This window comes from Sander lucioperca, chromosome 4, assembly GCF_008315115.2.
Source record: "Sander lucioperca isolate FBNREF2018 chromosome 4, SLUC_FBN_1.2, whole genome shotgun sequence".
Classification (NCBI taxonomy): Eukaryota; Metazoa; Chordata; class Actinopteri; order Perciformes; family Percidae; genus Sander; species Sander lucioperca.
Genome location: NC_050176.1, coordinates 44,710,299 through 44,961,117, shown reverse-complemented (window position 1 = coordinate 44,961,117; position 250,819 = coordinate 44,710,299). Strand labels below are relative to the sequence as shown.

General features: G+C 40.9%; 5 protein-coding genes, 2 long non-coding RNA genes and 1 pseudogene across 21 annotated transcripts; 5 read left to right on the top strand and 3 right to left on the bottom strand.

The window, feature by feature from the left end:
- The first annotated feature begins 22,296 nt into the window (after positions 1-22,296).
- LOC116040590 lies at positions 22,297-24,050 on the top strand. The gene is made up of 3 exons (XR_004102716.2): positions 22,297-22,625; positions 23,576-23,646; positions 23,855-24,050. It is a non-coding gene; the product is annotated as an uncharacterized LOC116040590 (long non-coding RNA).
- A 28-nt stretch (positions 24,051-24,078) lies between these two features.
- Positions 24,079-26,498, top strand: LOC116040587. Its single transcript, XM_031286073.2, has 7 exons — positions 24,079-24,522; positions 24,953-24,998; positions 25,185-25,276; positions 25,367-25,477; positions 25,632-25,735; positions 25,915-26,087; positions 26,225-26,498. The coding sequence occupies exons 1-7, from the start codon at positions 24,104-24,106 to the stop codon at positions 26,429-26,431; spliced, it is 1,152 nt and encodes a 383-aa protein (XP_031141933.1). The 5' UTR covers positions 24,079-24,103; the 3' UTR covers positions 26,432-26,498.
- Positions 26,499-58,906: 32,408 nt separating this feature from the next.
- On the bottom strand, positions 58,907-182,396 carry adgrl3.1 (adhesion G protein-coupled receptor L3.1). 12 transcript variants are annotated; one of them, XM_031285822.2, is made up of 26 exons: positions 181,800-182,396; positions 170,890-170,970; positions 152,583-152,748; positions 142,743-142,956; positions 128,637-128,746; positions 121,483-121,497; positions 119,588-120,376; positions 105,661-106,089; positions 104,510-104,613; positions 103,467-103,652; positions 101,841-101,879; positions 93,595-93,778; positions 86,556-86,678; positions 86,117-86,322; positions 84,384-84,560; positions 83,196-83,405; positions 76,235-76,455; positions 73,266-73,332; positions 72,263-72,354; positions 68,836-69,004; positions 67,282-67,461; positions 66,659-66,752; positions 64,408-64,536; positions 63,688-63,705; positions 62,741-63,043; positions 58,907-61,562 (listed from the first exon to the last, which is right to left on the bottom strand). In XM_031285822.2, the coding sequence occupies exons 3-26, from the start codon at positions 152,740-152,742 to the stop codon at positions 60,919-60,921; spliced, it is 4,863 nt and encodes a 1,620-aa protein (XP_031141682.1). In that variant the 5' UTR covers positions 152,743-152,748; positions 170,890-170,970; positions 181,800-182,396; the 3' UTR covers positions 58,907-60,918. The 12 variants fall into 12 exon arrangements, with proteins under 12 accessions (XP_031141682.1, XP_031141685.1, XP_031141684.1 ...); XM_031285825.2 differs by having other exon boundaries at positions 64,408-64,446; XM_031285824.2 differs by having other exon boundaries at positions 67,333-67,461.
- LOC116040462 lies at positions 64,113-64,297 on the top strand. Its single transcript, XR_004102673.2, has 2 exons — positions 64,113-64,216; positions 64,248-64,297. It is a non-coding gene; the product is annotated as an uncharacterized LOC116040462 (long non-coding RNA).
- Positions 182,397-183,425: 1,029 nt separating the features above from the next.
- Positions 183,426-225,385, top strand: si:dkey-92j12.5 (multiple PDZ domain protein). The gene is given in 45 exon segments (XM_036000279.1): positions 183,426-183,696; positions 184,549-184,643; positions 185,577-185,743; positions 187,934-188,158; positions 188,442-188,510; positions 188,763-188,885; positions 189,332-189,415; positions 191,026-191,133; positions 191,342-191,444; positions 191,623-191,714; positions 192,129-192,342; positions 192,654-192,728; positions 193,356-193,435; positions 193,691-193,837; positions 194,538-194,723; positions 194,929-195,090; positions 195,479-195,688; positions 196,615-196,776; positions 198,547-198,670; positions 202,265-202,463; positions 207,483-207,806; positions 209,456-209,656; positions 210,162-210,339; positions 210,738-210,848; positions 211,590-211,655; positions 212,092-212,160; positions 212,642-212,741; positions 213,756-213,964; positions 214,381-214,472; positions 214,586-214,715; positions 214,945-215,037; positions 215,940-216,014; positions 216,143-216,472; positions 216,753-216,836; positions 217,471-217,664; positions 218,278-218,425; positions 218,539-218,610; positions 218,813-218,936; positions 219,067-219,110; positions 219,553-219,675; positions 220,248-220,271; positions 220,273-220,341; positions 220,677-220,792; positions 221,568-221,691; positions 223,925-225,385. Coding segments are annotated over 42 exon segments (5,415 nt in total). The 5' UTR covers positions 183,426-183,696; positions 184,549-184,630; the 3' UTR covers positions 220,689-220,792; positions 221,568-221,691; positions 223,925-225,385.
- A 2,626-nt stretch (positions 225,386-228,011) lies between these two features.
- LOC116040584 lies at positions 228,012-229,426 on the top strand (annotated as a pseudogene).
- A 2,621-nt stretch (positions 229,427-232,047) lies between these two features.
- tyrp1b (tyrosinase-related protein 1b) lies at positions 232,048-237,987 on the bottom strand. Its single transcript, XM_031286060.1, has 9 exons — positions 237,902-237,987; positions 236,637-236,995; positions 236,252-236,360; positions 235,395-235,608; positions 234,809-235,013; positions 233,334-233,501; positions 232,883-233,062; positions 232,650-232,796; positions 232,048-232,354 (listed from the first exon to the last, which is right to left on the bottom strand). Exons 1-9 carry the CDS (start codon positions 237,913-237,915, stop codon positions 232,149-232,151), a joined length of 1,602 nt encoding a protein of 533 aa, XP_031141920.1. The 5' UTR covers positions 237,916-237,987; the 3' UTR covers positions 232,048-232,148.
- A 402-nt stretch (positions 237,988-238,389) lies between these two features.
- On the bottom strand, positions 238,390-250,278 carry si:dkeyp-118a3.2 (A-kinase anchor protein 12). Of its 4 annotated transcripts, none has more exons than XM_036000278.1 (6): positions 250,231-250,278; positions 244,218-245,432; positions 243,067-243,384; positions 242,235-242,358; positions 241,579-241,692; positions 238,390-239,295 (listed from the first exon to the last, which is right to left on the bottom strand). In XM_036000278.1, the coding sequence occupies exons 2-6, from the start codon at positions 245,239-245,241 to the stop codon at positions 239,121-239,123; spliced, it is 1,755 nt and encodes a 584-aa protein (XP_035856171.1). In that variant the 5' UTR covers positions 245,242-245,432; positions 250,231-250,278; the 3' UTR covers positions 238,390-239,120. The 4 variants fall into 4 exon arrangements, with proteins under 4 accessions (XP_035856171.1, XP_035856169.1, XP_035856170.1 ...); XM_036000276.1 differs by lacking the exon at positions 250,231-250,278 and adding an exon at positions 245,919-246,135 and having other exon boundaries at positions 244,218-245,462; XM_036000277.1 differs by lacking the exon at positions 250,231-250,278 and adding an exon at positions 245,919-246,135 and having other exon boundaries at positions 241,579-241,689; positions 244,218-245,462.
- Positions 250,279-250,819: the final 541 nt, after the last annotated feature.

Below are 250,819 nucleotides of genomic sequence, written 5' to 3'. Positions count from 1 at the left end.
CTGATGAAAGCCCTGGCATCCATTGAAGGAATGCTTTGGCTTTGCAGTGTTCTGGAGATTAATGCATGGAGGCAAACCCTACACGAGTTTAGATGTGAGGCCCTTACAGCACTCCTAAACCCATTGGTGTCCTCTGGCAGCCTTTCAAATAAAAATTCAACTCCCTAAAGGAATTGATTATTATTATGTGCCTATAGTGCAACTTTGGCCATGGCTGAGGCTATAATCTATTCTGCACATTGATCAATAAATATGATTCAGCCTTACTTGTCACTATACTCACTGCATTCAAAAATGTGCCATATAGGAGGCTGGAGCTGGTCGAAGTTTAAAAAGGCCATAATGTCCACACTACAGAGACAGTTGTTATGAAACTGCGTACATCAGTTCATCCAACTGAAGCTGGACTTTGCTGACTGAAGATGAAAGGCAACCCCACCACAGGGTAATCAAGTGAGAGAGCGTGAGATAAGGCTGCAGTATAACCAGGTCACCAAAGCAAATGGAAAGCTAAGTACCCAGGAGCAGCAGAGTGAGGAATATAAGATACAGTAGAGCTGGACCATAGCGTTTAGCTGAAACTGTAAGAGTAGAATAGAGGGCATTTTTCCAAAATCAGTTCTCAAGTCCTGCACATGCATAAGCTTTTGTGCATAGATTAATTGGGATTTAACATAAAAGATGCTGCTTCATGTTTTCAAGCATTATGCAGTAACTTGTTTTAATTTGAAAGCTCCTTAGATAACATTAAGAAGCATTTTACAGCTTTATTTTCTGGTGTGATTGGCTTGAACATACTGTAAGAGGGTTTTCTTTGTGAATTCAATTGATTTGTGAGGTGAGGTGCATCGAACCTTTGATCCATAGTATTTTGGAATCGGTGGACTGTCACATTAAAGCCCTTGAAAACATGGCTTCAAATCTTTAAGTATTTCTCTTAAACATTTTATTAAGTTAAACACCCAAAAACTCAGCTAATCTGCTTTACCTGTGTTGGTGTTTTTGGTATGATCAGTATTGATTTGACAGTGATCAAACAACCCACCAGATTCAACCTATTCAGATTCTGAATGGAAATTATTCAATAATTAAAATGATCAAATCCTGATTGGTACAGGGCAGTATGTGACATCACTCTTTCCATCTGTTTTAAACCACTGAGAAAATCACAGAGAAATGTAAAACCACAACTTTTGTAGAAAATAGCAGAAAATAGTGTGCTCATGAAGGACCTCATTGCTTGAAAATACGCATTGAGAAAATGATTTTCAGGGCCTTTGAAGAAATCTGAAAGACCATTTTACAAATATATATTTAATACAATCATTGTGGAAATAATATGACTTGGACATCTTACCAGTTGTTAAGCAGTCTGCCGGTCTATGAACACAACCCTGCCCATGAGGTATGCTGTGTGACTTAGAAATGGGTAAAATAACAATAAACAAATTTCACAGTTGGTAGTAATATATCCATTCATACACCACACACACAGATACTGTACATGCTCACTGAATTGGTTTTTACAACCCACAGTGAGAGAAAATGCCTAAAATTGAATCTGAGTTTGCTGTCCTTTAGGGGTGTGACGAGACACCCAGCTCACGAGACGAGACACGAAATTGGGTTCACGAGATTGAGATGAGATTTTAACACTATTTTAAAGAACTCTTCAATGAAGAAATAAGACTGGAAAAATTGTCCTTTATTTAATCGAAAGTCACAAAATGAAAAATGAGCACTGAAAGGTTTTGCCACAAACCCAAATGACTGGCTTCTCTCCTGTATAACTAACAGTTACATCATTACTTATTCCATATGTACCGTGGAGAGATAGTCTCTTCACTCAGAGAACCAAAGTTACAATGTAACCAAGCGTTTTCCGGCAGTAGTTGAGACCAGTTGTTTTGTACTTGAATGTGTCATTGTACAGTCGACAGAGAGAAATAAAGCTTATTTTATTGTTTCACAGTCATTACGTTCTAAAGCACAAAAAAATGACCATCAAACACAATCTCGTGGGACGAGATCTCGTCACACCTCTACTTTCCTTTGTCCAGACTGTATGCTGTCTGGTTATCCCTCATGTATTTGTTATAAGAATGTTATCATGTAAAGTAAGCAGGGCTCAACAGCTCGCTGATTACTTTTACTTTTAAAAGCCTTGCCAGAGTGTTTTATACACTGGACAACACACTGTAGCACAGAAGGTGTATTATTAGCTACTGCATAAGGATATGGAAATTTGAATAGGACCGTGTGTATATATATCTGTGCACATTAGTTGGATATTCTGGTCTAGACTCATCTTATCTAATTTGGTCCTGAGTCCTAATATCTAAAGCCTGAGATGTTGATATTAAAATAAGTCAGTTGACCGCTGGTGTTTGTGTGTGTGGGTATGGCATGGACACAAGTCCTTGGATGGGCATATTATTCCAAAATGTATTCTCTGTAAACAAATATACATAGATAACAAATATTGCAGAACACCCTTGTTGTGCAGTTACAGGACATAAAAACAGACATCATTTCATCCCAACTTTAAGATGTTCATGCGGATCATAGAAACAAATTAGCATCTCCAAAACTCCTAATTAATGATTCAGTAGGCCAGTCAAAGAAGTGAGCCCACATGAATGATTAAATATGTGCTAACCTAACCTAATTTAGGGCCTAATCCATAATGAATGAATTATACTGTTTATTCATTGCAGAGACATAATGGAAGGGCCAAGGAGAAGATTTAGACATCAGAGAATAGCCAGACTTGTGAAGTGACAAATGATTCTGCTTCTGATGGCTCAACCTCACTATGACTTTAATTGCAGTCACTTTGAAGCCGAAACCACCTGGGCAAGTCAAGGTATAACCATTGCCAATTAGACCGACGCTGTCACTATGGAGTGAACTAGACTGAATCAGATTATTTTAAGGACTCACAGTGTTCTCTGAATTAATCTCTAGAGGTTTAACGTGTTGTTATTCACAGCTAAAATTGTGAGCGACAGTCATTTATTAGCAGGTCTCTGTGCGAGAGGAATGCAAGGGAGTTGGTATATTGTGTACTACAGTAACAGAGAGAGAGAGAGAGAGTCAGCACTGTAATCTAGAGGTGAGGAGTCATATCAAAGAGAAGAGACGAGTGAAATCCTGGAGCTGCAGCCAACCAGTGAAAATCCCTGTGGAGGAGAAAATCTCAAAGTGACAGCTTTCAATTACAACAGTATGAGAAAGTGTGTGTGCATGTGTGTGTGTGTGTGTGTGTGTGTGTGTGTGTGTGTGTGTGTGTGTGTGTGCGCGTGCGTGCGTGTGTGTACTACCTGTCAGCACTTCTGGGCTTCACTGACAGTTCGATGTCACAGCGTCTGAATTGAAAGTACCTCTTGTACACACAAGTAAGTCTTACCCAAACACACACACACACACACACACACACACACACACACACACACTCACTCACTCACTCACTCACACACACACACACACACACACACACACACACTTGTTGTCCCCTTTTTTTTTCTTTCTTTCTCTCTCTTGGTCTTGTTCACATTTGTCTGTGCTGTATTCTCAGGTGTCTAGGTTGAACTGCTGTTGGACCTAAAACCGCACTGGAACTCAGTGTACTACTATGCGCTGTGTGTAGGTGTATGTAATCTGTGCCCAGAATTGTTTGAGAGTATGCCATGGATATAGATTGTGTCTTGCAGCCTTTACTTAGGGGAAGCAAAGGCTATTAGTGAACAAAATATGAGCAAGGACTATGATTTATTCACTTATTTGTTAGTTTATTTAATAGAGTCACTAAATAAATATTGTTACAGTAAACAGGAAAAAGAAATGCAACAGATGTATATCTGGCATCTAGCTAATTTGCAGCATCCCCTGTCCCTAGTTGTGCATTATCTGAAGCATCCAACGTTTATGGACACGTGAACAAAAATTGTGGACACATTACACCCATATCATCCCAAATTCATGGGCATTTATTTGCTGCTGTAATAGTCTTCTCTCTTCTGGGAAGGCTTTGGAACCTGGCTGCAAGGATTTGCTCCCATTAAGCCACAAGTGCATTGTGTTCATAGCGGGTGTTCCTCTTCATCTCAAAGGTGTCGGATGGGGTTACAGTCAGGGCTCTGTGCAGACCAGTCCGGTTCTTCCCCTACAAACTCTGAAAATCATTTCTTTATGGACCTAGCTGTGTGCATGGGGGCATTGTCATGTTGAAATAGGAAGGAGCCTTTCCCACACCTTTGCTACAAAATTGGAAGCACACTTTTGTTTAAAATATCTGTCGTATCCATCTATAGTATAATATTATTTAAATAGCATTAAAGCTCAAACCATGAAAAACAGCCCATACCAAAATTACACATAGGTATGTGTCATCATACTTTTGGCCACATAGTGTTTTCTCCATTACAATATTCATATCAGCTTCATTTTATGTGTGTATTAAGTGTGATGTGTATGTCAATAAAACATTAATCCTAGGTTATTTATATTTAATATTGGTATTAAAGTAGATCCAAGGTGCTATGTATTCATTTTGTAAACAAATGATTAAAATTCATATTTATGCATAATATGAATTATTAGTTATTAAGGCCTATTTTGCAGTAGCAAACCTTTTTTTTTTTTTTTTTTAACGAAAAGCGCAAGTGCTAAATGTTGTTTTACTGTAATGCGATCATTTTGTGAGGAGTGATTTTTGAGTTAAAGTTTTACAATTACAGTAACCACAAGGTGGCTGTAGAACAGCATTATTTTCTGCTGCAGCCTGATGAGTGACTCATCGAACCAGACGAGCTACAGCCTATCAGACACTTAGAGAAGATAAAAACAGCCAAACCTGCTGTATTGACCCCAGTCTCAAGACTTTAGCTTATCTGCTAACCTCTCTGAATGAAAAGCCCACCGTGGCTGCAAAAGCATCTATATTTACTTGGTAAATATAAATAGAGAAGATAGGGGAGCTATAGGGGTCTGACATGCTGTCACGCTCTAAACCAGGCCAGCAGTCTGTGGCTTGTTTAGACACTTTCTAGTGTGCCCTTTCTTCAAACCTTCCATCAAAAAAATCAACGATATTATTATAACCGACTGGTGAAAAGTGTGCTGGTCAAGCAAGGCAATCCTTTGCTAAATCTGACAGTTTAAAAGACAGAAGAGCTGCCTCTTAAGGATTTTGAACAAGCTCACTTGCTGTGAGGTGGCTGGTGAGGCATCGTTATGTAACACATAACAGATACTCAAGGATGAGGCAGAGTTTTGTTGCTGAGGCAGTTTTTCAACTACTGTACTTTGTAGCGGACATAATGTCCCAGAATGAGTCTCATAGGCATGTGAATGTGAGATGATGAACAGCAAAAATGCATTATTCTGCTGTTTATGTAACTGGAGAAGGGGGATTTTCATGAATATACAGCAAGGGTTAAAGGTTCTCCCTCCCTGTTTTCCTCTGAAACACACGCACACACATACACACACACACACACACACACACACACACACACACACACTCATGCTTCCATCACTAACAAATCCCCCCCCTTACACACACACACACACACACACACATCTGTATTACTATACTTAAGAGGACCGTCAATGGCCAAAATTATACCCTTAGCTTCATTCCCTAATGTTAGCCTTAGTAAATGCCAAACAATTAATCTCAACCTATCCATGCATGTGCACATACATATGTGTGTGCTGCTACCAGATGCATGTATGCATTTGCTGTGTGGTTGTGTGGGTGGCTCCTGAGCACTACAGGACAGCCAGGTGAGACGAGTGTGTGCTGTCCAAAACCTGTAGGGGCAAACTAATCCTGGTTCCTGATGTTAATCTGAGTATTGAGCTTCTATAGGGGGGGTGGAGGTCAAAGCTTTAGGTGTGTGTGTGTGTGTGTGTGTGTGTTTGTGTGTATGTTTGTGTGTGTGTGTGTGTGTGTGTGTGTGTGTGTGTGTGTGTCTGTGTGATGCTCCTCTTGCCCTTTCCAAATGTCACAGAAGGGCCAACTCCTGAGGAGCTCACCTATAATGTGGGCTCACACGTTGTGTGTGTGTCATGATAATCTCCACTATTAAGCCCTTCAAACACAACACATTTCCAATGATGTTTGTGTGTGTGTGGACAATAATGCATCCCATTCTCTATTATCGTATTGCATCTTTAATAACTGCCATTCGCAGTACGGTGCAGTTCACAAACAAAGTCTTCAAAACAACATCTGCTTACTACAAAATTTCTAAGTGGATTTTCATTGCCTAAAATGTTCTCAAGTGTTTTATAGTTAAGTCTTGATTTGTTATTATTATTTATTAACAACTCTCCTAAAGTTAGAAATAAGAAAGTCAATGCACTATGCTGCCAGGCTGTGTCACTTTTTCTAATACTGTCTGGTTACACTAACTTTTTCAATGATTTTGTAAAGCAGAACTGGCCCTGCCATGAAAAACTTGGTTCACACATGTATAAAAACATTGTAGAATTCAACATGAACAATCCACAATCCTGGCTTAGCTTCATGACTCCCCATTTATGTATTCCCTCATACCTATTCCTTACCCATGTGACTAATGTGGGTGAAAACAAAAACGAGTGCACCATGCATGGTGCTGGATCCAGGCTAGCATTGTCCGCCTACAGTCTGTCACCAGTCGTCCTAAACTATTCCTTATGGCAGGAAAAACAATTAGCACAGCCACAGTGTTTACTTGAGATTTGTTGACCATCATTGCCAAAGAGAAACAAAAAAATTGTATGTTTGTTTTATTCCTTTACAAACTGATTAAGCTGTCCAGAATTACAACATTGGTTTTTCTTTTCACCACCACTCTAAAATACGATTGTCACTGTATTTAGCCAATACAATAGAACAATTTCAGTTGCACAACAGATCAAACTACGTGAGTTGTTTCTAAGCTTTAATTTGCAAAAACATGGAAAAAGTTCAAATGCATCCAAATGCTTATATATACCATTAGTGCATCCTGATAAAAAGGTGCACATTTACAGCTTTTAGAGTCTAACTCTGCGGGGGACTCAGAGTGGTGCTGTTTATAAAACAGTTTCTATGACAATCATAACACAATGGGTTGTCTTACTCATGGGCAGAACCCATAATGATGGTTTTTGATTTCTGCAAAATACTGTCATTATCAGAGCAACAAAACTTCCAGCACAGTGCAACTGCCATGTACACTACTTATTGAGAAACCACAACTTTTAAGTTTACCAAATGATAAAATTACTTCACAGTGAGGGATTACATTATTAAAGAAACAGATAAGGCGCTAACAGTTTATATGTGTATGTTAAAAGCAAAACAACTTCCCTCTCCATTGTAATCCTTTCAGGTACAAAATGGTTAAAGGATAAGGTTTGTTTTTATTGTCAACTAATCCCATGAAAAGGATTTGATCCTACTACTAAGCAACTAAGTATTGCCTGTGTAGCCAAAACCTGATATGCTGTATATTAATCCTCTGTGCCATGGATGTCATTAGGGCTTTTTCACAGAAGACATGTTGACATGTCACAGTAGGAAAAGCACAGATGCAAATAATAAAATGAGTGATGAATAAACACACACTGGGCCATCCAACACTATTAAAAACACATAAGTAAGCCACACCGTTGCACTGGGTGACATGTTCCATCATTACAATACACATGGGCACCGTAGTTTATTTAGAGTCAATCCTACATGCACCGACCTGCTGACGGTAGTCCCAAACAAACAAATACAGTTTGAAATGAAAATATATGTTACCTGGTTTTAAAGATTGACTGCTTCAGTAGCAACCTTGTTTCCTAGAAATGAAGTGAATAAACTTGAAACATAAAATACGTTTAGAAGGAAACTTTAGAAAGAAAGAAATACTTTAAGCTGAATTATGCTTTCTATTCCATTCAACCAGGTGACTTTTTTTCTGCGTGCTGATCTGGCGGCCACATTTTGCTTATGATAAATCATGCACCAGTTAAAGGAGCTGATGGGATAACATTTCACTGAAATGTTACCTCGTATGATTTCATGTGACGAATAAAATTGATTGATTGATTGATAGAAACATAATGAGGAAATGTTGTTAATTAACATATGTGGCAAGTTGCAAAATGTTGATAATCAACATACTTCATTTGTTTTCTGCTAAAAATATATGATCTTGTCAGGATCCTGCCGTGACTGACTGCCTTTGCGCCACCCTGGTGGCCATTTTGTATATTGTGTTGTGTTTTGTGCTTGTTGCTGTTTCTCCATGTGCTCTTTGGTTACCATGGACTGTACAGTCTATGGTGGTTACCTGTCTGTCATGTGTCTTTGTCTCCGCCCATCTCCTTTTATAGTCTGCACTTCCTGTCTTGTGTGTTTTCCCTCCGTTTCTGCTCTCACCTATTCCCAATTATTGTCTTGTTGGTCTCGTCCAGTCCTCTGTCTTCCTGTTAATTGGTCTGTGTATTTCTACACCCCTCTCTTCCTCTGTTCTTTGTCGGTTCGTTTCTCTGTTTGTCCTGTCTGAGTCCTCTGTTCGTTTGTAGGTTTGTAGCTTTGTAGCTTTGTAGTTATAAGTTTGTAAGTTGTAGAGTCATAATAAAGCGTGTTTGTCTGAACTTCTGCCTGGAAGAGTCTTGCATTTGGGTCCTCCTGCTGAAATCTGACAGATCTTGTGATACAATATATCTTGTGTCATGACTACAGTGTGTACAGCATTTTATGTGTAAGTTAAGGCAACAAACAAACAAAAGCACTTTTATTAAGGTTAGGTAAACATCACGGTCGTGATTTAGAAATATAGATTTGCAATCGTGTGTGTGTGTGTGTGTGTGCGCACACGAAGTACAATCTAATACTTCACATATATCCCCTCTTATCATCTCCACTAATGAGGCAAACAGGATAGCTTAACAGGTTGTTTAGGGTGGACATTATACATACTTTGAAGGTCATCCCTTTGGAGAAAAAAAAATATTCTGCTTGTTTAAATTATATTCAAGAAGGTACATCAACAAAATTGATATCCCAGACCATATTCTCATTTGGAATAAACACTAATAGATAATAGAATTCCAGCACACTGCCAGCCCCTTTTTACGAATCCAAACCTAAGAATCAGTATAATATATTATCATATATATTTTATTTTTTTTTAAAGATTATTTTGTTTTTGTAGTCCTTTATTTGGACAGAACAGCCTAGACTTGAAAGGGGAGAGAGAAGGGGAATGGCCCGCAGCAAATGCCGCAGATCGGAGTCAAACCTACGGCCACTGTGTCGAGGAGCAAACCTCTACATATGGGCGCTCGCTCTACCAGACGAGCCAACCATGGGCCCCATTTTATCATTATTTATATCAGTTGCACATCACCATACGTTTGGTCAAGTAACAGTTAATAAAAGGCCTTGATTACATACTCTCCTGGATGTGTTAAATTTGTAATGTATGACAAGAAGACTTAATAATGCTCTGACTGCAACTGAGGCCTGATATTTTGAGCTTTATATATCAGTAGAACTGAAAAACAAATAGTGTTGTCAAGGATAGTGATCTCCATTATCATTTGTTTCTGGATGCTTCATGCTTGTCATAGGCCTCTGTATGTTTGTATTGTCTATAGCCCCCTGTGTTATCGGTCCCTTTGTTATAATGCTTTTTGATCACAAGATAAAGAGTCATGCTTGCTGTCCTCTTAAAGCTGCATTAAGTGATTTTCTTGGCCAGTTGGGGGCAGCGGAACAAGCTGTAAACACAACATCTAACATTATCAGCTCATAAAGTTGTTATGGCACGTTAGCAATATTTGCATTCATTTGGAGTCATGTTTCAGTCCACCTGATGAATGTAAGTCTAATATTCACGCTCCTTTTGGCTGTTTCCACCAACGACTAAGAAAATGATCCGTCTCTTTAGCTTTCTAAATGCTCCACTATGTTCACCAGCTAGTAAATAGTCACTAACTTTCCCTGTATGTCATTCAGTGCTCAGTGTGCGGTGGGGTTGTTTGTGGTCTGGAAAAGCTAAACAAATAGCCACAGCTAAAAGACAGCTAAAAGCTCCATAGATTCTGAGGTAAAATCTAGTTGAGTGATAATTATCTGTGTTTGTCAATACTACCACACTTAGCAATAGACATGGTCATTTGATCTATTGTAATAAAAGTGACAAAAGTAAGAGTCTACAGCCATGCTAGTTGCTCACAATAACAATGATGTTTGGAGTAGTTTAGCGTAATGTTTGCATTGTTCACCATATTAGTTCGTCTTAGCATGTTAGCATGCTAACATTTGCTAATTAACAGTTCACAAGTAAAGGTGTGGCAGATGAGAATGTCATTAGTTTTGCCAGACCTTCCTCCACAGCGCTGCAGGGGAGGGTCTGGCTAGTCCACACAGCATTCCGGGATGGGAGTAAAACGTCCTCTGGTTTATTATTATTTCTTTAAACCAATCACAAAAACCCCATGAAAAAACGAGGTAGAGATGATGTGACCCTGACCCCCGTCTGGAGCCAGGCCCAGATGGAGGGCCTGTCAGCGAGCGCCTGGTGGCCGGGTTTGCCACGGAGCCCGGCCGGGCACAGCCCGAAAAAGCTACGTGGCACCTCTCTCTCCAACCCATGGGCCCACCACCTGTGGGAGGAACCGCTGGGGTCGGGTGCGCTGCCACATGGGTGGCAGTGAAGGTCAGGGGCCTCGACGGACCAGACCCGGGCAGCAGACGCTGGCTCTGGGGACGTGGAACGTCACCTCTCTGTGGGGGAAGGAACCGGAACTTGTGCGGGAGGTGGAGCGCTACCAGTTGGATCTGGTGGGGCTTACCTCTACGCACAGTCTCGGTTCTGGAACCATACTCCTGGATAGGGGTTGGACTCTTTTCTTCTCCGGAGTTGCCCAGGGTGTGAGGCGCCGGGCGGGTGTGGGGATACTCACAAGTCCCCGGCTGAGCGCCGCTACGTTGGAGTTTACCCCGGTGGACGAGAGAGTCGCCTCCCTACGCCTGCGGGTTGTGGGGGGGAAAACTCTGACTGTTGTTTGTGCGTATGCACCAAACAAGAGCTCGGAGTATTCGGCCTTCTTGGAGACCCTGAATGGAGTCCTGTATGGGGCTCCAGTAGGGGACTCCATAGTTCTGCTGGGGGACTTCAACGCGCACGTGGGCAATGATGGAGACACATGGAGAGGCGTGATTGGGAGGAACGGCCTCCCTGATCTAAACCAGAGTGGTTGTTTGTTGTTGGACTTCTGTGCTAGTCATGGATTGTCTATAACGAACACCATGTTCGAACATAGGGATGCTCATAAGTGTACTTGGTACCAGAGCACCCTAGGCCAAAGGTCAATGATCGATTTTATAATCGTTTCATCTGATCTGAGGCCGTATGTTTTGGACACTCGGGTGAAGAGAGGGGCAGAGCTGTCAACTGATCACCATCTGGTGGTGAGTTGGGTCAGAGGGTGGGGGAAGACTCTGGACAGACTGGTAAACCCAAACGGGTAGTGCGGGTGAACTGGGAACGTCTGGAGGAGGCCCCTGTCCGACAGACTTTCAACTCACACCTCCGGCGGAGCTTTTCGTGCATCCCTGTGGAGGCTGGGGGCATTGAACCCAAGTGGACAATGTTCAAAGTTTCCATTGCTGAAGCTGCGGCGGGGAGCTGTGGTCTTAGGGTCTTAGGTGCCTCAAGGGGCGGCAACCCACGAACACCGTGGTGGACACCGGTGGTCAGGGAAGCCGTCCGACTGAAGAAGGAGTCTTTCTGGGATATGTTATCCCAGGGGACTCCGGAGGCAGTTGCAAGGTACCGAAGGGCCCGAAGGGCTGCAGCCTCTGCCGTGAAAGAGGCAAAGCAGCGGGTGTGGGAAAAGTTCGGAGAAGACATGGAGAAGGACTTTCGGTCGGCACCAAGGTGCTTCTGGAAAACCGTTCGCCACCTCAGGAGGGGGAAGCGGGGAACCATCCAAGCTGTGTACAGTAAGGATGGGACGCTGCTGACCTCAACTGAGGAGGTAATAGGGCGGTGGAAGGAGCACTTTGAGGAACTCCTAAATCCGACTAATACGCCCTCTATGGTAGAGGCAGAGCTGGAGGATGATGGGGGATTGTCGTCAATTTCCCTGGTGGAAGTTGCTGAGGTAGTTAAACAACTCCACAGTGGCAAAGCCCCAGGGATTGATGAGATCCGTCCAGAAATGCTTAAAGCTCTGGGTGTGGAGGGGTTGTCTTGGTTGACACGCCTCTTCAACATTGCGTGGAAGTCGGGGACGGTGCCTAAGGAGTGGCAGACCGGGGTGGTGGTTCCCCTTTTCAAAAAGGGGGACCAGAGGGTGTGTGCCAATTACAGGGGTATCACACTTCTCAGCCTCCCCGGTAAAGTCTACTCCAAGGTGCTGGAAAGGAGGGTTCGGTCGATAGTCGAACCTCAGGTTGAAGAGGAACAATGCGGATTCCGTCCTGGTCGTGGAACAACGGACCAGATCTTTACTCTCGCAAGGATCCTGGAGGGAGCCTGGAAGTATGCCCAACCGGTCTACATGTGCTTTGTGGATCTGGAGAAGGCGTATGACCGGGTCCCCCAGGAGACACTGTGGGAGGTGCTGCGGGAGTACGGGGTGAGGGGGTCCCTTCTCAGGGCCATCCAATTTCTGTACGACCAAAGCGAGAGCTGTGTCCGGGTTCTCGGCAGTAAGTCGGACTCGTTTCAGGTGAGAGTTGGCCTCCGCCAGGGCTGCGCTTTGTCACCAATCCTGTTTGTAGTATTTATGGACAGGATATCGAGGCGTAGTCGGGGTGGAGAGGGGTTGCAGTTTGGTGAGCTGGGGATCTCATCGCTGCTTTTTGCAGATGATGTAGTCCTGATGGCATCCTCGGCCTGTGACCTTCAGCACTCACTGGATCGGTTCGCAGCCGAGTGTGAAGCGGCTGGGATGAGGATCAGCACCTCTAAATCTGAGGCCATGGTTCTCAGCAGGAAACCGATGGAGTGCCTTCTCCAGGTAGGGAATGAGTCTTTACCCCAAGTGAAGGAGTTCAAGTACCTTGGAGTCTTGTTCGCGAGTGAGGGAACAATGGAGCGGGAGATTGGTCGGAGAATCGGCGCAGCGGGTGCGGTATTACACTCAATTTATCGCACCGTTGTGACGAAAAGAGAGCTGAGCCAGAAGGCAAAGCTCTCAATCTACCGGTCAGTTTTCGTTCCTACCCTCACCTATGGTCATGAAGGCTGGGTCATGACCGAAAGAACGAGATCCAGGGTACAAGCGGCCGAAATGGGTTTCCTCAGGAGGGTGGCTGGCGTCTCCCTTAGAGATAGGGTGAGAAGCTCAGTCATCCATGAGGAGCTCGGAGTAGAGCCGCTGCTCCTTCGCGTCGAAAGGAGCCAGTTGAGGTGGTTCGGGCATCTGGTAAGGATGCCCCCTGGGCGCCTCCCTAGGGAGGTTTTCCAGGCACGTCCAGCTGGGAGGAGGCCTCGGAGAAGACCCAGGACTAGGTGGAGGGATTATATCTCCAACCTGGCCTGGGAACGCCTCGGGATCCCCCAGTCGGAGCTGGTTAATGTGGCTCGGGAAAGGGGAGTTTGGGGTCCCCTGCTGGAGCTGCTACCCCCGCGACCCGTTACCGGATAAGCGGAAGAAGATGGATGGATGGAATCACAATCGTCTTGGGAGGCGCTAAGCGCTGAACGGAGCCATGGTGCCTCTGCAAAATAGCCTCAGGAAGGAACTTGTTTTGGTGAAACGTGCACGTTCAAAGGTTGTTTTAGTCGTGCGAGAGAAAACTCAGATTGGACATTGGATAGTCTAGCTAGCTGTCTGGATTCACCCTGCAGAGATCTGAGGAGCAGTTGACCATAGTCCTCATAAATCCACCAGAGTTTAAAATGCCAACACAAAGAAAGGAGAAAGTGACGGACATCTGGCCAAAATGAGGGACATCTGGCGGAATTTCCGGCAGCACCTGAACAACCCCGGAAGTGAAACGTCGTCGATATAGGCTAGCTTTCTAGTAACACAATGAGGAAATAATGTTAAGTAACATATCTGGCAGGTCACAAAATGTTGATATTCAAAGTACTTCATTTGTTTTCTGCTCAAAATATTCGATCTTGTGAACATATCTTCTGTAGTCACTACAGCCATATTAAACATTTTATGATTAAGTTTAGGCAACAAAAGCACTTTTATTAAACATCACAGTCTTGATTTGGAAATATAGATTTGCAATCGCTAGGAGACAGGGTTGTCAGCAGGAATGAGGGAGCTTGGAGCTGAGTGCAGACAGGGTAGGGAATTCGGCAAGTATTGAGAGATTTTCTTTTCATTGGATTTGTTTACAATAAGAAAAATATAGAGAAAGACCACTCCTATGCTTTAAATGACTCACCACTGAGGTATTTATTGAGAATGATTGAGTCATCCATAGCAAATCACTACTTTATTCCTAGTAGTAATCATCTGTTGCTGTAATAAAATGAAAGAAATGGCGCAGTTTAACTAAACTCATATTTCTGCTTTGGGCCAACTCCCTCATGTTTTTGTGAATTCCTCATATGTTCTATTTTGGATCATTGTGGCTTTCCTACTCGACCAACTAGAGTAGATGTCGTGGGAACAGTAAGGGTCATTTTTTGTGATCGTGTATGTGCTTGCATGTGTGTGTGTGTGTGTGTGTGTGTGTGTGTGTGTGTGTGTGTGTGTGAGAAAGAGTGAGAGTGAGAGAGAAAGAGAGAGAGAGAAAAAATAAAGCTGAAAAAAGTTGCAAAACTAAGCATTTCTGTTCCTGTGAATCTCTTCATTTTGTAAGTGTGTACTGTATGTATTTACATAATAAATGTATACGTGTTAACAACAAATTGTGGTACCTTATGAATTTCCTTTGTGATCGATCAGCAAATCGAGAAAATCAGTATTATCTTATAAAATGTGTTTAGCTCATGTGTTTGTTAGGATCTCTCCCCTCACAGCTTGCTGTCACATACCAGGTGTTTATTTAAGCCAACGAAGCAACTAAAATTCACTTCATTCTTTGTGCATTTTAACACTTTTCTACTTACTCTCTCTCCTGTGGCAAAGTTACAGTAACACCACAAATGCTATTCTCTCTCTCTCTCTCTCTCTCTCTCTCTCTCCCTCTGTCTGGCTTTCTCCATCCCACTCTCCCTGTGCCAGGGTGTTTGGTGTAGGCAGCAGTGATATTTCAGTTGTGGGTATTATTAGTTTCTCTTGAGAGCTCCACCTGTAAACAAGTCACACCATTGTCAGGGAAGGAGGTGAAACCAACTGTAAGACATGGGCAGCAGTAATATTTAGCACATTAATGAGAAAATAACCATAGAGAAGACACAGAGTTACAAATATTACACCTCACCCAAAATCAGCATTAGCAATTACCATTTTTTTGTATTAATGTATCCTCCAGTAAGTAAATGCTTGATGAAAAATGTGCAGCAAAAGTCTGTGGAAAATAAAAAAAAAGTGGAAGCTGTATATGCACCAAGCTGAATATGGTGCTAAAATACGTCTTCAATACACATTAGAAACCTATCAAACTTTACTAAACGGCTGTGGCTGGAAATAGCAAAAGAAGACATTGTGCACATAAAAACATGCAAAGAAACAAAAAATAACTTTATTCAATATATAGCCTATAGCTTTTTTTTACAGAAAATATTCAGATGTAACCCCCAATGTAATCATGAAAATTTTCATAGGTAACTGTAATTTAATTGCACATTGTCCTAGTAAAGTAACGGATTACGTATAACAGTTACCTTCATTTTGTAACTAAATTATGTAATGCCGTTTCATGTAACTAGTTACATCCCAACACTGTTAATACATGTAAAAGGAATTTAAAATTAAAAATGTAAAATCCTTTTTAAAATCCATCTAAAATTCTTTATTTTATTTATAATTTAAAGACAGAATAATGAAGGGGAATTATTAATTATTAATTGGCAAATGTAATGACAGTAATTGTTTTCTTATTGCACAATTCATATGCAAATTCAAGTAATCACTTAATGGCAAAGAAAGGAATTAAAGAAGTAGAAGTAAAGTAGGCGACCTCTTCAAAGAAGGGATTCTAATGACCTTTGAAACTCTAATTTAAAGCTACTCCAATATAATTGGCTGATGCAGACATACACAACTTCTCTTTAAATTAAACAAATACAACAATAACATATCGGACTTTTGTTTTAAATGCAATTAGGCTAAAGGAACATTTATGCACTGTGTCTGGGAATGTGACAAAATTACTGTAAAACATTCTGGAGGGAAACTATGTTCATCTTGTCTGTGAACATTCCACTTGACCCTAAGATGATTTTCCTGCCAACAAATCTAAATCTGAAACCCCAAGAATATAAATGTATTGATTTTGCTATACTACAGGCAAAAAGGACTATAGCTCGCATCTGGAAGAAAATGGGTGTTGGAAATTGTAATTGCAATAAAAACATTGTTTAAAAAAAAGAAAGAAAAAGTAATCACTTAATAACTTGTTTCAGTGTATCAATTAATTAATCAATTATAATTATGCACTGAAAAGGTCTATCATTATTTCATTGCCATAAAGCCTCTATACAAATTGCCCCTGAGGGACATAAACCATCTATAGAATCGCACTGAATGGAGTCTACCGTGGCCATCTGAAGCACTGATGTCTGCATGGTCAACTTTAACAGCTGGAGGCTACAGGTCTCTTACTGAGCCACTGTCACAACATGTGGCAGCTGTTATCAAAGACAAAGGTGGTACAGAACAGGGTTTTTTTCCTGGTCACTGAGAGAACAGAGAACTAAAACAAGCTGTGTGTGTGTGTGTGTGTGTGTGTGTGTACGTGTGTGTGTGTGTGTGTGTGTGTGTGTGTGTGTGTGTGTGCGCGTGTGTGTGTGTTTGTCCATGCACCTACTGTACTGTGTGGGGGGTCTCTAGTTGATGCTGCAAATCAGCCTCAGCAGCTGTTTCTATATCACTTTTAGTCCTTTTGAAGTAGGATATATTTAACACATTTTATCTTGACTATTTAAAAAAAAATCTAACTGATGTAATGTGTCTGTAGCCACTTATCATTTTAATGATGATTTAAACTGTTGAATTAAAACTAATTTAATGAATTTAATTAGCTTTTTCTCACACTTTCTTTCACTTTAAGACATACCTGCATTCAAATACTGCAGGCTGTTCTCATGAACCAAATACTGACATGTAAATGCATAATGTTGAAATGAATGAAATCTCCAAACTCATCAGCTCTTCCAAACCCACTACCTGCTCCCTTGACTCCCTCCCTACTCCACTCCTGAAGTCCTGCCTCCCCGTCCTATGCCCCTACCTCACTAACCTCTTCAACTCCTCACTGTCCCTTGGAACTGTCCCCTCTGCCTTCAAAACTGCCGCTGTCACCCCAATCCTTAAAAAACCTGGTCTGGATCCCTCCTCCCTCAACAACTACCGCCCAATATCCAAACTTCCCTTTTTGTCTAAAACCCTGGAACGTATAATCGCCTCACAACTACAAACCCATCTTCATGCCAATAACCAATTTGAACCTTTCCAATCTGGTTTTCGCCCCCTCCACAGCACAGAAACCGCTCTCCTCAAAGTCCTCAACGACCTCCTCACCTCTGCTGACACCGGTTCCCTCAACATCCTTATCCTCCTCAACCTGAGTGCAGCCTTCGATACCGTGAGCCATAACATCCTGCTCATCAGACTCAAAGACCTCGGTATCGAAGGTACTACACTCAGCTGGCTCCGCTCCTACCTTTCCAACAGATCCCACTTCATCTCTCGCCATAACCACACATCTGTCACAGCCACAGTCACTCAAGGTGTTCCCCAAGGCTCCGTACTCTGCCCCCTCCTCTTCATCATCTACATCCTCCCCTTTGGTCAGATACTCCGCCACAACCTGGACTTCCACTGTTACGCCGATGACACCCAGATCTACCTCAGCACCAAATCCCCCCACAATCCTCCCCTCTCCCACATCAACTCCTGTCTGTCAGCTATTAAAACCTGGATGCAACACAACTTCCTCAAACTTAACAGCAATAAAACAGAATTCCTCCTCATAGGCTCCAAATCCACACTCAGCAAAATCAGTAACCCCACTCTCACCATCGATGGCACCATTGTCTCCCCATCTCCCCAGGCCTTGGCGTGATCTTTGATTCCACCCTCTCCCTTGAGCCCCACATCCGTCATGTCATTAAAACCTCCTTCTTTCACCTCCGCAACATCGCCAAAATCAGACCCTCTCTTACACCCCACGCTGCTGAAAGACTCATTCACGCCTTCATCTCCTCCCGACTGGACTACTGCAACTCACTTCTCCTTGGCATCAGCTCTACCAACATCAACCGACTCCAACTAGTCCAGAACGCAGCCGCCCACCTCATCACCCGCTCCAAATCCTGGCACCACATCACTCCAGTCCTAAAACAACTCCACTGGCTTCCTATCTCCCACCGGATCACCTACAAAATCCTGGTCCTCACCTACAAAGCCCTCCACCATCTGGCCCCTTCATACCTCACTGACCTCCTCTCCCCGTACCAACCCTCACGGTCCCTCAGATCCACCTCAGCCGGTCTCTGCATCCACAAGTCCAACCTCCGCAGTTTTGGGTACAGAGCCTTCTCCAGGGCAGCTCCCAGGCTCTGGAACTCCCTCCCCCAAGAGACCTGCACCTCTGAGTCCCTCACCATCTTCCAGTCCCGCCTCAAAACCCATCTCTTCACCTCTGCCTATCCATAGCTCCACGCCCCCTCCCTTCTCATCTGTGCCTGAATGTTGTTTTGTTTTGTTTTGTTGTGCATTGTTTTTATTATATACCTGCCCTGTAAAGTGACTTTGAGTTTGTGAAAAGTGCTATATAAATTCAATTTATTATGAATACAATCTCTGTCCCTGTTGCCTCTCCCCAGTCTCTGCCGAGAACCAAGCCTGCTCGGCTGACCAGCTCCACTCCACACCAGCCTGAGCCTTGGCGTAGAAGCAAGCATCACGGCAGGTGGTCAGGACGACACTCAGGCCCAGCCCAACCTCTATGACTGGAAAATCGCTACACCATTTTGATGGATGATGAGGAGTTCTCTGTGGAAACCCTTCTCGGCCACGTCCCCATGCCGCTCATCCTGGTCCATCCACACAGTCGGCGCCCCCTCGCTCCCCTCCTCTGCTGAACTCAACAACTTCCACCCTGGTCATCGGCAGTTCCATGGTCAGGGACCTCTACATTCCCCCTTCACCTAGTGGTCCCTCCAAAGTCTTCTGCTTCCCTGGTGCCAAGGTCCGTGACATCCAGCACAAACTCCCAAGCATCCTCGCCTGCCACGCTAAGGTCGACAACATCATCGTGCATGTGGGCACAAACGACATCAGAGAGAGATGGTCAGTAGCATTGCAGGAAAACTACAAAACTCTCATCACCACCCTGATGGGCACAGAAAAACAGATCGTCATCTCTGGGCCTCTCCCTACCTACAGAAAGGGTGCTGAGAGATGGTCCAGACTGTTCTGGCTCCACACCTGGCTGAAACGCCACTGCGCTTCTCTAAGCATTCCCTGTGTCAACAACTTTGACTTGTTCTGGGAGAGGCCCAGCCTGCTGAAGCATGATGGTCTCCACCCAAACCGACATGGAGCCAGGCTGCTCTCTGACAACATAACGACCACACTAAGGCATTGACATTCTGTAGAAAATATCACAGATTCATTCCCCTCCAGGTATTGATTCAAATGGCACTTTACATGTGGATGGATCTGAAAATGTTTTCTACAGGGTAACATGTAGTACTACTACTACCATTACACACTCTCACATAAGCTCTTCTTCCTCTACAAATAACTCTGCTAGCCCACTGACCAGCTCTATCATTCCAGTTATAATCAACAATAGACCATACAAAGTGGTGAATCCCCTAAGTAATAAGAAGCATTAACTGCAAACATAATCAATTTAGCATTCATTCCCCGTCAGCCACAACCTGTCTCAAAAAATGAGACAGATAATTATTTTAATACACTAACAATAGCCCTACTGAACATCAGGTCTTTGGCAGGAAAATCATTTTTAATCAATGATTTTATTATTACTCATAATCCCATAACCACGGTGTCTGTCCCCCGACTCAGATCAATTAAATCAAAGGTAAACAAAAGAGGGGCTATACTTAACAACCTAATTGGAATTAAAACTACCACTGCAATGATAGAACAGAATAGGAAAATTAGATGTACTATTAAATATCAGATCTCTGTCTTCTAAAGCAGTACTAGTAAACGATTTGATATCAGATAATCAAATTGATCTATTCTGTCTTACCGAAACATGGCTGTGCCATGAAGAATATGTTAGTCTAAATGAAGCCACGCCTCCCAGTCATAATAATACTCAAATTCCTAGAGGCTCAGGCCGAGGAGGGGGAGTTGCAGCCATATATGATTCAAGCATGTTAATTAATCCTAAAACTAAACTAAATTATAACTCGTTTGAAAGCCTTGTTGTTAATCTTCAACATCCAACATGGAAAACATTACAGCCAATTATATTTGTTGTTGTTTACTGAGCTCCAGGTCCATATTCTGAATGTTTATCTGAATTCTCTGAGTTTTTATCATATGTAGTCCTTAAATCAGACAAATTACTTATTGTAGGTGATTTTAATATTCATGTGGACATTGACAGCAATAGCCTTAGTATTGCTTTCAACTCACTACTAGATTCAATTGGTTTTAGTCAGAGTGTGCATGAGGCCACTCACTGTTTTAACCACACCCTCAACCTTGTGCTGGCATATGACATCGAAATTGAAGCTTTAATAGTATTTCCGCAGAATCCTTTATTATCAGACCATTTTTTAATAACTTTCGAATTCTTACTACCCGACTATACGAAATTAGATAAAAGCTTCTACACTAGATACCTATCTGACAGTGCTATAGCTAAGTTTAAGGAAGCTATTCCAACAGCATTTAACTCAATGTTGTGCTTTAATATAACAGAGGACCTTTATGTTAATTTTAGTCCCTCCCAAATTGATAATTTTGTAGACGGTGCTACGGCCTGCCTATGGACGACTTTAGACTCTGTTGCTCCCCTCAAAAAGAAGATGATGAAGCAAAGGAAACTAGCACCTTGGTATAACTCCCAAACTCGCAAATTAAAACAAACCTCGCAAAAACTTGAAAGTAAATGGCGTTCCACCAAACTGGAAGAATCTCGTTTAGATTGGCAAGACAGTCTGAAAACCTATAGGAAGGCCCTCAGAAATGCCAGATCAGACTATTACTCATCATTAATAGAAGAAAATAAGAACAACCCAAGGTTTCTTTTCAGCACTGTAGCCAGGCTGACAGAGAGTCGCAGCTCTATTGAGCCATCTATTCCTATAGCTCTGAGTAGTGACGACTTCATGAGCTTCTTCAATGATAAAATTATAACAATTAGAGATAAAATTCATCACCTTTTGCCCTCAACTTCTAACGGTTTACCTTTAAACGCAGGACTGCTAGAAAGAACGACAAGACCTGACATATACTTAGACTGCTTTTATCCTATAGACCTTCAACAACTAATGTTAAAGGTCTCTTCAGCTAAGCCATCCACCTGTCTCTTAGACCCCATCCCAACGAGGCTACTTAAAGAAGTGCTACCTGTGGTTAACACTTCATTACTAGATATGATCAATATGTCTTTCTTAACAGGTTATGTTCCGCAGTCATTTAAAGTAGCTGTGATAAAACCTTTTCTGAAAAAACCCACCCTCGATCCTGAGGTTTTAGCCAACTATAGACCTATATCTAACCTTCCCTTTCTCTCCAAGATCCTTGAGAAGGTAGTCACTAATCGGTTATGTGATTTTCTACACAGCAATAGTCTATTTGAGGACCTTCAGTCAGGATTTAGAATGCATCATAGCAGAGACGGCACTGGTGAAAATTACGAATGACCTTCTAACTGCTTCAGACAAAGGACTTGTCTCAGTACTTGTCTTATTAGATCTTAGTGCTGCATTCAACACTATAGACCATACCATCCTGTTACAGAGATTGGAACATTTAGTTGCCATTAAAGGAATCGCTCTAAGCTGGTTTAAGTCCTATTTCTCTGATCGATCTCAGTTTGTTAATGTTAACGATAAATCCTCCAGGTATGGCGTTATATTAGTGCCAAATCTCGAGAGCTCAGTGAAACATCTTCACGAGCAAATAATATTAATTCACACGCGCAGACACAGCAGCGAGAGAGGAAAAAACAGCAGCGAGAGAGGAAAAAACAGCAGCAAGAGAGGAAAAAACAGCAGCGAGAGAGGAACAAACAGCTGCGAGTGCACATAACAACCACTGGGGGGCATACGCGCTCTCGAAAGTGAGTTCTGCTCCTGTGCTTTTGTTCTGCTCGCTCGGAATGGTGTTTTGCTCGCTCGCGTTAGTCGACCTCCAATTTTGACAGGTTGTGGGAGGGAACAAACGCTGACCCTCTTGTGATTGGTCATTTCCCACACGGAAGCCCAGGAAGGGATGGGCCTTGGTCTTGGTCTTGACTCTTGACCATAGAAAGCCAGGGAAGAAGAGACCTTGACCAAGACAAGACGGTTTATGAGGTAAGTCGCTGTTGGCTAAAGCTAAAGCTGGTCATATCTGCGGAAAAAACACAATTCGTATCAAAGTGTAGCTATATTTAGGAGATATGTTAGTGCAGGTGACAACGACGTTATGTTTTTTGCATGCGCTAGCTAGCTAGCTAGCTAGCTACCATTAACGTTACCATCGTTATGTTATAAAGTAAACTGCATCTTAATTCGTATCAAAGTATAGCTATATTTCTAAAATACATTAATGTAGGTGACGGCAACGTTACTTATTTTTTAGCTTAACGTAATATTAACTTTAGTTAGCTAACGTTAGCAGGCAGTCAAACGTTAACATCAGTGTTTAAGTAACGTTAACGTTAATTGCCGGTAACGTTAGCTAGCTAGCTCCCTATGTCTGCTGGCTAGTAGCTAAGTTAACCTAACGTTAACGTTATATTAGCTAAGTTTTAAACTGCAGCATTGTTAGGCTAGCGTGAATAGTCTAGCTACGCCACAGAATAAAGCAACATTGCTAGACTTTGTACGTATATTGTAAGTATTAACGTTACATTACTTTTTGTTAATGTTAGCCACAACTTGAAGGTAACGTCAGACCTCCCTATGTCTTCCAGGTAACGTTACGTTATAAAGTTTTTAGCTGCATCATTATTAGGCTAACGTAAACGTCTATGCCTATTGTACTCTATGAAACAGTTTTAGCGTAGTTAATTAACTAACGTCACTTTTAATAAGTAATGTTAGTCAGCTGGCGGTCGGCCTTACAACTAATGTGTTAGTTATGCTAACGTTAAGTTAGCTCTCTATGTCTGGCTGCTAACGTTAATGTGAATGGAATAACGTAAACACTGCAAACGTTAGGCGTACAGCTTGTAGTTATATATATATATATATATATATATATATATATATATATATATATATATATATATATATATATATATATATATATCCTATTCCAGACAGAATTACAGCAGCAATGGATGACGGTAACGTTAATGACTTTGGGCAGCAGCCTCAGGACAGTTGTGCGGTAAGGTTTTTTTTATATAAGTTACTTTCAGCGTATTGTGGGCATTATACATTGAGTCCTCTGACTCGAACCTTTGTACATACTTATACCATACATACTTTATTTGAAAACCTATGAAAATAATTCACTGAAAATGTTAGCATATGCCCCATATTAAGTTGATTTAAACGTGAGTTTTTCTAATTTATTTTTTTTTCTGTCTCAACAGGACACTCTCAGAAGGCAGGTCTTGTTGAGGCTGCTTTCCAAATTTGAAATGGGACTCGCCAGACAGCCCATAGACCTTGATTATTTTGAGTTTACATGTAGGCAAGAGCTATATCTCTGCAATGCATTGTCACGCCATTTCAATGTACCTGCAGAGATACTGCAGGCCCTGGATGAGTTTTTTAAAGCAGTAAAGGAGCGCCTGGAGTTGGCCGATGTACATATTACACCAAACACAGTACCTGGAGCGATGGGGCGTCCCATGCTTGATGTCGACAGGGACAGCATTGAGGAGCTCCTGGAATTGGACCTGCCTGTGCCCTGCATCTCAAAGATGCTGGGTGTGTCGAGGAGAACCTTATTTAGGAGGTTGAAGGAATTTGAACTTTCAGCTAGGAGATACAGTGTTATAGATGATGATGACTTGGACAATGTTGTGCAACAGATCAAAGATGAAATGCCAACTGCAGGCTACCGCATGGTCAAGGGGAGGCTACGATCTATTGGGATCAATGTCCAGTGGAGGAGAGTGGCTGCATCATTACACCGTGTGGACTCTGTGGGCATCCTCTCAAGACTTGCTGGGTTAGGCTGCATCATACGCAGGACCTATTCTGTCAGAGGACCCCTTTCTCTGTGGCATGTGGACACAAACCACAAATTAATCAGGTTAGTGATTATAAATAGACCTCTGAAGTTCGCCTACAAAAAGGAACCAAAGCTGCCATATTTGCCCATATAAGGATATCTGAGTGTTAATTGAAGCTAACTACCTATGGCAAGTTGCATTGCAAGTTCCTTCTGGGGTAGCAAAAATCTAAGTTTGCCATCTTAATGTACCGAAGATCACAGTACCCACTCAAAGGCAGAGGACAAAAGTGTGTTGAGCAAAACGTCTGCATTTTAGACTTCGTCGTCCCGGCGAGAGTTTAACAGCTGCGGTAATTCAAATTCCCCATGTTGTTTTCCCATAGGAAAAATCACAAGATACCGGATCTCAAAGAACTTCAGAGGTCTATAGTGATAAACATCAATAGGCTGTACATTTTAGTTTTACTGTAATTACATTGTGTTAATTGAACTCATGTTTGCTCCAAAGGTACAACATTGTACTGTTTGGTGCAGTGGACGGGTACTCCAGGAAGGTTAGTTATTATTTGGTTTGATTGCATTTACATTGGTTCAATTTCAATTCTGGTAATGCATCAGACTAGACTTGAAACTTGAGGAGCCCCTTTCCATAACTTGTCATGCACAGCACACCATAATGTGAACTAGCTAGTGACACTTGTTTATTTAAAAGGACTGTTTGTTGTAATTTCATAATACAGGTGATGTGCCTGAGTGCCGCCACCAACAACCTGGCATCCACTGCATTTTCTGCCTTCAAGAAGGCTACTGAGCGGCATGGCATTCCCTCAAGGTAAACATTTTGCAATATGTTTTTACACATTGCTACACAATGTATTATGATAGTCACTTTACATTACATTGTGTTTTGTTTGTGCATTAGAGTCAGAGGTGATCAAGGCGTTGAGAATGTTGACATTGCCAGATTCATGTTCAGCGTTCGGGGAACTGACAGGGGAAGCTTCATGTCAGGGAAAAGTGTTCATAATCAAAGGTTCGTCATGTTTTCACAGGCATTTGAAGGCTATTTTGTCATTACTCAAACTGTCATCGCATTTGTGTTAAAGAAAAAGAAACCAATACATACCCTGTGTTGGGTGACATTACTTTGAAAATTGATTCAGATTAAAACTATTCTGCATTATAAGGATTGAACGTCTGTGGCGGGATGTCAGGACCTGTGTCACCTCAAAGTATTACAACACGCTTCGGAGTCTGGAGTGGGATCAGCTACTTGACGTTTCCTCCACAGGTTAGAACTCAAATCACTATAACTGAAGGCTATTGAGAATGGGGGAAATTAACCTTTCAATATAAATTTAGCATGATTTTAATATGACTAAAAGTCATATTAAATAGCAATAAATCAGTACGCATTAGGTTAGTCTATTCTTTGCTGAACTCTTACCCATACCTCTTTACACTTGACAGAAGACCTTTTCTGCGTCCACATGGTATTCCTCCCAAAATTGGAGATGGACCTTGAACATTTTGTGGAAGGTTGGAACCACCATCCAATCCGGACAGAAAATAACAGGACTCCCGAGCAGTTATGGCAGTTGGGTTTGATGAACACCGATATTGAACAGCCTGAAAATATTGAGGTATGTTCTCCTAATACCACCCTACTGAACTTTTGCTTTGCATCCCGGTGACAATTTAACCTACCGACGCAAACTGCATAAAGTTGAACCTAAATGATTGTGTAATTCATTAATCTTTGGATATTGTTCTGTGCTAGGACATTGAGGAGCCAGACATTGACTGGGACATTGCCACAGACCACGATGGTGAGATGGAAGGGGCGATTGTGGTTCCTGAAATTGAGTGTCCTTTGAGTGAGGAACAAAGGGAAGGTGTTCAGTCACTCATTCAAGACAATGACCCAGTTACACCTGCAAGGGAACTGTACTTGCTATGCCGTGAATATTTGTTTGGCACAGGTTAATACTTAAAGATCCCATATTATGCTCATTTTCAGGTTCATAATTGTATTTAAGGTTGTACTAGAATAGGTTTACATGGTTTAATTTTCCAAAAAAAAACATTTTTGTTGTACTGCACAGCTCTCACTGCTGCAGCTCCTCTTTTCACCTTGTGTTCAGGTTTCAGTTTTAGCTAGAGAATGAGGCATCTTTTCTTCTGTACTATCTTTGATTCCACATGCGCAGTAGCTCAGATTGTAGATCATGTCAGCTAGCTCCATAGACAGTAAAAGAAAGGCTGTTTCTCCAACTTTGGTCAGTTACAAGGCAGGATTAGCCAGGAGATTTCTTCTAAACGAGAGCGCACACTGTGTGTGTGTGTGTGTGGGGGGGGTGTGTGTGTGGGGTGTGTGTGTGGGGTGTGTGGGGTGTGTGTGTGGGGTGTGTGGGGTGTGTGTGTGTGTGTGTGGGGTGTGTGTGTGTGGGGTGTGTGTGTGTGTGTGGGGTGGGGACACAACATAACACACATTGTAAAAATATTGTCAGCCAAAATGAATTAATAAATATCCAAACCTGGACATGTTCTGCTGCACAGAAGAACCTGAACCTGCATGTACACTGGCCGTCCCTGGTGGTCCCTGTGGTCTCTGCTCCTCACTACCTGACCTTGGCTGTCCCTGAACTTCAGTTACAATATATTTTACTTAATTAATTCACTGACTTCACATCACTGTTATGCATATCGGTATATGTGCAGTTCAGTGTCAGAAATACATTTTCACAATATTTTCTGGAGAATGTGGTCGTTTTTTTCACATGGGGGACTTGGGACATTAAACTGCACGTACACTGTGTATGTATATATATATATATATATATATATATATATATATATATGACAATTCCCATGTAATTAGCAGGGTTTAGTTCTGTAGAAAACATAGCAGCTGTTTCAGAGTTATTACTTTACACCATTAGTGTGTGTGTATATATATATATATATATATATATATATATATATATATATATATATATATATATATATATACTAATGAATAGATGTGCTGATTTACAAGAATAGCTAATATGCTACACAATGCAAATATGTTGCCCGACTAAACATCTAAGTTCACTGATGCCTTGACCACACGTAGCCAGGTTATGTTAACTTACCGCCCAAGGTGGTCCTTAACATGGCCACTATATTGTTGGCCATCTTGTGTAAATTGTCCTGGAGGATTAGGGAGAAATTAGAACATCTCATTAGAAACAAACAACGCCACAAACTAACGATTAAAACAAATGAAAAACTACAGTTTGAACATTGAGAATAAGGTTCTCACCTCATTTTGGTCCCCCATTTTCTGACGTTACCTTCAAGTTGTGGCTAACATTAACAAAAAGTAATGTAACGTTAATACTTACAATATACGTACAAAGTCTAGCAATGTTGCTTTATTCTGTGGCGTAGCTAGACTATTCACGCTAGCCTAACAATGCTGCAGTTTAAAACTTAGCTAATATAACGTTAACGTTAGGTTAACTTAGCTACTAGCCAGCAGACATAGGGAGCTAGCTAGCTAACGTTACCGGCAATTAACGTTAACGTTACTTAAACACTGATGTTAACGTTTGACTGCCTGCTAACGTTAGCTAACTAAAGTTAATATTACGTTAAGCTAAAAAATAAGTAACGTTGCCGTCACCTACATTAATATATTTTAGAAATATAGCTATACTTTGATACGAATTAAGATGCAGTTTACTTTATAACATAACGACGGTAACGTTAATGGTAGCTAGCTAGCTAGCTAGCTAGCGCATGCAAAAAACATAACGTCGTTGTCACCTGCACTAACATATCTCCTAAATATAGCTACACTTTGAAACGAATTGTGTTTTTTCCGCAGATATGACCAGCTTTAGCTTTAGCCAACAGCGACTTACCTCATAAACCGTCTTGTCTTGGTCAAGGTCTCTTCTTCCCTGGCTTTCTATGGTCAAGAGTCAAGACCAAGACCAAGGCCCATCCCTTCCTGGGCTTCCGTGTGGGAAATGACCAATCACAAGAGGGTCAGCGTTTGTTCCCTCCCACAACCTGTCAAAATTGGAGGTCGACTAACGCGAGCGAGCAAAACACCATTCCGAGCGAGCAGAACAAAAGCACAGGAGCAGAACTCACTTTCGAGAGCGCGTATGCCCCCCAGTGGTTGTTATGTGCACTCGCAGCTGTTTGTTCCTCTCTCGCTGCTGTTTTTTCCTCTCTCGCTGCTGTTTTTTCCTCTCTCGCTGCTGTTTTTTCCTCTCTCGCTGCTGTGTCTGCGCGTGTGAATTAATATTATTTGCTCGTGAAGATGTTTCACTGAGCTCTCGAGATTTGGTACTAATATAACGCCATATCCAGGTACGCTAAAGTTAGCCATGGCATTCCACAAGACTCAGTGCTTGGACCAATTATGTTCTCCTAATATATGCTTCCTCTAGGCAATATTATTAGGGAACACTCAATTAACTTTCACTGTTATGCGGATGCGGAACTATACTTATCAATCAAGCCGGACGAAACCAGTCAGTTAGCTAAACTTCAAGCATGCATTAAAGATACAAAATCCTGGATGACCTACAATTTTCTATTAAGTTATTGTGCTGGGCCCTAAACATCTCTGAACCTCATTATCCAAAGATATAGTTACTCTGGATTGTATTGCCCTGGCCTCCATCACTACTGTCAGAAATCTAGCAGTTATTTTTGATCAGGATATATCCTTCAACGCCCACTTAAAACAAACCTCAAGAACAGCCTTTTTTCATCTTCGTAACATTGCCAAAATTAGGCACATCCTGTCTTAAAACGATGCTGAAAATCTAGCCTATGCATTTGTTACTACATACATACATACATACAGCTACTACTGTAATTTCTTACTATCAGGTTGCCCAAATAAGTCCCTTAAGACTCTCCAGCTGATCCAGAATGCTGCAGCGCGTGTTCTGACAAGAACTAAGAAAAGAGATCATATTTCTCCAGTATTAGCTTCTCTGCATTGGCTTCCTGTAAAATCCAGGATTGAATTTAAAATCCTTCTTCTGACCTACAAAGCTCTAAATGGTCAAGCACCATCATATATTGAAGAGCTTATTGTCCCACTAGAGCACTGCGCTCCCAGAATGCAGAGTTACTTGTGGTAAAAGTAGAATGGGAACCAGAGCCTTCAGCTATCAGGCTCCTCTCCTGTGGAACCAGCTCCCGGTCTGGCTCCGGGAGGCAGACACCGTCACCACATTTAAGAGTAAACTTAAAACTCTCCCCTTCGATAAAGCTTATAGTTAGGGAGTGAGGAGTTGTAGCGTCTGCCTAGCCCAGCCCACCTGCTTCTCGTCATAGTCGTCAGATTAATTTACCATATAATCAATAATATAATCAGAGCCCGACCAGGCTCCTCTCCTTAACCTGTCTCTCTTAGTTATGCTGTTATAGTTTTAGACTGCCAGGGGACTTCCTTCTTTTGACACACTGAGCTTCTCTCTCCTCTCTCTTTCCATTTGTGTGCATCCATGTCCCAGAAATGCTTGTTACTAACCTAGCTCTTGGGAGCTTATTTCCCGGAGTCCTTATGTTTATTTCGGCCAGCATGTTTCCTTGGATTAAGGTGGCACCAAAATCATGGTTGCACCTGTCGCCGTGGTCCTGCTGCACGCCCTGCTATGCCCTGTTACACCCTGCTACGCTCTGCGGTGCCCTGCAGTGCCCGGCTACGTCCTGCTACGCCCTGCTATGCTCTGCTGTGCCCTGCTACGTCCTGTAACGCCCTGTAGTGCCTTGCTATGCCATGAACTATTACAACTACTATTTCATACTATGTCATAGTTCCATTATCTTTATTGTGACTATTATTGTCACTATTCATCACACCCCCAACCAGCACCTTCAGACACCGCCTACCAAGAGCCTGGGTCTGTCCGAGGTTTCTTCCTAAAAGGGAGTTTTTTCCTTGCCACTGTCGCACTAAATGCTTGCTCTTGGGGGAATTACTAGAATTGTTGGGTCCTTGTATATTATAGAGTGTGGTCTAGACCTACTCTATCTGTAAAGTGTCTTGAGATAACTCTTGTTATGATTTGATACTATAAATAAAATTGAATTGAATTGAATTTGTCTGTGCTACAACATATTATAAAGTATGTTGTCCAATATTGTAAGTTATATACTTAAGTTATTAATAACTGCTCATAAAAAATAATGCTGATATGATAATGATAATGTGCATTAATTAACAAGATAAGCCAATAAGAAATTAAATTAAATTAATTTAAGTTTTTCATAGACGTAACACTTTTTGTGTGAACGCATGCAACGCTAAAGCAATTTCTGAACCCAGCTGAGCTGAACACAGCCTCTGTGAATCAGACATCAAATTCACTTCTGCCATCCAACCTCCTCTCGCTCTCTCCTTTTAACTCCTCCTTTTTAATATCACTTTCACTTTCTCTATCTTCACAAATCTTTTAACGCAACCATCTCAGTCACTCTCACACTCACACACTCTCACTGTCTCATTTCCTCACACACCCAGCAATCTTTTCAAAATCACTTCCTTGATTCACATCTTTGCCCTCCCTATTTATGAGCACTTTATTGAGAAGCAGAGAGGTGGCAGAAAAACAGACATAATTGCCTAGGGTGGTAAGTTATTGGAAAATGTATGAATTGCTTTCTTCAGGCAAGAGCTGTGAGAGTGTCAGGAATAAAGAAGGATCCTTAATAGCACTGAAGGTCAGGTGCTGGGATGTTGGGGAGGGATGTCTTTATGCTGCAGCCGAATGGGAGATGAATAAACACACATTTTTCTCTCACCCTTTCTGCATATGCAATTTATCAGTGTGTGTGTGTGTGTGTGTGTGTGTGTGTGTGTGTGTGTGTGTGTGTGTGTGTGTGTGTGTGTGTGTGTGTGTGCGCGCCTGTGTGTGCATGTGTGCGTGTGTGTTAGGGTAGGGGCCACTAATATTGTTATTCTTTGCCAGCTGGGCTTGGCTGACTAAGGTTAGGGCTCCTTTTGATAGGGTCATTCAAGTTTATCTCCATGGTTACAATCAGATACCATAAGGTGGTAGTAAGTTACATTTAGTGAGGATGGGTATGGAAAACAAAAGAATATTGCTGAGAGAGGCACACATTGTCAGCCTAATAACACCAGCATCACTCTATTGGGTTTTTATCATGTCTGTACGTGGTGTGTATTTTTGTCACTTTGTGACATTTTCAATGTCTCATTTCCAAACCTAGTTTTTGACTTTGGAAAAAGTGCATCACATACTAAAGGTGTGAGAAACTCTTTTAGAGTGCTGTGTCTTTGTCGGAGAGTCAGGTTGGTTTCAAGGTTTCTGGTATCAGGATAGTTTTAATGAAGCCTCTTCTCCTGCAGTTATTATCACGTTTACATTTTGGCGGCGACTGCGGCTATAAATGAAAATTGTTTTGTTTTTTGCCTCCAGTTCCAGTGAATTCTGCCATGTTGCTTAATGAGCAATTGGTAACAGTCACTAAAGTGCAGCAACAGTAGGAAAAACAAAGATACATTTCTCCATGATATGGAATTATTTGTATAACAATTATGTGAGATGAGATATGTACATGAGAATGGGGTCACATTGTTAAAATAGCTATGACTACAATATATACAATCAATAAACCAGTGGGAAAAATGAATATTGCACTCTAATATGCATTTCCAAACCAAAGGGGCTACCTGCACAAGCCAGAAGTTGTTACCACTATGCCATAGCCAGGATCAAATGTTTGTCTTAGTCTTCTGCTTATTGATAGGTTGACTTAATGCTGCTATTGAATTGTTACACCAATCAATAATGATCAATGTGTGAAAAGTAATTGTACATCAAAGAAGATGTGAGCAAAATTATTGTTTCAATTTGTTTGCTATTTAAACAAACTTTCTTAAAGAATCTTAAGAAGTACCGTGTTTTGTAATTAAGTTTTCTCTGCAGCAACAAAATGGAAATGATTACAGTAATGAAGAGACAAGGGATCCTGGTCAATTTGTCTCTGAAATGACATGAGACCTTTTCCAAGAACTATATCTCATGCTGCATTAAGAGGTTTCCAACCAAGATAAGTACAGCTGAAGCAATAGACAACTTGCTGATTGTTCTCTGGATGTTGTTATTTTCATTTACATTTACATTTATAAGTGTTCAGAAATAGCACTGTACACCATTAAACTCACTCATTCTCATTGTCAACTCACTCAACTCATTTGGTTTTCCTTGCCTAAGAGTCAAAAATTGTCCAGTTCTCAAATCACTGCCCACATATAAGGCTGGTCAGTTTAAAGTAACACAAAATTTGCCGGTGCAACACAGATGTCTTCTTACTTAAGATTATTTTTTAAGGTGCATAACAGTGACTAACGTTTCGATGTAAGGTTACATCTTCATCAGAGTTACACCGGATTGCTGTGGTCTGCAGAAGTGCAGAGAACTCTCTCTTTTTTACTTGAAGACTGGTCAGTTGTTGGGTTGCTGTCCCACAGTTAGTTACTCATACGGAATTATGCTCGTTATTTTACATTTTTTCATGCATTGTTGTTCTTACTAAAATGACAGTTTAAACATTCAACGGAGACAATGTTTAAGCAACAAAGGAGAAAAGTCAAAGTATTAACAGTAGATAGAATAAACCTTTTAAGATTGTTTGACTTATATTACTATATTTCCATTTAAAAAATAATTATTTCTGTATTTACATCTTCAAACCCCTGTCTCTGTAAACACCTCACCTGAAGCACCCTCACTCTCTGATGTCCTAGAACTTTCTGTGTGAAGTTTATGCATTCTCTGCATTCAAACCAGACACACAAGAAAATGTATTACTCAGTAATATTTGTGTCTAAGTGAAATCAATCACTAACTTAATATCCCCTATTTCTATTTCTATTCCTATTCATTGCATCTCCTTCACTTAGACTATGAAATTAGTCAATGCTGTGGACACCCGATGAAAAATGTAAAGGCAACTTTCTCGGGCTTCCTCCCACAGTCCAAAGACATGCACGTTAGGTTATTTTTTGACACTTAATTACCCGTAGGTATGAATATGAGCATCAATGGTTGTCTGTCTCTATGTGTCAGCCCTGTGGTAGTCCGGCGACCTGTGGGTGTACCCCACCTTTCGCCCAGTGTTAGCTGGGATTGGCTCAAGCCCCCCTAGCAACCCTGAATAGGATAAGCGTTTACAGATAATGGATAGATGGATGTGTCTGAGGGAAATCAATCATTCACTTAATGTCCTCTATTTCTATTCCTATTTATATTTATCGCATCCTCTTCATTTAGACAATCAAATTAGTCAATGCTGACAGATGGCCACCCGATAAAAATAGATGTAAAGGCAACTATCTGCACATCTAGCATATTCAGCAGACCAGGGACAGTCAGCACATTGCTACAATTCTGTGGGTGGACTTCCTGTGACCAATCAGTAAGATTGGTGCCTGGGAGTGCCAGAAGTTAGAGCTGCCGGAAGTCCCAAGAGACTTGAGATGTTTGTGGAAGTTTTTGAAGGCAAAAATTATCAAATGTTCTGTATTTTTGCCTGCTACTGATATTTTGAGATGTGTTCATCTTTCCCATTATGAACTGTTGTAAATACCCTTCACTTTATTTATGGATTGCTCTATCCTATCTTTCCCTCTAAGAGTAATACCAACCTCTCATTGGTATGTTGTTCAGAATTTGACAGACGATGTCAACACATGCCACATGCAGCAGTCCCTCCACCACTCAACCTGATGCAAGGCACTGTGTCTCTCCGTGTTGCTGCTGCTCTACCTGTCCAAAACTAATCTTAGTTTGTTCGGTAGAGAGACAGTAGAGAGATGCAATGCATTTCAAAGCCTAAGAGATGACATGAAATGAGGGGAGAGAGAGTAGGGATTTGAACCATGAATGCTGCCATTACATGATTAGCATCTTAAAGTAACTATGTAACTTTTAAATGTCTTTGAAACTATGTAATTTTTCATCTGATGATCATAAATGACCTGTAACAGCAAACAAGACTAACAGTGTATATTTTTATACAATTTTTATTAATGCCTTTGCCTGTGTCTGATTTTTCCCGCAAAGTCACAAAATGATTTAGAATGGCTCTACAGAGCACACAAATTCTGACGGGTCACAGATTTCGGCGAAACACTGGAAAAGCCTGTGTTAGTGAGTATCTAGCCAGGTAAAAGGTGGCAAGAGATTTCTTTATACAGGCCTAATTGTATTTTAATTTAATTTTAGAAGTTTTATGTCTGTTGTATGTATGTCTGATAATGGGGCAGGGCCATTACAGAAAAGAAGGAAATTAAACAAAGAACATCTATTTCATTCATAAAATAACTTTACAATGCGAGATGCGGTTGTACGCCAGTAGCCAACATTAAATTACGTCCCCCTTCCATTTACTTGTGTAAAACGTCCTTGGGTTTCATGAAATGCGCTATATAAATCTAAGTTATTATTATTATTATTATTATTATTATTATTATTATTATTATTATGTTATTTGCTACAACAAACTCTTATTGCTTTGGCTCGTGACACAGTGACAGTGATTCCCGGTTTAGCTCACGATACATCCAAAGTAGGCTAAATTACCGTATGCAACACTTGAAATGCAACGATGCTTCTGTAACCCTTTTCTCTTATTCTAAATGAATGATTTTCTGTCTGAGCAAAACATTTATCGCAACTATATGAACTCCTGGTAGCGCTAACTCGTTAATACAGTGGGTGATACAGCACCGTAAGAAAAATACCTTTACGACATCAGGTGGGGTAAAAACACTACTGCTTTTGTCCAAAGCGGCCGCTAGAATCAACACAAACTGAAAGTTACAAATAGCCACTTTAAACCTCATGGCCACCAGGAGAGCCTAGTGCGGATTCAGCTAATGTTTTATCAAATTCAAAATAATGACGAGGTCTCCACTTTTTTTCATCGCAGTAAGGATAATGAGCCAACCCTAAATAACTTTCACTGGAAATAAAACAGCAATGTCCTACACTGCTGTGTTACTGAGAAAAGAGTAGTGTAATTACATTAAAGTCCACTGCTTCGAGGTGTTGCCATTGCATTCCTGTACATCTGATGCAACACTGAATCAGACCTGTAATGAGCTAAGTTTCAGGTTGTTCGGAATATAACAACACAATAAAGTGAGGTAGAGACGTGTGCATGTGCAAGCGTGTGTGTGTGTGTGTGTGTGTGTGTGTGTGTGTGTGTGTGTGTGTGTGTGTGTGAGATAGAGTGTCAGAGGATGGGATTTGTATGGACTGAAGCCTATCATAATTACAAGCCTTCCAGACAGCCCCGAAACCACAAACGCAAAACTCTTCTGAGAGTTTGACTTTTTTAAATCTAGCTATATGCAAGTGACCCCTTGTGCCTTCTCTGCCTGATCCCCCAGACGTACAAGATCTGACATTATTCGCACATAAAGAAATATAGCAACACCTCAGTGTACATCCATCTGCACATATACAGACATTCAAAATGCCTTTAAGAGTTTCTCAGTGGTAAACTGGGACAAACTGTTCTGGCAGGGGAAAACGTCTGTGCTCAGAGAGCAAAGCTAACTGTTTGGCAGCAAACAAAGCGAACGGGTGGGCTAGCATGTGCCCTGGAGTGGCTACACACACACACACATACATGTTATAAAGTAGCAGGCTGTTGTGGCAGATGTAAACTGGATGACATCTGGCTGTAGTAAGGTTCTTTCTCTGTGTTCATGTTTGTCTTATTACCCTGAGAAATGAAGGGAGAAATGGCTTTGGCATGACCTCTCGAGGTCCAGAGCTAAACGAAATCTCCGTCATGGAAGAATGTATGTATAATAATATTACCTGAAGAGAAATAGTAACCCAACGTGTGGATGATGAGAAGGAAAAGTTAAAAGGCAGAACAGCTGAAAATAGGATGTTCAGGAATAAAGAATAAAACATATGAAAGAAATGAAGGTAGATGGGAATAAGGAAGAAAGGAGAGGAGAGGAGGAGGGAAGAAAATAGAGGAAGGTAAGCGGAAAAAGGAAGAAAAGAGAAACACACCCGAGCAAAGGATTTCTTTTTTTTTTAAATCTTATTTTCTCTCACTTTGATTTAATCTCTCGTTCTATTTCTCTCCCCCACTGCTGCTCTCATGGGAACCAAGTTTTGAGGTGCTGCAAGTGTTTATGACTCTGTGTGTGTGTGTGTGTGTGTGTGTGTGTGTGTGTGTGTGTGTGGGAGGTGGTAAATTGAGCAGGTGTATCAGGAACAAAAGAGCAGGGAAGATCAGTGAGTCAACTATTGTCATGCTGTGTGTGTGTGTGTGTGTGTGTGTGTGTGTGTGTGTGTGTGTGTGTGTGTGTGTGTGTGAGACAGAGAACGAGAAAGTGTAACACAACTCGACCTCAGGGATTTGTCAGGGGAAACAACACACAGTGAATCCCGCTTAAAGTGCAAGTAAATACACACACTCATACATGTAGACTCAAACTTGCAAACACACACAAGTGCACAAAGACAGCACTGGATTATGTTGATTTTTGTCCAGTAGGCACTCAGTGAGGCAAATATGCTTCTGATTGTCTCTTGGTTTGAGGTGAAGAAGTGGCTCTTGACAAAAAAAAAGCAGTTTTTTTTTAACATCAACCTTCATAGACTGTCGCTGTTTCTCCCTTGAATACAAAGGATATCTTCTGTTCATATACTGTACAGGGGCAGACAAATAACATAACATTATGACATCTCAGTGTTCGTTTATAGTAAAGGACACAATGTGTGTGTTATAATATGCCAATCCTATTTAAATGCAATAACACGAGTGAGTCAATAATATTATTCAGTACCGTTGTCATGGTATGCAGGAAGGAGCTTCATCTACTTGGGAAACAAATAAGCTATTTTCACCAAAATGTCTTCAGACATACAAATACTTAAATAGATAAACAATTTGTCAGAAAAAAAACAAAAAGCTCTTATTTTGTATTCTTTTTTTCTTCCTTTTGATACCGGTCTTTCAGAACTTTAATGAGGTGCAGCGTGGGCACTGCTTCTCTTTCTCTCCCCATCACTTTTCCTGCCTCCCTCTACTCACTATTCCTCTTTTTTTTTTATCAAACACCTCAGTCCAGTTAAGCTACTGCCTTCGAGTTCCACAGGGGGTCCTCGCAGAAGTATAGCTTTCTGAAGAAAAATGGTTTCTTAGTAAGTTGTAATGAGCTGCCTTAAAACATCAAAGATGTGACATTAACCATATATAATAATGGTTAGGGTATATGTTTGGTCAGTCTATTACTGTCTGTAATGGGAGCACACTTTCTCTGTTATAGAGGAGATTTGTGCTGAGCTGGGTTGTGGCTTTTCAGTGCTGCCAGACTGCATACAGCAGTAAAAAGATACAGACAGGCTGCAGATGACCTCTCATTACCATCTGCTACTTTATTACTCTTGTTGACTTGATGACACTCCAAGCAGTCATTTAAAGATGATGATCTGGATTTGATTAAACAAAATGTTTAATTGTCATAAACTTGGTAAACTTCATAAAAGTCAGTCAACACAGAAATGATCTTGGAATGAAAAGAACATTTTGTGGTGCATATTTGTTATTACAGTATTTTTGTTTTTGTCTCAAGCCTCTCGGTTATTCATAATTATTATGTTACAATAGTCTTTGTTATGTTGTTTTTTGTTTTTATGAGACTGAATAGCACATTTTTAGAGGGTTTTTTAGTCTTACTGGTTGTCCAGTGAAGATTTGTCACCTGCCTTTCTTTTATTAGTCACTTCACCTTGTGTGCTTGCTGCTTTTACAGTTTTTCTCAATCGCTTTGGCACAATCGTCGAAAGTTAAACTACTGTATATAACTATTTACATGAACATTAGGTCACATGACTATAGTCATTTATAATTGCATTGCCACAAAATGCAATGAGTAAGCCTTGCAGATCAAACTAGTTTGCATTCCTTTGCTATTTAATCATATTACTATCAATTGCAAATATATACATGTTCATTGTGTAAATCCCTACTTGCAAAATAGAGCAACCAACAATCACAATAAGCTTTCATACATATATTAGATACATAATAGTTGTGTGGTATTGTTGTAAAAGTTGTCCGACTTAGGCGAGATGGGGAACAATTCAATTTCCTCACAATTTAGAGCAACCAAACGCAAACAGGTGACAGGTGCAATGGAGGATATCAGGTGTGATGTCGATAAAATGTGGCCAGACAGAGAGGAGAGATTGGAAGACCCATGAGGTTGATACAATTGCAGCACGTTTTCTTTTTTCTTGCACAGATTGTACAGTAGTTCGTGATCATTTGTACAAGCTTTCTTTATATATTTGCGGTTGGCTGGTGTGCCTATACAATGAGAAATAAATGTTTTGTTGAAAGTAGGGTGTGACATGGCTGACATCAATACTACGTAACTCCACTGGGATTTGATCCATGTTCACCATGTTCTTCTGAGATTCTGGAGGCGGTGTACTTCAGCGGTGATGAATACACACATCCAGAGAGAAAAAAAGAGCAGGCTGATGGAGGGCTCTGCAGAAAATGCACCTTATGGTAATACATTTACACACATCGTAACATTCACAACATTTTCGCCCCTCGCAGACCAGCTGAGTTAACACAAAGATTTGGTGGTGCAAGTCCTTGTCCCCACAGCGTTCAAGCAGCTTCTGGTTACAGATTTAGACCAGGTCAACTAGCATCACTGGTGTTTGTCAGGACAGATACAAGTCAAAGCACTAGATTTATGTATCAGCTGAAAGTGCTTGAGCCCAGCTATAATTTATGTGTTCATGTTTTTGCTATAAAGTTGGAGAAATACAAACATTTGCCTTTTGTTTTCTTTTAGATTACTATCTGACCATATGCACATGCTTGGGTGCCTTAATAAAATAAGAACAGTTTTCAATTGCATTTCTTTGTTTTCCCAGCTGTACTAAAAATTTACCAAACTGTGACCCCAAAGTTGCAGTATCAGATCAACTATAATCAATCAAACTATAATTTTGTTTAGTATTCACATTAGATAGATAGATAGATAGATAGATAGATAGATAGATAGATAGATAGATAGATAGATAGATAGATAATAGTTATTGCAGTGACATCAATGCCAGTGACATCTGAGTTGCACTGGTCATGCTGTCAAAAAACTTTTCTTGCTGAGGATTAAAAAAGGTGTCATATCAAGAGGAAAATATCATTATTGGTGTAAGGTTCTCATGTGACAGATGGGATGAGTGGGTGTTAATATCTCAGCAAGTGCTGGTTTCTTTATGTATGCATGTTCTGTAGGCGTTCAAACCTTCTTACCTGCATTCTCTCTCTCTCTCTCTTCTATGTTCTACCATCCCTCCTCTCTTTAACTATGTAGTAAATGTATGTGTTGTAGTACAGATAACTCAGAATAGGAGGGAAAGTGTGGTTCTAAGTGGGTGTTTACAGTAAGAGGGATGGATAGAAACGATGGACCATCAGTAAAGAGGGGAGAGATAGATTGATGTTAGGATAATTATTTATCAAAGAATGGACAAAATCACTGGAGTTCTCTTAAAAGTTTGTTTACTTGCAGCAAGTAGAGTCAGTTTACAGCACTTCAGCATATGTACAGAAAGTGACTGTTGATAGTCTTTAACAGTAGCTTTTTATAGGGAAAAGGGAGTAATTATCTCACAAAGAGAAACTTTCTTATGTCTGGTCAGGCTTGACGTCTCCTGCTCTCAGGGGTTTTCGGTGCTTTCCACAAGGTCAATGATAATCATGATTATCACATGAGAAACGAAGAAGTTTGGATGCACAGTTTCTTATGCAAATAGTTTAACAATAAAATTAAGCAAAGACAATAGCAAGCGTAACTTTTCTAACAATTGAAAAAAGAGAGTGCAGGAGTGTTAGAGTAAAAGAGATATTTGTGCAAAGCCACGAAGGTTATAACGAATTCCGTGTGCACAAATGTGAGCCTGCACCTGTGTGTCCTCTTTATAATGGAACATTGTTTATGCAGCATTTCACAACTTTAAATTAAGATATTAACAGCATAGAGAGTATTAAAATCAACTCATTATAATCACCATTAATTCTAGGGAAGCTTTTAGTGCACCATTTCTCTATTTTTGACATATATAGGTCACAGAATTTCCATGTCCCCAAATTAGTTTTCACATAATCATGTACATTTGAGTAATGCATTTTTGTATTTCATGTAGGGTATTCTATCCTTGCAGGACTAGTTGCTGGATTCCTCAGGAACAGCACTTGACTGTGAGGTGATTTTGACATAGGGGCCACTGTGTATTGCAGGACCATGTGATGCAAACTGCCCTAAAAAGCCATTTTACCCAACACATAAGGAGCAGCTGTAAAACAGTGAACACACTTTCTGAGCTTCATTAACATCCCAAAATGACTCTTTGTATTTTCAGAATTGTATCTAGTCCAGTATAAATTAAAGAGTCTAGAAGAGCAGTATCAGTAAATGTATTTTATGTGTGTGGGAAGCCAGCAGTTAGTCTCTAACTAGCTTGGCTAGAGAAGGACTCCGGTGTGCATGCTCTATGGGCTAAGTTTTTTTAAATGCACATGTGCCTGCTGGGATCCATGATGTCTGTAGGCGTGACTCCTTCAAGCCTGAGGTGTTGTTTTGTGTGTGTTGGTGGACTCTGCAACTTGAAGTGTGATATAAAATGAATATGTGGGCAGACAACAGTGTCTGGTGTTGGCAAAAGTCTGAATTCAAATGCCTTTTGCATTGTACTGGCCACCTGGACTGTGTGCCTACTTATGCTATGTGTGGCAAAAACTTGCAATGGGGTAGAAGCTCTCTTTGATCGTGGGGGATGCATTCCAGCTACTTGGGTTCACAATGTAAACAGGTATGTCAGAGTAAGATTCAGAAGTAGTAAGTAATTAATATCTAAGACCCGATTAAGACATTTGAAATTAAATTTCAAACAATCTATAAGCAGGATATGTCAATTATCCAGTAGTCTACACTGTCCAAAACATATAGGACTCTTACATGGAGCCATTATGAATGTTACCAACAGAGATTTGCATAGGACCAGACCAGTTATTTTAGAAAAAAATCACTTCATGCATGTGGCACCAGAAACAAGTCAAGTCTGCCCATTTTAGCTTGGCATGTCTTAGATAGGAGGCTTTGCCATCCAAGGTCATACCATTTAAGTGTAAATAACAATAATACAAACATTTCAATATAGTGGGTTGAGGTCAGTGGAGGCAAAGTATATATGTAAAACTGCAACAACAAAAAAATGCAGGTAAAATAAAATGAAAAGATGAATGGACAGTATTGCTATAATTGGTAAAGTTATTTTTTAGATATGGAGAGACAGAAAGACGCAGCCAGCTGACAAGTGGCCAGATGGACACTGGAGTATCCGTTTGGATTGACACTTGCTTTGGCTAAAAGTAACTAATTGCTGTTTCCAAACAGTGAATGGATTTTTATCTGACTTTCCAAAGATGTTGTGTTTAAGTTAATTCTAATTTTGGTTGGATCACTTACAATCTAAAGAGTTGTGTTATTTACATTCAGTCTCTACACCTCGCTACACCTGGGTCTTTCTTACACGTTTGCTAGTGATATTTACTGATCTAAGTGATCAGTGATACTCAAGTGTACATAGATACCTTATGATCATGTAAAAAAAATATAAAACCAGTTTCATGCCATTTCTATGCCACAGTAATATTACTGGAGTGTCTTTTTCTTGAAAATCCAGAACAGTGTTGAAAACTACTTTGGCAGCATTTACAATGAAATAGCTCTTTGAGTGTACACTCAAAGGCACCTTTTAATATTCATAGAGAATTTAGAGCCATAAAAGCCAATCTACAGCTTCTTATAACGTCAATTTGTTAGTTCACCTGCTCTCTGTAATTCTTAAAGCAGCTTGGATTTTTAATGCTGTGTTCCAATCTCTTTTTTCTCTGTGGATTCATTAGAAATAAGATGGGCAGTTTGGGAGCTAATGGGCAAAAAACGGGATAAAGGATACAGAACATGAGGGACAGAGTTTAATCAAGCAAGGAGGAGGATATCTGGGATTAAAAGAAGAGATGGGATAAAAAAAGGAGATGCCGTGTTGTGAGTAGATGGAAGATGAGAGAAGTGGGCTGGAGACGAAGGTTTTTTCTGCCCGTCTCCCACCAGCGGTGAGCAGATGTTGGACCCACAGGCCTCCACCAGCATGGAGCCCTAAAGCTGGCACTGTAGCTAACACACCAAAAACACATTTTCAGTACATTCTCATACACATGCATGCTCGGATATACACACACCAGAGCAGTGAACCATTTCTATCCCACTCTATTGTATAACGAGGTCATAGAGTTGGGTGGATGTGCAGTGAGGTGAGATGAAAGCAATGTCAAATACATTGAACAGCTTAATTCATACACAGTTGGTTGTGGGTTAAAAGTGCAATGGTTATTATCTTGTCTTTTTTAAGTTTGTTTCTTGTCCCCTGGCCTTCATAGGCATGCATATGAATTTGAATTATGATTAAACTACAAGGCTCATAGGACATCCTGCATTAGTTACAAAGCAAAATGAGTTCATGTTTTCCTAATGTAATCCATGACATGCTGTAAAACAATCTGTATCCTATAAAATCCCATCCTAGGGGAGACAATGAGGTTCTCATCCCTCTTGTTGATGATCTCATCTTTTTTATGTCCTGTCATAGAATCAATCATTTATTGATAATAAGATGCATCATGAAGCTTTAATAAAAAATATTTTACACAGCATGCATAGCAGCAAATTTGGCCTCTACCTTACGTAATATCCATAAGAACATGAGGACAAAAGACACATACATGCACTCACGCATGCACACACACATATACACACACACACACACGTGAATGCCAGCAGGGGCACTGGGTCGATGAACATGTGGCAGAAGATGATAGACCACCAAGAGTGTATGATAAATATTTAAAGCTTAGCGCAGCAGATCTGTAAGCCATCAATCAATCTGTATATTCCATGGTGATACTATGTGTTTGTGAGGCTATTTGTGTGTGTGTGTGTGTGTGTGTGTGTGTGTGTGTGTGTGTGTGTGTGTGTGTGTGTGTGTGCGTGTGTGAGTGTGTGTGTGTGTGTGTGTGCGTGTGTGAGTGTGTGTGTGTGTGTGTGCGTGTGTGTGTGTGTGTGTGTGTGTGTGTGTGTGTGTGTGTGTGTGTGTGTGTGTGTGTGTGTGTGTGTGTGTGTGTGTGTGTGTGTGTGTTGGTGTTGTGGGTGCATGTCAATGTTTGTATGATGAAATGTGGATATAGTGTTTCAATGTCTTTGTGCAGTATACTACTGTATGTATGAGATAGTGTGCTAGTCACTGACGGCAAATGTAGCCTGAAGTGTCAATATATTTAAGAGGCTTGTGACACATACATCTGCAAGGTCTTACAGTCTTTGTGTCCATATACCAGCTGAGTGATCCTTATTTAAAAAAGGCCACTTGATGCAATTGCAGATCTTCAAAGAAGGTCAACGATGCCATCAGGTCAACATGTCACACAGCTCAATCAATGTGCTGTATTGGCTGTTTTTGTAAGCTCTTCCCTTAAGGCTATTGTCCACCTACACTATCTCATTACAGACACAAGCAGAAGGTGATTCACATTCACAGAGGGAATGATGGCTACACTATGTGCACTGCATCAGTCTAGTATTGCTATTTTCTATCACCATCTGAAAGTCTAGCCAGGTTCATTTGTATAGCCTAATATGTGTACAGACCCACGACAGCAAGGTTTCCCACTATGCTACCAGGAACGCCTCCCCAGAAAAAAAAACAATTGCACATCAGAAAACAACAAAACCTTGGGAAGGTGTGGCGCCAGGTTTATGAGGTTAATATGTTAATATTGAATATTTGTTATTCATAGGACCCCCCCATAGAGTTTAGTTTATTGTCCATTCATTATTTTTGTTATTTTAAGATGCTTATGTAGTTACAGCTAAGATAGACAATCTTTAGCGACCGGTACATGGCAGAGAGACCCTAACCTCAAAATTCCACCATGCATGGAAGTGACACGTTCTGGCTATGCCGCCGTTTTGTTCTACTCTACACAGGCCCCCAAATACAGCGCTCAGCCACTCCACTGATTTTTTCCAGTGGCCACTGCAACCCAGAAAGGGTTTTAACAATAGACCACTTTTGTGGAAGAGACATTTGTAAAACTGCTGCCAGGACACCTCCAACTGCAAACAAAGTTATGACATTTTCTATTGTAAATTTTTAATCCATGGACTTTTTATATTTAAAAAACTTCCCTCAAGCCTCGATTTAAAGACCTGTGACGTCACCCACAATGTAAAGTCTAAGCCGAGCGGGACAAACTCAGTGGTCACATATCATAGTAAAAGTAAACTGTAAACCCGGAAGCTTAGGGCATTTTCTGTAGTTTGTTTGTTTTGGTCCGTATCAGTTGGTGAGTTAGTTAGTTAGCTGTCTGGATTTACCTTGCAGAGATCTGAGAAAAGGTTAACCATAGTCCTCATAAATCGACCGGAGATAAAATGCCAACACAAAGGAAGCCCAAGGCAACGGATATCCGGCCTACTGTAAATGAGTGAAATCCGGCGGAATTTTCGTCGGCAACGGAGCAATCCTGGAAGTGGAACGTCAAGGATATAGACTATAGATACTGTATCTGTACCAAATGGCAATGGCAAATCCATCCAATAGTTGTTGAGATATTTTACTTATTATTATCACCAAATGGTGGAAAAATCAGGAGATCACCAAAGTCAGTAGGCTTCATCCTCAGGGGACCATGAATGTCTTCACAACATTTCATGGCAATCAATCCTATAGTTGTGAGACAGATTGACAGGATGCCATGTCCCTCCCTTGAGCCACGCCACTAGTGTGGCTAAAAAGGGAACAAACCTCAGGGGAGGCAATTAAAAGAGAGACCCACTGTCAGACAGCAATATGAACCATAGGTAGTTAAAAGGCAATTAGAAAAATAATTTACATAATGTTGTGGCAGTACAAAGACGACAAGGAGACATCACAGAAGCAGCACTTATGTTCATCTGCCCATATTACGCCGATATGACAATGAAGATATTAGTAAAAGAAGAACCCAGACATGTTGCATGTTGAGTGGCTTTGTAGGTAGATTGACTTCTTATTTCAACATCTATGGAACCCATAAATAGGTCACAACTATGTGAAAGCACCTGTTTCTCGTTGTTATTCAGCCCAATCTACTCAGATGGATACAACAGGATGACTATTGGTATTCAGCCGAGCAGTCTGAATTCAGAGTATTGGTACTCAGCCCAGCAGTCTGCTGCCCCTGACCTGATGAGCTGAGACGGCTGTCTGTCCAGATGAAAGCTGGGATCCTTTGGGTTGGATTTGTTCTGATGACGGTGCAATCCCCAGATTGTCATCCTGTGCCAGGCGCTATGATTGGGGCATGGATGAGGGACTGTGTGTGTGTGTGTGTGTGTGTGTGTGTGTGTGTGTGTGTGTTTGTGTTTGTGTTTGTGTTTGTATTTGCATTTGTGTATGTGTGTGTGTGTGTGTGTGTGTGTGTGTGTGTGTGTGTGTGTGTGTGTGTGTGTGTGTGTGTGTGTGTGTCTCCTCTGGTGTGCCTCTGTGAGTTTGTATGACCTGAAAGTAAAAACTTTGACCCTCATATTTCCCCTGAGGATTCCTCTGGTTTCTTCTTCCTTTTTGGTGTTTAACTTCACTTTCATTCTTGTATTTTCCCAAAGATAGGCTTGACTTGTGGTAGCAGTAGAATAGAAAACAATAGACTGACTTGACAGTTATAAATTATACATTTTTATTTTGGTTGAGAAATTGTTTTTTGAAATGTTTTACACCACACATAAACACATTCAGAAACAAAAGAAAAGTTAAAACTAGAGGTGGAGAAAGTAATGGGTAAATAACAGATAATCACCTATTAATGCAAAATCCAAAAATATAAACATTGTATGCTTCACTATTACATATAGAGATTAGGCTACATTAATTAAAAGTGAATCATTTAATTCTGCATTATTTTAGTGCCTTAGCTCACACTACATAACAATGTATTTAATAAAGTGTCCAGTTAATAAAGTGCATCTCTAAGTTTTTGTGTACTTCCTGACTGTAAGCTTCTAAGCCTTAAATAATAAAGATAACATCTTGGAACTGGCATAGGCACAGTAGTAAGCTGACAATTTGCATACCTTGAGGCCTGTTGCCGGAGCTTTTAATTTAACATTTTTTCCAATAATATTCTTCTTAAACTGAATTCCCTTCTCTTTTCCGTCAATTCTTCCACCCACGTAGCTTTGTTTACTTGCCACCAACAAAATGTTTGGAGCCGGAGTCCTGAACATTTTCAAGTAAAACTTCAAGAAAACCATTGTTAGTTTGTCTTGGAGTTTAACAGAAGCTTTCTTCGTACAACATTGGAGCCTGTTCTCATGAACCAGACGTTCGTAAAGCTACGAAAAGTTAAGCACCGAAATTCGTATGATTTACACGTTTTTTTTTGTGCTGTGTAAGAACATGGCTGGAGGTGGTTGGGGAGGAGGATCGGTGGGCGTTAACATACAGGACTTTCAAGCCAGGGAGCGGAGTTCGCTTCCCGGGGAAAACTTAAGACTTTCACCCAGGAAATATGTAGTCATTGGGAGTGTTTTAATACAAACCATGATCATTGATAAAGTTAACTAGTTGTTTTGGTGCCAAAACTTAACTTTCGTCACACTCATTCACTTTTTCTTGCTTAAACTTAACCGTAATCTCTGCCAAAATGACCGGCAGCTTGCGGTGCTCTGTACCCAGTGCACAGTCACCTTTTCTGGGGTAACTGAACCACCAACTACCGCTGACCTGACGGAGCACCACGACTGGCAGCTCGCGGTGCTGTGTACCCGTCTCACAGTCACTTATTCTGGGGTAACTAGACCACCATCTACCACTGACCTGATGGAGCACCATGCGGAGCACCATGCGGCCATGCGGAGCACCGTAGTCGGCGGCATGAAGCTCTGTCGCAGCTTAAACAGCTAGCAACTGCCTTTCTGTTGCACGGAGCTCTGTAGCCGATGTCACATGACTAGGGTTGCCACCCGTCTCTTCAAATACGGAATCGTCCCATATTTCAAAATAAATTAGTGCGTCTGTTTTTTTTTTTGTTCCTGTAGAAGCCACAAGTCCGTATGAAATCAACGTTGTTTTACGAAAATATCTTTGGCGTCCCTTATTTTTCTGCATGAAAGGTGACAACCCTACACGTGACCAGTCGGAGGTCTCCTAGCTTTCGTATAATATTAACCGTGTTTGTGTGCTTACATTTTCTCACGATATCATACGAACCCGTTCATGAGCAGTGTTGGGAGTAACGCGTTACAAAAGTAACGCAATTACAGTAATGTATTCCTTTTTGCTGTAACGCAGTAATATAACGCATTACTAATTAAATTTCGGTAATATTATACTCGTTACAATCTCAGTAACGCGAGTTACAGCGCATTTTAACGCAACATTTAGTGGTGCATTGGTTTTTTTAAGAATTCACCAACACCGCGACACATTTCTTCACAGGAAAAAAAAAAGCCGTATTATTTTCCTGTCGCTGTATTCGATGGTTGAGATGACTGCAGAGACAAATACATTTGCGAGATGGATATTATTTTCAGGAGTTATTACGCTGCGTTGAAGTGAGCTGTCCTGTTTCTGTTCCCGTGGTCAGAGCCAGAACCAGAGACGGTACGGACAGCATGTATGTCCCAACAGGTGACGGTATGTCAGCGGCTGACAGATATAAACATGTCGGGAATTAATGTTGAGGCTTGCTACACGTAAATATCATTGCATTTTTATCAGCCATGGAGAGTAACTCTGCCTGTAGTGGAATGGCTTCGAATGACGACCAAAAGCGCTTGTCTTTTACTGTGACCATTTAGTGTTCAATATGTTGCAGTTTTACAAACAAGAAAGTGAACAACTTCAGCCTTACGGACATGTTGCATCTCAGTAAGCTAGCAAGAGTAGGCTACACAACAGACAACTTCAAAAATAAAGTAATAATAAAAATAAATAAATAATAAATAAAATAAAAAATAAATAAATAATAAAATAAAAAAATGTAGCCTACTTCAAAATAAAAGCACTTCCTGTGACGGTTCGCAGTAAAACTAAATTACTGTTAAATAAGGTTGTGTAGGCTATCTTTTCACAAATCTGCTGTAAATCAAGTACTGTAAATAATGTTAATAGTGAGTTTTAATCACACTATAATTGAACATTTCCTTTAGAGTGTTTTAACCTAAACAACATGAATTTCTTATTGAAGTGCTATAAACAAACATTTTACAACAATGCCGTACTTTTAATTGAGTATTTTAATTTTCTCCTACATGCCTATTATACGTTTTACTTATCTATTTTGTATAGCTTTAGTTACTTTGCATATTTATATTAATTATACAAAATATGAATAACGACCCGAGACCGGATAAGCGGACGAAGATGGATGGATGGATGAATAATCTATGATGTATTAAAGTGGATAAAGAGGAGACTTTATTGATCCGGTGGTGAAATTCACAAGCTAGCAGCCAAATCAAACTTCCCCTGTTATTTTGGTGAAAGTAACTCAAAAGTAATGCAAAAGTAGTGTAACGCATTACAATTCAGAGACAGTAATATTGTAATATAACTAATTACTCTCAAATGACAGTAACTAGTAATCTATAATGTATTACATTTTGGAAGTAACTTGCCCAACACTGTTCATGAGTATGTGTTGAACATTGTTATCCAATAAATCAATCGTCGCCCGTCCTTGAGAGTCTCTTCTCAGTCAAACAGCCAAGAGATCAAAACGCCCTCATATTGTCCCTCGACATACAGAGGAACCATTTGTACAAAGTGATCCTCAATCAAAGGTTGAGATACCCTTGTAGATCTGAGGGTTAACAGTGCATGTGTGCGTGAGTGTGCGTGCATCAGAACGAGGGGTAATTGATGCGGCTTCGTCTCTGATTTTTGATAAGGGGACTAATTATGCATGTGGTTGCCGTGGAAACCTTTGTTTGAACATAACAGTACAAGGATCTTCATTCCTCCACACAACACACAGATATCTCTCTCTCTCTGTCTGTCTGTCTGTCATATGAGAGTACTTCTTGCATCAGTGATTTGAAAAGAGGCAGGAGATACATAATGAAGAGTCCTTGGATACTACAACAAAAAGCCATCTTTTTAATCTTTTTCCTGCCTGTGAGGGTTGAATATCTACCAACACATAGTGTCAGGGTTTGAGTTGGGCCAGATTTCAGAGGATGTTTAACAAGAGCAAAAAAGGCAGCAGTTTATCAAAACACACACAAATATGGATGTAGGGACATACACAAGATAACCCACATGCACCCACTTATCTTCCTAGGTGACCAGCATTCATGCTGAGAGTGTGTTGGTAAATTGTTAATATTGTGAGGTGCATTGCGTCTTATACATTTAAATGGTTCTTAAATTACATTTTAAATTTAGATGAGCTGTTTCAGGTAGCTGACAAATGTGTTGTCCTGTTCACTGAGGGAGGGCTCGGGGCATCTAGTTCTTACAGAGGCAGTTTAGGAATGACCAAGCAGCCAATCAAAATGCACAACATCTCATTTTTGCACACAGCACCCTATGCCAGGGTTTGATAATCAGGCACCCCTTTTATGAGTGTGTGTGTGTGTGTGTGTGTGTGTGTGTGTGTGTGCGTTTGCGTGTGCGTGTGCGTGCGTAATGTTAAGGTCCTGGGCTGTGGAAATTAATTAACAGGCCTTCAATCAGGCACATCCATTATAGCAGGTAATCATGCTAGCAGAAATATAATCAAATTGAATGTTTGATGATGCTTCTGCAATTTCTTTTGTAAACTCCAATATTTGCACAGCCTCTTCTCACACAAAATACCTATTGGTTATTGTCAATAGTCTACTGTACCAACCCAGCTCACCCACTGACTCTATGCAAATATCTATGATCTATGCAAATAATGCAGGTATATGCGGGATGGAGATATGAGCTTGTAAATATTTGCACCCAAAATTCACACATACTTCACCAACAGTGCTCCCAAAGCCGAACACTCAGGATTTTTGTGTAGGTGCTCAGTATTCTTGCATTCACTTTAGAGATTTATGTGAGCTAACTATAGCCCACATAAATCTCCTGAAACCTGGCTGACTGGAGTTTGAGATTCAGAGCCATGGTGATGCATATAGAGCTCTCTCCTCACATTGAATGTAAAACAAAAATTCATACTTAACAGATTTTTCTAATATTTTCTAGGATGTGTTCAATATGACTTCAAGTGTACATTTTCTTAGGACCTGCAACAGAAAAATAAAAAGGAAAACCTTGAAAATGTGACCTCTGCTCAACCGTGCACTTGAAACTTCAATCACTACAGTACATCCTCAATGTAATACAAGATTTATCCATGTGGTGCTGAAGAGTGGCCGAGAGACAGAAAAAAGAAATAAGTCTCACTGGTCAAATTTTTCGCACAAGGTGTCTCTCTGAGCCATAATGTTCTGTAGCCATAGCAACTGGCGCCCAGCATCTCCTGAAGGGAATGTGAAAAGGATCCATGATTCATATCCAAACAACAACAGCCTGAGAATCCAAATATACTGAGGTAAACTGCCACCCCCAGACAGTCAAGCTGACAGCTGTGAGGAGGAGGGGCCAAGCAAATAAACAAAAACAATCACATGTATCCTCCGTTCCTTCATTCAGACTGCATCACTTGTGGTCATTGTTTTCTGTTTGTTTGTCTTGTGATCTCGGCCGTGTTGACTCGCACTGACAAACTACATGATGGTAGGAATAATAACTTTGCCATGCCAGCAGTGAGGAATAAAGTAAGACTGGCAGCTTTGCTACTGAGTCAGCTCCTGTGGATACGCACTAAGACTAAGATGATTGTCAAATTCTGCAGTTGAGGAAATGGATAAATTAAGAGGATGAGTTTTATATCAGTCAGAAATAATTGTATGTACACCATTCAAAAAGATGAACTGATCCACAAGTTTGACGGTATTGTCCAAACAAACAACTTTTCGATATTTGCTTAAAAAACCATAATCCAGAAAGAACAGCCACGTTTACAGCCTTCACAAAACAAAACAAAACAAAACACCACATTCACTGCCAATGAAAACATAATAAGCGAGCCAGAACTACTTGTGAGCCGTATTAAGCAAAGAGCTGAGAATACCATTCTGAATCATAATAACCAAGATTGGGATCTTTTCATTACCAGAAAACCTCACGTTGCAATCCAGTCGGCTTTGCCACATTTTGCCTGCTCAAGTAAGCGGCAGCAATCAAGGCCCTGCTTGCTGGGCCCACTAAAAGGCAGCTGTGCCTCATGACTAATCAGAAGAAAAAGGGAGACAGGGCTCCTGGGAGACACCAGTTTGGACTGCGGTGCAACAGTATGTGGAGATATAGAATAGAGGATGCTCTTCCTGTCCTCGGTTTGTCTCATTGTTTTCTGTGTCTGGATGTTATCCACACATTACTGTACTCATTTTGCTGCTCTGTTATAGCTTTGTCCCTTCTCATGCTTTGCTTTCTTTGTTTCTACCTTTCTTCATATTGCTTTTTTGCATTCTTGCTCCCCCCCCCCATCACTTTTGTTGCCCTGAAAACCGAAAAAAAAATGTATATGCCACAGTCACAGTATCTGCTCTATTGCAGATTTTCCTGACATCACAGTTAGTTTAAAAAAAACAAACATAAAAAAACAAGGCGCAGAGTCATATTGCTGCTTCACCTAATGTAATACATCATGGTGAGCATGATAGCAACAGAGCCGGGGTGTACACATCAACATTCCTATTGGTTATTTCAAAACCTAGTAAATTCAAAATCATAGGCAGGCTAATTCTCCATCACATTTTAAATCACTTCCTAAACGTAATTATTATGAACATTTAATTACTTGTGTCAAATGCTTCTGACATCCCTTTTATGTCTTATCTTTGTTTCTTTCCTTGCTAATGTATTTATATTTATATGCTGAATAAGATAGACAGAGCAGCACACATGCCTTGGATGTTTATTTAGTAGTAGCCTACTTTTGAGTCTGGTGCAATGAACCCAGTGGTGTAGTCTACGTGATATGCAGGTATACGCAGTATACCCACTAAGAAAGCTCCAGGATTTCCATATACCCACTTAAAAATGCCCAATGACACGTAACAACATACTTTCCATTATATTTTTGATATATTTTGAATTGTCATCTGTGTTTTCCTTCGCATAGGCTTCATAAAGGTACTTCCACTGTAAATTGGTGCAAAAAAGTCTATCGGAATGCAGGAAATAAAGTCTGTGACGCTCAAAATTTCCCCTCGGGGAGGACACCCAGACCCCCCACTATGGTATGTCCATTCTGGTCCATATATTTATATAGTACAGCATACCCGCTAAAATACATTAGACTACACCACTGAATGAACCCAACAAACTGAGAGCTTCTTTGACAAATGTTTTTTGAGTGTGCATTTTGAATAAGTGCACATGAGCTACACAAGCAACAACAATAGCAACAATCAAACCAGTCAAAGGAAAGTTAAAGCTGCTTATACACCAACCAGACGGCCAACTGTTGGCAGAAAAGGCAGTTGGACTGATCAGTCTCCCCGAGTTGGTCAAAAAAATGCCTCAGAACACACCGAAGAGACGAGACATAATACGTCTCCATAACAGCAGGCGGCGCTAATCTGTATTATTGCCCAAAAAATAAAAACAGGCAGCTGATTGGACGAACACGTCACGTGGGTCTGGTTTCTCCGGAAATTCAAAGCCAGACTGTCATGGCGGCTTGTTCAGAATACGAACTCATATTTTACTAAAATAGTTCACTGAAACGTGTTTCTGAAAACATTTTAAGCGAGAAATAGGCCATGCAGTTGCTGAATCTGTCTTCATTTCAGATCGACAAAGGTCAGTTTAAAAGATTTTCGTCAGATTTTGAGAGGCTTAGTCACGCTCATTCCGCTCGCCATTTCCGGATGAGTCCCAACTGCCCTGTCTCCGACTGAGCATGTCAGGTTGGCCAAAATGAAGGCCGACAGCTCCTCCAACAGACGACTGCACGGAACACACCGAACAGACTTGAGTCACTGACCTCGACAGACTTTTCCAATGGCCGATTATCGGGTTGGTGTGTAGCTGCCTTAAAGGTGTACTGAAGTCAGAGCGAGTTATGGATTCAAAGATTTCCAAATTAACACAGTGAAAGATAAAGAAAAGTGAGGTTAGAAAATAAAAGTAGAGATTATCATGGTAACAGTGTGAGGTGCTTGTGCATGCTGTTTATCTGCACAACAATAGAGAATAGGTGGACAGAAACATATTTCCTTTTCTTTTGCAAGACACTCTTTCGAAAATCACTACGGTTTTAATGGATTAACTTCATTAAATTAACTTCAACCGACCTCACATACTTGTATATGTGATCAGCTATAATCCCTAGTACAGCTTAGTAATGCATGCAATTACCTAGTATTGGTGTTTAAATCATGCTAATTATGTGTAATTTAATTTTATTATACTGGTGTTAGAGATCAAGGGCAAGGTGGAAAAGGAACACTTTACCCAGACACCGTGTTTCCATTTAGCATCTAGGAGAAATTATACAACTGTAAAAGGAACTTTGGGCTCTCTTTTCTCTGGCTTTTGTCTCTAGTCTGAGCCTGGAAATACCTTGCAACAGGCCAATAACTATAAATAGTTCATTGTTTATATAAGGTAGATAGGTAGGTAGGTTGGTAGAACATTGAAAATAAACCATGGTCATAAAGTCACAATATTCCTCCATTGTGAATTCACTTTATGCTTATAAAGGGCTCAAATGGTAAAATAAAATGACAGTAGTTCTCAAGAAAATATATTTAAGGTAAGGTAGTAAGGTAGTGTGTCATCACAAAAACAGAAACTTCATGGACTAGGTTTAAAATGCACTCCTAAACTTTGCTACAGAAAGAATGTCCATGTGTACCATGAGGGTTGACAGTACATCTTTTCGTTTGCACTGGCTTTCCTCCTGTGAGACCATAATAAATTATTAATTGAAAGTGTTTCCTCATTCCAACCTTACCTGTATTGTGTAGTTAGAATTATTACATTACATTACATTACATGTCATTTAGCTGACGCTTTTATCCAAAGCGACTTACAATTAAGTGCTTTCAACTGTGAAGGTTCAAACTCCAGACCACAAGTAGTAAGTGCAAATACAGTAGCTTTAAATAGGCAAAGCTACAAAGAGACATATGAAAGTGCAGGTTCGAAAGTGCAAGTTCAAGATTTTTTTTTTTTTATCCGAGGTGTAGTCGGAAGAGATGCGTTTTTAGCCTTCGGCGGAAGATGTGTAGGCTTTCGGCCATCCTGATATCGATGGGGAGCTCGTTCCACCATTTGGGAGCCAGGACAGTGAACAGTCGGGATTTCGTTATGTGTGATTTGTACATTTGGGACATTTTAATCAGTTCTTTTGCTAGTGAAGCTCGATCAATTTAAAAGAAGCAAATGAATCCATTTCAGAGAGTAATTTGACATGGGTCTGGCCTACTGTACTAGCTCGCCACAAAAGCACACTGGCAATAACCTAGTGTCTATCTGTCATATACACTAGTGACTAGCCCTCTCCCTCTTCCAGCCATCCCGGCGATAGTCTAAATGTCAGTGTTTTCCGGGCTCCTAATGTGTTCCTAAAATAGTATCTCCATTGCTGAGCCTCCGTGAAAAGGCACGCTCCAGAAAAGGCATAGTGAGTCTGACTCACAGCAGTGGCAGCAGAAACACCATGCCATCCCAAAGCCAATTAAACATGCATGGGGGTGTTTGTGACCTCAAAAAAGAAAAAGAAAAAAAGAGCCAGTAGATAGATGGTCACTCTCTCCCCCATCTTTCCCACTCTATAGCTCACTTTCTGTCACTCTTTTACTAAGGCCCTTCTTTTCCTCTTTTTTGCCAATTAGAGTGAATTATTTAGGGTGGCCTGTATGTACCTGTTAAGTGTCTTTCTTTCAATGAGCATTCTCATGGAAAATTTAAGTGAGGAGAAGATGAGCAGAGTGCATATGCTGCAGCACACAGGATGGGCAGCGCAAACAGATGAGCTAGTAACATACACACAGACGCATGCACGCACGCACGCACTCACATGCACATGTACACACACACACACACACACACACACACACACACACACACACACACACACACACACACACACATAGTTCAGTGGAGGGACCCCTGTGCATTTTTATGTTTCCAGAGGTCAGGGCAAGGCTACCCATTCAGAAGCTAATATGATGTGGCTTAGAGAAAGACTAATTAGCTTTCTCTCACAGCGAGCATCTTATCAACTAAGGGATGGCCACAAAATGATGGATGGAATTCCCAGACAATACTATTAAAACTGTGTAATTTAATACAATAAATTCCAAGACAGGAATTATAGAATGTGAGGTCATGTGTTCCATTCCATTCCATCAGAACCTAAACTGGATATCTGAATGGCTGAGAAATATGCCTCTTGTGCTTCATAATGCTTAACAGTGCAGAAGAAGGAAATGGGATGGAAATCTTGAAATGTCATACCGTATATGGATGGGCTGATTTTCCGCATTTAATCAAATTCAAACTCGGCCTTAAATGTCATAGTTGCCTTAATTAACAGAGACCACAATGTAATATCAGTTTCACAATGGGGGCTGCTTGATGCACGCCATTTATTCGCATTCATCGCTAACACTGGATTCCATTTGCATAGCAGGTTGCATTCATCAGAAGTATTTAGGGACTGACTCGCTGGGAAAAAAGAGCACACTGATCAACTTTAAAGCACAGTCAATCAATCAACCTTTGCTTCTATAAACAGAATGAAAACTTCTGTATGATATGAGCATACTCCATCCACTGATAGACTGTGAGGTGTGGTTAAAAGCCCAGGGGAAAAAGACAATAAGGGGGCCTTGATATATTTGTCAAAATATGTACTTTAAATACTGTATCTAAAATATTATCCCTTAATTACCGGTTATGATAGAATATTTGAAACATTTATATTTGTCTTCTAATTGCGTTCTATGACGTCTTTGAGTTGAATTTTCATATTGCTATTTCTTAGCATAGTCTAAAGAATTGCGAGAAAATTTCTGTACCTTTTCTCAGGACTATTTTAAGCTATGAGCGTCTTTTCAGGGCCTCAGCTTGCCACAGTCAATAATTAATCATATATATAAACAGATTGATTCCATTTAATGTATACCCCTGCTCCTGCCCTTCTGCCTTTGGTTTGTGAGCTGAGTCTGAGAGACATGTCATCTTGTAAGACATACTGAATGCCTCCCTTGAAGGAGGGAAACACAGAGAGCGGGAAGATAACACAGCCAGGCAGCACTAACCGATCAGAGCACTCCAGCAGAGATATGACCCACATAGACCAATGCTCGTTTAATCAGCCTGCTACTGGCAGCGTGGCAGGGAAAGAGAGAGAGAGGGAGTGAAGGAGGGACAGGGGGAGTGTAAATGTTAGGTGGCTTCTGAAAAAAAAAGTGAAACCTGTTTGTAGTCCTGAGAAAAGACCAATGTGTAAATATGCATGCAGGATTCCAGTCCATTGCAAACAAGTTATTTACAAATCTACTACTACATACACACCCTTAGGCCCACAGCTACTGCCACAAGTACTGCTGCTTAAAGAAAATGTTTCAGACGATCTTGCCAGTCTTGCCAAGACACTACAGCTAAATGGACTTAGTGTATAGGCTGCTTGGTCCTCCTCTCCAGAGGCAAAAATGACTGGAAACAGTAACAAGTAATCCCTCATCTGTGATTTACCACAGTCCACCCAGGGAATCATTAAGAATGGTTATTGCTGGGCAACACTAAGCACATGCTTCCCAAAGGAGGTGCTTACCGCTACATCCCATTAGGCAGGTACTGTGTAGAAGGGACAGACCAAGTGGAAGAGGCACATGTTTCAGCAAGAGAGTACCTACACCACAATACCCATGATGCCATGATGCCAGGTATAGAATGTGCCTTAACAACTCATGGTAGAGGCAGAGACCTGTTGGGTAACATACAGTTGGGAGGCCTGGACAGTGATAGGCCTCAGAGCTCTAGTTTGAAAGACAAATAAAATGGTGTGATTTCTGATGGGCTGGTCTCACACACCTTTAGAGCACTGACAGGACTGACAGCAGGATTTGGTTGCAGGACCACACCCTGGACCTTTAGGCAGAGGTCTGTACTAGTATTGGTAAAAAGACAGCTGCCTCTATTTTGGAACAAACCAGCAACAGCACAAAGCAGCCTCATATAGAGGTTTTGACATTCTTACATCTTTATTTTTAGCCAGCATTTCCTTGAGTGCAGAATGGGACACCCCAGAGTCTAGGAACCCTTGACAAAAATGCAGGATCACAGGGTCTGAGCCAGTGAGATGATGTGCTGGTTAACTGCAACATGTCTATGAATTTTTTCACCTATTTGTGTAGCTGAATCTCGTTAAAGGTGCCCTGCAACGTCCACCTTCAGCTGGCCACCAATCAGAGGCAAGGCTCAAAATCGGAGTCCAACTTGCTCTGTGTCTGTAATAGTAAGTCTTGCCAAGCGAGGAGGCCCCAGGTGGTCTCAGGTTTTCTCAGGATTTCTGAGAACCATGGCATGTGTAGTCAATGAAGAGCTCCCCTCTGACAAGGCATACAACTGAGACTGAGGCCATTGACGGCTTACTTTCCAATAGTATAGTATAAATGTTGCACAATACACAATCATTAGACAACCATGATGTACAGGGAAACAAACTGAATCTTGTATTGTGATACCCCATTTGTATCTCCTTTTGTAGTATCCCACTGTTGTGGCATCAAGGTATACATTTCATTCTGCAAAGGAAATTGTTTCAGGAAGCTGACCTAAATAGTAATAGCTGCCCTCGAACACAAACATACATCTATCAGCACAACCTGCTCTCAACCTAATCCTCAAGTGACTATTGAAGATTAGTCACAGGTGCTTTTCTCTCAGGTGGCCCACATACATATGGAATAGTATAGTATAGTATGGAATAGTCTCAATGCGAAGGAGAACTGTAGCATATACACTTGCCAGACAATCAAAATTCTTCCAAAATAAAGTGCTCAATATTATTCTGTAAACAATACTGAAAAGCTTTTACAGAATTTCATCCAAGAATGAAACAGAAATGTTGGCATACCAACAGTATGTAATCTCCCTAAATGACTAGAAATGAATATTTGAAGTGAAAACACTGCTGGGTTTAAATCTGTGTTTGCATTTAATTTCGATGTAACAACTGATAACACTGAAGAGGCGGAAAACCGCAAGGCTATGTCAGTAATTTATTTGTTGGCAAACAACTTTCACTGTTACAACAAATATTAGTTATGAGATCATTCAACTTGGAACCCATACAAAAAGAATAAATAATTAGCAATAATATTGTAATAATAATCATGATCATAATAATTTAAAAAAGAACCGTAAAACAAACCCAGTGCCATTTATTTACTCCTGCCTAAAGCCAGCGTTTTTTCCTCCAAGTTTGTTTTGCTGTCTTCAAACCAATAAACAGATAAATAAATAATTTCTCTCTTGGGGACATGAAGGGGGCTTGTGGGATAAATGTGCAAGCTACACTTCATATACTTTTTTTCTCCTAAATAAGTAAACATTGGATTTCCACATTGGACAGTGCTGCTATGTGCAGGGTTTTCACATCTTCAATACACATAAATGGTGTAATAATGGCATTTCACAGGTAAGACCCACCCTTTTTCAAATAGTGGAAATTGTCTTTTTTTAGTTTAGAGAATGACATTTATTATTCTCAGCATTCTTTTTCTGTACAATCTCATCCAGCACAGCAATGTCAATTTGTAGAATATTTGGCAATAGAGAGAATGTTCTTGTGTTGCTCCAAATATCTGATATCTTTGTTTTTTCACCAGGAAGGAAACCCTTTTATTCAAGAACAAATGAGATGAGACCCACTTCCAGACTAAAATGCAGCATTTCCATAGCAACCATCTCTTTCAAACAAAACTTAGCCACTTCATTTCCCCTGTAATTTTAAATCTACACAGTGGTAAAGTATATAGTAACAACTGATTTGCAAAATGTAAGTGACAGTGGTGTTGCTATAAAAGGACCAGAATGAAGTGAGCGTAGGGTATATGCGTATTAATTAAGGAGTGCTTCACTGTCTCTGTATTTACGAAATAGTGACATGACAGATTGTTCCTTGCTCATTCTGTCTTCTACAGTGACCAGAACATATCATCATGACATTTTAGAACAGTTCCACAGACAAAAGGTTTGCAACTTAAAAATGTAAAAAATAAAAGACTTGGTCATATGCAACATTTGTATCTGTATCTGTATTCTGTACAATACATAGAAACAGTTTGTGAATTCTTTATAATCCTTTGATAACTGAAAACTTTTACAGAAGAAAGGAGAAGAAACGGAACCCATTTTTTTTTTTTTTTTTTTTTTAATTCAGTCTGTTGTATTATGATCTTCCTTCTTTGTTTTCAGTGAAATACACAGTAGCCGCAGTCACTACAACTTGCAGGAATGTTACACCAGCCCAGACACAACTCCAGTTTAGCAGATACGAACAGGAAGAGGATTCAGAACATCAGCGGGCTATGGTAACAGTTCAGTTGCTCAACAAAATAGTTTTTGGGATGATCGGTGGTGAGGGCATATATCATACATCCTCCACTTGATTGGCAGGTAGTGGGGCAGGGCCTCTTTAAGGCCAGTTTATGTTGTGTACACTGGAGTGCAATATCCTGCTCTACCCTTTAGAGAGGTGGAAACATCATCCCAGTATGTGTCTTTAAGAGTGAGACAGAGAAACAGACATACAGACAAACAGACAGGCAGCTCCTTTAACCAGGGTTGGGGGCCACGCCCCTGTTGTGGTGGTAGTGGAGACTATATGCTATGATCTGCCAGAGGTCCATATTGGGGAACTTGTGGGGCTACGGTCAATCCAAGACTCATATTAAAGTAACAGGTAGGGTGAAATTACAGAATCCCTCCCCCTCCTTTCCAGGTTCAAAGTTCCATTTCTGTTGTATATTCACAAAAAGTCTCTCATAACCGCCCTTTCAGTCTGCACCATTTATGACAATACATTCAGTCCCTGCTTTCATTTGACCAGCGAATTCGCAACCATATTGTCATGAACCATAGTTAATGTCACACACAGTACATCAATCCAGGTTTGGGCCAGCTCAGTCTGTCAATCAACAACACAGAATGTTTTCATTGGAAGGTCGGAAGTGTGAGAATGGGCTGGGGAGGGATAGAAGTCTCTTGATTGGCTCTATAGACTTGTAACCAGGTGGGAAGGATCGACGGGCGGCTCCTCAGGTGACGAGTCAGACTCCTCCTTGCTGCCGGACACCATGTATCCATCACTGCCACCACGGCCCATGTGGTAGTAGCTCTGTAGCTCGTGAAGGTGATTCCTGGAGCCCAAGTTTGGCATGCTCTTATAATAGACGTCGTCCAGCTCCGGAGCAGTGGCACTCTTACAGGGCTGCAGCTCTCCGGAGCTGTCTTCCTCTCCGTCTGTAAAACCATTCATCTGCCCATCTGGAAGTTCCGTCAGCACTGGCATACTGGTGTACAGTGAGTCTCTGTGGTTGGGTGAATGCGTGTGCTCATCAGTGTGCTCGTTGGTCAGTAGGGGGAAGAAGCTCTCGCTGGTCTCTTGGGGAATGCGCCGTGGCCGGGAGAAGCTGTGAGGGGGTGGCGGAGGTGGGGGGTGGCTGTCTGGCGGAGGAGGCCGTGGCGGCAGGAGCGGAGCGTTGGACTCCTCTCTAATAATCTCTAAACCCAGGTTCTCCTCATGGGGGAAGGCTGCAGGGTTGTCCAGTATCATGGGACCATTGTCCTCTTTACTGCTGCCCACACACCCACCAACTCCACTGCTGCTGCTGCTGCTGCTGCCTCCTGCCATGCTCCCTGGAAGACCCGGGCAGAAATAATAGTTATAGCATATTTCTGGTCATTTCAACAAGGAACAGTGTTATTGCTAGTATGGTGATGATTTCAGCACTTTAAAGTGGATATTTCAGTGTTAACTAGTCAAAAAATGTATTTGACTTTTTTAAAGTGGCATTAATCAATATTTTCACAAGATCTTCCTCTCAGCTTTACAGAGGGTTTCATCATCGTTGATCTCATTGTCCGGCCCTCAAATTCACTGTTTTGGTTGATCTTACCGCTCTCATATGCATTATTGTGGTAGCAGCAGGCAGCTATTTTCAGCAAAAAAGCTCAACAAAACCATTGTATGTTCCCTGCCGAGAACCAAACAGCGGACTAGCTGGTGCATAGCTGGTAAACGTAGTGGAGCATTTGGAAGCTTAAAGCCGCCTACACATGATCCACGGTAAAATCGCAAGGTAGGACGCAGGCACAGAGGGAAAGCACAGCGCAGGTAAACATCATTTTGGAATTGCATTTGCCAGGTGGCCAGAAACACGACTCCAAACAAAATATGATGTTACTCTGCTGGCTTCTAAATAGGTGACTGTACAAGTTAAAATGTGATATGTCAGTGTTGCGTTCACAGGTTGTTTCAGCTGCCCCCAAGTGGCCAAAAAAAACAAAACAGTTATTGCAGGTTTAAAGCTATAGTGTATAGTTTCTGCCGCCCCCACCCCTCCTCCACGCAGTTACCTGTAGCCAAATACGACACAGAGGATTAAAAAACATGATGGACTCTTCAGAAAAGGTAATTATCTTTACTCGAGCTTCTGTGTGGGAAAGTCACCGGACGACACAATCTTCTGAACATAGCCATACTGAGAAATACAGAGAGAGTTGTGTGGAGCTGATAGTCTTAATTAGCTTTGTAGCATGCAGTGGCATGAATGTAACGGACATTCATTAATATCAAAAAGTTACGCACTAAAGCTTTAACACAATAAATTGCAACATATATATATATATGTCTATCAATAGTATAAATGTTGTGAGTAAAATACATACAAAGCACAAACAAAACACAGGAAAAGTGAAAAAGTTTGAGGCTCAAAAGTGTATAATTATGCACTTTACAAGTAGTGTCCCTGTTCTAGATAAAGCAAATGTGTGGAACTGTCTAAACCAGAAATAGTTGACATTAAACCAGTCACCTCCATTGGCCATGCTGCTGTTGACCAACTTGTTCATCAGATTGTGATTGCGCTCGGTGGTGGCTCTCTCATGGTTGTTGAGGTAGGATGGGATGTAATTGGAGGTCAGCTCCTTGAGGATCTTCTTCTCCAGGGTTGTCTCCTTATGGTTGCTGTGGGTGCCGTAGCCGCCACTACGGTCCAGAATCTGGACGCAGTCACTCAAGTACTCACTGCTGGCCATGCTGTAGTTGTTGGCATGGTTACCATTGAGAGGGAGCGTATCCATAACACTGGAGTCTCTTGCGTTGTTCAGGATGCCCTCTGAGGAACAAATAATTTAAAAAAAACTCATAATTATTAGGATTCTTAAATAAATTAAGTGGATTTCTCAGAAGAGAGATTGTAATCATGTTTGATATCATAGTGTGTGCTGTGAATTGAGGATTACAAACTAGCATTGATAATATTCTTGGAAGAAAAAAAATGCTTCAAGCATTCATAATTTATTTAAGAGAAACCTCAGAGATACTTTCTTTTCTCAATTACCACCAGCACTACAGCGATACAAAAAAAGTTTTGAAAAATAAGAATGTTAATAAATAAATAAATATGTTGAGTGTAAAGTTATTACATTGTGAGTAATTTAAGGGCAAACCTATTGCATCTCAAATATAATGTAAATGTCAATTTGTTAAAAAATATTTCAATTCAGTGATTTCAATGGTAATGCTCGTTTTTTACTGTGGATTTATTACTCTACGGAAATAGCATTTCCTATAAAGGTGTGACAAAAATGTGTGACAAACCAAATAAGACAACCATATCACATGGACTGACTGAACGTTTCAGCCAAACAAAACTACTCTTTGGATGTAGATTGGACTGAAAATATTCAAAGTGCTTTAGAAGCAAGCAAAGAGAGAAGAAAGTTGATGGAAGTAGTTGAGTAATAATTTAGCCCATACTTGTGTCTCGATATGGTGCTAATGGACAGCATAAGGGAGAAGAGAGAAAACAGACAGAAGTGAGTTCATACATCGAGAGAAACAATTTTCAGCAGCTACAAAATCAACTTGCACTTGCACAGTTATTGGAGGCATGATGAAAAATGTCTAACAAAGAAACCCTGTCGGCCTTTTAGGGCCTTATTGTTAACTGGCTGCTACAGCATGGTTCATTATTTATTTAACACCTATATAACACACCTTACATTTAAAACATGCGTATACAGCAGACATGCACTAAGACCAGCAATACAAGTCCCAACTGACACATACAAAATAACATTCAAAATGAAGCACATACTGTATAAAATAGAACATTAACACAAAATAGTACAAATATTTCATGGCTCCCAAGTAGCTTTTAAAATAATCTGCAACCAGTAATATATAGTGTGCATCTATAGCATACAATAAATCTGCTGAACTTGTTATGCTGTTTTGATAAATCATCACCAGAATCTCCACATGTATGTGCTGTGAGAACTGCCCAGTGGGTGTCCTTTGTGAAACGAATATTGCAGTGTGATTGATCGCCTCGCTTGGGAGCCATAGGATAGATCAGATATGCAGCCAAAAGTGAATCACAGTAGCAAACTTTAAAATGAAATAATCATGCAAAATGAAAAATAGCTTTAAGCTAACGTTCCAAATGTTGTATATTTATAGGAACATCAGGCACACCTTGGGTGTTATACATGCCCACGGCTGGGTTGTTATAGACTGCCGAGTCCCCCAGGAGAGTGTTATAAGGATTGTTAGTACCATGGGGACGAAGGAGAGCATTAGTTATAAGATGATTAGCCATGGCTCCTGGTACAGGCAGATAGAGAAAGAGAGAGGAAGAGCAACAGCCAAGTCGAGAGAGGAAGAGAGAGAAGCACTCAAGAAAATAAAGGCAGAGCAGAGAGAGAGAGAGAGGGAGAGGTTGGAGGAGAGAGCATGTAGACATTGCAGAGTGGAGGTAAGCAAGAAGGAAAAAGAGGAAGGGAGAGTGAGATGGAAAGTGAGTGTGTGGAAGAAGGAGGGAGAGAAGAGGACAAGTAAATCAAACAAGCAAACATAGTTTGAGGTGAAAGCCAAGAAAAAGCTTGACAAGTCATTCTTGCAGCCACTGCATACAGGCCGAGGGAGGGGACGAGAGAGAGAGAGAGAGAGAGAGAGAGAGAGAGAGAGAGAGAGAGAGAGAGAGAGAGAGAGAGAGAGAGAGAGAGAGAAAGTAGCATGGCTTGGAGAAGATTGTGCTGCAGTTCAATACGCTTGAGCAGAGCAGCATGACTACAGGCTAGTTAATGGACAAAGGGGCCACAAAAAAGTGTTCTCAGTGCATTTCCTTCCCTAGGTTGGATCATGTACACATAAAGACACAAAAACAGAAGACGAATGACCACGACAGTTCCTATAGATTAATCCACACGTTTTGTATTCCCCACTGTTGTAGGATACCACAGTTTAGTTCATATTAGTAAACCTTCATTACTATTTCATATATGAGTAGTTGGCCAGCAGCCTGAACTTGGCTGACGTAATTGAGCTACAGGTAGAATAAATTACAAAGAATAGAAAAGTGGAATGTGCCATCAGAGTAGATAGAACTACTTCAATATAGACTTAAATGTGTAATTATATTATATACTAATTAATTTATAGGGGACATTACACATTAATCAATACTGACATAAAAACGAGACAATATATATTCTACATTGAATAATGTCTTCAAACCGAACTTCAAAGTTCAAATGCACACACTCCTTCTCCATTTTACTCTGTCCTTATTTCAACAAGTCAATCTCCTATCAGAATATCCAATTTATTCCATCCCATCCTTATTCACTAAGCCACAGTACATAGTCATTTGAAATCTACTGGCTAAGTAGCTCTCTGCACCATACTTTAAAGTGTGAGGGAAGGAGGGGGGCGGGGGTGTCTTAAGCCCTACCTCGCTAAGTGTGTGATAATTCAGGCGCTGACACACACCGTGTCTGCTTTAGCATCAATCTGTCATGCTAACAGCTTATTAGTAGCCTGAAGGAAGCGAGGGCCACACCTCGACTTAGAGACTAACAAATGGCAGAGTATGTGTGTGTGCGATCCACTGTGTGTGTGTGTGTGTGTGTGTGTGTGTGTGTGTGTCAAAATGTTCAGCCATTTGGATGTCTATGTCCTCATTACCGTAGCCCTCAGACAGCTCTACTAATGGAATCCATTCTTACAGTGACTTTCTCTTGAGGGACAGCAATAGACAGCTCTGAATACAGTGGAAATACAGTGAACTAAGACTAATACACATTGAAAAGCTTGGTGTAACTAGAGTAGCCCTCATATAATGAGATGAACATGCATTACACTGCTCTACTTTACCGTACATTGGTGAAAACGGACTCACAGTTCATTTTATAATCAGTAACTTCAACTGAAGAGACACACTACTACATTAACTAACAGCTAACAATAAAGTATTAATCTAATGCAGCTCTGCATACCTTAAAGTATAATAATGAAAGGACCACTGGTGTTCAGCTCAGGACTTGCACACATACTTTAACTTAAAGGATGTATCACCCACAAATGCTTCAAAAGATGACAATCCTTGGAAAGAGAAGTATAGAAGCCCTCTGTAGCAGAGTCAACTCTGCACTCTGTAGAATTATAATGGGACCACAAACTGATTGATGTTTCAGTTTTCACAAGTCTCCTCCTAACTCTCCCCCCTGTAAAGTCATCCATTGAAGCAGCAAGAAAAAAGTAGTAAGTGATATTTACACTCTGTGCTGCTAATCTTCCTCTCTAGAAGAACACAGTACCATTAATAGGAGTTTGGACTCCTACCACTTTACTAAATGACAGTGTATGCTGCCTGAGCCTCCCGCTATTAATACAGTAGATATGGTGACAGTGATGAGGATGCAAATGTTAGGTATCCTGTGGTTACCTCTGTTGAGTGTGGCGGAGCTGTTGATGTCTCCAGTGATGAAGGAAGACTCCTGTTTCCTCACAGTGTCATTCCACATCCGCCTGATTCGACTCTATACACAGGAGAAAAGAAGCAAGAGAGAGAGAGAGAAAGAGAGGGAAGAGGAGGAAGAAAAGGTATGGACAAAGACACAGAGGAGTGGCAATAATGAAAGGGAGAAAGAATAAAAGGAAGGAGCAGGAGCAAATCAGGGGATGGGAGGACATTACGACAAAAGAGGAAAGGAAATATGGTAAGAAACGTAATATATGAAGGTATGATGTGCAAAATGAGGGCAAATTAGTGCAGGAGAGGCAGTAAAGGGTAAAAGCAAAGCAACGACCAGCAAGAGAGAAACAGGTGGGGGAAAATAATCACTCATCAATGTCATATATACTCCATCTACCTGTGTGTCAGCATCAATATGTGAAGGTCTGAGTCAGGGTTTGGGCTATCTCACTTTTTTGCACAGTTATAGTCTTCTTCTTTTTTTTTTTTTTTTTTTTTAATTTGCCTACAATAAAAATTGAAAACTCTGAGTTGAATCTAGTTGAAAGTGAACAGCGATAACCCAAAAACCTCATGGCGTGCTCCGGCCTCACCTGAGAGTCTGCTGTGCTGTAGCGTCCAGGTGTGCAGGCAGGTAAGCTCACCTGTGAGCCTGTGGAGTAGCGGCCCGGCGTCCGTGAGGTGGTGGTCTTACTGGAGGAGGAGATAGACGTCTCCACGCTTTTGCCGCTGCAGCAGTGAGTACGCAGACATTTGCCGTACTCTTTACGCACCTAGGCAGGGGAGGTGTGAGGGGGAGAGAGTTACACACCGACACACTATCCACATACTGTATATAATATATACAACCAAAAAGCACACATGAAGGAGGAGGAAATGATTGATGTTCCACTTTTAACTTGCACATATTGAAGCATATTTTTAAGATGACAAAACAGCAAAGAAACAGAATGGAAGGGCTTAACTTAATATAGTGTCTCTGTTAACTTCTTGTCCTCAAATTCCTTCTGCGAACACTAACTCCATCCAAATTTAGACATTAACAGATTAACTTCTATAAACTTTCCCCCCATAAACATCCACCCCAAATGTTATTACTGCCACATATCCATCTGAAATAGACATATTCCTCAGGGGGACATATGAAGCACTTGTACACACAGAACATCTGCATTTAGATCCCAATCAAGTTAGAACAAATAGGACTTTAATTGCTTTTTAACAAGCTTGTTGGACTGACAGACGTGTATTGCCACATGCTCTGTTTGAACAGCTGTGTGGTGAGTAGCTCCATGCAACTTGGGAGAAACCATGTTGGGTCGCAGCCAAATAAAACCTCAGCACTGTTCTGAGGACATTTCTCAGAATACCTGATCCCATGGCCTGACACATACTTAAGTATATTGCACACATACACATACACACACACTGCACTTGTTTACTGGTGGTACAGTTAAAACTAAAAACTCTCTGCGGGACTGCAGACAGACGAGAGTATTAAGCTTTTGATGAATTTTCTTTCCATTTCCTACTCCTCTTCTGTACTCCCAGGCACTGCGAGTGTGTGGGAGACTGTAAAAATATCCCAGGATCTGTAGGCTCTTCCTGGAAGCCACATATAATTCAAATATTTAAAAAAACCTAACCCAAAACATATATAAAATTAGTTCATCTTTTCGAAATGAAAAGGGGATTGTGTTTATCAATGTGAGTGAGGTTGTTGTATTAAATCATCAGAGGAGTTTACCTGTTACCACTGCCACTTAGACATCAAAACAGACATATTTCCTCTGCCTGTGCCCAAAATGTACAATGTACAACAAATAAGATCTAAATATTATCAAAGTTTTGAACAAGCTATTTCAGGCTTGATGACCCTGCCTGATGATGAAAAACGTTCTTTTCGGTTGGGGGAAGACAGAAACACTGTTTGTTACCTGCTGCCACAAGGCCAGACAGACAGTGAAAGAGAGAGTGAGAGGTAGTCAGTATGAAAAAGTGAGAGAATTGAGCAGCCAGGGGGGCTACTAAATGACCAATCAAACTCTGTGACAGCTCTGCAGGTATTTTTGGTGTCCCTGCTGATCAATGCTAGCATGTGTGTGTGTCTATTTCTGTACAGCCTTGTCTCTGTTTGTCTCCCTCACCTTCTTCTGCAGTATGCAGTGAAAGATGAAGATGAACATGCCCTGCAGAGAGTTGAAGATGGTGAAAAGGTAGGCCATGATGACGGTGCTCTCGTTGATGTACATCAGCCCAAAAGCCCAAGTCAGGCCCAGCAGACACAGCAGGGCTATGGCCCCGATCACCCAAGACCTAGAAGAAGAGGGGAAATAATTGAGAGGGAGAAATGCTGCATGTCGCTATCAGTTAAAGTGTCACTCAATGTCTTACATTCTTGACAACATCACCATTTGCTACGCCACATAATGGGTAAAGTATATATATATATATATATTGCAGGTTTAATTGTAAGTCGAATGACATGAGAGGCATTTTTTTTTACTGGATCAGAAAAGCTATTCAGCCATGTTTAATGCATGTGGGATCATGAGGCAGGAGAAAGGGGTTAGAGAGGGTTCAATGTAGGATGGAGAAAACAGTGGGAGGTTTTGCCAAAAAGAATTACACTCGTACGAAAATGGTAAGAGAATAGAGAGAAAGTGGATTTGCTCATTTAGATACCATCTCAAGAGAGGGAGGGGTGGTTATAAGCTAGTTGACGTCAGCAACAAATACAGAGAAGGTCAAGCATACAGGACTTTTTCCAAGTTTAATCCAAACTCCATCACTCAAAGTACATTGCAGAGGGTAAAAGACGTTTTCGCAGGCAGAAGTGGGTACTGAAGTCTGTTAGAGCAATTGTGACTATAACACTTTAATAGAATGAATTTTAATAAAAGTTTTCAAGGCTGTGAACCTCCGTTTCATATAAAGCCTATGCAAAAGTGAGTCATAAGGGCCAAATGTCAGAGGAATGTGGTTGCGTCGAGGCATGTGTATACATTGTAAGTCCTTGCCTGAGAGTGTGCACGTTATTGTGTGTGTGGCCATGTGAGTGGCTCCACTGGGCAGCAAGTAGAGGGACATTGCAGCCATTATAAATGACATTTCCTACTAAAGGTCACAGTTTCTGGTCTGCCACAGCCGAGATGATGGCTGTTAATTTGATTGGCTGACTGGACAGTGATCACCTCTCATGCGAGGGATGGAGACAAAGAAAGGGTGTAAGGAAAGAAAGAGCGCGATGGGAGGGGGAGAGAGAAGACGACAGAGGTTGAGATATTAGAAGAGTTAGGAGGAAAGAAGAGAGAAAGAGGAGGAGAGTAAGTGAGTGAGACTGAGGTGATTGATTCGATGTTGCCCTCTGTGGCACCATTCAGGCGAGACAGAACCTCCAATAAAGCTCGTCTGACGACCCTCTTCAATAAAGGGTACACTCATCCCTCACTTTTCCATCCCTTCATTCCACCTCTTTCTCCAGTGCTCCCTTGAGTCATGGTTTCTCTAGCAGCTCTGGTTCCCCTCATCCACATCTCACCATTATAATATTTCAATAGCACATTAGGTCTATAAGTCATTTGGGCTCACAAATCACACATCAACATGTAATCCATTTCACAAGGCAGTTTAACAGTTAATTTAGGGATATGCATAGACTCTAGGGAGGTTGGACAGATACATAGGACAACAAGCAAACCAATCAAAATGTCGCCAAGAAGACGAAAAGCATCCTGATTGGAGAGTGGCCTTACCGGAGCCAATCCACAACAAAGACAACTTATGATGGCTTGGAGTTAAAGAGACAAAGAAAACAAAAAGAAGAAAAAATAAGACAAAAAGGGCATGATGATGATTAACAAGTAAATGAACCACAAAAAGACATGACTAATGAAGTGTAAAACATTAAAACCTATTGAGCCTTTAGTGTGCTCAAAAAGACAAAAGAAAGTCATTAAAAAGGAGGGGGAAAAAGAAGATCCAAAAGCATCATATTTTAAATCATTCTATGATTTTCATCTTTCATCAGGCTTTTCGATTACATTCCCCTGAACTGCAGAGAAGCAAAGATCAGCTGATTTTGTCTTTATTTCTGAAATGCTTCCCACTTGGAAGTCCTGCTTAAAACTGCGGTCATGAAAGATACATTGGCATTAATGTTTAAATGATAAATCAAATGAGTAAGCCATCTTGTGATTTATATTATGGCTTCTGAGCTGTGCCTCAGTAAGGCGTTGAGCTCCAAGCCATGAGCGTATTGTTTGAATTAGACTAAAGTCTTTTGTCTTGAGCTGCACTGGAACAAGAAATAACACAATCCTGATTAGTTAGCTTAGTAGAGACAGAGTTTCAGTGTTCAGTGGAAATGAAGTCATATTTTAGTAACGTTCTCTAAGGGTGAGATGAGTAAAAACATGACTGGGAATGATAATATTATGGATTCAATGAGGAGCATCTTGAAATTATTAAGAAAGTGTGCTTCATTATGCTGCTAAAATACAAAGAAGGCTGATGAAGATTCGATTTATGGTACTGACAAACTAAGGAGATCATCGGCCGTCGGTTCAAGTTGGGCTGGCGGTGAGCGTCTGTCACCCTAGTTTTTCAATGTGTGTCATGCACCATCGCAACTCGTCTCCTTTTTATGGCCAATTCAAGGCAAGAGGGCACACACAGAAGGCTCTTCTCATTTTGATATTTTTTTCATCTCATCTTCATTTTCATTTAATCTCATCTGATTAATCCATACAGTGTAGGGCTGCCTCTCACGCAGGTGCAGAACGCGCGTTAGTTGGCCGTCAACTGTAGTCTTTGCGGTGTGTTCAAGTGCAACTTTTTGGCCAAGACACTTCGTCGGAACAAGTTCTTTGCCGTCTGCCTAGTGTGTCAGCACCTTTAATGGAATAGTTTGACATTTGGTAAATACACTTGGATGCTACTCTAAAGCCTGTAAGGTAAATATGAAGTCGGAGCTAGTAGCCTTTTAGCTTAGCTTAGCATTAAGACTGAAAACAGCTAGCCTGGCTGTTTTAAAATTACATTTTAACAAAATCTAAAGCTTACTAATTAACACATTGCATATTGTTTGTTTGATCCATACAAAAACCAAAGTGTTAAAACAATAATTTGTTGCTTTACAGGAGATTGAGGGAAGGACTATTTCTCTCCGGGCTAAGAAATGTTGGCACATAATCCCCGGTAAAACCACTGCTTGTTTGTTTTTTGTACAGATAAAACAAACAAGATATAACTTGTTCATTAGTGAGCTTTAAAGGTGCTGGTAGGATAAATAGGATAAGTCTGTTACCTTCTGACAGTTTGGCTAGCTGTTTCCCCCTTTCCAGGATAACTGGCTGCTAGCTCCAGCCACATATTGAGCAGACAGACAAGTGCTACCAATCTTCTGATTTAAATCTCGGCAGGAAAGCAAATAAGCGTATTTCCCAAAATAGTGAATTATTCCTTTAACTTAATCCACACACACAATCACACACACAAGCATGCATAATCACACCCGCTTTCGAACCAGGCACGCTGGAGTGATGGCAGGACTTTATGCATACATGTACTTACTTGATGTTGTCCAGACACCCAGAGTCTGGTTTGAGAATAGCCGTATGATGGAACATCTTATAAAGAGCAATGCCGAGGAAGATTACATTCAGCTGAAATACACACAAACATACAATGTAATATTCTGTGGCAACAAGCCTAATTAAAGACAGTGTCACCACAACAATTCACTCACACACAGTGCATATCATTTCATTTTCCCTTCCAGCAGTAATTGGCTTGGGGACACAGTATCAGCCCACAATCAACAGCCCTTTATGTGCTCAAAATACAGCAGCTTGAGCATCAGGGAAAATACAGCAGTCATTACATCCACTGAGGATCATTGTTACAATAGAATTCCAATTCTCACAGATGCTGTCTATTCTATTGGCCTGCTACTGCATAGATAGGGTGGTTTAATAATGACTGTCTGGACTGTTGTGCACGGTCTCCAAGGCTGTATATGTTACCTGAGAGACATAACAGAGCAGGCCCACCTGCACTGCTGCCCCTTACAGCCCTAGTTACAGTAGATCAGTGATAGCCTGCTTGACCTTTCTAAAATGAGTACAGAGCTGACAGTCACCTAATTAGGAACATGTCCAATTGCTTTCATTCTCTCTTTCCCAAACTGTGTGTCTTTGCTGTCTGTGCTATGGGCTGCATTGTAATAAAGAAGCTGGGCCGGGAGGAAGTACAGTGCCTGGATTATCAAATAAGTGCTTAAGAGCAACATAACTTTGTAGAGTTCTTATCATAATCTGCGGTTCGTCCTTCCGAAGATTTCCAGCTTGTTGGAATATGTGCCCACTTGAGAGTTAATCCATGAGTGGGAATTATTAAATTGACATATAAAGTTCCCTTCGCTTACACTGCTGTGGAGCTCTGGCAAACCTTGTGGGAAGATTAACAAACACCTTAATGTAACCATGTCGTTCCTGCACGAACATGTGGCAGCAAGTCTACTTTGTACATGTAGTGCAGTGTTATGTGTGTGAGCATGCATGTAGGTGTATCTCACCATAATGATGAGCGTAGCAGGGCCGATAAAGCTCCAGATGAAGTATGTGTCCAATCGCAGCCAGCACCTAGAGAGACAGAGAGGGGGAGAGAGAGGGGAAGAGAGCAAGAGGGAGAGACAGTGAGAAAGAGACATCATGCATGAGAAACAGAGGGAAGAAGAACAGGAGAGGAAAGACAGGATTAAAAACATGCTCCAGTCGCAAGGGTAGCAAGGATTTACCATCGGAGGACAGGATATGCATCATAGTCTCACACACACACACACACACACACACACACACACACACACACACACACACACACACACACACGCATACACGCACACGCGCACGCACACGTACACACACAGTAGTACATTACGTGACATAGAGTATATCAACTGCATCACCATAGAGGGAGGACAAAAGGAATTGTGGGGGATGAAAAAGTAAAAGAGATAAAGAACAGTGAGAAAAGGGTTGCAGGATTAAAGGAAAAAGACTATACGCACACCTCAAACATACATCACACACAGAGGGGGAGGCAGCGAGGGATGGCACCTGTGATAAATTCACCTTTACGTCGCCCTTTGGGGCACAGATAAATGACACGGCCACATCTTGTGGTCGCAAAAATATGACATCACTGTGTTCATTTGAATACTGAGTTATGGATGCAGCCCCCATACCAGGCTATTAATGGAGTCTGGAAAAGCTGTGGTGAGGTTAAAGGACACACACACACACACACACACACACACACACACACACACACACACACACACACACACACACACACACACACACACACACACACACACAACATGCATGAACACACATAACACACATTTATTTCTGACCACAAGGTTAGCATTGGTGGTAAAAGATATACTACTCTATGCTAATTTATATTACCCCAAACATCTTTACTCATCAATTTGCAGCAAGTGGGAGAAAAAAAAAAATGTCCCCGAGTGCCCTCCACTGAGGTCAGACCCAACGGGTTGCAGGAAAATGTGCAGAGAAAAACCGCTGGAGCAAAATGGCTGACTGATTCATGACCAGCTGGTTTTGAATTATTAATCTTTCAATTTCCACCACATTAGAGAGCCCTCTATTATGGGTCCCTGACTGTGTCACTGTATCCTCCATTAGGGCTCCTTTGCTAAGTCATTGCCACCTTCATTATGGGAGGTGAATAAGACGCAGTGCCACTGGCTAATATGTGGGAGAATGGGGTACGTTCTTTGACAAGGTGACACAGCAGGGATGGCAGATGATATTTCCAAAGGTTTTGTCTCAATGTGTTGTGTCAAACATGATAAGCAGCACCATTTTCAAGGCTGGACTGATGAATGAGTCCTACAACTTCTTTTACTGCTTTTGATTAAATGTTCTTTGCCATAAAAGCAGCTGTGTCAATGTCTTTACAAATCCATGAGGCATGAGGACATTAAAAGAAGAAACATTGATTGCTTGGGTTAAATATTATTTGAAACTACAAGAAAATATTTTTTGGTGACATGAATTTTTTTACACTCTCACTGATTTCAATACCATTTGTGTGATCGGCTCGTTATTTTCACAAAACATATCGCGTAATTTAGCATTTTTACGTTAAACCATATATCTTCTCAAGGCAAGTCTCCTAGTCTGTTAGCTAATGGCATGCAGTCTGATTATTCACCCAGAGCTTGGCATTCAGACTCTCATGTTTTAATGATCATCCCACAATGAAATATTGATCGTAGTAGCATACGGGTTGGTGTGGCTTGACGGTTAAACAATGTTAAATTCAACCCTTTTACCTGTCTTCAAACCTCTACGATTCGATGTGTAGCTAGTGGAAAGCTGCTCTTAACTACAAAAGGCCCCAAGAGCAGCAGAGAGCCTGAGCATTTGAGCATGTGAATCATTCAACAGTCCTATAGTGTCCTGTCATTTTTCTCTTTCTATATGGAGCTGCTCATTTATAAGCAATTGAGGGGGGATGTTTGTTGTTGCATGTTTTTAAATGCAATGTCCACATTGTTAATGTTCTCTTTAGTCCTTATGATTTCATACAGTCACAGAAAAGAGGAGAGGTCACCGACATGTATGGTGCACCATATCCATTTTATACACATTATGCACATAATATGCATATGCACTGTATGAATAAAATGTTGACCTTTTTTAGTCCCAGCATAAATGGGGTGGACAGTTCACACATGTGAAAGTCACATTATGTTCTCTCCAGTGTATTTGTAGGTGGCCTATTATGCATATATGTATGTATGTATTATGTATTTTATATGAATGAGATGCTGACTGACTTTTCTTGGAATCATCATGTGTCTTTGGTTGGACAAGTCAAGCATGCATGAATACGTTACCATTCTTGTCCTCATCCCACTCATTACTCTACACTTCCTTCAGGGGAAGCAAGCTTTTTTTTTAACATACACACACACACACACACACACACACACACACACACACACACACACACACACACACACACACACACACACACACACACACACACACACACACACACACAACAGTGCCAGTGCAAACCAGTATGGACATGTACACACCCTGACAGGCTATTCCATCACTGCCTTCTCCATCCCTCCATTCTCACACTTTCACACTAAAACCCCTCCTTTTCTTCTCAATCTGCTCCACTGTGGACCCCCTACTTGCATCCCGCCCGTTAAATCCTTCCATATTCACACTTTGTCGCTGCTGTGCTCATGCAGGCACTCTGTGGTGCATCCTCCCATGCTTGTCACCATACTTCCCTCCCCCTCTTCCTTCTTCTCTGCCTCACTCCCCTCTCAACCTCTCTGTATTGACTCTTCAGAAGTGCCACAGCTTGGAGAGTCCACTGTGGCAGACGCAGCCAAAATGACAGCAGGCACTCCAGCCTCCCTCCCTTCCTCCCTGGCCCCATCATCCATCCTTCCTTCGCGCTACGCTCCCTTCGCCACCCCTCTATCCTTACACTCGGTCGGTGCCGTAGCTCCTGTAGTCCACTGCAGCGGAGACGGCCACTATGACAGCAGGCACTCCATAGCCTGCCAGGTAGAAGTACTTAGTCCTGGAGTGTTCGCTCTCAAACACCTCTACCAGCATTATGTAGAGCTGCACCCCTTCCAGGAACATCCAGGTGAAGGCTGCCAAGAAGAAGAAATGGAGCAAGGCTGCGAAGACTGCACAGGCAATCTGGTGATGGAAAGAAAAGATGGAGAGGATTCAAAAATACAGTAACACCACACACACAATAATGAGTAAGGAAGTGGAAAAAAGCCACAAACAGTGCAGACGATAAGGGCATGACTCAGACTTAGAAAGAAATTATTTATCATATTCACATAGGGAAATAAAAAATAAAAATAAAAATTGAGCTGCCAATACTGGAATAGAAAGGAGAGGGAGAGGACCACAGAAAGGGAACTCACAATCATAGTATACTATAACAGCAATTACAGGTGACAGACTGACTCAAAATCACTTTAAGATAGCAATATTAGTTGAGCCTCTTTCAGACATTACTCCACGTCTACATCTACAAGTCATCGAAGAAGATAAATGAGAAAACAGAAGTGACGAGTTGGTAATGCAGCCTCTGCTGATTGTCCACATATCAAACAGGAGAAGCAAAGCACTTTCAAAAAGGGCTGAGAGAGAAAGGGTGGGTGGGTTGGTGAGGAGGGCGAACGACTAAGCAACATTGTTGAAAATACAATATGATTTTTGTCAATGCCAACGATCAACAAAATGACTCAGCAGCTTGGTATGAAAGAGACAGAGCATGCATACAATTTGACAAATCTTTGGAAAAAGCCAGCAGCAACATCAGTTTACTGAATAGTTGGGACTTTATGCTATTATTAGAGCTGTATGTTTTAAGTAAACTACATAATCAAAATAGTGTAAAAATTCTTAATTTAGTTTCTTGTGAAATGGTCATTATCCAACATCAGATAAAAAATTATAACATTGGTAATCACATGTACCAACAAGAGGTTATACGAAAGTGAATACATTTTAAATTACATTGTTAGTAGCCAGAGAAAAGTGACGGATGAAAGGGACGTGAAGGAGTTAGAGACAGAGATGGGGACTCGAGTCTGAGACTCGGACTTGAGTCGCACTTAAGTCGCACAAACAGCTGACTTCAGACTTGACTTGCGACTCGACCCAAAAGACTTCAGACTTGACTCAGACTCGAGCTTCGTCAATAACCTGTTTTCATGCAATTATTGCTTTTTAAATCTAAATTTATTCATGTATTTCTATTTTCTTTTATTGGCACATATACGTTGGGGAAACATATGACGAGCTGCATGTCCCCTGCCCTTTCCCATAAAGTGCAACGTAACACATGTGCCATGCCTTATGTGCGCGCACTCACATATATAAAAATGCATTGACAATGACGACACCAAGTCCGCCCGGAGTTGTGCCTTTTGTCATTAGTTGGCGGGACGCACAGATCCAACTCCCCAGAACAAAGCTGTGTCGGGTGGGCACACTCATGTGATGCGTAATTGATCCTGTGGATGATTTGTAGGCTATTAAGTGAACAAGGTGTACCCGCTCCACCAAACACTGGGCCGTCTTGACTGTCTTAATTCTGCACATATTTCTGTTACTGTAGTCCTATTTACTATTTCATTATTTCATCCATGCGTAGTGCAGTGGATCTGTGCGCACTGTCACCTGCCGTGGAGACGCTGGCCTCACTAACCTCTCCTCCTCCGAGTCGGGTCTCCCTCGCGCTGGACTCATTTTCACTGAGCGTAGCCTACTAACACTTAGAAAATAAATGGCATTACAGCGGTGAGTTCAAACTGCTTATTACTTTAAAAATTAACAAAAAAAGATAAACCTTTTTGCCACAACATGAACATATTATAAATAATAAATAAATAAACAAATGACATTGTGTACAGGCTAATATTGAACTAACTAAAATGCAAAGGAATGTAAAGAACAAAGACTTTTTAGTGCAAACTGCATAATGACATGACCTTGGTGACTGCCCTGTTGTCAACATTGAACTAATGAAGAACTAACTTAAGTGCAAAGGAATGTAACTGAATTGCCCTGTTGCTGAAAGGTGCTGTAGAAGTTGCCTTTCCTTACAACCTCAGTCTGTCAGTCAGTCATCAGGGCACAGAAACCACTGTTGTGCCAGCTTTCGGCTCGCCATCATATTGCAGCAAACGCTGTCTGCGTGAAGTTTTGAAAATTTGTAACCACAATTAAAACCACTTTATTGGGATTGCTGTGACTCACTGTGACTTCAACAAAACTGCAGAACCAACGTAGTTTGCTCCGTCCGCACCTCTGCGTGCGTGTGTCGGTCGGAGCTCTGCTCTGTGTCAATATGCAGAGAGGACAGATAAGTTTGCGCTTACGCGCTCAGACGCTTTTGGAACCGAAATTTGGCACCGAAAGATAAATAATTTTTCGATACTCATAGGATCCGGGTATTTTTTTCAGTGCCATAAAAGTATCAACGTTTGGTGACCAGCCCTAGATGTGACAGACTTAGGTTAATATTTCACCAGGTCCTAGGGCTAGAGGGATGTGTTAAGTAGACCCCATAAAGTTATCCTACAACTGATTTTGATACTGTACTGTATGGATGGTAGCTATAGGACATGCTTTGAATTCATAAGATTTAACAATATAGTCTGAGGGGCCGATCAGATGGCCAGAGACTTGAGATTTGACTTGAAATTGCCCCTCAAAGACTTGAGACTTGACTTGAACTCGAGCTGAAAGACTTGACTTCCAAAACATGACTTGTGAACATCTCTGGTTAGAGAGGCACATGATAAAATACTTTTGAGAGAGTCTCCTGAATGTAAAAAAAAAAAAAAAAAAAGAGAAACACAGAGCAGCAAAGGATGAGCAGTAGGAAAATGAAAGAGGGGGTATCAAACCTAAAACGGCATGAACAATTTAGGCAATAGGATGGAAAGATAAGAGGGGTGCTTAAGAAAAGAAGGCGAGGAAAGAATGAGCGGTGAGATCTAGCCTGTCACGTTCATGGCAATGTTCTAATCTAAAAAGTCACTCCTAAATCACTGAATTGGAGAGCTAACAGACAGACTTTTATAATGGAGGGGTTTGCAGCGAGAGACAATTACCTAATGTCTGAGAGACAATGAGTTTAGGGGGCGAGGGAGTCACTAATTTCCATTTCTAATGATCACACAGTGTAGCTTACACACACAAAGACACACACACACACACACACACACACACATAAAAAAGTGGCTGCTTATGCAAAGTCATTTAGTTTTTCCTGCTGGAATTACTGGCTTAACTGGCTGCAAGCGAAGTGACGCTGAAGATGTTAATGGAGGTCACAAATAGTCACCAGTAATTAACGGCACACACAAATACGGCGGCACACATATACAAAGCAACATGATCACACACAAACATACACAGACAAAGAGAAATAGACAAACCTCAATGTCAAAACAAGTAAATCATGTTTGCTCATTGAATCCACAGTAGGATGCAAAGGCCTGAAGCTGCTCTAAGGCTTCTTGAATACTAGGGAGATGATAAAGCACTTCCTCCCCCACGGACATACACTCCATAATGATTCAAACAGCTCACAAAGTTAACAAAGGCTACCTAGCACTAAGATGTTAACAATGTCCGAAACTGCATTGTGTACACACATAGTAAAGTATGCACACATCAAGGTTTCCTACAGTATACTGTATGTTGATTATACTTGGTGACTCTGCTCGGAGGAATTAAAGAAAAATGTCTCATCTCAGAATCTGACCAATACGATTTTTATGTAAGTGCTTGCATCCAAGGGAGGTTTAAAGTCCTAATCCATGATTGCCGTATTGAATGCGGACCATATGAATTATACAACATGGGCTGTGACCGGAATGCAGAGCATGTGGATCCTGATGGTCGAGCCAAAAAACTTCACTGCGCATCATTAGGCTTGATATCTGTTGGTCCTTTTTCCACACAGCTTTAGATGTTGTTATTGTTCCTCCTCTTCTGCTGTCTTGAGTTGCAAAAGCTGAGCGCAGAGGTCATGCATCATTAACCGTAATAGAAAGTCCCAATCTGGTAAGGTTTGGGTAGTGGGAATAAAAAATAGAAAGTGGGCATTTAGGTTATGACTAGTGAAGTTATTTGAGCCCTTTTCGCACAAGCCTCAGTGGCCACATAGAGGGGTCCCACTGTCAGAATCAAATTGAGTCCACTTGAGTCAGTTAACCTGCTAAAGGAGGCATCGCTGAAATTAGCAGAGGGCCTCATAACTGCTATGTCCACAGAGATGTAGAGCATATTACAATCATGAACCGTTGTTACTTGAATGCATAGCTGACTCTGAAGAATAAGGATCATTGTATTACTTAGTTACATTACTTGACATTCTGATGTACACGATGACACACAGCCAGTGCAGACTGACACAGTGACCCAGAATAAGCCCTGGAGTTGGTCTGAATGTCAACATGAATTATCGGACCTGGCCTGGGTCGGCTAATGAGCCGTTTACAACACAGTACTGTATATAGTAAATCTCAGGTTTAATGTGAAGTGTTTCTATATGAACAATTTAATTCATGTGAAATTTCTATAAACGTATGACTATACTGCACTTTAAACCTCTATTACATACTGTATTGGCAGCATCAATATCGCAGACACATAAATAACAAATTCTGCTCTTCTCAATCTCAGAGATATTACACATTAAACATTGCATAGCATCAACTTTTTATAAGACCAAGACAGCACTCTACTATGAACAGTCAAATGCAGGTTGAGCCAATATTCAGTATCCTGCATCATATGGGCTCTGTTTGTGAAAGTTGTATTGTTCTACAAACATCCCTCTCACAACCAACAGGACTACCAGGCAAACCAACAGAAGACTAAAGCACAGCAAAAACATCAGCTAAACTATAACAAAGCAAACTACATAAGCCTTAATACATTATCTAGACAATAAGCAAGTCTGTGTAATAAACACTTTGCATTGTAAATCAATCCCGCTGCAACTGGGAACAGACCAAAGAATAGGTAAATTAGGCTTTTTGTCCCCTATATTTTATTATATTTAAGTTAACTTGTCATATAACAATCTGACTGTGGTCTATATAGCCTGTGTCTCCTTTTCAGCCTTTGTTGGCAATCCTTTCTGAATAAGCAGTAGAGCTGGGCGATATGGAAAAAATCAAATATCACGATATTTTTGACCAAATACCTCGATATCAATATTGTGGCAATATTGTAGGGTTGACAATTGGTGCTTTCACAAAATATGCACGCAATGAGATTTTTGATAAATAATCATCTGTTATGTTGATATAATAACTATGTGGATAAAGGCAAATAATAGAACAGCTAGAACAGTCTGGTGTGTTCAGAAAATCACATCACTCTACTGTAATGCAGCCTTTAAAGTGCCCATATTATGAAAAAAAAACACTTTTTCTGGGATTTGGGGTGTTCTTTTGTGTCTCTGGTGCGTCCACACACATACAAACTTTGAAAAAAAACATCCATGCTGTTTTGAGTGAGATACAGTTTCTGAATGTGTCCTGCCTTCAGTCTCTGGGTGAGCTGTTCAAAATCGGCACGGCTTATGACGTCACAAGCCAAAACGAGCTGGCTAACCGCAACCATTAGCTCGTAGCGTTAGCATGCTAATGCTAATGCTAACGCTAGCATGCTACCTCGTTCTCAATAGCAAAGCACTGCTACAACACACACAAGTTCACCATAATCTTCAAAAGAACTACTTACATGTGCGCCTTCATTTAGAAGTCTCCCAGCTAATCCTGCCTTGTAACTGACCGAAGTTGTAGAAACAGCCTTTCTTTTACTGTCTATGGAGCTAGCTAGCTGACGTGATCTACATCTGAGCTACTGCGCATGTGGGAGTGCAATCAAAGATAGTACAGAAGAAGAAGAAGAAGAAGAAAAGAGGTCTCACTCTGTAGCTAAAACAGAGACCAGTTGAAAAGAGGATCTGCAGCAGTGAGAGAAAGCGGTGCAGTACAATAAAAATATGGTGTTTTTTGAAAATTAAAATCATGTAAACCTATTCTGGTACAACCTTAAAATACAATTATGAACCTGAAAATGAGCATAATATGGGTGCTTTAAAACAAGGAAAAGACAACAGTTATCTTGTATCAGGATATTAAGATATCCAAAATTGAAGACGATATCTAGCCTCATATATCGATATCGATATAATATTGATATATTGCCCAGCCCTAATAAGCAGCAAACTGTAAAACGATTAATCTGAAAAAGGTTCTAACGCAGAGTATGGTAATGATGTCATGGAAAACTGAGCATGTACTCAACAATATTTTTTCCTTTACATTTTACGAGAAAGAAAAGTAGCACAATCCAGGCTTAAATGCAAATATATGGTTTGTTTAACAGCCACTCAGAGAAATTTCTGTTTTCGATTTATTCCGGGAGCACTTAATGTAACAAATCTGGTGTTTCTTCTTCATGTAGCTGCAATGTGGTCAACAACTGACAGCAAGTTAGTAAATATTTCACAATTTACTCTGCCAATAATGCAGTATGATCTGTAATATTGGTCAGTGGCAGTTATGCCAAGCTTGTGCCAACACAGCATGAATAAAACATTTTGAAATGTAGCCTGTGTGCAAAATATTTGTTTTTATTTATCTATTTAATCTATTCCAATAATAATAGACTGTCCATAGCTTCTAGTCAAAAGAATATGCATGCCCACATGCTGTATAACACACACACACACACACACACACACACACATACACACACACACGCACACGCACGCACACACACACACACACACACACACACACACACACACACACACACACACACACACACACACACACACACACACACACACACACACGTAAATACAAAGAAAATCTCGCCCTTCTTACCGGTTGATCGGCCCTGTTGATGCCCACCAGAAACAGTGACTCAGCGATGAAGAGGCTGATGCAGAGGTTCTTGTGGATGGTGTTGCGGTCACTCTGCAGACCGCGGAAGAAGCAAAAGGTGAATATGCAGATAAGCAGGCAAACCAGCGACAACAGGATCCCCACCCATGTGATGACGTCCAGGAGCAGGTCATGCATGCTGTCTCCTTTCTGTGGAAAGTGCAAGAAAAGCAAGAGACAAGCTTGAGTGGGTTATTTAATAAAAATCTATTTACAGCTACAATATTTAGCTATGTTTAGCTTCAGTTTGCTAGAAACATACATAAGTCATATGGTTGTAACATAAAGCATGCTGTAGGAACAGACACACCCCCCCCCCCCCCCTCCATCCCCCGACTGATTTGAGTCTGGCTGTGTGTCGCTGAGCGTTCAGGGCCACAGCGTTGCGCTGCGTTGCACAGGTGTGCTGCCTCTATCCATCAGTGTCCTGCAACCTGGCAGGCAGAGCAATGGTCAACATAGCACTGCTGTGATGGATCTACTGCTCAAACCCTCACACTGTGTTCACAAAGGGCTGCCAAGCTAGCTCTGACCATGACCCCTTTAGAAGTAACACACATCCTCTGGCCCAGAGGGAGAGATTGGGTGTCCCACAACATCCAGAGTTACAAGAGCCGATTTGTGAGAAGGAAATTGGTCTTAACGTAACAAAAGAGGGAGACAAAAAGTACTTATCCCACACACAGCAGGACAATAAGGTTTGTTTCCAACACGCCCACAGTGGCTCACGGATAACAAAATAAATGAGCCACTTTCACTTTCTGATCAGTCAAACATCATATTAAAATTAAAACAGGACCTGTAGATTGTGTCTCTGCTGTAGGTTTCTATGGTTGATTAAAATGCATCTGTTTTGGTAATCCAGAACTCCATAGACTGAATGTTTGACGTGCATATTTTTTGTCAACCCAATGTCATCATCTGGCTTGACGAATCAATTGTAAAATTTCTCCTGCTAGAGATGTCCAATCTATTTTCCAGATGTTATGGTCTGCGTCTCTTTCTTCCTCCCCCCCTTTTTAGAATCTGTTAACCAGCCTTGCCAGCCACTGCTAATCAAATGATGAACAACTGACCCTTTGATCATGCCCATCCCCGCCTGGCAGGCACTGCAGAATAAACGCCTACCTTCACCTCCACATGGGCCATGAGCACTGCAAAGCTGGTGAGGTGTGTGCAGGAGCAGGTGGTGTGTGTGCGATTGGTGGCCAGCAGACGACAGTCCTGGGTAGACCAGAATCCCGTCATGGTGCGCTTGGAGTAGCTCCAGAATGAACAGTTGGGATTGAAGTTCTCTTCCGAATGCTAGGGGCAAGGGAGGAGGGAGAAGAGGGAGAGTGAGAAACCGAGACAGAGAGAAAGAAATTGAGAGACAGAGAGAGAGAGAGAGAGAGAGAGAGAGAGAGAGGTACAAAGAGGAGGAGGGGAGAGGGAGCAGGAAGGCAGAAAACAGATACTTAGTCATGGGGGAGGTGGGAGGTAGAAACATGGAGTGTTGGTACAAGCCAAAGTAAGTGAGAAAATGGTGGGAGGAATTGGTGGAGAAGGGGATGGAGAGGAAGGAACACAGAGAGGGAGTCAAGCACACACAACAACAAAACAACAAACACAAGGGACAGAATGCGAGAGGGCAGCAACAAATAAACATGGCAGGAGGCGACAGCGCTGTGTCCGTGATTGTTGTGTGAGGTTTTAAAGTGTAGGAGCTGCTTGTGTTGTGTAAACTGACAAAGCTGTGTGTGTGTTGTGTTTGTCAAGTTATTCTCAAAATGAGCAAGTAAAACAGTGAGGATTTCTCGGCTACCAACATGCTGGATCACCAACTGGATCAACATTTGCTGGTTGAATGAGCAACACGACATAAAAGTGTTGAATTGAGCACCTCAACTCAAACAGTATGAAGCAATGTGGAATCATACTCTAATTCAGTCTGTTATTATTGTCCATTCCAGAGCTGTTCTTGTGTCATTTGGCGCAAGTCAACGTCAGTCGAGTCAAGTCTTGTTAAGCGAAAACGCAAGTCAGTTGCAAGACTTTCATCTCTAAACAATGACCATAAATAAGACAGCGTTTTAACATTTTATTTACATAGCTGCGTTAATTAACTTTTTTTTAACGTAACTATGACCTAGAACTTTCAATGCTTAGGCAAATAATTCAATATTCAAGTAAATGAAGCCCACAGCAATCAAAATCCAATCAAGCCCCAAGTCCTTATTTTTGTTAGTCTGACAGACTCAAGTCCAGAGTCTATTCAAGGATAGGGCTTCCGTTATTCTATATTTTTCTAATTGTCAACAAATCCCATGAAATTACCAAAACCGACAGTGCTGTATTACTCAATACATTCCGACTTCCCCAGTCTGTCTGTGGCACTCAAACCCAAGCCCAATCATTCCCAATGAAGATAAAAATCTTTAAAAAACGAGCCAACAAATATGTTTCCTTTAAAAAAAAAAAAGGCTAAATAATTTTCTAAAACAGCTGAGCACTGTTGATTTTAGCAAACATTATTTAAGCAGGAGTTAAAAGCACATTTGCTGGGAACTATTTTCAGCTGTGAATTAATGCACATTTGGTGCTCTAGTGAGTATTTATAGCACCAGAACGGTATGTGTGAAACTGAATCAAAATAAATAGTGCCCATGTTCATTATAATGAAGGAACATGTCAGTTCTTTTATGTGTTTTCTAAAGTTTTTGGATGGTAGTGGAGTTCTGTGGCACTGAGGAATAAAGTATTTCAAGCTTTGGCTACAATATTAGCCTGATCCTTTAACCTCTACTTCTGTCCCATTATCTCACAAGCAAGTTATATTTTTATTGTTTACAAAAGAAGTCATCACCTTGCACCTTTCTTACCTGCAGGTGTTTGACAGTGAAGACCACGGGCTCAGACAGGTAAACCTTATTGCTCTCCTTGTTAATGGATGCTGTGATGACCGGGGAGTTGACGATAACAGAGTAATTAGGATAGACCGCCTCGCTGCTCAGTCTAACGCTTGCATTCTCTGTGGACAGATAGGCCCCCAAGTTCCTGTACAGGACAAAGGCCATCCTGATCTCACCTGTAAGAAGATACACAGGGACATGGAGGTGGTGCACTTCATAATTGTTGGCTTAAACCATGAGGACAGAAATAGACTGTGGATGTGAGAGAGAGATTGCATGAGGGAAATTGGTTAGACGGAGAGAAATAGAGAGAGAGAGAGAGAGAGAGAGAGAGAGAGAGAGAGAGAGAGGTCATATACCTCATACTGAGACTGAGAGGAAGAGAGGGAATGTGAGATTTCTCTTTTACCGTTTCTGCCGTGCTGTTTAAGAGTGCTGGCTGACAGCTGGATGGAGTTTCCATGTAGTTCTGACTGAGGGAATGTCAGGTCTGCTAGGTTCCCATCGGTGCTCAGCCTGGCCACTTCCAGCTCTGGAACACACACACACATGAACACACACACACGCACGCACACACACACACACACACACACACACACACACACACACACACACACACACACCCTAATGTCAAATCATAGCACAGCACGTTACATCAGGCTTGTTTTGCAGCCACTTGTAATAACCATGTTTTCTCACTAAGTGCTTCACAGCAGAACACAGGCATGAATCCTGAAGCAGTTTCTAGCTTCATCTTAACAAAGAAAATGAAAAAAAAAAACTGACACGCATCAAAGTGAAATAACTTGGATTTTTAGGCTAAAAAATAAAGGCAATAATGTCTCCAGGCAACTGATCCAACACATTGAGGTAGATAATCCAGCATCTCTCTAGTATTGTGGGAATCTTAATTTCACCATCCAGGTTCGTTAGCACATTCCTGATAACGGCCGTGTAATGTATTAGATAAAGTTTCTAATTAAGGACTAATTATACCTTTGCTGTATCGCTATCTTGTGCATCTGAGTGATTTGGTGATTTAGACACTGCTTTGATGGTGAAAACAGCTCCTTGATCAAATAAACAACACAAGGACTGATGGAAATGAGAGTGGAGGAGGGGGTGGAGCAGGAGAAGAGGGTGAAAGGAAAGGAAGTTGAGGAGGTCAGGGAGAAGTGCTGGAGAGAGGTGAAAAAGAAAGAGGGTAGTCAGAGGAGCAGAACGAGCATGAGCGATGGGAAACGAGCAGATACGTTGAGAGAAGAGGACGAGAGTGGCAATAGGCGGAAAGAAAACTATGCTCTCTCAGAGTACAAAAGATAGGGCACAAAGGCAAAACATGCTAAGGTCTGGGAGAGAGGAAATGGAGGCAGAGTGAGGCAGGCAGACAGACATAAACACAGATACTGATGTGCAAATACTGGCAGAAATAGAAAGAGAAACACTGGTGATGCAGTTGTCCCTTACTTGCATACGAGCCAAACTCAACACTCAAGCTCTGTACACACATTATACCAACCCACACTCGCACATACATGTACACACTCATTCACACCCACACACAGCGGCGGGGTATCAAAACACGCTGAGTCTAATCTAATTAAAGCATCCTTGTCATGACAATCCTCCTCCTAAGAAACACACTAGTTCATTATCGTTATCACACACGCACGCTGTTACCGCTGTGTTATCCTTTCAAATCAGTGTTTTGGTTCTAATAATAACACTATTTATTTGTCTGTGTAATACTGCGCCATATAGTCACACTAACAACCTAACTAAATAATATAACCTACAGTAGCTGCAGTGGCTTCTTTCAAATTTGTCATTCAAATAATGTATTCCTGTCGCTCACTCTCCTCTGAAAGACTTGCTGAAAGAAAAATGGGGGGCTTAAAAAGTGCAATGAGGAGAGTAGAGAGGGAGGAGATGGAGAGAGGGAAGTGAGGATGGAAGAAGAAAAAGAGAGAGATGAGAGGCGGTTATGAATAAAAGGGAGAAATAATCACGATGGATCTGCCCACTGGATTAGCTGGAAGGAAAGATTAACAGCACAAAAAGGAGAGGAATGTGAAGACAAAATTTTCTACAAAATGATGATTTCCTGTTTTAAGTCCTTCAGAGATGTGGTAGCCTACATATCGGTGACTGTTTATGTAACCATATTTATGTGGTGCGTTCAGCAGGGGGGGAAACATTGGAGGAGATACAAGTTGAACATGATGTAAGGTAAAAATGTATAGGATGGCAAATGAACTGTTGTACTCAAACTCAAGGGAGCACAAGACAAAGTCATGTTCTAAGGACTGACTTTGTGGAATCTGTCTCTGCTGTCTGTCTGATTAAAATAAAATGCTGGAATGTTATATCCTCGTCATGTGAGTTAAATAGATGTGATTTCATTGCTTACTGATGCGAAAGTGAGCAATGAAAACCCTCGGAGCATCATTTGACATTACACCACCACCATCACCCTCAAGCATGCATCATCATGCTCATCCACTCTTCTTCTTTATTCATCATCCTCAGTCCTCCTGCTCCTCCTTCATAACTTTACATCTCATACTGGGTTGTATACAAGGCCAGTGAATCCCAGTAATGGGGAGATAAATTGTAGGAACTTTTGAAATATCAAATTAAAAGGGGAATAAATAGGAAGACAATCAAGGAAGATTCAAGTGATCAAGTGAGTGCAAATCGCTGGTCTAGGTACAGATGAAAGGATGGCTCACAGATATATTTTCAACTAAAGGCATGGAAAGCAAAGAGGGCTTTTGTTTCCAGTATTTCTGCCTTATTCTAGGCCTAATGATGAGAGGATCAGTGAGCGAGGATGAGGAGAGATGGAAGGAGGAGAAAGTGATGTGCACAACACCACAATAACTAGCTTTGTTCTTCTTTGTCAATTCCGCCCACAAGTGGGGGGCAGAAAATGCGGGAAACATAAACAAATAGTTATTATGGTCTCTGGAAAACATTTCATCCCTGCCTTAGAAGGCCAGTTTTTTTCCTCCCTTTGTGAGATGAGGATGGGTCTCTGTGGATTTGGCCCTTCAAAACCTCTCACACAACAATCTGGACCTCTTCGTCATGACCTCTCTTCTATTATGTAGAGCAGGCTTGTAATAGAACAGGCACATAAAGCTATACGTACATTTAGTCTATTGTACGTTTTGTTTTGGGAATAATAGCAAAATGTTGAATTTTTGCACAAATAGTTGATCATCTCTGGCAAATGCAACCACAGCTGGTAGCACTTCAAATTACGGCCCGGTAATAAGATGGTAATAGTGGGGTAACAGTGTGATAATAAAGAGGTAATATATAGGTAATAACATGTAATTATGTATTCCTTTAAGAACTGTAGGACGTTTGCACCATGGGATTTAGTCAGGAAGTTGAATGTGAGCAGGACAGCCTCATATGTTATCATCTCTCCATACTATACGCATCAATCTTCGACGTTCCATGCCTTTGGTAGCATTCTCGGTATGTGAAATAGATGCTGACATACTGTTCTGATATCTTTGTTAAATATTGTCAGAAAGTTTGATTTGCAATATGTATATTTTTGATAATGAATGATAGCTCATATTAGACTGACAGTATGCTTCAGTAAGCTAGTTTGCCACTATTATCTTGGGTTGTGCTACATGTAAGTATATTTTAGTTAATTTAGATAAACAATATAGGTTATACTATGTACACTGTATAACAATACATTACGTATTTCCTTTATTTCAGCTTACATGTTAGCTAGTGTATATACTACCGCATTACAGTGACGTGTAGTTATATTGTTTTTACAATTATCATTGTATAATGTATGTAAGTAACTGGTCATTGTGTTTCATTTCCCAGTTTCACCCGTTCTAAGTCAAATAAACTGAGTTCCCAGTCTCCAGTGCTTGATGGTGGAAGGTTTTTAGTTGCTGGTCAGATTGTACAGGGTTACGTGTATGCAAGAAAAGACACATTTCATGGTAATATTAGAATAACAGAGGTGAAGAGATTACCTGGAAACTACCAGAAGCATTTCCAGGTAATCTCTGCACTTTTGGATGATTTGTTTAATATAATATTACCATGTAATAAAAAAGAAACAGGCAGTTTTGCAAGTTGCACCACTGATTCATGGTTGCTACACAGAAACTACCAGGAGATTTCCAGGTAATCTCTACACCTCTGTTATTCTAATATTACCATGTAATAAAATAGAAACAGGCAGTTTTGCATTTTGCGGCACTGATTCATGGAAATTACACAGAAACTACCAGAAGCATTTCCAGGTAATCTCTACACCTCTGTTATTCTAATATTACCATGTAATACAATAGAAACAGGCAGTTTTGCATTTTGCAGCACTGATTCATGGTTGTTACACAGAAACTACCAGACGTGTTTCCAGGTAATAAGTCACAAGATTAAACATATCATTTGTAAAGTATTACCTTGAAACAAAAGCGAAATGTTTGGATCATAAAGGGTGGGTGGATTTCAGCATTATAATATTGTAATTACCAATTTTAAATTCCAAGAAGTTTTATCTAATTTGGAAGGTATTACGCTGATAGTAGCGTATAATACTGTGAAAACATCAACATATATTACTCCATTATATATTATTATTATTATTGCAATATCAATATAACTATATTACCATTACCCAGATATACATATGGTTATTATCCAACCATTTCCTACTTATTACATTGGTAATTGCATGTTATTACATCTGTTACCTTCTTATCACCTTATTACCCCAGTATTACATCTTATTACTGTGATATATTACCCAGTTATTACTTTGGTAATTACATGGTATTACCTATATATTACCTCTTTATTATCACACTATTACCCCACTATTACCATCTTATTACCGGGCCATAATTTGAAGTGCTACACCACAGCTTTATTTATTTGAGTTATTAGTTCATTTTCTTTCCTTTTTGTCTCTATATGGATGTTTATGGAGCCAGGGATCACAGGGTAGAAATTGAATAATAATATTGCAGAAAATAGTTATTTGTTCAGAAGTACTGCAACAGTGGGCCTGAAGTTGCAGGTTATTGTGCTGAGTCCAGTCAGGGACAGACCACTCAGTAAATGTCTGTGTTATAGTAAAAGTGTTGTGGAATTGCTAAATACATTCCCTCAAATTCCTATGGTTATGTTGTTGTATTCATTCCATTTGCTGTTGCTTCTCTTTATCATGCAATTTTGATATATAGTTGGATGTTCTTTCGTTAATCAAAATTAGCTACTTTTGTTTTACACAGTTTTATTCTGATTTTAGCCTGAGACAAATGAGAACACGATTATCTTTGACATCCCTTTAAGGTTTATTAAAGGATAACAGATTTTTGCTTTGTTTCTGTTGTGTTAATTTGACAGGGTGGTTTATCAAGTAAGACGCAGAAATTAAAAAAATATTTTACACTAAGGAGTCAGCCTGAATTTCTTCCTGTCAGAAATCAATTTCTTATGGAAAATCTACCTAATATGACAAACACACACACATATAATGTTGTACACAGCATTATAGCGATTTTTAAAATATCTTTTTTTATTTCATAGGCAAGATATTTACCATGGTATCTTTGGCTACCTATCCAACAAGTTTAATGTCAACTCTCATTTTCTCATTAAATCATCCTTACCCAGAATACTGTAACTTATCTATTATGCAACTAGGCAGTTTTGGTCCTGGCGCTGTTCTAGCTGATCTGATCTAGCTCAGATTCATGTGGACAAACTATAAGCTATTCTATGCATGTTTCTCTCTTAACCATCAAAGTAGTGGAACAACAATTACTTTGCCCTACCTCCATTTATATCTACTCTTGTCCATTCCCATGTACAGAACGTGTTATAGGTGTTATATACTGGACACGTCCAAGCTGGCGCGCGCCATCGTGATGTCAAAATGATGTCATATCCTGCCGGCGCGTCCGATTTATAGCGCGCGCCGAATTGTAACGCACGGCTCTTTTTTTTTCAGCGCCGCACGACAAAGCGGAAACGGGAGGCCGAACGGGATCGCAGCCAACCGGATGCCAGGGCTCTCACAGTGACTGCTAGTCTCTCTTGTAAACTTACTGGCTTAAGATGAGTTCTTTTATGGTGAATGAAAGGCTTGATCCGACCAAGTAGGTCAGTGAATCAAATCGAAGCATTGACGGCAATGCTGCAGCCAGTTCTGCCGTTGTTTACCTTTTTCTTCTTCTTCTAATCCGTAGAAAGAGTAACATCGGTAGTCTTTGCTCATTAGCGCCACCGCTGTTCAGGAGAAGACTGCAACTAGTGTCGCGACCACCAGCGCGGGTATAAATGGTCACGGCGATCTCATGACGTCACATTTGGATGCGCCACGCGGGCTGCGTCCAGTATATAAGAGCCTTTAAGGTAAAAAAAGAGCCGTGCGCGACAGCTCGGCGCGCACTATAAATCGGACGCGCCGGCAGGATATGACATCATTTTGACGTCACGATGGCGCGCGCCAGCTTGGACGCGTCCAGTATATAACACCTATTAGTGTGTGTTTGCCAGACCATCCACATGCTGCGGAGCGGAGGAGGGTCTGGCTACTCCACATGGCATTCTGGGATGGGAGAAAAACGTGCTCTGGTTTATTGGCATTTCTTTAAACCAATCACAATCGTCATGGGCGGTGCTAAGCTCCGCACAGCTGCAAAATAGTCGTGCGAGAGAAAGTTTTGATTGGATAGATAGTCTAGCTAGCTGTCTCAATTTACCATGCAGAGATCTGAGGAGCAGTTAACCATAGTCCTCATAAATCCACCGGAGTTTAAAATACCAACACAAAGAAAGCGGAAGGAAACGGACATCGGCGAAAATACATGCATCCGGCGGAATTTCCTGTGGCACAGGAGCAATCCCGGAAGTGGAACATCGAGGATATAGACTAGTGTATATGTAATTGCACAGATGAAGGGTGATGATATTATTTGATGCACTGTTAAGTTAGATAGTATACTTTGTTTCTGGTTTGTATTATGAAACATAGATCTGAGGCAGCGGGTTTAGTAATGCATGCTGTCAGCGTTGCCTCTTACTATCATATTACATCATATTCTTAGATCTTTAGCAGCCAAAGCTGGTTTACGTTATTATAAGATCTGTAAAAGAAAAAGAAAAAAAGAAGAAAGAAAGAAAATCTAAGAAACATATTTCTGCCATTCTCACATTTCTGAGCACTGAGCAAATTCTTCCCTCAATTACATTGCAATCAGGTAAAGTCAACAAAACATCAAAAAATGCTTTTGTTCCAGCCGAGCTATACTTTGAGCTCCTATAAATTAACACCTGAGACATGACCCATTGCATAGCTTAACCACAGCAAATGGAAGACAAGTGCCTTGCTTGAGGGCATCTCAAAAGGAGTTTGGAGGACAGGAAGAACACAAAAAGAAAAATGTACTCACGGATGTTGTCAGTGGTCTCCTGCACAGTGTCCGTCTTGAGGAGGTTGTCCGCTAACATGAAAGCTCCAGTCTCCACAGTGTCGAGGAGCAGAGTGGCCGAGTGCAGCTGCCCGATGGTGGACAGTTCTCTCCAGGCCGCCTGGGCTCGGGGCTGAAGCAAATTATTCGCTGTCTCCACCATAGCCTGGAGCAGCAGCAGAAATACAGAGGTTACATGAAGGAAGCTGATAGTAACACCTTTCAGTCAATGATGCTAATGTGAAAACGAATGCAAATCCATTCATAGTACAAATAACATTGCTACACCCTAACTACTGAACACAGCAGTCAGTGGGATGCAACAGTGAGAATGCAGTGACTTTTTTCATTTATCATATAGATAAATCATGACAACAAAAAAAATGTTAGCGATGCAAATGTGGCATTCCCATGCAGACATAACGAAGGCAAAATCACAGCTGTTAAACAAAAAAAAAAGTACATTTCCAAAATTGTAGTCCACACTTTTTAATGTTCATTACCACCTTTTTTTCTCCAGAATTATTTTTATAAAAGGATGTTGTGATTGAAAATCCATCAGAGATGTTCTGAAAATCAAGCTAAGCTAATTAGCTGATTGCAATCACCATGTGTCTACACCCCCAAGCCTGCTTAATTTTTTTTAACCAACAGTCTTATCTTCAAGTTGGAAAACTTGTGCTTGAGGGTCTGAGTAGAAATTAGCGTTTTATCAGATAATGTCTGCTGGGTCATATCCAGCCGCTCAGAACGGTTTTGAATCCAAAAATATTACCAAACAAAGAAAAGTTGGCTCGCCTAGATGAATCGCTTTCCATGAAACAATACTTATTTTGTCTCCAGCTAACATTCCTTAATGCTCTTAAGAATTCACCTCCTCATTTTCAGACATGAACAACACACACTCACACACACACACACACACACACACACACACACACACACACACACACACACACACCTGAAAAGACCCTGGGCGAGATAAAGAAACTGAAAGAAAAGAGAGCCGGTGGAGAGGGGGGAGAAGTAGAAGGGGAGAGCCATGGGAGAGCGATAAAACAGTCCAGTGAGTCCATGGTGACAGGCATCCGCTGGGAACAAGGGAGGCGGAAAAGTGAATACAGGTGCTATCAAACACACACATCTCTCATTCCCGTCTGTCTCTTTTTTTTCTTACTCTCTGACTGTAAAACACCGTTTCTGCACTCCTATCCCTCACTTATCTCCTGCACTTTCAATGCTTCTCCCTTTTGAGGAGGGTGGATGGGGAAAGTGAAAAAAAGGAACACAGGTGCCGTTATACAAGCAAATGGGGAGTCCAGTGGGGAATTGCAGGGGCAGAGAGGAAGAGTGAGAGACATCAGTTTATTGGTTTTTACACATCAAGCATTTGACTTTCTCCCTGCCCCTTTCACTCAGGGTCAGGCAACCAAGGGTGGAGGGAAGATTGCAGTCAATAAATAAAGAGTGTGTGTGTTGTTTGTGTGTGTACAGTGGCTAAGGAAAGTGTCCTAAATAGAGAAACACTGTAGATGATGACTCACAAGTGTTGATGGCATGTGCTACAAAACGTGCAGTTGTCCTCTGGAATTAGAGCTAATCCTACCTGTTTATTTTGGGGGTGTGATATCCACATGTAGATACAGTATATCACACACACAAAATGGGCTGCTTAGGGCTGCCAAGCTAATATTATAATATTACGTCCTCTTTTAGCGCTAGCAGCTAATTAGCTGGGATGCATATCGGATGAGTTTGGGAGGGCTATATGTAAACAAAAACTAATTAATCCACTGCTTCAGTAAACAACCAAAATAAGCAGGAGTGGATATGAAGCACACATATACGCATAGCCTACACCAGCAACTCTGTTTCTGTCTCCATCGTTGCGTTGACTGAGACAGAAGACAGCTTTTTACTCCTTTTTGACCTCCTTTGGTATATCTTTGGGTTTTTGAATATTAATTAGATAAAACAAGCAATTCCAAGACATCTCCTTGTTCACTTGGAACTTATGATGGCCATTTAATACGCTTCTTTCTGATATTTTATATGCAAAATAATAACAGATTAATCGAAAATGAAAATAGTCATTTGAATGCCTAAAACAAGCCAACAGATTATCTAACCCGCTTTAGGACTGGGCCTATAGCAGTTTGGGGACAGTACAACAAAGAAATAAGGCATAATCGGTTAAGGTTAGCATTATTGTCGCTACCAGGTAAAAAGAAATGTAAAAGGTTACATCTCTACCCTAATGAATCACGGGTTTAGTGCACCCCCCTCCCAGCAAGTGACCCAAAACAAACACACCCATAGGTGCATGCTGGGTCTGGCTAGCATGCTAAACGATGCAATCGTGGATGTATTATGGCTGAAATCAAAGAATTTTTAATAAGGGAAGAAGTTCCACTTTCTCGATACTTCCGGCTTCTGAACTGGTTGCAGTTCCACTCTTGATCCATATAGGTGGCGCTCACAGGCGAGTGCAGAATGAATGGGACTCTATGGAGCTATACCCCTCAAAATCCACTTTTCTCAGGATATCATTTTTTGTCTAGTAATTTGAATGTTGCATTTGAAAGGGGAGGCTAAGAAAATACACACTGCTGGGTGTTAGATTGCATTGAAGTGGCTTTTTTGCTCTAAAAAGCCTTTTAAAATGTCAATGACGTCATACACATATACGGCCAGAGATACTGCTTTACGGCAAGCTCTGAGTCGCTTCCTTTTTTCTCTCGAGGCATCGACAACACAGCTGACAGGTTAGGCTCTCCCTTTCAATACACGTGCTAGAAAGAGGTTTGCTAATGTTTTAAAGACCACGCCGAAATATTCACTCTGACATTCTGGTTCTGCTTCGGATGCCGTCAAGCAGGATCTCCGATCGTAATCAGTCCTTCACTGACCAATCAGCATTCATTAGCAGAATGCTATTGATAATATATACTTATGGGCAACAACGACACAACCTGTAAGAAATCAAAAGGACGTAAGTACTCGTTCATTCAACTTTCGACCTATAATCCATGTTGAACTTGCAAAAACTACAATCAAATCTGAGATTTCTCAGTCAGGCGAAAGAGACACATTTAGCCGTCTAGCTCCATAGAGTCCCGTTCATTTTGCACTCGCCTGCGATCACCCCCAGTGGAAGTCTGGTGGAACTGCAACCAAATTCGGTACAATGGGGCTGAATAGGGAGTGGAAAGGCTTTCCGTAGACAGGCTTTGCTGAAATCCATGGTGGATTCTCCAGCGGTGATTTCTACATGGAGCGTTCACCTTCATTGAGATGTGTGAGGCCTTTCTGCTGTTTCTGATTGTCAATCCCTGTCACGGTGACTGCGGAGCCCCAGTTAGCTCAACATGTTTGAAAAGCAGCGTGACAGAGAGGCTGAATGGACGCTGCGTATATTATGCTTTGAGAATAAACGAGCGAGAGAAGTTGCACCTGGAGTAGATTGAGGGGGACTTTGCAGTGCTCGAGAATGACGTTCAAACAGGTGAGTACAACAAACTTACTGTGATGGTTGTATTTCTCCAGAGGAGGATGTCAACGTAGCGTTTGCGTGCGTGCGTGCGTGCGTGCGTATGTGCGTGCGTGTGCGCTACTCAGTGCAAAAACTCTGCAGCTCTCTTTCTGTTCTGGCTTTAATATTATGTGTGTTTGCGGCTGCAGTTGCTGGGCTGTTTATATTGGTTTACATCTGTGTTGTCTGCTTTGGTAATGTTTAATTGTGCTGTTGATTCTATAAAAAGTGGGAGGTTATTGAAATCCTGTAGCATGTATTATATGTACAGTAAAGGGTGTCTATAGAAAACCATTGTTGGATTGGACATAGGGCTCTGTGGTGTGATGTGTAGGCTATACGTTGACATGCATTGTGTAGCCTAAATTTGATTTTATAGGTCCATCATCATCACGGCATAGGCCTACATTTTTTTGTTACCCTCCCTCTATACCCTTTCCCCTTTTTAAAATACAATGCAGAGTGTTATAACAGTCTTTAAAGTAACAGTACTTTTACTTGAGTAAAATGTTGTAGTACTCTTTCCATCCCTGCCCAAAACGTTGGTAATAATCCCACATTGCACAGAAAAACTGTGCACGCACTGTAAGTACCTTAAAGTCCTGGTAAAGCAAAAATGTTCTGAGCCTGTCACACCACATGAACATGTGTTGGAAACCACCCAGCCAAATTTGATTCAATAAAAAAAATCGGCAAGAATATAAAATTAGGTGTCAAAATCATGAAAAAATAAGGAACTGCTCAGATGCTGTGGGCCTGTCCGCTGAAGGTGCTGAGCCAAAGAACAAGCCAATGCCATGGACTGCTGGCATCGACACACTCCCGTTGGAGCTGTGTTCGTTTGCTAGCACATGCAGTATACAAAAAAAAATCAAAATTGTATAATGTGTTTAAAAAGAAACCACTGATTTTACTTTACCCTGTCTTTAAGTCAAAGTTGAACCAGGAAATCAGTCTGTAAAGTGTGATGAATGTCTGGTACCGAGCAGGTAATATGGTAATCATTTTACAATTTGCCTTTGCAATCTCCTCCAAATAGCTTTGTCTAATCTGGGGATTTGTTTAAAACCCGTATGATCATCTGACTGCTTGTGTTTCTTGCCCTGTTGGACATTAGCCACTAGGGGTGTCCAAAAAAATTAATTCATATTCGAATCGCGATTCAAGCTCTACCGATTCAAAATCGATTCATAGAATTACAAAAATCAATTTTTTTTTTATTGTCAGTCTACTGCAATCACATGGGAAAACTAACTACATTTACATACTGTGAATCGTTTTTTTAATCGAGAATTGTTTTTGAATCGAAAATCGATTTTGAATCGAATCGTGAGCCCAAAAATCGATATCGAATAGTGACATTTTCTGAATCGTGCACCCCTATTAGCCACTTTGTTGCTTACCCTGATCTCTGTGATTAACTTGATAAGTACAATTGTGACTGATAGGAATGATGGCCCAAACTACAATAATAGGAGCAGAGTTGTATAAAACTAGAATTTTCTGTTAACTGCTTGTATTGTGGACATACTGCAGTCTCTGTGGTCTCAGTGCTGTGTGTGCATGAATGAGTCCACATGCAGTGACATATGCATGCCATATACAATGTTGTGGTGCATTTGTTTTATGTGCAGGTATGTGTGTTTGCATAGTGTATGGGATGCATGTGTGCTTGAATGTGTGTTGGCATTCAATGTGTGTGTGTGTGTGTGTGTGTGTGTGTTTGAGAGTGTGCACAAAGGGCTGGGAGAAGCATTGCAGTGCATCATTCTGCTCCACTTGCTGTACAGTAGCAGTCCAGGCAACAGGGAGAGAGAGAGACGGAGGAGAGGATGCTCTGTAGGCACGGCAGATATAACAGCAGTGGCACTGCTTTCTATTCGCTCACGCTGGTGGTGCTGCTCCCAAACGCTCACTTTGATGTGTTTCAGATAACACCCCTTTTCTACTCTCATTAAACTTTCCATTGCTTTTAATTGAACTTTTGATTATCTTGCATTTTCAATTTCATATAATTTTTTCATTGAAATTTAATACACTGGCGTAGAGATTGGATCTGTAGAGGAGAGAGATAGGTAGGGAGAAGAAGGGGTGTGATTTCCTTGAGGTCCAGACATATCCACATCAGAAACTCAAAGATGGAGTGTGTGTGTGTGTGTGTGTGTGTGTGTGTGTGTGTGTGTGTGTGTGGGGTTGAGGGCTAAAATGGGGACATGTTTTTTTAGAGGTCTTCAAAGAGGGGAGAGACTCTGCAGAGACAGATAAGGGTGTCATTTGTGTGCGTGTGACTATGTATTACCGGTTAGGCACTCGCATTTGTGTGCATGTACCCACAGCATGCACGCACGCACGCACGCACGCACGCACACACACACACACACACACACACACACACACACACACACACACACACACACAAACACGCCAGTAAATGGGGCAGAAGTGAAATGCTTTGAAGCGTTGGGGTAATCCAGCGTAAACAGTGGCGACAAGACAGACTAGAGCTGGGCTTCTTCTCCCAGCTACACAAGGGGAGCATGGGCACATGCGCATGAACGTACACTATGTGTACACTCACACACAGTAAGACACACTTTGTAAAATGACAAAGTTGGGATGTTAGAAGTATGGAAAAGGGAAAGAGTTGAGGAAACAGTGGATTTTTTCTTTTCTTTTAAGCGCATGGATGAGCTCTGAGCAAGTGCATGTTTTGGAAATGTTTTCATCAGAGAAGCAGGCTTATCTGTCAGTTGTTGTTGGAGTTTGTCTTCCCTGACAGCATGAGTTTGCTGCTAAATCAGGCTTAAAATTCACAGCATGCCATGTTCTGACCCGCCATCCATAAATAGAGGGCAAATTAGACATTATCATTGAACATCACACTGTCTCCTCACTGCCCCCTTTATTGTTTTTCTCTTTCTCTCACATTCCATTTCTGTTTCTGTGACTCTCTTCTCTTTCTGTTAAATTTCTACCGCCCCTCCTCCTGTCTTTACCTTGCAGACTCTACCTCCCTCCATCAATCCACCCTACAGAATGAAAGCCTCTCCACACCACCAACTTCATCATGAATAAATTGCCAATTTACTATACATGAAACGAGTCCCCAGTTCCCCAAACGAAGTGAGAGAGGAGAGATGAAGTGTGAGAGAGAGAGAGAGAGAGAGAGAGAGAGAGAGAGAGGGAGAGAGGGAGAGAGGGAGAGAGAGAGAGAGAGAGAGAGAGAGAGAGAGAGAGAGAGAGAGAGAGAAAGCGAGAATTCAATTATTTTTTGTCTCTATTAAGAACCCAAACCTCCTGCCCACTCTCCTCACTTGGCAATTAGTGCTGTAGATAATTAACGAGGAGAGGGCAGCACCATACCACATCCCTAATCACGCACATTTCTATCTGGCAGAGTAAAGGACTGTTGTTATAATTTTGTTTCACATTACTTAGGCTAATTATATAATCGATCACTCCCAGGCCCCTGCAGTACCCAAGGTGTGTGGTGGAACGTTTTGATTTTAACCTGTAACTAACTGTCTGAAAGCAGCCACTCCTTAGAATTCAGCACTTATTGGATCAAGGAGACGCCTCAAAATATCTGCCTGGTTTGATGTGACGGCATGAGATCATTGTTGAAAATATATTTATATATTTGCGGTGTGCATGTGTGATAGTGTGTGTGTGTGTGTGTGTGTGTGTGTGTGTGTGTGTGTGTGTGTGTGTGTGTGTGTGTATATATGTGTGTCAGCTTGCATATAGTCCTAAGCCATGTTCTATGATGTGACATTGCTGACTGGTGCTGACGTTAAGACTTTTCAGGGGAGAGTGTGGGGAAAAAGCCTGCATCAGGAGAAAAAGAGCTAGCCCATCAAGGGTGTATGTGTGTCGGGAGGATGCAGAGAGAGAAAAAGAGAGACTCTGCAGTCTATCTACAGCACATGGATGAGGAAGGTGGAGTCTTTTGATGTTGTGAATAGTGATTTTAGCTGACCAGAAACATGTCTAAATGATGTTGGATTTTCCGATCATGGGGTGAGCCCATGGCATAAACAAGAACAAACAACATCAATACAAGCAGACCAACAGGACAGAAAAATAAATTAACACTGAGCCACAGACGCAAGCTGGTATTGTTTTTAAGTCACTGAGGCTGTGACCAAGCAATATGCAACAGAGTATCCATCATACTCAGTGCTTCCTCTCTGATACAGCAGCAGAAAGGACATTGCATTGAATGGAGATGGATAGTGAGTCATTTGGTTCCAGGCAGGCCTGTTTACAATTCTACAGGCAGAACTGCAAAATAGATGAGCTATTATTGATATTGATCATGGCCTCTTATCAGTACCATTGATTCTAAATGCAAAAAAAAAGTGAGTGAAATTAAAAACAAAAAAAATGCGAACCCTTTGAGGAGACTCAAACTTTTATGAGTGGACACCAGTTACCAGTGATTCTGATGCACGCTGTGATTCAGGATCAGGATAGAGCCGTTGCATGATCATCCTCCTCAAAGGGTTGGGATGCAAATTATAAGACAACTGCTGCAGCATAGAATTAGAATTCTACGTAGAGCATTGTAATGTGCGATCACTGATCGCACATACGCAAGCTTGCTTTGCGAATTACATGCGGAGTGTGAAAAAAAAGACAACATGTGGGTCTATGCTGTGGCAAAGTAATCAACGATACCAGGAAGTGGAAATACCTGTGTGAAAAACCTGCAGGACCTTTCTCTCTTCTGAAGCTGCAAATTCAAACAATTCAGCTGTTAGTGATATAACACCTCTCAGTCATACACACACACACACACACACACACACACACACACACACACACACTCACACTCACTCGCGTGCACAAAGGCAGTCACACACACACTTCAGAAACATTGCACAAAAAGACTTTGGTATATATTGTTATTCTTCTCACTTGGCCCTTATTTTTCATTCATTCTCCCATAACCGTCATCTATTCCCTTCCCTTTTACCTTCCAGGTGGTGTTCATAATTATTTGTTCCTCCATTCCTTTTTCTACCCATTCTCTGCAACTACTGTCAAGTTAATTGATGGCATTAATTACTACGCCACTCGTGCATGATTGGTCATATTCGATTTCCTTTCAAAAATTAGCATAATAAGCCGGCATATTACTCACTTAGGTATATATAATTGGGCCATTATTGAAAACAAGAGGAATGCTCTTCCTCTTCTATGGAGGACTTCTTTTCTACAAATTCAACCTTTTTAACAGGCCATTTGGTCAACAGCAAAACACAGATTAATTGATACCACTTACACATGTCCCTGGTATGTATTCACTTCACATGTGTTACTGAATTACTAAGAGGGAGCAGTGGAAATGTGAAGGGTGTGTAAATAAGATTAAAAAAAGGCAGACCCTAGTGAATAAAGCAGACCTCGTGACTTAGAAACTAAAGTTACGGGGGAAAAAAGCCAGTGACTGTATAAAAGGTGGCAGCGGCTGTCAATCTGGCTGCTAAACACCGCCTATCACTGTTGACCTTAGCAGAGACAATCAAGAAAACAGTCTGCCATCCAGTCAGTCAGTCAATTAGCTAGCCAAGCCAGCCAGTCAGCCATTCCCAATGATTTAACACACTTTAATTGAATGCCTACATGAACAAAGTACAAAACTAAATTTTTTCCTTGTCTACCGGAGTAGTAAAACAGATCCTTCCATACTCAGGATTGAGTTTCCATTAATGTAATCCTGAAGTGAGCACTCAAGGCCGCTTGTCAACAGCATTTTCATAGCTGTAGCTCAAAGGCTGAAGTTCATTAAACAATGAGCTGTGACGTAAATGGTATCCCAAGCCTGTTTTCATCTCAAGTACTGTATGTTTTAATGAGAATAACTCCCAGGGCGAGGCAGAGTTTTATTAAATTCCGGGCCTGATCTGAAAAGAGTTGCCAAATACTAAAAGCAGTTATCTATCACCCATAATGTTGAGCCAAACTTGCTAGGAAAACCCTGAGAAGAGGATCAAATAATGTCTAAAAGCAGCTCTTTATCATCTGGAAATCTACAGCATTATGTATGGTTCTTCATCAAACTCTGCACACAGAGACTTTTCTAACCCCTGAAGAATGAGTGTAAGACAAAACCACGAACCTCTAACGCTATTCATCTCACTGTTAACTTGAGTTTCTCTATCTGTTCCCTTTTTTCTCCATCATCCCTCTTTTGCTTAATATTCTTTCATTTACCTTGCATCTCTCCCCATAGTAGTGCCTGCAAGAAAATCGTTCATCTCACTCAATCACTACCAATACATTGACCGCCCAACACAAGGGTTTCTTGAGGCAGTACCTTGGTGAGGCTGCGGGCTGCGCTGTCCTTGCCCCCGGGGGTGAGGTTCCTGAGCTGGACGTCCAGCAGTTCGACCAGTTGGGCCATGGCCCGCACTGTGGATGGCACATCGCCAGGACGCAGAAGCCCTTTGGTCTGCTCTGCCAGCTCCCTGGCCACAATTGCTGCTGTCTCGCCTGAACGGAGCTGGGAGCCAAACAGGGTGATGGGGGCAGAGAGTGGAATAAAGTCAAAGAAGGAGAAACATGGATGGAAGTAAAAAAAAAAAAAAAAGGCAGGTGAGAAGTGAAGGGAAAGTTGGGTAAAAAAGTGAGAGCATGAAGAGGAGGACAGTGAGGGGGACGAAAGAGTACAGCAAAAGACAGATGGAAAAATGAAAGGACAAGATGAAGGGCAGAGAGGTAAAGGACAGATGGAGTGAAAGAATTACATGTAGAGAAATGGGCAAGACAAAAACAAGGGTGGGATGGTGGAGCATGAAGAGGAGTGATTAGGTTATTTGACACCTTTCAAGAATACTTTACAGTTACAACTCCTAGCACCTCTGCTGCAATGCTGATTTCACACAGACCATTTTTTCCTTGTTTTGTCTTATAAAGAAAACCCTTAAAGCCTTGTGCCTCATGTGACAACAGCCATACATTGAAATTGTGGGACCTTATAGCTGGGGCAGCACTTTCCAGAAAAAAAGTATCTTGAAGAAACAAACTCGAATATGTTTTCCCACCAAAAAGCAATGCATTCTATGTAAATTAGCCTATGATGACGCATGTTAGCGTATTATAATGATAGCACAGCGTGAGCGAATGACCTTATTGGGCATTTCCATTCCCCTACAGCCATATAAAAGCTCATAGATCTGAAACATGAGTTAGGGTTAACAAATGAAGATGGATACATGGCCACAATCTTTCCCTGTAGTCAGTGAGTCTTCATGCGTGAAAAATCGCTCAAGGAATATATCCATAACACATACCCTTATTCCCCCTAAAGTTATGGGCTCGGTGGGAGCAACGAGGGCCAGCAGCAGCATTCAGACTTACTTTCTGCATGATGTGGTTGACCCAAGGCGACGTGCAGTTGCTGAGGTCAGGGCCTTGGGGATCCCAGTAGCCCAAATGGGCCACGCACACGTATGTGGCAACGCCTGCAAGACAAGCAAAACAAACAGGGTAGGACAGCACTGACATTCACCAGGAGACACGAAGGCTCTTGAGGTGCCTGGGGTTCACTGAGCAGTTTGTGTGTGGATGGAAGGAAAATCGAAGAAGCAGCTTTATCATGTGAGCTAATTGATTCAAATAGGAAAATTTGTCCGAAGAAGTGTGTGTGTGTGTGTGTGTGTGTGTGTGTGTGTGTGTGTGTGTGCGTGTGTGTGTGTGTGTGTGTGTGTGTGTTTTAGAGTTTATACTTCTACTCTACTACATTTTCAGAGGGAATTGTGTAATGTATACGTTTTACTTTTGTTTATTCCTCACTGTGATCTTACCTATGCACATGTCATTTTTACGTTTCCTGATCACACATGATCGTGTGGCATTTATATTATATTTAATTGACATGTCAGGTCAATTAATTTATGGCACACATTTAAAAAAAACAAATGTTAGGCTAACTGACGTAATTTACAGAGTAATTTAAAATTAAACAATTTAAATTAAAAAGAAATTGAAAATAATTAAGTTTTTATGTTATCTGCAATGCACTGTTAGCCTTTTTGAATGTGTTCTATAAATATATTGACTTGACTACATTTCATTATAGGAGATAGTAGCTACTGTAGTTACTTTACAGGGTAAGGTTTTACATGTGTGATGCACTGTTTGAGTTACTAGCCAGTAGCATGTGAATCTAGACCAGCTACAACATTAATTTACTTCTTACAGGTTCAGACTGTGTTCTGCTGCTTATACCTTTGTATTTAATAGTGGTAGTGATGCTTTTACTTAAGAAAAAGATTTGAAAATGGTTTCCACCTGGTTTTCCACCTGGTTTCCACCTTTGCCAATGAAACAACTCTAACATGGTTACGGTTGTATTTCTGCAACATTTTGCCAAGACTTTTGCAAAGAAGAACAAGTAGATTAAGACATATTTTACATGGCAAAGCTTTCAAACACACTCTAACCAACCATTTACTGGTCCTACTGTCAGCTCCTCTATACATTGATTCTGCTATATGCAGCTTCCTTACCCAGTGTGCCAACTGGGCAGGGCTGCTTGGCTGTCTGGCCTTGCTGTGTCCGTGGCCATGATATGTCGGCTGTTAGCCTTGGACTGCAGAAGTCCTGGGGAGGCAGGGCAGGAGGCTGTGGGGCTGCTGGAGGGATCTGCACCGGAGGGGAGCGTTCTCTTGCTTTCTGGTTGGTGTCGGGAATCTGGTTAGTGTCGGATGATGAGCCACCGGCAGGAACCAGGACAGGCTGGCGAACCGTGGTGGTGGTTCGATAGCGCTGGCCGGGGGAGGTGGTGAGGAGAGGCCGCGGGGTGGTGTAGTAGGGAGGAGAACGAGTGGTGATAGTGCGGCTGGTAGATGAAGAGGAGGAACCTCCACCACCAACTGGACCTCCTCCTACTCCTCCGCCTCCTCGGTTAGGTGGCATCATGGGAGGTGGGCGATAGTCTAAAGAGAGAGAGAGAGAGAGAGAGGGTTTGAATTCACAAAAACACAGCGTCTTGTGTTTTAATCAAAGAGCCAGGACCCAAAATGTGTTGTGCAGATTTGTGGGTCCCAACATGACTGGAGTCCGGATGTTTTTCTAAGCTCCTCATGCCAGGATGTGAGTTCAAAATGTATTCCCAGGATGCAAAAGTTAAGAACAACAGAGTTAAAAGAATCAAGTGATCAAGCAAACCATCTGTGGCAGCACCAAGTGATGTGAGCAATGGCCTACAAGCGTACATATTATTATAGTGACAGACACAAACACATTTGCAGGCACTCATTTACACAGCACTAAATAGCTTTGACAGGGAGTAGCTCATGTTTCTGATGACTTCCCAATATTAGTGTGTCATCCCTCGTCAATGTAGTCATATGCCAGATCTCTGTGGGGTTTTACTCCCAAGTTAAGGACATGTTTTTCCATACAGCATGTGTGCTTAAGTGTTTTATACAATATAATGTATAAAAGCAAAATGTCCTCCAAGCAAGACCAACAATTGGTCTGCCCCACAAATGTGCACAAGGTTGCCAGTCTCTTCTATGGGGGCTGGTACACAGTAGTGGCTCCTGCTGCATAACCAGAAGAAAAAAAAACATTCTCTCAGTGTCATGCATGATTCATAACACAATGACATCATGAGAGGAAGGAAGGCCACTTAATTGTATATGACACACTCTTTTATTGTCAATATTTCATTGTAAAAATGCTCAATTATTCACATTGACCCTGTGCAGGGGGCAGGAATAAAGAATGGATCGAGAGAATGGAATAGAGCATGTGTTTGTGAAGTGTTACAGTGTCCTCTTGTGAACATACCAGTGTGTCTCTGCTCTCCTGTGGCTTTCAACTGCACATGGTACAAATCAATACTGTAGGATCGAAAGTTGGATAGAGGGAAATTATTCTTATATCTTTGCCTCACTTTCTCTTTGAATTATTTTATCGGCCTCAAATCATTTGGAAGTCATTATGTGTAATATCTCAAACAGGTGGGGCCAATTTTCTAAAGCCACATTTTCACCTTAATACATTCTATAACAAAGCAGGGTATAGCTCTGTCTCTCACTATCTACATTTTTATTATACAGCTGAGATTGCCTAAAAGTATTTATGAATAAACAAATTACACTCAATATGATTAGGAATTTGTAACAGGAAGAGGTTTCACATTATGTAAATTATGCTAGCTCCAAACTTTATTTTTATACTTTATAAAACAAAGCTGATAACAACAGTGGTTTGACTTCATCTTCCTATTAAAAACCCCAAATATGTGGATTGCCTGAAGTGCACATAAAGGCAAGCACACAAACAGAGGCAAACAGATATAGACACAGAAGCAACTCTCCAAGATCACAAAGCTACTCAATTATGAATTCTCACAATTTCATGTTATGCCACTTTAACAATAGAAATATGTATATCATAATCTCAAGTTCTGTGTTTAGTCAATATTTTCTACACAGTAAGAAGACCTAACGCTCTGTCCAGGGAAAGCTGAACCCAACTTTTCCTCACCATCTCCACACTGACCAGCAACTATGAATAAGATTAATTTTTTTCTGAAGAGTGTGCAATATACCGACATCACGCTACATGATTTCTGGGTGATGGAGTCCTTCAGGCTCCCAGAATTCATTTACTGCCAGTTGGGGTAGCAAAAAGTGTGAAGTTGCCTTGTGCGGTTTCAGGTCTGCTCTGATGTTTAAATTCTTGATTCCATGATTTTCAGCACAAATGGAAAACACCGACGTTTGTGTTTTTCTGTCTAAGGGGTTGGTCTGCCTAAGGCCATAATATGTACTACATGTTGGTCACTGACATTGAAGGGTTATAGAGTTTGTCGTCTCTTAATGGGGCTGTGTGTTTCGCTCAGGCAAGTGGTGGGAAATAATTGCACATATTTGTAACTGCGGTGTTTTTTTTTTTGGTGTAATGTATATTGACTGCATACTGTTTGATTTGGGGTGTGATGTGCACACAATTAGTTTACTGCAGTGTTTTTTGGTAAATGTTTTCATTTTCTGATGCTTTTTTGTTCCTTTGGGGGTGTGGGAGTGGATGTTCATATTATTTACTGTGAACTGAAGTCATCCCTTCCTGCGGATTTTAACTTTAAAGAAACTGCACTCTCTCTCTCTCTCTCTCTCGTCTATCTGTCTGTCTGACTGTCTGTCTGGTTGACTGACAGCAATGAAACATCCCGCTCCGTACGTTATGTTCTCTTCCTCCACAACCCAATGGAGTGTTTCCGTACCTAAACTGTGCTGCTCCACGTTCCTGAATTACTGCTGCCCTGCCTCATGCGTTCTCCACGGAACATTGCCATCAATCATGCGTAGCAGCAGTGGCCTAGGGACTAGCTGTCAATCTGCGTGTGTACTTATGAAACAGAGAGGGTGTGTGTGTGTGTGTGTGTGTGTGTGTGTGTGTGTTTTTCTATCTGCACTCAAACGGGAAGCTCCATTAGGGGCTCTGCCACAACAATAGAAGTGTAATGTGTGTGTGTGTGTGTGTGTGTGTGTGTGTGTGTGTGTGTGAGAGAGAGAGGTTGATGTCTGCTGTCATTTGAGTACAGGGCAGAAAACACAGGAGCTGGCAGCTTGGGGTGAGGTAACACAAAAGCCTACAAGCATCACAGGCAAGGGGCCACAGCACATCACAACCCATGCATCTCTATCTTTCATCCTTCCTCTGCTGTTCTCTTGACATTCTCCATCTGATTTGATCGTTCACTCATAACTTTTGCTTTTCCTTTCTGCCACACTATTATTCTACCCATTTCAATGTCTCAGCACTCTCTTTCAAGTGTGCTCAGCCACATCTTTTTTTTGTCCTCCTTTCTTGCTCTTTTGCAGCATTTTGAAAAAATGTTTGTAATGTGATGAATTCATCACAGGCATCACTCCGGATGCTGTGAAAGTAGCTGTAGGGAACTACAGGAACATGACATAACAGCTTTATGAAACATTTATGGAGAAAGAGGCTAGAGGTTGTACTCATGGGGACTGACATATCTTCCCGCGTTTAAGCTTAGGAAGCCTTGAGTAAATGCGCCACGACAACTTCATGATGTCAACTAACCTGAACCTTGTGCTCTTTACCGAGACTGAAACCACAAGAACAAGCATGTGACACAAAACTAAAATACAGCTACGAATTCATTTAAGTTTTAATCCATATGTATGTGCACATGCATGTGGATGACACATTTTGACAGATGTGTTTGAGGAAAAAAAACTCAGTTATCATATTACATTGCCTCCGCGTGGATGATAAACATGGCTCTTAAACAGCCCCATTCTACCGCAGAAATGTAAGAAATCTTTATATTCTTTCTTTCTGCGCTGTTGCTGGGTTGGCAAAATAGAAGGAGCATAATTACGCAAGTCACATGTGGGTGATGTGATGTTGAAAATTGAATCGATGAATATCGAGTGTGGTAACCACCTTTTAACATTTTGATACGAATAAGAGCTGACTAGATTGAAATGTTGTTTATCTAAATAAATTTGCAGTTTGGAGGTTAAGTTTATTTTCCATATGATCTTGCATGGATGGAAAAATAATTAATCCACTAAATAAATACTACTACAGCACTACTCAAATATATAAAACAGGACCCTCAATAACAAATTTTTTAATTGCAATTTGCTATAATTAATTCTGACAATATTTTTATAAAACAATAATACAATTTGAGCACATCATATTGACACAATACCACTAATAGTTGGTGAGTCCTAACTATTCTATTCTACTGGTCAAATTCAATCTGCTAAGGAAGAAAGTGTGATATAACTAAAAGCCCCAGAACTACTAATGGGCCCTGTGGTGTTTTGTCCTCTGCTGTTTACAAGGTCAGGAAAAAACTTTCAGTTTTAACTTTCTAACCAACATGGATGAGAAGTCCTCAAAGTTCTCAGTAACAAGGACATATTTTGAACTATTATTTCATGACAACAGGCAAACACCATCTGCTGAGGAAGAGTGTCTTGTTGGGATGGTGAGATTCTTTTCTATTCTATTTTGTTTGTTTTCCTGACCTGTAGCAGGCCCAAGGGAAGGTGAGACAATGGCAGGCTGGCAGTAAACTTGTTCCTGGAGTTATCTGTCATCACACTGGAGGGGCCATAGAGATGCTGTCAGTCAGCCTGGGATGCTGGCACATGATCATCTGACATGCAGGCAGACTGTGCGTGCGCGTGTGTAAGTGTTTCTGTGTGGGTACGACTGCCTGTCTCTGCCTCTCTGTTGCCGAGAATGCTCTTGTTGACTTCTCACTCAGTAAACAGAGGGATCATAAATCCACAACACAAAAGGTAGACTGCAGGGAGGAGAGAGGGAAAATGAACTTCCCCTGGCAAGTTTCGCACGTCATCAGAAAGCGAGACAGACAGCGAGTGAGAGAGGGGAAGAGGGAAACAGAAGCAAAGAGAAGAGGGATTTGAATTAAGACAGAAGTTTCACAGAGCTGAGACTTTAAAGTGTCTGTTATACTGGTATAGTCTTTTAATATGCAAGATGACTACTTGCAGTTTCCTTAAAAGTTACTGCCTTCTTGCACACACACCAGCACACACACACACACACACACACACACACACACACACACACACACACACACACACACACACACACACACACACACACACACACACCATCCTGAACAGTACGAAGGGATGGATCCAGAGGGGTAACAGCAAAATAATCTGTCTGGAGGGCACAAAGCTTTCTAGGCTGGATAGTAGCACAGACATTGAATAGGGCTGCATGCTGCGATAACACACTGCCCCTATGGCTGCAGTGCACACACACAAATGTACACACACTCACTTGTGCAGGCACTTCCTTTTCACTCAGTTGTGCGCCAAGCAACAGACACAAATGGATGCAGAAACACACTTTTGCAGACATTTACTTATCGCTCACTTGCAACACACACACTCATATGCACACAGAGCTTGTGGCGAGTGGCTCACGCCTGCTGATAAGACAGAAGGGAGCACTTCAAAGCAGTGATACTTGGAGATAGAAAACAACCTCGATAGAGCCTCCCTCAAAATGGCTGCCAGGCACCACCCCGTCCCACAGCTAATGTTTCCACATACAGACACATAACCCCTCAGCCCTGTTGGTTTACCAGTTGCATAATCATGCCCTTGCTCTGCTGAGGTTGGAGACACCTGCAGCAAGTTTGCCAATCACATGCCTTTTTCTTAATCGGGGGGTGTTCCCTTGTTCAAAGCAACAAAAAAACAGTACAGGCCACTTTTTTTGTCTTGTTTTTCTGTTTAATAATGGAATAAATCATCAGCATATTCCTTTAAAGTCCAGACTTCGGCCTCTCCTATTCCAGACACCTATTACTGTCTTAGAATGAGAGCTGCAGCCACTATGCAAGTGACCCTGTGGCTATTCAATATTTTACTCCCCATAATTTTTCACCATAGCGCATCATTTGAAAATTAAGGTGATATCCACTTTGTTGCCCCCCTGCAATTTATTTTATATATTTAAAAAATGAAATCCAAAAACAGCACAGCCATGGTGACCCGCCCGCTGCTCTCTCTGTATTTACTTTCTGTGAGGCTGTGGGTTTCCCTTCCTCCCTGTTGTCCTGGCTAGGCCTGCTTAATTTGGTTATCTGCTTTTTGGCAAAAGAGAGGCGGTGCGGAGGCCAAATGCTCGCAGAGGGCCTTGCTGGGGCAATCCAATCAATAAGCACACACTGCAGGCAAGGAACAGTGCCCTGGACTCTAAAGCAAGAAGTTCAGTCTGCTGAGAAGGCTGTGCCATAATCTGTTTGGAAATTAGGGAGATAGGCATGGAGGGAGAAGACGAAAAAAGGGAGAGCGGAGAAGTGAGATTGGGAGTGTAGATTAGGTGTGAAAGACACTGTAGTCATGTTGCCTTGCATAATATTGTTTACTGTTTTATGTGGATGTCCAATCAGTGTTGATGGTAAATGTAGAAGATTGAAGCAATAAATTCCTCAGTACGTATTATATTTACTGAGAAAGCTGCAGTTCGCAGCTGCAAAATCTGTTGTTCTTCCTGCATCCAGTGACGTGACAGTGACATAGGTAGAGGCCAGGAAGAATTACAGGCCTTTTCAGCTTGGATTTTGCCTCTGGGTAGCGGCAAACAGAACTTCCTTGTTCTCTTTCCTTGTTGTCATCTGAAATGGGTGTTTGCACGGATGGTACACAGACCATGACAGGGAAAAGGACGGGATTGCAGCCACTAATCAACAGGGTCTTGCCAAATGCAATATTGACCCACTGTGTTATACACAGAGAAGCGCTAGCATGAAGGTAGATTAGCCCTGAACTAAACAAGGTTTTGACCGATGTTAGCGTTATCAATTTCATAAAAACAAGACCCCTGAAGACACTTTGTGAAGAGATGGGAGCTAAACATTCAGCTTTGTTGTTTCACAGCAAGCAAGGTGGCTCTCGCAAGATAAAGTGTTGTCGCAAGCCTTTGAGCTCAGAGAGGAGATTTGAGTGTTTTTAAAGGACAAGTGTGTGCATGAAGTTGCAAGAAAGTTTAGTGATGAACATTTTCTGATGAAACTGGCCTACATCTGAACGACATATTTGGAAAGCTGAATGAATTAAATCTTCAGCTTTAAGGCAGAGACGAGCACCTTCCTCACCTGACAGACAAAATAACCCCATTCACTCGAAAGCTCAAGATGTGGGGCAGGTGACTTGATCAAGGAAATACGGATTCCTTTGAAAATTTGAATACATTTGCTGTAACCAGTGATTCTGGAGCCACCACAGTGATTCCATGTCTGAAGGATCACATATCTTTCCTGAGAGGATTCTTTGAATAGTACTTCTCAAACAACAGTGCTCATCATGACTGGGTGAGGGATCTGCTGATTTCAGCTGTACTGAAGAGGACCAGTTCATCAAGATAACACGTGACTCCACCCTGAGGCTGAGGTTTACAGCTCCAACACTGAGTGGATTCTGGCTTGGTGTGGAGAGGGATCATCCACTCATACGACAGAGGGCTGTGGTCATTCTGCTTCCCTTTGCCACATCCTTGCTCTGTGAGGTTGAGCTTTTCTGCTGTGGCCTCACTGAAGACAATGTGCAGATATAAGCTCAATATTGAGCATGACTTGAGAGTGGCAGTATCAAGACCGCAACCCCATTCTTTCTTGCCAAATATCTGCATGTGTTGTTTTTTTTTTCCACAGGTTTGACTTTATTTTCATAGCAAATTGTATTTCTTTATTTCTCTATTTTTGAAAAAGTACACAGACTGATGAGCAATCTACTGACAAATGTCACAAAAAGTGGCTTGATAAATTTGAGTGGTAGTTGCTTTTTTTTTTATTTGCGCTTAAGAAATTACTGAAAGAAGGGTGGAAGTAATGTTCATGATCTTCATGTTATTTCAATAAACAAGTTAAACGTGACCTGTTTTGTCATCATGTAGTGGTGGTGGTGGTGGGTGTGTGTGGGGGGTGGGGGTGGGGGGGGGGTCATGCACATTTTTCTTCCTCCAAAGGGGGGAATGACAGAAATAGTTTGAAAACCACTGGTCTAATCAGTGAAATGGTGAAAGAGGGTTTCCACTTTAACCATTAACTCCTGTGATTCTCTCCACTTTAGCTTGTTTCCAACATTTCCTGCACTGCTTAGCCATGTTGCTTGATTGCAATCTGGTGCCAGGGAAGGCAACAAGGAAAAGGAGATGCTGGGGTGGGGGAGGGTGGTGTAAATAAGTGCTGAGGGCGTAAAGACAATAGGAACGCCATGCTTGACTTCCTTGGGAAATGGAACTCTGTGATTCCAGCCATTAAGAGTTCAAAGGTGAACCTTTCCATTTCTGTAAACTGACAGAGTGGCAAGTAGAGGTCATCTCTATATGACTGTGTTTAATAGATTAGAATAGAATGCCAGCATTTGATTACTCTCTAATTAAGATTGAGGCTATCACTTTAGACACTTTAAATATTTGACTGCAGTAATTTATTTGCGGTTACTTAGATGTCACACTGAGTTAGAGTTCTGACTTTTTCAAAACTGTGTGTAACTCTCAACACTAAAATAATGCTTGAACAACACAATGAATGTAGACAAATGCAAAAAACAAATTTTTGCATTTACAATTGCTAGTGCTATTGGGCTTCAATCTTTTTTCTTTTCATTCTTCCTGTACTTAGGTATTGTAAAGAAGCAAACTGTCAAGTGAGTTATTTTTCACTGTTAATTATTGTTTTGTCCAGCATACTTTAGAGGTTGTGAAAATGAGACAGTAGGTGTGCAAAGGTTTAATAGGTGTTTTTGAGCAAAGGAACTGTAGCAACCCATTTTTTGTTGTGCAAATTGAATAATGCACATGTAAATGCATTGCAATAATCTTGTACATAGTAAATAAATACACTTAGATTAAGTTGTTATGATGAAGTCATAATAATATGCATGTTACTGGGTATAAAACACTATTTCTCTAACCCTGTCTCTCTATGACAGAATAAAAATACCTGCAGGGTTGCTCAGGAAACTTTCATAATTATACCAATTTCAGTGTGCTGGTTCTAACCTAAATGTGAAATCAGATTGTCTCACCTGAACTTGAGTAGATCATCACCTTAAAGTTCTAAAGTTAGACAGCACTAGGAGGAGAACATACTGTATAGCATATAAGATCTTAAAAAGTTGCAGCAACGAAGAAAGTACAATAAACAGAGATGTGGGGTAGCAGGAGAAAATGAGACAGAAATGAGGAGAAAAATAATAAGGGTGAAATAAAGATCGGAATAGCAACAGTGTACAAATTGAAATGTATTTAGTTTTAGCCCCTCCCTTCCCGAAGATGCAGATAACATGAATAATTTTGCGACTTTGTTGGGAAAACTTTCTAAAGTGTGGCAAGGCAGACTGGAGGTGATAAATTATTCAGATGTTTCATCGGAGCCATGCCGCTTGCGTAGGGCAGGCCTCTATAATATGCATGTAAGAAGACATGATGAAACAACTCCATAAACAGTAGAGAGTGTTTGGGGAGTGTGGGGCGAGAGAAAGGGGTGATGCAGAGAAAAGTGACTTTGACTCTTACTCTATGCATTCACACACTACAGTATATTCCTCTATAATACATCTAAGGACACTCAATGAAATAGCATTGTGTGATGTGGAAAAGGGTTGGGAGCAGAAAAGGAGGGCAGATTAAGCGGGAGATAAAGATGACAGAGAGAAAAACTATGAAATACACAGAGTCAAAGAAATAAAGATATACGAAAAAGGGGTATATTTAGGTTCCTGCCATTGTGAGTGCATGTTTGTGTGAAGGAAAGAAAGAATGGGTATTTAACAGACAAAGAAGAAACACAAACACACATGGGAAAATGTGTTCATTTTCTTTTTTAGTACCAAGGGAGGGAAAATATGCATTTCAAAAAGATATTTTTCTGCTCAATGGTGTGATGGAATGCATGGGAGTAAACCTTTATATTATCTATTGGCCTAAGGTGAACTAAACTTTGCTTAATTTCTTCTCTGTGATGTTTATTTTTTATTAGTATGTTTAAAGCAAACCTCATGTGATATATAGGGCTAGGCTAGACAATTACATTTTTCCATATGGGGGTCAATTCTTTCAATACCTTATACTTTGAGGGATATAAACACTGTTTTTGCTCATTTATAAAAACAAGCCAAACTTCTCAAACACAGCAGTGTTTATTAATATTGTCTTATCACAAGCACCAACACTAGAACTTTGCGGATATGTAGTAGTACAGAATTGGCAAAGTTATGACTTAAATAAAGATGTACAGTATCTGATCAAGATATAAGCTGTTCAGAAATAAATAAACTGACTAGTCCAAACAGTGCAAATGCATCAGAATGAACTCTTCTAAAGTGCCCAGTGAGCTGCATTTGTTAGGCAGACAAAACACAGTAATTGGTGCTCTCTGTGTTGGAGCCCAATTGCACTCAGTCCTCAGTGGCCTACCTCTGCCTTCTCTTACTCCATGGCCCATTTCCTGTCTCATTTTATATCTTTTAAGAAGTCCATATGAGCCGAAACAAAAACAGGGCGAGCATTACATCAGTAATAAGCGGAAACCCTCAGAATGGCCCCTGTCCTTGGCCTGTTTCCTGAACCGAGTGTGGAAAAGAAAGGAGGGAAAAAAACACCAGGGCTGGAACATGGAAAGTTTACCTTACAGTATACTTAATATATTTATAGTGATCCTAAACAGAAAATCATAGACAAGACTTGAAACAAATGAAAGGCAAAATATAGGGTCTGCATACAATGAATTGACTTGTCCCCTCATGTTCTGAAGAATGAGAAAACCATGCAGTTAGGGTAGTTAATTTATTCCTTGTCTTCATTGAGTGAGGGAGTGGGGCGAGGAGGGGAGTAAAGGAGCTGGGCAGCATTGATTGTATGTATTTATCTCCCACTGGTCAGCAGTCTGGCTTGTTGCTGTGCACTAGAGGTCATTCTCCACATTGAAATCCCCATTGATCTCCTCTTTAGAGCCTCTTGAGACACCCAGAGCTCCATTATGAGAGTGATCACACTCAAGCTTGCACCAATAAACACGTATGCACACTCATAAATAGAGAAACACTAACTCATACTGTAAGTACATTAGCACGTTAGCACACTGGCATGCACATCATTATTCACTCATAAACGCACACAGTTTTTACCGCGAGGCCTCCCTTCACATATGCACACTGATCGGTAGAAACCAAGTTTAACACTGCCTCCCTCTATAATTCCTTGTACTGCGCCTCCTAACTGTGTGTAAGAGCATGCATTAATTCAGACATCATTTAATAAGACACGCAGCCAGACTGCCTTGACCACTCCATAGAAAGGTGCTGAAAGGCAATTACGCTGGGCAAATAGCCCTTCAGGCTCCAGGGGCCTAAGCCATTCCATCCAGAGGAAGGAAGAAGGGGAGGGGAGGAGAGGGTGGACTCTAACTTCACACCATAGTTGAAAGATAGTCACTCTGGGTTACACAGTGTTCCTAGCCCTTTCAGACGGACACACCAATGCTAGCCACGGGTGATCTAAATGAGTCGACCTGAGTCGATTCATGACCTCTCCGACCTGGGTTTAAAATAGGTCAAACACTGTACAGCTTAGATAAACAGGCATACCGTTTCTAACCAAACTCCTCATTAACCTGCATTTGACCTGATTTCCTGTTTTATATATGTCACAATGTAAAGGATCAGTTCACCCGGATTACTCATATTTTTTACTTACCCCTAGCGCTAGTAATGAAGATGAATGGAGTTATGTTTCTGGTGCTCAAAGGATTTGAAAGCTACTCTTTAAGCAGCAATAATTGATTTTTTGGCCACTTGGCAGCGGAACAAGCTGTAAACACAAAATTGACACATTATCACCTTGTAAAATTACTGTGACAAACGTGTTATCAGACTGCTGCCTATTTGTGCATTGAGCAGACGAATGTAAGTTCAATATTCACTCAGTTTTAGCTCTGTTTTGGGCTCTACCAACCCCTTATGGAAATATTTGGCTTTTAGCACCTACACTGGCTAGTCGCTAACCTTGTCTGTATGCTACCGGCACAGTACCAAACAGACAGTCAGTTTATCAAAGCTGTTTGTTAAAAACAGCTGACTGCTATCGTTGATGTTGTGTTTTAGTGGTAATATGTATGTTACTAAATTTGCTGATTTGGGTCTTAACCAAACCAAAGACAACCAAAGATAAACCGTTGACAGCTGCCTCAACAATTGGTCAACTATAAAAGAAAAAAAACCTTCAAACACAGGTTGATGCGTCTTCAGATTGTCATCATATGTGGATGTCCTGTATGAAAGTAGGGCTGAATGATTAATTGCATTTGCGATAATATCGCGATATGTTAAAACGCGATTTCCTAATCGCAAAGGCTGCGATTTGGTCACATGACTCGCGAGAGCAAATCAGTCTGCACTCCGCAGAGAAAGCATCAACTAGCACGCTAACGCCATGCCGTACATTGAGCTGATTTCTGTCATTCAAACAACTCTGAGTTGTAGTTTAAAACCTTTACAGACATTTTAATAAAATGAAGGGTTTTATTCGGGCTTGAGTCTATACATGCAGTTAATGGATACAGGCACACAGAACTCAAGGCTCGGTTGGCAACGATTAGCTCTGATTAGCGGTTAGCTCCGGTTAGCGGTTAGCTCCGTTATAAAGATATGAGTGGAGGAGCTGCCACTGAGAGGGATAACAATCAGACTGATAAATGACGTTCGGGGAGCTTTCACAGCAGCGTGTCCGCGGTGTTTCAACAGTTTTATTAGTACAGTTAATCCCACGGCAAGAACACCAGCAACATGCTAACGTAACGATAGCCTCTCTGAACAAGTGCACACGGCAGCGCGCAACTTCACGAGGTGGAGGGGCTGGAGGCAGCTCCTCTCTGTGCACTGTAAAAAAAATACACTGTTGTGTGTGTGTGTGTGTGTGTGTGTGTGTGTGTGTGTGTGTGTGTGTGTGTGTATATATATAGATGCTATACTATATTTTTACTTATTTAACTGTCTAGTGTGTAATTGTGTGTTCATACTATAAATTATTATATTATTATTTGTTGAATAATACAGAAGACAAAGAGCTTAAAAAAATAATCGAATCGCAATCGCAATATTTGGGAAAAAAATCGCAATTAGATTATTTTCAAAAATCGTTCAGCCCTATATGAAAGCGATATCAGTTCCTCCTCCCTCCAGACACTCCTGGCTCCATTCTCGAGGAATGCATTACGATATGTTAAGCAGCTGGGGAAAACTAAAGAGAAGGCTGGCAAGTGGTAGAGTAGAAAGGCAAGAGACATTTACAGTATGTAAAGCTCAGCATAACATCATTAGAGATATTCCCCTAAAGGTGGAGATCAAGGTTGTCTTTATGATGTCTTTGTGAATTATCCTTTGGTTGACTAAAACAGGAACATTTCTTCAAATAGAAACTCTGCAGAAATCTACAATTTAAATGACACTGGTATATCCAGGAACAGCTCTAAAATTATTCTCAAGTTTTTTTTGTTTTTGTTTTAAAACAATGCAGATACCATAGGTGGGGTGGTGGGGGAACAGTCATAATTGAGAACCGTGACAGCACAGATGGTGCTTTTCTTTTTTAAGTCATTTTGCAGAATTATTAATTAGAGGAAGATTACTGGCTGTAAGTATTCCTTATGTCACAACAAAAAATAATTTATCATTATGAATATTAAAATGAATGAATATTAAAAGCATTACATATATGCCAAGGTGTTCCATGTGAGGATTAAAAAAAAAATCACATCACAGCCTGTCCAATACATTAAGTGTGGAAAACCTGCATCTTTTTTCTTCTTATAACACATTGTACTAAGCTGAAATGGCAGGAGCAGGAGGAAGAGGCGGAGAAAGAGGAATGGTGTTCAAAATTGGGACCTACCATTGTTGCCGAAGTCCAGTGAGTACTTGACCACATGGTAGTTATTCCACACGTATAGCAGGTTGTCTCTCGGGTTGTAATCCACTGCAGCGATGTACTGGTAGGAATTAGGGAACGGTATGTTAACCGTCATCTCCTTGCTCTTATCGGTGTTGTACACGTAGTCGATTTTGTTCCCTGTCCCTTCATTGTCGTCATCTTCATAGACAGTTTTAACCACGTACAGGACTCCGCAGATCATGAAAGCATTGGATGCCGAGCGTTTGTCATAGCTGGTGTCCCAGGAGCCTTCAATGCGCAGGGTGTAGGGGTTGAGCTGGCTCACCACGATGCGCCCGTTGTTCTGTTCTGTTGCGTAGATCACCCACAGTCCATTCTCGTCCACTGCTAGGTCAATGTCGGACTTGCCCCCCCAGCGGTATGGTGAGGTGTCGTGGTAGTTGGCATTGGCAATAATGGCCTCACCACTCTTGATGCGAGTGCGCAGGTCAAACTTTACGATGTTGCGGGTGCGCTCCTTGTTGAAGAACAGTGCACCATCATAGACGACAAAACCGGTCCCATCCACACGATGTGGGAGTTTGTAGGTGGTGGTGGGACGGCCTGCAATGAAGTCCTCCTTTGATGAGTACTCTGTCAGTGTGTCCGTGCGATATGGCGTCCAGGGCATGTAGTAGATCTTGTCTGAGGCCTGCAGTGGGTCTTTGCACCATGCACCGGACTGGTGATCTGACTCAAAGAGATGCTCACTTTGGTATACTCCTCGCAGAATGCCAGGGCAGAGAAATACTGAGGAATAAATGACAACATTTTCACATTAGATACCTTTTTATACAGTAATATGTCAACTTATTCGCTCTAGATTTTCTGACAGTGCCTGTGAAATGTTTCCCCTCTTTTCATAAATGTTACATTGTGTTATAACTCAACCTAACCACCAGTGAGTGACGATGACACGATAGGCTTACTGTGTTGTGATTTGGATGTTGTATAGTCACTGTCATTCTTAAGAACAGCAACAGCATGCCTGCTACAGATAATGCCCTGCTCTCACAGCTGAGAGAAAAAGAGAAAATGGCACATTTTGTTCTACTTACTCCCTCCCTTTCTCTCAATTCCCACTTCTCCCTCCCTCCCTGGCTCCTTATTAGTCTCATAGCTCTTTCTTCCTTTCCCTCCCTTTCTATCTCTGTCAGGAACAACCAACTGTAGCACCAAACACGTCTTTTATCGCCTGCTGTTTCTGCAATTGTTACAATAATTCATTTCCCATTCCCCCTTCTCGGTATTCCCATCTTTGAATACTGGGGTCATGTTTTATGAGTGATGTGGGAGATGTAGTAAATTCTGGGAAGCCAGTGTGACCAGTCATAGGGACCTTTGTAATTTAACTGGAATGTTTTCACATACACACACATAGCAGATACACACAGAGACGAGCCAGATGTGCATTGTGGTTTTCCCATTCATACCAATAAGAATTTCAGATCCCACACAAAGGGCTCGGAATATTGATTGCATTTTCATTGGCTTTTCAAAGCACTGGCACAATTTTCATATCATGGGGAAGCATTTGAAATATTAAATGTCAATGTAATTCTCTGTTCATTGGCCTCTCATAAAAACGTGCTTGGCCCGTGGAGAGTTTGTTAAGTGACATTCTATGCAATACCATGAAATAATATGGGCCTAGAGTGTGTCTAATGAGAACCAGTGTTTCTAAATTGCCTCTATATGCTGAGATCAAGCTGTCTTAAAATAGCAGCAGTGACTTTGAAAGAGATGTCGTTCTGCCATGAGGTACAAAACGCTTCAGGCGCCGGCATCAAAAAGTGACACCCAACCCTGGATTTTGAGCATGTGTGAATGTGGGCGTGCTTGTTTCACAGACTTACCTTTTTGTTCTACTTCTGCATGAGCCATAGGCAAAAGATTTGAAGAAAAAAGAGAGAGAGACAGACAAAGAAAGAGATAGAGACAAGAGACAAAAATAGATTAATGATGCAATAATAAGGAAATCATGATAATACAATCTCGGATCTTCATAATCATTCTCATATTTCATCCTAACCTTGTGAGAGTGCCAGGATGCTCTCCATGTGTGATTGGTAATAATGTTACGTAAGCGTCTGAGGAGACTGCACTGCAACAGGGAAGCTATCTGACAGTAATGCATCTTGCATACCGTATGTCACACACCCACACAAACACATATGGGGGAACAGACACACGTGCCATGCAGACACAGAGAGAGGGAGAGGGATACTGATGGCAAACACACACAAGAGCATGACACAACATAGAAAAATAAACAGATTCATAGTAAAAGTGTGTCTATGGCGGCCCTATCATTAGCGCGGGACAAAATACAGCAAAACAACCTGAGATAATGAGCTCTTTAATGTATGCTAATAGCAACAGAGCAATGAAAACCAGAACACTGATTTGATACTGGGATTGCATTTCAGTGGACCAGCCAAAATTGCCACATTAAAATGCTTTCTGATGCACAGTGGGTGAGCTAACACTGTGTATGTCACCTACTCTGTACGACTCTGTGTATGAGTGCACAATCATCTGTGTGTGGAGGTGGGAGCATACTGAATTCACTGGGTTGCTTCAACCCCAACACCAATTCCCTGTCTATTATATTTAAAGTGTTATCCTTAGAGCTTCGACGGAGGGTTGCTCATGCCGCCCTGCAATGAAATGTGCACACTTGCTCGAAGCCTCTCAAACGTATGAATTCCATTCCACCTTGTTCCCAGGGGGACTGAGTGGAATGTGAACATGGCAGAAACCTAATCCTGCAGGCAGTGCCCTTGTGTCTCTCAAGACCGTTAGAGACCTGGTGAATGAAACTGGTCCCCGGAGAGGAGAGGAGAGGAGAGGAGAGGAGAGGAGAGGAGAGGAGTGGAGAGGAGAGGAGTGGAGTGGAGTGGAGAGGAGAGGAGAGGAGAGGAGAGGAGAGGAGTGGAGAGGAGAGGAGAGGAGAGGAGAGGAGAGGAGAGGAGAGGAGAGTCCTCAGAGGAAAAACATTTGGAAGAACTTCTGTATGGCACATGTTTATATATATATATAGCACTAGCACAAGTACACTACATATTGCACAGTACATGCATACACTCTTTAACCAATTACAGCCAAAACTCATCGCCAGAAGACATACACAAACACATGTGACACACACAAACACACAAACACAAGCAACGATTAAATCCTAGGCTCATGAAAAATGCATGGTAACTGGTGCGGCTTAGCACAACTCCCGATAAATAAGCAATCTCTAGAAGGAGATTGTGTTAAACCTAAAATGTGTGTGTGTGTGTGTGTGTGTGTGTGTGTGTGTGTGTGTGTGTGTGTGTGTGTGTGTGTGTGTGTGTGTGTGTGTGTGTGTGTGTGTGTGGTGTGTGTGTGTGTGTGTGTGTGTGTGTGTGTGTGTGTGTGTGTGTGTGCGTGTGCGTGTGTGCAGTTACTAGTGAAGATATAAAATGTTTTACCACAAGGAAGCAGTTCCCTTGTGAGAAAAGCCAGGAAAGACAGCAGATAGTGTGTCTGTGCAGAGCAGGGGGGAGGTGCGATGGAACTACAGATATTGATGTACCAAACGCGCACACACACACACACACACACACACATTTAAACAATACAACGAGGCACATTGTGGTCAAGACGACGGGGATTAATGACACCGAACAACAAACTTTGCAACACCTGGAGCTCTTATACAACCTCCCAGACACAAAGGAAAACAGTTCAAGGTTGCCAGCATCTAATAGATTTAAGATGATAAGGTGTGGCGGCAACAAGTACACAAAATGGCACACCAAATGTCAAACAAATGTCATTCAATTTGTATCGCTGCTTGTTGTTTCACTAGATTAGCGGATGCCTCAGTCAGTGACCTCATTGCAGAGGCATTCTCTGGTTTTAATCTCCATGACAAAGGCATAAAAAAGTTTTTCACAAATCAATCATTCATCATTCAGTGTGCAATATTTGACAGAGGAAATATAGCTCAGTGAGACGTTTCTTTAAATGTTTTCTTAAGGTTAGCTCAAGTATGCATGGTGATGCAAAAGACGAGAGGTCTTTTGTGCTACTGCTAATTCAGTGGCCAGAGAAAAAATAAGGACGCAACAACTTTCCCGCAAAATGTTTTTTTTTCTCTGTTATTCATAATTGAATTCTGCAGAGGTGTGGCATGTTTTTATCTATCCGGTATCTTTGACTGTTCATTTGCAAAACCACTTATTCTGCACTATTGAATAGTTAGTTCTGCAGCTACAAAGAAAAACCCATTTTGCTAATTTATTCCTAGCTTTGAATGAATATTAGAAAACAATAGCAGAAAAATAACACAGAAACAGAAATGCTCTTTTGTGACAATGTGTAGCCTGTCTAGTTTCATTAATATCTGAATAACATCTTACTTTTTTGTTTCTTTACTCACAGGAACTGCTCTGTACCATGGGTGTTTTTTTCCCTCTCTCTTTCCATTTCTATTTCTCATACACACACTCACACAGAAGCTGTGTTAACCTGACTGTTATGCGGCATAAAGATAATTAGCATTTTTATTGAAAGCATATGGTTTATTAAGGAGGTATTCGTCCAGGAGGAAAGACGGTGTGTGTGCTCATGAGTTTGTGTAATATGGGCGTTTGCGTGGGGCACGCACGAGCATGTTCCTACCACTGCTATCTCAGATCACCAATCAGCTCAGCCACCTAAAGCCCAAGGTCATTTACGGACACAGACAATATTCATCTTTCTCACTCCATTCTTCCTTTTGTTTATTTCTGTCCTCTCATCCTCACCTGCTGCCATTCTCTCTCGTCGTGTCACGCTGTGCCTTTCTCCTCATTCATTCTCTCCGTTACGTCCTCTGTATTTTCACCACATCCGCCAACCCAAACCCTGTCCACCTCTCACACTGTGTCTTTTATCAGTTAATTCCTTCTTTCTGTTCCTCGTCTGCTGGCCTCGTCTAACCCATTTCTCTCTATCTCTGTTTCAGCTGTCGCTCTCGCTCTCTCGCACCCTTGCTCTGTCTCTCTCCTTCTGTCTCTTTGGTTCCTACCCATCTTCCCTTGCTCTTTCTGGGAAACAAAAAATTGCCTGCATATGTGTACACACACAAACACATGCACACATATACAGTATACTGTACATGCACATACAGAGACATGCACACACACACAAGGACAGAATCCTGGCTGTAAGCAATTGTTTCCACGACAACACACACACACACACACACACACACACACACACACACACACACACATACACATGGCTCTTCTCATGTTATCATGATGAAGTTATTCTAAGGGTCCAATCTGACAGAAGTCTTTAACTGGACAGACAAGAAGGTGATTTTATCTTTTAATTAGCTCTCCTACTGAGCCACGTCTATTGTCTAAAATAGACTGCATGGGTATTGCATAACATATCATGGCTTTGCTGATTAATACGCTAAATGTGGTCGTAGGCTAATTGCTTCATAACGACAGTTGGAGAGCCAGGGTCTGCTGCTTGAAGATGAGAAAATGGATAAACATAATCTCAAGCGTTTCCCGGCTCTTTTTTTTAACGGATGACCATAAATGAAACAATCCAAATCATCATATATCTTTTTCTGCAGCAATTGCGTATTTGTAGAGATTAAATGTATCTAGATACGATATGTGAGAGCTGCCTTGAAGATGTACTTTGTACAGTAGTGTGCTAATGTATGGATATTTATAGTCTGCCTGCAGTGCAATGAGCAAGTATACACAGGTGGCTAATTACTGCCAATGCTAGCTGGCTAGTTTGGCACACGACTGCCACACACTCATACCACAGAGAGCCAGAGAGAGAAAGCGAGAGAGCACTTGATTTTAGCTCTGGAAAAGAGCCAAAAACCTGCAGTGCAGGGAGGAGAGATGAAGAGCTGTGAAGGTAGAGCGAGCCAAAAATCCTCAAGAAAAAAAAAAAGGAGGAGAGGTGGAGGAGCAAAATTTCCCAGAAAACTGAACCGTACATAATTTAATTACCTGTTTTACAACCCACTTTGAGATTTGTTTACAATATCTATGTAGTGCTAAACACAACAGCCCTACTTCAACATTTGTGCTGAGGGAAAGTACATCTATGGTGTCTCTTTGGAGCTCAGCTCATTTTCTTCAGTTTCTGATTATAACCCTACCAGTGTGTGATAATGTTGAGGGACACCTATACTTGAGTTATGTATGTCCCTTGATGTTACAGCCATTTAAGTGCACTCAAGCCGACCCTGCTTTTGAATGTTAATATGATCATTTGTTAAAGTTGTTGTAAAATGTTTTAGGAATGTGACAGTTTGAGAACACATATTTCAGAAAACAAGCCTCCTTTATTGATCAGTCTTGATTTAAGGCAACATTTTGGAGATATATCACCGCTTAACGTCTTACAAAATGTATCTTTTACAACAACGCCGCTGACAGCATTGATTTGCCATGTCGAGCACGCCAGCTTGATTGTAGACGGCTGGGTCTCCGGCCTGAATCTCAGCAAGAAAAAGTATTTGTTCTAATGTTCAGACATTATTCTTCAAAGAAAATTGATTTCATACATATTTTAAGGATGCGATATGAGGGCTCAGGGATCAAGGCTCTGCCACGTAAAACTTGAAGTATTCTCAGACAAAACAATGTAAAGTGTGGAGTCACTGTATCTAATGACTAGTTTAACCTTTATACATCATATTTTTCTCAGCAACGTTGTGCAACATTTCTCATGGTGAAACAAACCCACAGGAGCCAGGTAGTGTATTACAGCGCTACCTGATCCAGCCTGAACACTTAGTCAGTACACAAAAACTGATAATGTACTGTCAAAGGCTCTCTCTATTTGTCTCTCTCTCCAATGCTACATCTCTCTCTACTCTATCCTTTTCTCCAATGCTCCATCTCTCAATGTCCCTCCCTCTGTTAGCTGAGCTCTCTAATGACTTCGGTTTCAGATGCTGTCTATTTTTGCTGGGGAACCATTGTTTATCAGATCAGCGTGCAACTCATCTTTCTTCTGCCCTCAGTTGTGCCTGAGCTACTGTTCTTTCTGGTGATTAATCTATGAAATACGTAGCTCTGTATTTTCAGCCGTGCAGTTATAACAAAGATAAAGACAGAACATGCAGACGTTTCAAATGAATGGATGAGACAAGAGTGAAAACACACACTGACACACATCCGTTTTGATGCTTGCAGTGTGTGTGGTGTACGAGTGTGTGCGCACGCACTTGGTGGGGCATTAAGCAGGTATCAGGTTGTGTTTCCATCTGCTCCAGAGAGGGCTCTGATAGTCCTATTATTTAATCTGCTGGTCATTCTAGACGCCAGGCAAGAGCCGTTTAGGCAGACATAATTGAATGCTTTAGTGTGGGAGATCACCTTGGCCGTCTGTATGGACCGTGGTGCCAAGGCTTTACACTTAGATGATGTCGGACTCACAATAAGGATCTGTGATTTCTGCAGCACTAATTTTCAAAAACCAAAATTCTAAACATTTGTTCCAACCAGTTGCACACACTTCTTAATGTTGGAAGAGAGAGAAAACAAGTTGGATATCTGGACTCAAAAGTTTCCCTAAATCACATAAAACAAAATCTGCTTAATGAGAAGCTAATTTGCTTTGTAATGACAATAACTAAAAACAAGGTAGTTTGTTCAAAACAAGATTTCACCTCAAATGTATTGAAAACAAGTTAGGGTCAGTCTACTTTTTCAACTACTTTTTGGCAAAAGTAAGATTCACAGACAAGACTAACTTTTGGAGATGGAACTTTTTTGCTGTAATTAAATGTAATCTAAATATATCTTATCTCAACTCCAACTCTGTGTCTTTTATGACTTCCACAGCAGTTTGTTTGTAGCAAACAAAAAAATGTCATCAATAAGATAAACACTTTGCATGTACAAAAATAGACACATTTTCATTTCACAATACCCACACTGCATCTTGTACTATGTTTCTGTGAGCTTTACAAAGGAGACCATGTACAGTAAAATGTAATATAGAGTAGTATGACAACATTATATTTATAACAAAGAATGATTACCTGTTTTTATTTGAAAGTTATTTGGAATATGCCACTTAATTGCAGGAGGCCTATTATTATATTGTTATTCAGCGTTGTGTATTTTCTACTACATTCGGTGCCGGTACTCTTTACTTATTGAGTAATATGTCCTCTCTCATAGCATTTCATATGTTCTATAACTTATGCTTTGGCTGTCTTCTGGCAAGGTCTTCAGTCTTCAACAAATATAACTTCCATGTGAACAAAGTCAATTATAATCATGTTGTAAGAGTAGTGAGAGGGGAAATCACTTGACATTTAGCTTTATCATAAAACAGACACAGAAGTTGCATTTAAGCTTTGCCTTTGAAAAAATCCTCTAAACTGGAATGCAGTGTGAAATAAACATCAAGGACAAATAGATGTCTTTGATTTACTAAGTGTCCACCCTGAACTCTTATGCATTTATTATGCAATGAGCTGTAATTTTGTATTTTGGGGGAAACTATGCTGGTAAAAAAAAGGTTTCACAGGTGGCAAATTTATCGACCATGTCCCATGAATGTTTCACTCCAGTGAATATGACCTCCCAGTCTGTTATCATGTGGTCAAAGGTCATATCGCCATCTGCCATCAATGGAGCCCATCCTTCTTTCTCATCCTTCCTCCCTTGGAGTTTCCCAGTGAGCGGTGTCATCATAGTTTACCATGTAAAGTGACTGTGGCACTCAGATTACTCATTTAGATTTTGGATTAAAACAGCATGTTTTTTTTTAATTATTATTAAATCAGTATGAAAAACTGCAGGCTTTTCACAATCTAACTTTAGAAAACAGCAAACATTTATCAAGATCTTAAAATTAAAGACAGTATTTCAGACACATTTCACCAACATCCAGAATATGTGGATGAATGTTGTTAATGAAGACACAGTATACTCAGACATATGAGTAATGGCATCACAGAGATAGGAGGTCAAGAAATGTTGTAAGGGGTACTTACTGTATGGGACGCACTCATATTGGACTTCCAAGTATTTGTATGTGCCAGGACAGGGGTCTGGGAAGACGTCAGGCCCAGCCACCACCGCACACTGGGTACGGTTGTTGCATCTACGTGGGGAAGAAGCAGATATGTCAGTTGAGCACATCCAGATGCACAGATCAGCTCACAAACACCCACTGACAGATGCACACAATGTGTCTTTTGAAATGCAAAGCGGTCTTTAATACAGAACAATGACTCTGACACGTGATGTTATATAGACATGTATTATGTCCTCATATAATTCATTACATTCATCCTGAAATTCAAGAGTCATCTGTGTTTAAGGACCCTTTAGATTGACAATAGAGCAGACAATGTGTCCTTATTGGTACACCTGGAGTTGGCATTACACTAATGGAATCATTGAGTTTACTCATACACAACGTGGTACACAATGGCTACTAGCGAGGAGTTGCGCAAGGACACTTCTGGTGTGTGTGTGTGTGTGTGTGTGTGTGTGTGTGTGTGTGTGTGTGTGTGTGTGTGTGTGTGTGTGTGTGTGTGTGTGTGTGTGTGTGTGGCAGTGAGAACAATAACCTATGGCTTTAAGAGTATTTTGCTCCAGATAATTAATTTTAATTATCAGGGGGCCCTCTCCTCTGACACACAAAAAGGTAAGTATTCCTCACTCTTATTAACACAGGCTATGTAAGGCAGCACACTATGTATATTTACTATGTGCCTGTGAGGGTTTGTGTTAGCATGCATGTAGGTGTGCGGCTATAAAAATCATGACAATGTGTGAGTGTTTGTAGTTAAACATGTCAAGGTCAGTTGTCACAACAACGATGATTTGTTGGGGAATGGTTGGAGCCCATATATTATCATTACAGATACTTGTAATAACATAAAATGCTAACCCCACTGCAGTGCCACTTTATCTCAATGACGCTTACTGGTTTGAAATATATTATTGAAATTACGTGAATGAAGAATATATCACGTGCAAGACTAGGGACAAAGAACGCATGAGGAGAAAAGGCATATTTTAAGAAGGCAGATGAGCCATTTCTCTACTCATCTGAATATTTTCTTTCAATTAGCACAACTGTTCTGTCTCTCCCTCTTTCCCTCTCTGTGCACCTGTCAAACAGGCGACGTTTACATTTAAAACATTCAGATTCCTCCATTGAGATATTTTTAATGAGCATGTCAAACCCCTCAAGTCTCTTCCTACAGTATCTTTCAACAATTTGCGTAATAAAATATGCATGAGAGCTAATTTAATTTTTGGTTCAATAGTCACTTATATTACAGAGAACCAATGTAGACTACACACCCACTTACTATGACGTTTATTGGTGTCTATTGCTGACCAGTGCGTCTGTGGTCAAGTGAGGGGTTGCTCTGTCTGTCATATTCTAATAACAATACCCGCCAGTCTTCTCTCCTCTATCCATCCCTTCATTTTTCTCGCCTCTGTGCTTTTTAATTTCTTGCCCCGGTACCTTCATCATCGGTCACCTGTCATCAGTGCAAGTTGTGGACTGGGGGGAACACACAAACTGACACGCTGCCACAACTTTGCTCACAACACCGACCAATCGACATGACTGGCTGGCCCACAATGGTGAATCAGAGCGCAAAACCAGATTTAATGACCTCACATATTCGCTAGCACAAAAAAAGGTCCTGTAGTTATGAAGTCATGGGAGATGGGAGCTGAAGACAAGCGATTAAGCTACATACATCTCTTAAAACGTACTAAAAAAAGTGCTGTCATTGGGGTTTTTTGTAGGATTAATTATTTCCACACACAAACCTTAAGGAGAAAAATCCTGAACACTGTAACACCAAGAAGGGTTTTTTGGTGGGCTTAAAAAAATGTCTCATCCCTAAAAAAGAAGGGATCCAACACAAAAAAGATCCAAGTGAACTGGGCAGTGAAACCACATGACATCAGAAAGTTATTGCAGAAAGCCAACAGAATGCATAAATAAGTGAAATTCAATACATTAAAAAAGCTCAGATGCAGGGAACAGGCAGCGTAGAAGAACGAAAATATGCAAATGTGTTTGAAAAAAACAAAAGGGAGAAAATGTAGGTTTTGCACTAGCTGTGGGTATGTGTGTGTGTGTGTGCGCGTTTATTTCTACTTTATGCTCCTGCAAAAAGGCTCAATTCTCTGGGACTTTCACGGCTGAGTTATAAAGCACTGAAGGTTATTGACTGGTATTTTAAATGAGAGGGTATAGAGCATAGATTTGACATAATCTCTTGCTCGCTCTAACTCTCCGCTATCACTCCCTCTTTCTCTGTCTATGTTTGTCTGCACAACCTTTCCCTTTCTTCACCCCACACTCTCTAAGCCAAGATAATAAAGCAATTTCTTTCTCAGCCTTTGTCTTCATCCTTCCCGCCAAGGAATTATTCCTCTCCGTTCCTCCTTCTTTGTCTCTCATTCCGACTGTCTGTTTTTTTCCCTGTCTGTTTATCTGTCTTAAACCCACTTAGCTGCAGTTTCCGAAGTCACACCCAGATATATGTGGTAGGCGTCTTATTGCTTGCTTCGTTCTCTCTCTGTCTGTCCTCTCTCCCTCCTTAATATCTTTCTCATTCCTGCCTCCCTCAGGGCGTCTTCTCCAGCCTCCCTGTGTTTCTCCCTCGATCCCTTCATCCTTACTAAAGCCTGTGCTGACGTCACCGTTCTGTCTGAGCCAGTAGTCTGAGTCAGATAAAAAAAAAGACTTCCTTATGTCCCCAATACCTCCATCTCCTTCTCCTCTTTCGCTCTCACTCTCATTCACTCTCTGCCAATGTGTTTATCCAGCAGCCTAGCAAAAAATAAAAACATCAACAAAAATTCACAATTCACGTCCTCTCTGCATTCTGACCCATGATGACACCCCACACACACACACACACACACACACCTTTGGATCCTTTTTTTAAATTATTTTAAACACTGAAATAGCCCTATATTTTCCCTGTGTTTTTCTTGTTGGCAGAAAATCTCCTTTTTTAATTAGCATGACCACATCAAAACAAGACAGTGGCCTGGATACTGCCTTGCCTGCTGGCTTTCTTCCCTGCAATGTGCAACACACACACAAACACTCAAACAAACTACTCACTAACAAAGCCGAGCTGTGGCAGGCAGGGAAAGAGAAAGCTGCGATGCTGCAGTGGGTGCTGCTGTTATTGTCTCTGATGTTTTTCACTTTGTTTGGCAGACCTCCCTTCACTCCGTCTCCGTCTCTATCCCTCATATAAACATAACTGACTGACTGATGATTTGATGAGGCTGACGCTGGCTGATGGAGTGTGTGTGTGGTGGGTGTGTGTGCGCATATGTGCTAGCACATGCATGGTTCTGAGAGCAGATGTAAGACGGAATAAATATTTGCAAGTATGTGTGCATCCGGCTGCATGTGCTCGAGTACAGATTTGAAGAACTAATTACAGAGCAAGTGAGAGCTGGGAACTAATCCTCACAAGTTGAAAGAGGTGTCTGAGCGTGAGTGAGTGATGCACAAAGCCTTAGCACAGTCCTCTGGAATCAACATTAAAGTGACTCGCCATTCGGGGCTGGAACCACGTGGCAACTATCTTACCTGGGTCAAGTTTTAGACTTGCTGCAATTGCTCAGCTCATGTTGTCTTTACAATCCTTGTATTTCTCTACAAATACATCAATACTGTGTTTTATTCAAAGTAATGAGCATAAGACAACTGTGCCTGCCTAGAATTTCATGGTAACCCCATGTTTTAACGATACAACCAGGGTGGGAAATTAACACCTGCCACCAGCCAATGGCGGGTACTTTTTCAAAGTGGCGGGTGACTTTGCCTTGTATAACAGCCACAGTGGCGGGTGGATTGTAAAACATTCCTTGTAACGGATTGGACAGCTTTTGTCAAAGAATGCTGTTGCTAAGTAACAATGCACAATGCTTACAGGAGTCCCGTTACGTTACTGCTAATGAATCCCCAACATTTCCGGATTTTGCTGCTTCATAATAAAAACATTCAAATACCAAAATAATGGAGGACCACGCATATTTCCGGCAACTCCAGACTTTTGTCGAGTAGTTTTCAGCGCTAGTCCGTGACACCATGTAGCTGAGCTGAGGTACAGACGAAAGGAAAATTATCGGTTAAAAAAATATGGCGACATATCCCCGGTGTTAAGAGGCCTGCCGCGGAGACAGCAGTAGCTTTGAATGTAGAAACCGTTGAGGGCGAAGTAAAGAAAAAGAGAAAGTACTTTTCGAACAAGTGGCGCATTGACAAAACGTACAGCGAAAGACCGTGCAAAACATTTCAGACTGTCCTGCCAACCTGTATACATTTTAACATCAATGTACGCTGTAACGATTTTTCAGTCGTTGAAAGCTGCTGCTGTTTCAATCCTGTCAGCTCTCTGCTGCTCAGTTCCCCCCGCGACTGACGGCACACACACACACACACACACACACACACACACACACACACGGTGGATGCAGGAAAAAATGGAGATGAGACGTACAGGATGACCTAAATTGAGGACAGCTACGCTCGTTATTGTAAGTGCAATGATAAATAAGTTAAAGTCCTTTATTAAACCGTATGAATGTGTGTCCCACGTCAGGAAATAAACTAACAATGTAAAGATCAACAAGCCACTGACAGAAATGTTCAAATTTGATTAATTCAATAAATTATTATTTTTTGTATTAAATGCACCAGCCATTTTCATATTATACCAACATTTGCAGCATCCTGAGCCTTTTTGGTAAGGTTACTAGGAAAACTCAACCCAGAGTAGTTTTATTCTCCCCAAAATAAGTTTCCTTTTTATTTTTAAAGAACTATACAAAAAAACAACTTTCACTGTCTCTCGCAACTTCATTGCAACAAAAATACAAAAGACATCGCAACTTTTATGGCAACTTTTTACAAAAGCTCACGCAAAATCAGGCATTTTGGACCGCAGCAATCTCAAAAAAAGGCCACAAAATCCTGGAGGGACTGTTAAATGCTATGTAACTGAGAGATGAGTCAATATTTTTTTTTGTTCATTAAACATGTAGGCCTACAATTACTGTAGAATATGACCAAACACAATTTTACCATGGTCTCGCAGGCTTTTTTTCACATCACTTTTTATTTGCCTATATTAATAAAATATGTATCATTAATAATAAAAAATTATGTATTGAAGTAATTCAAAATATGCTAGTGCACTTTCTTTTATAAATTTGAATTCTAATAAATTTGAAAAAGTGGCTGGTAAAAAATATAAGTGGCTGGTAAAATTGGGCATCCACCAGCCGCTGTGGCAAAAAAGTTAATTTCCCACCCTGGATACAACACTATGAAGGCAAAGTCTGTAGAAAAGCGGGCTTACGAAAAGTGTTTATAAAGTGCTCAAAATGTCTGTGAGACAGCCCTCATGCACTTGACGATTTCACAGTGGAGCAGCCCTAAGCCCTCGATGACTTACCGGGAACGCGCCACAAAGTTTGTGATTCTGTGAGTGTGGAGATTGGGGTTAAGTCTATGAAGAGCAAAACTCCATGTAAGGAGGTTGGGTTGGGTAAGGTTGGCGGATGTGTCAAACAAACAGCGGTCTTTCACCCGGACTCTAAATATACACATGACAGAATGCTGTGGTATGATAGAGTGCTGTCTGAAAATTCCTAACATTTAATGAAGAACAAAGGCTGTGTCTATGAACCATGCTTATTGTGCACTATGTTTACCGTCCACCATTTTATTTAGTGTCAGAATGTGTATGAATGTGTGAAATGTATGTACTATATAATTCCCTCAAACATTCCCATAGTGGTATGCCAATGGCATGGTCACAACTTTCTGCCAACAATACCACAATGCAATGCATTACATTTTATAAATGTGAGAATTACAGTACAGTGTTGTGACTCTATTGAGTGTATATTATATAGGAAGTAGTGAATAAAGGCATTTTTTTTAAATCTTATTTTTACATTATTTTTATATATATATGTAAAAATGAGATTTTTATATATATCTATAATATATATATATATATAAATATATAGTGCTACTCATAAGTATTCATACCCATGCTAAAGTTGACTAAAAAAAGGAATTATTAAAAAATGAGGAAAAATCCGACCTTTTAAGGACACCAATTTGTTTTGTGAATGAATAATGTATTGTAAATAAATAAATGTTCTTCCTTAAAATACAGGGGCCATAATTATACATACCCCTATGTTAAATTCCCATAGAGGAAGGCAGATTTTTATTTTTAAAGGCCAGTTATTTCATGGATCCAGGATACTATGCATCCTGATAAAGTTTCCTTGGCCTTTGGAATTAAAGTAGCCCTACATCATCACATACCCTGGAGCTCCCTCTGAGAGTTGTGCAACGGTCGGAACATGCAATATGGACTAATGGCGCGCATAATGTGACCGCTGTATTTTTCTCGACTTGTTCACCCACACTGTGAGGGAACTTGCAGAGAACAGACTGGAAAAAACATTTTCTGCTGTTGACAGTTGGACTCATACATAAACCCAACATTTTCAAACCAGTGTTTCACATGGTAAAAAAACAAACAAAAAAAGATAGATTTTAAAAGCTTGTAACACATTTTGAAAATACATTTAATTAAATCCCCAAACTGGGAAAAAATTAAGCAGAGGGAGTTGATCAGTTAGATAAAGATCAAATAAAAGACCATTAGTGGGAGAGATGATTTCACAGGGCTCTTTATGTCCTGCAGGAGTTCAGGAAACCCATTTGACAGCAGACAGAGCATAGTTACTGTATCATGCTACAGGAGAAAAAAGCTGTTAGGCCACACACACACACGCACACACACACACACACACACACACACACACACACACACACACACACACACAACACACACACACACACACACACACACACACACACCACAAATGAGATTCTGCTGCTACTGGCTGATTATACACACATATACAGAAGGGCTGTTTGGAGATGGACAAATGGAGTGATGGGAATGGTTGACGAACAGGAAGAATAAAAAAGGATGCAGAGGAACTGGGATGTAGTCAGTAAGTAATTGAAGAGTGATGCAGGGATTGTTATTGACAGAGGTAAAAGAAAGGGAGCAAAAGACAGGTGTCTGTGTGTTTATGTGTGTGTTTGTTTTAGTAAGTATGTGTGTATGTCTACAACGGGGTCTAGCGAAGCAGACGCGTCACATCCTGTGCCAGCACCACCACACCACCCTTGTAAAGAAATGACAGATCTGTCTCTTTCGTTCAATTTCTCCCACTCATACACACAAGCACATACATATGCATACACACAAACACTCCTCTACGGTCCATCAATAAGTTTCAGTCAGCTCTCGAACAGCCTGTCAGACAAGCCACAGATAAAATAATGTTTTCCCTCCTGGGAAAAAGCTTTGAAATGTCTTACATTATTAATATTTGGCTGGAGGATGTCATTCTCTCCCATTTTCCTCCCATTCCGTTTGAGCATGTCAAGTGTCATTTTTGACATACAACATGCACTACTTACTGTGTATACTATGAATACTGTATATTCTGTATGGATATGTACTTCTGTTAAACAAACTGCACCTCCGTGTATACCCGAGTATATGAGTATAAACCTAACTGGATAGAAATGGTATATGTGATGCATGTTAATTTCGCCTTTAAAATTGACCTATTTCGATGGTGAATCATATTTAGTTTTTCTTTTTTCTACAGGACATTATCTTTTAGGCGACTGAACTATTTTACAGGAAAAAAGTGATTATGAATAATATTGTATGTGTTATACACCGAGGCACACACACAATGCACACACAAACACAATATGGCCTCATTCTTGTGTGCAGGCTCGCGCCAAGAACAGTTTTTGAGCTCCGCCGTCTCTCCTCTCTTCCTTTGGTAACCATGGCAACTTCCATGTCATCCGATTCCAGGCCACATTCGGGGAGTCTTCCTCCTGATTCCACCTATCAACATTCCTGTGCTGACATCCCTGTGTGTGTGTGTGTGTGTGTGTGTGTGTGTGTGTGTGTGTGTGTGTGTGTGTGTGTGTGTTTGCATTTCTCTATGTGACACCTCTTTCTCCACAGTTTAATCCAAGACCACCTGCTTGCACAAACTCCAAATCCTCCTAAAAGCTAAAAGACAAGTAGCATTTCAGACAGCTGGGCTGTCTCTCTTGGTTGGTGAAAAGCAAGAAAGCGTGTAAGACACCATCGCCGCCAAGACGACGGAGCAACGCCACGCCACACCGAGACGTTGTCTTGTAGGTTTTAGTCAGCCTCACCTCATGGTGCACAAAAATGGCATTCTGTTGTGTATGTGCATGGGCAGGAGGGCTGTTGTGTCCTTTTGCGCTTCAGTGTCAATGTCAAAGTATCAAGTCAGTCACTGTCTATATGCCAGCATGTCTGATTCACATGCTAGTCTCTGGATATGTGTGTGTGTGTGTGTGTGTGTGTGTGTGTGTGTGTGTGTGTGTGTGTGTGTGTGTGTGTGTGTGTGTGTGTGTGTGTGTGTGTGTGTGTGTGTGTGTGTGTGTGTGTGAGAGAGAGAGGTCTAGACCATTGTTAAACCATTCTCAGGCAACCATATAGCTTAGTTGCTCGGTGAAGCATTATAATTAAGGTTAGCTTTGGCGACAGGAGAAAAGGGTCAGACAGTGGAGACTTTGACATGTGGAAATACAGAGGTTTGTCAGTCAGGGTGAATGTATATTGGTGCATGAGTGGGTGGATGGTGAATGCAGATGTGTAAGGGACAATAATATTATGTGATGACAATGGAACAACTGTGTCATTGCTGTCACATATCTGAAGAAAGGTTTCTGTATATGTGTTTCAGGACTGACTATGTGCCAGAATCTGTCCATCTTTAATGTATCTTAAGTTCTAAGAGAGAGAGGTGTGTGTGTGTGTGTGTGTGTGTGTGTGTGTGTGTGTGTGTAAATGCTTGTATGTGGGTGGGCCCTAATTACCGCACTGAGCAAGGGTGACAGGGGCCCCCAGGGTGCTGCAGGGCATCTCCTGTAACCATGGTGACTATATGAGGGTGGCAGCACACGCACGCACACACACATACATGCACGCATACCAACACACATTAAGTGGGACATTTCCAGATATGGCCTCATTCAGTGGGAAGCAGGGTTGTTAATGGAGAGAGAAGAGAGGAAGAGTGAACAGACTGAAGAAGTTGGAGACAAGATATATTAAGATATAGTTGTAAATATCCTAGTTAGGCCACCTCTGCAAGACATCACACACACAGAAAACATATATAACGTTTTTGTTTGGAGTCACTGGGCTGGAATAATGATCAAAAATGTAAGATTTATTTAAGGTTTAGAGCATAAATGTATCTGTTTCTTTGTCATTATCTGTTCCTCCTCACCCTCCTCCTGTGTATACAGAGATGGATTAGACTCAAATGGAGAAGACAGATGAAGTGCAGGTATGCCTGACAAAAAAGTGGCAGACTGTATGATATGGTTCACTGGTTACACAGTCCTGGGCTGCAGCACATGGCTAGCACTAGATTGTAGTCTATGATTCAAGTGGTTTTCTATAATTCAATGAGTCAAATGAAAAAAAACTTCAGAGGTTTCTTTACTGTCTCCCGCGTGAATGGTTCAAACGTGCGGGTGCAAGCTTGCTAACACACACACACACACCCGCATACAAAAGCATACAAGCATAAATGCACGCATGTGCACACACAGGCATATACACACAAACGTGTTCACACACTAGCACACCAGCCTGGTGCTTTGAAGGCTGAGACTCCATGCTAAAGAGACAGGCTGGCAGAAAAAGTGCTTGGAAACTGATGAGCAACTCTCTCAATTTCTCTCTGAGTGTGTGTTAGTGTATGTGCGCAAATGTGTGAGCATGCATACATGAGCAAGTAAGCCTGTTCATGAATGCATGCATGTGTATTCATCTGTGTGTGTGTGTGTGTGTGTGTGTGTGTGTGTGTGTGTGTGTGTGTGTGTGTGTGTATGCGTGCGTGCGTGCATGCACGCTGGTGCATAGCTGTGTGTTTAGATTGATCGTGCACCTAGGTTCCCTGGGGCCACTGAAGGCTGAGGTTTAATCTAGACACTTTGGATCTCTCTCTGGCCTTTAACTCTGGTTGGTCAAGTTGGCGAATTTCGTCAAGATAGAGCTAAAATATAGAATACATACTGTAAAATACAAGCAACACACTGCACCCCATTAAGCTCCTGCACTTCAGTCTCAACCTTTCCCCTGAGCTTGGGAAAGAAAAAAGTGAATGGAAAAACAGGAAAGGGCGATGAAAACTAAAACAGATGGTGAGGGAGAAAGGAAAAGTGAAAGAGAGGGTGAGAAGTAGGGGGTGAGAAGCAATTTGAGGAATGAGAAGTGGGGAGAAAAAAAACAGGAAATGGAGTGATAAAAAAAATTAAGATATCAAAAGAGTGACAGATAGGAGAATAATAAATGAAACCTGTTATTCAACACTTCCAAAAGCAGGGGAGAGAAGGGGGGTCAACTCCTCTTGTCTTTCTTGTCAAAGTGGTTTCCCTTTGTGTTGAGGGACTTCTTCAAAATGGAATGGGAAGGGAGAGAAAAAGGAGCCGCTATAGAGAGAAATAAAGGGGTAAGGGCAAACAAAATGACAGGGTGGGAGAGGCGGTGAGGTGTGTGTGTGTGTGTGTGTGTGTGTGTGTGTGTGTGTGTGTGTGTGTGTGTGTGTGTGTGTGTGTGGGGTACAGTCAGAAGTAATTTTCTAACATGATAGAGGTAGCAAAACAGATTGTGTGTGCACTGTCTACACATTCTTCAGTTTCCACACTTGCAGCCTCAAGTGCCCGAATGCATGTGTGTGTGAGATGGAGAGAGAGTGCGCTGAAAGGTACTTGGTCCATGAGGCACTCAAGTATCAGTAAGGGACAAGGAGTGTATTGTTAAGCATCACTGTAGAAGCCATCAAGTCACTTTTATGTCAGTAGATCACTATAACTTGCAGGCATTCCACCATTTTGGCTTGCAGCTTTCTCCCTGTGCAGAATTGAACAACCCAAACCTTCAAATGCTTCTGTTGTCTTGATATAACTCTCCCTAGTGACACTTTAATGCATATTCAACCCAACCACACCCTGGCTGTAGCCAACTCGGATGCTTGGAAAAATACAATGAAATTGATCCAGATTTTATAGGAAAACACATATAGAGTGCAGTGGAGGCACGACTTGAGCCAGTAGGGTGTGCCTAGTAAAAAAAAAAAAAAACTGGTAACGTATGTACATTTTCCTAATTTAATAATAAAGGTAAAACCTAACTCAAATTGAAGTAAGCTGTAAGAGACCTTAAAAAAAGAATGCTCAGTAGCCATTTTGAAATAGAGGCATTTCAGTTCAAAGCATGATAAAACAGAGTGAGTCATTGAACTGAGGCCAGTATATCGCTAAAACAGATTAAGCGTAACTTTCATGGCCAGGGCTTCGTTTCCCCTTCAACCCAGTGTATCCCAATGGGGAGATAATCTGGGAAATGCAGCGATATCAGGTCCTCTCTAGGTTGCCTGAGAAGCCTTGTGAGACCCTCTGGAGATATGAGGCTTTGATATCAAGACCAATTATGTGGTATGGGCGCACGCACATACACAAACATACGTGTGCACACACCCACATACTCCCTGGCCTTGGAGAGTGGCAGAGAGGAAAACAAAGAGAGAATGTGATACTGAGGAAACACTGGGCAGGCGGAACATGCTCTGATTTTATCAGCCAGTTGAGCTGGGCTTGAAAACCAGAGACAATACAGACATAGAGGGAATGAGAGAGTGGAAACCAGACAGGCTGAAACAGACTGAAGATGGAGTGTCTGAGTATGGGAAAAAGCAAAAAAAAAAATTTTTAAAATACCACTGCAAAGTGTGCAAAAACCCCAATACAGCATTCAACACATATTAACAAGTGTGCACACAATAAGCAACATGTGCATGAGCACACAAAGATTCACTGCATTATGTGTAACACTGATACTTTTACAACACACTGTTTGCATGAGCATGTCTTTGCACATACAGTATTGTGTGGACAGACACGAACAAAGCCTCACTTACAGCTTCTTGCAACAAACACACACACACACACACACACACACACACACACACACACTGAAAATATATGATAAACTGTTGTTTCCGGTCTGAGTCGCCTCCACAGAGGATCCCTCAAGAGTTACGTTTGGCCTCTGGCTCTGCTAATTGGAGCTTAAAGTCTGGTGTAGCCCCTGGGCAGTGTATGCTGTGTGTGGCACATGTTGTGTGTATGCATGTGTGTGGGTACGCATGTGTATAAATTATGGATGGCAAGAGCTGTAGGAGAGTGGGCCACACAAGCTGCAGCTGCCGGAGTGAGCGCAAAGACCGAGCCAGGCCAAAGCAATCACAATCAGAGCATCGCCACATGACACAGACAGGTGGTTTGATAGAGAGACGGAGAAGTGAGTGAGAGAGAGGTAGATGACCGCAATATTGAGACAGAAAAAGATGAAAGAGGAAATAATGGGACAGCAGGAAAGAGCACTCAAAATCAGGGTAACACGTGATCTGAAAAATTGAGATACTAATGAATTATCTATATCCAGTCATTCTCATTACACCGAGCATTGCTTTCCACTCAATGCTATTTTTGTTCTGCTATTATTTTCCAGTTAGTGCTCATTATCATACCTGCCTGATACAAAAGGTTGGCACTGTAGAGTGCATAAAAGACCAATACGAAAAAAATAAAATGAAAAGACCACTTACCACACATAATTACGGCTAGTACCAGTAAAACTTAACATAAGATCTTGTTGACCAGGTAAGTGTTAATTAAATGTTTATCCAGATAAAAATTCATATCACTTAAGCAGTAAGTAAAACAGCGCTCTGTCTCCTGTTAATGAAATCTGTAATTTGGAAGAATAGCAACCGCTGTGCAGAGTTAAGTGAGGAAAGAAAGCGGAGGTATGAGAGTAGCTTTGGCATTATCACACAGCATTATTACGTCTTGCAACCATTACTTTATTTTTTATTTTATTAAATTAATATTTTGCTGAAGCTAGTTTTTATGTTGCTCGTTAGTAATATTTTTTTTCCTTCAAGAAAGTGTGCTATGCTATTCAATTAGCTTGTCTGAATATAACTGGAATACCTTATAACATGTTTGTTATATCAGTTATAAGTGCTGATCTCCACAACCCTAAAAATCTAAATTACATATTCTATCAAGCTCATAATACTGTCCAGTTTAGGCCCCTGAGAATCAGTTAGTCACTCTTAAACGTGTGGGAGTCAGGATATAGTTGGCTATGATACCTTAACCGTATCTGTCAAGTCTCACGCTTAATGTGTGAGATTTGTGTCTTTGCGCTGTTGGCATCTCACAGCAGTACAGTGAACATCTCAGGGACTTTTATACTATTAAAGAAAATCCAAACTTAGCATGTATTGTAACCCTTGTTCAATGATATACCGCTAATTCTGTAGAGCACTCTTTCTGGCTTCAGTTGCTGTGCTCCCAACAGCACTGTTAGCAGAGGAGGCTATCAGACTGGACAGCTGTAGAGGAAGTGTTACCTGAGTAATTTCCATTGTGTGATAAGGTTCTACAGTTGTATGGCATTGTACTGCATGTACAGGAAGAGCAAAGCAGCAGAACTGCACCCGGTGGGGCTCACCGGTTACACTGGTTTCCACAGATTTTCCGCCTCCTTTTCCCTGTTACACTACGTCTGACAGGTGTGCTGCACTGTTGTGTCCTTTTTATGTTTTTTATGTTTGCTGTCAATTTTGTGAATGATATGTGGGACTGAGAGATGTTATAAAAAATAAGTAAAAAAGTAAGAGTAGAAAGTCCTAAGGATCTTTGTGCCGTGAGTCAGCTGTGTATAGTTTGCACCAAGCTGCACCATTGGACAAACCTAATTACCAAAGCAACACACCAAATTAATTTCACTGTGGTTGTCCACTTTATGTCTACAGTCATCTCAAAATAGGTAAACGTTTTACAGAAGAGCTCTGTAGAAACTTCTGCCACCTGGCAGCACTCACAAACATATACACACACACTGTACACTGACCTGAGTGACATGATCTTGTATGCATCAGGCAGGTAACACCGAGTGTTCTCCATCTGGGCAGGGTCTGAATCGCAGATCTTGTCATCGGTGCGGCCGTAGTTGGCACTCTCGATCATGATGACATCTGTGCCCGGGCAGCGCAGCTCGATGGGGTAGGACTCACAGGACAGCTCCCTCCGCACCACTGCCATGGGGATAGGGGCACGGCCGTAGGCTGGACACACAGACACACAAATACACAAACACACATTGGTACAGAGAGGATTTTTTGAGTTTGATATAATGATAACTGTCTCTCCTGCCTACTGACATACTTGCATACTTATTTGTAGGGCTGTCTTCAAAACATGTACACTGGAGGACTAAATTGTACAAGCACAGATTGTGTTCAAATATGACTGCATTTGTACCCTTGTCATATAGGCTAATTACCCACACTATTTGAAAACAATAGCAGCACAGAAGATAATTTATAAGGGCATGTCCACTGTCGCAAGTGAACCGACTTGGTAATTACTGTTTTGCAGTTAGCAGTTTTAGACATCACTCTGAGATAGAGAGCAATTGCCTGGCAATTTCAACAGGCATTTAATGCTGCAGAGATTATTCAAAGATGGCAATGCCTAATTATTCTCAGAAGTTGTGAATTTGATGTATACATCCACCTTACCGTACCGAAATAGGAAACATGCCATTAATTCCAATGAGATTGAAGCTACTGATCTGTCCCAGATCGTTTTACTGCTGTTGCTTTGCTTCCTTGCTTGTTTAATGAGAGTAGACCTGATGAATGCTCTTGGATTATGAAACATCTGCAAGACCAATCAGCAATCAAGATGCCATTGACTAATTAAGTCTAGATATCTTATAACCTGAATGTCTGGCAATCTTCACAAAGGGAAATGGCAACAGCTTCTGCATTACAGTTTTCATCTGTGGCGCATAGAGGCATGGAATATGTATGGGGCATGTGCTCTTAATAGTCACATCAAATTCCAAGACAACACACACTGCAACCCAAACATATGCTTGTATAAATTAATCAAAAAAGTGCTTTGAGAGAATATGCTCTGCCTCTGGGATGCCTTACCTTGCAGCAGGTGCTGCTATCAGACCTTTTTTATGGCAGACATGTTTTGCTTGTCATATGAGGAGAGGCACAGTTGACACAAATTTAGTTAATGATGGCTCAGTTCCATCAAGTGTCCCAGTAATCAATGACACAATACGACCCAGATACCTGCACCTGCATGGAATGCAGTCATTTGTAATGTTTTCAATTACACTTTTCCTGCTGTGACAAGTTAAAATGTCTGCTGTGTGGGCTATAATGTGATCTTGATGTCATGTGGTCAGTCTGTTGTGCTCTTTAATGTGTCCTTATCCTTTTAATTATGTGTTTATAAACACATATGTATAACACATGTTTATTAAGACCTATTGTCTTGTGATTATAGTAGGATGCTGTGATATTGAGGGTGTGGGGCTGGATATTCCCAGGGATTTTGGTTGTTGTGGTGAAGCTTGGCTGTTGTTATTCTCTGTTCTTGAGAGCAGGGAGCCCTTGGAGCATCTGCCATCATCCCTTGATAGATAGATTAGGTTATCAGCTGAGGTGTTCACTTGTGTTGTTCTGTTTTGTCATCACCAAGCCCTACTGTAATTATAATGTTGACTTTATTCATTCATATTGTGTGTCACCGGCTACCCCTGGCCAAAGACCTCATCTAAGAATTGTAGCTATATCTGGTGCAATATACATAATATGCATTGTCCCTGTCGAATTTACAAAATATATTAAGTCTGTAGTTTGTGGCTACAGGCCCAGTGATCGTGACTGCTTGTTGTTTTGTCCTATTTCTTTTTATTGAAGAATTCATCTTGTCAAGGCCTTCAAAATCATTTCTTAAAAGCAAATACACACATACATGTGCACATCTATGGACACAGACACACCTACAACATCCCTGAAAAGCGAGGCACAGCACCACCTTCCTTGCTCTCCCTGTCACGATAACCATAGCAACCCTGTCCTCCCTTCTTTGGCTCTCTTATTGGCTGGAGGAGTGTTATGGTTACACGAATGCAGCAAAGAATCTGAATGAGTTCAATGACACTCAGCCCGGACTTTACTTAATACTGCCCTTCACCACAACACACACACACACACACACACACACACACACACACACACAGACACACACATACTTACAAATGCTCTGAGTGATGACATGTCAAGGCAGAAATCTGTGTGGTGCTGGTACCTGAGGGCACTACATTGATAATGACAGGCGCTAGCTTAGAGATAAGACTGAAATAAGTGACATTTACTGAAAATGTCCTTTCTAATGAACACTCACATACGCACACACAAGCACACACACACACACACACACACACACACACACACACACACACACACACACACACACACACACACACACGTATAGCACCGCAGGCTATGATTAGACTTTAAAGGGATACTTCACCGATTAGCATTAAGCTTTGTATCAGTAGAAACCCGGTAGTATTTTCAAATGACCGTGCTTCCCTCCCTCATGTCCCCCTGAGACTAGATTTCTCTGCATTGTGGGTCTGGAAAAAAGCCTCTGACACAAAAATCGTCATTTAGCGTCATCGGAGGCATTTTTGCAGCCAGCTAGTTCCGCATGTTTTCAACCCGCCCATAGGGGGTGGGACTGTCACTACCGATGCGAGTCGAGTGTCAGCCATCTTGAAGCTAAGCTAAGGCTCTCTCTTTTCAGCAGCAAACTTTTACAACAATTATGTGCATTCAAACTACCGCACATGTGTACCACCGGGATACATTGGTACAGATCGGAGAATATGCAAGAAACTTTATTACAGACGGAATACTCGACACACTACGCGAGCTTCGCCTGCTACGGAGACCAGCACCTCAGCCTGCGGTGTCGCTCGATGCCGGTAGCCAGGTAAGGGGACATCAAAAGCGGAAACGCGGACCAAGGGTAGGAGTTCGAGCTAGGTGGAAAGCTAACGCTAGCCGGCCACCTGTCCCATCCATCCTGCTTGCAAGTGTCTGCTCATTAGACAACAAACTGGACTACATCCAACTTCAACGAAACTCCCAACGCAGTTCAGAGACTGCTGTTTTTTGTTTTTGTGGAAACATGGCTGAACAACATTGTACCGGACTCCGCTTTCCAGCTAACAGGCCTGCTAGCCTTCAGAGCAGATGCTGCTCTGTCGGGTAAGACTCGTGGAGGTGGGCTGTGTTAACATGGACACCAACTACTGCACAGACACCAACTACTGCTTTTATCCAACTACTGCTAACCGCTGGTGGAGTTTGTGACTGTTAAATGCCGACCATTCTACATTACACGCAAAAATGAGCCACGGTGAAACGTTGTTTTTCGTGTATATGGTTGAAATGACAATAAAACACACTTGAGCTGACTTGACTGCCTCTGTCTATGTCTGTAACCGGTAGGCGTGGCTTGGGAGTGGAGTCGTAGGGAACAGAGTGATAGAGAAAGACAGAGTGGCGACACTCCCATTGGATTCCGTTGTACGTACATTTTTTGCTGCCAACTTCCGGGGTATGCAGCCTCGCATAGTTCCAAACAATCCATTCTACGGTTTTGGACATCATTCATTTCCATTGCTGGCTGTCGAGGAACTTCTGAGGTAAGTTGATTAAATAGCTACCTTTTTTGAATTGTCAACTGTCTATATTTTATCAGAGGCCCTTTATGATGCATATACTGATCTTTATTTGTATGTGCACAGCGTAATTATATATATTTTTAACATAGACGACCTATTGCCTGCTAGTTTGTTAGCTTGACTTTGCCAGCTGTGAAGGTATCGCTACACCAACAATTACGAAGTTCAGTATTGAATCTCTGACAACTTTTATTTAGTTAGTTATTGATGTTGGATTACTAGGATCATTAAAGTTGATTAAGGACAGGTTTTATTTAGGTTTTATCTGCTGAACCTGACGGTGTTAGCTAGACAGATGTGTATGATGCTAGTAGGGTTAGCTAGTAGAAATAAGGTTGCATTTGTTTAATTGTACCCTGACAGGAAAATGTCTCGGGCTGCGGAAAGACTCTGGTTGCTAGACTGATGATCAATCACCTTGATCGATCATCTGCCATGATTGTATCCTTGTGTTCTGCTTGTATGTTGGATCATTGGGGGATTATTGGCTGCACAGAACGGAACAGGCTAAGATGTTATCCGACTGCTGCGCACCTAACAGCGGACAGCTCTGGTGGGATAGACCGGGGTCCCGTGGTGTACTGCAGGCCTCCGGGAAAGTGAGGAGCAATACAGGAGTCATTTAATGCTAACTATTATTGTTTAGTTCAAGGTCATCTTTAAAGGGCTGTTGGATTACATGTATGAATACAAATTATTCCACACAAAAAAAAATATCATAAGCCATGATGAGCTTTAAAATGTTTATTACACAGACAGTAGTGTGACTAATGTCTTCCCCAATTTAATTTAAACACTAATTTGGTCTCTGTTAAACATTTGTGTGAACTTCTGGTTAACTAAATTGTTCCTCTTTCTTAGCGGCAAATTCATTCTTTTTTGTCTCCTTTCCCCACCGTATTTCTCTCTTCTTAACACTTATATATACACAATATTAGATCCCTGCTCCTTCACTTTGTTCTTGTTTTTCCAGTTAGATACACACACACACACACACACACACACACACACACACTTGTTCTTGGTCTCATTGTTTAATAAAAAAATACTATTTCATTCATTCATCCAAGCGTCATGAGTTGTTATTCTTTAATATATCTTACTTTGTGTATGGCTTAGTCTTAAAATTATCATGGTTGTGTGGTCAACTCATGCCTCACTCAGAAGAAGTGGGCTGGACACTAAATGCTGAATGGACTGTTGCTACTCTGCTTTCTCAATTGCTCTCTGACCACGGGTAAGTGAATCGGAATTACAAGCAAAATCAAGGAAATCCAATAGTCCAGATGTGCAAAAAAGAACATCTTGAATCGTCTTTAACAGAGATGTAGTAAGGTAAAAGTTAAGGTTTAGCCACTAAAGCCAGTAGCCTAGTGCTTCCCATGCTAACACAAACGTGAAGCTTTCCCTCAAACTTAAAAACGTATCTAAGTAATACTTATACATAGCTTTCAGTTGTCACCCTACCACTACAAATGTAAAACTGACATTTACAAATATGCAATAATGCAATAACAGTCAAACAAGTACTTGGGTATGTGTTTTCATTTATACTGCATTTACCATTCAATGTCGCAATTGCTGCTGTCAGTCCCATAGAAGAACATGACAGCACGGCCTGTGTTTGGAACTATACAGGCTTACATGAACCACGTGACCACCCCGCTAGCGAGATCAAAGAGTGTCTCAACTCTTCTCTCTCTATGGCTCTGGTAGGGAAGCAAAGCAAGTGCATTCTGGGAGTTGTTGTTTTTCATCCACATGAGCCAAAAATACATTTTCTGGCTTTTCTCAGTCTAGAAGGCACCAACTTCTAAAAAAATTCACATTTCTACTAAATAAATGACCCAATTTAATACATATCCATCTTTCCAGCGGTGAAACATCCCTTTAAGCACACATTCAGATAGGATGTTTGTCTTAGTAGTGGCTAAGAATTTGAAGGCTTTGTTTTGTATGTGCGTAGGGGAGTGCCGAGGGCAGTGGGTCATTATTGTGTCAATATGAGTATTAGTTTATTAGTTTCTCAATGGCATTATGTCCGCCTTCGTGAGCATGAATGTAAATTTTGAAGAGAGGGTTAATTGAAGCGTGAGGGAATCAATACACCGTATTGTAAGGCAGCTGTCTAGACTGGCTTTGGATCAGATGTCTTACAGTGTTGCCTTACAGGGTCCCCGCTGGGCATAAAGAGAGCATTATGACACAAACACACACACACACACACACAAACACACACACACACACACACACACACACACACACACACACTCACACACACTCACACACACACACACAATTCCGATAAGGGGTCTATCTGTATTCCAATTAAAAGCCACTCTGCCTTCATAAGCAGCAGTAAATGCTGTGACTTGCTCACACTGCCCCGTTTGTCACCGTTTAATTCATCTATTTATATCAGCTGCCTCACCTATAAAACATGCACTGTGTTAACCTGCCTCCAAAGAACTCACTCCGCACATATTTCTGTCACTTTTTTTTTTTTTACAAACAAGCATGTGTAGTCACACAGCACCTCTTGTTACAGACACATAGTATGCACATAATCTCTCGCACATACGGTCCGTGGCAATATTTAGGCCTCTGTCTTTGCACACATGCAATAACGTGTGAGCTGGAGCAAGTGCATGTTAATGTGTCTGTCATTAGTTGTGTAAGTGGTGACAGAAAGTTGGCAGCCACAGACAGTACAGACAATCTTATTCAGACACTCAGTGCCTCAGGGGGCTGAAACAAAAGGATATCGATTTTTACATTTGGGCCAAGAACAAGAGAGTGGCGAAAGAGGTTGATAGATGGAAAGACGGAGAGAGAGGGTGAGATGGAAGAGAAGAGAGATTTAAAAGGTGATCTTTCATTTGAACTGCCAAAGCATTTGGCCAGTGCTGGTGTCTGTAATGTGGGTCTTCTGAGTTAAAAAAAAAACACCACCACATTTTTGAAGCACAAAATATATTTTAAAGGATAAGGCTGGCAATACTCTATGTTTTTCTTTCTGTCAATAAATCTCATGATTAAAAACAAAACCAACAACAAGGTGATCCTACTAAAAAACTGCATGTAAACCTGATATAGCTTTTTCCTCTACACAACAGAGCTCCATTGTTGTCCAAAAACTATTTATGTCCAGTATGTAAAGATAACTGCTCACCAAATGAAGGCTTGTTGGACTTAATGTATGATAGGTAAACCATTCACACATTCTGTGCAATTTTATTGAGGTGAACTTTAGGCCAGGGACCCTCTTTCCTTGGGACTATTGAAAAAAAGATCCTGACTTAAAAGTAGCCTCAATAATGAATATTGCACAGATGTTTTTCCTATCATCGTCCAGAAAAAAACTATAAACATTGTACTGTGTACTGTATTTTGAAATGTATTATTCCACAGCTCTGAATAGGCCCTGGCAAATGCACTATTTACTCCTCTTTGAGTAAAATTGGCTAAAAACTACAATGCCTAGCTGCTTTAAGAAATCACTTTTATTAAAAAAAAAACATTGTTTTTAGTAGGAATAAAAAGCCATGGGACTGAGTGTCACAGACAGGGATGGAGAGTTTTGAGAAATGGACTGATATATTGTTGGTTATTGTTTTTTCATAGTATTTCTTGACAAGAAAAATATATAACAACAGCCTTACCTTTAACACTTGTGAAATGTCCACAGTTTGTTTAAGGTCCTCTGCAGTGATGTTTAGCACAATCCTAGCATTTTTACATGATCAACAAGTCCACTTCATCAGGTTAAACCGTGTCCATGCCAAAAAAACATGTTTTTGTGATTTTTGTACAAAAATCCATGCTTTCCTATTCTCTTTTATTTGTCTTCGCATAACCCTGACATAATGACAAGACACGGCTCAGTGAAGAAGATGGAGTGCTTGCTGCTGTGTGTCCTCAAGCTAAATTGTCTTTGTTTCAAATAATCCTTGCTAAGTATAAACAGCATGATTTGCACACGTCGGCTTATTCTTTAGACACTGATGCAAATACCTTTGACTGAAACTCATCTCTTGGTGTTAAAGCAAAGCCCTTGGTGTTTGTGTGTTTGAGTGGCTGCCTGTGAGCACTTCCTGTGTGTGCAAGTGTGTTTATGCGTGTGTGTTTTTAAGGAAGATCTATGTCCCTGTGGGTGTACAGTATTTCGGCATTTAAAGTATATCATCTGTGCATATGCATGTCAGCAGGCATGTGAACAAGTACTGTACATGCTTGTGTGTGTGTGTGTGTGTGTGTGTGTGTGTGTGTGTGTGTTCTTGTTTAACTATATTCATGGGGTCCAAAAACTGGGAATACAGTATACTTGTGGGGTCCGGACAGCTTTGTGGTGCCAAAATGCTGGTTAATGCTGCAAGGTTAAAGGGCTGTTTGAGGGTTAAGACTTGGTTTTAGGATTAGGGTTAGAATTAGGTTATGGTTAGGGTGAGGGTGAGGGTAAGGGTTAAGGTTAGGCATTTAGTTGTGATGGTTAAGGTTGGGGTAAGGGGCTGTATATGTGTGTGTGAGAGTGTGTGTGTGTGTGTGAGGGAGAGAGAGAGAGGTCTAGACTAGACCATTCTCAGGCAACCATATAGCTTAGTTGCTTGGTGAAGCATGATAATTAAGGTTAGCTTTGGCGACAGGAGAAAAGGGTCAGACAGTGGAGACTTTGACATGTGGAAATACAGAGGTTTGTCAGTCAGGGTGAATGTATATTGGTGCATGAGTGGGTGGATGGCGAATGCAGATGTGTAAGGGACAATAATATTATGTGATGACAATGGAACAACTGTGTCATTGCTGTCACATATCTGAAGAAAAGTTTCTGTATATGTGTTTCAGGACCGACTGTGTGTCAGAATCTTTCCATCTTTAATGTATCTTAAGTTCTAAGAGAGAGGTGTGTGTGTGTGTGTGTGTGTGTGTGTGTGTGTGTGTGTGTGTGTGTGTGTGTGTGTGTGTGTGTGTGTGTGTGTGTGTGTGTGTGTGTAAATGCTTGTAATTTTTCTTCACAACAGTGTGATTGACAGCAGCCATTAATAGGATTAAGTCCAAGTGGGGCAGAGCGCCCTGTAGGAGTCTTCAAAGCCCACTGTCACAGGGGAGAGGAGGAAACATACAGACAGCCTACTGGGGCTGCATCTGCACTGTGCATGTTTAGTGTAAAAGTGTGTGTGAGAGGGAACATAGCCGAGCTAAAGAGTGTTATAGATGTACACTGCCATAAGATAGAGGATATGTAAATGAGTTAGTGAGTTAAGTGTTTCCTTGGTTTTGCAGCTGCAGTGTTTCTAACAAGTGCTTGGGTGTGTGGGGGTGGATGAGGAGTCAAGCTGTACAGTCATTACTTCAATTTGTGGTTGTGGGCATATAAAGTAAATCTGAACTAAACTTTCTAGTAAATCACTGCAAGTACAAATGTGTTTCTAAGTGGATACATTCCTGCTAGTGTGTGCAGATTCATTCTGAGTGACCAGAAAAAAATGCAACTTGTTACTGCAGCGCTGCAACAAATACTATCGTTTTGCTGAAAAAAAAAAAAAAATCCTTTATCTTAGCATACATTTTAACTTGTCGTAGCAGGAAAAGCACAGGTGTTACTAATGACATTAACGATGGATCTGTTCTTTTCAAGCATCCCAGTAAGCCGTGACAGTGTGACAGTGAGCCAGCATGCACAACACCGGGACCCTGAAACTGAAGCAGACAAATGGATATCAGCCATTGCTAATTTTGTTATTTACATCCGTGCTTTTCCTACTGTGACATGTCAGAAACCCTTCCATGAAAAATGAGATGATCCCGTGCAGCTTCACAGTGAGGACGGGAGTGTCGCATGCAATGTCTGGGGATAATGTTAAGCTAGTTGTTGATGGTCAGTAGATATGTAGGCTGGCTACAAGTTAAACCACAACATCTCATTTTATCTTTCCACATATTGTAATGAATAATTGATTGCAATTTTCAAGTAATTTGCCCACACCTATTCTATGCATTAAGGTGCACAAATATTAGAAACACTGCACAATATAGTATAGACCAACAAAACAGCACTACTAACAGCAGCCTACAAAATGCAGCCTGGATGTAAATGTGTTTACTTCTGTACTGTGTGGTCTTGTATCTTACCAATGGCGATGGGAGCAAACAAGGTTGAGACGAAGAGCAGGCATCTGGTCCACATGACGTCTGAGGTTGACCTGGAAGTAAATATGGAGGTACTTCCTGCTGAGCCCAGACGGTCTTGTGGCGAGCTGTTTTTCTCACAGCTCAGTGTTTCGGACACCATACAGGCCTGCAAAATTGACACACAGAGAGGATGTGTTCACTTGGATGCCATACCTAAACAAGTTAAGATGCCTTATATCTGTGTATTTACAGGTGCCTATGCTCTCTGTATAACACAGACTGTGTTTGTCCTCCTAAAAATCTCAGCTGCTGATGCAAGTATATTAGCAACCATTAGACTTCTAATAATGTATTGCTTGTAAACTTTGAATTTTTACAATTTCTAACTGACAGTTTACCAAGCGCTTACAACAGAGAACCAACAGCAACATTCTCTGAAATTGCATCTGTAAAAATTATATTTCAAACAACAAAGCAGCTTCCTGGTCATTACTGATAAACTTTTTTTTTCTCTGACATCCTGTTGCTCTATTTAGTTATAGTAGATTGATGCTTTAACAAACAGCACTGTACTAAGGTCAATGCAGCTTCCTGTATACATGTCACAGTAGACTAGACAGTAGTCAATATTTATCTTTAACGATGCTAAGAGAAATACAGAGAGCATGGAATGATTAAGAAGCATAATTCAAATGGTTGTTATCAAAACCCTATAGCCTATCACAATATAATGTAACTTTCTAGAATAATAATATAAAAGGAAAAGGAAAATTAGATTAAAGTATACTATAAATAGACACGTCAATAAAAAGTATGAGATAAGGTTGATAATCATTAAACTGAACCCTTAATTATGCATGTATGCACACTGTTAGATGGCAAAGATTGTACATTACGTAACTGACAATAGCTAAAGAACTGTTTCTAATTCCACAGGCATTTGTTTTAAATACAACCAAGAACTTCAGCCATCATTAAGTTGTTCTCAAATTGTCTTTTTATTATCTTTAGAGACTAAAATTATCTCACATTATTCTGTAACTGTTTCTAAAGGAATCAAGAGCTGTTCTGATTTTTAGAGCATTTACAGCTCCATCACATGCTGAGATGATACTAAATATGAAAATGTGTATACATGCATATTTCACAAGACAACAGACCATATGCTGAAATGCTAAGCTAGATGCTAAATGTTGACCTTGTAGAAAGAAAAATAGAAAAACACAATAAAAATGGTGCTTAATGTTTGCATAATCATGCTGCTGTCTGTATTGGGTTTCACTTCACTTGGAATTCCACATCAGCATCAAAGTGTGAAATGTATTGATGTTCCAATCTAATTGTTCATTTCATGGTCTATCAGCGATAAACAATTAATAAGAGGATGGTCTCTGAGATTAGTTATAGCAGTGACAGACTGGTAAGCATAATTTCTCCTTCTTTTTTTCTATACTGATTACAGTAAGCTGACCAGCATCGTTCAATCAATTGCTCGCCTCAACCGACAATTAACTCAAATCACTTTCTTTCTGCACCCACAAATTCACTTTCTAACTATGAAAAAAAGGATATTTACCAATTTTGACTCTGAGTTGTGTGTTTGTATCATGTTGTATAAGTCTGTTGCATCACATTTAGTCATTATGCAATCGTCCTAGTTGATGTTGTATAAACATAATTTTTCATGAGATTAGTTCAAAGGTAACAGCAGTCATATTTTGTGCCTAAATGTTCACTGTTCTCAAGGGAACCTATACCCAGCTCCAAATAAACAGCTGTGTGTGTGTGTGTGTGTGTGTGTGTGTGTGTGTGTGTGTGTGTGTGTGTGTGTGTGTGTGTGTGTGTGCATGTGCGTGCGAGACTATAGAAATTTGCAACAGCCAGGGACAGATGGAGTAAAGCTGACATCCAGAGCCATGGGAAATACATCTTGTGTAACAGAGACTATTGATCAGTGTGACCATATCATTTTGGCCCAGCACTAAGACAATAGCTAGCTATCTCCATCATAAGGTGACCAGATGAGAATGGGTAAAATTAACTTATTATTATATATTATTATTAATTTTTAAATTTGTTTTATTCAGGAACTCAACTGTCTGTCATGTTAACCCGAAAATACAAATAAAAAATCATTAAAATCATGAACTCAAGTGTCATTATGAAACAAACAAAACAATGACTGCGCTTTAACATCAGCCTACGTACTGTTGCAGCCAATGAGCAGACGACGGGAGCTGGCTGCAGGACGACTCAGTCACTATGAACAGTTTTTAATGTTCTATCAGACAACTCGAGAGTCTGCTCTTGAGACTTTGCTCTAATTTTCGGGACAATTAGGGCAGGATTCGGGACAACTGCTTGGATTTCGGGACTGTCCCGAATTTTTCGGGACGTCTGGTCACCCTACTCCATCATGCCATGCTGTGGAGGCAAATAGCTGCTTTGGCACAGTCTCTCCCTTAGATATTTTTGGAAAGCTACAACTACTGCTATAGGAATACCCAATTTTATTTATAAAACCTGTCAGAATGACATAGACCTTTCCACAACCACCAGAGATGTACAAATATGCATAATGCATCTTCTGAATATCTACAATGACAAAAAGCCTCATGCTGCAGACAGGACAGATGGACAGACATACCCAGAAGGATATGTACACTGCAAAATCTGAATTCTGTGGGAACAGACTCATACCAGAGACAATCATGATGATAAGAGATGTGTAGTAATCTGGGGTTTTATTGACTCTGTTTAGGATCTCAAAATAAATCCTTGAAATTGAAAATCCATTTAAAATGATTGTGATAAAAAAAACAAAAACAATCTTAGCTAAGTCAGACCGGTTGTTGGAGAAAATTATTTTTGCATTCCAGCATAAAATTGTCGAATAATGATAATTTTCTAGACTTTTAATTTGTAGCTCTGAATAGTGTAAATATATTTGTATCACCTGGAAAGTAATTATTTTGTTTCATGTACAATATTCAACACTGACCTAATTGTAAGAAATATCATGGGGACTTTAAAATCCGAAGTTTTTTTTAATGTGACCTATTTAACCAGCCTGGTCTCTTGATATCAACATCTATTTTCCAATAAAGTGCTGGTCAAAATGGCAGCACACTTTAGTTTTGTTATACCAACCAAAAACAGATCGAACAGAAGGAAGACCAGTAAGAGAAAGGTGGTTTGGATCACCTCAGGCGTTCTATCAAATCCTCTTCAAAAGAATCTTGAATGCTGCACTTACAAATATATTCAACTTTCTCAATAATCTGGTGCAACTGATTCAATGGAGAGTGACTTTACACATGCTAACAGTTCCTGACAAATCCATAATGGTACCAAAGTGATAGAATCACAATAGACTTTATTCTTCTCCCCGCTTAAACAACTCAAAAGCTGCCCCATTTTGATTGATTGGTCCCTAACTCGGTTGAACATGAGCAATCTGACCAGCTGTCCACAGCTAGACACGGGAGGCATACACTGACATATGGCTGGACGCCACATCATTCCACTGTTCCATAATTCAAAAGCTATTCCATCAACCCGTATGCTGCACCACCATCTCCCATCAGTTAATTAACCCTCTCATTTCCACCATGCTCATGGTGCCTTTACCAGACAATAGTTGCGTGACAGCCTCGAGCAGTCTAGGACCATAATTCAGCAGGGCGGCATACTCCCATATGCTCAGATAATAACGTAAAAATATATTCCATCTACAGAGTCCACAATGCATAGACAATGGTCGCCCAAAGCATTGCCTGTTTCTCTAACCTGTTTTAGTCCATTATCTTAATGTGTTGATTGGTTAATATATTATGAATAAACTGCCAGTAATGGTGCTAATTATCAGAACATATGCGTTGTGTTTGCACCCCGTATTCATCAGATGATCATGCACATAAGGTTTGGCAAACATCATATGCCCCGTCTGAACCCACTCACTGTTGAAATGATGAAATAATCGAGCCATATATTTTCATATTTTTCATATATCAACTCAATATTTCCTATCCTGAGCTAGTTATATCCCATCGGAGACCTTCCCTGGCAGATAAGCAGCATCTGCATAAAACTGAGCAAAACATCAACTAATAAGCAGGATCAGACCAAAACAAATAGCCATTCCTGGATCAAAGTCTTCTATCTGCTGTTTCTATCCATCTCTGCCAGTTATTATATCTGCTCGCTAGATGTCAAATTCTTCCAGAAATATAAACATGCATTTTTGTTCCTTTCAGACTATTTCGCCACCAAAGTTCATAGTATATAAAACTCACATCTGTGACAAAAAAGATTTTTAATTTAGATTGCATTAGTGTGAATAGAAAAGTTCATTATTTCTCAAAAAGAACCAATTATTTAGTGTTTCTATGTTCTATATTTTCCTGCCCAGAATTTTCATTTCCTACAGGGTCGGCATTAACAGAGCTGTTGCCGAGGCCACTATACTCTCAGAGACTATATTGCATGCATCCATGAACTAATTGATGTTGGGCTGAATCTGTGCACCGTGGCAGCCTGACCCTGTGTGTGTGTGTGTGTGTGTGTGTGTGTGTGTGTGTGCGTGCGTGCGTGCGTGCGTGCGTGCGTGCGTGCGTGTGTGTGTGTGTGTGTGTGTGTGTAGTCCCTTAACAAGAGAGTCCTGCGTGTCACAGCAGTCCTCAATCGGGGATTCTCTCTTCCACTAATAAGTGCTGACCGTACTGGGCTACCTTGTCAACGTACTTCACACACACATACACATGCATGTGCCATTACACACCCACACGTTTACACACACACACACACACACACACACACACACACACACACACACACACACACACACACACACACACACATGCTTATCAGTAGGAGACCAGATGCCCTGCTCACTCAGCCTCCAGACAGAGAGTCTGAAATGTGTCCATGCTGCATTAGTAGTCTACCCTATGTGTATGATTATTAGAATACCATGTGGATGTGTGTTTGAGTAAGTCACAAAACAATAAAAAAAAAAAAAATTCTAGTATTTTGTACTCCATCTGTAACTGTATTGACATGTTCTGCCTAATTATGTTATACATATATATATTAATAATGTAAACAAACAAGGTAGGATTCCTCAGTTGTGACAGTTTTCAATTTTAAAACCCCTCAATTTGAAGAAATTATTTGTTAAAATATTTGTTGACACAGTAAAGTCAGATGAGGCATTTAATGTGTTTGTCCAAAAAAAATGTAAATACACTGATGCATATATTTTCAATATATATATATATATATATATATAAATTTAGTCATACCAATTTTTTTCTTGCAGTAAGCTATAACTGCACAGGAAGAAGCTCAGCCACTTATGCAGTCTTTTTTCCCTTGCCATTTTTCTTCATTAAGTTTTTTCTTCACCTGTTCTTTTCTTCCCCCTCTTTAGTCTCTTCAGTTGTTCATTCTTTGCTCTGTTGGAGAGAACTCGGAGCGGAACAAAGCTCAGGGGGCCATGCAACATGTTCAGTAAAATGGCATGTGTCCGCCAAGCTACGGTAAATTACCTCCAGTTGGCTTGCTAGGGTAGGTTTAACCACCATGGACTCTGTGTGTGCGTGAGTGTTTGCGTGTGTGTGTGTGTGTGTGTGTGAGTGATGGAGAGGGTTGGAATGAGGCTGTGTGGGTGACAGAGTGTGAGTATAGGTAGTGTGGCAAATTATCATCAGCCCAGGTAGGATGCTGGGAGAATTTTGATTGGAGTGACCATGCACACACATAAACACACACATACACACAAACACACTCACACAAATTCAGGTAGCTAATTTGGCAGTGAGGAGCTGAAGAGATGACTAATCAGGATAGGACCTGGTGGGAGTATGGCCTGTGGCCTATAATGAGAGACATAAGACACAAGCACATGCATGCACGTGCACATAAGCGCATGTGCACACACTCATAGCGCGTATGCACAATGCAAACAAAGACACACACATACAACAAGCATATACACACTGAAACGTGATTTTGAATAGAGGACCCGCCCTCATAATTGCCCTGCAGACACTGATACTAATTAGCAGCAAGTGGCCCCTCGGTGTGACCAGAGGCTCAGGAAAAACATACTGCCAACTCCCAACATGTCTTGACATGTCGGCCACAACATGTATCTGTACTGTTGCATGTGCTGTGGTGTTTTGGGAAGGGGGGAGTTTGCATATTGTCCAAGCCCCCTCGGACCACATCATAATCACAATAATGAATGAATCAATGTCACATGTTTGTGCTGACCAAATCTTAATTCAGCTTGTGTCTCTCATTTTGAATCTATACATTTAACTGGTACAGCCAGATGCAGTATAGCTGCCGCTCCCACTGGCTATTTTCTGTGTGTGTGTGTGTGTGTGTGTGTGTGTGTGTGTGTGTGTGTGTGTGTGTGTGTGTGTGTGTGTGTGTGTGTGTGTGTGTATTTGCTTGCTTGCGTGCGTGCATGCGTGCGTGCATGTGGTTGAGGGGCTGGTCCACTTACTGTAGGAATGTGCACAATTGTCACCGTGCCCTGAAGACAAGTTGCCTGGCTGGCAATTTATTTCATACAGAGCTGGTTATAAATCCTTTGTGTGGCTTAACAGCAAAGAACTGCAGAGTGTAGCCTTAAAGGTATAGGTCACCCCTACATCAGTGTGACATGTTTTGGTCATTGTGGTCTCAATTCAAAATCCTCAGTGAAAAATGAATGGAGAGAGTGAAAGCAGTTTAGCACCATCTAGTCATATGTAGTATAATGATTGATTTTTGTAATCCCCTATTTGTTGGTTTTAAATTTCTCATTACACCTTTATAAAGCTTTTTAAAATCATTTAATCAAAGCATTTATTCTGTTTTAACATGTCGGGGATAATGGACTGTGACAGAGCAGAGCAAGGCTGTATTTGTACTCCTTTGCATTTAGCATAGGAAACATTTTTATTTTAAAGAGATCTATCCCTTTAAAATCATTTCATCTCTTGGCTGCACACCTCTCCCTCTATGTTAGACATTCTATGCCAATCAGAAAATTGTGTCTGGGGAGGCTTTGGCTTTGACCGGACTGCTGTTTCCACATGGCTGCCTCTGGCTGATCTGAGGACGCTCCTAGAAATCCGATGCACTGAAACCACCCTGAAAATCCACCACCAACAACCTCGTCTATAAGGCTCTGCTGTTTTGATTCCTCACCGCCTGGCGGCTAGACACCACGCTCTGTTTTGCACTGAACTTTCTAATGCTCCAGTCTAATCAACTCTACGCGCCCTCCCTCCCTCATGAGACAAGACAGGCGGAGTTGTGCAAGGGATAATGGAACGAGGAGAGAGGAGGAGAGGGGAGGTGAGGAGATGAAGAGGATATGAGATGGGGAGGAAGATAAAGGAGGAGATACATATATGAGGTCAGGAAGGAAAAAGACTGAGGATGATAGAGATGGAAAGATGGGATAAAGGAGGAGTTATAGAGGGATGGAGACAGAGAGGATGGAGGGAGGCAGCGGGAGAGAGAGGGAGTGCCAAAAGCGGTCAAGTCAAGGAGAATCTTAAAGCAAGTTGATAACCTAAGGCATTTATCCTTGTCCTCTCTGTACCCTCAGTACTGTCAAATACTTGGACAAAGATTCATGAAACAAAAAAAACCTACAGATATCATATAGTGCTATAAAATGTAATGGGATAAATATGTATATTCAATTAAAATGGTGCACCTGAAAATTGTACTTCTCTACAAAGCAGAAACTAGCTACATATGTGCACAACCCTAAGACAAAACCGGAATCTGACTTTTTGACATCTGTTTCACTATATAAAAATTATCATGCAATAGAAATGTAAAATTAAAAAAAACATGTAAAAATACAGGTGAAACTAAACTGCAGTGACAGCACTGCAGCTAGTTAAAGCTAGCCGCAGCACTGTAACAGCTAGCCTTAGCTAAAGCTAATTTACAGACTTTTTTACAGACAATCTGATTCCTGTCGTTGTAATATCAATTTTGATGCTCCATCATTTTAGTAATTGGGTTTGTTATACCACATACATGAGGCAGCAGCTAATACTTAAATTATTGTTATAATGGAAAAAAAAAGTTACGCCAGAATGAATTAGAACTAAACTAGTCCTGCTTAATGCTAACTAGCCTAGCTTCGATGCCCTTTAAATTGTCCAAACAGAGAGTAATATCTGATTTTAACTACTTTTTAGTGTTTACACTTCAGGAACTTTTTTTTCAACTTTACTGTTTCTGTATAACTACTGTCTGCCTTTGTAAGGCACTATTATATTGCATTATTGTTATTTTAAAGTGGCCATATTATGCTAATTTTCAGGTTCATAATTGTATTTTGAGGTTGTATCAGAATAGGTTTACATGATTTAATTATCCAAAAACACCATATTTTTATTTATATATGCACAGTAGCTAGGTAAGGCTCACAATTGCTAGCTAGCTGTTTCTCTAACTGCAGTCAGTACAAGGCAGGATTAGCCGGGAGACTTCTTCTAAATGAGAGCGCACTTCCAACTTTGTGTGGAATACCTGCAGAATAGGGACATGTAAGTAGTTCTTTTGTAGATTATGGTGAACTTGTGTGTGTTGAAGCAGTGTTTTGCCATTGAAAACGAGGGGGCTAACCGCTAGCATGGTTTAGCCCCCTCGTTTCGGCTAGTGACATAGAAAACCCTGCAGATTTTGAACAGCTCACCCAGAGATGTGAAGGCAGGACACATTCAGAAACCTGTATCTCACTCACTTTTTCCAAGTTTGTATGCATGTGAAAGCACCAGAGACACAAAATAACACCCCAAATCCCAGAAAAAGTGTTTTTTTCATAATATGGGCACTTTAAGCACATTTCATTGTAGCAAATTACTCATTAATTACTAATTCTCATTTGTCATGTTAGAGTAGGTTGACCCATGTGAGAATCATCGGCTGATGACAAAGCAAGAAAAAAGAAGCAAAAACAAACAAATAAGCGCGCAAAACAAACAACTGTAGACTACCACATGAAAATACACACACAAGTACCCAGTCATACATATGCCCACGCACGCATGTGCAGCCTTTCAATTCTGTATGGCAGTGCAGCCGACTAACCCATAAGGGGGTTAATGTTTTACAAAACTGCCTCTGATACAATCAATTATGTCAGCTGGCGATGCAGTGATGTTGATTCCACTGCCACTACTGTTGTTTTCCTCCCTTTGATTCATCTGTCTTCTTCTTCGAGCCACCCTTTCTCTCCCCCATCACCATCTCCCTCTCTTCCTCTCTGTCACTGTGCTCTGAACCCAGTACTGTCACAATGGCTCTGTCAAAGCCATGCCTTAAAGCTAGCAGCAGAGAGAGGCAAAGTTTGTGTGTGCGTGATTGTGTTTTGCGAGAGAGGGAGAGGGAGAAAGTTGTCCTGTACAGTACATAGAACAGCCAGCTCAGCAGTGAATGATGCTGCATCCAAGAGGAGGCAGACAAACAGGCAGGACACGACACTCGTGGCCTAGATTTATCCCTCATGAAAGGGCCAGGCTTGGTTAGCAGTAGAATACACTGAAATGTTTACATGCCTACACTTGTTTTGTTAGCTCATCTATTCTTGTTTACTTATCTGCCTTTAACTTCCCTCTCGCTGGCTTTTTTTTCTTCTCTCATGCTGCCTCCTCTGTCCCTTCTATCATCCGCCCTGTCAAACCATCTGCCTCTGGTGCTCTGTTAAAGAAGATTTAAAATGTTTCTCCATTTCAAAACCACCTCACATTAAAAACTCATGAAGATTGTCAGGACCTAGAAAATTAGAGATTTCTACTAAGGTGATATGTTTTTTTCTTTTCTTTCCCATACGCCAGATAGATCCTACAGAGACCCGGAAGGGTCACGGCGAGATTTTTTCAGGGGACTACTTTTGCGTTCCCTCCCAATATGTTTTGCATTCCCACGCAGTATTTTGCATTCCCTCGCAATATGTTTTGCGTTACCTCGCAAAACTTTTCTTCTTCCATTCCTTCTGAGCCATGTGTCTATTTCCACTCAGCTGCCCAGCGCAATGAATCAACTCGTTGCATTTTACTTTGAGCTAGGAATTATGCTGATATACTGCTCAATGGGCACATTCGTATCTCATATAGGGTATAATCAATAGCCAATTTCTTAAATGTATAAAAAAGAATATCAGAGGTTCACATGATGTGGTGATGAACCAACAGTGAATTATCATAGAATCTGCAGCTCCCTAGTAGTGTTACAAAGAGAGAACGTTAGTTCAGGGACAAAAACGTGAAAATACAGCCTGCACTGTGGTTACAATCAACTATGGCTACAACCCTTCCAGTCGTCCTATATGTTCATTTTCTACCTGCAATAGTCTATCTTCCTGTAGATTATACTGTGCGGGACAAATCTGTTTAATTACATCCGATTTACATCAACGATAACATCACAGTCTGGTGTCTGCATATGGGCTGTAAGTGACGTGTGAAGTAGCGATCAGATGTGAGCTGATGTGATTTGACTTAGTTTACGGCAGTTTTCTTCTAATCAGCCACAAATGACACATAAGAAAGTGAAACTTAACTAAGGCAAAATAAAGGTATTGTCTTCTGAGCTCTCAGGGTTTTGTCTGACTAAAGGCTATGCCCGATATGGCATTACATTCTTATAATAACAGCCTACTGTCTAATTAAGATGTTTAGGTTGGTAAAAGTGTCTACAATTTGGTAGCATGGCATCTACTGTAATACATTTGGGATCTAATAGCATTGTATTTGTTTTCAAATTAGATAAAATGGTGTCTTATAATAATTTACAAGTATTAGGATATTTGGTTTTAAATTTATAGTGTCTAAAATAGCCTACATTTTGGGTCTATTGCAGCATATTATGTGGTTTCTAATTTAGGTGGTGTCTAAATAGGTTATATCTGTACGTGTTTGTGTACTGTCTGATAAAGAACATTTATCATAGAAATAAAATGGACACAAGCTGAGTTAGCAAAACATGAGCGGAGCCTCTATAAAGCTCCGAGGGGAGCTGCAGATTCTCTGATAGTTCGATCAGTAGGAAATAGACCCATTACTCGGGAATGAAAAAAGAAATGTTTTGTGAGGTAACGCAAAACATACTGCGAGGGAACGCAAAATATTGGGAGAGAACGCAAAACTTAAAAATATTGGCGTGACCATTCCGGGGCTCCGTAAGATCCCAATAGTTTCCTAGAAATATCAGCATATCTCCGAATCAGCAAATTAAAGTTTGAATGAAGGTCTGAATGTAGATTCCACTGATTCAGTAAACAAAGAAAAGAAGTGATTTCTGCATAAGACATTAGACCCAAACCTTTGCCTCTTGCATTACAGAGCAGATATGAACTGTGTATATCAGAGTCCTGAAATATTTATTCAAAAAGGCCTTTCCGGGGTGCTTACTGGGCCCTGTTCTTAATTTAATAATGCATAGGCACCAACACTGGTTTATAAATATAAAAGGAGGCACTTAACACTGGATTGTCCAACTACTGAGAAAATGGCATTGGAAATAGAGAGAGATATGTAGCTCAGCGTAAGTTCTTACAGGAAGACTTCATATTCCTTTTTCATCACACCTAGTTGATCAGCTGTTTCTTGACGTGTCACTTGTCAGTAGTCAATCAGATTCAGCTGTGTCGTTAGTTAAACCAATCAGAGTTGGGCATTTGTCACAAGCCTATCACAGCATGACATCCTGTTTTTAAATCTGCTCTCTCCTTGGCGGTTCTTCAACCACCGGAAGTCTCGCCCACTTCTTCGGGTATCGTCAGCGCTTGGCTCTTGATTGGTTCCTGTACGCTACATCACCACCACCAGTGTCTGGACTCCATCGGGGGATATGTTTGGGTTCATGTACCCTTTATAACATAGCCTATGGTTTCGATGGAGTTCAATCTCCAGAGATTATATAATTCACATTTCATGTTTGTCGATACAATAAATTTGTTCATATTTAATTCAAGCTTACTGGGATTGAAGAGGTGCTTACTGGGATTGAAGAGGTGCAGCGGTGGTGATTCAGTGCGAGGAATGTACCTGGAACATTAAAATGTAAAAAAAATAAGACTTATCACTGTTCCCTGCTGAGTTGAGGATGAGCTTTACTTTTCAGTGTGCAGGTGAAAAGAAATTGGCAAACCCTCATCAGTCTAATGGAGAAAGCTATAAATAGTATTCCTGTGTTATCAAACACATGTTAAAGACCGATTTTAGAGTCATTCACCCCCCATATGCATCCACTATCTGTATAATGATATTCAGTGGTGTTTGAAAAGCAAGCCTGTTCCGTGATTGCGTGGCAATGTGGTTATTTTCTGCACCGGCACAGACCGCAACTGTTGCATTTTTGATAAGCTGTATCCATCACTTTTCTGAAATAGCATGAAACGATGATACAATGAGCTGCGACAGGATGTATGGGTGGTGATTTTGAAGCAATCAATGGAGACAGCAAAGGTAAACACAGTGCTAAATGTCAGCTATGGTGATTGCGCTGCCACAATATCATCTCTGCTGGGTGAGAGACCCAAATGGCCAAAATCAATAATCTAATCATTTCATATTCAAATCACGCACTGTAGAGGTCTGGATCTTATTGCAGTTTCATATCCCTGGTGTGCTGATGTATTCCAATCAACAAACCAGAGCAGCCATATGTATTGAAAATACAGTAATTCAAAGAAGCAGTGGGTGGACCACAAATGTTTCTGTGTATCTCTATTCTGTAATAGATTTTTGAAAGTATATGATGCTGGTTATGTACATATAATATGCCACACTCCATATACAGTACATGTTGTTGTTGCTTTATATAATGCTTTTACAATAATACCTAAAAGGGCGTTACTTAACTTACATAACTGTTCTATTCATATATCTATTTTACATTTCTGTGGCATTTTGCACAATTTGATGTGCTTCAAATAAGTTTTGTATTTTAAAATGACATATAGAATGTTTTATATTACAGTGTATTTATATTCATGTTACAATGTAGAGAATTGTGAGAGAATAGTTCATTTTTAAAAAGTTACAAAGTCCAAAGAAAAGAAAACTAGGGTGTGTAAGACTATGTGCACCCTTGTTCCATCAATACTTAATTGAGCTAGTGAGAAATATTTGATCAGAAATTCCTCTTATGCTGCAGAGATCTTGTATGCAGGTTGTAGCTAGAAGTCTTGAACATTGATTCCCTTTCAAAATCATAATAAATTCTGGAAATATTCAAGTTCCGAAAACAAGACTTGAATGTGAGGGTCACATATGGATGCCAGCAGGGTCTGAATCGTTCCTTACAATAACTGAAAGGAGGAGACAGGATTTAATCCTCTTTGATAATGAGTAGGATAGACTAGGATATGTTTCTTTACTAAAAAGTTAAATTCTGAGTCCAACAGCCTCCCATAAAAGTTGCCATAGCAACACATATGCCTTCACAGTATTTACCAGCACAATTGCATTATGTTTGACCAAGTCAGACCATCTTTTCTCGAACTGCATTTTGCATAATGCAACAGAGTGAAATAGTGTATTAAAGTTTTTACATTTATAGTGTTTTTAACTTTTTCATTCTCCTAAATGCATCAAACAAACAGTACTCTGTGCCAGCAAGAATGGAGCTAACACAGGCTTGTAATACTTTATAAACTAGTGTTTTTCCTGGAATGTATGCTGAAGCGCTTGAATAAAATAACAAATCTCTACAGTATGCAATAGGGATAATTGAACTGGTAAACAGACACATGGAGGGAAAACATCTGTGAGTGCATCTGCTCATCATCACGCCAAGCCTGTTGGAAATCTACATTCACAATATACCGTTTTCTACTTTACACAATTAGCACTGGTTCATAAGCAGAACAGCACAAATATGAGAAAACACAGTGGGGAAGAGAGAGTGGTTGTAACTGTTGTAACTTGTTTTGTTTCACACAGGCTCCTCACACAAATAAGATGGCTTATCCTTCCAGGAATACAGTGGCCCTAAATAGCTGCTTTCTTCCAAGTTGTTGACAAAGAGCATCCCTGTGGGCTATTCCCTGATGTGTATGTGTGTGTGTGTGTGTGTGTGTGTGTGTGTGTGTGTGTGTGTGTGTGTGTGTGTGTGTGTGTGTGTGACCACTGCACTCAGGTGGCAATGCATTTGTGTTTGCAAGTGGTGTACGTTTGAGTCTTTGTTTATGCATTTACGTCAGTGTATGTGTGGGCGTGTGTGTGTGTGTTTGCTCCTGTGGTGCCCTGTCTCGATCCAAGGAGGGAAAAAAATAAGAGTGCACAAGGGACTGACTGGTATCTTTAGCACAGTCAACAGGATACTCGGCCACCAGGCAGCAGATACATCATGGTAGCAGCATGGTAAAATTGCATGTATCGACAATAAAAAGCAAATCTAAGATCAACGGAATTTATCCCAACTGTCAACAATGCGGTGCATCAAATTAGGAATTACATCGTTAACACTCAAAGCTGGAATAATAACCGAAAATGGCACACATTCATAAGTTATCAAGTCATAAGCCTCATTTAGCGTGGCTCATTGACTAAGAAAGAACATAATATTGTTTGCATGAATGGCTGAGGGGGAGTAGCTGAGAGGAAGGAAGGTCGGACCATATTCACACATTAACACAGTCACACCTGGGAGCTGCGCGGCGCAGTCACACAGTCTCGCACTATTGGACACCGAGCTGCTCCACTGGAACAGCTAAAGGTTAAGCGCCCAGAGGTCGCAGCCCTGATGGTAGTTGTTGAGGGATTTAAACTGCCAGGATTTTCACAGCTACTATACTACTCAGATTTTAAACTGTGACCTTTCAGTCACAAGCTCATTTCCTCTGAGCCTATATCTGTTACTGCAGGTCAATACATGGCTGGTAAGGCTAAATGTGGAGATGGTGTATTGAGATAGTCAGGTCGTATTCTACTATTGTTTATGGGCAGAGATGTGTACCCCTTTAAGATAGAGAGACAGATGGATAGAGAGGTGGACCAACAGTTTGAAACCAAGAGCTATCAGTTTACTATCATGTGAAAAAAAAGTGCTCAAATCAAGTCTTTACATTTTGAAAATCTGTTTGGCATTTTTGCTCGAGAAAATGCTGATTATCAAATCAATAAAACAGTTGCGTTTTAATTTGCTGATGAAGAGCTAATTGATTTGATTAACTATTTTAGCTCTAGTTGAATTTTTTATTGCAATATTATAAATCTTTCAAAACATGTATATATCATAAATATGACAAATGTATTCAAATTCACGTTAATTGATCAAACTAATGTTCAAAGCAGTGCTTCACTGTTACACATTGCATGGCAACTTTGCATGTGTAACACAAAAACCTTTACTCAAATTAATGTTTTAATTGTAGCTTGTTTGGAATCATTAACCTTTACTATAGAAATTAACTGAAAAACAACACAAGAATAATCACACTTATACACTCAGTTACCAGTTTATTGAGGTGCACCTAACCTCTAATGTTAAATTTTTGTTTGAACTGCATGGTCATTTTGGCATATGTAGTTTGTGGTGCTGTTAAATTATATTGCATTATACTGACAAGTGTTTCTATTATTATGTCCACTCCATTTATACCATTGAAGGTCGGCTTTATTTGTGCAAAACAAACAATTAAATAAATATTTAATTTTGTTAGTTTTTAATTACAGCTCATAATTATTATCTTGAACAACAACACAATATGTTCATATCATCGCTATATGATTCTGTTGAAAGTCAATATATGACAATATTGATTTATCACCCAGCCCTGATAGCTAGCTAGATAGATAGATAGATAGATAGATAGATAGATAGATAGATAGATAGATAGATAGATAGATAGATAGATAGATAGAAAGATAGATAGGTAGGTAGCTAGGTAGATCAACTTTTTGAGTGTTTAGTGGTTACCCTGGCAACTCTATTGTCATTTCTTAATGTCTGTCTCCATTACAGTATCTTCCAGGTCCAGTGTTTCAGAGACATTTGCCTCATGCCCAGACCTGGGTGTGTTTGTGTGTGTACGCTTGTTACGTGCGTGCATGCGTGCGTATGTGCACATGTGCATGTGTGCACACAAGGGAAGAAGACTGAGTCTAATTGCACAGGCCCATCTGCTGATTCTGGAAAACAGGCTTCTTACAGACACAAACGTTACAGACAAAAAAACACAGGCACAGACAAACACACACACACGCCACAAGTGCCTGCCTCAAAGCCTTCAACTTGGACCCTGAACAATCTGCGCCCATTCTCTGGCAGCTGTGTGGACGGCATTGACTGGCATGGTTTACAATATGGACTCTATTGTCTTAGGACAAAGGCCTCTCCACTCAAGGCAAAGGTCACATTATAAGACAATAAGCCTGTATTCATGGGGGGTGGCAACAGGGGGCAAAGGAGCATGTGTGTGTGTGTGTGTGTGTGTGTGTGTGTGTGTGTGTGTGTGTGTGTGTGTGTGTGTCATCAGGTGCAATTTGTGTAAGGGTTGCTACAGCCATAATTGTATTTGTTTTATGCCAACAAGAATGGTATCTATTTTTTAATCAAAGAGTCAGAACATGTAACAATTCATCACCACTTTTACACAATGTCAGTTTAACAAGTACGTTTTTGTTTTGTTTTCAGTTGCAGTATGTGTTACATTTTGTCCAGATGAGCATTTATCTGCAGTATACAGTATCTGTTCTGTACTGCCGAGTGACTCACTTTACATGTAATCTTTGTCTAACCAATGCAACTGATACGAATTGTATTTCAATCTGCGCTCTCATTAGTAATGTGGTAAATGAAGGTTGTGTGTTTGTGAAGGCGGAGCGGGAAACACCTGTTCCACACATCCCCCATATGAAGAATGATATATCCCCTTTCCTGTTGTTCTTTCTTTTCACTCATTGTTACAGTGAAATAAAGACAAAATGCAGCCCTGACATCACAGAATTAGATTTCAAAGCAAACATTCAGAGTCATATGAGAGTGAAGGAAGGAAGGCATGCAGGGTGACACACACTGGACAGGAAGTGCATTTCAAATGGACACACAAACTCACCAAATTCACAAGGTTATATCAAGTACATTCAAACTAAGAAAACATAGTAAGGATGAACAAATGTTTTAGCTTCAAGCTAAAAAGAACTCATACCAAAAATGTTTTTTTAGAATTAACCACAATGACACAAACTCTGTTGTATAAAATTCAGGAAAAAGTACTATGCCTATCTGCAAACCAGTTGACCTTTAGATACCCACAATTGACATTTTGAAATTGTCCCTTGCATGTCCTTGTGTATTTATTTTAATATTTTATTTAAGTGGTAGGACACTTGAGTGAAATGACCTTGCCAAGAAATAGATCAAGCTTAACTAACTATATAGTGAACTGCTAAACCACATTGAAGGAGAGAGAGAGAGAGCGCCCTCATTCACATTACTCTCAGCCAGTTAAATTAATTAAGAAGAGGATCCCACATTAAAACATGGCCTCAGGGTTTTTATGCAGCAAAGATGCCACATATTTCTCCTCTCATTGAAAAACTGATGTAAACCGGAATACTCTGACTAGCTGTCAATACCCAAGAACTGCACCCTCCTCTATTGTCAATAAATTGAATGTGCAATTCATCAGCCTAACTCTAGGAGACAGTATTTCTAATTAAAAAGGAGCTCGTAAATTCAACATTTTACAGGCCCAGCTCAGCTTGTAAATACACTGTAAATAAGTTGTAGCGAGTGGCTTCATGGGCAGATGAAGGTCTGGCTTTGTGGTTTAACTCCTGTCGATGTGTTCAAAGAACAGCAGGCTGATTGCAATTAATTTGATGTTTGTTTAAATTTTGTGCTCTGTTTTATACTCTCTGGGGCTAACGGCACGTAGCTTTGCACTACTTATTCTATTCAACTCCATTCTATTCTGTTGTTGCATTTGCTGCATATTGCATGCTGTTTTGTATTCTTTTTTAAGCTCGGTGGGTCACATCTGATTGGATTAGCAGTTTGAGAGGACACATTTGTCGGGCCAATTAGAGCACTCCCTGGCACAGATGGAACCCTGAGATCTCTGGGGAGAACGCTGGGTCATATTTGTGTTCTAAAAAAGCATAATGCATACTGTAGAGTAGGCAAAAACAGCACACCAGGTGTGTGTATACATTTACGTGACTATCCCCTAGGCCTAAATAAGCCTGCTGTAAATAAGAATGCATTCTGAGTCAACACCCCTTGTTAAATATGTCTAAAATTATCACAGGGTGAAATGCTGTGTATTCAGACTCACCTGTTATAGTGTACTTTGCTTTGTCAAAGGGAAATGAAACCCCAGAGAATCACATCTCAATGGCAGCTGGACATCCTAGTCCTGTAGAGGCAGAGATAAAGAGGAGATAGAGCAAAAGGGAGAGACAGAAAGGGAAAGAAAGAGAGAGACAGAGACAGAGACACAGAGGGAGAGAACGGTGAGGGTTATTCAAGCTCAGGGAACTGAAGTCCCTGTCATTTTTCACAATAGAGACAGATGCAATGTGAATAACGACCCCCTCAACATTGTGTGAATAGCCATAACCCACCACTCATCACATGAACAAGGCAGTTCACCAGCCACTTCCGCTCGTGATTGCTTGTTTAGTGTTTGTGTGTCTGTGTGCTGCACATACACACGCACGCTCTGCCTCGTAATGACCTCTTAAGTGTCAGGGTATCAAAGTCTATAATGGTCTATCTGTGCTCGCTGGCAGTTTACAGCTAAAAAGCTCTCACATGCCATGATAACTGGTTTATATGGGTGACATTTCACTGCCAAATGCCAGAGACACTTTTCAGAAAGGGAAATTGTTAGCTCTGTTCGTACAGTGCAGAGTGGCACTTATTCACAGTTAGAATGCCTCTTATATATTTTTCTATTTGTGCCTTATTTCCTTTCCCTATTTCCCCTGTGCATATTTCCCTGTTTCTCATCACTGTGTACTTTTTCACAATATTCCCCTTCTGTTTTGGAAACACTTGTTTCACTCTTTTTTCTCTCTCTCCAGCTCTCTCTCCGCCTGCACCGTCCTCCCCAACCTACTTCACTTGAGGGTAAATTTTGCAGCCTCATCTCACCAGGGACAATCTCAATATGAGTGTGTGTATTGTGACTGACATTGGACATGGCTTTGTGTGCTCCTCTTGGCATGCAAACTATTTTCATGTGTGTGTTTTGCTGTTTACTGGGGGGGCACATATATATGTTTGGCCTTGAATTTTCTCTTCCAGAGTCTTTTTCTGCGTGCCTTGCAAGATTTTCACAGGCACACAAAAACCAGTGCATAAACATATTGTAATACGCACACGCGCACGCGCACACGCACACACACACACACACACACACACACACACACACACACACACACACACACATCCATAAAGAGTGTTGTGCAGTAATTGGTTCTATTAGTCAGTACAGGAGGCCATGAGCAATATCTATATGGTTGGGTGGGCAAATCAACAAAAGATGGATTCACTGTACTGCTTTATGTACGTGCATGTGTTTGCGTGTATTCATGTGTCTGCATGTGAATGAGTGTTAACCCCCAATGTTATATGTCTATGCATGCATTACAATTCAGGAGAATTGCCAGAGGCAATGGAGTATTGGCGAGAAATAAGTTAGGCCCTAAGCTCCCCCACCTACAGTATACAGCACCTTCATTCATGTCTTGCTCGCTTCTCTCAGAACACGGTATACATTATTCACACAGCCCTGGTCAACAATGGAGGGATCAATGAATGAGGAATGGAGGAAGAAAGGTGGAAAAGAAACAGGTTTGGATGCACAGGCGAGGGAACTAGGCGGGGAATGGGCTTTTTCATTAGACTCATTTACGTAAACAAGAGTGGAAAAGGGGAAAGAGAAGATTAATTGATGCAGCACTTCAAAAGTCCATGCATACATCAGCGGTGTATCAAGCAGTTGTTTCATCACTCAAGAGGAATTCTTTGTTAAATCATAATTTGTTCTCTTTTCTGCTGTCAGAAGGCGCAGGTCAACAGCTTTCCAGGAACAGTCTGGAAAGCTACAACTAGACGAAACTAGGGGTGTAAGAAAAAATCGATACACTTGAGTATCGCAATATTTTGCAATACTGTATCGATTTTCAAAAAAGCAATATTGATTTTTTTTTACGTTAAAAAATATTCATGTAAGATATTAATTCATGGTTCACGTTTATATTGTGTTTAAATGCCCTACCGCTAGATGGCTATGCTGAGACGCACCACTAGTGTCCTTGCCTAATAGTGCCTAGCAGTGCCTGATTTTTTGCTAGAAGCTAACAATGTAGCTACGGCTGAACTTTGGCCTACTTTAGCATATAAAAATTTGCTCACTAAGAACCTGTGAACCACAATCCCAAATTGGCAGTTTGATTTTCTGTGTATTAAATTGTTTACCTAAAGTAAACTTCTTTTGACTTTTATGCACATCATGTCTTTTTTAAAATATTATCCATCCATCCATCTTCGTCCGCTTATCCGGTATCGGGTCGCGGGGGGAGCAGCTCCAGCAGGGGACCCCAAACTTCCCTTCCCCGAGCCACATTAACCAGCTCCGACTGGGGGATCCCGAGGTGTTCCCAGGCCAGGTTTGGAGATATAATCCCTCCACCTAGTCCTGGGTCTTCCCCGAGGCCTCCTCCCAGCTGGACGTGCCTGGAACACCTCCCTAGGGAGGCGCCCAGGGGGCATCCTTACCAGATTCCCGAACCACCTCAACTGGCTCCTTTCGCGAAGGAGCAGCGGCTCTACTCCGAGCTCCTCACAGATGACTGTGCTTCCCACCCTATCTCTAAGGGAGAAGCCAGCCACCCTCCAGAGGAAACACATTTCGGCCACTTGTACCCTGAAAACAGTGGCACTAAATGTAATCCAGGTTTTTGCACAATCATCCCATATCAAGGCTCTTGTTTTCTGATGATTGAATTGAAAGAGGTGAAACTAATGTAGACAAACAGACTAGTACTGTAGGACACAACTTCCTCTAATTATTTTAAATTTAAATTTTTTTGCTGCTGCAACAAAGTTGCTAACCATGTCAACATTTGAATAATGGCTATATTGATATCAACACAGCTCAATTTTTCAATAATTTAGCTACATCTGCAAGGGCCACCTGCATACTTCCTACATACATCCTTCATTCATACTTTTAACACCATGTGAGTTCAGAAGAGAAGCAAGATTTTGATCAAATAAAGGCGAGAGGGCTCCTCTGAGAGCATCCAGCAGTGGAGCAAAGAAGAGGACAAGAGATTTAGATTGGAAAATGGTGAATGCTTACTGTAAGAGCTATTGAGTGGCGCTGAGCGACAGGGTTCTGGACGGAAAGTGGCTTAGCCTGAACAATGGATGGACGTGATGAGGAGAAGAAAGACTTTTTTTAAACTGCACAATGTCTTCCTGGAAAAAATAAATAAATAAATAAATATATATATATATATATATATATATATATATATATATATATATATATATATGTATTTCACATGAAAGATGCTGACCATTTTCTCACAGTAAAACAATGTTGTTTTCTATTATGAGAGGCAGTGGTTGTATTGATGTCCCATGTCACCCCCATTACTCATGAGCCGGCTGTATGTAATTAGTATGACTCCACAGTATGCTTTTATGATTTTTTTTTTTATGTATAACTCTTTGTAATTATGCTTCAAAACAACAGATTGCGCCATAAGACACCAGAAATGCCTTGATGCCTCATGGTTTTTATGATTTCAGATTCATGGCACTTCCTTTAAAGGTGGAGTCCCCTATATGTTCATGTTAAAACCACAATTCTCCCCCTGGGCTTCGACAGATTCGATATAAGCATGAAGAATATGGAGCAACAGTGTAGATGGTCTACCCAGGCGTAAAATTAAAGACTCTTGTCTGTGTGCCCTACATAAATCTTTGAAAGAGAGAGAGAGAGAGAGAGAGAGAGAGAGAGAGAGAGAGAGAGAGAGAGCGAGATGGAAGGAGGGGGTTAGGAAAGGAGGTGTACATAATAAAACAAAAAACTGGTTTTGATTTGTCCGGTGATTGTGAACCGTTGAACTGTAATCAACTGTACTCAACCCTGGACAATGAGATGTTTCAATATATGTGTGTGTGCGCGCACACACACACACACACACACACACACACACACACACACACACACACACACACACACACATATATATATCATACCCATAAAACTAGCTTATAGTAATTGCTTGATATGGGTTTTACACAAAGATTGTTTTTTAAAATACCAAATATCATTTATCAAAGACTTGCTTCAGCACACCCTTACTTGACAATAAAGGTTTTCCCTCTTATCTTGAAGCATGTGATGGATACCGTCTCATCTATCATACCGTCTAAGCGAGAGCCAATCAAGGGGGTTCAAAACATACGTAAGCACACTGCAGGAGAGCAGGCATACAATTTCTTACATGGTTAGAAAACAGAAACGTGGTCCATGTAAGTTATTGCAGGCCCATAGGCCAGAGTGGTACTCATCTATCTTGGTGTGACACTATCAGGCTCCCTTGCAAAAACACAGCGGTGGTAAAATGGTTTTATTGCAAAATGTGAAAGATACGTCGGGGACAAATTGACTGGTGCTGATACATGCCAAAGGGGCATGGTGCTTTTATCTCAAATGAGTTGTAACGTCCTCTGCAGAAACTGAACCACTCAGTTTATTTTAGAGTCACCCCCGTTGTGAATGTGCTAAAAGTAACCCAGCAGATTTGAGCACCATGCTCACACAGAATTATTCACCAGCCAGTCAAAGGGGATTTTACCTTAGGCAGTTAGGTGCTATATTTACACTTGACACAAGGCTAGACAGCTCAATAACATGAGGGAAAAACACAAAACAGCACAAATAATGTAAACATACATTATCAAGCCATTGATCACTACTACATTTGTTGATATCTTTGTTCCATCAAGCATAACCATCTAGTCATCCTCACCCCTTCTTCAGCCTATCACACTGCACCATCAACTAAGCTCCAGATCAATACTCCCTGGCACATATTCTCACTATCAAAGACTTGGAATGAAAACGCCATTCGATATTAATCAAGATCACAGCTGTGCCACTGAACAGGCACAATAAATGACAATATTATTATTTTTTAATTCACCATAAAACAGCCAGCTGCATCAAAGCACTATGAGTTAGATCTTTCAGCCTGGTTTATGCTGAAAGGAAGCAGATGAGCAGGGAGTGGAAGATGTATGTAATGCAGTTAAAGTAAAAGCCCAGTAAGCAGGAAATTTAAGAGGGGCTTGGGGATGATGGTATTACAGCAGACGCTGATTGTGGACAATCTGCTGAAGAAGGAAAAGATATGGAAAAAATATCATTGGATGCAGTATGGTGGATTTAAGAGGCAAGCAAGCATTTGAAAAGCTGGGGGGAAAGGAAATAGTGCAACAGATGAACAATATGCAAATAATCTGGAGTGATATATGCAACTGTTGTTAGTTGAAGTAAGCGGTACTCGAAATACAATGGCATTGCAATTAAACCAGAATTCCCCTTCCATTGTCTCAGTCACTGAAGTCAACCAACCCAGGCCTTTATTTGCAACGTTGAATTGGTCTCTTAAACAATACTGCATTTTCAAATCCTGCTGCAGTTTCCTCCATTGATAAGAAATGCTGTGTTGTACCACGGCACTGGGAGATTTATGCCCCCAGCCCTGTGATGACCTCATTGTTCATTGCCCCATAATTCAAATCTGCTCCGCTGTGTTGCATCACATTGTGTATGACTCATTTCCAAGCAACCCATTCTCTAAACAAGCAAGGCCTCCTCAGCACGCTAAAGTCAACCGCACAAACAACACAGCAAAGAATGAATACTGTGGTGACTGACATAAAACTTGCATATGCACAGTGCACACACGCACGCACACACACACACACACACACACACACACACACACACACACACACACATAGCAACACATGTTTAAATGGACTGAACTGGGAAGAGGAGAGGAGGGGGTAAGGGCTATTGTAAATGATTTCCTGCGGAGACCAAAATAATCGGCAGACCTTGGAGTGAGCTTCTTACAATCACTCTAGCCTTGTACACTGATTCTCCATTCATCTCCCTAATGGCACTGTGTGTGTCACTAAATATACAGCTGCAGGCAATGTCTATGTGTGGCTCACGGTGGGTGTGTGAGCTTAACGTGTGTTAGCATACAAGTGTGTGTGTGTGTGTGTGTGTGTGTGTGTGTGTGTGTGTGTGTGTGTGTGTGTGTGTGTGTGTGTGTGTGTGTGTGTGTGTGTGTGTCTAAAAGACTGGTGGTAATTGATGTGTACCGCCTTGATGTGTGTTAAGAGTATCTGTAGAAAGAAATGCATGCATGTGTGTGTGTTTTCTATTGAGTGGTGACAGCTTTGAGTGGGGCACTGGGAGGTGAAGGGCACAGAGAAGAAGTGTGGACAGGAGATGTGTTGAATGAAAGAACAAGTGAGTGAGAGGTTTTAAAGGACAATACAGTAGCTAACATAGAAAGCAGCTGCTTAAACATGAAGCTAGTAAAGGCCATTTGCAGAATAAAAGAAGAAGCCTGTAGACATACAGTACACACAAACGTTGAGAGTTTTTATTGTGTTTCACAGCTTGAGTTGCAACAGTTACAATATTATTGTAAAAACTGTGCACAGCATGGTTTAGGTCAAAATTAGATAGACAGGCTAAGATGAACAATTTATAAATCAATGGTATTATATAGCCATCTTTCTTTGATTTGTTACCAAGATTAATTGTATCCAAAATGAGAAAAATGTACCCAGCCTCCTGGAGTGTACTGGCAATTCAGAATGGTACAATAACTTTCATCTTTGCTTCATATAGCCCACTTCAAAACTGTATTGCAAGGTGTTTTGCAACCTAAAACCACAATAAATAAAAGTCAATGATGACATAAAGTTGGACATGAAATATTCAGGGCTGCCTAAGAAACAAATTAAAGACTGAGACTGGTCAACTGGTCAAGGCAAAACAAATAAAAGTCTGTATTTAAGAAAAAAATATTTTTGTGAGATATGACATTGATTTTAGCCGCCTAAGTCTCTAAGATTTATCACTGCAAAGGAAAAGCAACAAGATGGTGAAGTGGAAGCCATCAGCGTGTGTTTAGTGTTACGGTGGCCAATTCATTAAATTCAATATTTGTTCTCTTTAGGATTTTTATGGCAGGAAAGTAGCAAGAAATACAAAGTAGGGAAGAGCCAAAGACATCAACACATTGGCACGATTTTGATGTCCTAATAAATGGCTGGCAGTTTCAGAACTAATTTACACTGATTGATTTCTCAATACTGTTTTATTCTGTCTGAGATGGATCACAACCTGAGGTCCTCAGGGTTCTTTAATTTGGCTGTTACAAAACGCTGATTAAAGACAAGATGCAATCAAACCTTTAAGGACTTTTCACCTTGTTCAACAACTTGTAGCTGTTTTTCAGGAGTATGTCATAAGAAAAAAAATATTATTATTAGAATTATTATTATCAGTAATTTGTGAAAAACTACGTCACATTTTCCTAAAGCCCAAGGTGACATTTTGTTTGGTCTGAACAACACTCCAAAACCTAAATATATTCAATTTATTGTCAAATAACCCAAAATATTAGCATATTTTCAGAATTTAGAAGGTTTGGCATTTTTGCTTGAAGAATTACTTAATTAATTGCTTATAAAATGAATGCTGATAAATTTTCTGTCAATCCCCTAATCTAAACTATTTGTATCTAGCAGTGATTCAAAACCATTGCTGATTTAGCATCACGGCTCTACTTACGTTGTTTAATTGTATGATTACAACTTACTGCTAAACAAGGCAATACTCATTGAACGGAATTATAATATCCCTTTCAGTGATACGCACAAACCCAGTTAACAGAAGGCACGAGCAGTCAGGCCAACAGTGTACATTTCCTCCAATCGTCCCAAAAATACAGACAGATAATAGGCCGTGGTGGTTCAAGCAGAAAGTCTTCCAACAGATCCATATTTAGGCAGAGTAAGACATCTATCTCTGGAGGGCTATTCTAGTCGAGGCCATAGGAGCAATGAGTCAGTGAATGCCCTGTGATCTGACAGCCAGTCGTCTGCTACTGATTTTCCCCTTTCCTAAGCATATATCTAATCAGGGAGCAAAGTAACTGTGCACTGTGCGCAGTCCTCTCGCATGGTCTGAACCTAATGGGGTTGAATGATATTGGAGGCAAGCTTCACACATTAAGAGAGGTGAACTGAGCTCCAGTGGTGGATGGTGGAAAATGCAGAGACCCAGGGTTGTTCTTTAAGGGAAGGGAAGGTTGGAGGAAGTATGTGTTAACACATGACTGAGTGCTTTAGGTGGATGAGGAAGACGGGCAAGGATCTGGCCTCATTATTTCAATACGGGAGAGAGATGTCGTCTAGCCCTAGCGCAGAAAAAGGGCTTTTGAATTAGGTTAAACTCGGCGCACAAATTGGGGTTGGGACTAGAAATGTGAATCATCATCGCATTAGGAAACAGAGCAGTCAAATTCAACAGCTCTGCCTTCACTGAAACTTAATATTATCATTGCCGCATTAAGATTTGTTTTGGTTTTCCTCACAGCTTAAGTCACAAGACTGCCAATTTATTTATGCAGGAAGGTTGGTTGTCTGTGAGCACAATAAACACCACATTCTGTTTATCTACAAGGCTCTGACACACAAACCTTTACAATGCTATGCATAAATTAACTAAATAGAGGACTGGATCCCAGGAACTGAAAATTCTTTAGGACAATGCTTGTTAAAATGGTTCTAGGGAAATCAGCCCTTAGGTTCTATGTGCCCACTAAACAGAATTAATTGCACAAGTGTTGAAGTTGGACTCTCTAATAACCCTAGACGGTGGAAATAGAGACTTCAGCAACAAGCAGTTCCACTTGTTGGAAGACTGATTATATGTCTGCTAGTCTTAATATACCAATGTGTATATGTGTCTGTTATTGTCTGTCTGCAATGGATCATGTTGTCTGCCAAAGTATATTTTCATAATCTCGAGGATGAAATGCTCACAAGATGTTTAATATATGGTCTTTTATTTAAATCACAGGCTGCTTCCATTACAGGGTCAGCTATTTGTTTTTTTGAGCCATTCAAATCCAAACCAAATATTGTGTTACATTAACAGCTCTAAACAAAGAAAGTTGGCCCTCGGTCAACGAACAATCCAAATACTGTCGTTATTTGCACCCAGCTTTCCAAACAAAGAGCTTTGTTTTTCTTGTGCATCATAACAAGTGAAATGAATTAGTGACCAAATTAAAGGAGGACAGATAGACCTACTGTCAGCAGAATGCTTGATTGCTGCTGTTGCAGATTATACAGCTTCAGGTGCTTTGACAACATTAGTGCTGTGTGGGTGCCATTGCTCAACGTGACCCAAGATGCTCTTTGACACACCTTGGTTTGATGTCTGACAAACATCCTGTGGCCCTCCAGAGGTTTGTCAGAAAAGTAAACCAAAAACATCCACTGTAGCAGATGTACGTTTGGACAGCAAAACACAAATACTGTTGAGATTACATTTTTTTCTCCACTGTTAAAAACAAATAAACAACTTGTCAGGCACGTACAACCACTAACTGCAGGATTTGGACAGCAAAATAGAAGATTGTTTTCGGAACGTTACATCTTTCTCAAACATTTAGAACAAATAATCAACTTGGCAAACAAACGCAATAACGTGTATGATCACTTAGACACAACAGATGCACTGATGACAGATGACCTAGTGATATTCATCTCATCCACAAACATAATAATCTCCTTGGAAACAGGCCTGTGCTTTAACAGATGCTGCCAAAATGGCAGCGAAGCAAATCTACGTCAAATTTATCCAACACAGAAACAGATAATTGCCTAAACTGACCATTTTCCCACCTGCTCAGGGGAGTTACTTTTCTTACCTGCAGCACTGAAGGATGAGTCAACCACTCCAACCTAAATTGGCAACATCCACCCTTTATGTCACACTGAACATTGAGCTCTACACAGTTTGCACACAATATACAGTATTTGCAGTTTGCTATTTGGATGTTAAGAGTATTGATTCAAAAGGGCCAGCCACCCAAGCAGACACACACACAGCAAATTACTGTTTATGGGTGCTTTGATTGCCAGATATGTGCATTTATTTGTGAGGCAGGCAACTTATGATAAATCATATAATTTATCATAAGCATGGAGGAAGATTATTATTATTATTATGTTTTAAAGGGAATCCTGGTTACAAAGAGTAGCCTACACTGTACATCTATGGCCACACAGATCTGAAGCAAGGTGCTCTTTTCAGTTTAGGTCAAGATCGAAAAATTCTGTGCAACCTTGTAGTTTTCAGTAGCACATCAAGGTCATCTGCAACCCCGGGCGCCTCTACTGTAAATAAGAGCCATAGCTTTCACTCATGAATCCGCATGATTGACGTACCCTGGGGGTGCACTGGCCGGCCGGATTCTCCTTTTCTTCCAGAGTAGAGCTGGATTAACTCTGGATCTTAGACTGCCGCTGACAACCCAGCACAGTACACAATAAGCTAACTGCATTCCAATACACACAAATGACAGCCATATAAAATAGGAGAAAAAAAACCGGGGAGGTGAAGACTTGGTCTATCTGCCATCCATCATGCCAAAGCGTGTGATTTGTCATTGCGCCCTGCAGTGAGGCAAATACACGCGGCCACAGAATAATAATTATGTGTACACCCTGGCCGAGGAGCCGTGATGGGATAATATGATTGCATTGATTTCCGGAGATGTAATGGGTATCATTTTGGTTATTACTTTGCCTAAGGGCCAGCTCACATTCGAGCGACGCCCATCCAGCTACAAGTCGCTGGACCATCATCTGTACACGCAAACTATATTACATTAGGGCCAGTTTCCGCGCCGCTTAAGTAGCCTACAATAATCGCAGGCCACATTCCCATTGGCATCCGTGAGAACCAAAGTCAGCGCTGCCATATAGCTTTCAGTGCAGGTCAGTGTCAGACGCGGGTTGACATATAGCCAAGAGGTTTAGCGACGTTCACCAGCGATGTCTGCAAAAAAAAAAAAAACTACATCATTTATGCAGGAATAAAGAGTGGATCCTTACCGTATCACCAGTCGCAGCGATATAGGCGCATATGTAGCCTACACATCCAGCGCACAGAGGAGTCAGGAATAACCTTTCCTGCGCTCTTTCCTACAGTCCCCAGAACGTAGATCTTATATATCTTCCCAGTCGATAAATGATTTCACTGATCGGCGCCTCGAATCCGGGTTAATTCTTGCTGCCGCAAAAAACGACGTGGTAAATCTTACCGAAAGAGGGGATGGAGATAAAGCTGAGGGTGTTATAAAACCAATAGCTGCGTGCTTGGTATCCCGATCAGCGCTCACACAGGAGGTATCGCGTCCGTCTAAATGCACTGAGTCCAGTGGAGTGCTGGAGGAGGACAGAGGCGTATCTCTCTATTCGTATGTCTGTATCCCTTTCTCTCTCCCTCCCTTTCGCTCTCCCTCCCTTTCTCTCTCTCTCTCTCTTTATCTTTCTCGGCTGCCGTTATGTTCTTACTGACTGCTGCTGAAGTCCACAGGCGCAGAGCGCAGCGGAGCAGAGGACCGTGGTCAACAGAGAGAGAGAGGGGTCAGAAATGACAAACCAATTTGGAGGCGCGGTGGATGCTCGGTTGATAGAGCGCAGCCCGGCGAAAGGAGCGTTGCAGGCGGGCGGGGAGTTTAGGGTGGGTGGAGGAGGGTTGGGGAGGGGGGTGATGATTTCTGCCTGGGGGATGCAGAGAGAGAGACAGAGAAAGAGGGAGAGATGAAGTGGGGTGTCTGGTGGAAAACATGGAACTGGATCTAGCTCCTAAAACTCTGGAGCGAGGGCTCCACCTGCCGTGTGAAAAACACACAGGAGTTCCAAAACTTGTCACGGAAAGGATTAGAGCCACCACTGGGCATGACATCAAGAATCCCCAACTGAGAGGTGTTTTTGTTTTTAGGCGTGACTTGGTGTATGATTGCATAATTGTGCCAACTGGTGACAACTGCAATAGTGCCACCCATTGTGACATTATCATCTAATTAAAGAAGAATAAACGTGAAAACCACAGTCGTCTTTTAGGCTACTCGCAACCTCCCTTATGGTCCCTGGACTCCAGTTTGGGGCTAATCTAAACAGAAATGAAATGTGGACTGTAATAATTATGCTTTAAACGGTTTGCCCGGGTCTGCAATGTAGATCTGAAATCGGAGAAATGACAAATTCATAGCAGTATCGAAAATATTATTTAAAAAAAAAAGCCTATCAAACATGAAAATTAACCTCTTAATTGAACCATTCTGTGGCTTATTTCATCCCAGGCCATATGCGTGAATTATAATAAAGGCTTATATAATAAAGTGTGTAGCCTATCCCACTGTTTAGCTCCATGTAGACATAGGCCTACATATTAGGAGATTTTAAGTTCAGTCTTGGTGGTATCTTGATATTTTAATATCTAGGCCTGTAGCATATTTAATAACATATAGCCGACTCACATCTTTTGACACAAGTTTTTTCTTTAATTCGTAATGGTTTTGCAATAATGTTTTCATAAGGTGTGGGACAGGAACTGTGTAGGATAGCTATGAGTTTGGAGTCGCCATAGTATTATCCAGAAGCATTATTTGCATGGTGTGCCACTGACACGTATTACAGGATTACTGGAGGCTAGTTGTTTTTTCATTAGGGATGAGCCCTCTGTGCCTGAAGATCAGAGGGTGACATGCGCATTGCACGGAGCGCTCACGATCCGCGGACACAATGCTGGAAAATAAAGCGCGCAGCTTGCTTCTTGATATCTTGCAGTCCCTCAATAAGCTGTTATGACTTGTCCCATCAGGAAAGTGTCATTCTTGGTATTCGCTACTGGTAAATTGACCCTGCGGACTGGTGGAGGAGGTGGATGTGCTGTGCTTGGAGCTCAGTGGGGACCTGTTGATAGCCCACCGGCGCTGCAATGGAGGTGAGATGAGGCTTTCTGCAACAAGCGATTCTGAACTGCCAGCGATGTCCGTCTGTTCGTCACAGTGATAGCTCTAATGTGCCCGGGTCATTTTTAAAGAAATTAACAGACTGCCTTGTTGATTACACATCAAATTAGTAGCTAATGGGCCTGCGCAATTACTGTAAATCATTCATCTGTAATTACTTCCTTTTCTTCTGAAGCAGTCAGTATCGCTTTAATATCAACAGGTTGAAGATAGAGATTTCATTAGGCTGCTGTGAAGGGCATATATACTGCGATACCCCTACTGCCTATCAATGCCTCCTAATTAGATTTCAGATGAGACGTTGTCATTTACAGCCCATCGTTTTGCAAATCAAATCATGTCATTGGTATAATGCTTTGATGCTATACAGACTTCCCTTCCAGTCAGAATGGTTGGGAGGCCATGTGTCGCTGTTAATTACCATCACTGGCTGTTAAAGCCTTTTGGAGGAGATTTAAATCCTGCTAAAGAGCATTAGTTGACAAGCAAGGTTCTTGCAAACAGGCGTGGCACAGGCCTTGGAAGAGAGGATGTAGAGGTGAAATGATACATGCTACAGAACAGATGTAAAATATAAATTGCTACACTAATTATACCTTTGGACATGAGCAGGGAGAAACATGTTCTGCCATAATTTTAATGAAAGTGTATCAACAGTGGATATATCTTCAAGGAGAAACCTCACTTTGGCACTTTTATTCTACAAATGCACTGTCAACTTTCACAAAAACACTGTCATAAAAATGGAAATAGACAGGGTCTGTAAAAGGTCATGTTTAAAGCAGAAAACTTTTGTTTTGTTGTTGTTTTCATTGATGTTGCAGGTGCCAAACAGAGATGAATGACGTGTAACTGAGACAGAAAGTCACAAATACACAATTTATCCAAACAATCTGTCAGGCAACGATGGAAATCATGGGTAAGTGTGTTCAGCAACCTGCAGATGTAGCGCACTGTTTAAAGACAAACCCCTTTTCAGTAACCTCAGTAATACCCCCCACGACCGCCATTATCACAGGCTTACAATTAAGGTGTCGGGCATGGTATCTGCAGCCAGACAGGAGGGAATAGTCACATGTGCAGGTGGCACAGGACTCACAGTCTGGTCGGTAGTCAAAACTCTTTGGTGAAGAGTTTACAGGGTCTTAACCTTCTGCCACGTACAATTACTGCAATTGTGGCTTGTGCTCATTAGCTCCTGCTCACTAAATAAACAAGGGCGATATGACCTGACACAACATTTCAGCTTTGGCCTTTGCTTTTAAGTGTTGCAGAATGGATAGCAGATCCTCCTTTAGTACTATATCTTCTATCTTTAGGTTTCTTGATACAGTTTTTGTGTAGCCCTATTGCAAAGGAACATTTTGCTGAACTTTTGGCCCCAGTTGAACCCCACATATTCTGCAGTTTGAAACATAATAAGGAAATAAGCAGAAGAGATGAATGTGCCATTTGAAAAATGTCAGCATTGAAAAATTCTCACAATCTAGCAGCCACGGGTCAGGGATTTTTTTTAGACAAGCACAGTTCCTGTACACTTAAACCTTCAAAAAAACACAAAATAGTTTTTAGTATTAATCACACTGATCAGTGCTGACAGAGGAAGTCATTCTGGATTCGAAAGACAGATGTTGTATTTTAACAAAGTTATTTCGAAAAACTTGAGAAATCTCCTTTATTTTCCCACCGCTTCCTATTGATTATTGACATTTCATAGCTTATTGTCAAATGTCTGGGTTTGTGTCAGGGTCATACAGCAGCTGCTACAGTACAACATGTGGAAACTTACACAAAGCCAAATGGGAGAAATCCTGTTTCTCAATGAAACAAATGATATACAATTTCTCTGCAGATACTCAGCGTGCCTTGGAAGCTGTGGTGAGATTGCAAGCCAAACTGAAGGAGAGAGGAGAGGCCCCCACACAGGAGAAACTCTCCCTGCTAAAGACTGTCCTGCAGAGCCCCCTGTTCCATCATATACTCAGCTTACAGCAAGCTCAGCGGAAGCCCCCAGCAAAGGTACAGTGTGAGCATGAGTGGCAAAGGAGTCTGAACTAGGGGTGTAAGAAAAAATCGATACATTTGAGTATCGCAATATTTTATTTTGCAATATTGTATTGTTTTTTTTGTTTTTTTTTAGTTTATGTGCAAAAATATTCATGTAAGACAGTGGTTCACGTTTATGTTGTGTTTAAACCTCCTACCGCTAGACGGCTATGCTGAGACGCACCACTAGTGTCCTTGCCTAATAGTGCCTAGCAGTGCCTGACTTTTTGCTAGAAGCTAACAATGTAGCTATGGCTGAACTTTGGCCTACTTTAGCATATAAATATTTGCTCACTAAGAACCTGTGAACCACAATCCCAAACTGGCAGTTTGATTTTCTGTGTACTGAATTGTTTACCTAAAGTAAACTTCTTTGACTTTTATGCACATCATGTCTTTTTTTAAATATTAGTTTTTCTAAAATTATACTTTAAAAACATCCCAATATATCGCCTTACGGACAGTATCGAAATATATTGCAATATATTGAATCATTACCCATGTATCGTGATACGTATCGTATCGCCAGATTCTTGCCAATACACAGCCCTAGTCTGAACCATTCCCAAAATACTGAATGCAGGAACCAAACTAGATGAGTAATCAGCTTACTTAAGATTACCACTAAATCCCAGAGTAAGAGAGAGAGGGAGAGAGCAAGAGAGAGAGGGAGGAAGGAAGAAATATGTTTAGGAGTTTGCAGAAGTCATCTGTAAGATTGTCATAACTTTAGAGTGTGTGTGTGTGTGTGTGTGTGTGTGTGTGTCTGTGTGTGTGTGTGTGTGTGTGTGTGTGTGTGTTTGTGTGTGTGTGGGGGGGGGTTCAAGGTATTTCACTTTATTGTACATTTTCTCAAGTACTGTACTAGTAAAAATTTGAGGTACTTTTATTTTTATTTTCTGCTACTGTATACTTCTACTTCACTATTATTCAAAGACAAATATTGTACTTTTTACTTCACTATATTTATTTGATGACTTAAATTGCTAGTTACTTTGCAGATTGAGATTAAAAATACAAAATATAATCAACAAATAAATGATGATGTATTATGAGATGTATTATTATAAGATACAACTTTATTGAGCAGTATATAAAGTAATTCAAATTACCCCCACCTTTACCAGCTGCAACATTAAAGTGATACACACATGACTGCATCAATAATGATATCCAATAGCATTATTCTGAAATAGGCTGTTCTGCATTATGAGCATGTTTACTTTTGGTACTTAAGTATATTTTGAAACTAACTTCTTTATACTTTTACTTGTAATACATTGTTGTATTGCTACTTTTACTTAAGTAAAGGCTCTGAGTACTCCTTCCACCACAGTTGTCGGCTGTAATCATCATTGCTTCGTAATTGTCTGTTGTGGTGTACTGTAATAGGCTAACCCTATAAGAACCACAGTCTACACATACAAGCATTATTACATTTGCTTTGTGTGGTGTGATCCTGTAGCCATTTAGCATCTCTGCATTCCAGAAAACATGGCACTGGATCATGTCAATGGTTTCTGGATTTTTAGGACAGACACTGACATAGTTTTTGTTAGTTCACATTCTTGTTTCTTTTCAAATTCACAGTTTTGTAACTAGAGCATTAATACTTAAGAAGTGCAATCAGTGTGAGTGTGAAGTTGCTTAAGTGTTTTGATAGTGTTCTTTCTTTTATTACTGCTATTTTAACAGGTGGCAAAGTTGTTAGAATGGCATAGTGTACCAATCAGAAATGAGCATCTACCAAAACTCCTAACTTTGAAACAGAAAACCTAAAAGACAAAAGGGAACAGCTTTGTGGCTATGCAATATTGTGTTCCTGCTCTCCTATCTTTTCCCTCTCTGCTCTATCTTTCTGCACTTTTTTTCTGTTTTCTATTCCTCTCTGTCTCCATATCTCCTTTTTTCAATTAACGTCTCCACCTCTCTATCAATCCCCTTCCCCATCTCTTTATCTCCCTCATTCATTTCCCTCCCATTCGTTCTTTCTCCCTTCCCTTGCATCCCCTAATCCTTTTCTCATTCATCTACTCTCTCTCTATCCCGACCAATCCTTCTCTTTTACTTGCACCATCTCCATTTTTACACTTTTATCCTCTTCCTCCCATCTCACCATGTGTCCTATCTATCCATCTGGTATTGCTCTCTCAATCCTACCAGGGGAAGATTTCCAAATCAGTGTCCATGAACTGTGGCCCCTGCCAGGGCATGGGGCTGGACCTGAAGACGCTGAGCCACAGTGACTCTTACACATGGGCCATGGAGGGCCGAAGGCCCAGCAATGCCAGATCCATCCACGGGCATGGCAGCATCTCTTCTCTTGGCTCACAGGAACTGTCCTTCGTAGATATCTACACAGACAACTGCATTCAAACTGAATCCCAAGTACGTAAAATACCCATCGTAAATGAGAGGTAATTTAGGAGTAATAGGAAGCAAAATATCCTTAAAGTCTATCAACCAACCGCGTATGTGTGTATATAATGTAACACATCACCATTCCAAATGTCACATTTTACATTTGATAATGTTACAATACATTATAAAACTCAAGCACAGTTGGATATTACATTGTCTAAAGGGTTCCAGCTGATCGTAAGAGGCAGCGCAGCTAACTTGATGTCATTTCAGATTTGCTTTTATTTTACATATGACATTTATTTTTTAGTACTGCACTCCCCCTCGAATGTCCCGCACCATGTCGATGGGGAGAAACCTGTCTGCTATTGCTCATGAGGTACAGTTGGTTTACATGTGAGCTGTTACTGTAGAGCTGGTAAACTTGTGTCTGTGTATGTAGATAAACGAGGGAATCAAACGGGTTGAGCGCTTCAACTTGTTAATGGTGTTTCACTTAGATTTTTATACCGGTTTAATTAAAATAGATTCTCCCCTCCCTCTCTCTCTCTCTCTCTCTCTCTCTCTCTTTCTCTCTCTCTATCTCTCTACCATTTCTACCTCCCTTTTCTTCTGACCTCTGCCATGGTAGAAGCGCCATGTGGAGATGATAGAGCTGGCCAATGATGGGAAAGGGCTTGGTTTTGGCATCATAGGAGGGCGAAGCACAGGAGTCATGGTCAAGACCATCCTTCCTGGTGGAGCTGCTGGACGGGTAAATCCACCTGCGAATCAATTGCAAAGCCAAGCCTTAAGAAGCTAGTTAAAGGACTAGTTCAACATTTTTGGGAATATGCTTTTTTACAGACATATGAGTGGAACTCTTAACAATAAAGCCAATAAGCGCATTTCTTATTAACTAATTAAATCTTAAAACAAATACACATACCGAAATGTAGTACTCCACCTTATTGTTATCTAGTTTTGTTTTACATTTTGCACCTACTGTTATGTTATCTTAATCTTTTGAGCATTTGCATTCTTTGTATCTGGACTCTTCCAACTCTGTTTTGCAACTACTCCACAGCAATTTCCCTCGGGATATTTCAAGTTTTATCTTATCTTATCTTATGCAGTGTGTTTAGTAGAATCTGCAGAATGTATTAAGAAATATTAACAAAGTTCACACTAAAATGTTTTTATTGTAATGGGGTTCCCTAGGATAAGCGCCTGCGTAGCGGAGATCAAATCCTGCGCATCGGAGATACAGATCTGGCGGGCATGAACAGCGAACAGGTGGCACAGGTGAGCCAACATTTGAAAGAAATTACAAAAGTAGATGAAGTGCTTTCTTCACCCTAGGTTTTTGTCTGTAATGATAATGCTTTATGTAATTGCTGTTTAAAACAGCTGAGTACGACCTAGTCACTGTGTGTTTCCCAGTGTTGGGCAAGTTACTTTTAAAAAGTAATTAGTTACAGTTACTAGTTACTTCTTCCAAAAAGTAATTAAATTAGTTATTCAGTTACAAATCATGAAAGTAACTAGTTACTTCAGAAAGTAACTATTGCATTACTTTCAAGTAAATTTTTAAATGCTCAAATGTGACCCCACTTCCACCTCCATCCCTCTTTAATGGAACTTAAAATACATGTGCATGTTCAATTATTTATGATAAATCTGAATATTATAATGAAATGGACACTTAATACAATACATTATTAACAGAAACAATGTACACAAATCTAAACTATTTTAATGTTGCTGTGGGACAAAGTGAGACTAGCCTCCAATCAAATGCCATGTATGGAGATATTATGTTTATATAGTGGATCGATACAAATAACACAACACCTCAACAGGCCACAACTGGGCAAAATTAAATTATGCTTATTAAGCACTATACCAAAAATAAATAACAAATATATACACTCTTTGTAGTGCAAATAACGTAAGTAGCCTGATGTTTATACTTGTGTGCTGGTGTGTGCGTCGAGCCGGCGTGTGTGTGTCTCCCCTGTTCTATCTGACCAAGGTGGAAAATCTGTAGCAGGAAAACTTAACCCTCTCCTTGATTTCATAACGCCATACCTGTCTCTCTCTCTCTCGTTGACTGACTCGCTTGTGTTGTTCGTTGTGTGTCCGACTATGCGTGCTTTCGAACACCCGCTCAACTCTACCTCTGATTGGCTTACCATGACATTTTACTCCACCTCAGCCAATCGTCAGGATTTATGCGCTTGTCTCGTGCACTGCCCACTAACCAAGGAAGAACAGTAAAAAAAGTATTTGCCTCACGGCTCAGACTCAGAGAAAAAAGTAACGCTGTTATTTATAACGCCATTATTCCCATCACTGGTGTTTCCACTGTTAGCGCATAGTTCCATAGAAAAGTTTAGGGAAGTGATGTGTGCTCCTCTTTTGGAGTTTTTTTTTTCTTGTAAAACCAACACATTTAGTTTGAAAACCCTTCTGATAAAGCATAAATCTCACCTTTGTCTCACTTGTTGAAGGTTTTGAGTGTGGAATGGGCTCATTGTTGCCCTTTGTGGCTGCAACTGCGGTTCTCACCAACACTGAAGTACCAGTGGGTGTTTGTCCCCTCCAGCCTCAGGGGGCAGTAATGAGCCCATTACAGCCTGGCGCACCAAAATGAGGCAAAGAAGCTGTTGCACTAGAAAACTTACTTGGAGAAGCAACACAAAGGTGAGATTTATGCTTTATCAGAGCATCGCACAGATGCATCCCTGAGTTTTTCTATGGAATCATCCTGGACTGTTTCCCATGCAGTGTCTTAAACGGGGCTATCCTGCTCTATGCCATACTGTCTTTCCAGGGCAGCTGTCTCTCTTTTTGTGTTGCTAATTTATTAACTATCGCACACTTTCACTTCCATCTATGACCACATGGCCTAGGTACTGCGAAATGCTGGTACCAAAGTGAAACTGCTCATCGCCAGGGACATACCCAAGGACAAGTACCTTTCCTCTCCTGTCCTAAGCCAGAACAGCTTAGATGGCAAGGTTTGTGTGAGTGTGTGTGTGTGTGTGTGTGTGTGTGTGTGTGTGTGTGTGTGTGTGTGTGTGTGTGTGTGTGTGTGCGCGCGTGTCAAGAATGGCAAACTTTCTATGTAAAGTAACTGGCTTATCAGTGGCATTAAATGTATAATACAGTTATTCCCTAAACCCCAAAAAAGGTTTATAGGTTTTTACTGTCTGTGCTTCTTTCCAGCTCAATGACTTGAATGATGACTATGAGTTCAGTGTGCAGTTCACTAAGAACAGTCGGGGCCTGGGATTCACCATTTCTAGCTACATAGGTGACCTAAACTCAGGTAATGATACGTTGTATCAAGTTTTAACTTTTTCCAAGCTAAGTTGATGGAAACAAACTGGAATAACAAAATTATTAATAATACTTCCGTATTGTAATAAGGCATTACTGCTGATGTGTGAGTTTAGAGCTACATTTACACAATCAAGTTTTCCTTCAATTTATCTTGCTTTCCTCAGTCTACAGCGCTGGTGTGATAGTGAAGAGCATAGTGAAAGGCAGCACTGTCGATCAAGATGGACGCATCAACATTGGAGACGTCATCCTATCTGTGAGTTCCACTAAAAACACAACAGATGGTTTTTTTATTGTGCCCTCTGAAGACAAATACCTTGTTGTTTCTCAACGATTTCAGCATTTCAAAATCTGCGCAGTTTGCAACTTTTAGAAGTTCTATACAAACCAATTAGGGTCTTTTTTAAGCTGATGAAGGGGAATTTTCTAGTTTTACTTTTACTCCCATCCATATTTTCATCATCTGTTGTTTTTAGCTATGCTTTCCATCTTGCTGTATTTTTATTTTTTATTACTATTGATTTATTTTTTTACTTTCCCATTTAATTTACCTGCACTTTCCTCCATACCGTCTACTCCATCCACAAAAATGTTGCTTCTGTCTCCATCATACCTGTGCTTTCATCCTGGCTCTGTTCCCTACTGATGCATCTCTCGTCCCCTCTCTCAGGTGGACGGGGTGAGTCTGCAGGGCTGCAGTGAGCAGCGTGCCATGGAGGTGCTGAGGAGGACAAGTCCCCTGGTCAGACTGAGGTTGCTGAGGAAGGCTGTACGTCTGAGTCACATCCTGCCCCCAGTTCCTCCCCTGCACCCCCTCCGACACTCCCACAGCTTCCACGAGGGCAATCCCTACAGACTGGGCCTCAACAAGATTCAAGAGACAGGTGCTTTGTGCTGAGAGAGGGCAAAATATTGGCTCAGTGGTATCATAAGGGGATTGGTTTTGAAGTAACTGAGCAAATGGATGACATGAGATTTGACAGTATGCACTAACTTAAACTTAGTATGCAAGTAATCATCTACAGGTGCTACCTGACATGTCTGGTTAAATCATGACCATATTAGCTTTCTGATGTCTGTTCAAACTAGAACTATGCTTGCTTGCACACATGATCTTTTTTTTACTCAAGTGTGTAAATTCCCACGTGTTTGGACCCCTGCATGTGTGCTCAAAACGTGTTTCCCCAATTCCTAGGAATCTGCTCGCTGCGTGAAATCTCCCGTCGAGCAGCATACGCCAATGGACGACCCCGACACAGTTCCAGAAATGGTAAGCTCCCCTTCCCATGCTGCAGTCTGGAACTGGATCATGGGACTTAGTCTGATACGCTGATTGGGCTCAGGGAATGGCAATGTGACAAGGAAGGATGCTCTTTGATTGGAGTCTATTTATAGTGTTGTTCAGTCATGTGTTTATCCAACTCATTCAGCTCATTCCAGATAATTTGTCTCTCGCCCCGCCTGCATGTATGGCTTTATTTAGACAAGGAGTTTTGGGCTTGATTAGAGAGCACAGCCAAATAAGCCCTGATTGCTGTGAGGCTTTAATAGATGAACAAGAAAACATTAGGTTGCCAAGAAATCATAAGATGGTGGGTGTGAATATGTAGCATTTGTGCCTGTGGTGTGGGCGTGTGTGTGCGTGTGGCGTGTGTGCGTGTGCGTGTGTGTGTGCGTGCATGCGTGTGTGCGCCTGTCTGAGTGGTTGTGGTTAACATCCTGCTGTGCCACAAGGAGAATTACGTTCTTTTCTCTCTATAAAACAGCCAAAGGGATATTTTCATATAGGATCCCATTCTTATTAATTGGATCACCTAGGGCTAGGAAAAACGTGAAGAGGAATGTGTGTGTATGTGAGATGAGGGTGATTGTCTTTGTATGTGCGCACATTTTACAGGTGTGAAACTGACACCAACTGAGGAAGAAGACCTGAGGAAGAGGTGGCAACATGCAGTTGGACAGCGATTTGAAGTTATTGTATGTCTCTCTGTAAATAAAATAAGTAGTAAATATAACATGTATAGAAAAACACTGTCTAAAAATATTAACTTTGTACATACCTAAATGCTTTATCATTTTATTTACATGTTATTACCCATTTAAAGAAGAAAAACTCACCTACTTCATAGTGTGATGCCTATACTTACCCTCCACACCTTTCTTCCTCTTACCCACTAAACTTTGCTTCTCTTTATTTGTTTCCCACTGCTCAACTTCACATTATTCTTTTAGGTGTGTCAGGTGGAGCGTTTCAATGAGACAAGTGGCCTCGGCATCAGTCTGGAGGCTCGGGCGGGACATCACTATCTGTGCTCCGTCTTACCTGAGGGGCCAGTTGGCCAAAGCGGCAAGATCTTCAATGGAGACCAGATATTGGAGGTAACCGACTGATATGGATCCATTCAGCCAATTGCTCTGCAACTCACCTCATGTTAATCTCTGTGTGGGACTGATTATTCTGACACATATGTGGGATATACGTGATGACTAATGAAAAAGCTCACAGTTCATACCATAGTTACCTTCATGTTTCTGCCTTTCATTCCAGCAGTTAGTGATAATAGCCTGTTCTCTGAGAACCCACATGAACCTTGAATGGGAGGCATATTGCATTTTTAAAGACTCACACATATATCTGAAACACCACCAGTAAACACCACACATTTTTTTCAAGTACAGTATGAAACATAAGAAGGTGGGTGTGAGTATGTGTACCTCTGTGCATTTGAGCTGTTACTGTAAATTGAGAGCTTGCCCTCTTCCCCCTCCACTGGGCAAGTTCATACGCCGACATGAATCGCTCATCGTAATAAGCACTCTGATTTAGTCATGAACACTCATACACACAATCATAGGAAAAGAGTTAGACAGACATACATATACAATAACGTCCAATACTCAACATTGTTATTTTCATGTGAGAAAATCTTAACATATTGCATCTTTAACCTCTGATAATCAGCACAACTATGTTATTCAGGTATTATTTCAAAAGCCAAAAGCATGAGTCGGCCAATCACTGACCTTAGGAATATCTATTTTTGAACTACTGTATATCTATTGTGTATCTTCCGGACAGGTGAATGGGATTCCTCTCATTGGAGAGACACATAAGGAGGTGGTCAATATTCTAAAGGAGCTGCCGATGCGTGTTTGCCTGGTGTGCTCTCACATTGTACCCCCTGCAATTCCGGACAGTGATGATGAAGATGACAATGATGTTCATCTCACCCTGAAAGAGCTGCTGGCTGAGTTCAATGACAAGGTGAAGGCACACATTGACGAACGGATGTATGGAGGGATTAAGCATTTGTGTTTAAATCTATTCCCCTGAAACACTATAAACCACATTAGAATTGTTACACGTCCTCTGCATTTGAAATGACACTAAAAAATGCCACTGCCATGCTCATCTCTTGTAAAATCAATCTCCTTCCCTGTGTCCTCCCTGTCCTCTCTGCTTGTCCCAGTTGGACCAGGGTTGTGCTGTTCCCTGTCCTACAGCTGAGGACATCACCAAGCGTGGCGTGCCCCCCATGTCACCTCCTCTGGCCATGTGGGAGAGAGAGGCTCAGGTGGTCGAGCTGGAGAAAGGCGAGTCGGGACTGGGCTTCAGTATCCTGGACTACCAGGTCAGAGACATACCCCTGAGCCTTTCTACAAATAGAACAGACTGGAATAGGCTGCAGTCTGAGAATATCAGTGTTGGGTTGGATTGGGTGAAGAAAATTGAGAAGCATGTGGATTTTTTGTATTCTGTATATTTGTGTGCCTTACTTTTTAAGACTGAAAAGTGCTCTGTCAGTTTCTGTTTTAAATTTAAGATTAAAAACACATTTTATCCATAGCAAATATCTGTGTTTAGGCTTTTAAACTATGTAAATAACTAGTAGATTTCCTGCAGCTGGTTGCCCCTCTGTGACACCACCACAATTCACAATGTACAATAGTTAATTAATCTCATATTTTTCATGTACATCTTCAGTAAACAATCCTCTCCATCCTTGTGTCTAACTCTAGGATCCAGAAGATGCCACTAAAACAGTTCTGGTAATCCGGTCCTTGGTGCCTGGAGGTGTAGCAGATCAAGATGGTCGCCTGCTGCCTGGTGACCGACTCATGTTCGTTAATGAAAGTGACTTGGAAGGCTCCAGCCTGGATTATGCCGTGCACATCCTGAAGTCCACCGGCTATGGCCCTGTCCGCATTGGAGTTGCCAAACCACTGCCTGTATGTAAAGAGAAGTACATTTAAATACCTAATTTAATTATTAAGGAGGAGTACATTTTTGATTTTTGTGTGGGGCACTTAAGTAAATTTAGTTTAGTTTTTGTGACATACAATCTTTACCCAAACTAGTATAAACTGCACAACTTGAAGTGGGTGATATGGATAATATCCTCATCTCGATATATGTTATTTTATGTTGCAAAGTACATTTTCTTGAAAATCAAATGAGAAACTGTTTATGGATCAAATAACTTGACAGAAAGATCTGTTTTTGGCTCGTTCAGCAAACTAAAAACCTTCAAAATCAAGGTACTTTATTACAATAATGCATACAAACATAAAAACACAAAAAATACAAATTCACTACTGAATTCCTAAGGAATTCCTGTTCGTTGCCTGGCCGAGAGTTATTAAAGAGATATGGTATAAATGGCACTGTATGGCAAAGTCTCTGACAGTAGACACATTTATTTTGTCATACAGTATATCATCATATCATGGGCTGCCGGATATGTACGCATACATTCAAAAGTGGATTTTTCTTTCAGGATTCTTTACCAAAATGATTTGTAAAGATGATGGAAAAAAAGACATTCATTTCTACAGATATGCAGGACACTTACTTAAATACGTGTTTTGCTTGAGAGTACAGTATTTCTTCTCCTTTTTGTTGTGGACTGTGGCTTAGTAACAAGCAACAGAGAATCCAGTTACAGGCCGTCTGAATTTTTAATGCAGCTGAGAGATGCACACAATGCTCAACCACACTACAGATGGAGAGAGAAGGGGAGAGGAGAAGAGGGTGTCTAATTTACAGTCACCTTCTTTAGCCTGTTTGCTTCTGTGTGACTCACTTGTAAGCACATAGACAGGTTTTTTTTTTTTTCAAACTCCTTAATTTCAATTTTGGAATTTTGTATTCTTAGCTGGAACTGTGTGGTGGATTAACACCCATCTCAGAGAGGAGCCTTCGGGTTTCCTGTGATGACCCTGAAAGCCACTCTCAGATCAGCCTGCTAGCAGAGGCTAACACCAACACTTGCAACTCTGAGGACAACCGCATCACCCAGCCGTGCTACACTACAACGGTATGTCATACAACACAAAATGAACATAAGTTAAAATTTGTTGATATTGCTGGACACACTTTCTGCTCACTTTCTAGCTTTTGTGGTTTGATAAACAGAGTAAAGGGCAGAGTTTGTCTCTTACATTTGGCTTGCCTAAAAGTTAGGTTAGGTGCTATACTGCAGAATTGTTTAATTCTGTTTATTTTTTATTTTTTATTTTTTTTACAGCACCAGTTCTGTGTATTCTGTGCGCATAACATAGATCTGAAATAAGTAGAATTGTCACAGTGCTTGAAATTCAAGTTTCTAAATATAAACTCACTTCTATGTTGTATAATCATGCACAATCATCTAACAGGATTCTTGTAAATGAGCATTTGCTTAGCAGGAAACATCTTTGCAGTGACAGTAACAGTAACACTGCAGCAGTCTGAATCTTGTAGTCCATCGCACAGGAAGCATTGCTCATTTCCATGCAAACCTGAGATTCTGTGGGTAGCCATTTTAGCTTCTCTAAAGGAGATAACCATGACAGTGTTTGTTTTCTCTGTTCACGTTCTATAGTGGGGAGCTTAGAGCCAGCTGTATCAGTATCACTGGGTCAGGTATAGAGAAAGTGCTCAGTGTCAAAGACTTGTTCCTCCATTGTGGCCTTAACTCAATCCTATTGAGGCAGCCTTTTGTACTTGCTTTTGCTTAGTTACCAACAATTGCCTCTCAATGAAAAGTGCTTACTGCTTGCACGACATTGGCACCTGATCTAGCACAAGGGCATACAGTACTGCCACAACGTATCCCACACACACACACACACACACACACACACACACACACACACACACACACACACACACACACAGATAGATAGAAGAGATAACCAGAGCAGCAAGTGTCAGTGTGTTCTCATCAAAGACATGCTTGTTGCAAAGGTAGCTTCAGAACTTCAGTGCTGATTGTATTTTCTGTGAAGGTTCAAAGACGATTTCCTCGTTGCCCTTTCTCTTTGTGAAGTGCCCGGGGGGACCAAAGAAGTCTGCCTTTCTGCATGTTTTACATCTCAGGAGTACTCCGAAGGCCTTCACCTCGGAGAGTTAATAGTTGTTTAAAATCATTTATGTCACATCAGAAATCTGATTGTTGTGATGATAGTGGCTCAGGACTTTAGTGCCAGGTTATGTTTGAAATGTGGGTTACTTTTCTAGAAGTTTTAAGATTTGCTCCATGTACAATAAAGTGTGCTGATTTGCAATGACATCATGGCTCTTGGGATGGCAATGTCTGTTTGTCAGGCGGTTGGTTGATCCACCACTTTGTTCCAGACCGAAGTATCTCAACATATTGGATTAATGTATTATATCTAGTGCCCCCATTAGGTTGATATTTGTGGTTTAGAGTGAAATATCTTGATAAAACAAGAGTAAGAGTCTACAGCCATTCTAGTGGCTCTGTGAGGCTACTTACGCACAGCAGCGCTTTGAGATACATGCTAACATCAGCATGCTAACTCGCTTACAATGACAATGCTAACAAGCTGATGCTTGGCAGGTATAATGTTTACCATGTTCGCCATCTTACATGTGCTAATTAGCAGGAAACACAACGTAAAGCTGAGGCTGTAGAGCTAGAAGTAAGGTCAGAGGATCACCAGTCATTAGATAATATAAATATCATGTGGGGACCATGAATATCTGTAGAAAATGTCATGACAATCCATCCAATAGTTGTGTATTTGTAACCCCCCCCCCTTATTCTCTTACTCACTCATGCCCTCTGTCGACTATCTCGTAGGAAAACCGGCTGCGTCATCGTTTCAGCATTATGGAAGACGAAGATAGGCAGCAAGCGCCGCCTCTGCCGCCCCGCACCAGCTTTGAGAGGACAATCACTGTTGTCCGGGGCAACCGTGGCCTTGGTATGTTCTCCGTCTTTCTCATGGTGATGGTGTCTTGGTGTGTGTACGTCGCTGGCATGGCGATAATGACGCTAATTGGCGGTGGTGATGACGACTGCCCTGAAGAGGAGTGGTGATATGATGTACTGTACTCCTAATCCCTGAGAGAGATGATTACTGTGCGTGTGTGTGTGCGTTTTTGTCTGAGAGGCTAGTATGGGGGTGCGTGTATGGTCATATTAATGTAAGATAATATTAGGAAGTAATATTAAAACCAATGAGTAAATATTCATTTGAATGCTGATCTAAATATATTTGTTTTTATACTCCAGTGTTGAGAGTACATTGGTTATTCAAACATGACAGGGAGGAAACAGCAGGGTGTAAGGCGCTCCTGCACTTTCTCCTAAGGGCACTGTGCAAAGCATAAGGAAACCAACTCATTTGTATTCTGGAAACATGTTCTAATAAGCCTCCACACTACTTGTGTGTGTGAAAGTTTAAAATTATGTAACCTACAGTCTGTGTTACTGCATTCTTTGGTTTTTATCTGTTTAAAATACTGTAGGTCGTCATGCTGAGATATTTAATGTAGCATGGTTTTCTGGATATCCAAATGTGGAGGGTTTACAGATTTGTGTTTTTTGTTAATTTAAATGTATTTGAAATTGAAGCAAAAGCTTCAGCTTGTGCAGAGTTATGGTCTGTATCTGTAAGGCCCGAATACTGGGGATTTTTTATGAGCAATATACAGTTGTGTTCAAAATAATGGCAGTCCAACATCACTAACCTTATAAATCAAATTTTTTGGTAGAAGTGATATTTCTACATGGCAAATAATTTACTAGTAAGTGTTGTAGAGTCATAGAAAACCAACAGACCCAACAGTCATAACATGCTTGCTGCTCATTCTGTGTAATTGAATCTGTAATTGAAAGGGGCATGTTCAAAATAATAGCAGTGTTGTGTTCAATTAGTGAGGTGATTGATTCTGTGAAGAAACAGGCGTCAATTATGGCCCATATTTAAGGAAGGAAGGAAGCAGATGTTGTGCATGCTGGTTATAGTGCATTTCACATTGAAATACTCAGAAAAATGGGTTGTTCCAGACATTGCTCTGAGGAACAGCGGACTTTGATTAAAAAGTTAATTGGAGAGGAGAAAACATATAAATAAGTGCAGAAAATTATAGGCTGCTCAGCCAAAATGATTTCAAATGCCTTGAAATAGCATCCAAAGCCTGAATGACGTGGGAAAAAACGGTCAACTACCATTCGAATGGATCGAAGAATAGCCAAAATGGCAAAGGCTCAACCAATGATCAGCTCCAGGAAAATCAAAGAAGACTTAAAGTTACCTGTGAGTACTGTTAGGATCAGAAGAAGGCTATGTGAAGCAAAGCTATCAGCTAGAAGCCCCCACAAAGTCCCATTGCTGAAAAAAAGACATGTACTGAATAGGTTGACATTTGCCAAAGGACACATTGACTGGCCAAAGGAGAAATGGCGCAACATTCTGTGGACTGATGAGAGCAAAATTGTTCTTTTTGGGTCTAGGGGCCGCAGACAGTTTGTCTGACGACCCTCATGCACTGAATTCAAGCCACAGTACACTGTGAAGACAGTAAAGCATGGTGGTGGAAAAAATCATGTTATGGGGATGTTTCTAATACTGTGGTGTTGGGCCTATTTATCGCATACCAGGGATCATGGATCAGTTTCAATACATCAAAATACTTGAAGAGGTCATGTTGCCTTATGCTGAAGAGGAAATGCCTTTGAAATGGGTCTTTCAACAAGACAATGACCCAAAACACACCAGTAAGCGAGCAAAGTCTTGGTTCCAGATGAACAAGACTGATGTTACGGAGTGGCCAGCCCAATCCCCAGACCTCAATCCCATAGAAAACTTATGGGGTGACATCAAAAATGCTGTTTCTGAGGCAAAACCCAGTAATGCAGAGGAATTGTGGAATGTAGTTCAATCGTCCTGGGCTGGAATACCTGTTCACAGGTGCCAGAAGTTGGTCGACTCCATGCAACACAGATGTGAAGCAGTTCTCAGAAATAATGGTTATGCAACTAAATATTAGTGCGGTGATTCAAAGTAAAGCAAACCCTTGAGACATTTTTCAGTTCATACAGTAAATGTTTGAGTTTGTAAAGAAAAATGCAAATACTGCTATTTTTTTGAACAGCCTAATATTCCTTTTTCTTCACTTTCTGTAGAGGTATAACACAAACTTGATCAATTTTGGTCATGTTTTGATTTGGAATTGAATGTGCAGTGTTCCCAATGCATTGATATTATGGAATTAAAAGCTATTCTAAGGATTTTGAGCATTATTCACTTTTTTAAACACACTGCTATTATTTTGAACACAACTGAACATGTAGTACAATATCTATTTGCACTACTTTACACTCTTCCTATTATTAGGTGCCATGTACAATTCTATCCATTGTGCAACAACGACTTCATGCCCAATTTTGGAGGTGAGACATGCTAACGTACAGTACGTACAGCGTATGGTTGGTTTGTACTGCAAGGACTGTATGGCTTTTAGACCAGGTTGTTAAAGAAGGTTGAAGGGACTAAACTGAGGTCTTTTTTTCTTGCCTTGCTCGTCTAAAAACATGAATATATGCAGCCTAGTTAGACATCTTTGTTTATTCTTGAATGGTGTGAACCGTTTGCACTTACTGTAAGTTTGTGGTACCATAAAGACGTTTTGTTGAGGTCAAAACAAATGGATTTTCATATGGAAATTGTCATGTGGGAATTATTATTAAAAGTTGTTGCTGCAAGTTTGTAATAGAAAAATGTATTTTGATGCCGTGTTGTAGTAACTTAACACCCTCAGATTTTGAGACATTCATCATTATTACTTCAGACTTCCTCTCATGTCTTTGAAATGTGTGACTTCTGTTTGTCTTGTCAGCGTCAGTAGCTCTGTCTTCAGTCGACTGTATTCCAGGCACTATGATTGTATTGTAATTTGAATGTAATACAAAAATCAATAAACTATTTATTTGAAAAAGCACAAAGTCATTTCTTTGACCAACTTCAAATTATGTACGACCATAGTGTTGTGGATGTGCATAGTCCTCCATTAGATAGCAATGTAGTATGCAGGCGCCATAGAGTATACTTCCTAATTAGTTGTCGCCTTCCCTGTCTGCTGTATGTGTGTGCATGAGGTGTGCACGTATGTGTGTGTGATGCCCGATTTACTTGCTTCTGCCTATTTGCATTAATGAAGTGTTTGTGTAATCCGCCTAGTGTCCGATTTGATAATGCCAAAGTCAGGTGTTGCAACTGGCATGTGTTACCCCTTGAGCCACCTGTGCCCTCTGCCCTATGTGGGTGTGTGGGATTGTGTTTGTGCACCTTATGCAAGTGTGACTGTGAAGGAGGATGCCCTGTAAATGTCAAGCATGTGTAGCCATGTTTGTGTGCTAATCTGCCTAGTGTCTGTCTTGATTATGCTGATTATGCCACAGTCAGGTGTTTGTTTGGGCGACTGTCTGTCTGTTTGGCATGCATTCAAAGCAGCCTTAGCCAACCCTTCACTCACCTATGCTCGTGTGTGTGTTTGTGTGTGCGTGTTGGCAGGGATGTCGGTGAGTGCTATCAAAGACGGCTCAGGCATGCTGGTGCGCAGTGTGGTCCAGGGGGGCTCTGTTAGCCAGGATGGCAGGCTGGGGGTCGGTGACGCCATCTTGGCCATCAACGGAGAACCTACCTCCAATCTGACCAACGCCAGGGCCAGAGCCACGCTCCGCAGGCAATCTGTCATAGGGCCAGAGATGAGGTGAGGAGCCAGTCATTGTCCAACAGCATTACAATATGTAGAGAGTTTTGTTCTGGGCTGAAAAAAGAACAGGTGACGCTTATTGTTAATGTCATGGTATAGCTCGCACAACTCTTTGAAAGCATCTACGGGCATTTCTCACTTACATCACTGAGTTCCCTCTGAATCACCTGTTCTCAATAATCCTCAGTCTGTATCCAGAAACACTGGGTGGCTGGATGTGCAACACTGTGTGTGTCACCCTCTTTACAAGTGGCTCAAGTGCTGCTTCACATTTCTTAATTGTTGTGTAGAGAAAGACCTTTGGCTCTGACGCATCACATTACATTATCAAGTACAGACACAGCAGTACATGTTTTGCTAATTAACACAGTAGCAGGACAGGATTTATGTTGTTCTGTTTGAAAAAATTACAAGCAAATGTTAACAGAATTATTATGGGTCGTTTTTACTGGATGCAGTGCTGTCATGAGGCCTTTTGACTTGACATGGTAGTAAAAGCACAGGTGTTACTATTAACATTAATGATAGCTTCATTCTAGCCCCCCCCTCCCCCCGTCATAACTGTGTGCCAGTGATCAGGACCCTAAAAACAAAGCAGCCAAATAAAAGTCAGACATCATTAATTTCATTGTTTACACCTGTGCTTTTCCTACCGTGACGTGTCAGAATGCCTTCTGTGAAAAAGACCCTGCACACCCAGACAGGTGTTTTCACTTATTCTGGCTAATTAGACATCTGCTGAGACTGAAGTTGGGCAGAACTTTGTTGGATTGACGTTAGATCACAAAGCCAAATGATAAAAGTGTAACTCTACAACCCTAAAAGGTGTGATAAAACCAATAGGAGGGTGAGAGAAATTTCAACAAGCACAGTTTGTACAAGCCCACACAGTCCTTCAGAAGAGGTCTAATCGGGCACAATAAGTGAAAACACCTGCGTGACATACAGGAAACTCACAAAATGGAGTTTTATTATATGGGACACATTCTATCACTCTAACTCTACATCATTACACCCAGAAAACCTAATGACTGGGGCTTCAGTATCTCTTGAATAATGAGTTCATCTTAACGGGTGCCATAATCTGCCCTATTCTAAATATTTGCTGTTGTTTCATATTTAAGGTCCCATATTTATTTGTGCCTTACAAAATCTGTTTCTGCTTTGGAGAAGCCAGTCTTGACTTAATCACTCATCACTCAAATGTAACCTGTCACCACGGTTACTAACCTACACAAAACAAAATGAATTGTGTAGGTTATTTTGTAGCCGATAGTGTTTGGCTAAAATGTAACACGTACATTATATAGTATCCTTGCTATTTCTAAATTTGTAAGACTGTAGTCTTAAGAACTTTGGGACCTGACAATGGGCTCAGTAGCCACAACGTTTGACACAAAACAAGGCCCTGCATTGGGTGGCAACATGTGGCACATTTAAAACAGATTCCAGTCACTTATATAGCACATTATTTATTGACATTCATATGCACTTTCCCTCATGTCATAGTTTAAACACGTCTTTGCTTGAAAAATGAGAAAACGGGAGTTCTTAGTTTAGAGAGAATGTAGAAAGGTCCTTTGGGAATGCAGAGAACAATCAAACACTGGAAGAAAAAAAAAGTAATTTAATATTGGTCACATTTTCTAGATCTACCTATGCAGATCTTGACAGTCTATGTGTCTCGAATGAGTGAGTATATGCACATCATAAATATAAATATGTGCTCCCAGCAGTCACAAACATGACTTTCACTGCATCATCACACATAAACGATCTCATCTGACTTTGGTTCTCTATTAACGCCTTGTTTTTGACACTGCAGTCATAGTTGACTGAGGCTCTGCAGTCATGTTAAATTAGATTAGATGATGAAATTGTAAAGATTGCCTGAGGCTAAATTGGGTAAATTATTACTTGTTCTAACATCAGCAGTTATGGCTCCACATTGACAACGCTTGTTTCGCTGATTGGAGATGTGCCCCACCTCCACCACCGTGCTGCCCTGCAAAACACCCACTCACTCTCTCTCTCAACCTCTCAGTCTCTTTCTCCCTCTATCTCTTGCTTTTACACGCACACACATACACAGCCTTTCAATGGTCTAACCTCCAAAAACACATTTTTCCTGCTCTGGGAAATATCTCTGAATAATTCATTGCTCATCTCACCTTGAACAGTGCACTTCTGAATAAAAAAGCATTTTAAAGAGCCTCTCATAGATGCATACCACAATACACACACAGATGAACACACACATGGATTCTGTCTTCCTTTAACACATGCACACAGCACGCACACGCACGCACACACACACACACACACACACACACACACACACACACACACACACACACACACACACATACACACACACATAACACTCACCCGCACACACATGCTCACACTGCCTCCTCCTGACAGCACTGCAGACAAACTAACAGAGAGTGGAGGCAGATGAGTTGCTTTGGCAGCCTCAGAATAGTCAGACATAGTAGGGTGAGGGCTTGCCACTATCAAACTAGCTCTGTTGAGACACGACAGGCTGTCCACATGGCTCAGTCACAACAGCTTAGTGTGGAAGGCCTCCATATTCAATCTGCCACCACGAGTGGAACTGCAGGTCTTTCAGGGGATTCAAACAGCATGTCTACTGGTAGCGTCACACAAGAATGGAAGTGTGTGTGTGTGTGTGTGTGTGTGTGTGTGTGTGTGTGTGTGTGTGTGTGTGTGTGGAGGGGGGGAGGATTTAATGATGTCCTTGACACTTTACTTAAATTACATCATTTACGCGATAGCTTAGATAGATCCAGGCTCATGCAAGACACGTTTTCTTATTATAAATGTGTTCCAGAAACTCTTGGAACTGTCTTAAATCAGAAGTGCATCATTTAGTAACATTGAAATATACATTTAGTCACAATTTCTTTTCCATTTTTTCTTTTCATCTTATGTACCAGCTGCAGCACAAGCAATGCTAATGGAGTGGGGCACATCTATAATTTTAGAGCATTTAAAGTGGCTATTTGTAACTTTCAGTTTGTGTTGATTTTAGCAACCGCTTTGGACAAAAACGGTAGTGATTTACCACACCTGCTGTCATAAAGATCTTTTATTTATGGTGCTGTATTACCGAGTTAGCGTTACCGGTAGGTCATATAGTTACGATGAATGTTTTGCTCAGACAGAAAATCAATCATTTACAACAAGATAATACGTTACAGATGCATCGTTGCATTTCAAGTGTTGCATATGGTAATTTATCCTGGATGTATCGTGAGCTAAACCGGGTATCACGGTCACTGTGTCATGAGCCAGAGCATTACGTAATAATAACTTAGATTAATATAGTGCATTTCATGAAATCCAAGGCCAGGATGAAACCCAAGGACGCTGTACACAAGTACAGAGGGACAAGGGAAAAGAAAATAGGCGAACACAAACACGGACTGAAAAGAAATAAAACCAGGTGCTACGTCCGGGGGACGTAATTTAATGTATGCTACTGACTTAAAACCACATCTCACATTTTAAGTTATTTTATAAATGAAATAGATATATTACACAATTGAGGGCCAATTCGGGGTCGGTTTTGAATTATTTACAATCCCGTAATTGTCTCTGTCTGTCGAAAGCCCGACCGTTGTCTGTCACTTTCCCTTTTAGCTTTTAGTTCTTCGTTTAATTTCCATTTTTTTTGTGATGACCCTGCCCAGTTGTAACTACAACAGAAAACTTCTAAAATAAAATAAAAATACAATTAGGCCTATATAAAGAAATCTCCTGCTGTCTTTTACCTTGCTAGATACTCACTAACACAGGCTTTTCCGGTGTTTCACCAAAATCCGTGACCCGTCAGAATGCGTTACTGTAGAGCCGGTCTACCTGCGGAAAACCATTTTGTGTCTTTGCGGGAAAAATCGAACCCGGGCAAAGGCATTATTAAAAACTATATACAAATAGCGTTCTTTTCACTGTTAGTGTCATTTGCTGTTACAGGTCATTTATGATCATCAGATGGAAAATTACAGTTTCAGAAACATTAAAAAGGTACATATAGTCACTTTAAAAACATTTGACATGTAAGACAGCCATCTTAAAGTTAATGGTTGTTTAATGATTGCTTTTTAGGACTGAGATTTGAAAAGAACAAGTCCATTATTAATTGCTAATCAATTACTAATGATGATTAGAATTATTTTCCGTTATTAAACATTGTTTCAGGTACTTTCAGTTCCCCTTCTCTTATTTAGTGATGCATAATTGTTATGGTTAGAAACTGTCTAATGATTAAAATCCAGACTGTCACCAAAAGTAATTTGCCTGATATTTCTGACTACCTGAAGTTAACCTTGACTCATTTTTATTACCAAACAGATTAAAGCGTCAACATTTTTGAAAATATGCTCATTTGCTTTCTTGCCGAGAGTTAGTCGAGAAGATTGATACCGCTTTCATTCAACCTCATGGTGACAACAAGACTCCAGGAATTGACCACACCCGGCCAAGAAATAGTCCCACACATAAAGTCACAACTTGCAATTTTTAAGCTTTTGTTTTTTTGTACAGGTTAAACAAACTAGATACAATGTGTTAATTTGTGAGCTTTGCTGGTGCTAGTAGGCAGATTTGTGTACCTTTGTACAGAGCCAGGCTAGCTGTTCACCCTGTTTACAGTCTTTTTGCTAAACTAAGCTAATTGGCTACTAGTTGTAGCTTCATATTTACAGTACAGACATGAGAGTGGTATCATCTAACTTTTGATAAGAAGGTGAATGAAATCATCTTCCAAAATGTCAGACTATTCCTTTAATCCATCTTTCCTCTATAGAAACCATTCATGTACCATGCCATTTGTCTCGTTCCTCAGCATCATATTAGTCATTGCTTGGTGCTGAAAGTTTAATAAATGAGCAGATGTGAAAACAGATTGATGTCAAAACTTAAGTCATATTAATATTTAAAATGTTTTCACCTCTCCCCCACACTTCTTTTCCCATGTTCCCCTACCCTTAGCATAACCTATGTCCCGGCCCATCAGGTGGACGAGTACCGTACCCGTCTGTGTTTACCCCCTCTGGCATCCATTGCAGCAGGCAGCTCTTCCTCACCCACCCCACCAACCCCTTCTCCAGAACCTGCCGTGGCCCAGGCCAGATCACCCGGTCCAGTCAGAGCTGCAGCTCCAACTCCAGTTTCATCAACCCTCAAACCCTCTGCTTCAGTCAAATTTCGAGCCGCAGCTCCAGATCCAGCAGAAGTCAGAGCCTCTGCTCCATCCAAAGCTCCATTCAAAGGCCCAGCCGTAGTCCATACCATCACCCCGGCCCCAGACTCAAGGTAATGTAAGATCCAGACGTCTCAGACTATTATTTATGGTCACCTAATCCGTACTCAGGCCCCAAAGTGCAATATAAACCTGTCTCAGGGTTTATTAGACTTCAAGGCTCCAGCTTTATTACATGTTGATACATTTTCTACAGAGAATTCAAGCTATGAAACACATTCTATACGTTCTGCCTGCTGTGGGTTCTGCAGCTAGGGTTTTATTACTGTGACACATTTCAGTCATACTAATGATCTGAGGTATTATCTGGCACTTTAATTAACCATATCCATGAAGGAAACAATGTATTTCAGTATGCAACAAGCTCAGTTTGAGTCCCTTCTAGTTCATATTTTCTCCTCTCCATTCTTATCTGTGGTAAAGGCAAAAGCTTCTTTGAATGTTGAATCTCTGAGTTATATTTAGCTGTTCGCTTATGGATTTCAGTGCTGACTGTCAGCGAAAATGAATTGTTTCGCTTCTGTCTAACCCTGCTTTCGCTCCATCTTCTTGCCTCTGCCTTTCTCCTCCCTCCCTCACTCCCATTTCTCTCTGCAGCCTTTTCTTCACTCTTATCTTTCGATACATTGGTCTTTGTTTCTTTCTCTGCTAGACTTCTTTCTTGACTCTGTGTCTACATCTGTCTCTCATCTCTCATTCTTTCTGGTTTTCTTCTTTTTACCTTATTTTCCCTCTCCCCCCTGCCTTGGTCCCCCTTTCCCGGCCGCTCTCTTTCAGCCCTGGTGGAACCATTTGTTCTGCCCTCTTCTGTAACTTAACTGGCTATAGGCTCCTGCTGAGCAGATAGCACCACTATCACTCACCTCCATGGGCTTATTACAGCCCTCCACCGATAAATATATTCATGAAAAATTCTCTACCTCTTTCTTTCTTTCTTTCTTTCTTTCTTTCTTTCACACACACACACACACACACACACACACACACACACACATACACACACACACACACACAGATCTTTGTATGTATACAGTATACATACAGAGATACTACTATATATACACTATACTATATATATATATATATATATATATATATGAATGTGATGTGTTAACACACACATAAAGACACTACCTTACTGTGACATAACTGAAAATGTGTATTTTCAGGTCTATTTTCATCTAAAGCAGTGCATCTTCTCAAGGCCTGCCAATGTAACTCGCTATTGGCTATGTGTCACTGTGTGTCAGGACTTGAAAAAATAACAAAGTACAGATACCTTGTTATCTGCAGCAATTCTGCTAGTATGTATTCATTTTAATTGCAAATGCTTGTCACAATTTTCCTCAAAGTGATGTCTTGTATTATTTTACCCACCAACAAACCGAAGGCATTTCGATTACAGAAATGACAATGACAGAAAACAGAGAAAAGCAGCAAATCCTCACATCTGACAGGCTGAAATAACAGAACATTTGGCATTTTTCTTGATAATTAACGTAAGCATTTAATCAATTAATGAAATGTTTACAAACTCATTTTCTGTAAATCAACTTATTGATCAATTAAATAATTTAATTTGTTCTAAATAAAACAGAAAAAATTGAGCAAAGCCAATGATGTACATAATCATCAGGTTTTCCATTCAACATCACACATTGATTCAATATTATTTCTGTTTGCGTGTTTTTTTCACCATCAGTTGGCAGATTCCAAAATCTCAACCTCACAATAAGAAGGAGGAAGGAAAAGAAGATGGAGAGATTGTGGAGGAGAAAAAGCATAAAAGTAGTGCAGGTGGGAAAGTACCACAGCTGGAGGTGGAGATAAAGGTGGACGGTAAAGAGGAGGGAGAAGAGGAGCTTTATTCTCATACCACAGTTTCTTGGGATCAACCTAGAAGGTTAGTTAATCAGTGATGTACAGTACAGTAAGTAACAATGTCCTTTTTTGCCTTTAGTTTTTTTTTTCTTCAGATTTTCCATTTTCTGCCTTTTTTTTCAAAACTCTGCCCATGATGCCCTTTATCCTCTCTCTGCCAGAGAAGGCTTAGCAAAATCCTAGTGTGCTCAGGTTATGTTCACAACAGGGGTAGATCAGCACAGTGCAGACTCAACATGCTCATATTTCTTAGGCCCAGAGAAACCGACTACTTTCACAACCTGTATTTATCACATTTACGACTGCATCCCGCTTGGGTAAATCACATAAGCCACACTGCATGCAAAGACCAGCTTTTGTGTCTCTCCCTGGCATGTATAATATTCTATTGTTTTGACTCTTGTGCATTTTTGCAGTAATGTTTAAAACAAAGTAGGTCCTCATCAGGTATACAGAGGACATGCATTTATCATCACCATATCCATAAACATGTGTGGATGTTCCTTGTATCCTGCTTTGTGTTCCAGTGTGCAGCTGACTCGAGCGCCAGACCAGTCCCTGGGTATCAGCATAATGGGAGGCAGAGGCATGGGCCGGAGATTGAGCAGTGGAGAGATGATGAGGGGAGTCTTCATCAAGCACATCAGCCCCGACAGCCCGGCAGCACATAATGGCACCCTCCGGACTGGAGACAGGATACTAGAGGTGTGTGTGTGTGTGTGTGTGTGTGTGTGTGTGTGTGTGTGTGTGTGTGTGTGTGTGTGTGTGTGTGTGTTTATGCCTGTAAGAGTCCGTGAGTGGTAGAGAGACTGAAAAGTGGCAAAAAAAAGGGATTGTGTGTGTTTGCTGCATGAGCATGTGTTCATACACTGTATGATGTATAATGTGTGTGTATTGAGGTTAAATGGGATTTACAGGATTAACACATTAGTGTGGCTCCTTGATTTTTTTTAGGTAATTTCACAAGATTAGCCTAATGTCTTTATGTTCAGTCATTACTGTGTGTGTGTGTGTGTGTGTGTGTGTGTGTGTGTGTGTGTGTGTGTGTGTGTGTGTGTGTGTGTGTGTGTGTGTGTGTGTGTGTGTGTGTTGACTTGGCCAAGGTGTGTGGTGTGAACCTAAGAGATGCCAGCCATGAGCAGGCAGTGGAGGCCATCCGCAGGGCTGGAGACTCTGTGGTCTTCCTGGTGCAGTCTGAACAGCACAGATCTCAGGTACTGCATCTCAGAAAACAGGCAAAATCAACACATTTCTACCGTGCAATGACACACTACCAAATGACGTGCAATGACATGCGAAAAGCTAAGAATGCGTTGTGATAACACACAAAATTACTTGTTATTAATATGCCATTTAATGATACCACACTGCTCTAAAGTTCAAACTTTCATTTGTATGAATGGGTTTTAGTTTTTCAGATGAGAACTTCGATTTTCTGTCTCTTCTTTGTCACAAAGAAAGTGTTATTCAAGTTATATGTTTTCTATGGTTTGCTTTATGCACTTATAATATTACAAGTGCCAGATTGTTATGTTTGTTGGAACATAACTGCATCCTATAGATGAAATGTTCATATGTGTGTCCTTGTGCACACGAACAAACAAAATAGGAAACCACTCAAAAAACATTTCTACTGCCTGCCATTGCACTGTGCAATGTATATTCAGTATATACATTACATTGTGTAGCATGTCAGTCCCTTGAGGCCTTAGATTCTTTCACACTGAATCTAAATACTTATATTATACTCATAATAAATGCGAAGAGAAGGTGCAGTGTATATTCTGTTGGTCTACTCCATCAGAAGTTTTAGCAATGTTGTGCGTAGGAGTTTGCAGCATTACAATATGAAACTTATATATATATAATATAACATATTGGATGCATCATTTGAAGCATTTGCAGTACGGATAGATATTTATCTGTCTTCTCTCCATCTTGTGTTTCGCCCACAGTCCCCTATGCTTACCAACTATGAGAGACTAACTCCAACACCGCAGTCGAACTCACACAGCAGCAAGGTAACACTGGTATACTAGATATGTTGAGCTTCACACTGGTGTTTTCTCTTTAAAAGAGATAAATGCGATGTAAAATCTATTGTATAGCATAGAAAATTATACGCACGGAAGTCAAGTCAAAAAGCAGTAGCTACTTGTTTGTGTTTTGAAGGTTGTGACCGCTACTTTAGATTTCATTGGAACAGATAACAAGCTGTAAAAACATTTTTCTCAGTTTCTGTTTCCACACAGTTACTGATGTTTGGCTGTGTATGGTTGTAGTGTATAGAAAATGTTATGTGTACACTATATTATATATAGAGTGATGAGTCATTAACACCTACATTGGTATTGGTAAAAAGAATGAAGGGGCTTTAAAGGGTTTTTTGAGAGGCATATTGCTGTTTTGGTGGTGATGTGTATAAAACTATATCTGTGTTTCCCCTCATGCTCATAGGAAGCAGAGACTCTCAGTCTGTTCCTTAGTCTTTCCCCTACAAACCCCTTCACTCCCACTCCCTTTAAGGTTGGTACATTGTTGTGTGTGTATGTGTTTGTGTGTGTCATCATGGGTATGTAGCATCTTAAAAGCAGCCTTGCATTAGCATTTGCGCTAAAACCAACTTCCAAAAACTTAATTAACGTGCATATTTATAGATAGAACGCTTGTAGTTCAAAGTCCCTCGCAGCTACCTTGTTTGTTTAAACCCTTTGTTTTTATCTTTGGTGGAGATGTATAACTCTCTAAATAGACAGTGCATCCTTTTGAAGTTATGTTTCCATGCACTTGTAAGTTGGTTACAAAATAATGCATGATTCTGGTCATCTTTCATGTTATTTTTAGCTGACATTAAAACTGTGTTCATTAATTCATCCTGTTCGTCAGTTTTTCCCCACTACTACATCAAGCACACTGAGCAAGCCTCAGGGGTAGTCCAACTCATGCCTGAAGGACCCCTGAGGCATTTCCAACTCTGCCTGTTCAATAATGCAAAACTTCTCCCAAGGTACCTTCGCCAACATCTGATAGAACGAATAGGAGAAGCCCCATAACTGTCGCAACACCAATCACGACGGCAGCTGAAGATGAGGGTGATACTGGCAGGAGTAAGTCTGCATCATAAAGACGTCACACAGACTTACACAGGGATGCTTTAAAGCCCCCAGGAAAAGGAGCTGTGTGGCGATTTTAGTGTAGTAGCCACCTTTACACAGTGCAGGTCACACGCTGCCCTCTGGCCCAGAGAGACTTTGTGCTATTAACTTCCATTACAAAAGAAACGCTGTAATACTCAAATAAAAAAAAATGTCAGGAGTCTCACAGTCATTTAGAAATTACTCTTTGAGTGATCACATTTTAGAAATGTATTTTTAACGTCCATTATTTAAAAGCCATATGAGCAAATTATTTTCATGGCATTCACATGTGGAGCCAGTTGGCCAGGCTCAGACTTTAATAAGAATGAATTATGAGCCAAGAAGGCAAAAGCCTAAAGAACTTTTGTTTCTCCACAGTATGTTATGGGAGAGCAACTTTCATTTGTATGAGTGGGTTTTAGTTTTTTAGATGAGAACTGAGATTTTCAGTCTCTTCTTTGGCAAAAAAAATGTTATCCAAGTTGTGTGCTTTCTTTGGTTTGCTTTAAGCACTTACAGTATTAAAAGTGCCCTTTGGTGTTGTCTTATAAACAAACAAAGTTTATGTTAGCATTCAGTGTTACTAATCAAACTGCATTGTGTGTATCCCTGAGGTCTAACAAATGTGTTGAATATATTTATTTCCTCATAAAACATTTTGAATACATATTTGAAACCTGCAGTGCTTTACTGCAGGTAAACATTGATCCATAGCGCTACAAGTGGTAAAAAACTCCATAGGGTACCTTTGAGGGAGTCTATGTGACAATGCTTACTTTCGCACACAAGTCAATACACAGATATAGACATACACACAGACAAATCGCGGCATCACACACTCACACAAGCTCCTTAAGGATGTAATGCTTCCTCGCTACAGGTATTGTACATGAAGTGTCAGTCATAACATTTAGCGTCCCACACTTTTTCTGCCTTACCCAGCATACCCTCCTCATTCTCTTTGTTAACTCTTGTCTCTCCTAGAAAAGATGCTTCAGCGTTATGGTAGCCTGTCTGGGAAGCTCCATATGATTGAGCTGGAGAAGGACCCTGAGGCTCACGGCCTGGGAATCAGCCTCTCAGGGAACAAGGATGCTTCCAGGGCCCGCATGAGTGTCCACGTGGTGGATATAGACCCTCAAGGACCTGCTGGTTTAGATGGGAGGATACGGGTTGGAGACGAGCTACTGGAGGTAAGGAGGAAATGGGAACAGTAAGGGAGTTACGATGGTTGAGATTAACAAATGGGTGAGTTTTTAGAGAGGCAAGAGGGGTTGGACTCCAAGAGAGAGACATAATATGAGAGTCAAAATTGAGAGCAGCAGAAAGGGAGCAGTGGGTAGGAGGCATGGATGAGTAGAGAGCGTTGAGTGCCTGCAAAGTAGATTTATCAGATGAATTACCATTTGAAGTATGGTTGGTGCTGGGCTGGATTCTCGTGATGAGCAACCGTGTAATAGAGAAGATGAGGAAAATGGAGGTAGAGGAGAGGCTGACAGCTGAGAGGGGGAGGGGAGTCAGAAGAAGATGGCAGAAAGGCAGATTTATGTGGAATTAGATTTGATAAAAATTGCTAAGGGGAGAGTACATGATGCGATTTTTCTTCCAGATCAACGGTCAGATCTTGTACGGCCGGAGTCACCAAAACGCCTCCGCCATCATCAATAACACTCCATCGAAAGTCAAGATAATTCTCATCAGGTAACATGTAAAGTGATTTTCTGGTGGCATTTGCATTTCTCCCAAACTTAACAGGATACAGGTGTCTGATGACCAGCTCAGGGATAACACCAGATTTGGTTTTGTTTTGCTAGGAATAAAGTAGCTCTGGGTCAAACAGCACATGGATCCACAACAGAGTACAAGGACACAGGTGACTCCCAGACAGACTCTGCACAGCGTGGAGGATTATCCACAGACATCCAGCACATCATCCTACCGCAGGTGCAATACCCTCAGTAAATCTTGGCATTAACCATTGTCGAACCTCCAGCTGCACATATCTAACAGCTCGCGTGATAGCAGACTCTAGTTGTAGCAAAAACAGTCTCTATACTAGAGAAAATAGAATTACCCTCCCACATTGTTGTAAAGAATGAAATTAGCTATTTGCTTCACTAAATCTTGGTTCAAAGTTAGAGTTTTTTGTCTGCTTTTTTCAATCTCCATTCAGGATCACGTAGGTCTTGGCCTCTGCCTGGCAGAGGGGGAGTCCAAGGAAGGAGTGGTGGTCAGGTCCCTGATCCAGCACGGCACTGCCAGTAAGGTGTGACATCACCAGTAGCATCATCATAACCTTCAACATCTTCATCAATAACATTATTCCTTCATATAGCATACATACAATGACTGTATCTCAACAGTGTAATTTGTTCCTCTCTTACCTATAATGTGTATTATGAGTGTTATGGCATATTATTTGATTATTATTACAGATTCATAAGGTGTAAGCAGCTTTAAATATTTAAGCCAATTTAAACAACTTTTATTGATTGTTGGGTAGTTATATCTATAACAATGTATCATATTTTATGTGATGGTTTTGTATTTAAATTCCAGATCTTCAAAGTAACTGTCTGTCTGTCTAACAAAAGCAGTTGAGTAAAAAGTACAATATTTGCCTCTGAGATCTAGTATAATGTAACATAAAATGGGAATACTCACTGAGTAAATGTACTTTGTTACATTTTATCACTGCCTGTTATCATAACCTCACAAAAGTGTTCATAATAATTTTCCAAACTAACATTTTCTTCACTCAAATATACTACTCAAATATATACTTAAAGTATTGTTTTCATCTTTCAACTTAGATGAATTTTTACCTTCGTCACTCAATGGCGTTCAATAATCTGTCAGAAAAAAAGGCCCCAATGAGCACCACATTACTGTACAATATACAGTATGCAGCTGTAAACTATGATTTGATGGGTCTGGTCTCTTGGTATTTCTTGTAATATTTTAACATAATGGTTGCCATGTTTTAAAGTGATGTCGTCATGTACTAATAAGCTTTCATGTAGGGCCCCAGGCAACGGTTATTCAGATATTTGTCCAGAGGGTGTGTTTGATTTTTAATCTCACTTCCTCTCCATCCGTCTGTTGCATATACTTTCATACATTTTTGCTTATCTTTCATTTTTTATTCATGTTTCTGTCTGGGTGCAGGATGGCAGGATAAAGGTTGGAGACATAATCATAGCAGTGGGTGATGTACCTGTGGCAGGACTGTCAGTGTACAAGGTATACATACACTCACACACACACACACACACACACACACACACACACACACACACACACACACACACACATACACAAGGTCAAACTGATGTAATGATTTATGACTCACCTGTCTTCTCTGTATTCAGGTGTCCAGTTTGATTCTCAAACATCGGGTCACTGTCAAGCTCTCCATCAGCCCCTCCAAGAGTCTCTCTTCCTCTTCTTCTTTACCTTTTCCGACATCCTTTTCCTATCCCTGCTCTCTCTCTCCTGCTTCACTCCCTGTCTCCTTCTCTTCATCACTCAATGCCATGCAGACCTCTCCCACCGGGCAGTCTGATTGGCTAGGATCAGCTCCCACAACCACTGACCCCCTGTACTGCCCAGTTGTGGCTGGCAGGGAAACAACGATAGAGTTTTGTAAAGGAAATGTAGGCCTGGGCCTCAGCATTGTCGGAGGATGTGACACTCTGCTGGTGAGAGCAGCCAATTGATATTTGACATCATTTCATTTAACACATATCTATCATAATTTTATCAATCCTTGATAATCCTAATTAATCAAAATTTACAGCATCAAATTAGGCAATATGGGTTTGTTTATGTTTTCTTCACAATACAATACATCTGCACAGCCATTGTCAGTGAAAGTGGTGAACGTGCTGTATTGTGAATTACTAAGTAGTTCAATGCTGATTAAATTTAGCTGGATTGGATTATATGCAATGATGTTTTATTTCTGTTTTTTTCCACCAGGGGGCGGTAATAATCCATGAAGTAAATGATGCAGGAGCAGCACAGAGAGATGGAAGGCTGCAGGCTGGAGACCAGATATTAGAGGTATAATGGGTACACACAAACATTCCATTATCTATTCATTTGACAGAATCAGTGACAGTGTTTAGTGTTAGTCCAAATCTGTTGTGATTAGATGGCATTCCATTATAGTTAACACATACTACAAACGCATTAAAACTGGTCAAATGTAAATATTTATTATTTAATTTGGTGATCAAAATTCAGAAGTCAAGGCTTATATTTTTATTTTATCACTGTCCAGTGAATGCCTTGTATCTCCAATTTCTGATCATGAAATATTGTAAATGCTTTTTTGCCAGTGTTAGCCAGTCGGCAAAATTTTAAACTGCAGTCCTTTGGCAAGAAGTTTTAAAGCCAATGAAGTGACAGGTTAAGAAATACAGACATAAGACAATATGATGCTGAAATGACGACGAAAGCAACAAAATTAGCATGCCCAAAACATCGCACAAATAATACAGAGCAACACATTGATGGTTCAAAGCAATAATATGCTTGTAGATTGATGCCAATGCCCTCAATGTAGCCATTAATCATGATGACTCACTCCTTTTCATTAATTGTAAAATCCATCTGCTGTTTGTAAAATACAAATACAGTTACACCTAACCTCTTTCATACAACTATGGCTTGCATCTCTCTCACTTCCTCCCAGGTAAATGGTATAGACCTGCGGCAGGCCACTCACGATGAGGCCATTGGCGTGCTGCGGCTCACCACCCAGCGTGTTCGCCTGTGTGTCTTCAGGCACCAGGAGGCCTACAGGGAGGAGGACCTGTGGGACGTCTTCAGCCTGGAGCTGAGGCCTCGCCCTGGAGAGGGGCTGGGGTTAACCACAGTGGGGAAGACGTATGTTCATGATGCTGTTAAACAAATGAGTAACATCAAAGTTATTTTTTTGTATCTTTAGGTTTGCATGTCGGACCAAATCTTACTGTGCTTTATGTAGGTTACATGACATGGGGCATTGTAGTTGCCTCCTAAAGCCAGCCTAGATCTTGCAAGGCCAGTTTTGCTTTGAGATATTAAATTTGAAAAGTCACAGAGAATTTTCCAGGCAACTGATGTAGTATCGGATGGTATTATTTACTTTTCCAATTTTGCTCTTTTATTAATTGACCCACTTCAGCGAGAAAAACAATTATTAACCGTACTTAAGGGTCTTTTCAAGTGTTTTGTCAAAGGTGTATAATAGGTAAAGGTAACGTCAATGCTGTCAAGGTACATTCCCTTTTACAAGTATCAGAAGAGGAGAGTGTTCTCGACTTTTAAAGGCCTTTACCCAGTTAGAGGTCAGAAACTCTGTAGCAACCAAGATCATTATTGTAAAAAAGAGGTGTTGGATACATAATTTGCACAAGTCAAGTGTGACGTTATGCAAAACAGCGAGCTTACAGGTCACATAATTCAGTCTAGAAGCGTGACACAGACACAGTTTTTGACCTCTGTTTTCTTTTAACAGTAATGACACAGGCGTCTTTGTGTCAGATATCATCAGAGGAGGCGTAGCGGATTCAGATGGCAGGTTGTTGCTAGGTGACCAGATTCTGTCAATCAATGGGGAAGATGTCCGTGCAGCATCGCAGGAACATGCACACACGCTTCTACAGGTCGGACACATTCACGCTCACACATACCAAGTCCATAAACAAATTAGTTGCGGGGTTATGCATTTTTGTTACAAATTCATCATCTTATGTGAGATGTGTCACTTTGCTCTCAGAGTTGCAGTGGAGCAGTCCACCTGGAGGTGGCTCGTTTTAAAGCTGGCCTGCAGTACTCACAGCAGAGCCAGGTAAGCTGTTTCCTGTGGCTGTCTGTGTCTAATCCATGACTGGCTATTAAAGAAAATGTAAAAATGTATGATGTTATCAGGTGTTTAATTCAATGATTTGTATTGAGAGTCCAGACTAAATCAGCTCAGTAATTTTAATGTTGTCTGTTATTTAACTATTACTCTTTTGCACAATTTTAACAATAGTACTTTGTGAACCTAGGAGTACTTTAAGTTGTGTTTTATCCAGAGCGAAGACTCTGACTGTTCCACCCTGACCCCCTCAAGTGGATGTGATACTCCCCACAGCCACCAGAGGGAGACAGATAACAAGACAGGGAGCTACTGTGAGTCGCCCTTATGTTCTGAGAGCATAGCCTATATATAAACACAATCACAATTTACTTTTAGTGTAAAGAATATTGGTAACATACTCAAGCTGATTATGCAAGCATATATCCATTTCCCCTGCAACAGCATTTCAAGACTACCCTGACTCCAGAAAAGTAATAATAGAAAAGGTAAGACAAAATCTTAAAATAATAATAGTAACTGTTTTTATTGATGCCCCATTCAGTCTTGGAGAAACTGACTTTCAATATTGTATGTATATTTTCAGAAAGTTGGCATTTAATTGTGACCCCTGAAAGCTTTTGTTTTTTTACTTCAAATGACAGATTAAAATGATATACCATATATATATATATATATATATATATATATATATATATATATATATACCTTACCTGGCTGTACCCAAGGCAGGTGTTTATGTGTCATGTGCAGAATCTGCCATGTGATTCACCAGTATAATTGTCTAGGGTCAACTGTGTGTGTGTGTGTGTGTGTGTGTGTGTGTGTGTGTGTGTGTGTGTGTGTGTGTGTGTGTGTGTGCGTGCGTGCGTGCGTGCGTGCGTGCGTGCGTGCGTGCGTGCGTGCGTGCGTGCGTGTGTGTCACCACAGGGTCCATGTGACTCCCTGGGCATCAGTGTAGCAGGAGGAGTGGGCAGTCCCCATGACAACGTACCTCTTTTCATTGCTACCATGGATACCAATGGACTTGCTGCCAAAACGCAGCAATTACAGGTGGGAAGTGCATAGAGTGTCTTTGTGTATTATGTATTCATTATGTCATGGGGACAGATCGGTTATTGCCATCACATCGTGAGGACTCACTTCCTGTCTGAGGACAAAAAGTCAGTCCTCACAAGGGTTAACCACTCATTTAAGGGAAATGACTTGATTATAGGGTTACGATTTGAATAGACTGTGTTAAGGTATATTAATTAGCATATTTGCAGATCCAGATTTATTAGGATAAAGACCAATGTTTCAACAATGCTTGCTTTGTCAGGGTTTAAAATTGCATACCATAGGTCATACAGTATATAGGGGTTGAAATACAGCATTTTAAAAACATATTCAACATACTGTACAAAACGCAAAATGTATTAGTACAGATTATAAAAATAAGAAATACATTGTAGATTAGGAAAGGAAGCCTACTGAAAGCCCTTATAAAATCATAAAAAATGAAAAAAAGTTAGGTTGTGGTTAGTTATATAGCGGTGTTGGTTAAGGTTAGGGTATGTCTCCAGGGAATGAAAGTTCTGTAAGTCAGTAAAATGCACTCGCAAATGTGTATGTGTTACAATCAGACAGGAGACAGGATCCTCAGTATCAAGTGATGTGTCTATGGAGGGAATGACTCATGTCCAAGCTGGAGTCCTGCTGAAGAACGCCCCTGGAACCATCCGCTAATGTCACAGGGAGACATACAGTAGTTAATCTATAACTACTGTGAGAACAGTATTTATCAAGGAATAAAAATGAGAGTTTATAGTTTCAGTCGTCCCCTCATTAGTGTTTTGCATGTGAACACTATACTGTAATTTTAAGACAATACTGTGTCTGACACTCTGTTTGTTTTCATGTTAATAAGCCTCTGGAAAGATTTTTTTTGCAAGAGAGAAAAAGAGGTATAGAGCCGGACTTCAGTTGTTCTTGACAAGTACATTGTGTGTTAAAAAAACATCAAAAGTTATGTGTGTGTGTGTGTGTGTGTGTGTGTGTGTGTGTTTATGTGTGTGCGTGTGTAGGTGGCAGTGGGTTCTGATGGGTGCAGCACAAAGGACCACAATGATATGCATGCGCGGACGTCACGCCAGTCCAGCAGCCTGCCCCGCTTTCACAACAACCTCTCGTAAGAATCAGTTTCCTGACAGTCTTCTGCTGTTGTACTTTATGATCAAAATAAGGACAAAGGCAGACCCCGGTTCCCTTGACAATAATGAGCAATGCTCACTGTGTGAGAAGCACTGAGATGAATGTGCTTTTGGACAGAAGGAGCTGCAGTGTTTCTTGTGATTTGTATTTTGCTGTGCTTCCAACTGACCATTTTATTTCAGTCAACTTTCAGTTAACAATACCAAAGACCAATTTCTTTGTTTTTTTATTTCATTGTGAAAATAACACTTTTGTTTTTCAACAGCTCCTTAAACTAAATAATACATTTGAAGACACTGTAAAACTTCTGGCAACTGACATTTAAATCAAGTCACTGATTATAGTAATTAAAGGAAGAACATTAATTACTTGTAAAAACAATAATAATATTTTTTTTTACTAATGAATTAATAATTATTATATTCAGTAAGGTTGAGAAAATGTGTTCTTGAATATTACACTTTAGTTGTGAAAACAAAACTAATAATTCTGGGATTCACATTTATTATTTATATCTGAAATATAACTCTTTTTTCTCACCTTTATTCTGTCCTGGTGAGACGCACGCACGCACGCACGCACACGCACGCACGCACACACACACACACACACACACACACACACACACACACACACACACACACACACACACACACACACATACATACATACATACATACATAGTGCAGAGCAAGTGCAGCACCAGCATGGCCAGCACCACACACGCATTGTTATGCATCCTTTTCCCGCAGTGCTCGCACGTATAAGACCATCACTCTAGAGAGAGGCTCCTCGGGCCTGGGCTTCAGCATCGTAGGAGGGTTCAGCAGCCCTCACGGAGACCTGCCGATCTATATCAAAACTGTCTTCAACAAGGTGAGATAACGTCCTCCAGGGAGAAGTCTTTCATGGGGATCCTGGTGTGGACATCAAATTACAGCACAGCATGGTATTCAGTTATACTGGCAAAGTGTCTGTTCATACTGCGCAGTAAGAGACAAGAATACAAAGCCACAATTATAAACTGAAAAAGGTTTTTAACAGGTGATGAGTATGAAGGTAAATATGGTGCAAAAAGGGAGAGCTTGTAGAATACAATGTGAGAACTTGCAGAACAAAAAATCTGAACTTGTATGTTAAAATTTGCACTTGTAAAAATTTAATTTGCACTTGTAAAAATAAAATTTGCACTTGTAAAAAATATTCACACACATGTGATCTGAATTTGAAGTCATACAAAGAAAAAAAACATGAGAGCTTGTAAAAAAAATCTGAACTTGTAAATTGAAATTTGCACTTGTAGAAAATGTTCACACACCTGTATTCTGAATGTGAAGTTACAGAAAAAATATTCACAAATGTGTAGATTGATATTTACATGAACACAATGACAGCTGCAAACTTATAATGCAACATTTACTCGTATACTTTTTTTTTTACTCTGGTTCATTTTCCATCACAACCACAACTCAGTTATTACAACCTCTCGAATCTGTCACTGCAACTTCACATATGTGCTCTCTCGCATCACAAAGTGGCCAATCTGCACACCTCGACTTTCACAACACTCTTGACGATACATTTGGTGCAAAACTAATTTGTACCTGTGGACTTAGGCTGTGGAGCTCTGAGCTAACAGAACGGGAAAAGCCTTCTTATATACAGTCTATGGGAAAATCAGGGTTTCTATCGCCAGATGAGGGACAACTCTGTCCGGCTTATTTATGTAGCATGGAAACTTGGTGGAATAGCATGCTAGCGTTAGCTAGCTAACTAGCAGCCAGCCCGCTTCTAAATAAATACCTTTTAATTATCTAAACACTTTTTAATAGTCAAACTAAAACACTGGCGGTGAGCTCCACGGCCTGCAGCCGCAGACGGACCGTCATCAGTGGGGATCGACTTTGCCTTATAAAATCATTATTTTCCCTAGTGGATGCAATTCTCGGCAGGGATGCGAAACTTGACACCTGTTACCCACTGATGACGGTCCGTCTGCGGCTGCAGGCCGTGGAGCTCACCGCTAGTGTTTTAGTTTGACTGTTAAAAATGTTTAGACAAAAGGTATTTATTTAGAAGCGGGCTGGCTGCTAGTTAGCTAACGCTAGCATGCTATTCCACCAAGTTTCCATGCTACATAAATAAGTCGGACAGAGTTGTCCCTCATCTGGCGATAGAAACCCTGATTTTCCTGTTCTGTTAGCTCAGAGCTCCACAGCCTAAGTCCACAGGTACAAATTAGTTTTGCACCAAATGTATCGTCAAGAGTGTTGTGAAAGTCGAGGTGCGCAGATTGGCCACTTTGTGATGCGAGAGAGCACATATGTGAAGTTGCAGTGACAGATTCGAGAGGTTGTAATAACTGAGTTGTGGTTGTGATGGAAAATGAACCAGAGTAAAAAAAAAAGTATACGAGTAAATGTTGCATTATAAGTTTGCAGCTGTCATTGTGTTCATGTAAATATCAATCTACACATTTGTGAATATTTTTTCTGTAACTTAACATTCAGAATACAGGTGTGTGAACATTTTCTACAAGTACAAATTTCAACTTACAAGTTCAGATTTTTTTTACAAGCTCTCATGTTTTTTTTCTTTGTATGACTTCAAATTCAGATCACATGTGTGTGAATATTTTTTACAAGTGCAAATTTAATTTTTACAAGTGCAAATTTTAACATACAAGTTCAGATTTTTTGTTCTGCAAGTTCTCACATTGTATTCTACAAGCTCTCCCTTTTTGCACCATATTTACCTTCATAGATGAGTGAGCAATGATAATATTAACATGCTGTTGCTTATAAAAAGATCACAAATTGTTTCACTATTTAGAATTCTAAATACATCATTGGTTAAAAGTGTTACATCCTTTAATTGTACAGTAATAATGCTATTGTTATTACATCATCCAGAAATGTATCATTTAAACACGTACAGTATGTTTAACAGAATTTAATTCAGAAAGACATTTCATTTCAGTGTGATCAGTTACATTTCCTTTCAGTTATTGCAGTATTGTTTTGTTTTTTGTGTTTGTACTGTTATGGTGTAACCAGCTCGGGATCTCTGATGGTGCATGGTGACAGACTAGTCTTTGCATACTCTGCAGGGGGCGGCCATAGAGGACGGCAGGCTGAAACGTGGAGATCAGATCATTGCCGTGAATGGACATTGTCTGGAGGGCATGACTCACGCTGAAGCTGTGGATATCCTCAAGAAGACCAAGGGAACTGTAGTCCTAACAGTACTCTCTTGAGACACGGTCCGTTGTGTCCGGTCGTCATTATGTCTTTAAAAGTAGCCCATGAAATAATGTAGCTGCCTCCTGTAGCACTGCCTCACACAAGCCTAAGAAGGAAAACGTGGACAGTTAAAGTGATATAGCTTTGTTTAAAATCATAGGTAGAGTAGATACTGTAAGTGTAAATGTATCTGAATTTAGTTTGGGAAAAGCTACCTCTAACTGCAACTGGGTGTTAACATGCACAGTTTTACCAATATAAACTCCTATTCTTGTTAAGGTGTTATTAGAACATATGTGTTGCGTTGCTGTCGGGCAAAAACCTTGTATATCCAAGGCTAAAATGAGTTGAGATGTTTTCATTTTAGCCTTTACTGAGTTATTTACCTCAGACAAAGTCAGCTGAAATCGCCTCGTCACAGTTTAAGTATTTGTAAAAACCCCAGAAAGACGAAAAGAGTGACCAATAGCACTGATTTATGAAAAAATAAATAAATATGGAGATACAAGGTTTCTGCCCGACAGTGACGTTATGTTATATTAATCTTCATATCCCAATCATGAATATCTCTGTGTTCATACAAATGGGATATTTTTAAAGTTACCATAGAAACAATGCTCATAGAAATCAAAGCACCAAAAGCATATATTAAATAAGCCAATACAGCAGTGTCCTAACTGATGATCATGTGTCTTAGTTATCCCGATCAAGGTATTAATAATATATTTTAGCATCGATATGCATCATGTAAACACACTCATGGATAAATTACCATCCCCAAACTTTTGTATCTGCCGACCACACATCAATGCAATAGAAGCATCTCTCAAGACACAATGTCACATGTATTTAGTGCTGTCTATAAACTTCTGTTCATTCAAACATGCCAAGTGCTTCTGCCAATCTTTTGTATGGCAATAAGGTTTTAGGTTAGACAGTTTTACTTTTATTCTTTATTCTCATATTCTAATCATTAAAGGTGTGGCATGATTGCTTGAATAATCAATGTACTTTTAATATCTTTAATACTTTAAATATCAGCTATTTATTTACCAAGTTATTTATTACTGTTTTCATTATCTGTAACTTGATCAGTTGTCTTTCAGGAAGTATTGTTATAGTGCAATGTGCAATCTTTATTTAGAAACCTGATACTTGTTTTATATTAATTTATTTATAGTGTGATATTTATGTTTTCGTCACAGTCTTCACAATTTATTTCATTTCATTCATGTCAGTAGTCCTCAGAGCCACAGTGTTTGGGATTGTGTAACATTGTACAACTGAATGTAATGTTAGTGATCTTATTAAATGTTCATTTGTTAGAGTTTTGTATACAAAACTTGTATATTGTCCAGGACTTCTATTGTTCTGCTTACTTACTTCCTGCATGTATCTCTGCGTATAATGTTTTAGTGAAACAACCAGTCCCCTTAAATATGGTCACATTTTGATGAGGGATGATAACAACACAGAAATATTTCTTGATGCTTCGTGATATCTCTGAGTAGGATAAGCTAAGGGATATCATTGTTTGACTTTCAAATCCCACAGATGCAGACCAGAAAGAAAAGACATATCTGAGAAAATCTAAGATTCCTGAATTGTTAAACAAGGACGTCTGTGCCTGCAGTTACATTTTTAAGGATAAATGCTCAAGCATTTTTTGCATATTTTTGCATCTATTTCCAAACCAGTGATCAGAATTTAGCCTTGGGGGAGTTTTATTGTTGTGGTTATGCTCTTTGTCTCTCTCTATCGCTCTTTCTCTCTGTCTTTGTTAAACATGAATACACATTTAACATCACTCAGGTTTAGTGAAGTGTGTGTCAGTATATCATGGAATGACAGGGAAGCACTAAATCACAGAGTAGGTACAATTGTAGACTGACAGCAGAAGAGGCAGTGCTTGAAGAAGTACTCAGATCTTTTACTTAAGTAAAAGTAGCAAAGCCACAGCGTAGAAATGCAATACAAAATATATTTAAAGTAATAGTACACATTATGAAGAATGGCCCATTTCAGAATAATGTTTATGTGTGTATATATATATATATATATATATATATATATATATATATATATATATATATATATATATATATATATATATATATTTATATATTTATTTATTTATTTTTTTTATTTTTTTTTATTGGGTTATAATTGTGTGTGCATCACTTTAATATTGCAGTTGGTAAAGGTGGGGCTAATTTATATTACTTTTTATACTGCTGGGTAGCTTACTGTAGAATTTCCATCCAGGGATCAATAAGGTATTATCTTAACCTATAATAATTCATAATAATGTATTTGTTGATTATATTTTGGATTATCAATCTAAATTTGCCAAGTAAATAGTAAATAAAGGTATTGAATTAATGAAGTGGAGTAAAAAGTATAATATTAGTAAATAAAAATTAAAAAGTCGCAGAAAATAGAAACACTCAAATAAAAGTACCTCAAAATTGTACTTAGTTGATTAAATCCACATAGTTACTGTCCACCATTGAGGAGAGGAGAGGTTAGTTTGAGAAGTACAACATTGTAGAGGAAGCTGAAGGAATGAGTTTAAAACTAGGACAAAGACGTTTTCAACCTGATTTAGAGAAATGCCAAGGGAAACTAAACCTGTGCCATTTATTTTTGTAAATGCACAGAACTTTTACTTTAATTACTGGAGTTACTGGTGACAACTTGACAAACAATACATGTGCACACAAATGTCTCATTTAGGAAATAGGAGGCATCTAGGGAGCTACTGTCTGGAGCCTCTGCATTAATCAAAGCCATCTGTTCACATTGCAAGCTTTATTGAAACCCAGCCATCACGGTCTGGTTTATCCTTCTCCAGATGAACAATTGCCTTGCCTAAAGGCTGGCGTGAAGAGGGTTTTAAAATGGAGAAGTGGCTAAATGGTTTAATTGCACATTTAACCAGAATGTTAGAACATTATAATGGTTCTTCTTTTCTGAAAGATAAAACTTTTTTCTGCTACTTGTTTAGCAGCTAAAAACAAATCTACATATTGTTTAATACTGTATTTTATCATGTGGGCTTCAATGGATTTCAATTCAACTCTCGTGGGAGTGGCAGGGGGCAGATGCATCGACATCTCCCTTCTCTTTCATTAAGCAAGAAGACTGATCTGCTGGTTTTCACAACTAGCCTCAAATTCCCTTTACCTCAGACATTTATGAGGAATATTTCAGAAGGCCATGGGCAGTGGGACCTTTTCCACCGCGTAGCCCTTCTTTCCCTCTTTTCCATCAAAAACCGACAGTGGGGCCTTTCCACTGGTTGCAAAACTGTAATGCATTTTTCTGCAGCTGAGAATAAGAGGACTTGCATGAGAGTACACTTGACATGAAAGGCATTAATGTTCATCTCTTTTGGAAGGGTAACAGTGGCCTAATGATTGTTCTGTGTGTGACTGTGACATCTACCCATATTAATAAATCCACAGGATTGTCTTTTTGCTGTCAGTGTAACCTGCTGGTACAGAAAGAACAGCCAACTAATGGTGGAGCCCAAAAAATCTTCTTTTCCATCAATTCCCATGAGATTATTTTTCAAGATACCAGCATGCACTGCAAAAAGGCAATTCCTAAGCAATTCAGTCAAATGCTGAGTCTCAAAATCCTGCTTTCCTTTAAACAAGATAAAAATATCCCGGCAGGGAGATTTACTCTAGCTACTTGTAACCCTGTTGAACATTGGGTTAAAATAATAATCAAAATAAAAGTAATACACTACATAATTATTTATGTAGATTAAAGTTAATGTTTAATTTGTCACTAAATACTAGGTGTGATAAGTTTGAGATAAATCACTTTTTCACCATTTCTGCACCTGTTGTTTTAACCTGAAGTTTACAGTGCATTCTGAGGAAGCAGAAAAAAAAGTCCGGTGGAAAGGTTTTCTCTCCAAGCTATTGTCTTGAGTGGGACGCTCACAAAACCCCCTAAATTGTAGAAACTGAAACTGAATTTTGTCTTTATGAAACACATTTTACCTAAAATCAGCGTTACAGTTACATTAACTTAGACAAACGAAATAACTTGCTCTAATTAACAACAACGAGTTACAGCTAATGATACTTGATAACAAAAATATTAGCTAACCGCTAACTAGCATTAGCTGTCAGCAAGCCAACTAATGTCAGCTTTTAGCTTCTGCAAATAATTCTGACGTTGCTTGAGTTTAGCGTCAACGTTTAAAAGCCAAAAACAATGTCTGACGACTATGAGTTCAGCGATGACACGACCATGATGCGAATGGAAGAGGATGGGGAGGCAAACAGATGCCAGTAAAAACGAGGAGGATGAAGGTAAGATGTTTGTAGGAGGGCTCAGCTGGGACACAACTAAGAAGGACCTGAAAGATTATTTTTTCAAGTACGGGGAGGTTGTAGACTGCACTTTAAAACTGAACCCCATGACTGGCCGTTCACGGGGCTTTGGCTTTGTGCTCTTCAAAGAACCAGACAGTGTTGACAAGGTTGCCACACAGAAGGAACATAAACTCAATGGAAAGGTCATTGACCCCAAAAAAGCCAAAGCCATGAAGAGCAAGGAGCCCATAAAGAAGATCTTTGTTGGTGGTTTCTCTCCAGACACTCCTGAAGACAAAGTCAGAAAGTACTTTAGTGCCTTCGGAGAGCTGGAGTCAATTGAACTTCCCATGGAAAACAAAACCAACAAAAGGAGAGGCTTCTGCTTCATCACATTCAAAAAGGAGGAACCAGTTAAGGGCATCATGGAGAAAAAGTACCACAATATTGGACTAAGTAAGTGTGATATAAAAGTGGCAATGTCCAAGCAACAGTATCAGCAGCAGCAGTACTAGGGAGGCAGAGGTGGATACATCCAGGTCTCAAGGAAGAGGCGGTGGTCCCAATCAGAATTGGAACCAGGGTTATGGCAACTACCGGAATCATGGCTATGGGAATTATGGCAATTATGGTTACAATAATCAAGGATATGGAGGATACGGTGATTATGATTACCCTGGTTACAACTATTATGGATATGGTGACTACAACGATGAATCTGGTGGATATGGCAAGTCGCCACAGCGTGATGGTCACACCAACAGTTACAAGCCGTATTAACGGAGGAAACTCATCTTCAAGTAGGTTTCAGAGTGATGAAAGACAGCAGAGCACTGGTGGAGCGTTGGCCAGAGAGATGATGGTATCCAGCAAAGATCACATAGCTGATTGTAAGAAACTAATGAAGAGCACTATGACCTACACTACATTTCTTCTATATTTACCGGAGTATTTTTTGTATCTCAAAAGTTTTGGTGTTTTTTTGCATTTATTTAGATTGCTGCAAAGTTTGGGCAGTTTGCGTTCCTAATCCTCTCTTGTTTTTGTATTTATGTTCTCAAATGCTGTTTGTGTTATGGGGGCAGCTGTGTTCCCCCATCCTGGGTGGGTGTGTGTGTCTCTCCCCTTTTCCCTGTGTGTGTGTCTGTTTTGCCGGAGCGGCTGAAAGTAGGTCGCCCGGGGTGGTCTTTTTCCTCGTGCTCCACTTACCTGTTTGTTTCTTCCTCCTGTTCAGATCTACACTACTAGACCTGTTGCCATGGACTGCTGGTCCGCCAGCCCATCACCTTTCTGTCGTGCCGCCTCCCAGCTCGGATTCCTGAGAGAGTTTTTGGACACACCACACTCTGCCCACGCTCGCTGCTGTCCTGATCATCCCCAGCGCAGCTTGACTGTCCTTGGCTGCTTTGTTTGTTTGTCGACGTATATTAAAAGACATTTCAAACTTTTTCTCTGTGTCCGTGTGGTGATACTCCGTGTTTTGGGTCATAGCCTATATGATCATATTTTGCTAATTGTGTGTTAGCATTAGCAACGAGGCTATTTCAACATACGAAATTACATTTACTGTAATGTCAAAATGTCAAAATTCTCTACATGCGATCTGTTGCTGATTTTAATTAACAACACACTGTAGATGATCCGTAATCTGAACAGATTTAGTCTGTCTGACTTCTAAACATAACTATATCAGCCACACAACATGTGGTTTGTACAGGTTAAGCCTTTAAATCAGACAAATAGCAAGGCGTTTCCCAGCATAGGCGTTTCCCAGCATACCCTGGGTCCGCCTGGGTCTTGCAGTCGTATGATTGAGATTTCTCTTGGCACAGCTACCAGAAGACTTACAACTTTCAGACAGGTTGCTCACGTCACATCTACGTCTTCAAGCTCATTTTGAGGCTGCGCAGTAACGCTCAGCCCTCACCGGAAAAGTGCTTCTAATAGCCTTCACTGGTCTCCGTCCAGAGCAACGGGATCTTTTGGTCCATTTCTTTAACTGTCTATGTTCAAACCTGCGGCCACTTTGATCTTGTGAGGTTAGCGTTGCCCAGGTGTCCATGACGTCAGAGCAAGTCGGGATCAAATCGGACACAAATCTAACCAGCATGCATTGGGTGGCGACCGCCGGTGATCGATTCTGCACAGACCTGTCTCCTCTCGAACAAGCCTAATATTGCACTTTGAACTCTGACTCATGACTTTTGACTGATTTAACTTCCGTCAGACCTAACCTCAGGAACCACCACTCATAAGGCATTGACCTGGATAAACATTTTGGAGAACTCCACACAAAGACATTTTATTTTGTCTAAAGGGCCTGTTTATTGTTTTCCACATAGTAAATGTAATGTAGATTTCCTTGCAATTCATCTACTAAAGTTACAGATCAATTACACCCATTTTGTGTTGTGTTATGGTTGTTGCACTCTAACTTGGCTCCCCCGAACCTAGAGCGAGGTGTACTTACCCAGGAGTGGGTTACATACTGTACAATGCTTACAGTAAATTACACTTATAAATGTAGGTGCCCACAGTTGCACGTCATTTCACGTCTTGGTTGTCACAAGAAATGAGCTGGACTAATGGGAAATTTGGCGTAGAGAAGCATGCATGCTTATGTCATGCCGTTTCATTCACAGGCATAGCCTGAAGCAAGAAATAATTTGACACCGTTATAGCAGAGAAGCACTGCATGATATGCCGCATCATCTGGTCATTAGTTCTAAAACCGCTGAAAATGTTCCTATTAATTTTGACATTTCTCCCTGTTTGATTCATTCATTTCTTGTGTAAAATTCTTAATTCATTATGGAAAAAATTATTCTTCTCTTATTCTGTTGGTCTAAAAGCTGCTTTCTAAGATTGTTCTCTGTGTCACAACTGTTAAATTATTGGTCATTTTTCCTAGCCTAAAAATGTCATACTAACGCATTATTTCTTTATGCATTGTGCAGTTCAGAACCTACCCATTACATCGGTTTTGGTAAAGGCAAGACACAGTTTATTGAAAAAATGTGAAAACAAAAATGCTAGAAGTATAAAATTACACTGAACTGCGTCGTCACTAACAGGTATGTGCAAGTTCTCTGACCCATGCGGGGGTACATGACTTGTAAATTGAAGTCTCATACTGTGGCAGTAATATGTTATATCCACATGAGGGCAGTGTGTGTGCTGTTATAGAGACATGGACATTTGCGTGGCTCTGATTAATCACTGAGAAGCAACATTACATCGTAAGTGGTTTGCTGGTTAGCCTCAGGCTTCAGACAAGCAAATTTGGCCTGCAGCAAAGGCCTTTAGTATTAAGACCTGTCTGTGGTCTGTTTATACCGTACAGCATATTATTCTCACGGTAATAGGCCTAGATTAAGTGCAGAATTAATGGAATAAGAACATCAAACCTGATAGGACAGTTGTCATTAATTTTACAGTTGAACTCTGTCTGTATGAACATATTAGCAACATGCAACTGGGAGCTGAAAAAGGGACACTACAGGCGAGAAATAGTCCCCTAATTGTCGACTAACAGCAATTTGCCCATTCTTTATAAACTGAGCAGCTCCAGGCAGTCTGATGTCTTCTGCTGTATGTGTCAAACAAAAGGACTCTGCCAGCCCTACAATTTATAGCAAATACATTCAGACTCTGGGTTCAAAACCAGTTCAACTTTATTTGTAAGAAGTAGGGGAATACAAAAAAAAAGGAAAACAAATGCAGGAAAATGTTAAGGCCTCTCTAGAAAGGCAGGGACTTAGACAACAGACTGTGATTTGTCCAACCTCCGGTCATCCTGTGAGTAGCGTCGGAAAGTCTCTCCCAGCAGTGGCTCCAGGGACTCAGCTGAGTGGTAGGAGCGGGCGCGCACGACACAGGCGATAACACCACCCACCACTGCCACCACCAGCACCGCCGCAACAATGGCTATGGTGATGATCTCAGACAGGGTGTAGGCACGAGCTACGGAAAAAAGGAGAGGAAGGTCATGTGTGTGTGTGTGTGTGTGTGTGTGTGTGTGTGTGTGTGTGTGTGTGTGTGTGTGTGTGTGTGTGAGTGTGATCTCAGACAGGGTGTAGGCACGAGCTACGGAAAAAGGAGAGAAAGGTCATGTGTGTGCGTGTGTGTGTGTGTGTGTGTGTGTGTGTGACTGTGTGCGTGTGTGTGTGTGTGTGTGTGTGTGTGTGTGTGTGTGTGTGTGTGTGTGTGTGTGTGTGTGTGTGTGTGTGTGTGTGCGTGTGTGTACTCTGCTACATACCTGGCCACTGGACCTCATAGGAGTATCCCAGGTTTTCTGGGGCAGGGACAAACATCTCAGCATTGGTGACAGGAGGCCAAAAAGGAACCATGTTGAATCTCCGGTTGTGCCCAATAGGAGCATTCTCCTCAGGGTAAACTACTTCACCTGCACGATGAGAAAATTAGGTTTAACCATCTTTTCTTCCTTCGAGTGAGTTTTTTGTATCTGCATCTAGTTCAGTCTGTCTGTACCTGGTTGGTGCCTGCTGAGCCACTCGTCGAAGATTGCATCTGTGAATGTGTGCAGCAGCACAAAGATGGGATCATTGGGCGAGAGGTGAGTCTGTCCGCCTGTCCCGTTGAGGAAGAGGTGGGCTAAGTTGTGGAGGCTGCGGATCACCGGATCGTACATCCCCTGGGGGGCGCTGTAGCCTTGAAAATACCAAACAACACAGACAATCCATGAAAGCTCTGATTTACCAAAATAAGGAACAACAAATGCTGTGTTGGAGTTAACCGTGTGTCCGTACGTGCGTGTGTGCGTGCGTGCGTGCATGCGTGTGTGTGTGTGTGTGTGTGTGCGTGCTACACAGTACTTAAGCAGCTCTGCAGTTTGAGCTTGACTGAACCTGAATATCCTCCATTGGTTAAAGGGAGGATGTTAAAATCTTTAGTGCTGCTTTAATTCTGACCCATGACACACCTTCAATGGTGTTCCTGAAGCTCTCAGAGGAAGTGGAGTAGTAAGGCGGAGTGTCGAAGGCGTTGAGCTCCAGACAGTCCAACACATCCTGGGGCTCTGGCAGCCTCTGCACCATGGGCCGTGCCACGTTGCCCGCTGGGTTCCTCCTGATGGGACTGGTCTCTGAGCCTGGGTAATAAAGGACAGAAGGTCAGAAATAATATCTATCAAGTACAATATACTTAACTCTACTCTCAGACAAAAAGATCACAATTGAGCAATGACAGTTACGGTTTTTGTGGTTAGTGGGACATTGTAGATCAGATTCAGGCCAGTGGTTCCCACAGAAATGGTAAGAAAGATGATGTTGTGTGAACTACTTTCTAATTCTATGTGGAAGACTAGACTAGTTTGATCAGTCTTGAACATGACAGGATGGCAGTTTTCTTTGTTAATTATTCACTACAAGTCAACAGTAACAAGTGGGAGCTCTGTGACTGAACAGAAGTTTTTTTCTTCTTCTCGCATGCATGATCTTTTTCTTTCTTTTTGTGTGCTTTCTCTCCCACTCATACACAAGCACATAAACAGAAGGCAACATAACTGAGATGTCTGTCTGTTTGAAGATTATTCCCTCAGATCAAAGGAACCAGTAGACTGCTAGATTCCTGTCTTCAACAAGCACATGCACAAATGAGGCAACCCCCCCCCCCCTAACCCATTTAAGGAGATGTTGCTTGTTGACGCAGGAAATACCGGGCCTGTCATGACTCTCTAAGGGGATTAATGAGACAGATCTCTCACACGTTGGCCACTCACATGTTCTACCTGTTACCTAATTCCCGCAGCTTTTTTTTCTTATAGACATGCAATTGCTCAAAAAGGACCCCCCCACCCCTATGTGTTTGTTCTAGAGCACTACGCTAAAAGAGGATTGACATTCTTCTATTATTCCACGATAACAGAGGAAAAACATATTGTATATTGTATGAATTACTGTATGTGTATTTGAAAACTAAATCAAAATGAGTGATTTTGAGTTGTAATCTGGTGCCAGGGTGGAATGAGACCCAATCCCTTCAAATCTGATCATAGAATGTCTATCTTATTAGAGTGTTACACAGAGTTGACTTATTCTAACATAAACCGCTTTACCCATTGGGAATTAACACTTGTAAAACTGTAAGTCTGCTATACAGAAATTAGGCTCAGGGAATAATTTTTTTTTTTAAATCCAATGTATTAGAATGCAATACTTTGGATGCACAAAGCAACTCAGAAGAAGTTGAGTAGTTTCAAACCAACTGTAGTAAAAGCGAGCAATATTGAATGTGGCACAACAGCTGTAAGATATTATTTATAGCAGCTTATGTTCTACATGCTCTCTTTATTAGCTCTTTGCCCTCTTTTCTGATGCAGCTGAAACTACGCTGTACATCAACACTGCTATCCTGAACAGTACGGTGTATAGTGTGTGTCTCTGCGACTGTCCTCACTGTTGCAGACGGTGCCCAAAGTGTCATAGTCTTCCACACTCTCACAGATGACCCTCCACTGGGAGAACACGGAGTTGGAGCTGATGGAACTGATGTCAACGGAGCTCCTGGCTCCCAGCAGGTCGTCGGTGCAGATGTCGCACTCACTGCCTCCGATGGCAAAGTTCCAGTAGGGCAGGGCGAAGGTTGGGTCGCCCAGCATGTCCTGCATAGATGGAATAATAAAGGAAGGGTTCATGGATATCTCAATAGATTCATGCATGTGTTTCATGAACTGATGCAGTTTAATATTGGATTCAACTGTCTTTGCACTTTCAATTCCTCTTCTTTTACACCACCCTCATTTTCTTATTATTTTCCACCTTTGTATAATTCCCTCCCTGCTCCCCCTTTCTCTTCCAAGATAGCTTTTCGCTCTGTCTCCATCTCTTCAAATGCCCACGCTCTTTCCTTCCTACTCTTATCATCCTTCCTTTCTCCCATCCTCACATCCTTCATCAAACCATCAGCCTAAAAGCCTTTTCTTCTTCCCCTTTTCTTCTCCACTATCCCCCTCTTTCTCCCTCCCTCCCTTCCCTCTTCGCACCTGCATGTCTCTCTCCAGTTGCAGCAGATGAAAACGGTGCCAGGTGACAAAACCCGGGCCCTCATGGGAGAAGTCTACGCCTCCAAAGCTGGTCTGGCCCGGCCCCAGGTAGGTTTTACTGACAGAGTAGTAGTGGCTCCAAACAAAGTAGTTGTAAATGGTGATATTTTCAAACTGCGGGGTGTTGCCATCGGGCCCAAACACCTCCTGGTACCTACAGGTGACAGGAGCAGCAGGATAAATGTCACATTGTGTTTTTTCCTACACACTGTTCTAAGATTATTTTCTCGTTTTTTAATGCAAGTCTCCAAACTCATATTGGTTGATTTGATTTGTGAGATATGAGGCCTGTAGCTGGGATCCAGGGCATGCCCTTTTTTCTTTTTTTATTAGGAGGTTAAAAGGGTTCTTCTACCTGCAGCTGAGAATTGCTTCAAAAATGCATCTACTATAATCCTCAACTGACTTGGAAGGTTATTCACAGATGTATGTACTGTTATTTAAAAAGATTAAGAAAAAAAAACTTTACTCCTGCCTAAACTGATATGTTTCTCTTCCACCTGCAGCCTAAACAGAAAGCTGCCAGGAGAAATTTTATGATTTTACTGATAATTTTCAAAACACAGCATGGGTTCATTACTGAGTGTTCAACTGCCAGACTCAGCTAGACTTAGCTTGCAGGTCCTTGGGCAAAGCTGGGCTGTCTGTTCCACAGTCTTCATACCAGACCAAAAGACTCAATCTCCCTTTCAAATGACTTCATTAAATCAGTTTTTAAATATACTTAGCATTATTTTTCCCATAATCGAGCCCATAAAGAATGATTGCAATAATGCAATATATGCTTATGTATGTACCGCCGTGTACAGATGACCAGGTTAGGGTGGACAGTCCTCTTTGCTCGGTCCAAATCGTTCACAAATGCCTGCTTCTCAGCTGTGCTCATCTGCATGATATTCCTCCTTACTGGAGCCAGGTTAATGGGGTGGAGGAACCCATAAGGGCAGGAAGAGAGAGGATAAGGGGTTGGAACAAAGGAACAGAGGAGGAAAGAAAAAAAGTTATTAAAAATTTACATAGACATTGCCTTTCCATAACAATAAATGCTGCCCCCATTCCCTCGACTGATGTATTTTCCTACGTCTTTGAGGCCCACTGAGATCTTAAAGGGTGTGCAGTCAGAGATAGACATGGCTTTTTTTGTTTGCTAATGCTGAGTTTAGACAGTGTCCATTCTCTTACCCACAGAGATCCTCTGATCACAGTTTGGTCCAGTCAGCCCGTGGCGACATTGCCCACAGTTGTAGCCACTGAAATTCCCATTACACTGGCAAGTGCGGTTGAAAAATCTCAGAGGCCACCTCTCTCTGTCATCACGTCCAGCATAAGGGTACTGGGGTCCGTGGCGGCGGTTGTCTGCTGCGATGGTCACACACTGCCCTCTTCCTGTGCTGGAGCCACACTCGTCCCCTGCCGCCCCTGTTGGGGACGGGCAGCACTGGCCGCTCTGCAGCCCCGCGGGGGTGACGCACTCCCGGGGGAACTGGGCCAGCGATAAGGTGGCACACAGGGTCACCACCAGGAGACCCACTCTCCACATGCTACCAAAATCCAGAGAGAAGGGAGGTGAATTTTAGGTACATGAGGTGAGTTAGATGGGAAAATAAGGTAAGAATAAAGTAGGTTAGGAGTTTTAAAAACACAAAGAGAGTAGACACATTTTACATGTTGAGAATTGTTTTACATCCATCCATCTTTTTCCAAACCACTTATCGTGTTCAGGGTTGTAAGGGACTGAAGCCTTTTCCAGCACACATTTAGTAAGTTGAAGACAAAACATTTAATACACTGCAGCCATACACTTCAATTAAGCTCAAGAACAACTCGGTTTGTGTTCTCTTGTTAAAGCCAGTTGTTTTAACATTATTCTGAAACTTCACTTCTTACACGCCCCTGCAGGCGGTGCGAGTCATTATTTATAATTCACAAAGCCATTAGCTTTCAACTTTTACAAGTTCAGAACTACTTTCAACAATAGACGGCAAGACACGATTTGCTTCAACCTTTTTTGTAGTTAGATTTGCTTATCTTCTGAAGCTCGTTGATTAGGAATGAATGAAGGAGTGACTAATAGTTTGGCAGGAACAATTCTTTTTCAACAAAACAGTGATAACAGCCACTGAAAAAAGTTCCTAATAAAAAAATTATAAAAACAATACATGGAAAAATGTTTTTCACATGCGTTTATTTTTGAATGCAATCATAATACTCAGCCAGTGCAACCAACATGGGCTGTTATGTGGCAATCTGTTGTATATCCCGATCTGAAATAAACTTGGTTTTCATTCTTAGATTTTGCCAATAGCCACTTGTACCAGTTGTTCATTAGTCTCATATCACTTTCAGTTTGTAAACAGTGCGAAAGCAATCATTCACACGGTTTTAAAACTTATTGCATTCTACAGTTCATTATGTAAAAAAGCATCAGTGTAATGTGTTTCCCCTACCTCTGACTGTGCATGCTGCTCCTCTCTTTCTGCAGAACTGTAGCCCCCCAAGAGTCGGCCCATTTCCCTCGTCTGGCTTAAATAGCTATTGAGCGCATGACCAGACCTCTCCACACACACACACACACACACACACACACACACACACACACACACACACACACACACACACACACACACTTGAGGGCAGTTTTTTAACACTGTATGCCTTGTGATCATAACCCAAATGACGCCAGTCTGTGTGGTCACTCACACAATAAAAGACTCTGATATAGCAGTCATACTTTAGTCACTTTCAATAACATGGCGATGGTTTGTTATCTGTGGAGGCAGGTGTCTGGGGAAGATTCCTCATAATTTGTGCGCACAATTTAGTCATTTGATTCTTCTCATTATTTGATTTGTGTCCTCAAATAATCAAAAATGTCAAATTGTGCCCTTCAGAGTACTGAAACATCCATACTGGGAGGCAAGAACGAAAGCACAAATTCAACATTATCATTTTAATTTGGTACTGCTCAAATCACAAATGATGATACACAGGTCAGGAGTTATTTAGAATAAAAATCAAATAGTTTTAAACTTAATGTCAATGTTATCTCAAATCTTCTTTTTTTTCTTGTTGGCGAGTGTGGTACTCCATGATACCGAAAAAATAGGCTTTTGTGAATTGTTGATAAAACTTGGTTGCAAAATTGGTCATACCCACTGCCCTTTTCACATCGTTTCTAACAGCTTTGTACAGCATGACTAATTTGGTCAGTATGAAAAACATTTCTTAACAATTTCATTGTAGCCTAAACAGCTTACAGACATCAAACTAGATTCATAACATGTTTATCCCATTTACACACACACTCATACATGCACAGAGTATTTTAATACATGCTCTTCCTGTTCACTTATTCCAACAGTGTGCTCACCTGTTAATGCACACTCCTATTTCCACATGCTCACACATGCCAAATGTGTGACAGTATCTTTTTCTTTCAATTTACACTCACACAAACAGACATGCGGTCACAAACACCAAATACAAATGTATTACATATACAGTAGTTATTATAGTCAGAATTCCAGGCAGTCTGTGTCAGGTTGATTAGGGTTTGAGAATTTAGGGTAATTCATTGGGTGTCTGGGTAGATTAGGTGCAGGGATGGAGAGTGGCTTTTTGTATTTTGTTTAGATACAGTAAAAACAGACAAAACAGTTGGACCCCCTAGAGAATGGAAGTCCTGAGGTCTTGTGAGGAGTCTGGTCCTGGTCCAATGTTGGCCGACTCCTCTGCAGAGCTGGGCGGGAGGTCGGACATGGCTATTTCATGCTCCTCTTCATGCTGCTCTTTGTTTTGGGCCAGGGTTGAAGCTACATCAACTGGGTCATGTGCTGCTATCCTGGTAGAGAGGACAGAAGGGCAGTTGGCAGCCATTTAACAGTTGAATAAATTGCAGAGAGAGAAAAGCCAGGGCTGCTGGATAGCAGGAACAATCACAAACAGAGTGCATGCAATAGAAGCTATTTGATACAAATGAGAATAAAATGCTGCTTTGCTTTACTTGGAAACAAAGACCCTCTGATTGTACACTTAGGGTACCAGTAAAATACAAACACAACTTAATTTGGTGTTTTCATAATCAAGCTGTTGTTGAATATGGTGCTGCGAGCAAATGCTGATATTTTCACCGCAAGGTCTGTTTATTTAATGACGCACCAGATGGAGAAGCTTGCAAACTGTGGTGGAAGGAGATAAGCTAGGAGGTAATGACACACCCACATATAAAAAAGATCACTTGACATTATTGACTAAATGCAGGTGACAGTGTCCTGTCCCTCAAGGGTATCCAAACCACCATCTTAAGTGTCATTCCAGATGAATTATGTACGCTAAAGGGCTGTTTACCAAGAATGCATTGTGGTCATTCATTTCTTCCTCTGCTGTAATCTGGCATTGTACATAATAGAATCGTCCTACTTTACGCATCCCTCCAAAATACTGGGTTTTCTGGGTCTGGTTGAGAGTGGTTTGTTACATAAAGCGTTGGGCTTGGATCATGTTCAAGTTTTGTTATTTTAAAATGTATTTAATTGAAAAAGTTCCCTTTTTTTGTCTCCTGTAACAATTGTCTGCGTCAATGCATGTGCCCCCAATGTGTTGCAAGTACAGAGAGGGAAGAGGGAAAGAGACCAGTGTAGCTAATTTAGCCTTCTAAGTTAATGGTCAGTAACGGGAAAAATAAAGCAAAAACATACAGTAGCTTTGGTTCCTGGGTCAGGGTTGGGCATCAAATTTTATGATAGGAGATTCAGACGTTTTAATTCAATTAGCTTGTGGATCTCACATTTCTTTATTTTCAGTTATGAGTCCTGTTAAATGGCCAATATTTTCCATTTAAAATCCTTCACTCCCACCACCCAGACTCTGCATTTCTGCTTTCCAAGTGGCTACATGCAAGGTGCAAACCCACCATTTTTCCCTTGCAAATACTGTATACAAAGTTCAATATAATTCTTAGTAGCCTACTGTATATTAAAATACAGTATGCATGATATATTTTGTTCTATTACAACCATTTAATATACTTGCTACACCAATCACAGCCTCATTATTCTAAATGCACATCTATCATATATATATATATTAGGTATACCAGGTTCCGAAATGTACATGACTGACTCCCACAGTTCATCAACACTCACTGAATGTGCTTGCTTTGCACAGTGGCTTCTGGCGTCCTTGTGTGCACAAGGAGCAGCACTTTGTGCCTTATTGTCGAGATGATACTGTTTTTTGACTCTTAGATAGTTTTCCAAATATTATTCGAAAAGTGACTTTTGCTGTTTTTTGGCAGCGTTTTTTAGTGATTCCCTCTTCTAATGATGAGTGGATTGTCACTGTTGCTATAAAATCTCTTAACAAGGACACATTTCAACATGACTCTGTTGACTGTTTAATAATTCAGTGCGTTGTTATCGTCTGTGCTATCGTCAGATTTCTTTTTGTGTCTTGCACACTTTTCACTAGCACATCAACCCTCATTGAAATCATTGGACCACATACAAACAGCGTTATGTGTGCACATGAGTTTTGTTTCCATACTCTTTCAATCTCTCTAAATCTCGGTCTTCTTTTTTCTCATTTTATACACACATCCTTACCTCATACTTACACATGGTCACTCCTCACGTACACAAACCTTTAGCTTATTATTGATTCAAGCCTGCTAGTCTGATTAAAAAGAATGGTGGTATTACCCAGTAATGATTTGCGTTCATGGGACTCACACTCTCATGTGACCCAGTGAGCAGCCTCCTGAGCGCATAGCTTACAAAGCAGCCTAGAGGGAATCAGCTGAGAAGCACACAACTGGTGGTTCCTATGAACCACAAGATTCCAGGTCAGTGCACATGATTTTGTCGGCTGACAATGGGCAAGCCTGACATCCGGCTAGTGTTAGTGACAAGTTGACAGCTGATACTGTAGAAGTCAGTTTGGTTATTTACTGGGAGCTATCAGTATGCATATGTTTGGTCTGATTTGTACCTTAAGTTTCAGTTTTTGAATTCAGCGCATATAAAAAGAAAAAAAGATAGCAAGTGCTTCCATACACAGCACAAGGTGTCACTGAATAAGAGATGATGCTGGAAGATGTTAGATAGATGTTTATATGTGAACATACTGTTGAGCGTCCCCATTGCCTGCAGGAAGTGTGTCGTCACTGCAGTCACCTCCTGTAGCTGCCTCTGGTTCAACACACCCTTCCTCACATGCTCGCTGTAGAGCCGGGACACTGCATACACACATACACGCAAACAAACACACAAAATCTCAGTTATTACTGTTGCCCATCTACAAATTAACTACATGCTGCATTGGGCCATGTGAAAAAAAAAAAAACTAGTACAGCGTATTACCGATAAAAGGCCAATCTCTTTTTGTGAGAGAAATACTGAACCAATACTGGGCACAGTCTCCTCATGTCATCATCTATCAGTGTGGAAATGTTAGCTGCAGCTTGGGCGACATCAGAAGCAATCATGTACCAGCACTGCTGTAAGTCCCATCTGTGATTGTAGCGCTGCTGGTACTACAGCTAGCAATCAGATGGCTTATTTCTGCTATTAGAGAAGAAGCATTGGGATACGTTTGGTGCTAGTGCGAATGCAGAATAAGTATTATTTTGATTATCATTCATAAAAAGTAAAGAGAGCAAAATAGTCTTTGTTTAACAAACTTGAATTGTACTTTCCGTCCAACAGAAAATAATGGGCTATATGATAATGTTTGAATGAGTGTTCCTGGAGATTAAGTCCACAGAAACCGTTGCTTGCCTACCTGTTTTTGTTGCGAGGAGGATGTTTGAGGATATAGATAATGATGATAACGGTCTCCAAAACCAAGAAGGCTGCAGCAGAAATAGCGCCAATCTTCCATGCCTCCAGGCCCAGCTCACTTGTCTCTAAACAGATACATTAAGGCAGAGAGGTAGGGCAGAAGAGGCGGGAACATGACATCTGATGCACTACGCTTTGGTACAACTAAATCAACTGTCCCTCAACTGCACATAAAGGAAGCTGTACACTGATATTCCATCTATTCATTACAATTGAATAGCACATTACAGTTTTCCAGGAAAAAAAACACCTTTTATTCTATTGCCATGTCATTTTACACAATCTAACTTCCAGCTGTTTTAAATTACGTCAGCTCAAAGGGGCATGTGTGTGATACATAGGGGCATAATACTTCTCATCCATTTCAGTGAAGCAGAAAATAGCATATTATAGTGTGACGAGATGGTCCCAACTTTCTGGTCTTCCCCCACCAGTCAGTGTGTAGTTGGCCTACTCCCCTGTTTATTTAAATGGAACAACATCAACTTGGCCATCTGTATATTTTGCTGGCAGTATCACAATGATGATCTGTTTTCCTCTCCTTTATTCTACCCAAATTTTAAGCTGGAGAAAATCTGCTGTAATATATACCCAAACTCATTTATAGCCTTATTCAGAAGTTCTGTTGTTTTTTTATTTTAAACTTCAATTCCACTTCTCAATTGAGACATTAAACCCAAAACCAGTGGAATACATAAGGGCCCAAAGAGGCAACTGTGTTTCATTGTATTTTCCTTTTATATTTTTTAATATATTTTTATGTTCCATTTTACCTGTGTTTCCGGCTGTATCTTCCACCAGCTCATTGGCCTCCCCTGGTTCCTCCCCTTCTGCCTGAGGGGGTTCAGCTGGAAAATCCTTAACAAAATTATCCAGTGTAGGTTGGGCCACAACAGGCTCATGTGGTAAAATGTCATCAGTAGGGGTAATGATCTCATTGCCATTGTTGGATTTCTCATCACCAAGGGTATTTTCTTCTGTCTCCACCCCACCTAAAGATGGCCTGGGGGTGGGAGCCTGGTTCTCAGGGCTCTGCTCTATGGAGGCTTCATCGCCGTCCAATGGCTCTGGGGCAGAGATCACCAGCACTTCTAGAAGAGGGGTTTGGTATGTGACACACACATGAAAATGAAGCCAAGAGGTCAAGGTTTAGGGTTTGTCGAGTGTACCTAAGGAATGTAGAATAATGCATAGATGTGCTGCAGCTGAGATTGGAAGTTGGTTCATGATTTGTATGCATGCGTAAGCTTACTTACACTATCACAGTATCTTTACAGTGCAGAATGTGTATTTAACGTCAGTCTTTGCATGTGTTACAATAATCATTGGTCTTTAAGAGAATTTTAGAAGTTTTGACTGATAATAGATTAATGTCCATGTCAGATATTCTATAAACATTTTCTCAAGCGCTTTCTACCAAACGCTTGCTAAAACATTTCAAACCATTGCTCATTGCCTAACCAGAGCAGCTAATCGTGAAGGTTTTTCAGGACATATAAAGTGCATTAAAGGGGCTTATAATCTTCATTTAAGAGCTTTTGTCTCTTAAAGTAGGTTAAGATGGAAACAATGCAAGCTAAACCAAAGCTGCTGAGTCTAATGCAACTGAATGTTTAAAGACAAATACCATTGCAGTTTTAGGTTTTTGTGACCCAAATTATGGACAGATTTTACATATTCAACATTTCAGATAGTTATTAGAAAAGAATGTACTGCAAGTAAAGTGAATGATGCAGCTTAAATATGGAGCTCATTAATAAAATGAGAATAAAAGTCAATGAGACGATTTGGATTTGTTGGGAATTTTGAGGTTTTAGACGTTTGCAGGTTCATGGTGCCAGTCTCGGACCACCACAATGAAGCCTAATTTCTTTGTGCCAGCTTTCCATTCCATTGCACAAAGAATAATCTTCACATATCTCACCTTGATCCTCTTTTTCACTGCCACGTGAGGTCTCCAAAGCAATCTGCTCCTCTTCTCCTGCTTGTTGGTCACCGCCCTCATTCACTAATGCCACTGATTCCTTCTTGATTACACTCCCTCCATTTATTTCACCTCCTTCTGCTTCCCCTACTTCTGTACCTTCTGCTTCAACCTCTTCAGCATCTCCTCCCTCCACCACTAAATGGCCTTGTTCATCCTCTACCTCCAGTCCTTCAGCGTCCTTCACTATGTTTACCTTCTCCTCGTCCTCCGCCTCTACTGGCTCTCCTGCCACAGTTTGTGTTGTCTCTTTCTCATAATTATCAAAATGTGGTACTATCACCTCACCTTTCATATCATCTACCTGAGTTTCTTCCTTTCCCCATGCATCCCCTAACTGCTCCACATCAGCCACCGCCAGGCTAGGGTCAGACTCTACCACGATCTCCTGCTCTGGCTCTCCACCTACTGCCACATCCACAACAGCTGGGGCTTCCTCTACCTCCTGTGTTTCTGATTCAGCTGCTCCTTTTTCTTCCCACAACACAACCTGCTCCTCGCTGTCCTCCACCCCTGTCTCCTCCACTGCTAAATACCCTCCTGTCTCTTCTAAAGCAGCTACACCTTCCTCTACAACCTCCTGACTGACTTTGGTGTCTAGAGACTCACCGATAACCTCCACTCCCTCTGCCTCTCTGCCTCCAGTTTCTACACCTGCTGTAGTCTCCTGCACAAATCCAGCTACAGTCTCCTCCTCCCCATCGGTGGCTCCTTTGCCCTCCTCAACTACATCTTCAAATACATCCACCTTTGCTATCTCCTGCTCCTCTCCAACCCCAGTATCTCCCCCCTCGGCACCCATATCTTCACCTTCGACCTCCTCCTCCACTGTCTGCTCCGACACCTCAGCCTCTGTGTCACTTTCAGTCTCTCCTTTATAAGCCCCGAGTGCATCCTCCTCAAACGCCTCCTGCACGGCTGCCTCATCTGCTTTTGCTTCACCTCCTCCTTCGACCTGCCCCATAGCTGCCTCCACCACCCTCTCCAGCAGCTCCTTCAGCACTTCCTCTGCCCCACGACCCTCCACCTGCTCTGAGGCCTCCTGCACAGCCTGCTGCACCTCCTTCAGGCTAGGAGGGACCACCACGGGTACCACCTCTGCAGGGGGCAGCTCTGGTTCCTGGGGTAAGGCCTGGCCATCTTGCAGGGTGACCGCTGTGGAGGATTGGATAGAAGTAGAAAGACCTAAGAAGATAGTATAAAACACTTGATGTTTTGTAGCAGCTGTAAATAACAGATAATCTTGGAATATTTGAGCAGTGTTATATTGATTGTTTGTTGATTGATAATATTGATACTGATAATGAAGAAGTGTTGACCACTCAAGGAACAGGTCCAAGGAGTGTTTGATTATAATGCAATATGTGCCACCATAATCACTGCAAATCCCTTCATGAGAAATATAGCAACATTCTGTATCCTTACCATTGGATGATTATGTCATTATTCATTGATTCAAAATTCTAAGACAGGATTACCGGTAGTTATAGTTACATGCACATCACGGGTAGGTGCAAGGTTATTTGAAATTATTAAGTCAATTTGTGGTTTAGAGTCAGTGTGCAGGTGTTGCTCTTTTCATGGAAATACAAAGATATAATCACATAGATGATCAAACCTATTTGCATAATGCCATCCTACCTTCAGACCTGCAGTGTTGTAACAACAAAACCACTAGGAATCCTTTCAAAAAGCAGTACTCCATGCTGTCAGAGAAAACATAAAAAAATATACTCCAAAACAATCCCCAGTCTCTCCCAGGAAAACACTCTTTACTTCCTTTTGTTTCTTCAAACTTGCTCAAATGTCAAGTGTGAGTGTGTACACCACCACAAGACATACACAGAATGTGTAGACTCTGGATGGTTGGACAGTAAATTGGGACCGGGCAGGGAGGGTTAGCAGGTGACACTGAAAGGAGGGAGGGTGAAAAAACGAACATCGCCATGTTAAATATTGCCACCCCGAGGTGTCTTCCTACCACCAGGTGTCTCTATGGGAGTTGGGGCGGGGGGTAAAGTAGCACTTCAGTGTTAAATGCTTTCGAGACCCTTACAAGGGCTGTGGTGAAGCTAAGGCGGCATGTCACACACAGAGTGAACTCTGGAGGAGCAATTATAGGTGGGCTGTGAGTTTGGGACATGAGTGATGCTACCATTAGAGCTTGATATAGAGCTAGAGAGAGTAGATGCATAAAAATACTGTAAGCAAAAGTTCATAATAATATCACAATGCACACAGCAATAAAAGTAGTATTCTCTTGAGATAGCGTTTCACGCAGAAGATGTGAAATGGATATCCATGTGTGTTACATGTGTTTTTATTGATCACTTTATATGGCCTTTCTTTCTACTACTACACTATACACTATATATTTCTATGTTACCAGTCTTGTACGCATAGAAAGGATTAGAATTGCACGGCGGTGCCTCATGGTTTCGAACTGTTAGGTTATTTAACAAAGACATCCATGGCTACTATGTTATGTAATGAAAAGAATATTTATATTATATGGATGTCTAGCATGTGCCTGTCCAGTCTCACGATCGCATGGTTAGTGTCGGAATACATGGACATTGGAAGTAGTCGTTACATTAATTGGTATCTACCTGTAAATGTACAGCGTCATCCGCGGTGTATTGCTAGAGGAAATAAAAAAATCCCCAGTTTACGTGCAGCAGTTTCTTTATATTCATATCCAGATTAGCATCGTTGACACATCCCTAGAGGAAACAAACAACATGTGCACAGAAACTTTCTCTGTGGATGCAGCCAGGTATGAGATTAAGCATCTGTGTTTTGCATTAACAAATTTGTCCATTGGAAAATATGATGAAATTTATGTTTAAGTGTAAGGAAACACGAAGAGCCATGCTGTAAGATGAGAGTTCAGGAATGAACTATCTTAACAACTATTGGATGGATTGCCATTGCCAACATTTATGAAATAAATAATCCCAGAGAATTAATCCTAATAATTTTCATGACTTTTTCCTCTATCGCCATCTTGAAATTGACATTGCTGTGCCTCAGAGAGCAGCTAGCATGGCTGTTCAGTCCTTTTCAGTGTCATGTGACTAAACTGTTACATATTAGGACAATAACATTGTGTCAGTCAGGTTAGTTTAAAAATGGAGCATAATTCCTAAGAGAAAGGTAAATTACTGTTATTTAAATTGCTCCAGTTTACTAATAGAGGGTCAAAAATGTGTAGTAAATATGTATGATCATACAAACCCAGCAAGTTAATAAGATATTGAGTCATAATGTGACAAACTTTGCACCAATTTATATTTTTTACAATTTGTATTGAGCTGCCTAACTCAATTACGATAATGTATTGCCATACTTAATGCACTGTACCATCCACTGTAGCAACATGAATAGGGCCATTTATGCCTTCTTAACATAATAGTTCTATTCATTGTTGGCTGGGTCAGTGGGAAACAAAGATTGAGGCTTAAAAGTTTAAAATGAATAAATGTGTCCATGTGTGTTTCAAGAAAGCCATGTGAAATTCACATCTTTTCCCTACAGGTAAAGATATCAATTCTGTCCAGACATCTGTTGGATGTCTGCCCTCCATTGTCCCCCTCCCCTTTTGAGAAAAGCAATATCCTTTTTGAAAGTCATACATTGTTTCCCTGTGATCTGCCCAATAAAAGTTAAACCAGTGAAGCTTTAATGTATAACTTCCTTTTCAATAAAATCTGATTAAATCTTATCCTGACCAAAGCCTCCATTGATTCTCATGCCAAAAGACCAGCGTGACAAAACTATAAACCTGTGTCATGGAGGCAATGAGATTCCTAGACCCACCAACTTATTATCTTCCTGGCCCGTCAGTAGGAACACTGATAGTCTGCTCAGAGTTATAAAACTATAATAGAGACTTTTTTGCTGTCAGTGTTGGTATAAGAACATGTCAGTGTTATTCTCTGCGGTTTGTGTCGCTTTTGAAGCCATGGGGTGGTGCTGCACAGTGATCTCTACTTCAATTCGATTTATTTGACAATTCAGTTCCAAATCTGCACTTCTGTATAACAAGTGTCTCTGTTGTCTGTCTCAAAACAAACCATAGATAGACCATAGAGTCTTTAGGGCTTCAGAGGAGCAAAAAAAAACATAACTGAATTGTTTTCTTATCTGCTTACTTTGTTACCTTTTTTTTTATCTCTCTAACTTTATATTTTCTGATCTCTCTTTTTCCTCTTTCATTCTCTCGCTTTTTCTCATTCGTGACTGCAGGAGATTAGGTCTGAAAGGTTAATACAGTCACATGAGCTTCACATTGTGCTTTGTACTACCAGGCAGTAGCACTTCATTCTTACCTTGTGACTGGGCTGGAGAGGGGGATTATTACACTGATGCATATGGTATATTGTCTACATACATACAGTACAGGCTGCCACTTCACCCTATTAACCACTATATCTCAACACACAAACACACACACACACACACACACACACACACACACACACACACACACACACACACACTTATTACTACACACTACAAAAACTGAATTAAAGTGAGTTTCCCACACAAATCTGTCTGTGGCCTAATTGCATGTTAGCTTGTAACTTTAATCCGTAAAACAATAACTCTCATTTGGACAAAAGAAAAAGCAAATTTCTGTATTTTATTAGGATACATAAGAACAAACTTACAGTAAAAATGAAATCATACATTTCTCTTTAGAAACCATCAGTGACCAGTGAATGCAACTCTCTCTCTGAGTTTCCCCAAAACACCTACAGTGTTACATGTTATTTGACAATCATCATTGTGACAGTAAAACTAGTGCATTGTTGTGTAGCTTCTGAAGCTGGTTTATGTTTAGGGCTGGGAGGAGCAGCACACTGTGCAGTGCTATGAGGCCATAAGAGTTGCTGTCTGTATTTCACATGTCAATGTTGGAATTTCAGATGTGCTGTCCATGAAAAGAGGGCGGTGCAGGTGGGTAACCAACACTAACCTCTACCCAAGCCTGATCCACTGTCCAAACTCACCAACACTATCCACTGGAAAATATTGCACATCTAATCACTTTGAACACTTTTATTTACATAGCCTACATTACACACAGTATAAGGTGATGCTCCATTGGGGATTTGGACAAAAAGGTTTCTTTCATCCTGTCAACATGAAACTTACTATAAAGAATAAGTGGACACGACATTATATAATATGACAGTTGAACAATATTGCGTTCAAAATTTGCAAATGTATACGTTATGTCCTCTTTTGTCACGTTGCAATCTGATGCATAAGAGTTGGTCATCTACAGGAAGATCTGTCATTTTGTCCATGATGAAAAATTTCAAAAGTCTCAAAGATATTGGCTATTCATGTTAGGCACCAGTGTTTCATGTTAGTGTCAAGGTCGTTGTAAAGCACCCAAATCCAGGCCCAGTCAATACCATTTAGTTTCAGTTCAGACCTGCAGTTCCAGTCTTAGCTGTGGCACTTTTAGGCAAGAAAACTAACAGCAGCAGCAATGAGTGCAGATGTAGACATGCCAATATGTGCCATATAGGCAAGGAAAGTTATTACCTTTTGACAGAAGCCACCTGTACGTAATAATTTTGAGTTTCACGGGGGGTGACAGTCAGGGTGTGATTTGTGAAAAAACAGAGTGGGGATGTTTTTTGATCATGCACAACAAAACAAAACATCCAATAATTAAATCCCCCTCTGCCCTCCTACCTTGAATAGTGCCACTCGGCCAGGGAGGCCAATACATGTATTTATGAACCCTAACCCAATATTCAATGGAAAATAATCTCAAAATGAAGTAGCACAATGTGGTGTCAACATAAAACACAGTGCTTTCAAGCCAGGGAGCGGAGTTCACTTCCCGGCGAAAACAAAATACTCCCAGGAAACGTGTGTTTGTTCCTCAGGAGTGTTTTAATCCAAACTAATTGTTTTTGGTGCCTAAACTTACCTGTCGTCGCCACATGACGCTCACTTTTTCTCGAGTTTCATGACTCAACTGCCACGGGCCCTGAAAGGACCATTTGGTGGTGCCTGTAGCCGGCTCACTGTCACTTATTATTGGTGGCTAAACACATCTACCAACTGCCGCTGATACGGTGGAGCTCTGATGTTAGCTCTGTGGTCCGGCGTCACAGAGCAATCTACCCGCTAAACAAATCTAGCAACTTCCTTCACGTTACAGCGCTTTACTTAGTTAAAAATACTTCTATTTTAGGTATATAATATATGGTGTATTGGTGAAGTAGCATTGATCACTTTGCGGGGGGGGGGGGATGCATTTTGTCCCCACCAGGGATAAAAATAGTTCAGCAAAGGCAGGGATATAGACCAGAAAGGGGGAAATCCCACGCATCCCTCCCCCCGGCAAATCACCCACTCTTATTACTGTCACAAAGTTAATGTGACAGTTAAATTTAATGCACCACCCGGTCAGCAAGCTAAGTGACTGACATCAAACACACCCACGATGTTGCATCACTAATGTGCATTCTGGGTTTGGCAAAATGGTAAATGCTTAAATGCACATGGTGGATCCT

Excerpts from the sequence above, each read along its gene's own strand:
- LOC116040587 (XM_031286073.2), top strand. The coding sequence starts at position 24,104 with ATGGGGCGTCCCATGCTTGATGTCGACAGGGACAGCATTGAGGAGCTC. Across the intron at positions 24,999-25,184 it reads TGGACGGGTACTCCAGGAAG|GTGATGTGCCTGAGTGCCGC; the intron begins GTTAGTTATTAT and ends TTCATAATACAG. Across the intron at positions 25,736-25,914 it reads ACTTGACGTTTCCTCCACAG|AAGACCTTTTCTGCGTCCAC; the intron begins GTTAGAACTCAA and ends TACACTTGACAG.
- adgrl3.1 (XM_031285822.2), bottom strand. The coding sequence starts at position 152,742 with ATGGTGTCCGAAACACTGAGCTGTGAGAAAAACAGCTCGCCACAAGAC. Across the intron at positions 142,957-152,582 it reads GTTTGCTCCCATCGCCATTG|CCTACGGCCGTGCCCCTATC; the intron begins GTAAGATACAAG and ends CTGTGTGTCCAG. Across the intron at positions 86,679-93,594 it reads GGAGACCACTGACAACATCC|AGCTGGAAGTGGCCAGGCTG; the intron begins GTGAGTACATTT and ends TGTGTGTTCCAG.
- tyrp1b (XM_031286060.1), bottom strand. Across the intron at positions 233,063-233,333 it reads CTTCAGGAACACCATTGAAG|GCTACAGCGCCCCCCAGGGG; the intron begins GTGTGTCATGGG and ends GGTATTTTCAAG. Across the intron at positions 232,355-232,649 it reads CTATGAGGTCCAGTGGCCAG|CTCGTGCCTACACCCTGTCT; the intron begins GTATGTAGCAGA and ends TTTTTTCCGTAG.
- si:dkeyp-118a3.2 (XM_036000276.1), bottom strand. The coding sequence starts at position 245,982 with ATGGAGTACTGCTTTTTGAAAGGATTCCTAGTGGTTTTGTTGTTACAA. Across the intron at positions 245,463-245,918 it reads ACAACACTGCAGGTCTGAAG|GTCTTTCTACTTCTATCCAA; the intron begins GTAGGATGGCAT and ends CTATCTTCTTAG. Across the intron at positions 239,296-241,578 it reads GGCAATGGGGACGCTCAACA|GATAGCAGCACATGACCCAG; the intron begins GTATGTTCACAT and ends CCTCTCTACCAG.